At 49.0% G+C, this 261931-nt stretch overlaps 5 protein-coding genes across 13 annotated transcripts; 2 read left to right on the forward strand and 3 right to left on the reverse strand.

Annotated features, from left to right (window-relative positions):
• The first annotated feature begins 8772 nt into the window (after positions 1-8772).
• On the forward strand, positions 8773-157241 carry MYO1D (myosin ID). 2 transcript variants are annotated; one of them, XM_065651115.1, is made up of 22 exons: positions 8773-8902; positions 43648-43856; positions 46031-46124; positions 46828-46993; positions 48407-48460; positions 49345-49440; positions 50498-50614; positions 51735-51938; positions 53076-53221; positions 53307-53421; positions 56332-56502; positions 61035-61105; positions 62464-62538; positions 64079-64211; positions 73134-73300; positions 78439-78646; positions 94740-94963; positions 96612-96756; positions 97350-97454; positions 106377-106490; positions 111738-111892; positions 155022-157241. In XM_065651115.1, exons 1-22 carry the CDS (start codon positions 8808-8810, stop codon positions 155176-155178), a joined length of 3021 nt encoding a protein of 1006 aa, XP_065507187.1. In that variant the 5' UTR covers positions 8773-8807; the 3' UTR covers positions 155179-157241. The 2 variants fall into 2 exon arrangements, with proteins under 2 accessions (XP_065507187.1, XP_065507188.1); XM_065651116.1 differs by lacking the exons at positions 61035-61105; positions 62464-62538; positions 64079-64211; ... (6 more) ...; positions 111738-111892; positions 155022-157241 and adding an exon at positions 60006-60220.
• A 1789-nt stretch (positions 157242-159030) lies between these two features.
• CDK5R1 (cyclin dependent kinase 5 regulatory subunit 1) lies at positions 159031-160055 on the reverse strand. The gene has a single exon (XM_065651253.1). It carries the CDS (start codon positions 159996-159998, stop codon positions 159111-159113), a length of 888 nt encoding a protein of 295 aa, XP_065507325.1. The 5' UTR covers positions 159999-160055; the 3' UTR covers positions 159031-159110.
• Positions 160056-162741: 2686 nt separating this feature from the next.
• Positions 162742-181976, reverse strand: PSMD11 (proteasome 26S subunit, non-ATPase 11). Its single transcript, XM_065651162.1, has 14 exons — positions 181852-181976; positions 179886-179987; positions 175788-175912; positions 173051-173122; positions 172632-172689; positions 170614-170808; positions 169640-169784; positions 169335-169395; positions 167983-168045; positions 167258-167383; positions 166674-166709; positions 165670-165721; positions 164297-164439; positions 162742-164164 (listed from the first exon to the last, which is right to left on the reverse strand). The coding sequence occupies exons 1-13, from the start codon at positions 181940-181942 to the stop codon at positions 164297-164299; spliced, it is 1269 nt and encodes a 422-aa protein (XP_065507234.1). The 5' UTR covers positions 181943-181976; the 3' UTR covers positions 162742-164164.
• Positions 181977-194288: 12312 nt separating this feature from the next.
• Positions 194289-196556, reverse strand: FZD2 (frizzled class receptor 2). Its single transcript, XM_065651220.1, has one exon. It carries the CDS (start codon positions 196116-196118, stop codon positions 194448-194450), a length of 1671 nt encoding a protein of 556 aa, XP_065507292.1. The 5' UTR covers positions 196119-196556; the 3' UTR covers positions 194289-194447.
• Positions 196557-207010: 10454 nt separating this feature from the next.
• GPATCH8 (G-patch domain containing 8) lies at positions 207011-260016 on the forward strand. 8 transcript variants are annotated; one of them, XM_065651154.1, is made up of 12 exons: positions 221364-221413; positions 222366-222400; positions 226866-226883; positions 228931-229003; positions 237181-237320; positions 239442-239509; positions 240612-240698; positions 244293-244436; positions 246586-246622; positions 251116-251165; positions 252571-252701; positions 253658-260016. In XM_065651154.1, exons 5-12 carry the CDS (start codon positions 237308-237310, stop codon positions 257493-257495), a joined length of 4368 nt encoding a protein of 1455 aa, XP_065507226.1. In that variant the 5' UTR covers positions 221364-221413; positions 222366-222400; positions 226866-226883; positions 228931-229003; positions 237181-237307; the 3' UTR covers positions 257496-260016. The 8 variants fall into 8 exon arrangements, with proteins under 8 accessions (XP_065507223.1, XP_065507224.1, XP_065507228.1 ...); XM_065651156.1 differs by lacking the exons at positions 222366-222400; positions 237181-237320 and adding an exon at positions 229134-229201 and having other exon boundaries at positions 221333-221413; XM_065651158.1 differs by lacking the exons at positions 222366-222400; positions 237181-237320 and adding an exon at positions 230715-231782 and having other exon boundaries at positions 221333-221413.
• Positions 260017-261931: the final 1915 nt, after the last annotated feature.

Raw genomic sequence — 261931 nt, forward strand, 5'->3', positions numbered from 1 at the left:
AAGGCACTCAACAGGGATGGGGACCCTGGGACGCAGGACCGAGGGCAGCGCGGTGTCACCTGCCCGTCTTGCCTGTCCTGCCAGCACAGCTCCACAGTTCCAGCCCTGTCACCTAACAGAGCAGCGGGACTTGTGGCCGGGACACCGCAGGAGTCACGGACTGGGCGATGGTAAAACACATTCACTGAACATTCAGATGTTTCTGGCTCTTTTTGGAGCACAGCAGCTCTGTACGCTCTTCTTGACTCCTAATACCTTCAACATTTTCCTTCTGTTCTTCCCTGGAGCTTCCTGCAGAGAAAATCTCTTCATTAACCATCTGGATGACGGGTCACGGTGTTTAACGAGGGCAAGTGGCTGGTGCTCCGGAGGGTCGTGCTGCCATCCAGAGGGACCTGGAGAAATGGGCTCATGGGAACTTCCTGCAGTTCAACGTCTCTTTTCTCTTTTGTTTTCCCTCTGGGTTCTTCTAGACCAAACTCACCATCCTTGCGTCCTTTCTGGACCACACTTTCTGTCCCTGTTTTATCCTTGTGACGGCACACTCTGCGTCCCTCGTGCACACAGAGGTGGCAGGTGGGCCGGGGGAGCTTGAACCCGGCTCTTTTCAAAGAGGCTCCCTGTGACTTGGGCTAACAACATGCCCTCAATCATTTCACTTCTTTCAAGCCACGAAACTCCTCTCTGAGCCCACCACAGATTTGCTGATCACAAATTCTCATAGCCAGAAGTCAGACAAGTCCTGGGCTCCAAGGAAAACTCTTTCATGCCGGCCTCGTTGGAGACCCCTGAGCTGCACATCCAGAACCTCTTTGGCTGATGTGTTTCCTTTGAACCTCTCCTAAGCTACACCCAGCTCTAGACCTTGATTTTGGGGTGTTTTTTTGTTCGTTCTCCCACACAGCCATCCATGGCTTTCCCAGGAACTGGAGCCCAGAGGAACTGGAGGAACTGGAGCAGACTCTGCTGCACTTGGCCGTGTTTGACTCGCATCTGGGACTCTTCTCTGGAGAGCTCCGGGCTGGGCTTGCAGTGCTTGGGAGGAAGCTCATTAACAGTTGCAAGACTGATTGGGAAAGTTCATGCCCTCGGGAGTCCTTTTGCTAGAACGGCACGGTGTTTGATGACAAATAGGTGATTGTCATATTGAGTTCTGCTGATATCATGCTGCTGAAGTCACTCTGTCAGTTGTTTTTTTTTTTTAAGATACAGGGATTTTAAAGATTTGAAGATAAAGGGAAATACCTATGCAGATTTTTGACATTCTTTTGGTGCCGGGGTATCTAGGAGTGATCTTCCCAGGCATTCCACTGGATGAGGTGTTTGCTCCCATCAGCGCGACAACCCGGCTGCCTTGCTGCAGGGGACATGGTGCCGACCTGCCTCGAGAAGGGACAGATGGAGAACTGTCCTGGGAACATCACAGAGATCATGGAGCTGGCCGAGCTTTGTTAAAGGTCTCCAGACTCCAAAAAGCTTCTTCTCTTCATTCGTTTTAAAAGAGTTTTAATGAAAACCATTCGGATGTCATACAAAGGGGCAACAGGATAACCAACCCCCCCAACACTGTGCCAGAGTACAGGAGCTCAGGGTTTCAATGGTCGGGTGGGTTTCCATCACTTTTGTGCTTTGAGCGCTGGGTCAGGCTCAGCAACTGCATCTCTGGGCAAGGAGGGATGACATTTTTGTCCAGGCTGCTGCAAAATCAGGTGCAGTCATAACCAGCGAACATCTCGAGATGTTTCCCTTCTGTTCAGACGAGTCTGGTGGTTTTGGCTGGATTCCCACCTCTGTTCACTTGGGGAATCACAACTGTAGATGTAAGAACAAAGTGGTTTGGAGCAAAGCTTTTGCCATAGGGCAAGTTCCTTCCTCTCCAGGAAGGAGAAAACAAAAACGTTGGCTTGTGCCGAGGGACAGTCCCATAACCCACCCCGCTGCCCCCGGGGCCGGCGGCTCCTCCGCCCTCTGCTCCCAGAGAGACAAACATCCTCAAGAGGGTTCTCAGGAACAGGGTCGGGGAAGATTTCCCTGTATTTGAAGCAAAGGTGTTACAGACTCTGCTTTATCTGCTTTCTTTTACGGGATGTCCTGCTCCGCCACGCTCTGTCCTGAAAGGGGATGTTAATAAACACCGCATGAATAATGTTGTCCCAGTATAAATTGCTACAGATTTATGCAACAGTCATGTTAGAGCCTTGGGAAAAAAATCTCATTTCTGCCTTCATAATGTTTCCTGGAAAACTCCATAAAAGAAAACACCGTATCCATTTTAAATAATTACAAAAAGCCCGGGAACTCAATATTTAGTTTTGTTTACAGTTTAACATCCTCCTAGTTGGCTAGAGACCATAATATTATTGTGTATGTGACAGACTGGAAATTTTGATATGATGCGTAATTTTCTTTTCTACTTCCCTTTTTGGAAAAAAAAAAAAAAAAATAGAGAAGAGGGAATGGCAAATGTTACCCACTCACAAATGGTTGATGTTGGGGAGGCCCATGGTAGCCACTTACCAGCAGTGAAATTGGAGAAAGGAGGAAGGTGAACTGATGAATGAAATAGAAGAATTAACATCAGAGGAAGCTAAGAAAGAAAAAATGATCATAGAATAGAATCACAGAATAGTTTGTGTTGAAGGGACCTTCCCAGCTCCCCCAGCGCCCCCCCTGCCCTGAGCAGGGACATCTGCACCAGCTCAGGTTGCTCAGAGCCCCGTCCAGCCTGGCCTGGGATGTCTCCAGGGATGGTTCATCCACCACCTCTCTGGCCAACCTGGGCCAGGCTCTCACCACCCTCAGGGCCAACAATTCCTTCCTCATGTCCAGCCTGAACCTCCCTCCTTTAGTTTCAAACCGTCACTCCTTGTCCTGTCACAACAGGCCCTGCTCAAAAGTCTGTCCCCATCTTTCTTATGCGCCCCTTTAAGTCCAGAAAGTCTGCAATAAGGTCTCCCCGGAACTTCTTTTCTCCAGGAATATCTCAATATAATTTATCAAAAGCAAAACTTGTGTATTTAAAGGGAGACCCAGCAGATGATTAACTAAAGCATCAGAGAACATCCTCCAGAGAAATCTCTGTATTTAGAAGTTCTCTCTTTTGCCCTCAATTCAACCCTTCCATCTCAGGGAGAAGCTGGGTTTCAGACAAGTCTCTGTTCTTTTCCAGAGATGTGATTTTGATGCATCCAGCCCCACCTGGGTGCACTTTAAGGCTGCTGAACTCACATACACGCTGGCACACACATGCTGCCATCCTGTGCGCATCCCCACGCAGGGCAGCGCTGGGCAGCCCCCACCCCCCCGGTACCCAAACCAGCCAGGCTGGGGCGGGTTGGAGCTGCAGGGGCAGGGACACTGGAGCCCCACGACCACTCATGGAGTCGCAGAATCATTTAGGTTGGAAAAGACCCTCAGGATCATCGAGTCCAACCATTCCCCCAGCCCTGGCACTGCCCCATGTCCCTGAGAACCTCATCTCCATCTGTCCAACCCCTCCAGAGATGGTGACTCCCTGTCCTGGGCAGCCTGTCCCAATGCCCAACAGCCCTTTCCAGGAAGAAATTGTTCCCCAGATCCAACCTCAACCTGCCCCTCATCTGGGTACTGTGGTGATGGAAGACGAACGGGATCCAGGGCACCCACCTTTTGCTGTCCCCAGCAACCCCCAGCCAGGACACGGCTCTTTGCTGGAGCCTGGTGTGGGCACACAGCTGACACAGCCCAAATCCTGCCCCACTTTGTTTCTGCAATAAGCTTAAACACAATCAAATATCTCAAGGCAAAGCACCAGGTGGGGTTGATTCCCGGGCAGGTTTCCCGCTCAGGCACAGGGTCATGCTCCAAAGCTGATTTTCAGTTCATCACCCAGCGAGAGAAGCGTGTTCATCCCTCGACAGACGTGGGACGAGAAGAAACAACTTTTAATGCCTTTTCCCCGTCCTTTCCCACCCTGCTACACTGGAGCGCAAAGCTGCCCTGCTGCTTGTTTTTCAAAAGCTGTTTGTTGTCTAATTTAGGATCATCTACTTGAAAGCCTCCAGCCGGAGCTGTAAAACCACAGCTGCATTTTGCAGATGGGAGACTTGGGTTGGTTTCAGATCTTGTTTTTGGAGAGGCTGCCGCGATCCTGAGCAAAGGCAACACAAATGGCACAAGTCCATCCCATCCTTTAGAGTAGCAAACTGTTGGAGCTGTCATCCTTCAGAAGGACAGAAGCTTTTCCCTGTGAATTTTGCATCTGCAAACTGGAAAAAAAAAAAAAAAAAAAGCCTCTTCTATGTTTAACCCCTCCATATCTTCAGTCTGTTTAGGCTCCTATCACCAACATAGTTAAAAAATAATAATAATAGAAGACACCATCCAAAAAAAAAAAAACCAAACTGAAAAGCCCTTTCAGCTGCAGTTACTTGGAGATTCATCCTCTTGCTTCTACCAAAGCTGCTCTTTGGGATGACAGGGAGGATTTTTAAAGGATGCCCACATGTGTGCAGCCGCAACAGGATGCTTCCCCTCTAGGAATAAATCATCGCTTCCAATTTTTGAAAAATCAAGGCTCTACATCCAGATGTTTCCCCATTAATAGGGTGGAGGAGGAGGTTCGCATCACGCAGTCCAGAAAGTTCCCCCCAGACCCCGATGGTGGCCCAGTGGCTGAGACAGCCACAGGTGGTGGCTCAGAGCAGGCAGACCTGTCGCCCCCTCCCACCGCAAACCCACCAAAGAGGCATGTCACAGCCTTCAGCTCATGCCACCATCGCGAGGTGACAAGCGCCAGATCCCTCTGGAAGGATCCGTCCCTTTTCCAGCCTACTGGGAGGAGAAGCTCAGCAGCTGGAAAAGGCTGATGCAGGGAGGTTGTCCCAGTGCTGCCGGGAGCTGGTGGCACTTAAGTGGGCCTGGGAACACCCTCAGCTGGGTGGCTGGGCAGTGCAACACATCCCAACCATCCCCAGGGCTGAATTTGAGCCTGGAGAACCCAGAGACATCCCTGTGCACAGAGGGTGCCATCCCATGAAGGGGCTCCATGGAGAGCCTGGAAACAAGTCACGCAGTGCCACCACCTGACACAGCATCGCTGGGGATGCGGCTGCTCTCCAAGCTTGACATGGCCCCAGCACTTGGAATAACAGCCACTTTTCCTCCTCTCCCCTTTCTTGGCCAAACCTGGTGCAAAGGTGTCCAGCTGCCCTGGGCCACCAGGGCAAAGAGGCTTCTCTAGCGAGGAAGGACCCATCAGAACTTTGGGCCCCATTCACCCACCAGCAGGGCCACTCTGCAGATATTTACCAAGGGGACGTGCATGAGCATCCTCTGTCCTGCACCCCTTCCCCGGGCTCACAGGTCACCCACCCACAGTCATCCAGGCCCACCTGCTGCTCTTGGTGCCAGCAGCTGCCAGCCCAGGTAGGAGGCTCTGTCAAACAATGCTAATAAATACTTTATTTACCAAAACCACATTAAAATACTCCTAGGGCTGTCTCATGTCCCTTCAGTCACAGCGTAAGGATCCTGGGGAAGGCTTGGAGAGCTCACGCAGCAGCACCAGCTTCATGGCCAGCAGGACCAGCTGGTGGCTGAGGTGGCTTCTTCTGCCGCAGCGGGACAGCCGGGTGGCCTCCAGCGCCACGTCCCCAAGCAGCCAGGGGATGCTGAGCCTGGCGAGGACAGCGGCCACCAGGCAGGAGGCTCCAGCGGACCACATCTGCAGGGAGAGCAACCACGAGAGCATCAGCACAGCCACCCGCGGGGTGTACGGCTCAAGGAGCTGCCCTGTCCACCACACCTTAAATTCAAGTAAAAAGCTTCCAGATTCAGCTAACGCACGAGCATCCATGCTTGGATACGTGGATGACCAAGCTGAGCTTGCAGCCAAGCCTAGCTGGAGCATACCTGGTTTAGGAGCTTGTGGATGTGGGTGGAATAAACCACCTTCTTCTTCTGCCAGCGGGGACGGAGGCAGAGGAGGCTCTGCCAGGCACAGCCGGTCGCTGCCTTCTTCCTCGAGAGGACAGGGGGCTCAGGCTTCATCGCTGCTGCCCGCAGCCCCAACACCTCTGCTGAAGGACAACAGAGCCCCAGCACCTCCACCTGGCCCAGGGCATTTGCAAGCATTCAATTAGCGTCATGCAAATTAGGCACTTGCAACAATAATAAAATAAATATTTAGCACGTTGCATAAAACAAGACTGAAAAATATCCCACCATTGAGCTGAACACACCAGAAAAACAAAACACAAAGAGAGCATTTTAGGGTGTTTTGGGGTATTTCTTTTTTTCCCAGCTCACCTTCAGGAGCTCCCCAGCCCTGTCCACCCCTAGGAGCAGGCAGGGAACAAGCCAGGAACTGCTGCCTATAACCAGGGGGATTTATTGCTTTCAGCTGGGAGCTGCGGCCCTTTGGGATCCACTGGGCTGTGGGGATGGGGACAGAGAGGGGGACAGCGACAGGGATGGGGACAGGGACAGGAATGGGGACAGGGATGGGGATAGCCATGCTGCCTCAGACCTACACTCCCCAAATCCTGTACCCAAACCAGCAGTTCTCACCCAAAATACCTTTTTTTTCAGGTCAGGCCCTATCTGCTCCCATGTCTCCCCCTGCCCTTGTTGCCCTCATTAGTGTCATTAATCTAATTAGCCTGAGGCAGCTGGTCATGTAGGACCTTAGCTTGAGGCTGCCAGGTGTTGCTGTGATATTTTTTGCATGGTTTTATTTTGCATGTATTTGGGGGGTTTCTGGGGGTTGTGTAGGCGCTGGAGTGAGCAGGGCCTGGGAGGGCACCCATGGGTGCTGGGTGCAGGATCTGGCCCCGCAGGGTGGGGGTCCCTTAGTGCAGCAGGACACTTGGGGGGGCCCCTAAAATGCAGGATCCCCTTGGCTGCACCCTGGGGTGGGTTTGTGGGTGGAGAGGGTGTCCGCTTGGTGCAGGATTCGGCTCTGCAGTGCCCTGGGCTGGGGATTCCATGGGGTACAGGATGTGGCACCACAGCACCCTGGGGTCTTGCAGCCCCTTGTCCTGGGTGGTTCCCCTGGGTGCAGCCTGGAGAAGCCTGAAAACCAGCTGTCCCCTGGGCTGCATCCCCAGCCCCATGGGCAGCAGGTTTGGGGGGGATCCTGTCCCTCTGCCCCGCTCTGTGAGACCCCCCTGCAGTGCTGGGCCAGCTCTGGGTCCTCAGCACAGGACACACATGGAGCTGCTGGAGAGGGACCAGAGGAGCCCCAGAAATGATCCGAGGCTGGACCAGCTCTGCTGGGAGGACAGGCTGAGAGAGCTGGGGGGTTCAGCTGGAGAAGAGAAGCTCTGGGGAGACCTTCGTGCGGCCTTTCCGGACTTAAAAGGGGCCGAGAAGGAAGATGGGGACAGACTTTTGAGCAGGGCCTGTTGCGACAGGACAAGGGGTGATGGTTTGAAACTAAAGGAGGGAGATTCAGGCTGGACATGAGGAAGGAATTGTTGGCCCTGAGGGTGGTGAGAGCCTGGCCCAGGTTGGCCAGAGAGGTGGTGGCTGAACCATCCCTGGAGACATCCCAGGCCAGGCTGGACGGGGCTCTGAGCAACCTGAGCTGGTGCAGATCACAGAATCCCAGAATGTCAGGGATCGGAAGGGACCTCGAAAGCTCATCCAGCCCAATCCCCCCGCCGGAGCAGGAACACCCAGATGAGGTTACACAGGAAGGTGTCCAGGAGGGTTGGAATGTCTGCAGAGAAGGAGACTCCACAACCTCCCTGGGCAGCCTGGGCCAGGCTCTGGCACCCTCACCAGGAAGAAGTTTCTTCTCGTATTTAAGTGGAACCTCCTGTGTTCCAGTTTGCACCCATTGCCCCTTGTCCTATCACTGGTTGTCACCCAGAAGAGCCTGGCTCCATCCTCCTGACACTCCCCCTTTCCATATTGATCCCCATGAATGAGTCACCCCTCAGTCTGCTCTTCTCCAGCTCCAGAGCCCCAGCTCCTCAGCCTTTCCTCACACGGGAGATGCTCCACTCCCTCCAGCATCTTCGTGGCTGCGCTGGACTCTCTCCAGCAGTTCCCTGTCCTGCTGGAACTGAGGGGCCCACAACTGGACACAATATTCCAGATGAGGTCTCACCAGGGCAGAGCAGAGGGGCAGGAGAACCTCTCTGACCTACTGACCACCCCCTTCTCATCCCCCCCAGGTCCCATTGCCCTTCCTGGCCACAAGGGCCCAGTGCTGGCTCATGGTCACCCTGCTGTCCCCAGCACCCCCAGCTCCCTTTCCCTACACTGCTCTCCAACAGCTCGTTCCCCACCTTATACTGGAACCCGGGGTTGTTCCTGCCCAGATGCAAGACTCTGCACTTTCCCCTGTTCTGTGTCATTAAATTTCTCCCCGCCCAACTCTCCAGCCTGCCCAGTTCTCTGGACGGCAGCACAGCCTCCCAGCGCCAGCCACCCCTCCCACTTTGGCATCATCAGCAAACCTGCTGACACCGCACTCCATATATCCCTACTCACGGCCGGGATGGCGCCGGGAAAGTCCCTTCAACCCCAAATATCCTCCTCTTCTATCCCCCCCCCCAACTCACTGAGTCCCCTCAGCTGCAGGTCGCGTCTTTCCTTCCCCAGCAGGGGGCGCGCTTGTCTCTCCCGCGCTTTCCCTGTGAGGGGGTGTGTGTTTCCCTGCGCGGGCCTCCAGGAGGCGCTGTGCACGGTGCCCGCCTCGCCCCCGCCGGCCCCGCCTCACCGCAGGTGAGGCGGGGCCCGGCGGGGGCGAGGCGGGCACCCCCGCTTTCTGCCCCCCCGCCCCCCAAACCCCGGTCACTGTCAACCCAACCGTCGCCATGGCGGAGCAGGAGAGTTTGGAGTTCGGCAAAGCCGACTTCGTGCTGATGGACGCCGTCACCATGCCCGAGTTCATGGCCAACCTCCGCCTGCGGTGAGAGGGGTTATGGCGGGGCGGGGGGTGGTGGTGGTGTGAGGCGCGGGAAGGGCGGTGGGTCCTTCCCCCGGTGTGTGAGGGGTTGTGAGGCGCCGTTTTCTCGCTTCCTACCCCCACCCCCCAACACCCCCGCCTTGTCGCCAGCACTTTGGTCACCGGGGTGCGGAGGGGGGTGAGTGACCTGAAGCGGGAGGTGTCGCCTCCCCCCGCCGTGAGGTGACCGAGCAAAACCCGGCACAAAAGAGGGGAAACTTGTATAAAATCGGGACACTTGGCAGAGTCAAGTGAGCACCGAGCCCTCCCTGTGGGGACTTTTTTTTTCAGAAAACCCCCTTCTGCTTCAATCTCCGCCTCATACCCTCTAACAGGTCTGTGCTGACATCTGTGCAAAGTTGAGACGGAATAAAAAAAAAAAACCAAAAAAGCCAGCAATAAAAGTCACCAAGTCCAAGGTTGCTCCAGCCCTGCAGGAGTTACCTGTGCACCCGCGCTGCCTGGACAGTCTGTGATCTTTATGGTTTTATTTCCTTTCTAACTGCAATGGGCTCGGAGAAGATCTGCCTCCCCACCCCAGTTTGTGGATCCAATTCACGGACAGTTCGTGATCTTTATGGTTTTATTTCCCTTCCAGCAGCAATGGGCTCGGGGAAGATCTGCCTCCCCACCCCAGTTTGTGGATCCAACTCAATCCTGAGTGGCACTGGGTCAGCTGGGGGGACCCTGAGTCTGCGGCTGCTTCTTTCCGCTATAAAACATTCATGTGAGCTCTTCCTGATAAACCCTTATGCCCCTGCCTGTGCAAGGATTTGATAGTTTCCCAAGGGAAGCCCTTGGGATAAAAATGTGATTTATTGCCTGCCCCCTACCCACCAGTTTTGCTCAGGTTTTACTGACCCTTCCTCTTCTGCCACTTGCATTGTGGAGATGTTGGAATCAATAACTTTTCAGGCCCCTGTGGTTGTTGAACGCACCTGAGAGCAGCTCTGGCAACAGCCAAGGGAAGAGAGGTGGGTTAAGCTTCCTCACCTGGCATAAAACTGCAGAGGAATTAGATAATTAAGCTCTTTCAGGCAATTGTGATGTCCTTTCTGCATAAAATTTGTAGATTTTGAGCTCTGGCTGCATCAGCTGCTGAGTGTTTGGGAATCTTTGTGCTCCACAACCAGGTGGACCCGTCTTCTGAGGTGCTGCAAGGTCAGGTCTGGGAGTCTGGCACTGCGAGATATAATAACCAGCATGTTTCATACTAATTTTGCTCTTATATTTTGGATTTCTATTTGGGTAGCGAGGGCAGTTGTGTTTAAATACTAAGAAAAATGTAATGTGAGCAGTTGAGCTTTGAATGTGAGGAAATGTCGGATTTAAATACATTTTTCAGTGCCTCTAAAAGTTTAAATTTGTTTCTCATTTGTGCATGCTATGACACTATAATTGTATTACAAAGAGCTTGCAAACGAAGTTGTCCTAATTAGCAGGAAACTTGCATGTAACAGTTTGTTTTGGGGGTTCTTATTCTTTGGTTAATGTGTACTAGAAATCTAAATGAAGTATTGGAAATGGATCATTAGATACCTTAAAAATCAACATAGCATGTTGGTTGTGTTTAGGAATCAAATTAATTAATTGAGAGGTGCCTTGCACTGGTAGACTTTGCTGGTTTTGCATGAAAGAGGATGAGTAGAACAAGCCAGCAATTCTGGATCCTTACAGTTGATACGTAGTTTGATATTTTATTGTTTTTCCTGTCCTGTTGCTGACTGTGCCTAAGAACCTGTCTGGACATCCCTGCTGTATCTAATACACCATCACTTGTCCCTTCAGCTCCAAGACCTTGGTCCCTGTCACTCAAAACCAGGTTTTCCCTTGTGACACCAATTCAAACTCCGGTTTCTTTTGCAGGAGAACGTGTGCGCTGCTTTTGCTGCAATCTTGTGTCTGTGTTATGGGCAGAATAATCCCGCGTTAAAAAATAATACTATTAATTTTTCTAACCCTGGTTCTATCATCCCCTGATTTGAGGTTTGTCTGCACTGGAACATTTGGGAAAGCCAGGCTGAATTTACCAGAAGTGTGGCTTTTCTGTTAAACTGCTAAACTCTGCTAAGCCCTGTTCAGAGCTGTGGGCCTGGCCTGCTGACCCAGCATCGCTGCTGCTGTGATTATTAATACAATTCTCAAGCAACATTTGCGTCTCTTATTTTTACCGCTTTGGAGATAGTCATTGACGCTTGCAGCTGGTATGTTTTAAATTGTGTCAGACCCAAATTACACCTGAGATTCTGACCTGTTGAAGGGTTGATGTGTCACTTGTTTTGTCACATTGTGTAGATGGCACGAGTCACCTTTGTGCTTGTCGTGCACAGAACGGAGAAATCGTTGCTTCTCCATCATTAACTTCAAGTGTTGGGTTTGCTGCATTTACTGGGACGGGCTCCACCCTATTCCGTAAATCCCGCTTTCTGCCAGAGCTATTTTTGTTCGGGGTCACTGGCTGACCCAAGACGGGTTGTGCTGGATTTAGTTCCCAAGTGAGCCCAGATGTGAGTGGAATTGAAATCATACCAGCGTCGGTGCAGGCGAGGATATTTCCCCAAGGATGTCTCTAGTGGGAAAAAGAGAAATGGTGAACTTGCACTTTTTGTTACTTTAATACTTGAATTTAGTGGTGTTGATATGGGCTGGATTAACGTGGCTGGTTTGTTTGTCGGTGTGAGGACCTGCCTGGGTAGCTGGATGGGTGCAATGTGAATTTACTGCCTCGTTTCCCAATCACTACACTTCATGCCCTGGTGTTTGTAGGTTCAGGTAGATCAGTCAGTGAGGATATGACAGTTTTAGTATTTTTTCATGGCCGTGTCTTACAGCTACTTAATAAACTGGCCATTTCATGTGGACACGCAAGAGGTTACTGCATGTTACACATTAACTGTAAATAAAAATCATCCAGTCCTTGAATTCCTCAGTTCTGAGTGGGCTTCGTACCAGCGCCTGGTTGTGATTCTTAGTCATCAAAATAAAAAAAAAAGAAGCAGGAGTATTGGAGTGGTTAGTGTGGACTCAGTAGCTAGCTTGCTTTCTTTACAGAAAAACTCCAAAGCTTGAACTTATAATTGTTGAGATTAGTTGAAAAGACTCCCTAAAACAGGGAATGTTTTTGGTGTCAACTCTCGGATCCTTTCCCTGGCGCTCACGGGTGTTCAGCCGTATGCCAAGTGTTACCCGCCTGTAACCGAAGGGAGAACGTCCTGCTCTGGGCTTGGTAAAACACTTTCATTTCAGTGGGAGGGTTTGATTTAATGTGACTGTGACTATTCCGCAGCAGGTGGAGTGAGATGGTGCCTGTGGAGAGGGAGCAGCAGGAGCTGCCAACGTTCCGCAGAAATTGTGGCACAGATGAAACTTGTGATGTGAGCTCTTCAGTAAGGGAAACACTGAACTGTACATCACCTCATTTCGCATCACGCCGAGTGATAAAAGTTATTTTTCTTTTACTTCCTTGTAAGGAAGAGGGCAAAAAGGTTATTTTTTACAAGTATGAAATATTCTGGTTTATATATGATTTCTTGTATTATCCTGCAACGACCACTCATTGCACTCTCCTGTACAAATACCATTTATCTTGACAAATGAATCAAAACTCAGAGCTTTAAAAATGGTCTCTACAGCATGCAAAGAGCTTGATCTCTTGAATGATCTGTTCTGCGGTCTCAGTTGTAGCTTCTGGAATCACTTCAGACCAGCTGCTCCTCGCAAGGTCTTGAATGTTTTGCGGGACAGCAAGACATGATCCCGCTGAGCTGGGCGGTGGATAAATCCAATGCCTCCGAATCGCAGCCGAGGGCTGGAAGTGCAAAACCAGGTAGAAAGTAGACTATTAATATTCTATATCCCAACAGCAGGGTAGCGTTCGGGGTAGTCCCGTATGAGCGGTGCGCTCAAGGTCTTTCTGTTCTCACATCTGATTCGTGAGCAGGTGTTACTTGACTCATCCTTTCTAGCGGGTTGCTCATTTTCAGAAGCATTGTGCAGATTTCCTCTTGGGAATAGAATAGATTTTTGTCACGGTTATTAAAGAATTCAAGGATGCATGCAAGGAAGACTGTGAAAGCACGTGGTAAGGTGTAGTGGTTGTAAAAGGAATTTTGGGTTGTTTTCCCCTTTTTTTTTTTAAGTAGTTCCAGGATGAACCCCGATGTGCAAGGCCGTACTTGCTGCTCAGATAGTTCCTGGTCACCCCAGCCCACCTGAGCCCAAGGATGTGCTGTGAAGAAATACAGTTTCATAGTCCTTATAGTTGTCTCCCTGCACACACTGCGATTTCTGACCTCTTAAACCACAATTCTGCATTTCGTTAAAAATATGCAAAAGTGCTTTTTCTACTGTTTCTCAACTATGTCTCGCAGTGCAAACCCCAGCATTTTCAAAACTATCCTACATTAAGGTAACAGCCCTAAATGCGTGTTTACTGCAGGTACTTTCAAAAGACAGCTAATGTTTATTATGATTAATAATATTTTTAGTATCAAGAATCTGGAAAGAAAGTGTGGTTCTCGGAGAGCTCTGTGTAGGTGTTTGCTGTGCAGGCAGGGTGAGGTGTAGGCTCTCCTCTTATAAAAAGGTTGTAGCAAACGGAAACAGGGAATTGGGCTCCAAATGCTGCACAGTGATATCTTGAAGGGTTTTTCTTGGCTGTATGTAGGCGATACCTTTTGGGTCTCTCAAAAAAAAGGCATCTTTTGGGGGGATTATTTTCCCTTTGTCTGTCCTCGACAGGTCTGGCAAAGCACGCACAAATTCTGGGCTTGACTCAATGCTTAAAGTTCCTGTCTTTAGAAAATCAAGAATCCCCATAAATGTTAGAACCAATATTTTCTCAGCCGGGATGTGGATCATAGATCACATTTGATTCTTCATCTCTTCAGCGCTCTTTCTACTCTTTCCTTGACTTAAAGTGTAGGAGGAAAGGGTGCTGTCCATATTGTATTGATGTTTTTGCACCAGCTTTCTTATCTTTTGAGCACCATCTTAAACATTCATGGTGTTGGTTGAAGTTGCGGTGGGAGAGGTTTGGCTTCCCACTAGGTAGTAAAGCGTCTTTAATCCTGGCAGAGGAAATATTATGCAAATGCTTGGTTTCATTCGTGCTTTTAGTAATGAAATATTCATGCTTAATGAACAAGCTTTTCATGCCTTTAAGCCATTTTAATTTCCTCATTTTAAATAGATGTGAATATTTGAATAGTTCATGTGGTGTTGAATTAAATAGCTGCTGGGAAGAGTCTGTTTTGTCCCCGCGGGGGGTGCCTGTCACCGCGGGTGCTGCAGAACGTTCCTCACTGCTGCTCGGATGGTCAGCAGTTAAATCTCATCAGCTCTTCTTGGCTTCTTCAGAATGGTTCAGCTTGCAGAGAGCTGTCTGGTGTCAGAATTCGGAATGAATGGAATGAAAATTCCCCTTAGTCCATCAAAATTTGACGTACGGGCTTGGCCAGGGTCCAGCTTGATCTTGGGAGGTGGGAAAGGCCATCGATCTCGCTTACAAAGCAAATCCTAATGACACAAGTAGTAAAAGGGGGGATCCAGGCCAGCTTTTGGATTTCTGCAGAGACTTAATGTTCAGCTCAGCTGCGACAGGTGGGCTCTGTGTTTCCTAACAGTGTTCGTACGAATAAAGCATTGAACAACGTGATGTCTGGCATGGAATTTGTTTTGCCTCCATATATGTTGAATTTACAGAGTCTCAGTGAATCTTCTTTTGCACATCTGTCCTCCCCTGACTTATGAATACGTTCTTTTCCCAGAGTGAAGTTTTACAGTAGTCTTTTTACAGCAGTGTAGCTGAGGTAGTGTTTAATAATTGTAACACATGGGTGTTGAATAATATACAAGGTCAGATTTATGAATGAGATTAGTCTTTCAGGGTACCTTACAGTTTTAAACTCTTACGCTGGTAATGCCGAGCACCAGACCTACTCCTTAGTGCATTTTTTAAAATATTTTTTCTGCTGTTTACACAAAGCATATCTACAAAACACTGGTAATTTAAGAATTCCTCAGCAATCTCTTTGCTTTCATCCTTGCCTTTTCTCTGCAATTATCTTGTAGATTCTGATGGGGTCCTGAAGATCCTCAGAGCGGACAGTGCATCTGTTTGTGGTACTGTGAAGCAGAATCCTGTTTTTTTTTTTTGACTACCACACATTCGAGATGGTTTGTAAAACCTGCATCATCTTAACTGAAGTTACCATCACCTGAATTTCACAAGCTAAAGGTTGGCTTTAAGATCTGCCAAATTTTTACAGTAAACATCAGGTAATATTTCCAATGAGTCTCGTGGTGTCCTTTAGTCAAGAGTCCTTTGAACTGACTTAGGTTCAAAAATCTACCTCTTTAGATTGTTCTCCTGCCCTACAGCTCCGCCGACCCCTTGCATTCCTTTTGGGCTGAGCGAGCTTTTACGCTACCTGAACATTTCTCCTTTAGTCTTACTCAAATTCCTTTTAGAGATGCAGATCTCGTTAGGTATTTGACTGTTACATCATCACCCTCCTTTCTCAGTCCCTGGGTCATGATTGCATCTTGTTGTGGAATGAAGAAATTCTGAGAGGGGGAGAGGAAAAGAGGTGTCTGAACATGGGTTTGCCTGTGAGTGTTAAACAGGGAGCAGCGTGTCCCTTTGTAGCAAATGCTCGTTTCCAGTTCGCAGAAGCAGACATACAATTTCTAGAAAATTTCTCGCTGTAGCCCAGCGATGAGAAGCTGAGGTAGGAGGAGAGGGGTAGCATGTAAAGACCTTTTATTTTAAAAATAGTCATTAATGACAAACCAGAGGACCCAGCCCTATTATCATAGCTGGTCTTGCAGTGCTGTACTTCTTCTCAATCTCACTGCTAGAATCGTAGTTTGTTCCTGCTTTAACTCTTGATGGTGATGGTACTTTCCATTCTGTCCCCCCTAATTTCAGCCCATTTTTCTGCGCAGACTTTACATTTTCTCCTTGAACACTGTTGGAATATTTGCGTCTCACCACTGTTGCGTTGTGTCCCATCCACCTGTCTGCTGAGGCATTCTGCAGCGCGTGTTTCCCGGTGGCTGTGATGTTGCTGCCCATCCCTTCTCAATTTAGCAGCTGGCAGCGTCTGCCCTGTTGCTGCCTCTTGTCTGTTTTGACTTGCCAGCCTCGAGATACGTGAAACTTCAGAGAATAATTAGTGTGTAGCTGTTGGGTTGGCCTGATCCAGAGCATTCTTCCAGAAAAACATACTGTTGGGTGAAATTATGGCATTAAACCTGTTAGGTGGTCCCCAGACAGCTGCTCACCTGCCACGATGTCATTTCTCATCCGTGAATGTTTCTTGCTGTACTCCAGGGTGTCAGTTGACGACTCTCACTGTACCTTTGAGAAATGTTGTCCCACCCGACCCTTCCTTTCTCCTCTTGCTGACCTCCTGGCTATATTTTTATAATTGTGTTCTCCTCTTGGCCATCCTTGGTGACTTCTCTCTCTCCTCTGGCCTTCAGCACCTTCTTTATACAGATGGACATCTCTGCCCAACCTTCCCCTTGCTGACATGTCTCTTCAGGTACCTTCAGCTCTCCCGAAGGTGTCGATGTCCTCTCTGATCTCGGTGCCGATGTTTTCTCTGGTCTCGGTGTCGATCTTTCCAGCCTTGCCTGGTGAGTCAGCTGGAGGTTTGTTGGGCGGGAGGAGCGAGATTTTCTGGGCAACAATTCACTTGTTCTGTCTGTACCATCTGACTTGGTCCTTTCTAGGCCTTTACATTCAAAGCCAAATCGTATTGCTTCCCCTATAATATACCAGACCCAAGTCTGAGCTAGACACAGAGCTAAAGCTCTCACCTAGAATCACCTTCGCACTGATCGCTGTGCTCGCCTCTTGCCTTACGCCTTGGCAAACGCCCTTTTCCCACATACGCCTGTTCAAAGTGTATCCACAGAGGTTGTTTGTGCTTTCTGGTTTATCTGCTTCACCTATCTCTTTCACTCTTTCCCATTTGACCTCAGAAACACAGCTTATCTCCTTCAGATATTTATCAGTTTCTCCCACAGCACTCATCTGTTAACATATCAGAACTTTATGGTGAGCACTTGTGTACTTTTCCCTCAGTTGCTCCTTTTGGCATGGAAGAAATGCTCTATAAATTTCAACAAAGACACAGCCTCCTCCTTAAATGTCTAATTTATGAAACCGACCCAAACTTTGCCGTGGTAGGAGGTTTGCTATGCCGTAACCGCTGATTATCCTCTTGATCTGTTCAAGTAGTTTCCTGGTTCCATACAAGATCTGTGCCCGGGGGAGTTCACGTTCTCTTGGGTCTGGACAGAGCCTGGCCTGACATTATCCTATCTGAGCTTGTTCATGCAGAGAATAATTTGATTATAGTATCATGGTCTGTTCCCATTTAAGGTCGATGTAACTTAATTTGAGAAGCCTGGAGGCTCGCTACATCTTCCTGGGGAATTAAAATCTGCAGCAGCTTTGCGGCAGGACTCTTTGCAATATGCGGTATATGATGTGCTGCAAGAGGTGAATGTTTAGTTTAGGGTAGTGTGTCCAACTCCATCTCCAAAACATAATGTTTTAAGATTGTATTTTTGTGTTTTCCCCTGTACACATGCAATCCTGCACATTTTATGTAGATCAAGCCAACTTAAGCAGTGTTTCACTGGAATTTCTGACAATCTTTGAATAAATCTTCTGGAAGGGGGTTCCTGATGCAAAGGTTTTCAGTCGCTTTTTGATGTAGAGCAGGTGCACATTGCGACCCCTCAAATAAATTATAGTTTGGGGCACCAGCTGAAACTTTCTGAAAAGGTTCCCTTTTAATATCTGGCTTCCATGATAAGCATCAGACTGGTCAGTGCCTTCACATTGTTCTGGGTTTTATTTACAGTGACTCGGAGAAACTCGCAGTAGGAAAACTAAAGGGGGCTTGAGCAATTTACTACAGCATTCTGTCCAGGAAGCGAAACAGCCAAGGAATAATGAGACCCCATATTTTAACAGCTTACTGGATGGCAGCAAAGCCTGTCTCACAGTGAATAGCAAAGAAAAACAAACTAAAACAAAAACATTTATCTTTTCCCAGTGTACAAACAGCACAGCTTTCTTTGGGGAGAGCTCCTCTATGGTATATTGAGGTGGTAAAATGTGGCGTGTCAGCCTGCAAGAGCTGCAGGGGCTGTAAAAACCTTTACAGCATGGTTATCCAGGGCACAATGAGGCTTTCATGTAGCTAGACATCTTCTAGACATCTACAGGATAACTTTTACTTTTATTCTTATTGCTAAATTTCAAGTAAACAGGTTATTTTCTTTACAAGAATGAAGTTTCATCTTCTAAGGAAAAATCCAGCTCCCATTGTTTGAAGGCCTCTCTTCCCATACTCTGTTTATAAAGCTCCTGGATATCGAGTCGATAAACTTGCGAGGCTAGAAACAGCGCCTTCCACTTCTTATTAACACCAGCTTATTTGGTGTTTTGTCCCTTCCTGATCCTGGGTGTAAAGACCAGGGGAACAAAGGAAAGAATCCTCAAAGAGCTGTGAGTATAATTTAGGCTGCCAGAAAAATCCTGGAGTACCAGACCCTGAGCACCCGGAGTCTTTAAGTGAATTTGCTTAGAAAATCTGTTGCCCCTGCATGCTGCGGAGAATATACGCTCTTTTGTTTGCTTCTCCAAATATCGGAAAGACGCCATGCTGCTTTTCCTTTTGCTTGCAGGGCTAGAAGCACCCCAGTATTCTTTTAAAGCTGGATGTAAACAGCTCCTTGGAACAGTAGCTATTAAACTTTGTTGAAAAGTGCTTAGCAATGACAAAAAAATGTTATTTCCGAAAGGATTTTTGTAACGCTGAAGGTTTTTTTGGTTTTTTCTTTGGTGTTTTTTTTTTTTTTTGCAAATGAAAGTCTAAATTTACCACAAAAATGTCCCTGTAACCTCTTATAATTCAAAACATATTGCTTGCTTTTCAAAAGCACAGGCAAATTACCAGGGAGACTTTCTAAAATAAGACCGAGGGTTAGATGTGTAACTTTGTGGACAATGCTTCTTGATAATAAAGTGTTTCCTTTTTTGAGTTTCGTCTGTGTCGCAGTAAGAAAGTAACTTTGCTTAATGTGGTTTATGTACCGACCTCTTTTAGGTGAAAACAGCACTAAGGACATTACTGTGTTCTTGCAGGCATAAGTATATAAAAAGGAGTTTATTAGTTTCCTTTTTTTTTTTCCCTATTAAATATAGCGTGTATGTCTCTAGCAAAACAAACAATAGGAATCTTGTCTTTGTTCTTGTTTTTTGGGCCGCAGTGCATCCTGGCTTTCAAGGATGCAGACATTCCTAAGCTAGACATCTCCAGTCTCTGGCAGCTAATTCTCCGAATCTTGATTCGTTATACTGAACTTAAAACCCTTTGAGGAAACGCCAAGAAAAAGAAGATACGTGTAAACCTTTTTAAGCCTGGTGTATAACCATACAAGCTGGGCTTGATAGGAAACTGAAGGCAAGTTGAACGATTTTGAAATAATTGGGAATAGTTTGCTTAATTTTTCCGATCAGTTGATAGAAAACATGTTTTCCATTAAGGGCTTAAAGTTTTGGAAACTTAAAGGGGGGCTGCTTTTTGTCAAAAGGAGTCTTGTTTTTAAGCAAAATTTGGCTGCCGCCTTTCCCTCAGGTGCTGTCCCTCCATTCCTGCGGGTAGCGGAGGGGTGGCTGGTCCGGTTGGTCACCCCAAATGCCCAAAGCGCTGGGTGCTGGGGGGGTTTGGGGTGCTGGGGGGTTTGGGGTGCTGGGTGTTGGGGGATTTGGGTGCTGGGTGTTCCTTCCCAAGGAGCAGAGGAGTGTTGGACATCCAGCGAGACGGTAGAAGTAGGGAAGCCAGGAAAGCATGACGGTGGACACTCATCTTTAAAAAGATGCCATGTGTATTGTCCCCTGTCATGTGGCAAATAAGTAGCAATGTAAATCTCAACGTTTTAATTCGCTTAAATGATATCTGGTTATTTTTTTCCTGCTTTTTTGTTGGGTTTCTGGATCTTTGATGCTCTTGTGAAGGGGCCAAGGTGACAGCTGTACGAAGGAACATAAGCAGCCAGCTTAGAGCAGAGAGATCTTCACAGTTTCCATGACTTCTCTGAGGTGATAATGTTGTTTTGGGGCGCTGGTGATACACCATAGGCCATGATTAACTTTAGAGGCCAGTCCAGATTTATTGCTACTGATTTTGGGGAGAAAACTCTTCAGCTGATCTTAATCTCCCTCCTGGGAGCTTTTTCCATAGTTCTTACCTGGTACTTCAGCTGCTTTGCTGAGGGGCAGTTTACTAAAGTTAGTGAGTAGACCCTGTGCAGATATACAGATCAGAGCAATTTAACTTGTTTTATTGTACTAGCTAGCTTGGGAGCAGTAAAAATGTATCGTGTAGGAAATATAGTTGTCTCATGAAAGCTGTTGAATTGGGTCATAATCTTTTAAAATGTTAAACTCTGTCTGATACAACATTTTAACCTTCTGCCTTGCCTGTGGTGTCTATGTATCCAGAAAAAAAATAACAGACCTTAAATACAGTAAACATAGTGAATTTTGAAGACATTTTGTAGCACCTTGACTACATTAAAGGAAAAAATTGCTAGGGTTACATTTACTAATGTACACTATTAAACTGCAATAAATTGCAGGATGGAACAAATTAACAGGTTCTTACAGCAGGACTGGCTTGGTCAACAGGTCTGGTGTATGTTGTACTAGGGGATGTGGTCAAGACTTTGCAGAGCTCAAACATTTAAGCAGTCAGGATCAGTATTGAGGGTTATTTTTATCAAGACACTTTTGCTGCCTTTTTGAAGGCTCCTCCATATGTCAGTTATGCATCAGAAATCTTGCGTTAATAGTAATTCCCACACCGCTTTCACATCCTTTGTGCAATGCCAAAGTATTTTTCACCTCAAGTGCCAAATCCTTGGCTCTTGGTGAGCATGGTAAGCCCCATAACCAGTCTGGGAAAGCTTTCCAGGGAAAAACCTCAACCCTCTCACCTTTCAGATGTAGATGTATTGGCTTGTCTTAGCCCAAAACAGTTGAAGATAAATGAGCAGCCTCTATTTATCTTAATGAGGCATTTGATGTAGAAGCTGATAGCACGAATGGACTTATCCCACGTAATTTGCTGGGTAACAGTGTGTAGGAAAATCACACAATTGTGCCCACCCATCTGGTCGTCCCTGGGTGTCCACATGGAGAGTGGGAGCCTTTGATACTCATTCTCTGAGTAACAGAGTGCAATGGATATTGTGCAAACCAAAAACCTCTGTCACCGAAGACAGCAATTGCTTTGTAGTTTTGACCTGCATTTTGGTACTCTGTGCACTCCAGTGCTATGAGTGCCAAATAGTTCATTTTTTTTTTTTTTTTGTGAATGTGGGGAGGAAATACCATGAAAAAACATCCATACCATGTACAAACCATCCATCCGTCAGCAAGGACACTCGCTGTGTGTAAGTGGTGAGTGAGCAGCACTGACAGATTCCACCATTCACTGCTCTTGTTTTCTGCTTTCTGACATTTAAGCCTTTGGGATATGCTGTGGTTGCTTTCCAACCATTCTTTCCAGTGATGAAAGCTGAAAACCTCTCTTAATAAGAGTGAAGACGGTTGTATTCATTTTCCTCTAAGAGGATGCATTTAAAACTAAACAACAGTTATCATGAGACCCATGAAATGAATCACAAGTGCCAGTGGTGAGTATTATTTCTCAGTCTGTGATCTTGCCTTGTGTTCGCCTCCCTGCTCAGTGCTGCTGTTGCTGCCACCGACCGCTTGGGTTCTCTGGGATTAACTTGTATTAACTTGTCCTTCCATAGAGTTTTCACACCAAGGATTTTGCCTTTGAAATTACATCTTTCACTCAGAGTGGAAGAATGGTTTGCAGTCTGTCCTTCTCTGTGTTCCCACAAAATTTCAGTTTTGGCAACAGAAGGATTTTGCGGAGCAGGTAGCATCAGAATTCGCTTCCACAGGAACATTGATTTGATACAAGAACTGAAGGATTTCTGGAGGGATGTCCCTGGCGCAGATTTGGCTAGAAATAAGCCTGACAAGAAAAAGGATCTGTTGTTTCTCTGCTCAGGATACCTGAGAGCATCCCAGGGTGGGAACTGGTGGCACAAGGGGGTCCTGGGGGCCCCACTCATGGGGGTAACAAACCTCCTGCCTCCTGTACCCCTTCCTCAGCACTCGATTCCCACCGTCTGCTCCATCAGAGACATCATAGAATGTGTCCATTGAAACGCTGTTTTCTGAGCGTATTTGTGTTCATTTTTTCTTTCTAGCGTAGTTATCCTACATGTCAGTCTTCAGAAGTATTCTCAGAGGCCTTGCTGTTCAGCGGCACTTGACTCCCTGGAAGCCACAGAAACATTGCTCATGTTACCCTGGTACAAGTCTCTGCTTTGCTGTTATGTTCTGTAATTACGCTCACTATTACTCATTTTCTGGTCCTTCTGGATCCCACTGCAGTGTTTATCACTCTTTCGCTTTTGGGTTTCATGTTTGCAGAGTGCAAGTAGCCGTTCTTTGTCTGGCTTGGATTTTTCTTGCTCGATTTGCCTCGAATTACATCATAGAGAAGAAATTGAAAAAATAATAATGAATCACCTTCCTATTAAATATAGATAGCATCTACTTGTCTCTGTTTGACTTGCTTTGTTCCCAAGTGTATTTGGGATCTCCTGGAAACTTATTTATTAGGTCATACTTGTGAAGATAGTGTATGAGATTGTTCCTCTTATTCCAAATATAACCATCTTGTGATCTTAAACAACATCTGCTTCAAAATTGTCCAGCCTGACAAATTGGGCCAACACCAGTGTTCATGTGGAGGTGGCTTTTTTTTGTTAGAGACTTAATTACTTTTCTGTCTACAGGTATGACTGTGCTAGGAGAGCAGGTTGGGATTTCCAGTTCGGGATTTCATGCAAAGGTGACTCATATTTGCCAGATCCATCTATAGCAACAATAGGAAGTGCTGTTACAATGTGTATTGTTTACGCTACTTAATACTTATTTTGCCCAATAGTCACTGGACTTTAACCGGTGCCTTTATCTGGGAGCTTGCTTTTTCTTCTCCCATTTATCCACCTGCAGACAACCCAAAACCGCAGGGGAAGCCGGAGCGCGTCTCTGTTAATGCTCCTGCTGCTACCCTGCCCTCCCATCTGCCCCGGTTTTATAACTGGGAGTGGAAATTGCCCGAGGTCATCTTCCAGAAAGCAATAATGCGTTATTCCTGCCATCGACTCTACCTCTTGGCTGGTTTCTGTAGAGCTCATGCTCCTCCTTGCAGCAGCCTGGTGGTTAATTAGTGGGAGCCGCACCAGTCCTGGGTTTTAATTTCCTAGATAGTCCCTGAGTAATCTCCATCTTAATGGTAGTTTCACTGTTGCAAAACCGCAGCTGCAGCAAGGACCTGGTTCTGTATGGGAGAACTGCCGTGTAGTTGTGTTTACCAGGGGCTGCGCAGCTCTCGGAGCTGAAGGGGCAGGAGAGAACTGGGGGAAAACGCTTTAATCTGGATGCCACAGGGAGCAAGAAACTTCATCACCAGTAGCAGCATCTGCAGTTGGGTCTTGTTTGGGCATTCTCAAATACTGGTGTGATGAACTTGAACACACAAGAAGTTAAAAATATTTGTAGTTTCAGGTATTTTTGGCTGCTCAAGACACTCTTTCCCATTCTTTTCCATCCCCCAGCATTTTGTTGTTAACATCTTTGTCCTCTGGCCTGTCTTGTCCTTTATACACAGTTTGTTTGGATCCAGGAGCAGTTGTCTTTGCTGTTCAGGTGTTTAAAGAAGAATTGCCTTTTGAAATTAATGAGAAGGTTAAATAGGAGGCAATCATCTCTATTTATGGATTAAAGGAGTGAAGCTAAACAAGAGGGTTTAAATAAAATATTTCCAGGATGAAATTAGCCTTGTTCGGATGCTTCTTGTGGGGTTCCATAATTTACAGAATTACTTCCTAATATTTACAGATATTACTTCCTAAAAGGAGATTGTTATCGATGCTTTAGTGCTCCCTCGGGGCTCCAACAACCAGGTGACCTGTAGGAAACCTAAATGGCTTCATTCTTCTCAATTTAAATTCCTTCTGTCAAAACAGGCATAACTCTTCAGGTAGGGAAATGTTTTTCGCAGGATCCTCCCTGCTCGGGGTGGTCCAGCTCCACAGGATTCAGGTTGGTTGTGTCACGGGGAGGGACGGTGCTTTTCAGCCCTGTGATTATTAAATATATTCCACCCTTGGGCACTCGCGCTCGGCGGGGCTGGCGCAGCCCAGCGTGACGCCAGGATGTCGGCACGGCCCGCGGTTGCATAAGGGCAAACCAGCTTCAGCAAAACAGTCGTCTTGGCCAGATGTTGCAGTGAGGCAATGATTAAGCGGGGAAAAATTTTAACAACCTTAAATGGCAGTCGATTTATTTTGGCAGGTGGAGACTGAGAAAGTCGTCGCTGCCATGTAGTGGAGTGTTGCTCTGAGGGGTTAGAGTCGCGTTTGATCTGCTATAACGCTTTCTCATGCTGTCTCCTGTCTCAAACTTATACCGGAGCGAGAGCTTCGATACCGAAACCTTTTTAGAGATCTTTCTAACGTGTTTGCCACCCATGTGAGAATGCAGAATGACTTTTTTTTTCAGACACTCACTAAACATCCGAAGTCCCATTGCTTCTTCCTTCAGAGAATGCAACGCATACACTTATGGATAAGGAATAAAATATCCTTCTGAACTGACACGGTGACAGTTTTAGCTTTATTCTAAAGTTTGTCTTTTTAAGGCATATGAACTGGCATTGTAAATAACGCTGAATACTGTACCAGATAAAGACTGAATTGTTTGAATATTCTTGTAATAATCTTTCTGAAGGTGAAAAAGCAACTGGATTTATCGAAGGTATTTCTTTAATACTGTCCTGGATTAAGGTTTGAGCTTTTTAGACTTAGTGAGACAGTAACAAACATTTCAAAGATCCCTGAGAAGCGAGTGATAATTGATTACTGTCATAATTTTAGCAACATTTGAGACATGAATTATTTTTGATTGAAAACTTCCAAGTTCTCAGAATTTCTACTATGGTATTTTGTTTTGAACAGGAATTTAGTTTTGACTTCAGGAGTAGGTTGCTGGCATTTCTTTTCTAATCTTTCTGCAAACAGGTGAGTTGTTAGTCGGGCAGGATGTCGTTCCATTTTCTTTAGTAGTTTGGTTTCCTTTTGCCCTGGGTGCACTTAAACTCCTCACTAGTCTTGAGCTGAATTGATCACTCTGAGGTACCGTTTTGAGTCAGTCAAGGGAAGGATATTTGTGAAAACGTGTAAATGCAGGCTCTCTAGAGAATTTAAAAATGCTAAAAGTATAGGCTCATCTGTATGTAATTTTCAAAGTCACATTTTTATGGCCGCACCTGACAGTTCTAGTTCCCAGTGCAAAGAACCAGCTGGCAGACGCTTTTATTTGTTGTTTATTTGGTGTTTTATTTTTAATAAAGGATGAAGGCATAACGCACATCTGAAACAGCTGAGAGATTCATATAGCTTAAAGAGTTTATTCAGCTTACTTAATATCTTAAATCAACATGAATTTAGAGCGTGTTGGTTCCTTCAGAAAGCTTTTGTTAGTCTGGATAGAGGCCATATTATGTAAGATATAATTATTTGGCATCAAAGTAGTGATTTGAACAAGGAAACAGTTGAAAGCTTGACGTGGTCTCTGTTGGGCAGTAGCATTCAAGTGTCAGCGCATTCAGGAATAAGCCCCAGGTGAGGTATGTTTATAAAGGCACAGTTTCCTTCTTTACTATATTGCAATAACTGCCTCTCGTGTCCCTCCAGTTACCTCACTGATCGGTGACTATCCTGAGTGCCAACAGGCAGGAAAATGAGAAAACAATCAGAAAAACCTTCTGTTTTCGCGTTATCCCAAGTGCTTGGAGGCTGCAGCTTGCAGCTCCTGCGTGTCTTGTTCTTGTATTAACAATAATAGAAAAAATAACAATAACTATGAGGTGCCACAGGGTCAGTGCTGTTGCTTGTAAATGTCTTTCCCTGATATTGAAAAGATTTGTTAAGAACCTCCTTAAATTTCCTTTGACTATGTAATTTTCCTTGGTTTTTGTCTTTGCCCTACATGGAGTCGAGGCAGTCTGGAATCGTGTGTGCGGAATCGACGGGCCGTCTTTTTGTTGCATACAGTTTTCCTTTGAGATGACCTTTAAGCCTCCTGTTAGTAGCATTTCCATTTAGGGCATCCTTAAACCATTTGATGTTATTGGGGGTAGGCTTAGATAGAGTCAGAATTTTGAATGTTTGTTTGCTGATAGTAAATTGTCCTCCAAAACTTTCTCCAGAAAACACTGTAATTGGGCTGATTTCAGAGAGGCGGCAGCAGGAGCAGCTCTGGGGTGAGAAGGGCCGTGGGGCAGAGCGAGGCTGTTCCGAGCACGGCAAGACAGACAAGGTCTGGCACTGAAAATGTTCCCTGAATCGCTGGAGACAGGATTTCTCAAGATCTTGGACACATGTGAAGTTTGGAGGAACTGTGCTGTAGGGCAGCAGCAGGAAAGGTTCTGGAGAGCAGCTCCTCAGTCCTGACCTCTTCCTCCCACCTTCACATTCTGGGAAAGCAAAGCTTGACAAGAACTAGGTTGTATCAGGAGCAGCTGGGGCTTTTCCCTGGACTCATTGATGCATCTTGGAGTTTCACATGAGCATTTAATCCTGTTTTGGAAACATTTTGTTTTCCCTATCTTAACTCATTCTGTGTCTGGTATGAACTGTTCAGATGATGTTTCGCTACTGCATTGAACATAAACTTCGGTTTCACAGAATCATGGTATCATTTCAGTTGGAAGAAATCCTCAGGATCATCGAGTCCAACCATAACCCAGCTCTAGCACTAACCCATATCCCTGAGAACCTCGTCTAAATGCCTTTTAAACCCCTCCAGGGATGGTGACTCCAGCACTGCCCTGGGCAGCCTGTTCCAATGCCCCACAGCCCTTTGGGGAAGAAATTGTTCCCCAGATCCAACCTCAGCCTCCCCTGGCGCAACTTGAGGCCGTTTCCTCTGGTCCTGGCGCTTGTTCCTGGGGAGCAGAGCCCGACCCCCCTGGCTCCAAGCTCCTTTCAGGCAGGTCAGAGATCAGGTCTCCCCTCAGCTCCTGTTCTCCAGCTGAACCCCCAGCTCCCTCAGCCGCTCCCATCACACTTGTGCTCCAGCCCCTCACCAGCTCCGTCTCCTCCTCTGCACCCTCTCCAGTACCTCAATGTCCTTCTCATGATGAAGGGCCCAAAACTGACCCCAGGATTCAAGGCTTGGCCTCACCAGTGCCCAGCACAGTGGCACAATCACTTCTCTGGTCCTGCTGGCCACACCAGTGCTGGCACCAGCCAGGATCCTGTGGCCTCTTGGCCACCCGGGCACACGCTGGCTCATGTTCAGCCGCTGTCACCAACACCCCCAGGTCCCTCTGTGCCAGGCGCTTTCCAGCCGCTCTTGCCTGAGCCTGTAGCGTTCATGGGGTTGTTGTGACCCAAGTGCAGGACCCGGCACTTGCCCTTGTTGAACCTCAGACAATTGGCCTCAGCCCATCGATCCAGCTCGTCCAGATCCCTCTGTATGACCATCCCACCCTCCAGCAGATCAACACTCCCACCCAACTTGGTGTCATCTGCAAACTGACTGATGGTGCGCTCGATCGCCTCATCCAGATCATTGATAAGGAGATTAAACAGAACTGGCCCCAACACTGAGCCCTGGGGACACCACTTGTGACTGGCGTTCATGTCCGTATTGGTGAACAGGGACTGATGGTGGTCCTGGGGCTCAGGTACAGCTTATCTCACCCAACCCCTCCTGCTCCGTCTGTGCGATTTCCCTCCTTGGCCCAGGAGCAGTCACAGAAAACACTCTGGCAGTAAGATCCCTCTGTCCCAAGAAGTAAGAACAGGTCTGTATTCTAGTTCAATACCTGTGTGAAAGTTCCACTGAGCTGCTCAGCCTCAAGATGGAAGTAGGGAATGTTTCCAGCAGTGGAAGAATTTAATTGCTGAAAGTCTTTTTCCCATTTAAAGCTTTTACAGTACGCCGTCTGCAAGGTGTCATCTTGGGAAAGGCGTCAGGTTAGTATTATATGGTCAAAATACTTGTTATATATTTACTGTGGGTTTATCAGGCACTGAAGGGATGAAGCAAATCAACGAGTTCCTGACAGGCCAGCTGCACAAGCCTTGAACAAACTGGCTGAGGGGCCTTGTTTCAAAGTTATGCCCTTTTTACTAAAGGTAGAAGCCTGGCACAGACTTATTTTGCCATGGAGGAAGGTACAGGTCTTTCTGCTGGAGGTCCACAGATCACTGGAACTAGTTTACAGCTATTTTTTCAGATCTGTAGAGGATGCTTGTTCTTTTAATGTCCTAGTTTTTATTGTGATGACAGCCTGTGAGTGCCAGCTGTGCAGGAGGCACTGCCTGTAATTGCAGTGTTGCATGGGAGTGCCTGGCAGTGTGTCCTCTAATGTCAGACTCTTGTCTGGATGCCTCATGGAGTAATCTGTCAATAGCTGAAATAATACCTTGATCCCAGAGTAAGTGGTGCCGTCAGAAATCCCCCTTGCTTGTCTGGCTCGTTCCATGGTCGCAGCAATTAGAATAAACTCTCTTTGCTCAGGCTGCAGCTCATTTTGCTCCTGAATCGCCCTTTCTGCTGTAGATCTGCACGTGCTGGGGTAGTTACCGGTGATTTCAGCGTGGACAACCAACCTCCTGCTCGGCTGTTCTGAGCCCAGGTCTGTGCACTGGGCATTATCTCGTTCCTCCGATGCTCCTTGTGAATCTGAACTTTCGGGGGGGATTTAATGATGGAAACGCCAGCACAAACCACCTTGCCTGGCTTTGAGCTGACCATGGCTAAAAACCACAGCCTAGCTGGACTTCTCTCTATGTTGCAGTTTATCTAACAGTTTTCCCTCTTTTTTTTTTTTTTTTTTTCTTCTTTTTTTTAATTAAGTTTGGGTACAATGTGAGGGAGAGAGAGGAACGTGAGGGGGCCATGAGCCAATTCCAGGGTTCATGAAGCAGCAATAAAGGTGCTATTATACATGAGCAATGGCTTGTAAAGGGTTGCAATCTGCTAATGTAGGTTACTGGGTTGATACCATTGATTTAATAACGGTTCTTTAATCTGTTTAGATATTTGCGCAGTCCTTTCAGCTTGAATATGAGGAACTGGTCCCTTGTGAATTTTTCATTATTTCTCTGGGTCAGTTTAGCAGTTGCAAACCCTGTCCAGTAACACTCAGCTGCACAGCACACTGCTGCATCTGGTCCACCTACGAAGATAACAGCCTCAAGAATTGCAGTGGAGTTGAAGTAATTGTCATCCAACAAGCTGTAATTTGCAAATGGGTACCACTGCTTGGCCAATGGGATGCTATAGTTCAGAAGCTTTTAAAATACTACCTTCTGATACCTTGTTGGTGGTGTTGTTGTATACTACTTCTATCTGATTAGCATGTGATGCAAACATCACAGTGCCTATTTTTGTAGTGTTTGCATCATAATTACACATTTCTGAAGCAATCAGTGTTGTGGAGAAACTGAGATGTGCAGCAAGAGCCTGTGTTTAAATAACCAGTTGGTTTTGGCCGTGCCATATGGTGCATGATGCGTGTTGGTTGTGTATTCACAGTTGGTGAGTGTGTTATGAAGTCTGTGGTATTGTCTGATTGTGTTAATGTTGTTCACCCTCCAGAGGCTGCTGGTAACAAGAAAGGAGCGGCTGGTTACGAACCTTTGAAGAAATAAGTGTGTTGGGCAGTCAGTGCTCATACCCATGGAGCTTAGTTCTGTGTTCTCTGTCAGATCTCTGTGGAAACACAGGTAAAGCAGATGATTGAGGAGGGACTTGAGGAGCAAAGCATCTCAGTCAACCCAGTTCAAACAGGACTGTGAATACTGCCCTGGGTCGGGATGATCGGTGAGCAAGGAGGCCAGCAATAAATGAGCAAAAAGAATCTCCAGTTTCTGCAAGTCTCCCTAGTTTGTGGAGGTGATGTTTTATGTTGTGTGTATGCTGTTATACTGCTTAAAATTAAAATGGTGCTTTACGTTGTCAGTAACCCCTGGGTGTTTGCACCGTCTTCTTTCCCTACTGAATGAGGGAAAGAGGGGCTTAAAAACAAGATAGTCAAGGAGCACTAAGTTAATGTTTAGATTTAGTAATAACTGTTTTATTTCCTGTACGCTTAATCCTGGAGTGGCTGATCTGGTTGCAGATTAACCCCAGCGCTGATAAAGGCGAACGTGAGCTCCGCTCAGGGCAGCTGGGGTGCGGCGCTGGGACAACACGCCCGTCCTGCTTTCGGCCCCGGGGAGGCCTGTTACTGTTTTCTGAGCCTGTGGAGCTCCAGCTAACAAAGCTGAGGAACCGAGATCCACGGATCTGGCTTTTGCATTTTGCCACCGTATTTTCAGAGCAGGGGCCACAGGGAAGGAGGTGCAGAGATCTCCCAGCAGGAGGTGAACCCCATTTCAGTTTCAGGGACACCATACAGGAGCTAGTGATGTGAAGATCTCTTTATATAGTCAGCGGAAACCTGGTCAATGCAGTTGATGAATCAACCCCAAAATTTCACCTTCCTGAATGTAGGTATGTTGTGGAAGGCTCATGGCAGTGTGTGCTGGCTGAGCCAGGTGCAGGGCTGGCAAGTCTGGATGGAAAAGCCCCTCAAGCTGATCGAGTCCAACCGTTCCCCCAGCCCTGGCACTGCCCCATGTCCCTGAGAACCTCATCTCCATCTGTCCAACCCCTCCAGGGATGGTGACTCCAGCACTGCCCTGGGCAGCCTGTTCCAATGCCCCACAGCCCTTTGGGGAAGAAATTGTTCCCCAGATCCAACCTCAACCTCCCCTGGCGCAACTTGAGGCTGTTTCCTCTGGTCCTGGCGCTTGTTCCTGGGGAGCAGAGCCCGACCCCCCTGGCTCCAAGCTCCTTTCAGGCAGGTCAGAGATCAGAAGGTCTCCCCTCAGCTCCTGTTCTCCAGCTGAACCCCCAGCTCCCTCAGCCGCTCCCATCACACTTGTGCTCCAGCCCCTTCCCCAGCTCCGTTCCCTTCTCTCAACTCGCTCCAGCACCTCAAGGCCTTTCTTGGCGTGATGGACCCGAAACTGCCTCCAGGATTCGAGGTGGGTTCTCACCAGCACTGAGTACCATGGGACGATCCCTCCCCTGGGCCTGCTGGCCACACTGTTCTCGGTGTGCGGTGCAGAATGGGGTCTGTTGGAGATCTCTGGAGTGCATGTGCAGAGACCTGTTGAGAAGGGTCCCTCTCCCAGGACTCCTGCAGGTGGTGGGTGAAACGTCTGCTTGAGCAGGAGCTGGCAAGGACGCTGTGCTTGTGAGCGGCTTTGCATCCGCTGGCCCATGGAACAAGAACCTCCCTGCAGCGGATCACAAAGGTGATAGAGGTGTTGCTGCTTGTGTAAAAACAAGACTCATAACATGAGTGATGGCACCAGTGCGGGAGGTGGTGCTCTCCCGAAGATGCCTGGATCACCTCGGGGATGAAATCCAATTATACAAAATGCTGAGCCATTTGTTTACAGAGGAGTAATGTGCTGTAAACTGCAAGGTCCTGGGTTGGTGATGGGGGAGGATTAGAGGACACTACATGTCACCGGTTCAGTTTGCTTCTAGAAAACAGTCATGAGGCTCAGAGACACAGTGGGAGGAGATGCAGTCAGTAAAGACAAGGAAATGTTGGTCTGACTTCATAAAATATTAGCAGGCTTTTGTTTTAATAACGATAAGCAGTTTCTCTCTATTTAAAGTAGGAAAAATTAGAAGAAATGGAGATGGTTATTGTGATGAAGAGTTACTAGTGGTTTGTGGAAGGACAGTAAATAAAGTTTGACTTGTTTAAACTAAAAGTGCAAACAAACCCCCAAACCTGAGCTGATGGAATTACACTTTATCGTCTCCCTCCAGTCTTCTTCTCGCCCCTCTTCTGCCCTGTCCCCACCAAAAAAAAGGGAAACGAGAAAGAATTGAAGGGCTAACACTGGTAAAGCAGCACTAGGTGGCAGAGGGGAAATTCAGAGTTATTGTTGCTGGCTGATTGCACAGGCTTGTTTGTTTTAACATATGGATCCTGTGTTGTAGGGCTTCCCCGCAGCGTTTGCAGAGGCCGTGCAGGAATCCTGCCCCTGCACGCGGCTTGGCCAGTGGGATCTGTTGTTCTCCACAATGGGAAGAGTCGCAGCCCAGACGAGAGATTTTCAGGGTGAGCTGCCCCTTCCAGTGGGGTTCAACTCTTCTGGGTCCCTGATCTGTCTTGCTTGAGGTTACATCAACAGCTTTGGACTAAGGAAAGGATTTTTGTTGTATCAGGTTACAGGACAGTTTAGAAGGGATTTTGTGCAGCCTGTTTCCTAGAACTGTTGGCCTTTTCCCTGCTGAACTGTAATTCTTTTAGGACTGAGAAATTTCACTACACAAGCAAGTGGCTTCAAGAAAAAAAGCTTTACTTGCATGAGAGAGAAGAAATATATTTGTTTTATCTACTGTGACCTGGGACTTTGAGAGAAGTTAATAACTGTCCTTATTTCCTGGCGTTTGCTTATCAGCATTAATGACCTGTGCACCATAGCAGCAACTTATCAAAGCTGATTTTTCTATACGTAGGACTATTTCCATGAGCATTAACGCAAGTCGATCCTCCAGTTAAAAGGCCAAAGAACGAGTGCTCAAAATGTGTATAGATATGAAGTGTCAGATTCCTTTGTTCTCTTTCTCAAAGGACAAAGATGCGAACAGGAAATCACTAAGCTTTATTTCTTTTCCTGTAAGTCTCTCTTGAATATATTTAGGAGGAAAAGAGTCATTTCACAAATACATTCCACTCTCCTTTTGACAAAACCAGGATTTGTAGTAATTTTGTTGGCACCGCATGAAAGTGCTGGGAATGAAACGCTTGAACCCGGCCCTTATCTGCAAGTCCATCAAACCATCGTGTTGTATCCAAAGCTATAGGCACATTTTCTTACTGGATTAAGTGATCGTTTTATTAATAAGATTCAGTTAGAAGCAGGCCAGAAGAGCGTGTGCAATATTTGTGTAAATATAAACCTTAATGCTTAGTTTATATATGAAAATACTGTATTCAGTATGTTTGCTCTATGTGCACACTGTAATCTAGTAGTGACTGTTGCATCACAATATATGAAGTATTTAAAATGCATGTAATAAGGGTTGTATGTGCTGTGGGTTTAAATTCCCTTGTTAATAGGGGTGAAAAAACATTATGCTTTAGGTCTGAACAGCATTTCGTTAGATGACAAAATCCACTTTGGGGTGAGGGTCTCAGCTTTGCTGCTGCTCCTTGTCGGGTAAGTGTGGATTTCGTGTGTCACGAGGTGTGTGCAGAGATATAACTGTTGACAGTCATATTCCACTATGGATTGCTAGTAGACACCTACATCTATGGATTGCTAATGCTTTGCAAATCAAAAAGCAAAATATTTTGAGAAACATGAAGCACTGCCTTGTTTTCAGAAGTCATTGGAAAACTGGCAGTGGATCCGTTTCCCTCTTCTGTTATTTGTTGCCTGCTGGAAGATGATCACTAAGTGTGTTGGGGAGCTGATACGTGACCATTTCTAAGCTTCTAATTGTTAGTAATTTAGCACTATCTGTGTTATTCCAACTCTACAAGAATTGATGAGAAACCTCTGCTGCAGAAGACATGATCGGGTGAGTGCGAGAAAGTCGATACAAACCTCTTAGCTTAAAAAACATGAGAAAAATAATATAGAAAAGAATTTGTCGATCTAACAGTTGATTTCATATCTATTTTTAAAGGGTGTAAAGACACTGACAGTTTTGGACTGCCAGACTTGTTGATTCCCAATGTGTTTCTTTGTGTTCCTGTTCTGCAGGGGCTCAGAGCTGATTGCTCACAGGAGGAAGAGATCAGAGCTGCATGTGTCAGAGCTCGGAACTGTTAATTAAACTGAGTTCTAAAAAAAATAATCCTAATAAGGTTAATAGCAAAATTAATTTGAAAGCCCGTGCTGCTATTATTGGAAATAATTATAATAATTAGTGGCTGAAAACTTTGTTATTATACTTTCTGATAAACAGTGTAGCGTTGCTCTGACTTTTGGTGATTAATGCTTATTACCTAATGAACGTGACTTTACAGAAGTAGGAGCCTGCCTGAATTCTTGGGCTGATATGTTGTCTGAAAAGATCCTGGTTTAAATAATTTTAGAGAGTTCTGGATTCCACTGGCCTGGAATTAAAAATGCGACGATGTGGTCAAAGTCATCTCGGCTTGTGGGAGATGAGCTGTAGATACTTTACAGGTTATTTATGTGTTAATTCTGAGTGGTATTTGTGCTGGCACACAGGATTATTTGAATAGTCTTTCAGCTTCGGAGTGGGAGCTATCTTGACAGGAAAAATATGTAAAATCTAAAGGAAGTAAATGAACGCAGTCTTTCCGGTGATAACTTGCTAAAATAAGAAGCGTGTAAATCAAGCAATCTGTTTGAATAATCAATCCATTAAAGTCCCTTTCCGTACTCCTAATGTTCCCCTTGCATTATCATTATTTAACAACTCAGTGCAGTTGGCATTTAGAAATTCCCTCCTTTTGCAGCGCCTGATGGATGCAGAAATAACAGTGCTCCTGTTCAGCTGCTTTTCCATCCAAGGAATATCAAGTGAGCTACTTCAGGCGGTGGTGCAAATTCGTGTGCTTATCTTGCTGATCCTACCCTGCACGTCCATATCCACAGGGATGTAGGAAGAGTTCCCTGTGTCCTTCCTTATTCCCTTTTTGACGTTGTTCTAGTGAGAGAGGGAAAAAGCTCCTGATTTCGACTCTACCAGGTCAGTCACACTCAGGATTTTGAAAGCGCTACACTCAGTTCTAGTAAAAAAACCCCTTTATTTCTAAACCCAACTTCCTGTAAAATATTAGTTGCTCTTTAATGGAAAGGACAAACCTTGTGTGTTTACTAGGCCTTTTCAGCACCGATACGTGTGCTTAGTCTGGTTTCTATAGGGCTTGAGGGTTTGTCTTCCAGGGCACCTGCTGCTCGGTTCTTGTTAATGGAACAGGCTGCCCAGGGCAGTGCTGGAGTCACCATCCCTGGAGGGGTTTAAAAGGCGTTTACATGAGGCTCTCAGGGACATGGGTTAGTACTGGAGTTGGGTTATGGTTGGACTCGATGATCCTGAGGGTCTCTCTCAACTGAAAAGATTCTATGATTCTAAAGACTGAGAGACAGTAAAGTGGGGATTTCACTGCAGTCCTGGTTCAGATCGCCATTGGGTGACGTGAAGCTTTTCCAAAACAAAACGGAAAACACAAGAAAACAAAAGTCCCACAACAAACATGAGCCAAATCTATAACCAAAAAAGTGGGAAGCTTTTCCTAACTAGACATGCTTTCAGTGAAGCGCGGGGAGAAGTTCTTTCTTTCAACCTGAATCGTTAACACTGCTCTGAAATGTATTTGCTTGGTGATCTGCAAACTTAGTTTTTCCCTCCATCATTTACAGCTCGTTCTTCACGTTCTCGGGCTGGAGCTGTTGGTGTCTGTCCCGCAGTGAATGGTGTCGGTGATAACCTGGGGCGGCCGAGGTCCATAACCTGGCCCTGGGGCGGCCGAGCTGGCGGCCGCCCATCGCTGGCCCTTCAGCAGACGTGGCAGATGAGGATCTTTGGCGAGGCAGCCGCGTGGCAGCTGTAGGTGGAATATCTTCATCTGTCAGACTCAGCGGTTCGTCTGCCGGAGCCCTGAGTTGCTGATCTAAAGTGCTGCTGGGACAGTTCGGGAGCCAAAACCACAAGGGCTGTGTTAAGTCACAATATGCTGTGAAACACATAAATGCCTGCAGAAGTCTGCCTGGTTTTTCGTGGTCAGAAAACAAACAGTCCTGTTTAAGGACTATGCACTCGATATCTGTGTTTCGGTGAGATGATACAGATCACTGTAATAATTCTAAAAGAATCCCTAAATATGCGGAAACATAACTCACATTTGCGCATTATTTGCATATTGTGCATCATTATTTTTACATTATTTGTGTGGCCTGTGTTAGTATAAATAAGACATCTAATTTTATTTTAGATCTAATGTTACCAGAGGACTAAGCAAGCCTTTTGCAGTGCTTGCAGATACGGCGTTACTGTATCTTAAGACTGCAAGATGATTCTTGGCTTTGTTAAGCCCTGTATCAAAACAATGCTGTATTCAGGAGACTCCAGCAGCATTCACAGATCCGCACTGGGCATGAGCTTAAGGCTTAACAAATGCAGAATATTGCTTTACAGCAGAACAATGAAGCATCTGAACATCAGCATCTCGTGGCCAGCTGACTGCAAAAGGAGCCTCTGAGCATCTACACAGAAAATCAGTGAGATGCTGGGGTTGTACCTTGGTGCCGAGGCTTGTGGAATAAATAGAGGTGGCGTTAGACGTCAGTACAGAGTTCTGTTAATTGTGCAGTGAATACAGAAAATTGGGAAGGTGGTATAGTGTAGAAAATACCTTAGAAAGCAAGGTCAAAAGTCACCAACAGCTGATGTGGCTTTAGGTTATGTTCGTCAATACACGGATGCTGCTGCATCGGGGCATCGGCAGCGACGTGAATGGTTTTTGTTTCCTAAAATTACTGGAGAAATTCAAACAAAGTAACAGAGTATCAGCTGCAGTCTTTGTTTTTGGTGTGTTTCTTGATCTTTCAGTTGGGCTGCAGGATTTTATGATTCTGTCCAGTTGCGGGATTTTGTGGTTCCTTTATAGCATCTCTTGTAAGAAGGGTGGTTATTTAGAAGCGTAAGCAAGTCCTTGCCTGGACTCTACTCAGACAAACCGAGCGTTGCAGAATTCATGCACCACCAAACCAGAGAGATGAAATCAGGCAGTACCTTCCGCACGATGCAAATCTGTCCAACCACCAGTCATCAGGCTGGTTTTTGCCTTTCGTGCTGCAGTTTTGTCCACTGATATATTTGAAGTTATCGTACCCTTTAATACAGTGGGGTATAATCCGACGAACAAAGCTGAATTCCCAAAATTGAAGGCAGAGATAACTGTGGTGCGGCAGGTTACAGTTAATGTGGCGGGGGCAGATAGAAGAACCTACCTGACTTTTGAGCTTTCTTTTTCTCATTACTCTCCTTCTATAGATTATGTGCTTTTATTGAACAGATAAAAAAGTTGATGTGTAGTCTGGTGCTTGTGCTGTCCCAAGCCTGTTCTCTTTCCTGGTTGGATATAGGATCACAGGACAATTCAGCTTCAGGAGATGATTCAAGGCAACGCTGTGATTACTGCATGAAGATTTTACAGCATTCCAGCCAGACTTTTCACAGGAAAAATTCAAGTATGTTTTATTGCTCTGTGCAGCGAAATCAGGAGCAAACTCCTTTCCTCTACCTGTGCTCAGTAACAACTTTCTCACACGTGGACTGGAATAAAACCACAAAACATTTATGTCGTGCCTGGAAACTTTTCAAAGAAGTTCCTTTTGTCTCACTCTCTGTTTCAGGGCTGCTACGCATCTAGAGATGTGAGAAGGGCCCGCGGTGCTTCCCTGCGGCAGGAGAGGCACAAATGGAAGTTCAGGGACTCCTGTGTTTAGTGGTTCGCTGGTATTTTTTCAGCACAAGGTTCATACTTCATGTTGAAGGGGAGGGATTTTAATATCATACCCATTTCTAGCAACAGTTCCCAGTTTTAGCCTTTATTCAGCGTTCGTTAGCGCTACCTTAGCATCCATCCTCCGTTTCCCTTTCTCCTGAAGGTTTGCAAAGCTGCGTAGGCGACTCAAGGCTCAGCCATGGTGGAGCCGAATGAGCCTTATCAAATCAGTCACTTTGCTCCAATATTTATTTGTTGAGGAAGATGCGACACCAGTCACTCAGAATTTACTCTTTTTCTTTTGGAAAAAAAAAAAAAAAGACATCATTACAAAGGGCTCTTTAACGTTATTTCCGAGCTGCCTGTGAAAAGCGCAGCTGAATGGAGCATTCCTGCCCTCTCTGCTCCCCGGCACAGGAAAGGAGTGGTGCGCAACGCGCTCCCAATGGCATTTCCTATTTGGTTACACTGGCAACATCTGAAAACTGAATTCATGCAGGACAACTGCAAGCAAAAAATTCACCTGCGCGTTAAATGAACTCAAATTCCAATTTGTCCAGCCCTCGGGATGGATCAAAACATCGTAGACATGCATATTCAGAACCGTGACAGACTGGGGTTGTTTTCCGAGTGCAGGAGGTGATACTGACTGGACACTTTTCTGTCTGTTTTCCCAACTACAGCAAGAATATTTTAGCTCTAGTCCTGCCAACACAAATCCTCTTCATCTGAGTTCTCTTGTGATGAGGATGATTTTCTTTCCTACACTTTATGAGCAATTTGCTGAAAGACTTGAAAGGCATTTCTTTCCTGCTTGACAGCTGAGTTGATTTCAAGATTTATCTAAAATAAAGTATTTAAGTAGCAGCAAATACCTGCTGTCACATGTAAAAGGCACAATTGTCTGACATGGTGAGTGAATTGTGGTTGAGCAAAACCATCTCACTTGACCAAGAGAAGAACAGATGTGTCAGTGCAGCTGCCTGTACATCCTTGCATTGAAAAACAGGTAAATATGATTTCACTGCCAGAAATCTACTGAAATATTAAATACTTCTGTTTGTTCATGCTTTGGAGTTATTGAATAAGTTGGAAATAGATAATAGTTTGAAACCATCAGCTTTTATTTTTTTAGCCTTCAGTGGTACTAGGTTAGGTGTTGAGTGTCTAACACTGATCCATCTGTAGCACTTCTGTATCCTGATTTATTCGCTTTTGCTTTTTTTTTGATAATGTTTCATTTACTTGAAGCCACTGCTGTCCGTTTGAACTGCAAGTCTCCATCTTTGTGCTGTGACTTTTATTCCGTTTCTGGAGCACCTGTGTAGCATCAGGGTGAGATGTTACTGAGCACCTGCTGATGTGGGAAAGATTTAGTGTGTCTGTGTATAATGCAGAAAATTATGTCAATTTGGGATCAGTGGTGGGAAAGGAGGAGTTCCAGCTGAGAGAAGGTCTTTTGCTGGGAGAAAATGATCCATAATATCAATAGCTGCACTTCAGCTCTCTTAAAGTAACAGAAAATGAGACGATTGGTGACTTGATGTGGTTTTTCCAGCAGTTCCTCTCCTCAGATATCGGGCGGATGGAAGGAAATGGTGTTTGAGGAGCCCAGCCCGTGTGTGCCAGCCCTGGCACGGCCCAGCTCCGACACTGCCCCAGTTCTAAACCAGCAGTAACGCCGCAGCCGGACCAGCTTCTTTTTGTTGCCATGTAAATGCTTAATTAGAAATTCCCTTTCCCATTTGAATTGCGGCGTTTGGAGCGGCGGTCGCAGGGTCGGGTGCCTCTGTCGAACGCTCCGCGTCCTGCAGATGTTGTTTGGGAGTGTGGGTTCCAAGTCTTGCCAACTAACTCTTTTCTTTATTTGTACTGAGTGCATTTGAAGTTGCATCATTTCCTCGGTAAGAACGGTTTTATTTTTGACTGGAGCGTTTGTCAGGTGGGAGAAATCCTAAGTGTGAGTGCTCTCTGGTGGCAGAGATTTCTGCTTCAGTTCTCTGATTTCTGCAGTGTATTTTCCAGCGGCGATTGGATGTCAATATAGGATGTCTGGACTTCAGGATAAATTTTTTTTTTCCACTCTTTTACCTAAAAGTAAAAACTACAAAACCAAGTTAAGAGCCTTTTTTCTCGCCTTGGCAATCTTCTTTCCTAGACCCCCATTCCTCTCCCTTTAAATGATTTATGTTCTGTGACCTACTAGTTTATATTTTCTCACTGTCAATCGATGTTTTAACAAGGTCATAAAAACTAGTAATAAAAATTTCGCGTGAAAGAGCTGACGTTCTTCATCAAAATAACATAGAAAAATTGAATACTGTGACTTTCTTTCTGGCTGCTGAGCTAGGTTTCAGATGCTGGAGTAATAACTAGAAAATTCAGAAGATTATTCAAATAATACGGAGATTATTCAAACAGAATCGTTACAGGGAAATCTTTTCTCCTTGAAGTGATGTGGCTGTCATTATACATATAAAAAAAGGTTTGACGTGGGGGTGTCGACCCCCAGGAGCAGGGACAGGGGTTGCTTTTACCAAGTGTGCTGGAAATTGCTTTTAATAACAGAAATCCCAGTTCTGTATGTTAATATGCTCAGTACTGAAATAATTACACCGTCCTTTGTGCGCGCCCCGACTGACGAGCAGCTTCATTGCCTGGTTTGGTGACCTCGCCTTGCAGAAAAGAGCAGATTTAACAGAATTTTTACCTCCCCGTTCAGACTGCTGGCCCTGCTTGTTTTCTTAAGTTTTCATGAGCTCTTCTTGGGCAGGGAATAGCAGGAATGTCACACCGAAGCAACGCGCTAGGAAAACAGCCGCTGCTGTTCTTGGCCGGCGGTTGTGCTGAGCTGATGAAAAGAGGCTTTATCAGCAGGGAGGGGTGACGGCTCCTTTTAGGAACATCTAAGCACAGCTCCGGAATTTAAACTCGGGTGCTAAGAAGTAAAGGAAAATGAACAGAGAGGTAAATTGGGAGATGAGTTGTTCATTAAGTCTGTATCCTTAAAGCCAAGCTTGAGAATTGTCCATTTCATAGAATCACAGAATCATTTTGGTTGGAAGAGACCCTCAGGATCATCGAGTCCAACCATAACCCAACTCCAGCACTAAACCATGTCCCTGAGAACCTTGTGTAAATGCTGTTTAAACCCCTCCAGGGATGGTGACTCCAGCACTGCCCTGGGCAGCCTGTTCCAATGCCCCACAGCCCTTTGGGGAAGAAATTGTTCCCCAGATCCAACCTCAACCTCCCCTGGCGCAACTTGAGGCCGTTTCCTCTGGTCCTGGCGCTTGTTCCTGGGGAGCAGAGCCCGACCCCCCCTGGCTCCAAGCTCCTTTCAGGCAGGTCAGAGATCAGAAGGTCTCCCCTCAGCTCCTGTTCTCCAGCTGAACCCCCAGCTCCCTCAGCCGCTCCCATCACACTTGTGCTCTGGACTTTGTCTGGCCCAGAGATGGATCTGCCTCCTTTTCCTCCTTAGACTAGACATGAGGAAGGAATTGTTGGCCCTGAGGGTGGTGAGAGCCTGGCCCAGGTTGGCCAGAGCGGTGGTGGCTGAACCATCCCTGGAGACATCCCAGGCCAGGCTGGACGGGGCTCTGAGCACCCTGAGCTGGTGCAGATGTCCCTGCTCATGGCAGGGGGGGCACTGGGGGAGCTGGGAAGGTCCCTTCAACACAAACCATCCTGTGATTCTCCTTCTCCCTCATCTTCATCTCCCTTATGCCACAGAGGTTGAAGACACAAATCATCGGGGAAGCAGCAGCAGGTCAAACCGTCCTGGCTGTTGGGCCTGCGGAGCCCCGTGGTGCCGCAGCCGTAGCCGCGCCAGCAGAGACACATCCACCCGTTCTCCTCTCCAGGCAGTCGAGGCCACTGAACTGTCAAGGGAGGAAACTTAAACTGTGCTCTGCTGCCAAAAGTTTACATAATTCATTACTTAAGGGAGAGGTCAGAGTGCTGGGTACTTTCATGGTGACTTGGCACCACACTTCAGTAGGGATGTCCCTTTTTGCCTTCTCTGCAGCCATAAGGAAGCCCCGTAACCTCTCTGTGCTGACCACAGACCCTGCAGCCGTGTGTCTGGCAGTACAGTGGGGCTTAAAACCTCCTCCCGAGACTGCTGTATCTTTCTTTTTATCAGTAATGCCGTCAGTGGTGGTTGTGCGCCTGCTGTGCCGTGACGTTCGGAGTCTATACGTTCTCCATTGGGCAGCTTGCCTTTTTGGATGGCCCAGCTCCAAAAAGATGGGAAGGATTCTGCTGATTTTGCTGTCCTTGTGCTGGTTTCCATTACATATGTATGTCCCAGTGTGATTTGATCTCTTGCTGTGTGTATTTGGTTTTTCTCAAGCTCTCCCATGTATATGCAGAGTCCTTGTGCTCCAGAGAGGGCAGGAGCCGAGCGGCCTGGTATCCGATCTCTGCACACGTGTGTCTTCTGCTGCTTTGGATCCTCCCAACACCACCATTCCCAGCTGCTTTGTGCTTCAAAAATTAAAATTAAGGATGGCAAATGGCAAGGACCGAGTGCGTGAGGCTTCCTTTTCCCCTAAGCCTGTCCTAAGAGTTAGGCTGTCATTCTGTACCTCGTACCAGTTGCTCGGCGTTGTTGCCTGTGTGTTATTCATCATTTTTGTTGCAGGAATTAGCTGCTGAGCTGCAGTTGGTATTGCTAATTATAATGGCCTTGTCTTTTCTAAACCATTTTTGGTAGCTTTCAAACAACATGCATCTCTCTAATATTAACGTTTTTGCATTTTAAGCGCGCTAATGTTTTAGGAAACGCATATCGGGACTAACCTCAGTTAAAACTGAATGCGGGTTCAAGAAGATGTTTTGCAATTCTTGTGTCTTTTCAGTGAAGTATTTCTGGAGGAAGCTGGAATGAGAGTTAAAATCACTCTTTGGAAGCAGAATGCTGGCCGCCAGATTCTATTTCTTGAGTTTTATTCCACCTGCTAAGGACTGACGCTGCCAAGATGCTGCAGAAAATTCTCAAATGAACAATAGAAAATGTCACGCCTGTCACCACATGGGGGTGGTAATAAATTCAATAAAATGATGCGAGAGTTTGTGCCGGAGTCTGTCACGGATCTGAAGGCCCGTGTGGTCTCTAGAGGTGTTGTGGTGCCATCTAATGTTGTAAGGTTTAAATACAGGGTGCAGACAGGTTTTAATGGTAGAAATGCCACAGTTTGCATGTCGATCTCTACATCTGCAGGTAGGGTTTCAGAAAGGTGCGGTTTAGGGTTGTTTTTATGCATTCTTAAAAAGCTTCCGCTCGATTTAGCAGCGCTGGTGATGATCAAAGCGTCTTCTAGCAAACAGGACGGAGTGGAAGGTAATTGCTTGTAGCTTTGTTTAATTTCTTGCAAATGTGATCAGACCTCGGAGCGGCTTCAGAACTTGTGCTTCTCTGGCCTGAGCTGGGCTGACAACTGCAGAACGGGAAAAAAGAGTTTGCCTTTAAATCCCCTTTATATGAACTCATCACAAACTCATCTTCATCAGTTGTAGAAACAGTAAATTGTATTAACTTGAACCTCGCTAGAGAATTTCTTAGAAACATTTGTTTCTGGCAACACGTTAATGGCAACAGAAATACCTGAATGTGCAGAAAAACAGCTCGATTGCCTCGGCAAAGCAAAAGTTTGCTCTGCTCAGAAATCGGTGTTTGTACCTCAGTAATCGGGTCGGTCGCACATCTGTAAGTGAAATAGCAGCAGAAATTTCCTTTGTACGTGGTAAGACTCAAGGCTGGCCCTAGTTCTGAGTCCTTATTGCACAGAGACATAGTAGGACACAGTGGTGTGCCACGCTGGTTGGGTAATTAATGTCCTTTGTCAATGTTTTATCATAACGTTTTATCATAATGTTTTATCATAATGTTTCAGTGCGATGATGGATTGAAGAATTCACCTGGTGAAACGGGCAGCTCACTTGGAAAACACATTCTGGAGCTCTACGTTTACCTAATGCCCTTTTTCCCTTTTGTCTCATCCCGGGCAGGTTTGAAAAAGGCCGGATTTATACGTTTATCGGGGAAGTGGTGGTTTCCATGAACCCTTACAAAAACTTGAACATCTACGGGCGGGACATGATTGAGCAGTACAAGGGCAGAGAGCTGTACGAGAGGCCTCCTCACCTCTTCGCCATCGCTGACGCCGCCTACAAAGCCATGAAGAGGAGATCGAAAGACACCTGTATCGTGATATCAGGTAAGCTCAAAGAGCTTTGCATTGTGATGAACGCTTCTGTATGAAATTCTAGGCTGAAGAACAAGAATGATTTGACTAATGACAGCGTTTTAGAAAAGGAAACTTATATAAAGCTGTGGTGCTGGAAATACGATCTTCCCAGTTTTACAAACCAACAGGTAAGTAGGTCTCAGTAGGTTTTTACCTACCAGCCTCTGAAAAACAGTTGGAAAAGTGTTGCCTGTGTTCTTAGTTGAGACAAGCTCAGAGAAAGGCCAGATGCAAATGGTACATTTGCCGTCTGCGACTTCAAATGATTGTGTTTTGAGCTTGGAAATGTTTGGCCTCACAATTTGCCTTTGAATCTGTGTGTGGAGACCTTAACAATAATTTCTCAGCTGATTCAAGAGCTGGTGTCAGTCGTCAGCTTAATCTGTGCACGCAAAGCAATAACTTGAACACGAGCCCTGGAGCTCAGGAAGAACAGAACTGCTGATTTCTGTCCCTGTGATGCCTGGCCGATGTTTTGTTCTCTGTTTTGATGCCGGCCTGATCACTTGTGGTGGCTCTAACAGCGGCAGCGGCGCTTGTACCATGAACTCTCGCCATCCGGATCCTGGCACTCGGCTTCCTTGATGTCCCCGTGGTTCAGCAGCTCTGAAAAGCGAGAGCCCCGCGCTGGGGTGTTGAACAGAAGCCCCTTGTGTGGCGGTTCCCGGCACTGCAGGCTGATGTTTCTGCTCACACAATGTTCCTTTTGATGCTCGGGGTACCAGGCCCTTCACCGACCTGCAGAATCCGCTGTTGGAACCGCCTCAGAGTCAGCCCAGTGGCAACGAGCGGCAGGGTTGTGGCTGTTTGAAAAAGGGTCCAAGTACACAAAAATAAGGTTGCTTAAAAAAAAACCCAAACCAACAAAAACAACAACAGAATCAACCAAGCAAACAAACAAACAAAAAACCACAAAAAACCCAACAAACCCCTACAACCAACCAAAACCACAGAATCCCAGAATGTCAGGGATTGGAAGGGACCTCGAAAGCTCATCCAGTGCAATCCCCCCGCTGGAGCAGGAACACCCAGATGAGGTTACACAGGAAGGTGTCCAGGCGGGTTGGAATGTCTGCAGAGAAGGAGACTCCACAACCTCCCTGGGCAGCCTGGGCCAGGCTCTGGCACCCTCACCATGAAGAAGTTTCTTCTCATCTTTCAGTGGAACCTCCTGTGTTCCAGTTTGCACCCATTGCCCCTTGTCCTATCACTGGTTGTCACCCAGAAGAGCCTGGCTCCATCCTCCTGACGCTCCTTTCCATATTGATCCCCATGAACGAGGTCACCCCTCAGTCTCCTCTTCTCCAGCTCCAGAGCCCCAGCTCCTCAGCCTTTCCTCACACGGGAGATGCTCCACTCCCTTCAGCATCTTCGTGGCTGCGCTGGGCTCTCTCCAGCAGTTCCCTGTCCTTCTGGAACTGAGGGGCCCAGAACTGGACACAATATTCCACAAAAACCGCCAAACAAACCAACAAAACAACCAAAAAACCCACAACCAACAAGACCCAACCAACCAAAACCACCAACAAACACCACCAACAAAACAACAGAAAAACCCCAGAACCAACCAAAAAAATCCCAGAACCAACCAAAAAAAAAAACCAAACCGCAACCAACCAAAACCCCAACCAAGCAAAAAAAAAAACCAAAACACAAAAAAACCCCACAACCAGCCACCATAAAACCCCAAACAAACAAAAAAAACCCAATGAAAAAACCCACAACCAACCAAAAAACTAAAACCAAGCAACCAAAAACCAAAAATCCCCACAACCGACAAAAAAACCCCAACCAACCAAAAAAACCCCAGAAAGACCCCTCACAACCAACCAAAAAACCCCAACCAAACAAAACAAATAAACCCCACAACCAACTGAAAAACCGCAACCAACCAAAAAAACCCGCATCCAACCAACCAACAAAACCAACTGAACAAAAGCCAAACCAACCAACCAACCAACACCCCAACCAACCAAATAAAAACCAACCAACCAAACCCCAACACAAACAAAACTGATAACAAAAACCCCCAAACCGAATAACGAAAAACCCAAACGCCCTCAGGGTAAAATGAAGAGACACCGTTCAGTGATTCGCTTTGGGTTCTTTTGGACGTTGTGTCACGTTTCTGTCTGTGTCCTCAGGTGAGAGCGGGGCTGGGAAAACCGAGGCCAGTAAATACATCATGCAGTACATCGCGGCCATCACCAACCCGGGGCAGCGTGCCGAGGTGGAGAGGTGAGAAAACCCCTGAATATAGCACTGTATTATTACATCTACTAATTACACGCTGATTTTTCCAACCATTTTTACCGGATTTTTACCAGACTTCTTCAGACAAGACTTTTTTACTCGTGGAATTTTGCAATATTGATTGCTAAAATTACATTAAAAAATATATATATTTGGAAAGTTCAAACTTTCCGAATAAAAATAGTCTCTAGAAATCTTGTTTCCTGTGGCAGATTTGCCACAATAGGTTGATGTTAGAAGAGCATCTTGAGTGTATTCCGTGGCCTTTCAGGCTTGCGTGCTCCTGCATTGCAAAATGGGCTTATCAGCCTTAGAGTAAAATGTTTTGAGCAAAGAACAGACTTAGAACCTACCCCGACAAAAATGTTGAAAATGACTTCCAAAAGAATTCGAGAAATTGATTTTAAATCTCACACATGTAAAGAAACTGAATTTTTGATGCTATTTTCAGCGGGGAGATCTGGTTTTTGGTTCCCATTTACTTGGCTCTAAGGAACACGGCGGAAGATTCGCAGCTGATTTCCCGTGGGATCGTTGATGTCAAACACATCCACCCAAATATCTCATCAAAGAATGTCTCTGCTGTTACTAAATTCATCTCTAGAAAAGCCTGGAAAATAAAAAAAGCATCATTGATTTGAGTCCGCAAGTCTGGACTTACCCCGTTCTCTTTCCGTTTGTGCTGCAGAGTGAAGAACATCCTCCTGAAATCCAACTGTGTGCTGGAGGCCTTTGGCAATGCCAAAACGAACCGGAACGACAATTCCAGCAGATTTGGAAAATATATGGATATCAACTTTGACTTTAAAGGAGACCCAATAGGCGGGCACATCAATAATTACCTCCTAGAAAAGGTAAGTCACGTCGCTTTTAGACTTGGAGGCTTTGGTGTAGTTATTTTTGTAAAACGGGCTTTGCCAATAGAAAATTTTAATTTTCAGTGTTGTCTGTTATGTTACATATGAGGGCACAGAGTCTCGTTTAAATCCAGGGCTTGATTTTTTTCTCCAAGAGTTACTATAAGTAACTGAAATGCTGGTGGTTTAACACCAGGTAAGGGACAAAAGCTTATGTGCATATAGGTGTATGGACTTTGTATCCAGAATAAAAGCTGAGATTAATTTAATGTCTGCAAAACTCCTTCTTTCTAAGTTCCTGCATTGAGATCTCACTGCTGGATAAAGAAGATATTTAGGTCCGTAAGTAGCAACGGTGTGCCTGAGAAGTGTGATTCTGGAATAAAGCCACAGCCTCCTATGGTCTTTTAGTAACTTTGGGTTTATATATTTCAAGTGTTCCTACACATTTTTTTTTTTTTTTCACATCATTAAGTGGTGGGAGAAAACATTGGAATATGTAAAACTCTGTAGAGAAACTGGGCTTGATCTCATGTGTGGACACGTCTGGCTTCAATTTATCTATTTGACCACATCTGCTAACGTGCCTTTTTCTGTGTGTTTTTTACTTTTCCCATTGTTTCCCTGGAGTCTATTTTCAGACTAAACATTTTCTTTTAAAAAACAAAACAAAACAACAAAGCCAAACACTGAACATGTGATACTTCCATGCACAGGAGTGGGGCTGCAGCTGCCGTGACTTAAACCTGGGTCATTTATTTCTTATTCTTGACTTCTACCCAGTTACATTTCTTTCCATTTTGAAAGCAGTTGACGTTCTGGTCCAAACACAATTAACTTTGTGCAGCAGGAACACTTGCCTTGTAACTCCCCATAGTTCAAACTTGTAGCATAAAATAAGGATATGTTGCTTGTTGACTGAATTTCTGCTGCATTTAACTGGGGTTTTTTTTCGGGTGTTTTACACTGGTTGGGAATGAACGTTCTGAAGTCAGAGCTGTCGCTTGCTCCCTAAAACAGAGCAGAGCCATCACTTGTGTGGTCGCTGCGTTCTGTTTACCAGCCTGTCTTGGGCTTGGAGAAGTGGGGTTTTATTTCCAGTGATTAAATAACTCTTATCCTAAAATGATATTTTATTTGACTCTTCCATGAAAGCGATTCTGTGGTTACCCCAGAGGGTTCCCGGTTGGAAGCAGGATGTTGTAGCTGGTACCCAAGCTGGTCTTTTTGATTCTAGACTTCAAACTCCATGGTCGTGCCTCACAAATATTGTTCCTAACAGACTCATTGCAAGATTGGCTGAGTTTGGGAGTGTCCTGGCCATCGCAACCCCACATATTGCTGTCTAAAGGTTGGATAACAGGCTGTCCACACCCACAAACACCCATCTTGTATTTTCTTCCCTTCCAGTCTCGTGTGATTGTGCAGCAGCCAGGAGAACGCAGCTTTCATTCTTTTTACCAGGTTTGTATTCCTTTGCTGCAACAAATGACTATTTAAAAGTTTCCTGGACACAATAGGCAAAATATTTCAAGCTTTCACCCTCTCGGGTGTTTTGCAAAGGGTTCTCTTGTTGTTGCGTCTTGGGTGATGTTACATTCTCTAGTTCCTTGCAGAGGTCTGCTTTGGGGAAGGAGCATGGGAAGATTTATTTTTGTCTATCCTCCAGTCCCGTATTAACACATTTGTAAACTTAAAAGGAGGCTAACTAAACAAATATGGTAGAACACGGGACTTTGACTCACTGTTTTATTTGTAATAAGTCTAATCCCTCTATTTTCTCTGGAGGCCTTTAGTCCATATGGAAGTAATTTATGACACCAAGTTGACTTTAATTTTTTGCTTTGGGTTCTTTTTAATGTCTTCCACATTGTACGGTGGTTGCCCTGTGCGTCCTTTGGGGGAAATGTCGGCCTATTAGTATAACCTTTATTCTCAGTTTCGCAGTGAGGGGAGCGGAGGTTGGTTTATTTATTTCCCGCTTGCCCAGTGCTCAGGCCGGCACGTTAGCACCTTTCTCAGGAACGTGGCGTTTCCATGTCGGGAAGTCCTTGCCAGGAGCCATCTGTGACATGTCACAGCTGTAAACAGCTGAAAAGCCCCTCGAGACCATCGAGTCCAACCGTAACCCAGCCCTGGCACTGCCCCATGTCCCTGAGAACCTCATCTCCGGTCTGTTCAACCCCTCCAGGGATGGTGACTTGTGACTCCAGATACTGCAGCTGATTCTTCTATAGCAGCAATTTCATGTTGTTATGGTTTTGCTTGTCGAGCAGATGAGTAAGAAAGAGAAAAAGGAAGGATGTATTTTTTTTTATTCACCATTTCTTCAAATGTTCTTTGTACAGCTCCTGCAGGGAGGGTCTGACCAGATGTTACGTTCTCTGCACCTTCAGAAGGACGCGTCTGCCTACAACTACATCTGTCCTGGGGCACAGCTAAAGGTGAGGGTGCGCTCAGTGACTTAGAGGTAACTTGTCTTAAAATTAGAAATGCTTCTTGAAATGCTTGAAGCACTGCTGAGCTAGCAAAAGCTGAGACCAATATTTATGGTATGAGTATGGAAACATTACACCATTATGCTATTTTTAATGGAGTTTCTGCCTCCAGAAGACAGGCCTATGTGTACTTGTGCGTGCTGCGCTTGTGTCTGTGTGCAGAAAGCAGTCAAACGGAGCAGGAGAGACACCACCTCTGGTAATAAATGCAGGCACAGATATTTGACCCGTTACCAGTGTCAGACTCTTCACGCTTCGTAATGGGTAACTTAAGCTGCTTTCTGGACCAAAGAGCCGGAAGGACTCATTTTTTTTACAGCAGGAGCATTGAAGTTACTGCAGCATTCATTCTGCATACTTGCCCTCTCTTGGGGGACTTCTGAGCAGGAAAGAAGGGAACAAACCCTGAAGTTTTTAGGACAACAAGATCCTGAACACTTCACGTCCCTCTGGAGTTGTCTCTAGCATTGTCCAGACAAAAGGCTCCCTGATTTCCTGATGACTTTCTTGAGATAGATGCTCATTGGCAAACAAACCCACAGACCTTCTCAGACAACTTGATCAGTTTCTCTAGAAATCTGCAGTGAAAAAAACCCAGATGGGTGGGAGGGCAGGGGACAGAGGCTCATCTTGGTGACCAGAAATTTATTGCTGGTGCTCTGCAGCTTCCACTCAGAGGGACTATGGCCACAATACTTGTAACTGTTGTTCTGACTTTTTTATGAATCGCTTCTACTTTTTCACAATAAATTGCACTAGGAAGGTACTGAACTGTTTAATCGTGCTGCGATGGATTTCTGTGTATCATTGGTGCAAGTATTGGTGTATACAGTGCGAGGTTCAGTGTAAGCTTATGGGAGGGCATGAGAATAAGCTGAAAAATCTCATGACATCTGAAAAATAGCAAAGTACAAATCTATTCTTGTAGGCCTGCAAAATCTTTGCTTTCTCACAGCTGATTTCCATCAATCCCCTCATGTCCCGAACGTCTCTTTCCCCTCAGTGTTCCATCAATGACGGTGCAGAGTTCAAAGCCGTAGCTGATGCCATGAAAGTCATTGGCTTCAAGCAGGAGGAGATTCAGACTGTGTACAGAATCGTGGCCGCCATCCTTCACTTGGTGAGTCCTGCCCGCAGGATGGGCAGACGCTTCTTCAGGAGGGCTCAAGTACACTCGCGCTTCTAGCAGCTCCGATTTTCTTGCTGCAGAAGCAGCTGGAAGATCTGTTGGCTGGAAAAGTGTCTCCAGTTTACAGCTCCCAGTGGTGAGTGAAATTCCTTGGTGAAACAGGACACTGCAGTCATGATGGGAGATCACGTTTATTCCTGCATATTCCAGATCCCAAAGCAGACACACCACCGAGTACTGGGAGCTATGAAATGCTCTGAACAGGAATCGGTTTGGTTTAGCAGTGAGGGGTAGGAAGGTCTAGCAGCACTGTGGTTTTGCTGGGAGGATGGTGCCTCACTTCATGGTGGCGGCTTGAGCACAGCTGGATGCAGAAGACCTTAATTCTCTGCATTCTGATGCTACAGAAGTCCTTCCTTCACCCGCGTTCTCCTGGGACCCACAGAGCGTCCTCCCCTGCGCAGGTCCCTGTGGCTCAGCTCTTAAGTCTCCGCAGGAAGGTGGTGGAGAAAACTCAGTTTCTTTCCAATTCTGTCTCCTCCTTGGAGCAGTTGTGCCCCGGTGCTGGGGAAGGAGCGGAGGCAGAGCCCAGCCAGGACATCCACACATCACGCAGTGGTATCGCTACTTAATCCTGGTGTTTGGTAAGGAAGCCGCTGTGGCAGTGCGCTGTGAGCCGTGCTGCCGCGCCATCTTCCCTGGAATGTTCAATTACCTTTGTAAGCAACAGCATTACAATAAGAACCTGGCGTTTCTGTGGCGAGTGAAGGTGAAATACTGCACCAAGCATTTGGATACTGCACGTCTTTGCCCACCTCTAGATTCTGAATCTTGAGATAGTGTTTGGTTAAACCTCTGGAAGTGTTTGATGTAGTTTTTTCCCCAAAAGCTCCACTGGACACTGAGTGGCAATGCTTTTCTTTGAGTCAGGCTTTGCTGCTTCCTCTGACGTTGGAGCTTTGTGGGTATGTGGATACACAAGGCTCACCCTTCGAATATCTTGAGAGATTTACCGACTTGAATAGCAGGTGGAATGTGGGTGACCTTGGGGTGTACCGATTCATATTCATAATTAACATTGAGAGATCTTGTTTCTTGCTACTTATTGCAGGGGAACTTGAAGTTTTCTGTGGATGGTGATACGCCCGTGATAGAAAATGGCAAAGTCGTGTCTGTCATCGCAGACTTGCTGTCAACAAAAGCTGACATGGTGGAGAAGGCTCTTTTGTTTCGAACGGTGGCTACAGGTCGGGACGTGATTGACAAACAACACACTGAACAAGAGGCCACCTATGGCAGAGATGCCTTTGCAAAAGTGAGTTGGAATTTCCTTCCTCTGCGTCTGATTTTGTGCGTGACAGTAACTCGGACTCATTTCTTTTGCTTTTGCCTTTTGTTTGAGTGCAACAAAGAACGGCGATGCCTGAGAGAGGCATTCGATGTTGAATTGTCTTCATAATTGCGCATTTTTCAGTGCTCAAGTCCCGGTAGGATTCCTGGGTGGATCAATAGGTACAGAGCTTGCTGAGATGCAGGAAATCTGTGTTTCACACGGATTTCTTTCTGAACATGTGCGCTCCTGCATTCTGCGGGGGCTGCAGAAGCCGCCGTCCCCTGGGGTGACACAGCACCCGCCGTCTCCTGGGGTGACACGGCACCCACCACAGCCAGCAGGAAACAGGGCAGAGCTGCTTGCTGGCGTCTGCAAAAGGAATGCCTGCACAGGGTGAATATTTGGGGAAACACAGGGGGTTTATTTCCTTAGCAGTTAAATTCAAAGGGCAGGGAGTGGAGCAGTAACATCCTGAACCTAGCCTGGAAACCCGAAGTGCTGTCGTTACTTTGAAAGGTGGATACTGATGAGCAAAGGAGTGACAGTTGTCCTTCCTTTGCTAAGAAATCAAATTACAAGGGAAGAAAAGATGAAGTCGGGGGATCCTTCATTATTAACTTGACTTTTTTTCCAAAGATTATATGTTTGCACAGCTTCACAGTACATTTTAAATGTGTAGATGTCAAAGATACCTATGCCTACAGAATATTTTCTTTTCGAAAGGTGAGCAGGAACATTTTGCTGCTGTTGCATTCAGTTGTTAGGTTTCTGTAAATGAACTCCAACTTGCTGTTCAATGTTGTTAAATAATTCTCAAGTATGGAAGTTATTAGGGAGCTCAAAAGCAGAGTGGAACCAAACCAGGGGATCTACTGTACCTAGTGACTTCACTGGGATTTAGACTTTGTGTAAATGAGTTTTGGGACAAAGAACAAAATATATTTTCATAGACTATTTTCTTCCTGTCAGGAGCTGTTCACTTTTAGCAGACTGTTATCTGTAGCGCTTGTGTAGTTACTGCAGCATCTTGAATTACGCCTTGTAGCACCTTGTGTCGCGTTTACCAGAAAGAACAGGGACAGATGCAGAAAAAATTCCTCAGCATTTGTTTCCTGGCAGGCGATATACGAGCGCCTCTTTTGTTGGATTGTGACACACATCAATGATGTCATTGAAGTGAAGAACTATGACACCACAATACATGGGAAAAACACCGTCATCGGCGTCCTGGACATCTATGGCTTTGAAATATTTGACAATAACAGGTGAGCCACATTGTTAAAGCACCATCCTGTGCCTTCACCTTTCGCAGAAAACTCATCACCCTTTTTTGTTACATTTTTTTTTCAGTTTTGAGCAATTTTGCATTAACTACTGCAATGAAAAGCTCCAGCAGCTCTTTATCCAGCTGGTTCTAAAGCAGGAGCAGGAGGAGTACCAGCGAGAGGGGATTCCCTGGAAGCATGTGAGTGATTTCACAGAATCCCAGAATGTCAGGGGTTGGAAGGGACCTCGAAAGCTCATCCAGTCCAATCCCCCCGCCGGAGCAGGAACACCCAGATGAGGTTACACAGGAAGGTGTCCAGGCGGGTTGGAATGTCTGCAGAGAAGGAGACTCCACAACCTCCCTGGGCAGCCTGGGCCAGGCTCTGGCGCCCTCACCACGAAGAAGTTTCTTCTCATCTTTCAGTGGAACCTCCTGTGTTCCAGTTTGCACCCATTGCCCCTTGTCCTATCACTGGTTGTCACCGAGAAGAGCCTGGCTCCATCCTCCTGACACTCCCTCTTTCCATATTGATCCCCATGAATGAGTCACCCCTCAGTCTCCTCTTCTCCAGCTCCAGAGCCCCAGCTCCTCAGCCTTTCCTCACACGGGAGATGCTCCACTCCCTTCAGCATCTTCGTGGCTGTGCTGGACTCTCTCCAGCAGTTCCCTGTCCTTCTGGACCTGAGGGGCCCACAACTGGACACAATATTCCAGACGAGGTCTCACCAGGGCAGAGCAGAGGGGCAGGAGAACCTCTCTGACCTACTGACCACCCCCTTCTCATCCCCCCCAGGTCCCATTGCCCTTCCTGGCCACAAGGGCCCAGTGCTGGCTCATGGTCACCCTGCTGTCCCCAGCACCCCCAGCTCCCTTTCCCCTACACTGCTCTCCAACAGCTCGTTCCCCAACCTATACTGGAACCTGGGGTTGTTCCTGCCCAGATGCAACACTCTACACTTGCCCTTGTTCTATTTCATTAAATTTATCCCCGCCCAACTCTCCAGCCTGTCCAGGTCTCTGGATGGCAGCACAGCCTCCCAGCACCAGCCACCCCTCCCATTTTGGTGTCATCAGCAAACTTGCTGACAGTCACTTTATTCCCTCATCCAAGTCATTGGTGAATGTATTGAATAGTACTGGTCCCAGTCCCAACCCTTGAGGCATGCCACTACATACAGGCCTCCAACTGGACTCTGCCCCATTGACCACAACTCTCCGGCTTCTTTCCTTCAGCCCGTTCCCAGTCCACCTCACTACCTGATCGTCCAGTCCACACTTCCTCAGTTTAGCAGTGAGGGAGGGAGAGCGCGGTTTGAGGGCAGGAACAGCACGAGTCCCACATCTCAAGTGACTCCACACGTGTGCTCCCGGCGATGTCGCCAGGACATCTGTGTGTCCAGACAGCTGTGCTGTCGGACTCGCTGGCTGCAGATCAGGCTGTGCGAGAAGCTGACCATTTATCTCACGACATTTCCATATTTGCCATGGTTTGGGAAAATCAGCGATTCCAGGTCTGAGGTAAAACACATGGTGGCATCTGTGCGATGCCACACACACCACCATGTGTTTCTGTTCTGAGCGCTTATGTATTTTTCTAGTTATATTCAAATGTATTCATCAAAATCTTGAGTTCTGTTCAAATTTCATAATTCAGAGGACGAGATACGCAGTTTTCACTGTGGGACTGTGCACGGCTGAATTTTTAAAGACATTTTAAAGTGTGTTCTGCACCAGTTGATTTTTAGCAAAGGCCTTGAGATTCGTGTGAGGCATTTGGAAGATCCCCTGCTCTGCCGTTCAGTGGCAGAGGAGCAGCCTGTTAATTTGGAGTTAGCGATCAACATATTGAAAGCTGGTGTCGCGAAGCAGTAATTTAGGGTTCCGCTTACTGCAGAACAATATTTAGATTTCTTAAAGAGAAGCGCGACTTAAAAGAGTTCGGTGGCGTATTCACTCTGTTATTTACTGCATGGGGGAAATATGCCACGCCGAATGCTGCTGGCCTTCTCTCCAGATGCCCGTACCCATTCATGAAGCAAACGTTCAAACATTCCCTCCCTGATAAACATTTGCACCAGGGGCCGTGTCTTGGAGCTCCAGAGGCAAACTCTCAGGCGAGGCCTTATAATCGTGTGCAGAGCAGACTTTCAGGAGACAAAAATCTTAGGAAAAAAAAGAAATTAATGGAGTGGAATAGCAGGAGGGATGGCTCAAGCTGGGTACCTGCGCAGAGGTCCACCTGAGCATAGGAAACTACGAACTTTTGTATCTTTACAGACCATTCACACCATGATTCAGTCCAATAGGAATATTTCACTTGGGCCTTCTTGCTTCTCATTGGATCTTCTCTGATTCCACATGGGCCTTTGTTTTGTTCAGCTGTAGACATTGTTTATGGCCCATAGCCTTGCAGATACTGCTTTGTCTGAATAAATCCGTTCTTCTCAGTGAAGTGCAAAATAGACCTTATCTTATAAGTGTTCAGTGTAGTTTGTAGTTGCTTTTGGTAAATATGAGCAGGACTTTACAGCTTAAAATTTTAGCAAATCCAGCTTACCAGGTAACATGAAGCAAAGAGTGTATTGAAGATCATACAACCTTATATCCCTAAATAATCCATTACACTTAGTGTGCATCTACTTAAGCTAAATGATTAATATTGAACTTAAATTGGGCTCATCCACTGACCTGTGAGTAGTAAAACCGTTGCCATACAGCTCACTTATTTAGCAGGGAGAGCTCAAAGGGGACTCATCCAGGCTGTTGTATTTATAGAATAAAGTGGTTGACTCGTAGTCAAATTGCACACAGTAGGAAAAGTCTGCACGAGACTCCCTGTGCCCACAAGTTCCCGGTGTTCGGTTCCCATTCTGCTTCCCCGTGGGTCTCCTGGAAGGAGTTCTGGGCCTGGCTGAGGCTCAGGCCTTTCCCTCCTCTGGAGCCTGAACCAAACTGCTGCTGGTTTGGCTGAGGGGGATCGAGTGCATCTGCCACAGCCGGTTGCTGTGAACGGTGGGCCCCGTTTTCTCTGTTCATCAGCTCAACACTGGTATGCTCCTTTTCCACTGACCAACATCACAAATATACCTGTTCTGTGGTTTTTTACAGATAGATTACTTCAACAACCAGGTCATCGTGGACCTGGTGGAGCAGCAGCACAAAGGGATCATCGCCATTCTGGACGACGCCTGCATGAACGTTGGAAAAGTGACGGACGAGATGTTCCTGGAGGCTCTGAACAACAAGCTGGGGAAACACGCGCATTTCTCCAGCAGAAAGGTAACCTGCTCCCCCGGACTCCCCAAACTCGCTTGCTTTCCTCCATGTGATGCCTTTGCTATATTTTTAGATGGAGTGGAATAAGGAAAAAGACTCGCTGCGGTTGGAATCAGTGCCATTGAGAGACAAAAAGTGTTTTTTTAGTTAATACATGTAGCTATCAATTTTTTAATACTATATCACAGACATTTTGTGTCCCTCTAAACCAAATGCTGGTCTTTTGTATTGTCCCCAAATAATGGCCTGATCATTGCCAGCATTTTCAGTTCAGATTTCACTTAAATGACAACTAACATGGTGGCCTTCTTGCAACATTTTTTTTTTTTTTTGCTAATTAACACAAAAGGTCTTGCTGCTAATTAGCACGTTAATTAGCTAGATATCTTTCTCTCTCAAAAGGCTTGGTGAAATGTTTCTGCAGGAAGGTGAATCACGGGCAACGTGTGCTCTGTCTGCCAGATTCCTGAGAGTTTGCAGGAGCTGAGGCAAATTCAGGCTCCGAACAGCCAAGGGTTTCAGCAAGGGTGGGTTTTGGCTAAAGATTTAGTGAGAAACCCAGCGCAGGAAACTGAGGATGCTGAGAAATCTGCCGTCTGCACTGCTGCCCAGAGAACAGCTCTGTGGTTGTGTTGTACTTACTGAACACTGTCTTGTATTTGTGCCTCTAAAATGAATATCCCCAAACCAATATTTGCGGCCGTCAAATTTCCTCTTCTGCTCAATGAGAGCAGCAGCCCCTAAATCCAGAGCAGTGTGGGTTCGGTGGCGCCTTGTGCGGCTCCGTACCCGGCAGAGGGAGCTCCAGTATGTCCAATGTGAGATCAGATTTATTCTGGATATAAAAGAGCTCGTGCCTTGACATATCATGATGTCATTTGTACCCAATCGATGCCCGGTTTCAACCCACGTGACGTTCTTCCCAGGCTGCTCTAATACGTAGTGACAGTGAAATTATTCACACTTCTGCTTTATTACAGCGCTGTGATTTTTTTCTTTTTTTCATCATCATTGGCTGCAAAACATGCTCGTCTCAGATTGTACCTATGATCACCCAGGCCCCTCGACTTGCTTTGTTTTGGGTACAACGCACGAATTAAAAGGCTTTATTTATTCCTCACTTGGCAGCAGATTGAACACACGATCACCAGCCTGATTAATTTGAGAATCTTTCACACCGAGTAATCAAATAAGGGCCTTTAATTTACTGATGTCTCTCTACCGGGAAACGTTTGCAATGCATCATTCAGAATGCTGGTTCCCCCTTCTCCCTCCCACCCCAGCACACCCGTTTATGTAGGTCAGAAATACAAAATTAGCCTGGTTGTATAAGATATGTGCTAAAGGCGGCCTCGGGGAGGCTGAACAGAAACAATAGATGTGCTTTGTCTGGGTAGAGGCTGGGATGACAAGAAAATAACCACTTTTTCCTCCCAGATGTGGCTCTCCTGAAGTGCCCTTTTGCTGCAGCACACCTGGCAGCTCATCTGCCACATCTGTCCTGGCTGGGGGGGACGCAATAACCTCCATTTCACAACTTCACGTGCTCGAGCAGCAGATACACAGCATGTTCTGAGCAAACTCACCTGAAGACAAGTATTTTCATGAAGCCTAATCTGTGTTTCTGCATCTTAATGCAAATTGCTTGCTTTAGTAGTGCTGCTGATTGTGAATAGTGAGGCCTGTGGGGATGGATTCGAAATCCTCTGCAGTGGGGTGGGAAGTGGTTTCTGGAGCGGTTTAGTCGGTAGATGGGAGCTCTAGAGAAAGCAGCTCGGTGTCTGTTCTGTCCTTGGCCCCGTGTCTGCAAAGGTGGATCCATCACGGAGAGAGCAGGTGATGCTTTGATACAACGGGGGAGAGGACTGGGTTTCATAAAGCACGTGGGAGGCTATAAAATGAAAATGAAAAAGAAAAAAATTCCAGCTGTTTGAGTCCTTACCTTCAGGAGTCCCTTTGCAGCACAGGAAACATGAAAAGGAAACATTGCCGGTGGCAGCATTTCTCCGCAGGGGGTGGCATTGGCAGAAAAGCCTTTGCACAGACAGGAGGGAAACAAGGAATGCTGCTATAAATAATGTTTATGGGGGGGATGATGGATCTTCCTGGCTTGCTAATTTCTAGTTCAAGTCAATATAGCCTTGAAAAAATCGACCCATAGAACTCTCAGCATCATAATTATTTCCCCCCTCCTCACATTTTTGCAGATGTCCTTTACTGGTACCCAAAATATCTTCCTCAGTCCCATCTATGCCTGCTGCAGGGCACCTGAGCTCCCTAAGCGGGAATGAAACCAAACCACTTGATTTTGTGGCATCAGTTGCTTTTGCTTTTGCTGCGGTAGTTCTGTCCAGACCCTGCAGAGCTCAGCGCAGATCGAAGCTGTCCCTAAGGAGTTAAAGCTTGTGTGCTGGGATGTGGTCTGTTGGAGAGCAGTGTAGGGGAAAGGGAGCTGGGGGTGCTGGGGACAGCAGGGTGACCATGAGCCAGCACTGGGCACTTGTGGCCAGGAAGGGCAATGGGACCTGGGGGGATGAGAAGGGGGTGGTCAGTAGGTCAGAGAGGTTCTCCTGCCCCTCTACTCTGCCCTGGTGAGACCTCATCTGGAATATTGTGTCCAGTTGTGGGCCCCTCAGTTCCAGCAGGACAGGGAACTGCTGGAGAGAGTCCTGCGCAGCCACGAAGATGCTGAAGGGAGTGGAGCATCTCCCGTGTGAGGAAAGGCTGAGGAGCTGGGGCTCTGAGCTGGAGAAGAGCAGACTGAGGGGTGACCTCGATCATGGGGATCAATATGGAAAGGGGGAGTGTCAGGAGGATGGAGCCAGGCTCTTCTCGGTGACAACCAGTGATAGGACAAGGGGCAATGGGTGCAAACTGGAACACAGGAGGTTCCACTGAAAGATGAGAAGAAACTTCTTCCTGGTGAGGGTGCCGGAGCCTGGCCCAGGCTGCCCAGGGAGGTTGTGGAGTCTCCTTCTCTGCAGACATTCCAACCCGCCTGGACACCTTCCTGTGTAACCTCAGCTGGGTGTTCCTGCTCCGGCGGGGGGATTGGGCTGGATGAGCTTTCGAGGTCCCTTCCAACCCCTGACATTCTGGGATTCTGTGGGAGCAGCTCCCACCTTCCAGCCCGTTCACACTTGGCTGCTCCTGTGCAGCGCGCTGAGCTCCGCGGGGTGGCCGTGCCCTACATAGCACTGGCCTAATTTGTGTGCTGCGTGGCCGATCCACCGCCGCCTGCTCGAGTGTCCTGCTGGAAGCCAAACCTACCAGGAAAAATATCGGCAAACGCTTCTGCTAGGAGTATTTGCGGCGTAATTTGATGTTCTGAGAGTGTGGGTTGTTCTTCTCTGAATTGGTTAATGCTAATCTAGGTTCCGATAGTGCTTCTCTACATCACAGGTTCATTTGTCTTGACCTCCGTAAGTTCTGATTTTTTCAGTTAGTCTTATACTTTCAAAGGATCAAGTGCAGTGAAACACGGTCTATGAATCTTCCAATTGTAGAAAGCGTCAATCTCAACAAACTGACTGTGAAGGGAAGAATATCAGCAGGTCCGTTCTAGTCCACCTGACAGAGTATCTTCCAAGATGCAAGGCAACAGTGAGTGTCCAAGTGAGAGAAGAACATGGGACAAGCACATAACAGTAACTCGATAGGTGCCCAGTCTCCAGTGATCTGCAGTCCAGGAACCTCCTGAATCAAGGCTGGTGTCCTTAATAGTTTCTTTCATTTTTTTTAAAAAAAAGGACGAAGAATTCCACAGTTTAGATACTCAGGTGAAGAGCTTCTTCCTTCCCATTTTCCTCCTACCTCCCTTTTCCATTTGAGGTTACATCTGTCGCCTCCTAGTTCTTGAACAGCAAAACGGTGCCCATGCTTCCCTCAAAGACTTAATTCATCTACCTGCCCCTTTTGGCTTCAAAAGCCTCATTTTTATCTTGTTCTTTTTTAATTAAGCTGAGCCTGATGGATTTTTTTGGCTTCTGTTATTCCTGAAGGAACTGAGGATATTATGGCCAGTGCTACCGAACGGCGGCCGCGGGGAACACTCGACATCATCCTCGTGGTGACGGGATGTGATGGGAAGGGGTGTTGGATGATCTAGAGGGATTTGGGACAGAACAAGCATTGCTATTGTAACCGTCTTATTTTGATCACTTCGTTTGTTGGGGTTTTTTTTGCTGAGGAGGGATATTGCAATGGAAAAAAAAAGAAGACAAAAAAAGTCATAATTTAACTCGTAGGTGCAATGTTTCTCTACATGCACAAATGTTCTTTTTGCTTAATGGTGTTTCTGAGATAATATTTGTTTAATAAGACTCTTGCCTCTCGATTTTGTACAGAGATATATTCTTATAACACATCCATGAAAAAAACTATTGTAAAGTAGTGTTACAACTGTATTTTGCATCTACACGTGCATATATGAAGTGGAATAACTGTAGTTTCCATTTCTGTTTGCAAGGCACATTGCTCTTCCATGAAACTCGAAAGCCACAGGTAATGTTTTAACGTATGTGAATGTATTTTAGCTTTGCGCGACTGACAAAACGCTGGAGTTCGACAGAGACTTTCGCATCAAGCACTACGCCGGAGACGTGATGTAAGCTGCTTTTTCAGAAAGAAAGTTGCACCTTCTAATTTTGTCCTGGAGCTTTGAAGTGGTACAATATTCTGATTTAATGCTGCTTCTGGTATGAGCCGGAATAGCTGTCATATGGAATTACAGAGCACGGCAGTCGCTTATCAATTAGATCTTAAGCTGGTGACTGGAAACAAAAGGAGAATATGGGGAGGGAGGGTGAGGGCAGAGTGGTGCTTTGGGAAAAAAAAAGGAGAGAGGAATAAAAAACCAGCACTGTTTATGCAAGAGAGCTCTACTGAGCTAATAAAATCTGATTTAGTATGATTATATAACTCTGCCTTTAAACTCTCCAATCAGTTGGAGCAGACTCAAAATACAGGGTGGTGTTAAACTGAAATGAATATCAGTGCAAGGAACGTTCCCTGTTCAGGTTGAAGAGGTTTTGGTACCCGAAGGCTGCACAGATGTCTATAGAATGTGACAGGAACGTGGGGGAAGATGCAACCAAAGTGAATTATGCCCGTATGGTAGAAACCGCACTGGGAAAGCTGCTGTCTGGGATATCAGCCGAGTGGTTTAATGGTTTAGGATTCACGTAGCTCCCTGTGCCAGCAGAATCTAAAGGGAGTTAATGAGGAAATAATGCAGGATTTATTTTATTATTTTAGGATTCAATTTACCCTTCATTTTTAAGGGTAACCGGTGTGATCGTACTGGAGCCCGTTCAGCCCAGCAAGGGTTTGTTCTGGAGCCTTTGCTGAGCGATTGCTGAGAGACAGCCCTGATTTCCAAATATTTTTCCAAGAGGCAGAAAATACAAGATGCCAGAGGTCACCATCCCTGGAGGGGCTTAAAAGATACATAGACCAGGTTCATGGCCATGGGTTAGAGCCAGGGGTGGGTTACGGTTGGACTCGGTGATCCTGATTCCAACCAAAATGATTCTGTGATTCTATATTAGTGGTTGAACCTTCTGCCCTGCCAGGGGCTGAAAAATCTTTTAAAAGAAACCTGAAATGTGGAAATATTTGCAGATAATATTTGAGCCCGAACTGTGTTCTGTGGAGCAGTGAGATTCGGGCTGGCTCCGTGCTGGGATTGAGTCTGAAATGATAACTTTGCAGGGTGGGATTTCTGTGGGAATAGAGGAAGGGAAGAGAGGGGCGGACTAGATAAAATGTGGGTTGTTTCTGTGCTGGGCAGAAGGTCCAAATCTCGCACGGTGAGGTTAGCACATTAGCGACAGGTTGGGAACCAGAGCTGGATTCCCGATTATTCTGTAGGAGCGCGAGGATGCTGAGTCCACACCGATGGCAGCAGCTCAGAGAAGGACTTTGCTTCTTTGCCATTAACTTTATTTTCCTTTTTTTTTCCAGCTACTCAGTCACTGGATTTATTGACAAAAACAAGGACACTTTATTTCAAGACTTCAAGCGCCTTTTGTACAACAGGTAGGAAAAAAATCTTAATGAGGTGAATTGAAATCTGATTTGTCAGAATCCTTTTTTATAGAGTGGATGCTGGAAGAGACGAATACTTTCATTGGCGCTGTTAATATCTTTATTATGTGTGCAGTGCACGTGAATAAACACATCATTTTGGGATTTGATCTTTGTAAATCTAAGGCTGTTAGTTTGATTTTTCAGGATAAAGTCTTTATTCTATATATTTTGGGTTTATTCTGATATAACTCTTCATTTATTTAAATTTCAAGTCTTTGAACCCAACTTGAGATAGCTGTGCAGAGGTTTTATGCTGCTCGATTTATCATTAACCAGGTTTGTGGACCAGTTGCAGATGTGCCAATTACTGCTCTCTCTTTAATTAGTGCTAAAGGTACTGAGCAGCATTTGGTCAACAACAGATATCACCGGCCCCAGCTGGAAATCTCCTTTGAAAGAAAGTTCAGGGGTGAGGGGAAAAATGGGCGAATAGATTTGAATCCTTTTCATATGTGCAGTGCCATGAAAAATTTAAACCATGTAGTCGCGTGTTATAAATACTAATTAGGCGAGTCAAAGTTGCCTTTGAGCAAATTTGAAATCTATCAAAACGTGCGTGTATATGTCAGTGCCCCAGAAAACTATTAATATAATATTTTCCTGGATGGCTGCTATTAAACATGTTCTAATTCTTTTGTAACTGGGGCCTATCTCAACCTTTCAGAGACTTTGCTCGGAGGTGGAAGTCAGTGGAAAATAACCTGCAGCTGCCTGGCCACCTGTTTACCTGGTTTAAAAACTAGCACAACTATTCACTTGGTTTACAGTCCTGTTTACTCAGCGGACTCCCTTGAACAGTCTTGCTCTTCGTGTTTTCGAGACTTCACATTCACCAAAAACCTGCAAAATATTTGCTGTACAGAGGTTTTGTTAAATTTAGCCTCTGTTTGCCGTTAAGTCTCTGGTAAACACTGTTCCCAAAGACATTATGGCACATCAAAGCACGCGATGGATCGGCTATTAGATCGCTGTAAATGCTTTTGGCTTTTGTCTCTTGCGGAGCTCTCGCCATCCATCATGGCCATTTTACCTCCCCTTCAGCCCTTCGCGAAAATGTAGCTTAAAATGTCTAAATTATTTTATATATGGAGAATGGTGCAGAAATACAGCTCGAAATCAGATAGCAGATTTCAAGGGAGGATGGGGTGGGCTATGGCCTCACTCTTTTGTGGTTTGATTAAACGATTGATGTTTGTGTGTCGGTAAGGCAGACTCTGCTTTTGATAGATCACTTTGCAGGATTTTTACTATCCCATTGCTGCACATCTTTATGTGAAGAGGAGACTGCGTTTGTCATTTTCCTATAATATTCAGTTGTAAGCTCGAGCCGTGTGTTGCTCAAGAGATATTTTACCTAGGAATGCCATGTCGGTTTGGCTGCTACATGTTGAGCTGAAATCACTGGTAGATCTGGACAGAAACAAGCTGTTGAATTCTGAATTGAGTGGCAATGCTGTTAGACTGTGCCATTAAAGAGCCTGTCTTTTAGCTCCAACCCCGTGCTGAAGATGATGTGGCCCGAGGGTAAACTGAGCATCACGGAGGTCACCAAGAGACCCCTGACGGCCGCTACGCTCTTTAAGAACTCCATGATTGCGCTGGTGGACAACCTGGCATCCAAGGTGAGGCTTTCTGTTCCAAAATCAACTTCTCACCAGCAGGGTGTAGCTTCTCTGTGGAGAGGCTGCCATCTCCTATCATGGAATCGTTGAGGTTGGAAAAGACTTTTAATCAAGCCCCCTGGAATCAGTTGGAAATCTGAGCTGCTCAGTGGCAGATGAGCTTTGGTTGTGACTGTGGGCGCTTGTGAAGATCTCGTAGGAGATTTAGCTGCCATCTCGACATAAAGAAGGTGGATTTGTGTTTCCTCTGTGACCAATGTATCTTCCACTTGTGGGAAAGTCAGTCTCTCTTAGGTAATAATTATTTTATCAAATAAATAATCATCTATAACAAAGCTCTTTTGGCAGAGGGCCCAGAGGATGTAGTTTCGTGGTGGAGAGATTCTCTTTCTGGCTTTCAATGCCAAATGACTTCTGTCCAACCATAACCCAACTCCAGCACCATCCCATGCCCCTGAGAACCTCGTCTAAACGCCTTTTAAACCCCTCCAGGGATGGTGACTCCAGCACTGCCCTGGGCAGCCTGTTCCAATGCCCGACAGCCCTTTGGGGAAGAAATTGTTCCCCAGATCCAACCTCAACCTCCCCTGGCACAACTTGAGGCCATTTCCTCTTGACCTAACGCACATCTCTGTCGAAGGTTCGGCAAGTGCTTGTGGAAACACTTGATTTGCTTGTTTGTTGGAAAAATTATTCTAGGCCACCTGGTATTTGTAAAAATGGAACAGTCAAGAGAATGCTGTGCATCTGGTTTGAACAATTCCTGCAACTCACAGCAGGAGATGAAGAGTTTAAATAACACGTTATCCATCTTGAGACAGTAGGTACCAAAATTCATCATCAAAGGCTGGCTGGCTTGTGTCAAAGGAGTTGGTTTCAGTCCATTTATTGTCAGTATCTGTCACAAATGCCATAACCAGGAACTGTTTCCAAGTCAAAGTTAAGCTTGGGAATTTAATAGGAGGTTCCTGTGTGTCTCAGGACACTCCTTTTCCATTTTTTGCCTTCCCTAAACTTCCATTGAGAAAATTATATTCAAGATGTTGGGGTTTTTGTGATTTTCTGTTGAATAGCAATGGAGAAAATTGTCTAGATCGTCATATTTCCCAGAGAGTTTTGGATCCTGTTAAAGGGAAGACTCTGATTAAACAGACGTGTTTGTCACACTTTGGAGTCTGTTCTTTAGAAGTTTCCGTGGCTAATGCTCCTCGCAGAACGGCGTTTGTAGGTTCTTCGATTTGCAAACTAAGTTACGTAGTTGAGCTTTAGCCATTTTTAGTGGAGAGCCTGGCTGTTGTACATGACAAATTTGATAAGTCCCATCCTGAAGTCAAGCTTATACTAAAGGGTCTGAATTTTGGTGTGTCCTAGAAAGGGGAGGCTGCTTAGGTAAGGGTCCTGAATACAATCCTGATGTACTTCAAATGGAAAACCAAAGGCAGCGAGGTAGTGCCACTGCTTGGCCATTGTGCCCTGAGGATCGAATTGAGGTGGCTTTTCGGACAGGTAATGATATGTGCATGTTATTATAGCAATTAATAACCCTGGGCATTCCAGCCATGTTTGCTGGACACCGGTTATGCACAAATAAATGGGAGTCAGTGCCCGTTTGGATACTTGTCTCAGCTCTTTGGAGAGCGGGTGAACAACTCCTGGGCTGGTAAAACCAGAGTCTCTTCTGGGGACACGGCTCCCTCTGGTTCCAGGTACTGTCATTCTTCCCTTGGCTTGTGTTACTCATTTTTCCCAAGCTTAACCTGCCACCGGAGCTGTCACTGCTCAGCGGTGACAACGTCCATGCGGCTGCTGCGGTTTGGACCCTGCGGGACGTTTTTTGGGGAGCCTGTTGTAAGGGCTGATGAGAACAGCTCTCTGAGAACAGCGCTGTAGAAACGCTGTTTGCTGCTGTGGTCTGAGACATCACAGGAATCAGGTTCCATAGGGAGAGGTAACATCAGTTCATCTTTGTCTCAGCTGTTTCTCGAGAAAACAAGATGAAGATAAACATGAATTTTCATTTGAGCTGATGATATAACATCACCGGAGTGTATCCGGTATGTAAGTGCCGTCAGTGCTGCTGTTCTCATCCTGGGATGTTCTTGCTTCCTTTACATTTCTCCATAAATTGCTTTAAACCATATTTATCTTTTCCATTTCTACAGTCCTCAAACAGAATGGCAATCCAGGAGCTCTTCACTGATACTCATTTGGCCTTCCCAAAAAGACTTTTTGGCAGTATCAGCAGCATCTTTAAACCTGTTATTGGGGGAACAGCATCCAAAAATGCTCATTTGGTGGGCAGAAATAATAATAATAGTATCAGAAACAAAGCTCAAAGTCTGTGAATATAGCGCCTACCTTATTTAACTTTTCCAGTATTTAAAATAACCACCTTTAAAATTCTGTTTTGCTGATGTTCTGGTTTAAATCTGGAACTTGGTGCTGAAGCAGAGTTCTGTGGTTCCCAAGAGGACCAGGGGTTATGGGGCTGTCAGCTGCTTCCATTGGGGTGAGCAGCATGAAAACATAGTTAACACTGCAGGAACGGTTCATAAATGTGATTTTAACTTCAGCTTGTGTCTACACGCGTCCATCCGAGTGTGAAGATTCAGGAGATGTGGTTTTGGAGGACGCTGAGTTGGTGTTCGTCAGTGCTGGTATCAATAATACTCTAATCCTCCAGGCTTAGACTGGGAGTCTTTGGGGCAGAAACCTCTGGTAGATAGAAAGAAGTGGTTTTTTTTTTTGCTTGGGGTTTTTTACAAAAAACAAACCACCCCAAACAAAAACCAGCTTTACCGATTTGCCGTGTAGCATTTCTCAAGCACATTTTACTGTTCTCTAGAGGGTTTGCTCTGTCTGTGATGAATTACTCTGGGTGGCTTTTCTTTTCAATACTGACACGGGAAGTCCTCTGGCTGGCACGGCTGTAAATGATGAGCTTCTCTCTGGACATGAATCTCTTTTATTTTTTGGTCTTTTCTTTTTTCTCCTTACTCTCTAACTCCCTTTGTGTGACTCCTTCCTTCACACCTCTCCCATCCAGGCTGACAGGTTTCATCTCCAGTAAGTGACAATGTCATCACTGGGACTGCTGGGACACATCCAGCACAAATTTGGCAGCGCTGTGTCCTATCCCTTCTCTCCTCTATCGAGCTATAAACTGGAGAAAAGAATTCTCTCAAGGAGGCATTTGTTCAGGGTGCAGTGACTTAAAACCGGTTTGTTTTCCTCTTAACGCTTAAGCTAAAAATCTCTCATCTTGATTTAAAAAAAAAAAAATCAGTTGCAATTAGGCATCTAAACAGCTTTCAGAACGGGGGGCTTTGTGTGTCTGTATTTCAGTTCTTCCATTTATAAAATGCAGCTCCCAGGCTTGACAGCCTCATGGTGCAATAATGAGAGTGGCATAATTATCCCCCTGAAGAGCTGAGGCTGGTGGGGTTGGAAGGATGGAATAATCTCCTTTAGAATTTACCCTGGTAGCTGTCATTGCTGTGAGGCGTTAATTACACTGTAATTGCACTGATGGATGATCTCCTGTCTGCGCAGGAACTTCCTAGTTCTGTTTTCCAAAAGAAAAGCAGCGTCTTGACTGCTGCCTTTTATATCCAGTGCGGACACGGGCGCTTCTCTTTGTGCTGGGCTCCACGTCAGGGATTTTTTCTTTTTGCATTGAGGTTTGGCGCATTTTTGAATGGCAAAGACGCGAACGCCAACCCGAGCACCAGCCTTGCCGTGATGAAGGGGTTTATTGGCAATAATGAATAGCTGTGAACTGCGGTGTCCGTAAGGAACAAGTGACACCAAGTGACACCGTTCCCTCAAGGCACAGGGGTGGGCTGCGCTTTCCTGATCTCGTGCTCCTAACCACTTGTTTAATTGAATTCCGCCGGTCTCAAGATGTTGCAGCTCTGTGGATCGAGCAGAGAAAGTTTGTGATATCAATCTCATCAAAGGGTTTATATTCACGTTGACACCAGATGCAACGTGACACCATTGAGGGCAGATCTGGCCCGACCCGGCGTCACTCTGATCTTGGTGACCCTGTTGCTAACGCTGAGATAGGGCTGTCCATAAGGGTCGCTGGGGTCCGGATGGAGAATATTAGCAAGAGAGGATATGGAGAATTGCAAATAATTCACCTTCACAACCGCAAACTCTTTCACAGCTTCTAACGTCAGAGGTAATTGAGGGAGTTCTCCGGATAACCTGCATTTTCCCTCAATGGCTTATTTCCAGTCATGTACCCTGTTTCTCTGAAAATAAGACAGAGTCTTGTCTTAATTTTTGCTCCAAAAGATGCATTAGGGCTTATTTTCAGGGCCTGTCTTCTTTTTCCATGAACAACAGTCTACATTTATTCTTGAACAAAAATTTATTCAAATACAGTCATGTCATCACATTCTGGAACATCCTCCTAACTCTCCAAACCCTGAATTGCATCATGAATTTCTTGTGACTCTATTTCCTTTTTCCGTGTACAACAATCTACATTTACCGATAATCACGAACAAAAATCAACATTTATTCCAATGGGGTCTTTTGAGTGCGATTCTTTTGGGGTGTCTGCTTTTCTTGGTGAAGGGTCTGTCTGTCCTGCTGCATTCCATTGCCTATTAATTTTACTTTTTTCCATGTATAGCTGCCTGGACACTATTTAAATTGACTTTTTAAATGAACTGTGACTCGGGCTTATTTTTGGAGCAGGGCTTATGTTTCGAGCATCATCAAGAATCATTCCCAGGGCACAGCCCAGCTCTGCAGCTGAAGGCGGAATCATCACCCATGCAGATCGCAAGTTCTGAGAGCCGGTAGGAGACTGTCGAGTGAACAAAAACCCTTGTAAACCTTCACTGCAGAGATAATTTTCCAAAGAAAGCCCAAAAAGTTAGTATGTAAATCTCTTAAAACTCTTAAATTGTAGCATCACGTTATATTTCACCACTCTAATGAAAGGAGAACAAATAGAACAGGCAGGGCTTGTGTTGTCCAACACCTTCCCCAGAAGGTCCATTGACTGGTATCGGTTTCTGGGATGTGAGGCTTTACTTTTCCGATTCCTCCAGATCTCAGCCTGTTCATACTCATATTTAGCGTATTTACTCCTATTTACTCATGTTTAGTGCGTGGAAGCTCCGTGTGCCTGGCGTTGGTGCTGTGTCCCTCCAGGTTACGGCAGGACTAGCCAGGATATTCAAGGATGATCCTCTTTTCTTCAGTATCGCTGAAGGGGAAATAGCAATTTTGAGCCTTTCGCATTACCCTGAGATTAGGTAAGTGACCTAAAATCCTAGAAAACAGGGCTAAATCTTAGACAAATCGTAGAAAATAGGGCTAAAGGGGAGCTTGGGAACGTATCCCCTGTTTGAGGACACCTCTACCTATTCTATTCAGGTGCTTGTTCAGGCTGTTCCTCTCCTTTCCACAGACATTCTGTTCCCATTCCTTGTTCTCCTGATGCCTAATCTGAATTTTTACACTGTAGTTAAAGCCGCTGCTTCTTTATCCTAAAAATGAATATTTCCCTTTCTTCACCGAGCAGCATTTGACACCGTCTCCCACAGCATCCTCACGGCAAAACTGAGGAACTGTGGACTGGATGATCGGGTAGTGAGGTGGACTGTGAACTGGCTGAAGGAGAGAAGCCAGAGAGTTGTGATCAATGCGGCAGAGTCTGGTTGGAGGCCTGTATCTAGTGGAGTGCCTCAAGGGTCAGTTCTGGGACCAATACTGTTCAATATATTCATCAATGACTTGGATGAGGGAATTGAGTGTACTATCAGCAAGTTTGCTGATGACACCAAGATGGGAGGAGTGGCTGACACACCAGAGGGCTGTGCTGCCATCCAGCGAGATCTGGACAGGCTAGAGAGTTGGGCGGGGAAAAATTTAATGAAATATAACAAGGGAAAATGTAGAGTGTTGTATCTGGGCAGGAACAACTCCAGGTTCCAGTACAGGTTGGGGAATGACCTATTAGAGAGCAGTGTAGGGGAAAGGGACCTGGGGGTCCTGGTGGACAGCAGGATGACCATGAGCCAGCACTGTGCCCTTGTGGCCAAGAAGGCCAATGGCATCCTGGGGTGTATTAGAAGGGGGGTGGTTAGTAGGTCCAGAGAGGTTCTCCTTCCCCTCTACTCTGCCCTGGTGAGACCTCATCTGGAATATTGTGTCCAGTTCTGGGCCCCTCAGTTCCAGAAGGACAGGGAACTGCTGGAGAGAGTCCAGCGCAGGGCCACAAAGATGCTGAAGGGAGTGGAGCATCTCCCTTATGAGGAAAGGCTGAGGGAGCTGGGTCTCTTTAGCTTGGAGAAGAGGAGACTGAGGGGTGACCTCATCAATGTTTATAAATATATAAAGGGTGGGTGTCACGAGGATGGAGCCAGGCTCTTCTCGGTGACAACCAACAGTAAGACAAGGGGTAATGGGTTCAAGCTGGAACACAAGAGGTTCCACTTAAATTTGAGAAGAAACTTCTTCTCAGTGAGGGTGACGGAACACTGGAACAGGCTGCCCAGGGGGGTTGTGGATTCTCCTTCTCTGGAGACATTCAAAACCCGCCTGGACGCCTTCCTGTGTAACCTCATCTAGGTGTTCCTGCTCTGGCAGGGGGATTGGACTGGATGATCTTTTGAGGTCCCTTCCAATCCCTAACATTCTGTGATTCTGTGATTCTGTGATTCATTTCTACCCGTAAGTCTATAAAATCGAACATCAGGATGGTTATGCGGCTCCTCAATCCTTCTCGACTAAAATCATATTTCCTGTGTCACATTTTCTGGATTTTTGCTCTTCCTTGTTCTCCCCTCTCCTGACTCACCCGCGTTCGCATCCCCCTTGATCTGCGCTGCCCCGAAGGGAATGGGATGTTCAGATCACTAGAAATCAGTTGGCTTCTTTTTTCTTGCAGTTTTCCTGCCCCTGTGCCCCTTTCTTAGAAAAACATGAACGTGACTCGTGTTCATCTAGAACCCCCGGATCTTTTTTTAGCACTGGTGTCAAGTCAGTTTTTCATTCTTTTATTACACAACTATTTCTGCATAAATGTGGAACTTTGCTTTTGTCCTCACTGAATTAATCCTTTTGTTTCGTTTTTTCCACACCAGGCCTCCCATTTGTTAACATCGGGGGATCTTGCACTCTGAAATTCTATATTGCATACAGATTTAGTACCCATATTGTACAACTTTGTTAAAATCAGTATTGAAACCATCCAGTGGTACAGCCTGCAGAATATGCCACTCCTTTTGCAAGTTCTACTTAAAAAGTAATATTTATTAAGGTTATGAAAAATACACTTTTACCTTGAAAAACTAAGCTGGGCCTTTATGACACTTATTAATTGCTTTTCCCCCACCAATAAAGTTAGAGGTGGGGTAGCAAGGGCTAACAATGAAGAGAAAGGAAAAAATGGACTTGAAACTTAAGCACGTATGCTTAAAAGACTTATAGCCGCCCTTCACAGGCTGCTGCTCATTATAGGCTGCGTCAGCCTGAATGAAAGTTGCCTTCAATCTCAGAAAAATAAAAGTAACCATCAAAACCGGTCTAGCGGGACCGTATATGGGGCTGGTCTCATGGGTGCTGGCTGGTGACCATGGGGGCTGTGTGACCCGGGGGACTCTGTCCTGGCTGTCCCGGGGAGCAAAGCCGCCTGTCCCTGTCCCTCGGTACGGCCGAGGTGGTGCAGACAGAATCACAGACGAGTTGGGGTTGCAGGACCTCTGTAGATCCCCCAGCCCAGCGCTGCTCACGCAGGGTCACCAGAGCAGATCACACAGGTCGGGCCAGGCGGGTTTGAATGTCTCAGAGAAGGAGACTCCACACCCGCTCTGGGCAGCCTGGGCCAGGCTCTGGCACCGCAAAGGGAAGAAGTTTCTCCTCGTGTTCCAATGGACCCTCCTGTGTTTCAGTCTGTGCCCGTTGCCCCTCACCCTGGCGTTGGGCACCACTGAACAGAGTCTGCTCCATCCTCTGACACCCCCCCTGAGATATTGATCCCATTGATCAGATCCCTCTCAGCTTCTCTTCTCCAGCTCAACAGCCCCAGCTCTCTCAGTGTCTCCTCATCACAAAGATGCTCCAGACCCCTCAGCATCTTTGTGTCCCTCCCTGGACTCTCTCCAGTAATTCCTTGTCCTTCTTACACTGGGGAGCCCAGCACTGGACCCGGTTCTGCAGACGTGGCCTCCCCAGGGCAGAGCAGAGGGGGAGGATTCACCTCCCTGCCCTGCTGCCCACACTCCTCCTCACACACCCCAGGTCCCGTTGGCCTCTTGGCCACACGGGCACATCGGTGACTCATGGTGACCCTGTTGTCCCCAGAACTCCCAGGTCCTCTGTGCAGAGCTGCTTTCCAGCAGGTCCCCCCCACCCTGTACTGGTGCCGGGGGTTCTTGGTATTGATTATTATTGGTTATTAGACAGAGGAACTCGCGTGCTGGTGTCTTGTGTGTGTCCTGGGGACAGCGCGGAGCTCGTAGTGTTGAACTGGGCTGGGAGATGGTTTTGCCCTGCGCAGGGTGGTGTTCAGTGATTTCCGTCATTCCAGGGTGTTGCTACGGGCTTTAGAGGACTTAACTCAGCACAGTGTAAAAATGATGGAGTAATCCATGCTGCTTTTAGCTGCTGGTACTGGAAAAGCCATATCTGATGATCAGGGCAATGAATTACATTTTATTCTTTCTTTTATGAAGACTCTCTGTTATTGTCCAAGTCTGTAGAGCAGGGTGATGTGGAACTGGTGCTGATATGTAGCAAAGGTCGGTCAAACTCGACTGAGGAGCACATGGCTCCTGGAGCAGATCAAATCACTCAGGTGACTGGGCTGGACTGACGTCTCAATGTTTTCATGAGGCAACAGTTGTGGCTGCATAGACTCTTTTCTTTGAGTGAAACTCGTTTGATTTGTCCCCTTAGGAGCCCTATTACGTCCGGTGCATTAAGCCCAACGACAAGAAGTCGCCGCAGCTGTTTGACGAGGAGCGTTGCCGGCATCAGGTGGAATACCTTGGCCTCCTGGAGAACGTGCGCGTCCGCCGAGCGGGATTCGCCTACCGCCAGACCTACGAGAAGTTTCTGCACAGGTAAGGACGGCGCCGGCAGTGACTGTTCAGTTCTTTGCGGAACAGTATAAGGTGGAGCATCTCCCGTGTGAGGAAAGGCTGAGGAGCTGGGGCTCTGGAGCTGGAGAAGAGGAGACTGAGGGGTGACCTCATTCATGGGGATCAATATGGAAAGGGGCAGTGTCAGGAGGATGGAGCCAGGCTCTTCTGGGTGACAACCAGTGATAGGACAAGGGGCAATGGGTGCAAACTGGAACACAGGAGGTTCCACTGAAAGATGAGAAGAAACTTCTTCCTGGTGAGGGTGCCAGAGCCTGGCCCAGGCTGCCCAGGGAGGTTGTGGAGTCTCCTTCTCTGCAGACATTCCAACCCGCCTGGACACCTTCCTGTGTAACGTCATCTGGGTGTTCCTGCTCCGGTGGGGGGATTGGGCTGGATGAGCTTTCGAGGTCCCTTCCAATCCCCGACATTCTGGGATTCTGTGACAACGGGGACATTGGACTGAGGTGTGTGATTTGGGCAAAGAGTAAGTCTTGAGTTTTGGGCTTGTGGCCCTGGCTCTGGAACGTATTATTGGTGGTGTGTTTGGTTTAATATCTGCTGTTGGGTGTGATAAAACCCGTGTCTAACAGGAGGTCTGGTTGCTCTCTCTTTTGTGGCAGCAGGTTTATTTCGAGGTGGCACTCGGGCTCAACATCTTTGTGCTAAAATTCATTTGTGGTGTTACCCTCTGCAGCAGGGATGTGTAACGAGGTTCTTCCCCAGAGTATAACCCTAAAACCAGTGCTAATTAACTTCTGTTTTCTCTCTGAACATTGGTTAATTGTCGCAGTGAGAGGGACTGGCACAGTGACATTACGCATGTGCAGGAGGAAACCTCTGGACTTAACAGCTGCAAGTTTGAAAAAAGGATAGTAATGACCCCATTAAAACATGGTTTTGATACTTCTTGCCCTCTGAATTCCTACCAGATTTGTGACAAATGAAATGTTTTAGGTTGGAATTTGTCTTGCAGCTTCAGCAAATTAGCACAGGTACTGAGAATTCAACCTCTTACTGATGAAATAGTGAATTGATTTTTCCTTCTGTCATCGAATCAGGTGAGAGAAAGGCCCTGAGGGTAGAAAAAAACGAAACTATTCAAGCGAGTGGGATGTCACGTGTTAGAAACAAAGTGCTGCTAAAAGATCTGCAGATTTGCCTGGATATTTCATGATACCTGAAGTGGAACGAAAGGGTCCGGCTTACTAAATCCAGCCTAAGTGCTGTGTGTTGGTTTTCTTGAACATTTCGCAGTGTGTGCGTCTGCCCTCACGTGTGGCATTCACTTCCACTCACTCCTAAGATTTGTGTAATTGCTATTAATACAAACAGCTGCTTTGCTTTTAATGACTGTTTGATGAGCTCCTGGAAGCTTCAGACCAGAATTGGCGTTTACGGCCGGGGAACCAAATTAGCACATGGCAACTGGTGCGGCTTTCGGGCTTTGGAACACGTGTTGTGCTGGAGCTGGGGTAGGATTGCAGCGTGAGTACAGACACTGCGGCTTGTACCGCGGGATTGCTCCAAGTCCCGGCTACGCTGAATTGTCTAAATTAAAAATAAATAAATAAATACATACATACATACATATATATATATAAAATCATCTGGCCTGGATATTGTTTCTTTTTGTTTTTTTCCAAAATGATTTGTTCCTTGTGTGAGAGGCGAGTTGGGGACATAACTTCACCACCTGTTTGCTCACGTTTGCAAACGATACCGTAAAAGTTCAGTCCCACAAAAGGATATTTAACTCCCTCACGGGCCGCTGAAGTTTTCAGATTTTTCAGATTTTCTGAGCCCCGAACCTGCGCTTTGTTTTGCTGATCATTCTTAGAGGGGATAGGAAGTATAAATAAGGATATATAGAAATAAGAGATACATATATGTGTTTATATATATATATTTGAGGGCGTGTATGCCTATTTTTTATATATGTGTGTCTTTAAGAACATATGAAAAGGAACTTTCCTTTCTGTAGGAAAAGAGTTTGTTGCTATTTAGCCCTAAAATACTGTAAGGTAGTCAATATCTGGTATTTACCATTAGGAAATTAAGTGAAGCACAGGTAATTCCATTGATAAATGTCCTTTTCGAGCTTTCCTTGAAATTAAGAAAAGCTTTACTTGAGCTCTGTGCAAACCAATCTGCCCTTACCGATTTGTCGAAAACAAGATCTAAATATTTTTTTAGCGAACAAAGAGATTTTGTGCATTCGCTTGGTAACTACATGTTCCGGTTATGTGTCAAGCACGTCAGGCCCATGTGTCTGAAATAGATGCAACGCGTTCTTTTGTTTTAATTTATAATTTGCTATCCAAAAAAAAGCTGATTGGATTTTGGGAAGGGGCCGAACGGGCCTGTGAGGGCATGGCCAGGGGGAGCGTAACCCAACCCTTTCCCCGGGAAGGACACGACACCGAAAATGCTGCTGGGGAGGAGAGCGCGGCCTCGCTTCACGTGCAGACCTGACTTTTTGTAATAAAGCTTCGTAATCGAGCGGCTCCCAAAAATCTGGATTCTGGGGCTAGAGCCGTGCTGGGGATCGTGAGCTCTTGGAGTCGCCTCGTGCGTGTTGGGCGCTCCCAGGGTGAGAACGGAGAAGGAGGAGACGCAAAGGTGGTGTAGAAATGGATGTATGTATGATGTATAAATGTATAAAAGACCTTGAGCGCTGTCGAGGTCTGTCGGTGGGAGAGGGGAAGGGTTGTGGTGTCAGCGAGCAGATTGATCAATGTGCGGTTATAATTAGCTATAATTAGCAGCGAGTTGGGACCTGTTGGAGAGCAGTGTAGGGGAAAGGGAGCTGGGGGTGCTGGGGACAGCAGGGTGACCATGAGCCAGCGCTGGGCCCTTGTGGCCAGGAAGGGCAATGGGACCTGGGGGGGATGAGAAGGGGGTGGTCAGTAGGTCAGAGAGGTTCTCCTGCCCCTCTGCTCTGCCCTGGTGAGACCTCATCTGGAATATTGTGTCCAGTGCTGGGCCCCTCAGTTCCAGGACAGGGAACTGCTGGAGAGAGTCCAGCGCAGCCACGGAGATGCTGAAGGGAGTGGAGCATCTCCCGTGTGAGGAAAGGCTGAGGAGCTGGGGCTCTGGAGCTGGAGGAGACTGAGGGGTGACCTCGTTCATGGGGATCAATATGGAAAGGGGGAGTGTCAGGAGGATGGAGCCAGGCTCTTCTGGGTGACAACCAGTGACAGGACAAGGGGCAATGGGGGCAAACTGGAACACAGGAGGTTCCACTGAAAGATGAGAAGGAACTTCTTCCTGGTGAGGGTGCCAGAGCCTGGCCCAGGCTGCCCAGGGAGGTTGTGGAGTCTCCTTCTCTGCAGACATTCCAACCCGCCTGGACACCTTCCTGTGTAACCTCATCTGGGTGTTCCTGCTCCGGCGGGGGGATTGGGCTGGATGAGCTTTCGAGGTCCCTTCCAATCCCTAAACATTCTGGGATTCTGTGATTTGGACTGGCTGTGGATGCCAGGGCCGTCACGCTGCATGTGCCACAGGACGGACAGAAGGACCAAAGGGACCATCACGATGTCGCAGCGCCCATGGGCAAGGAGGAGGGTGCTCCCTCTGCCTCAGGATGCTCTAAATACCACATTTATATATATATATATAACAATTCCTCTGGGCAGGTTTGCAGTTCTCTGACATCTTACCCCTTTTTTCCTGGCCTGGTTGCTCAGCGGGGGTTTGCCCTGCCACCCTGCTTGTCTCTTTTTTTTGTGTAAATGTCTCGAGGTGGAACATTTTCCCAGTGAACTAATCATTGCAGAAACATTTTCCCAATGAGAATAGGAAAGAGAAACCAGCATAAAACATTCCTGTCCTCTGTGTATGTGTATTTGAGAGGCAGAATGCTTTTGCCAGCCAATATAAATGCCAAAATCTTCTTTTGTGTGTCTGAAGAGGGCTGGTTTTTCGCGTACCTGCTGTATTTCTCAATCAGATCCCCCCGCTGCACGCCGGACCCCTCATGCCGATGCTGCTGCCGCTCACACCCAGCGGACGCCCCCATTTTCCCTCTTCAACAGCCCGCTCACAAAGGCTGGTGTGATGAATGAAAGTGGCAGCGAGATGCGTTTCCATTCAGGCTCATTTTAGCCTGTTCAGTAACTCCCGCAGTGCAGCCGCTCCCCGGTGAAAAGGTTTATTGCCGCGGCCCTTTAACAGTAACTGAAAATTCCGAATGTCTGAAACATTGAGATTGATGCTTGATTTGGATCGTGGGCTTTTAAATAGAGAAGTGGTTGAGATCGCTGCGTGCGTGTTTTATTTAGAACATGAATGCGGGTAATTGCACTGAAAATGTCGCTTACATTTTGGATTATGTCCATAAATCTTATGCAGAAAATTCATTGTGGCTTTTTACAAACGTCTTTTCACCTAATCAGCACTGGGCGAGGATGGTAAATCTTAGAGAGTAGAGTCTGGTGAGGTTATTTTCATGTTTGATTTGGAGTTGTTGCAGTTCTAATCTACATTCTCTCTCAGTGTAAAAAGGATTTTTGAGAGTGAGGGTGGGAGGGAATGACTGAACAAGGGTTACGGGCAATGGTGTTTGCACAATCTGTGGCAGTCAACTGTCTGCTCCTTCGGTAAATAAGAGAGTTCTTTAGAAATGGGTACGGAAAGGGTAAGCAACAAAAATTATTTGCAGAATTTTTACATCTAGGTTTTCTGACAAGACAGTTGATTACAGTTGGCTTCTGATGCAGAAAGGGAGCAAAACAGAGCTGTTGTTCCCTGCAAAAAAACCCTGAAACAGAATGCTGAGAGTGTGAATAATGGAACCGCCAAATCTGCAGGAAGAGAATGGGGAGGTTTGGCATTTTGCATCAGTTCGGTGTTGATGACATGAGCTCCTCACAATGTTTTTTTTCTCAGCATCTCACAAAATCAAACCTCTCTTATATTCATTTTCCTTGAATGTTGAGGATCATGATTCCTGCACAGGTTGTTTTGAGGTTGTTTCTATCTATAATGCCGTTATTCCTATCTATAATCAGTTCTATTAGAATTTAGATCACAATTATTTCTAAAACATGTCGAAGATTGGCCTTCTTGCCCTAGATGGCATGTTGACATTTGTAATTTGTATCTTGGAATTCCAGGTACAAGATGATCTCGGAATTCACTTGGCCAAACCACGACCTCCCATCGGACAAAGATGCTGTGAAGAAGCTCATCGAGTGTCACGGCTTTCAGCACGACGTCGCTTACGGCAAGACCAAGATCTTCATCCGCACGCCTCGAACTCTCTTCACCCTGGAGGAACTGCACGCCAAGATGCTCGTGAGGATCGTCCTCTTCCTGCAGAAGGTAAAGCTCAATTTACTGCATTAAAAACTCAGTTCAAGGTCCTTAAAACACCTTTGCTCCCTTTTCAGGCTCGTGTGCAAAAGTGACAAGACTTCGCCAATTGTAGAATCCTGCGGTTTAATTGCTGCTGGATTATTTTAAAGCTCTTTCAGTCGTGCTCTATAGCTGCATTGAGGTCTTGATGTGGTGTGATGTACCATGAGCTGTAGGACCTACAAGATTATTAGATACTGTTTAAAAAGTTTGCTCTTTACTCAGGGAAAGTAGGGTGCTGAGAAACGTAGAGGAACTTCTACGGATGAGTGCGGAAGTGTGATGAACAGCAGATGCTGAGACAGGCTTAAATGTGTAAAAGTTTATTAGTGGATCCGTAGCTGATGGCATAGATCGATCTAATGGTAAAACACTTGAGGGTGCAGGGAAAGGAGTGAGAAAAGGGACAGGGAATGTTTTCCTCGGAGGCCGGCTGGGAAGAGAGGGGACAGTATCCCAAGAGACCTTAATGGCCTTTCCGGACTTAAAAGGGGCCGAGAAGAAAGATGGGGACAGACTTTTGAGCAGGGCCTGTTGTGACAGGACAAGGGGTGATGGTTTGAAACTAAAGGAGGGAGATTCAGGCTGGACATGAGGAAGGAATTGTTGTCCCTGAGGGTGGTGAGAGCCTGGCCCAGGTTGGCCAGAGAGGTGGTGGCTGAACCATCCCTGGAGACATCCCAGGCCAGGCTGGACGGGGCTCTGAGCAACCTGAGCTGGTGCAGATGTCCCTGCTCAGGGCAGGGGGGCACTGGGGGAGCTGGGAAGGGCCCTTCAACACAAACCATCCTGTGATTCGATGATCCATCCGTGAGCATCGTCCCAGAGCGTCCTTTCTGGTGCAACACATGATCTCCCTCGTCATACTGTTCCATTAAGAATTATTGAGTTTTTATCAGGACCTGAGCAAAATCTCTATTGTTTTTTCTTACCATCCTCGTGATTGGAGCATCCATGGACTGAGGGCAGATGCTCGTGCATATTCATTTATTAAGCTTCGAGCATCCATATTATTGAGTCCTCTAATGTAAACCAAAAAATACAGCCAAGAGGTACAGAAAGAAGGGGTGATTTGCACACTGGTGGCCATCACTTCGCATAAAAACCTGCTATAACTTGCCATACTGGGGGTTGCAGGCACAAGCCCAGCACAGTTAGAGCACAGGAGCAGGGAAATCACTGCCCAGCTCGGGTGCAAAGGGAGCAGAGGAAAGGCAGGCGAGGGAGCAGCAAACGAAGGGTGAGGTCTGTGCAACAGGACCTGTGCGCTTGTCTGTCCCCTCTGAACGTGGGATTTGAGCTTGAGATCTTTCTGGGTTTAGTCTTAGGATAAATTTTACATTCCGTGACTTCAGGACAAATCCACTCTCAGTCAGTCTTTGCTTCTGAAGGTCTTTAAGCCATGGCAGTTTGTTGCTCCTGAAGCATTGAGGTGCTTTTGGAGGCTACGGCAACACAATAGGAGCTGGTTTTGTAGCTTCAAAAGCAGCAGACCCTGGAGGGGAAAAAGCACAAGAGCTGGTTTTAGTGCTTGCTGAACTCTCTGTTCTGTGCCAGTGTGATCTGTCTAACAAAAGGCAACAACCTCTGACTTTCACACCAACAGAAACAGCGGAACCGACTTGTCCTGACAAGGGGTTGTTGACTAGTTCAAGATTTTCAGAAATGTATTTCTTAAAACATGTTTTTCCAATATCATTCTTGGAACTTAGGAAACAACAGAACTTCTGAAGCTCTTGTTTGCCTGGCAGCAACAGAAACTGCTGACAGATGGGTCTAAAACCTTCCCAGAGAAAAAGCCTGATCTAAAGCTGTGCCATCAACACCGATTTGCACAAACTCCTGAAACCCGAGGCACTGAATCACTTCTGGTGAAGTGTAAGGCCCTGAAGGACAAGTTATCCCCTGTGAGCTTTAATAGTTTTGTGGAACACTCACATTTCTTGTGTTTACCAATATTATTTCCTTTCTGGAAAACACAACAATTTGAACAGTGTGGAAGGAGAAACTGTCAAGTCTGTTGGTATTTGTTATGCCAGATCATGTGGTTTGTCTTTAGTAAGGGATTTTCTAAGTTTTGTATGGATGCACGTGATTAGTTTTGCTGGAAATGCAAAACCGAGGCTGCTTAAAGGCTGCAGGACTTGCCTGTTTCAGAGCTTTGTGGTTCAGCATTTCTTTCCCTTTTTGTGGCAATAATCTGCTTGATGAGCCTCACAACAACTTCTCTGGGCTGCTCAGCATCATCCTCCAGGGCTCCTCCCTGGAAATGGCAGCAGACTTTTCCAAAAGCATGTTCTGGCTTCTTCTTTTGTACCAAAACAGGGCTGATCTGTGGGACCCCCCTCAGACACCTCATTTTTCTGGGTTAATAGTTGCGCTTCCGTGGTGCTCGCTCTAGTTTCTCAGGAGTTCCCGTGTCTGCACCCACTTTTCTGATCACGTTGGTCTGATTTGCTGCATTCAGCGAGGTCGTGCCGTTAATCTGGAGTCTCTCTTTGTTCCCATAGCGGGATGAGGCAAGCTAATGGGTTCCTTGTTGAATAAAGCTGCAGGGGGACACCTTGCTCCCAGGCGACTCCAATTTTCACATTAAATGTCTGAGGAATTGACCTTTATTGAAATTAAAAGGGGCGGTTAGTGAACAATAACTCTCTGCTACTGCCTGAAAGGAGCTTGGAGCCAGGGGAGGGTCGGGCTCTGCTCCCCAGGAACAAGCACCAGGAGCAGAGGAAACGGCCTCAAGTTGTGCCAGGGGAGGTTGAGGTTGGATCTGGGGAACAATTTCTTCCCCAAAGGGCTGTGGGGCATTGGAACAGGCTGCCCAGGGCAGTGCTGGAGTCACCATCCCTGGAGGGGTTGGACAGACGGACATGAGGTTCTCAGGACATGGGGCAGTGCCAGGGCTGGGATAATGGTTGGGCTTGATGATCTTGAGGGGCTTTTCCAACCAAAATTATCCTGTGATTCGCAAGACCCGGCCTGTCTATGCTACGGAAGCAAATGAAGTGTCACTGCAGGGTGAGCGCTGAAGCTCCCCCTTCAGATAAAATCCACTGAACAGCCTGGGGCACGATATTGAGAGCAGCACATTGCTTTTGGTGAGTTGCTGGCCTTTCCTTTAGATGGAAACTTCAGAATTATATAGTCTGGGCTGGGCTCAGCAACCTCGGAGGAGAGCAGGGCTGAAGACATCTTGCCTCTAGAAGGTGAGTACCTGGTCAGGAATAATTATCAGCTCCCTGGCCCTGTCAGGTATTTTGCTAGAGTGGTTTTCTGTGGGTTCGGGGCTTCTCTTCTTGCGACGATCAGCCTAAGTCACACAAGGTAAATTCCTGGTGCGCGTTGTCCGATGGCTTCACAAACCTCCCTCCCATTTTCTCCTCTCCCTTGAGTGGAGAAGGACTAACACAAATCTACATGGAGGGCTCATTCTTCTACACAGAGGGTCAAAATTGGACAGGTGGAGCCATCTTTTCAGTATTTCTGATAAATCTCTAGTGAGGTTCTAATTTACCCAATAAAAGGTTTGTGGGGAGAAGACAAGCTCCTCGAGTGCTCAAGGTACCGAAGACTTTGAAGAAGCTCAACCCACTGCGGTTCACCCGCGTCTGTTTATACCCACTGGATGTTCTTCAACCAGGCTGGAAAATGCCGACAACCTGCTGGAGAAAAGCTCTTTAGAGTCCTGGAACTTGCAGCTAAAGACAAGAAACACTAATGAATTTAAATCCTTACTGAACAGCTCACCGACAAAAGAGCAGGTGTTGGCTTGATATCTATAGGTTTGTAATTAAATACCTTGCACAGCATTAAGTCCGACTGGGAAATAGTTGAATTTTTCTTGCGTTTTCTGTATTTCATTTGTTTTCCCGTTAGATTTGTGATCATGCACCAGCCGGGCTCTGCTGCCGGTAGATGGGGCAGTGCTGGAAAAGGAACGATTGACACAATTCAAAATAAAATCAGAGGAAGGATCTGCAGAGGCCTCTGCGCTCTGAAAGCATCACGGCAGTTCTGCCTGTATCTTATTTTCTGTTCTCAACTTGCTCTCAGTTGCTCATGAAAAACTCACAGGAAAATGTAATTCTTGCTGTTTTTTCCTTACTTTAGTTTTGCTTATAAGAAGCAAAGGCCAATTAAGGCAAGTTGATGCTTCTGAGAGTCACAGGATCTAAAAGGAAAGAGAGAGATTAACTTGATTTGAAAAAGATAATTGAGCCTTCTGCTGCATAGGAGCTCCTCAAATTTGAATTTAGGAAAAGACAACTGGAGGTAAAATGTGGTGTTGTGACAACAGGCACTTGTGTGATAAAAACTGAGGGAAAGCGTAAGGCGCAGCCTTACAAACGGCCAATAATGCTTTTCTTTGTGCAGGAATGCTTTAAAATGAAAGAAGGATCTGCGTACAATGCACATAGCGGTTCTGGTTCTTGGTGGTTTTAAATGTACAGCTTCACTGAAATTATATTATAAATAATTTATATTATGTGGGTTCTTGCTCTCATACAAATCACAAGACTTTCAGAAAGAAATTCAGTAATTATCTGAAGAGCCTCATTGTGTGAGTAACCCTTAACCCTCAAAATAATGCTGGGTCCTTTGTTCAGCGACGATAAGAATTTGCTTCGTGTGAGTTTGCTTAAATTGAGTTAAAACTGCCTTCCAGTTTAAGCAGATAATTCTCCTGGATCCCTTCTCCTTTAGCTTTACCTTCCACGCTCCTTTTTCTCCTGCGACAAACCATTAGTGAGATTCCAGGCTGTGGTTTTACTCCCGACTGAACCCATGGGCGAGCAGACGTGATGTGATTGAACCAGAGCAACTCGCTGGCCCCAGGAGAATTTAACAAGTGGGATCTGTCTGGTGTTAGAAAACCCGTACAGCAGCAGAGGCGTCGCTGTCGGACTCACCTCGAATGGTCATTTTAGAGGCACCAGCTGAGAACATCGCTGCTTTTTATGTGCTGCATTCCAGTTTGTTGCCTGTACCTGTGGTCTTGTCATCTATATGATTGTCTTCGTGAAGGTGAATGGAGCAGCTCTAATGCTAATAATAAAAACAAAATTAAATAAAGCTGCCAGAAAACCCCATTGCCTTTTCTCCCCTTGGAAACGTTCCCACGTATTTATTTGCTTTGCAGAATGGTGCTTTGTTCAAGAAAAAAAAGCCCAGCCAGCCGGCATGTGCAGGATGCAGAGATGATGCATCTTGTCGATATAATTTAGTGCGCTATTTCGGTGTCATTTTATCAGAGCGGTGCAGCTGCGTGTGGCGATCGCTTCACTAAATCTTCCCTGCCTAGTGCAGAGGGAGCGAGAATTGTCCTCATGTGGGAGCCCAGCGCCCCGGACACGAATCCACGAGGTGCGTGCAGAGGGACGGCGGCCCCGGTGCTGCCATGGGTGTCCCGGCCCGGCCGAGCCGTGTCCCCGTGTCCCCGTGTCCCCGTGTCCCCGCAGCGGCCGCTCTCGGGAGAGCTGTCGCTCAGCTGCCGTCACCATGGCAACATTTCCCCAAACCCGGCGGGGAAGAGCCGGCAAAGCGAACCGTGGCTGAACCGTGGCCGACTCGGCGTCATTGAACGTCCCACCTGCCCTTTCCTCCCCGTCCCCGCGGGCCCTCGAAGCGCCGAGGAGCGGTGACCACATCGGGCAGCGACCGCTGCGGCAAAGGTGGCGTTTTCATGTCAGATTATGAATGGGCAGTGAGAATCTGATGAGGGCTGCGGTTCAGCGACCCAAATCAAACATGATGCGATGCGTTTGCCACCCGGACTCAAGGCATCTACCATCTTGAGGGGATGTGTTTGTGAATGTAAGTGGCGATAGGTGTATAATTACGTGCGGATTTGTACTGCGGACTGTGCTTTGATCTGCAGAGGGAGAAGCTGTGAAAGGAGGAGCTGTAGGTGCTGCTGAAGGAGCAGCGTGCGGGTGAAGGATCAAGTCAAATGAAGAATTGGATTCGTCCGCCGTGTTGCTGGTGTGGCCAAGCTGATCCCTCGGGTCTGATCCCACCGCTCGTCCCGTGCTGTTTGTCTCCCTGTGCTGGTAACACCACTCGTCTGCTTCTAGTGAATCCACTGAGGCACTTCAAACTCAAAAAAACCCCCAAACCAAGCAGAAAAATCTAAACGCTCCCCTAAGAAACAAAACCCAACCAACCCACCCCCCGTACTACCAAAAAGAAAAAAAAGAAAAGGTTATTTTCTGCCACTTCAGCTCCACAACCAGCTCCCCTTCATCAGAGGAACATCCGTGCTGGTCAAAAGGTTGTTGGGGATGTGCCCATGGGGGAGAGCGAAAAGGGGAGACCTGGATCCTACCTGGATACTGGCTTATTATTTTCCTTCCCTAGAAAATGCTGTGAAAACATTCTATAATCTACATAAACCTAAATTCTTGAGCGAAGGAGGAGGAGAGAGGGTGCTGTGGATGTGCGTCACTATTTAAAAATACGGTCCAGCAATAGGATGGCAGCAGAGCTGCCTGTTCGGGGCTCTCACATCCCAACTTTGAGACCTTGAGCTTCACAGTCATTAGAGTCACTTTAAAACTTGGTTTGTTTAATTTCCGTGTGCTTGGGGAGAAAACAATAAGAAACAAACCACCCAACCCCTTCCCCGGACCTGCTGCCGGCATCACCGAGAAAGTGTTTGCGCTTTGGTGAGAGCATCGACAACTTCAATGAGCCTGGTCAGAAACGGAGCGCCCAGCGGCAGAGCCAGTAACGGCGAAATTCCGGAAACTGCCAAATTCTGGAAACTGGGAAATTCTGGAAACTGCCCAATTCTGGAAACTCTGATTTTTGCAGCGCTGCTTGTACATTCTCATCAATGGTGAGCTGGGGGTTGGTGTTTCCCACCGCTCCCTCCATCCTGCTCGTCCGGGTTTTGCTTTACTCAACTGCAGTTTGCAGAACGTGCCGGAAGGACTTTCAAAACAATCTCTAATTTATTTCCCAACAGATCAGGGGAATTGAGGAACGTTCCTTCCCCTGTTCCTCTGGAAATCCCAGTCTCAAATGTGACTTTTTTTCCCCTCTTGAAGGGGCTTCTTTCCGCAAACAGCTCTGCAGTCCCGTGTTTGTTAGTATGTAGGTTAAGGTACAAAGGTAGCAAACCTTTTGTAGTTCTGATCTTGTAAATTATTTCAGGTTTGAACTCTTGCCTTTCACGGTTTGGGGTTTGTTTCTTTTTTTCGTGCTCATTCACGTGTGTCACAGACAAATTGGCAAGACCAGATTCTGCCGCCATTGCTACCGATGCTTCTTTCTCGTTCTCGTGGAAGGGAATTATTTTTTGTCGTGACCGAGCTTTTCATCTTTGAAAAGGAACCGATCTACTGCACCTCGAGCTGCCTTTAAGTCTTGTTTGAACTGTGAAAATGCTGCCAAGTGTGGTGTAAATTAAAGTGCAAGGAAGCACAATTACCATTCAGCAGCCTTAACTTGCAAAATGTCTTCATTTAAGATGATAGTAAAGTGTAAATCACGGTCCCTTTGAGGGGGTTTATTGGCTTTTTGTGGGGATGGGTAGTGAGCCGCGCATGTTTGTTATGGGGCTTTTGGGCAAAAATAAGAGTGAAGTGATTGGTCTGTGTTTGCTGAAATATTTCTGGTTTATTTTTTTTCCCCACCATGGTTAAAACTGTCCTTCCCACCCCGTTTTCCTGAAAATAAGACAGGGCCTTATTTTAATTTTTGCTCAAAAAGCTGCGCTAGGGCTTATTTTCAGGGGATGTCTTATTTTTCCATGAACAACAATCTACATTTACTCTTGAACAAAAAAATCAACATTTATTCAAATATAGTCATGTCACTGCATTCTGGAACTTCCTCATAACCCTCCAAACCCTGAAATGCATCATGAATTTCTTGCGACTCTATTTCCTTTTTCCATATACAACAATCTACATTTACCAATATTCATGAACAAAAATCAACATTTATTCCAATGGGGTCTTTTGAGTGCGATTCTTTTGGGGTGTCTGCTTTTCTTGGTGAAGGGTCTGTCTGTCCTGCCGCATTCCATTGCCTATTAATTTTACTTTTTTCCATGTATAGCTGCCTGGACACTATTTAAATTGACTTTTTAAATGAACTGTAACTAGGGCTTATTTTTGGAGCAGGGCTTATATTTCGAGCATCATCAAAAATCCTGAAAAATCACACTGGGGCTTATTTTTGGAGTCTTATTTTCAGGGAAACAGAGTAGCAGAAACACCTGGTTTAGTGGCATTTGCATCCTTTAGCCAAAGGTCAGTAACATTTTCTAGGTTTCACATGGCTCCATTTTGTTCTGGAAAGGCACAGTATTTCTGCCCCAGCTTCAGAAACGAAATCTTGCTTTGGTTGGATCCTTCTTTATCAATCTCTTTATCAATGACCTGGACGAGGTGATCGAGCGCACCATCAGTCAGTTTGCAGATGACACCAAGATGGGTGGGAGTGTTGATCTGCTGGAGGGCGGGATGGTCATACAGAGGGATCTGGACCGGCCGGACTGATGGGCTGAGGCCACTTGTCTGAGGTTCAACAAGGGCAAGCGCCGGGTCCTGCACTTGGGTCACAACAACCCCACGAACGCTCCGGGCTCGGGGAAGAGCGGCTGGAAAAGGACCTGGGGGTGTTGGTGACAGCGGCTGAACATGAGCCAGCGTGTGCCCAGGGGGCCAAGAGGCCACAGGATCCTGGCTGGTGCCAGCACTGGTGTGGCCAGCAGGCCCAGGGCAGTGACCGGCCTGTGCTGGGCTCTGGGGAGGAAAAACCGCGAATCCTGGGGGCAGTTCTGGGCCCCTCACGCCAAGAAAGGCCTCGAGGTGCTGGAGCGAGTTGAGAGAAGGGGAACGGAGCTGGTGAGGGGCTGGAGCACAAGTGTGATGGGAGCAGCTGAGGGAGCTGGGGGTTCAGCTGGAGAACAGGAGCTGAGGGGAGACCTTCTGATCTCTGACCTGCCTGAAAGGAGCTTGGAGCCAGGGGGGTCGGGCTCTGCTCCCCAGGAACAAGCGCCAGGAGCAGAGGGAACGGCCTCAAGTTGCGCCAGGGGAGGTTGAGGTTGGATCTGGGGAACAATTTCTTCCCCAAAGGGCTGTGGGGCATTGGAACAGGCTGCCCAGGGCAGTGCTGGAGTCACCATCCCTGGAGGGGTTTAAAAGGCATTTAGACGAGGTTCTCAGGGACATGGGTTAGTGCTGGAGTTGGGTTATGGTTGGACTCAATGATCCTGAGGGTCTTTTCCAACCAAAATGATTCTGTGATTCCACCTCTCACGTTCACCTGGTACCTGCTCATTCCTGCCCCAGCAGGTCAGGACGTTGCTCTGGACTCTGGATATTGTCACATCCCTTCTCAGTCCCCTCTTCCCACAGAGAAGTGTCCTAGTTATTTAACTTCTTCATGGTCAGAGATTGTTCTGTGCCTCTGGTTGTCCTTGCGGCCTTTCCCAGTAATAAAACACTGATGATCATGCAGTGACCTGTATCTTGATGTATTCACCATGAAAAAACTCTACCTTGAATTTCCATGGGACGAGAGAAGGTTCCTGCTTGCTCCTAATGGCAGTGACCTTGTTCTGGTGATTGCAAACTTCCTAACACAGGATCTTTGGTGTTTTTCTTCATCACTTCATCTAAAGTTATCTCCTTTCTCCCCACATTTTCCTTCCGTGGTCGTTGCCAGAGGCAGGAAATTCTGCAGCGTGCATCCGGGATGGCCTGTGCGGGAACGCTGACTGCTGAGGGCACAAATGGCCATTGCAAGGCCTTGCGAATAGACAATAAAGAGCTTTTCCTGAGGTTTGCAGGCTGAGCCGCAGCAGCAGCAGCTCAGTCTCATAGGATGCGGCAGCATCGCGTTTGCCGCAGCCGTTGCTGAGCAGCAGAACGAGCTGCAGGAGAAGCCCCCAGCGGCGGGAGGACTCTGCGTCCTGCACCTCCCGGCACGTCCCCCGTGTGCCGCTCGCTCGTCACTGCCGTCCCTCTGAGGATTTTTGTGTTTATTATCGGACACGCTCTTGTTAGTACAATCTAATTAATCTCCGAGTGGGACCCTTCTCTCTTTCCGAGCTTGTGCGATATTGTTCCTATTAAGCAGAACAACAGAAGGAACGTTGTTCAGCTGACTCATGTGAAAAGAGAAAACAGCGTTTAGTAAATTAAGCAGCTCTTCCCGCTCGCTGTTTCTGTGCTCTGTAGTGTGATCTGTCAGAGTGGGGAGGCTTTGATTTAAAAACCGTTTGCCTCAACCTTTCCACGGAATCTGAATCTGCTTGACTTGGGAAAAGGCAGATGACAAATGTGGTGGGTGCTGCGTGTGAGCGTCGGCTGTGCCCTGCGAGGAGATGACCCCTTTCAAAAGCAATCAGGAATAATATAATTAAAGCTCGCTTCAGATTCCAGCATTTATTCAGGCTGCAGTGCCTCGGAGGAGCCCGTGGCAGAACCGCGCTGTGGACTTTAATATTTAATAACCTTTCCTGTTTGAGATCCTTCAAAGCCGCGCAAGAAGGTTCATGCCCGTGTGGATTTCTAGCTGGGATCTGGTTTATTTTTTCCGTCTGGATGCCTGGAGGGCAGCTCGTGCTAGGGCAGCATGAAATATTGATGGGGGAAGGGTTCAGGGGAGCGCGAGGGAGCCTGTGGGAGGACCGTGCCGTGTTCCTGCAGCCACCAAATAGTTTTCCGAGCAGAGCTGCTCAAAAATATAACACACAGGTGTTTAATTTAGAGCAGCTCGGTTTGTTTGCTGAATTCCGGGCATTCGTTTGCTGGCTCGTAAGTAGGTTTTCTTGCAGCATCTGGGTCATGTCTAGATTATCCCTTTTTCCGTGGATAACTGCAGGCGAGGAAAGCTTGGCATCCCGGGCCTGCCCTGGCTGTTCTGCTGCTTTCCCCTGGGCTCTGCAGGGCCCATTTCATTGTTTTCCTTTCTTTCTTCCTTTTTAATTTTTTTTTTTTTTTTAATGGGGAATTCTGAGCTTGGACGCAGACTGCAGTCTGCAAGGTGTAGATTGGGATATAGAATTTATATAGGATTTATATTCTGTGAGGTGATGGACTCGGTCTGTGTTAGGTTACTTTAATCTTAGAAACTTCCGTAGGAGGGCACTGAGCTTTGTAAGCTGATTCTAAAGGCATCTCCAGCTCTCCTTTTCCATTCATTTGAATTTTAATTTATTACATTTTATTCCAAAACCATGTGAAATAAACATACTTCAGAAAATATTTCAGTACTTTCCACAGGATAAGATGTGACTCTTGGTTTGGATGAATGCTCTGTTGCTTTTTGTGCAAGTCCCAGTTTCAGAAGCTGCCAAAGGAGGAGGGAGAAACCGCTGGGATCCCTGAGCACCCGGAGCCGTGCGGGACGATCCCTCTTGGTCTGGAGCTTCTCATGGTCCCAGTGGTCTCTCCCACCTCCCCGGCCATAACCCAAGGTGTAAAAAAGAGACTGTAAGAAAGCAAACTGCAAGGAACAAAGTCTACAACTGCCTGAAAGGAGCTTGGAGCCAGGGGGGGTCGGGCTCTGCTCCCCAGGAACAAGCGCCAGGACCAGAGGAAACGGCCTCAAGTTGCGCCGGGGGAGGTTGAGGTTGGATCTGGGGAACAATTTCTTCCCCAAAGGGCTGTGGGGCATTGGAACAGGCTGCCCAGGGCAGTGCTGGAGTCACCATCCCTGGAGGGGTTGGACAGACGGAGATGAGGTTCTCAGGGACATGGGGCAGTGCCGGGGCTGGGGGAACGGTTGGACTCGATGATCCTGAGGGGCTTTTCCAGCTGAAATGATTCGATGATTCTATGAACTCTTCTCACTGGAAGCAGCCATAGAAATAAACACCTTTTGTAATGTTCAGAAATCATAGAATGTCCCGAGTTGGGAGGGACCCACAAGGATCGTCGCGTTCAACTCCTGTCCCTGCACAGGACAACCCCACAATTCACACCGTGGAGTTCTGACTTAATTTTTTGTGTTGTTTAGATTTTCTTTTCCAACCTTTTCCTTTCTCTCTATTCATCCTCCCAGCCCTTTAGTCATCATTTCACTTGCTCTCTACAGTTTTCTTCACCTGGCCTTTAGGAGGACAAAGCATAGAGGAGAAGGCAGAGGTATTGAAAGAGAGGAGAGACCATGGGTGGGGAATGTTGGTCGGTTGCTTGGTTTGGGTTTGATTTGTTCTGTGTTTTTTGTTTGTTCGGTTTGGGGTTTCGTTTTGTTGTTGGTTTTATTTCTTTTTAAGACTAAAACCTCTTTTTCTTTCTGTTTTCAATGTAACCATGGTTATAAGTCTCTGCTCTTGAGCCCTTAATTTGCTCCTCGTCCCCATTCCCTGCGTACACGCGTTGTGGAGCCGACACCTGCTGCTGGTTCCTCCCTTCCCACAGCCTCGTCTCCTTGTGCGGCTCTTGGAGAGGACAACCTGTTCACAGCCCGTCCTTGGTCCCCGGGCGCTGCGCTGACTGCTGACAAACCCACTGCTTCGGAGTCTGCTCTTCAGTGTGACACTTCGGAGATCATCACCAAACCAGCTTTTCTGTGGCCGTGGCTTCTTCTGGGTTTGTCCTGTGCTGCTGACACCCCACGGTGACAGCGATCAGGTTTTTTTCTTGTGACCGCTCCACCGCCAGCGCTCTCCAGCCTTCTTCAGCATGTCCCTTGGGTCCTGCACACATCTCCACCTTCTCATCCCCCCAGAATCCTGCCAGACCCTCCTGGTACCCTCTGCCCGTTCACCTTGGCACAGAGCCTGCACCTGGCTGGGATTTGGAGATCAAAGAAGGCAGATGGCTCTTGAGCTCCTTCTGAAGCGTTTCCAGCAATGTCACTCCAATTTGAGGCTTGCTCTACCCTGCTCTTGATTTTTCCTGAGAGATATATGGATTTGCCTCGTTGAGTCTTCTGTTTTTCTGCCAGATCTGGTTGAAGCTGATTGGAGCTTCCCAAGATATCAGGACAACCTCAGGAGGTCAGACGGGGACAGGGTTATCAAATCTTTCGTCTCGTTGCTATGGAAAGCCAGGTTAGCCAGAAGCGAAAGCCACAGAAAGGTGGCAAAGGACGTATTGTTTTATTCTTGCCCGTAGGAGGAATGATGTGGGGCACCGCGATTCTCAGCCGCGGCTACACCGGCCTTGCAAAATTTGCTAACGGCAAGTGCTGAAACTATCAGTGAGTTCAAGCTGAAAGCTGCTCACTGGCTCTCGGGTTTCAAAAAGCTGTTGAATCCTTTCTGAACTCTATATGAAAATGACTTGGGCATTCTTTTGGGTACAGAGGGCCAAAAAAAAAAGGTAGAATCCTGGATGCGCAGATGTTGTTTCTGTTGGGTTTTTGGCGTGCAGGTCTCCCGCGTTTGGCCGTGGCTCTACCATTGTCCTCCAGCGTGTAACAGAAAAGCAGCTTTTGCAACAGGAGAATCTGTCAAATGCCGTGATAAATTTAGCTCTGGAAATTTGATTTTTTTTTTTTAATTTCATTTTAGAGAGCTTAATGTTCTTGAGGAGGGAGGAATGAAGGATCAGAGAGGTGCTGCTCTCCAGTATTCTCGTGGGAGAACGGCGTGTTGGCAGGAGACCCTCCAGCATCCTCGTGTGTGTGGTTCTGCCCCATTGCTCCTGACTACACAATGCAGAATACACCAAGGGGCTGCTGAGCAAGGAATTGTTCAAAGGTTTGAAGGGTCCATGTTTGTGGAAGGCACCGTCAGACCGTGGGGCAGTCAGCAGTTCAACGGCACCCGTGGATTGCTTGCAGCAGAAACAAGCCCTGAGGCTGGAAAGAAAACACACGGAGTCAGAAAAACAATTGATTTTAAAGATATTGTGCCCCATTCCCTGGGAGAAGTTTGTTCTTTGGCTTGCTCCTTACGTGTGGGAGGTGCTGCCGTTGTGGCCGTTAGGAGGGTCCTCCTGAGGAGTGAGGTTATCTGGTTATGACAACTTAATTAGAGGACACACTTTTCATTAATAGTTTAGTGCTTGCGCGTAGCCCGGGAGGTCGCCTGGCCTGGGTAATTGGATTTGGGAGACGCGTGTTTGTAGCGATTGTGACACTTCTTGCCGCAAAGCCAATTTCTGCAGCGATGCGGCTGGTACGACATTGGCACAATCTGTTCCAGCGCCTTTGTTCCACGGAGCGGACTGGTGAGAAAATAACCACAGGAAGACACCTTCCTCAAGAGCGTGCCTCCTTCAAGCACTGGGAAGCAAAATCAAGACCTCGTTCCCCAATTTTGGGGGAAAAAACTGACAGACATGGAGCTCTACAAAGTCTTTACCAGCTTCCATAAATTTACCAGGCGTGTTCTTTTCTTGAGATCCTTTCTAACGTTCAGAAAGCTGTTTAGCTGTGACCTGGACCCCTTTGTTCCACATTTCTGTTCTTATTAAATTAAAAAATGAGAAGCTAGCAGTGGGTTGTTACCCAGTTTATCTTGTTTGCTGTCCATATACTCCTTGCAGGTACATTTTGCGACACTTCAGTCTATGTTTAAGCACCTCAAGCAGTCCATGTCTTCCACACTCTAATTTTTCTTAAAAAAAGAGCACAAATTCCTTCAGTACTCTTTAACTTCAGTACTCTCCTTGAATTTTGAGTGTATAGGGAAGAGCAGCTCTTCACGTCTGCTGTATCCCTTGCTACGTTGAGTTATTTTCAGCCACATATCAGGATCATCAGTAAAGCCGTCGAGAGAACCTTTGACATCGGTTTCATAAAGCGAATATCATGTTGGAAATTGCCTCAGGAAATTAATTAATTCTTCTGTAAGGAGAAAGCTCGATACGCATCAGTGGTACTATGGGATGGTTCTCAAGAGGGAAATAAACTCTGCAGCGAGCAGCAAAACTCTCCTCGTGTGCAGGAGCCTCGTTATCCTTCCAGTTTAATTCTACGAGGAAACCAAAATCCAGTCTGCACTGGGGCGGGTTGCGTTGGGGGAAAGCGCAGCCACTGATGCTCGGGTGAATTCGTGTCTCTCTGGTTGCAGGACAGACGCGGCACGACCGTGTCGCGCCCAAGCTCTTCAAATCGGGGACACCGTGTCCCGAGTGCCTCTTTGCATGGGGTGGCAGAAGGAGAAGAGCAGAACGGGTTGTGTTTTCTGCCTGTGATTCTCTCCAGGCACAAATAAGACTCACAGTGATGCTGGTGGAGCTGGACTCTCATCCGGCAAGTTGAGAGGGTATCATTTATTTCGTCTATTTGCCTACCTTTCAGCGCACGGCCAGAATAAATATTCCCCAAACTGTTTCCAAAGCAAAAGTTAAAATTGTTTCTCGATACACTGGTAGACGTGATGTTTTTTCAGTCATAGAGTCATTTTGGTTGGAAAAGCCCCTCAAGGTCATTGAGTCCAACCATTAACCCAACCCTGGCACTAAACTGAAACAGAGAAATAAACTTACCAGCAGAGTCAATTCTACTGTTAAGCGTCGTTCTTTATTTTATCAGCGCGGGGGAACACTGGGAATCATCCTCCATAGGTGCTCCAGCAACTGGACGCTCTTGCGTTGCTTATATTCACATAATTATTATGTATGCATTACAATTTTTAAAGATTTTGACATACAATACACCAATACTAAGAAATGATGATGATAGTTATAATTCTTTAGTTTCTTACTTACAATACATCTATCAATTACTAGTTAAACATAAACTAAACACTCTGCTTCTAAACAATGTATCACTTAACCTTCTGTGTCCCTCTTCTCATGCAGAAGGATCTAAAACTTGAAAAATATCCCCTCGTTCTGCAGGTGGTCACGAAGCATTGATCACGTTGGTTGGTTAATGATGGGTACATCTTTTATAACTTAATCACAGTGTACATGAATTTGGCAGCTTCTCTTCAAAACCATGTCCCTAAGAACCCCATCTCCACGATGTTTTAATTGGATTTACTTATTTTGTTTATCATGTTTTAATTGGATTTGACTGGCATAGAGGAGTCACTTCCTTTAAAATAAAACATTTCTGGATTTCCAGCAGTACAGGAGCACGGAAAGCAAAAAAACAACCTGCTTTTTATTGCTAAAACTATTTCTCTCCTGCCTTTTAGGTGTGGAGGGGCACTCTGGCTCGCCTGCGCTACAAGAGGACCAGGGCGGCCCTGGCCATCCTCAGGCACTACCGGCGCTCCAAGGTCAAGGGCTACATCCGCGAGCTGGCGCAGCGCTTCCACGGCGTGCGCCACATGAAGGACCACGGCAAGCACGTGCAGTGGCCCACGCCGCCCAAAGTGCTGCAGCGCTTCGAGGAGGCACTCCAGGCCATTTACCACAGGTATGGAGCAAAAAAACACCCTTGTCTTTTCAGGCTGATCTAGAGGAGTGAGGTTTTGTGTTCTGTAGATGTTGAGAAATGACTGAAGAAGGCAAACTGGATGTCATAAATGAAGACGAAGATGAAGATCTTCGTTGAAGATGAAGATTGGTGTCTACAACTGCCTGAAAGGAGGACGGAGCATGGAGGGGATTGGTCTTGTCTCCCAAGTAGCAAGTGGTAGGACAAGAGGAAATGGCCTCAAGTTGCACCAAGGGAGGTTGAGGTTGGATATTAGGAAAAAATTCTTCACGGAAAGAGCTGTCGGGCATTGGAACAGGCTGCCCAGGGCAGTGCTGGAGTCACCATCCCTGGAGGGGTTTAAAAGGTGTTCAGATGAGGTTCTCAGGGACATGGGTTAGTGCTGGAGTTGGGTTATGGTTGGGCTTGATGATCCTGATGGTCTCTTCCAACCAAAATGATTCTGTGTTGGTGGCTTTTGGTACCCTTGAGCAGGCAAATAACTATTCTGTTTCAAATATTTAGTCGGGATAGACTTTATATTTCCTTCCTTGGTGCATTTCTGGTTGGTGTCAGAAGAAAAGAGCAGCTACTGTTAGATGGGGGGTGGGGAGAGAAGTTGAATCTCTTCAGCTTCATCAGGACTTCTTCTAGTAAGTCAGTACTTTTCTGCAATAGGATAAACAATATTCTACTATCTACCCATATCCTATGTGCAGAAGAGGTGTTTTATACCTTTGTTACAACCTCCTAATATCTAAAAGCTAGCAACGTTTTTCTCTGGTAAGTTGTAGACAAAGAAGTTCTGATTCCAGTTTGAAAAATGATGAATTCTGAAAGTCACTGAACAAGGGAAATGTTGGCTGGCTGGAGCCTCTGGAGATCTCCAGGCCATCTGCTGAAGGGGGATTATCACCAGGACCGCATCAGCAGCCTTGGGTTTATCCCCAGCTGGCTCTTGAAAACCACCCACAACCAGTCTGGGTAGAGAGCCCTGCTTTCAGAACAAGCTCAGTTATCATACCAACGACATTTTAGTTACTAAGAGACTTTTCATAGGATTAATCCCGGAGACCTGCAGTTGCTGATGAAGGCTGGAGTGTGGGATGAAGTAATGGATAAGCCAACACGCCCTGTTTCTTGTCACAGTTGGGCAGGCTTTAATCGTAGGGCCAAATTCAGCTATTAAAGGAGAATGATGTTGCAAATGAGCCAAAAAAATGGGCTTGCAAAAACTTTCTTGCAAACAGGTGTGTCAGTAGTTGACTTCTGGGTGTGGGACGGGGAGTTTACCAGCCTGATTTGTTAGGAGGCAGAGATGATCTGTGAGTTTAAAATGATGACTGCTGGTTCCAGCTTTGGGAATGCAAAAAAGAAAAACAAAGGTGGTAAAATACTGGCCCAGGTTGGCCAGAGAGGTGGTGGATGGATCCCTGGAGACATCGCAGGCCAGGCTGGACGGGGCTCTGAGCAACGTGAGCTGGTGAAGATGTCCCTGCTCATGAAGGGACGCAAACCATCCTGTGATTCTGTGATTTAATGGAAGGACTTCTCCATAGTCTGGGGGCGTCCTTGTGCTGACCTGGCAGAATTAGTCCTCGTGGTGCATGGTGCAGCCTGTGGAACTGACTCAGGTGTTTTGCGGCAGGTGGAGAGCAGGCGAGCTCATCCGCAGCGTCCCACCAGAGGTCCTCCCTCAGCTGAGGGCCAAGGTCGCTGCCATGGAGGTGCTGAAGGGTCACCGAGCCGACATCGGCCTGCAGAGAGCCTGGGAGGGGAATTACATCGTGCCGGTGAGTGCAAGTGAAGCGATCGATGCCGTGCCTGCGGCTTAGGATGCGAAAAGGGTGGAGATTTGAACAAGTGGCTCTTGGTTTCCTGGGAGGGAGAAGTACTTTGACATTTTTTCTGTAAATGGGTTTATAGGGCTTGAGAGTCTTTGAGTTCTGCTGCACCAGGAGTGATTTTTTGAATGCTAAGCCTGGCTTGAGCATCACAAGCAGCATTAAAAGATAATGAGCGATGCCATCAGCTGGCTCTTCAAATGGCCAGCGCTAGGAAAGAACTCAACGTACAACTCAAATTCTAGCCACAATGGGATCTTAAGAAATAGCATCAAATGAAAAGGAACAAAGAAATTCTCTCTAGGCAAATCGCATCGCTTCCTTTTACTCCATCCTTCCTTTAAGCATTTTGTTTTGTTGAGGATTTTTTTTCTGGTCAGAAAGCACATAAAACTCCAAATGCTGCTCTTCGAGGCGGCAGAGAGCGGAGGAAGCGTCCGGACGCGGCGGTGCGGCTGCAGCCCTCCCTGGCCGCCGTGACGCCGGGCGACGGCTTTTTTCAGTCATCCAGAAGAGTTACCTGCCTGGTTTTGCTCTTGCAGAAACCAGATAACCCTCAGACCGCGGGCTCTTTCATCCCCGTCGCCAACGAGCTGAAACGCAAAGACAAATACATGAACGTTCTCTTCGCCTGTCACGTCCGCAAGGTAACACGCGTGGTCCTGCAGGCACGGGGGCTGGCGGGGAAATGTTTGGTGGCCAAGGTGGGATTTTGGGAAGCCCAGGGCGAGGAGGTGATCCTGGCGATGCTGTGGCAGGCGGCAGGTCACAGCCGTCCTCTCTCAAACGGAATCGGTGATTTTTTGACGGATCCGTAACTCTCAGCCTCTTGCACCAAAGGGCGTTTGGTTCAAGTGGTTCCTGTGGCTCCAGAGGTGTCAATAAATTCACTCGATTCTTTCTGTTAAATTGGTTGGAAAGTTGAAAAAACTAATTAGAAGAATGTGCTTGCTTAATTTTTTATGGGTAGTTCATAATGATCTAAATTATTCTGGTTGTAAATGTCTGTCAGGAGAGGATATTTTGAATTTTACAAAGCCAACAGACAAAAACAGTTGCAATGGGAGGCCAGGGCTGCCGATGTTCAAGTGTTTAAGAATATTCTTTGTATATTCTTTATATATTCTTTGTACATTCTTTGTATATTCTTCGTACGTTCTTTGTATATCCTTTTTATTTCCAAAATGTGCTATTGCAGCTGGTCCCCACTTGCCAGAAGTGGAGCACATACGTGATTCTCGTTTATGGTTCCACAAATGTTCTGTTTAACAGGAACAACAAAAGGAATTTTGCAGCGTGAAATCTCACCTCATAACAAAACTTCTCTGCTAGCGGTAGTGAGTTATATTATTTATAAAACAGTGATTTGGATATATGAAAATAGAAATCTCTTTGTGCTTTCCAATCGAAGTGGGATGTTCTGTCGCTTTTGACACGTTCTCTCTCAGAGCGTGGTTCGCTAATTGAATGAGTGAATGTTGGTTTATATTGTTGGGATTAAAGGAGGATCGGGGCAAGTTTGGATCCAACCTCCTCTTGACAATTGTGCAGGAGCTGGAACCTCCGTTAGGGAGCAGGGGATGCAGGAGAATTTCACTCGCTGTGGGCTGAAAACAAGATAATTCATCCTCTAATTAATTTAATGAACTATTTCGAAGTTGTTGCTGTTTCTAGCTAAACTGGGATAATTACAAGACCACAACATTCGGTTCTTCAAGATGTGATGGTAGGAGTTGTTGGTTTGAGTGGGAATGGAATGACGGCGAGGGGAATTACTCGGACAGTGTGTGTATAATATATAGATATTCTTATATTTATATGTATATATATACCTGGTGTTGAAGTTCGGTTTTTCTTGCTCTTACGCAACTTTTAAGCTTTGAAGTCCTCCTGTTTCTCTGGCTCGCTCCTGCTGAAGCTTCGAAGGACGATCTGCGCAGGGGTCGGGCAGATGAGGTTTCTGAAGCGCAGGTCCGTTCTGGTGCTGGTGGGTAATGGGAGCCCAGAGCTCCTCCCTCAGGCAGGTGCCTGAGCGGTTCTTTTTGTTCCTGTACATCCTCTTACTGAGTTTACTTGCTGGAAAATTCCATTTTCTGCTGGAGTTTGTTGCACTGGTGTCCCAGCACCTCAGTAATAAAAGCAGCTGGGAGATGGGCAGGAGTTACCTGTTATAAACTGGATTTCTTCCCGAGCCTCAACCATTCCTTTTGGTGCTTTCGGAAGTGAAGGAATGTTTAGCTTAACAGGAGTACTGAGAAAAAGTCACTCAATTGAAATCAGAAAATACAAGACAAAGATTTGACATTCCAAGGTTCACTGTTTCACTTTCCAGCCAGTGCATTTATTTAGGTAATTTCTTGTGCCTTAAATCTGAACATTGGGTTTGCAGACAAAGCAAAAGCAAAAACTCTTGCAGAGCCTGTAAGCGACTCCGTCCTTTTACTCTTCGCATGAAACAAATTCTATCCTAAGCTGTCTTTTTAAAATGAAGGTGTTTCTCTTGTCAGAAACACAAGCTTTAGCGTTCTGCCTCTTACCCAAAAACTAATGCAGTCTGAGGGTCAGCCTGCGGTGCTGTGTGCGGGGGGAATTTCTTCCATCGCTTCATTCTTCCCTTTTCTTTTTTAAAAAATAAATAAAATAACAACGTTTCTTCCTTTTAGCCTTATCCTTCTTTCGCTTCCCCGTATCAAACCACATGTCATTTGCACAAGGGCGGCACTTGGTGTTGGTGCGTAAAGGTCGTCTGGGTGCTCGGAGCGTTGGAAAGGCAGCGACTGTCACCGCAGGGAGGTTTGTCAAAGGTTTAATGCTAAACCCGGGTTGTTGTGGGTTTGCAAATTGGCTGTTACCGTTGGTTTTGCAGCCGAAATTTGGTGCACGCGAAGCTTTAGCAGGGGACTGAAGAGCGAGTTACGGAAATGAAAATGGAATTGATTATCAGGTGATTTCGTTGCTTCCCTTGAACGATACTCTTGAACGAAGCGTCGGCCCACAGAATGAGGTTGCTCGAGTTCATTCGTGGTATATTCTCATTATTCAGCTAATTTGAGGATTCTTGAGCAAAAAACGTGCAGTTCCTGCTGGTCCCTTGGTCGGGCAGGAAGGTGTTTCTGGTAACGAGAGAGCACGTTGAGGTGAACGTTTGATTTCTGGAGCAGCACCAAACTCCTTCGGGGCTCTCAGGAGGGCACCGAATCCTCACACAGCCTGTGAAGCAGCTCCGGACTCTCAGCAGCAACACTGGGTGTCTTTTCTTTAAAATTTTCAGAGAATTACAGTCTAATAAGCTTCTTTCTTTGAAAAAGGATGAGTCCTGGGCAACTTGAATAAACCCAAGTTAAGCCTGAAGTTCATATATTTAAAAATATTTATGTACAGAACGTATCTTATGGCCTGTAAGATATTTGCTAACCGTTAATTTCATTTGAGATTTATTTTTTAGCTGCTGATTGACATTATTCTAATGAAGTCAAGGCGGTAAATACCAACTCTCTTGGAGCATCGGTAACTGCTGGGGACCTTTTCTGGAGCTTGAGCACGTGGGGTCGGAATTCAACAGCTTGAGATGAATAATAATGGGTGAAAATGTTTGGACCGAAGCTTGTGGAGCTCTTTTTATAGAAGGTTTGCGAAGAGGCTTTGAAGCCTCGCTGAGGGGAGCTGCGCGCGCTTGCTTTCCCGCAGCGGGTATAGGTAGAACCAGGTCACTTCTGCCTATGGAAAAATGACATTTTTTTCTGAGCGTTGTGGCGCTCTTCGTTTTTCAAAGGAAATTTTCAAGTTTTTTGCCTTGGGAAACCAAATGCATATTTCATGCAGGCCACTAGATTTTGTTGTATCACCTTGGAAACAACAGTTTCCTCTTTTTTTTTTTTTTTTAAATAGAATAAAGCTTTTCTTCCCACTTTCTCCCTTGTCCCTTGTGGCACCATCCTCCCTTGAGAGAAGAACCATCTCTTCCAAATGCCCTGCGGTGTCCGCAGGCCCCTGAAAAGCTCATTTGGAGGTTTATCTGCTATAGGGTGCACTTTTATTTTTCCCCATACGCTAGTGGGGAGGCTAAATTAAGACTGATTCCCATTCGGATCAACAAAGATATAAATAAAAATGCCCAGAAGGTGCAGAGAACACAATGCTGGGAAGGGCTGTTCTCCGGGAGGCTCGGAGCTGTAGCTGAGAACAGACGGGCTGTCTCTACTCCTACAAAATCAAATGATTAGTGGCATTTGCAATGGTGCTGGCATTTGTCTGAGTCTCCTCCATGCATGCTTCCCAACGTGACAGTTTACTTGTAAAAACACAGCATGTTTTATTTCCATAAAGATGCCATAGGTGCATGAGACACCTGGAGCAAAGCGATTGCTTGGAAAGAGCTGAAAAGGCCACGAGTTCCCGGGCAGCGAGAATTTGCTTCTCACGTGAGAGAATCATAGAATCATGGAATAGTTTGGGTTGAAGAGACCTTCAAATGTCACCCAGTGCCACCGCTGCCATGAGCAGGGACATCTGCACCAGCTCAGGTTGCTCAGAGCCCCGTCCAGCCTGGCCTGGGATGTCTCCAGGGATGGTTCAGCCACCACCTCTCTGGCCAACCTGGGCCAGGCTCTCACCACCCTCAGGGCCAACAATTCCTTCCTCATATCTGGCCTGAATCTCCCTCCTTTAGTTTAAAACCGTCATCCCTTGTCCTATCACAATAGGACAAAAAGTCCGTCCTCATCTTTCTTATAGGCCCTTTTAAGTCCGGAAAGGCCGCACTAAGGTCTCCCCGGAGCTTCTCTTCTCCAGCTGAACCCCCCAGCTCTCTCAGCCTGTGCTCCCAGCAGAGCTGGTCCAGCCTCGGGTCATTTCTGGGGCTCCTCTGGCCCCTCTCCAGCAGCTCCATGTGTGTCCTGTGCTGAGGACCCAGAGCTGGCCCAGCCCTGCAGGGGGGGCTCACAGAGCGGGGCAGAGGGGCAGGATCCCCCCAAACCTGCTGCCCACGGGGCTGGGGATGCAGCCCAGGGGACAATCGACCTGCTGGGCTGTGAGCACACATGGTCGTGGCCGATCTCTCATCCACCTCCAGCACGGAGCCCCTGGTGACAAAGGCAGCAGAGCTCACCGAGCCGTGTGACCAGGACCACCCCACCGCACAAGGTCCTGCGGCCGTGGCCCAGACAGCGGGGACGGGGAACATGCCCAGTGTTTGCAAGACAATATCAAAACACAGTAGTTCTACAGGCACATTTTAAATCCCACATCTTTCTCGCGGTTACCCAGCGCTTTTAGTGTTTGCACTGGATAATAAATTCAGCTAAAGAGACGCACTGAAGGGCACGTCCAGCAGATGGGCTGCAGCAAACAGTGGTGGCTGAACCATCCCTGGAGACATCCCAGGCCAGGCTGGACGGGGCTCTGAGCAACCTGAGCTGGTGCAGATGTCCCTGCTCATGGCAGGGGGGGCACTGGGTGACATTTGAAGGTCCCTTCAACCCAAACTATTCCATGATTCTATGGACAGCAGGGAGGACACTGTGACAGGAGCAACGAGCAGAATGCTGATGTCCAACTCTTTAAAAAAAAAAAAAATTAACCCAAAAAGTCATGTTTGGGAACTGTAGCCACGCAGCATGAGGTCTGAGGTCTGCGTGGAGCAGATCCCAGCCTGGCCGGCTGGAGAAGCCTTTGCTGAAGCCCCCGAGACACGAGTCTGCTGTGCTGCGGGCTGCACGGCCCAGTTACACCTGAGGAGGCTGTGCTATCTGCTCACACAACTGTGGAGCGCCCGACACTCCTGACCTGCTTTCTCTGGGCCATTCAGTGTTTCATAGCCTTTATTTTTTTTTCTCCCATTCATCTGCTTCCTAAAATAATCCCAGTTATTCAGCATCTCTTCCTGTGAGATTTTCCAGGCCCTCCATCATGTTCTTCACCTTCTCTGAACCATTAGAGTCTCCTCCACGTTCACCGTCCCGGTGCTTCACACACTATTCCAGGTGAGCCCGTGGCACCCAGGACATTATTCCTGGTGTGTTTGTGCCAAGATCTATCCAGAGTTGTCTAAATCAACTTCAGTGACTTTTTCTGAGTTGGTGCCGTTAATTTAAAGCTGTCACGTAGCTCCCCAGTTTGCATTTTTTGGCTTGATCGGCTCTGAACTTTGCCACTCCGCTGCCTGTTGACTGAGAATATTGAAGTTCTCTGGTTGTCTTCCTGACATCACCTCAGAAAATCCTATTTACATTCATCCGCCTCATCACGTCTCACCCTTGGCTACCCTTCGCAATTGATTAATAAATATCTCTGTGACTGTGTTACACCGACAACTCCGATTTTGCCTTGGTGAAAAATATAATAGTTTCTACTTCGTGTCCTACTTTCTCACTTGATTTTGACAAAATTTCACATCTTGCCTGGTGAATATTTAGTACCCGGCCTCCTGGGTCATCTGAAAGTCTAGATGGCATCAAATGTTCTCCTTTGGTGTCGTATTTTCTGGATAAATTAATCGCAATGTCAATGAGATGCGTGTTTCCTCTGTGAAAACCCCTCTTACTGGAGGCCTGGAAGAATATTTGCGATGAGCTGCGGTGGGACGGGTTGTGTAAATGAGCGATGTTTAAAAAGGAGATGTGAATAAAGCCATGATCCCAGGGTGGGCAACACTTCTCTGGAGAGAATATCATTTTCTTTCCTGCCATAACATGATCCTCCCACTTCTATTTCTCTAAACAATCACACTAATTCCATAAAGTATGGGATAGTGATTTATTATCTTCAGTCTTTCTGGATCTTCCCCGGATCAGATATTACTGTGAAGGTACAACATTTAGTATCTCGTATCCTTTGAATGAGTACGTTTTTAATAAACAGTTGCATATTTTTACAGTAATTTTCCAGCGGTGTCTATGTGGCATTTGACAGTGGTTTCGGTGATTTAGTTTGTCAGGCACCGGAGGGATGCGGTCCCTGGAGACCTGGTTGGTGGCCAAAAGTAGACCTGAACTCAGAACTTCAGAATACCTGGAATTAAGGGCAATTATATAATTGTATGGCTGCCATACATGACTTGCTGCTGGGCTGTCTGTTGCTTTGCATCATTAACTGGTGCTTAAATAATCTGTTCTCCCATTGCTCTTACTACATAGAAATGTGAGGTACGAACTGGAACCAGATACTGGGAGGTGGGGCTGGGTCCATGGTACCTGCTGAGGGGTTCCCGTGTTGCTGTCTTCCAACAATTAATTGTTACCTTAGCAGAACTGTTACATAGGATTGGTATTTGGAAAAAAAAATAAAGTATGCCTAAGATTATTCTGCGAGGGTTTCACACATATACACAGATAATCTCTGCTGCTCTCGACTGCCAGGGAGATTACAGGTGATAACATAGTGGTTCGCCGCAGCAGGCAGTTAATGGTTCTTCGTTGAATTATGGCATGCATCTGTAATTGGTCTTTGATTTACAACACTAGAGCCCAGTGGCAACATGAAGATTTTAAGATATTCATGTTTCCCAGTGGCGACACTAAGCTGTGCTTGCCGAAGCGCCAGAGACTGTCAGAATATTTCAGATAGCGCGGAGTCTGTTTTCTTAGGAGCGGATGGGCTGGTGGAATCACGGGATGGTTGAGGTGGGAAGGGACCTCTGGAGGTCCGTGCTGGAGGGTACAGGCATTTGGAGATGAAAACACATTTGCCACTCTTTGGAAGCCACTCTTAAAGTTGTTTGAAGTGCACGAGGATTTTCTTAGTTGTAGGTACCTTACAGGAGTCGATTGGGAACCAAGAGACTGGAGTCCAGATTCCAAACCACCTGAGAACGGTACAAGCATTTAACAAAAAAAAACCAAAGCAGAACAACTAAAAGTCTCACTCAGTGGCCAGTTAAGCTCTGGTACTTTCTTTTTTTTCTGGAATGCTGGAGCTCTGCTCTCTGTGTTCCCAGAACAGCCCCAGACAGCACAGCCGGGCAACCGCCTCCTGTTCAGAGCGTTTCTTTTGAGCTTGAGCTCGCCGGTGATCCTTTGACATCCTCGCCTTGAATACAGTGTCCTTAACAGAACGCCAAGTCAAGTTAAAATGAGCTCAGCGATGTCGACCTCTGTAGAAAAATCTGCTGCTCACAGTATGGGTCTGGCAGAGCTGAACCGAGCTCGTAACTTGGTGCTGCTCAGCAGAACCGGCCTGTTTTCTTCCTCCGTTTATCGCTGCCCAGAGCTTCACCCTTTTCCCCTTGCAGTGGCTCTGATGCTTTTTGTGTCCTTCCCTTGCCAAGTTCACAAAAAGGGCAAATTTCTGTCAGATTAGTGAGTTGGTCAGGCTGCACTTGGGTCACAACAACCCCATGGCCGGAAAGTGCCTGGGGGAAAAGGACCTGGGGGTGTTGGTGACGGCGGCTGAACATGAGCCAGCGTGTGCCCAGGGGGCCAAGAGGCCACAGGATCCTGGCTGGTGCCAGCACTGGTGTGGCCAGCAGGCCCAGGGCAGTGACCGGCCTGTGCTGGGCTCTGGGGAGGCCAAACCGCGGATCCTGGGGGCAGTTCTGGGCCCCTCACGCCAAGAAAGGCCTTGAGGTGCTGGAGCGAGTTGAGAGAAGGGAACGGAGCTGGTGAGGGGCTGGAGCACAAGTGTGATGGGAGCGGCTGAGGGAGCTGGGGGTTCAGCTGGAGAACAGGAGCTGAGGGGAGACCTTCTGATCTCTGACCTGCCTGAAAGGAGCTGGGAGCCAGGGGGGGTCGGGCTCTGCTCCCCAGGAACAAGCACCAGGAGCAGAGGAAACGGCCTCAAGTTGCGCCAGGGGAGGTTGAGGTTGGATCTTGGGAACAATTTCTTCCCCAAAGGGCTGTGGGGCATTGGAACAGGCTGCCCAGGGCAGTGCTGGAGTCACCATCCCTGGAGGGGTTGGACAGACGGACATGAGGTTCTCAGGGACATGGGGCAGTGCTGGGGGTGGTGAACGGTTGGACTCAATGATCTTGAGGGTCTTTTCCAACCAAAACGATTCTGTGATTGTCTGAGCTCCACTTCCTGGGCAAGTTACTGACATCTGTTCAAGGCACAGATGGTTTAAAAGAAAGAAATGGGACCTGCTCAAATTTAGGATGGGCCAAAGCATCTGCTTCCAAACGCCTCCGGTCTGGACTGTCCCAGCCCCTGGTTACACCCTGTTTGGGGCAGGTACTCTGCATCGTGCTTTAGGGGTGAAAAAGGCACATATATCATGTAGGTACGACAGCCGTGTGCCTGGGCTTGGTGTCTGCCAGGGGACGGGGGTGCAGGTTGAATGTTTTTAGGGGAAAGCATCAGTCCTTCATTTGATTGAGACCGTGGGCTTCCCCAGGTTGCCCCGGCAAATTCTGAGAGTGTTGCTTCCCCAAAACTCTGCGTTTCTCTATTTATAACATGGGATTGCAGAGTCCATCTTCCCTTTTCACTGTTTCAAGCCCTGTGGAGAAAACCCGTTTAAGAGCCATGTGAGTTTTGTGTATTTGCCGTATGAGTTTTACATATTCACCGGGGCAGAGTTTTATTCTGCATGTTCTTGCAGTGGCTAGTGAGACTGAATATTTGCTTCTTTCCAGGTGAATCGCTTTAATAAGGTGGAGGACAGAGCAATCTTCATTACCGATCGCCACCTTTATAAGATGGACCCTATGAAGCAGTACAAGGTGATGAAGACCATCCCCCTCTATAATGTAAGTACAAGGACCGGAGAATCTCATCTCAGGCTCTCTTTGCCATGAGCAGTGCATCTACTGTTTGGCTCCATTTTCATACCCATAAAACGGAAGAAGACCTTGGTTTACAATTTTTAATATATTTAATATCTATAAAACAGTTATAGTGCAATTATCTACAACACTGATGCATCACGGTAGCTTTTAATTTCACTGCATAAAATAAAAGCCGAAGCTCAGGCTGCTTATCGCACTTTCTTCTGCTCGTTCTTCTATTTTGTGTTTTATTTGCTGTGCACTGCAAGATCTTGGCCCCATAATGGGAGCGGGAGCGTTTCACAGCAGCTTACGAGACAATTTCTGTGTCTCTGGGGGTTTGTTTGATCCTTCTGTCATGTTCGATTTTTTTTTTTTTTATATTTATTCATGTTTAATGTAAATCTTATCAAAGCTCAATTCAGAATTATAGCAAGGTATCTGGCCTTGGGGGTAGCAGAGTTTGGCTGCCAGTGACAAAGCAGCAGATTATCACTGGGAGGAAGGAGCAAAAAAACCTCATTTTAGCTCTTCAGCATCCTAAAGCGTGGATTCAACTGCTTGTTTGTTTTCCTCAGCCTGAGGTAACACTACCAGAGTTATCTTAAACCTCCAGAACCTGGCTGAGTTGCCTGGAAATGCCGCACATGAATTTGTTGGGACGTTTGCATTTGGAGAAATAATAAATCCGACGGCCTCGTATTGCTAAAAGAGGAGAGATGGGATTAGGGTAACGGTAAAATCTAATCTGTATGTGTAGAGCGAGCGATTAGCTCAGATTCCATCCGCAATATTGGGTTTATAGCTCCTTTTCTAACCCTGGTGCTGGTCACCCACCCACCCACACTGTGCACCCACCGCCGTGGGTGGAATAACACGCTCATACCCCGAAAGGAGCATTTGCTGTAGCAAAGTGACATCTCCACGAGAGCGTCTCTCGTTTGGGAAAGACGTGGGTGCCGCGGAGCGAGCGGCTGCAGGTCCTTTCCCTCGGTCCGTGTTCTTGTTCTAGCGACATTCACTCTTCATTGTGCAAAATGAAATTGTCAGCAGATTCCGCCGCTGAATGGCCGACTCCTGCTTGTGCAAACCAACTTGTGCAAACACACAGAGACTCTTATACGCGGTGTTTTTCCTACATGCGTGCTTTTTTTTAAAGTATCGAGGTGAACTCAGGTGAACAAGGGAGAATTTTGTCCTTCACAATTTCTCACTACTCGTTTTCTGCACTCTTACCTTATACAAAATGGTTAGGCCGCTGCAATTCACTGACTGCATTCGTAATTACAGGTAAATCTGTATTTATCGCCACTTTAGAAAAATGTGTGTCTGATGGCTTTAGAGGTGGAGCTTGTGCACTCTTGTAGCGGCAGGAGAGCAGGTCAGTGGGTCGGTAGCCCGAACGTTTCCCTCTGAAATCCTCAATGCCTTAAGAATTAAAGGAGGCGAGCAGGTTGGCTGCAATTTGTAGGTTGCCTATGGAATATCTGTTCTTTAGAAATGTTAGCAGGTTTTGGGTTTTCTCAAAACACGGGTGTCTAAAACAGAGTATCCATCCCTCCAGAGCGCAGGCTCTGTGTTGGCTGGCGGTTTTGCGTTTCTTCCGGCAGCAAAACAATTGGTGCTCTCTGGATGTGGGTCTCTTGCTCTTAGAATACGTACATTTCTGTCAATATAAATCAGCTTTATTTGTAGATCTGCAATTATTCCCTTTAGCAACCTACCACAGGGTTTCTTGACCGAACAGATTCCTTGATCTGAGCCACTGTGAAGTGATGCTGGAGTGCGGCACAGGAGGGCTGGCTCCAAACAACCCTTCACTGACTCATACAGGTGCCAGAATAATATTCCAGAGTAGCAATTCGATGCGAACTCTCTTTGGTAAACACTGTAGTGATGAACTTCTGCTCTGTTGGCCACAGCGTCTCCTTTTACCCACTTCTCTTGCCCCGTGGGCCTGGGGAACGGCAGCAAATCTGCGCGTACACGCCGGGATCGCATCGCGGCGCTGGGACACGCTCGTTGATCTCTGATTTACTGCTGAGCCCTCTCTGTGCCGCAGGGAGAGGGGAGGCAGTGCAGAAATTCATCGGGTTTATGTGTAGCACATGAAATATTTGTATTGCTTTTGCCAGGATTTGGTAAATCGAAACCCGGTTAATGCTGTAATGCAGTTGGTTTTTTTTCCTTTAGTAGTTATGTTTTATATTTATGTCTAAATGATCTGAATACACACTGTCTTTCACCTCTTGAGCCGCCTTGCACCTCTCTCTTGTTTTTCTGCATGCCCAGTCCCTTCTTTGGGTGGAAAACCCTTCACAGTGTAGCAGGAGATGAGTAAATACCCAGTTAGCGATGCGGAGATTCCCTTTCGGGGAAAGAGCAATTGCTTGGACTGATAACGAAGATTTTTAAGAAGCAAATGGCTAATAATTACACCAGTCTTGATGTATATCAGCGTATCAAATATTTCCTACTAGGATGCGTGTTCCCTGGGGAAGACGGATTGTCCTGGTGCGGGAAGGTGAGCCCAGCAGAACCGGGAGCTCGGCGGCTGCCGCAGCTTTTCGGCAACACGGCAGCAGCCGCCGGGCCGGGGTTTCCATGGCAATCTCGTGTGAGACACTCAGCTCCTGTCTGTACCACCGGGAACTTGTTTGCAGCCACAGAAATCGCCCTACGGTTCCCCATCTCCTTTAGCTGCGTTTGCATGGAGATTTTTTAAGCGTAGTCTGTGCCTGCCCCTGGTCCAGGCTCCGCGTTCTGGTGGTTTGTGTCCTGTGTGATGCGTCCGTTACCCGGATTTTGTGCAAATGGTGACAAAGCAATAACTTGCCTTTCAACCCTGACTATTTCTCTGTATTGAGATGCTGCTTTGGGGGATTTTCTGTGTGCGAGTGTCCTGGCACTCACCTCACAAGCATCAATATACAATTATCTTTTTGTTCTTAGCTGGAGAGAAAATAAACAGATAATGGCAGAAAGGAATTGAAAGGTGACTGAGCAGCAGAAAGAATCTTGGAACCACCTTTGGTGAAAACAGTAAAGGATGTTCTGTGGATGCTGGGGATTTTTTCCTGATCTTTAAGCAGAGCTAATATTAGTGTTTGTAAATACTGAGATAAGCGCATTCTCTGAAATGATTTCTTTTGTGTTATATTTATTTGTTCAGAGAGGCTTACGGGGAGTGGTGAAATAGGAAAAATGTGAAGGGCTCTCAGACTTCTAACATGCTTCTGTTGAATAATTAATGTTTAAATAGGCTTTTCAAATCCAGAGGTTTCAAGTTGTTCATCTTTCACACCCTGTGCACATTTAAAACCTTGATGGCCGTGGTCCCTGTGGTGCTATTGTGCTCACGGGATGTTATTTAAGCATGCAAATTAATTTTAAGAGACACCATAAACCCAGGCAGCTGTTAATGTCTGTGCATGTAGTGTAGCTGCTTTTAAAGTATGTCCTAACCTCAAAATAACATGAGCGGTGGAGAATGAATTCCACCTGTGTTGGGCATATGCAACTGGTAGCAGGAGTTTTATTTTATTTTTTTAGCACTGGTTTGTTAAATGTAATTGTCTCTTGGTGTTTCTTTTGCCACCTTTATATTTGGGTTCCCCAGCACAGATTCATTTTTTGCTTCTTCAAACATTTGTCTGGGTAGCCTGTGTACCCAGATCGCCACTCCTAAAGATTTCCTGCTTTTGCTTTGTGAGATGATGAGGATGAAGCTTTTAATGTGCCAAGTAGCGGTTACTCACTGGAAAAACAAAAAACAACCCAACCTTTTTGTTTTGTCCAAACAGCAAGACTTTAATCCAAGCCTAAATACCAGAATCGTCACGGCTTTGTGGGGTTTGCAACTTCTGTTCTTCATCAAGATGTTAAGGCTTTTAGTAAACTTAATTTTTGCATTATCCGGGTATCATTGTGTCCCCAGCGCTGCGTATGTGGATTTGAAGGTGGTTGTTGGCCAGATTTGTGATTAGTGTTGGTTTCCTTTGAAAGGCCAGAAAACCAGGTTTGTGGTTCTGCCACTGAGCGATGCGGTGTCACCAGAGTGAGGATTTGGGGACAGAAGGGTTCAGCTGTCACAAATCCCCTCTTGGGGGGTGGCCCGTGGTTCTGGCGAGGCCGGAGGACACTGCGGTGACAGGGACGGGGCCGCTCCTGGCGAGAGCTGCTCCAGGTGAACCCAGTGGAGACAGTGACATTTCCTCGCGCTTTTGAGACCGTTGACACAGCAGAGGCTGCGCTGCCATCCAGAGAGACCTGGACACGCTGGACGGGGCAGAGAAGAACCTGATGAAGTTCAACAAGGACAAGCGCAGGGTCCTGCACCTGGGGAGGAACAACCCCCAGCACCGGCACAGGTTGGGGGGGACCTGCTGGAAAGCAGCTCTGCACAGAGGACCTGGGAGTTCTGGGGACAACAGGGTCACCATGAGTCACCGATGTGCCCGTGCGGCCAAGAGGCCAACGGGACCTGGGGTGTGTGAGGAAGAGTGTGGGCAGCAGGGCAGGGAGGTGAATCCTCCCCCTCTGCTCTGCCCTGGGGAGGCCACGTCTGCAGAACTGGGTCCAGTGCTGGGCTCCCCAGTGTAAGAAGGACAAGGAATTACTGGAGAGAGTCCAGGGAGGGACACAAAGATGCTGAGGGGTCTGGAGCATCTTTGTGACGAGGAGACACTGAGAGAGCTGGGGCTGTTGAGCTGGAGAAGAGAAGCTGAGAGGGATCTGATCAATGGGATCAATATCTCAGGGTGGGTGTCAGAGGATGGAGCAGACTCTGTTCAGTGGTGCCCAACGCCAGGGTGAGGGGCAACGGGCACAGACTGAAACACAGGAGGCTCCATTGGAACACGAGGAGAAACTTCTTCCCTTTGCGGTGCCAGAGCCTGGCCCAGGCTGCCCAGAGCGGGTGTGGAGTCTCCTTCTCTGAGACATTCAAACCCGCCTGGCCCGACCTGTGTGATCTGCTCTGGTGCCCCTGCGTGAGCAGGGCTGGGCTGGGGATCTGCAGAGGTCCTGCAACCCAACCAGCCTGGGGTTCTGCGACTTCCAAAAAACACCCCTTGGTTTCACCTTTTTTGGCGCGTACTGAGGACCCGCACATGGCCATGGCCCAAGCTCTGTGGTAGAGGCAGAAGTTGAGGAAAACACTCGCCTGGCAAGCAGCAAAGCTATATCAACATATATTAATATAATATTTTTCTTGCGTTCTCTTCGCAGTTGGTAGGATTGAGCGTCTCCAACGGGAAGGACCAGCTCGTGGTCTTCCACACGAAGGACAACAAGGACCTCATCGTCTGTCTGTGCGGTAAAGAGCCCTCGAACGACAGCAGGATCGGGGAGCTGGTGGGAGTCCTGGCCAGTCACTTCAAGAGGTCAGTGCTGGGGATGGGTTACGTTGAAAATTCAGTCTAACGTGCCAAATCCAAAACTTTCCAGAAGTCATTTCAATGCCGGGCTTGAGCTTTATCTGTGTTACTTCACTGTATTACTGGGACACCAGAACCACATTTTTTTTCCTTGTGTTTTTGGGACATGCTGCAACACTTTATTTGTCCTTTCTACCTTCCCTCTATGTGTTTGTTAGAGCACGGGTGCTTGGGGGCAGATATCACTGAAGATGCATTTTGAGTGTGTCACAATATCTCCTTAATACAAACTCTACACGTAAAATTAAGATACAGCCATTCCTTGCTCAAATTGCTCCCACTGCTCCCAGTATCAGCCGACGATTTATTGCTTAAGCTGTAAAATGTCATCTCTGTTCCCTGCAAATTGTCTCTCTTGTAAATCAGTGTGCAAAAGCGGTTTTGTTGGTGAACTGAGCACCTAAGTGGTTGTTTTGTATTGAGGTTCTTACAGCTGAACTAGCAATAATCACCTGTTAAACTGTAGAGCGAGTTCGGGACCGTCCGGAGGAGCATCACGGTGGTGACTGCGCTGCAGGCAGGCACAAAAAAGTATTATAACTCTGTAGAGAAATGGTGTATGAAGTGAACAGACCCTCCGAGCTGTTCCCTCTCTCCTCCGGGACAGATTCTCGTTAACGTTGAGCTGCTTCATGTGCAGCATTTTGCTGTTCACAGTATCGTGTTCCATTTCTGACCGACAAAGACGAGGCTTTATAGCGAAATATTCGTACAGAGCTACAAGTGGCAGCACAATGGGAGCAAATTTAGGTTACGTTATGTCATTTTTTTCCTGAATTCAAGAAGATCGTACCGGTTCAGCCAGTTTTCACGACTACTGAGTAAAGTTCGCTGCTGTCTGTACGGCTGGAGGTGGGTGTTGAGTTCATTTGAAGTGAATTCTCAGCGTCGGCATTACTTATTTTGGGAAATTCAATGCTGAAAAGCAACAGAAAACATCCTCTGGTTTTGCTTTTACCTAAAGATAGTTTGATTTCAAAGGCAGCTGCTCTTGAAGGCTCGGGAGATGATGGGTATTGTAAAACAACACACTTCATTGCAGGAATGCTGTGAAGCAGCTGGAGCTGTTTCACGTCTGGCGTGGTTTGAACACAGGCGACGTTTCCCGAGAGCCGATGAGGCTCCGGTGTCAGGCAGAGCTGTGAAAGCCCTGATTTCACTGCAGATCCCGCGTGGTCGGTGTTCGCACTGCCCTGCTTTGCTGTTCCTTTCATCGCGGATCCAGTAGAGCTCAGTGGTTCCCTTCATTTTAACAAAGTACGTTGTGCGGCCATCACTCTAAAATATTACACCTTTCATAGAAGGGTATAAACTATTGATTTTTCAGTTTCTTCTACTGACTTTAACGATGACATTTTATCTTAAAAAATAATTATGTTTATCTAATCACTGCGGAAGAATGGCAGTTAAATACATTTATATGCTGTTTAATCATCACTTAGAACAATATCAGCTCTTTTTTTTAGTGAATCAAAAGACAAATCTCAGCACAGCTGCTTAAATGGGAGAGCTGCTCTAAAAGCCTGTTTTTCTCCAACATCTACTAAAAGTTCCTGGTTTAACAGTAATGTACAGGAACAGCCCATGTTTAATTTTCCAAACATCCAAATGTCACGGCTTCCTTCTTCGAAGCAATACCTGCAAATCCAAATAAAAGGAAATATTCTTGTTTTCAGCCACCTTCCATCTTCTAAGAGTAAAAAAACCTCCCGCCGGTGAATGGGATTCACTGGCCCCTCGAGAGGCGCGTTGGGAATTGCTCATTAAACGGGATTAGCTGAAGTCACCGTGCGCCTTGTGGCGAGTGTCACCTCCCTGTCCTGCCTGGCAGGGGCTGAAAAGAAAGAGGATCCGGCAGGAAAATTGTCAGCGTGAAAGTTCAATCACCGGGTGACCCCGTTAATGGGACCTCAGAGCTGGGGGACGTGGGGAGCGACTTCCTCGGGTTCCCGGGTGTCTCTGAACACGCACAGCGATTTCCAGCCGTCACAAAAATACCCCTTTTAGCGAAGGTTCTGTAGGTAATTATACGTAAATACTTGGGTAATAAAATAACATGAAATTCTGTGCCTTTCTGTATTAGTGTGTAGGAAAGAGGAGGAGGCTGGTGGTGACATCTGTGCTGGGGAGTCCTAAACCGTCTAATTCAGATGCTTTTTTTTGGCTCTTATTATTTTTCCAAACTCTTTGAACTGGGAGCTTCAACGCTGACACATCTCACGTTGGGAATTTTGGAAATTTTCAGCAAGAAACAATTTAGACAGTTTAGAAAAAGTCTAGAAGTAACATTATTAGATGCTGTATTTCAGCAGCTGCTTTTGGAGCACTTGTTCCTGTTATTAAGCATAAAGGCTTCACATTTGGGAACATAATGCCTGAGTTCACATATTTTCCCTTTGCCCATGAAAATCTACCTGAAACTGCATGTTTTAAAAATTATTCCTAGTAGATGTTTTCTTACTTTCAGGTGTTGGTCACGAATTTAACGTGAGCTATAAAATTTTGGGGTAGCAACTTAACCAAGACAGCGTATATCTAGTCGAGTTCAGGGGTGTTCGAGTCACACTTTTGATACATCAGCGAGACTTCTTCTGTTACCGATGCAGTTATCGAGGTCACTGAACTCCCAACTGAAGGGATGGACAAGCCGCCTGAGATGCGGATGCCGCGGCCGCAGTAGGTTCATGCCTCCCTGCAGAACAGTCCATCAATTTGAGCTCTCCTGGGTGTTTCCTCATGTTCCCGGCTCCGGCTGGGATTAAGCAGAGAGCATGAAATAGCTGGAAATGTTCTTTAGCAGCTCGGTACGTTGGGTGGTCCCTTGTAGGAGTGAACACGGGAAATGCAGATCACGGGACGACTCTTACGCTGCTCGGCGAGAAGAAAAGACGCTCGGAGGTGATGATGGTGACACAGAATCACCAGCTGGTTGGGGTTGGAAGGGACCTCTGGAGATCATCTAGTCCAGGTTCTTTAGCATCTAGTCCAACCTTCTCTAGCAGGTTCTCCTGGCGCTGGCTTGCCAAGGCTTACAGGGAGGGGAAGCGGCTCTGGGAAGCCGTGGATGTGACCAGTGTCCCTTTGAGCGTTGGAGCCCATGCTGAGGAGAAAGAGACCTGGGGAGCTCTTGGACATCAAAAGGAAGGATTATCAGCTGGGAAAGGACTTCTCCTTTCCACCTTTTACCCCCACATGTGCTTCATGATCCTTATGTCTCTAGAAGATGTCTCGACTGATGGGTCCAGCTATCCAGGACTCTTTCTGGAGGTTCTTCCAAGCTGTTCTTCACCAGAGAAGACCCGATCGCCGCTGGCTTCCGAAGCGCTCATTGCTTTTTCTCTCATATTCCTGTGGCTCTCGCACTGCATGTGTCACCTCCCGTGTCCCCGCAGCGTGGAAACAGCGTGATCTAAACACCGGGGATTGTCACGGCAGCTCCGATGTCACCCCCAAAGGTGACAGCGACCCCTCCTTTGTTTCCGAGCGCTGCGCTCCCTTCTGCAGCACGCCCTCGCTTAAAGAATTTATTTTTTACTGTCTGTGTTAAACACACCCGGTATTTTCTGCCTGACTTACCCAGGCGGTTCAGATCGACGTTGTCGCTGACCTGGTCTCCTCGGTGCTTTCGCTCCCTAATCCCCGGTTCTCCGCAGCCGCTGGGTTTCTTCCAGCATCGCTGAAAAAATAACCCAACGAAGCAATCCCTGCAGAACCCCGGCAGAAAGCCACTTGCCTAAGGATAATTTTATATTTCCCATTGCGCTTGGAGACCTGTCGGCCAATTGTAATCATTAGAGTGTGCGCTGGATTCATTTCCTTTAGTTCTGGGTTCTAGGCCGGCGTGTCTCGGAGCCGGTCGCGCTGGCACTGTCACCCAAGCGCTAATTCGTAAAAACGGATCTTGGGCTAATCTGAGGTTCCATCAAAGCCTGTTCCCCTGTTCCGATTCCACGCGGGGCTCTCCTGCCTTGGCACAGGGGTGTTTTTAGGGACATGATGTTCCCTGGTTTTCCCTTTCACGTGCTTTTCATTCCGTTAGCCGAGATGGCTGCGATTGATTTGATTGTGGAAGCGGAGAGGTTTGGTTGTTAGACTTGGTGTCACGTGCATGTCTGTGTGCGATATAGGAGGGTGTGTATGTGTGATTTATACGTATCTAAAAAAATGGGGGGGGAAATCTATATACATATATTTATATATGTAAAAATTGATAAAATACATGTATATATATACATATATTTAAAATGTGGGAAGTGTATGTATATATGTATTTATACATGTATTTTTAAAAATTGAGGGGAAAATCTGTGCCGTCAGCCTTTCAAACCAAACAGAAATAGAAGCACATTTGGTACAAGGTGGCCAAGGTGCTTCCGTGTGCAAGATGTACCTGCGATTAAAGTTTTATTGTGCTAAATACAAAAATAAGAAATAAAAAAATAAGTGTGTAATAAAGAAATAGATAAATAAAGCAAACAGATCCTGGGCCAGAATGGGGGGAACAACGTCGCACTGGGGGTGCAGAGGTTGCTCACCCCTTGCTATGGACTTAGGAGAGAGCAAAGCCGAGCTTGAGCCCAGCCTAAGGGAGTCTTAGTCCTGCGTTCAGAAAAACCTTTCTTTGGAGAGAAAAATGCATTTCTGAGTGCTTTCCTGATATTCAGAGCTTTCGCCCTAAATCCTGGTTTCAGTAGAATTGCTTAAAACTTTGAATAAGTGCAATAGGACCCTCATCCCCCCCAACGACAGAAATCGAGCACGTGAATAAAACCTACTCAGAATTGCAGGCAATTGGGGGAGATTAAATATATTTGGTACAAATAGAAGAACTCACAAATGGGGTTTTTTGTGCTTTTTTTTTTTTTTTCTCTTTGCAACAGTTCATCCCGTGGCAAACAAAGCTCCCCGCAAACGCGGCCAAGTGAAGATTGAAATCTGCCATTATCTCAATGGTGGTGGTTAAGGTTAAGCTCTGCGAGTGCTGCCTACGGGGTTATTTCATTAATAGTATGAACGCTGAGACGTTTGTCAGATCGATGGAAAGAAACACTCTGTAAATACACATTTTCAATCCCTTGTGCAAGGGTGAGGACAAGCATTTAATGTATTTTTGCCGCTGTCCATAAAAGAGAGAGGAGATTCAATGTGATTTGATTTTGTTGCACAGTCTGGAACACAAATCATTAGGTAGGAGAGCCCAGTTTGATTCTGATTGATTCAGTATTTTTTATTTTAATTCTTTCCGCTGATACGAAGAAACAGACGTTCCAGCTCAGGCCCAGGTGTCACACGAGAGGTTAAAACCCTTCGGTTTCTCATAAAGATGCTCTTTCATCACAAAACTCTGCTGATTTTAATCAGTTTTGAATTATTCCTTTATCTTAAAGCCGTTTACCTTTCTCGTGTAGAAACCTTGATTAACCGCTGAGACTAATAGATTTACATGTGAGTTAAACCAGAAACATCTCTGTAGCCGGCAACAAACTGGAGGAAATGACGGGGATTCAGCATCTTGGTTTTTATGACAAAGAAAGAACGAGGACCCCAAATTTATATTTGAGAACACAAGTGTGGTTCCTTTCCCCAAGGAAATAACCATCTTGTAAGGCAGAAAACCACACAAAGGCAGGGTGTGAAAACCGCCGCTGTCGAATGAATGTGTCACGTCTGCTTTGCCATCGCGATGAAAATTATCCGGGAGGTGCCGCCGGGTGTTGTTGGTGATGGGCGCTCTGCAACACGTTCCCATCCGCGCTGCCCAACCCCTCCAGGGCTGGTGACTCCAGCACTGCCCTGGGCAGCCTGTTCCAATGCTCCACAGCCCTTTGGGGAAGAAATTGTTCCCCAGATCCAACCTCAACCTCTCTTGGCGCAACTTGAGGCCGTTTTCCTCTCATCCTTCAGCATCTCTGCATCGGTCGGTCAACAGCGATTACCCAGAGAAAAACAATGAACCATTTTCTTCAAGCGACGCTCGCTGGTTTGATAAATAGTCGGCAAAAGGCGCTTCGTGTGATGGGTTTGTTACCCGTGTAGGCAGGGGGAGAAGTTTCCCTTGGTGTAAAATCCCAGCCTGCATTTCCCTGTCTCCCTTCTCAGCGTTTCCGTACCCAGAGCCGCTGTGTGCTGGGACGTCCCCGCAGCTCATCCAAGAAGATTTCCCATCTCAGGGATACCAGGCTGGTTTCCAAAAGGTACCACACGCTCTCCTCCGGATCTGCTGCCCACCTTGCTGCCCTCACATGAATTCTTTTCTTCAAATAAGGATTCCAGTGGCCGACAGCAAACAAAACCAACAACAAACAGTCCGTCAGGATCATATTTACCGGTGACCTACTTAAAATCCTCTTGCCTCATCCTCTTTTCGTGGGTTTGCTGAAACGCTGGCTCACGGTCTGCAAGGAATTGCTGGCAGAATGATAATGAACACAAAATGTGGCCCCTCATTTGTTTAACGGTACTTTCTGAAGAGACATGTTTTATTTTTTTATTGCATCATTTAGACTTCTCTTTTCTTTTCCCCCACTTGTGATGTATTATTCCCTTTTTTGGTCTCGCTGCTCACAAGCCTTTGTGTTCTGATTGCAGGCCGTGCTGCTCTTTGAAGAGATGCCATTAAATCACGGGATGCCTTAATCTTTTGAATTTTTTTTTTTGAGGAAAATTAGGCTTCTAGCTCTACCCTGGAGAGACCGAGCTGTGTTGTCAAGGCCTGTGTTGAGCATCTTTTATTTTTTTTTTTCTGGTGCAAATGATCCAGCAGAGGTAATTATTTAACAAACGCGTTATTCTGGTATATTTTTGTAGGGTTATTGTAAATGGGTTTGCAGTCCAGGGTAGAAAATCATCAGCGTTGTGCCTGCTGTGCCTGTCAGGTTTTCTTCTTCCTAGTTTTTCTCTTTAGAAATTAATTTGGATATTCCTCCTTGCTCATCCATGCACGGCACCTGTGCTGTTGGACAGCAAGAACATAGTTATACTGGCACACACGCGTGTGAATATTGTGATTAAACTGTCTCTTGGATGCATACACGGTACAGATAAACTGATCCTGCCCTTGCAAAGAGCGTCAACGGGTTGGTGTAGACACGGTGAAACACAAATTTAGGGGATCCCACCTGAAATGGTCATTTCTAGGGACTCAAGAACCCTTCTGGGTTTATAACTTGAGTCACATGCAGCATGCTGTGTTTTTGTGCCAGCCTGAATTCCCTTATCGCTAATCGAAACAGAATTTCTAAGCAGATGTATAAAAAGCTCAACATGAAAAAAAAATTATCACCGGGTGGCTTCTGCATTTCTTGGCGCCTAATAACTCTGTGTTATTGGAGCTCAGCCCTGTTGTCTTTAGGCAGATACAGTAAATTCAACTGCTTGCAGTCCAGATAATTCTTGTTTTCTCACTGAACACTTTATTTTCGTGTACTATCTGGTGCATTTGAGATGCTAAGGGAGCACTTACTGCCTTCTCCCAACCAGTTCTGGGTCACCGCTGTGTGTTCGTTCCTAGGGCAGGACGTTGCGCCTGTGTTGTCCCTCCAGGAGGTGACAGTAATAATAAAGATGGGGCTAATTAGCTCCACTGTACTGGTAAAAACGCTCAGTATCTATGGAAATTAATTCAGTTTCTGGCTCCGGGGCACTAGCTTAAAATTAGCCTGTAAGTAATGTTTTGTTCTCTTTTAAGTAGTGAGGAGGAGCTGGTCAGGACGGAGAATAAACACAAAAACTGTCGTGAGTTGTTGGAGTTGCCGACTGCGGATTCAGGAGGAGGAGCCGCATCTCCCGCATCCGCCGCTGCCCGCGGCTCTTGCGCCCTCTCCTTCGGGTGGAATGGCTTATATGTGACAGCTCCTCCTTATAAAGTGAGTTAGGAGCCCTTGGCGTGGGTGTCGCTGCCTCGTTAGGGAAATTGGGGCGCACGTGCCTCTCTTCAGGCAGGAAGAGCTTCCCTGTGCACTCATAAACCGGCAGGAAATATTCATAAATTCATAAATTGGGATTGACTGCAAGAGCCGCCAGAATAGTTCTTGCCACAAAACGTGGCTTGTTGGAAGGGTGAAAATCAAGAGGACGGTGAGGAATATTGTCTGCCTGGGTCTGTGTCCATAGGAGTTAATCTGGGCAGATTAAAGGGAGTATTTAAAAGCACACAGAGCAAGCGGGTGGAGGGAAACAGCTTCTGTGTTGGTGGCCAGAGAGTTTTTCTTACAACCAGTGGGGTTTTAATGTGTATTTTCCTCATATATCCAACTGACCTTACGGCCGCGGAGGCTCTGATGGCTGATTTCACCTTAAAACGCACACAGAGCATGTTCCTCATTAAGAAGCATTGATCAGCAGTTGTGACTTATCTCCTTATCTTCTTTAATTTCACTTAATCTTCCAGAGCCCGTGGTATAAATTAATATCCCTAATCCGCAGGGTGCCTCGCATAAAGCATTTTTACATGTAAATGGCACAATATATCCTGTAGCAGGGATGTGATTCATAGGCTATTACATGCTAGATCTTAGGTGGAAGCCAACGAACTAATTTATACGAGGTAATTAGATTCTGAATTAAATGCACAAAAGATTTTTTTTTTTTCTCCTTCTTGCTTTTCCTTGTGTGAAATCAGAAGATGAGCTGATACTGGAGAGGGGGAAGGTGTTCTTCCCTCTCCATCACCTCTGGTATCTGCGAGCTCCCCTCCAGGAATTTGCAGGAACCCTCCAGGTTTGCAGCTGGGCCTGGGGGGGACTGCAGAAATATGATATATTTGTGTTTGCGTAGATCAGAGAACGTCTTGAGTTGGAAGGGACCCACAGGGATCATCGAGTCCAACTCACATTGATGGTGTAGGATGTTTCATTGATGTACAGGTAGAAACCGGCCTAAAGCGATAAAATAAACCCCTGTCCATACTGTTCTACCCCCTCAGTCCACCCCAGCCCCAGACCCCTGGAGCACAAGGTCGTTCCTTTGCTCATCTCGGTGTGGAGGTGTCTTAGAATCAGAAAATCACAGGATGGTTTGTGTTGAAGGGCCCTTCCCAGCTCCCCCAGTGCCCCCCCTGCCATGAGCAGGGACATCTGCACCAGCTCAGGTTGCTCAGAGCCCCGTCCAGCCTGGCCTGGGATGTCTCCAGGGATGGTTCAGCCACCACCTCTCTGGCCAACCTGGGCCAGGCTCTCACCACCCTCAGGGACAACAATTCCTTCCTCATGTCCGGCTTGAATCTCCCTCCTTTAGTTTCAAACCATCACCCCTTGTCCTATTGCAACAGGGCCTGCTCAAAAGTCTGTCCCCGTCTTTCTTATGGGCCCCTTTAGATCCAGAAAGGCCACGATAAGGTCTCCCCCATCGGAGGAGAGATTTGACAGCTGAGCCTGCAGGACCTCGGCTGACACCACCACGGGAACAGGCTGACACCACCACGGGAACAGACAAACCCCCCGAGCTGTTGGTGCTGCCACCAGCCCGTGACCGAGCTGGTTCCAGCCGTCACCTCCGTGCCACCCACGTGCTGGAAGCTGAGCCGGGCTGAGGATGCGTTCAGACCAGGCTGAGGATGGGTTGGGACCAGGCTGAGGATGGGTTCAGACCAGGCTGAGGATGGATTGGGACCAGGCTGAGGATGGGTTCGGACCGGGCTGAGGATGGGTTCAGACCAGGCTGAGGATGCGTTCAGACCAGGCTGAGGATGGGTTGGGACCAGGCTGAGGATGGATTCGGACCCGGCTGAGGATGGATTGGGACCAGGCTGAGGATGGGTTCGGACCAGGCTGAGGATGGGTTCGGACCGGGCTGAGGATGGGTTTGGAGCAGGCTGAGGATGGGTTTGGACCAGGCTGAGGATGGGTTTGGACCGGGCTGAGGATGGGTTCGGACCGGACTGAGGATGGGTTCAGACCAGGCTGAGGATGGGTTCGGACCAGGCTGAGGATGGGTAGGGACCAGGCTGAGGGTGGGTTGGGACCAGGCTGAGGGTGGGTTTGGACCGGGCTGAGGATGGGTTCGGACCAGGCTGAGGATGGGTTCGGACCGGGCTGAGGATGGGTTCGGACCAGGCTGAGGATGGGTTCGGACCAGGCTGAGGATGGGTTTGGACTGAGCTGCATCCCCACGTTGGCTCTGCAGATCTGCAGATCTGCAGATCTGTGGGGGGCTGGCCGGGCCGCACTCCTCCTTGCGCTGGGAGGAAGGTCAGTTCTCACCCGTGACCGCCTGCCAAACAGCGTTTTCCACTGGGATCTTCAGCATTCAGGGGGGTAATGCAGATATTAATAATTAACCCCCCGTGCAATCTCATCCTAACTGCAATTTCGAACACTCCAGACCATCCTCCCCAGCCAGCCCGGCTATTTTTAGGTTGGTTTCCCAGGGAAACGTGGTTTTATGTGGCTGCTGTATCCTCAGATTTGACAGCGAGGGAGAGAGGTAGCAAAGAGCGTTCTCTCTTAAGTTCTGTGAAAATCAGTCATGTTGATTAAAGAGATAAACTCTAACATCTCTGCGCTGCCAAAGGGGGGAATTCAGCCGCCTCCATCCGATGGGGAGTTGCTGCCCAGCTGCATCGTCAGCCCACCGAGAAAAACAAGTGTAACAGCATGGAAATGCAGAGCTGGGGGTGAGGGACGGGCGCTGAGGAACAAGGAGGTGGTTAAGGAGTGCAAGGCATGATTTGTTTGTTTGCTTGGTTCTCATTTTTTTAGGAAAGCAGGCTGTAGTTGTTCCTCCCCTCTTAGAGCTTCTTTCTTGATGGTTTTAATGGAAGCATAAAAGATGCTTTTGGGGTGCCCCCCAGCCATGTGCAGGACATTGCAGTATCTGTTGAATGGATCCTGTTTGTTGGTTTTTTAATGCAGAAAAGGAGAAAGGAAAGAGGTTTTAGTGCCTGAGCCCAGTGACCTGGGCTGCTGCGAACTCTTCAGCTCCATGTGAGACGGACACGCGGGCACTGCAGAGCTTGGTGTTCACATCCACGTCCAAGCAGCGACGCTTCCTCCCAGGAACTTTTGAAGAGGGTAAAATGTTTAATCATAAATTTGTCACCTCAACAGCCAGCACACGTTCTGTTTTGCCTTGCCGAGGGTGTCACTTTGAGGGCGACGCAGGACAGGACCTTGTGTTTCCAGATTTGCTCGACGTACGTCCCCCCGTGGGCACACGTCTCGACTCAAGCGCCAAGTGGGGTTTTGAAGCAGACTCGACTAGTAGACGGGAGCAGAGTTCATTTGCCTGAGCAGAGGCGTTCAGTGCCGGTTTTAAACACCTCGTGGTACATCAGGAATCTGCATGAGGCTGGTAGGTGGGACATGGGACCTACAGGAGCCTCGTTCTTTCTGCAGCGGCAGCTCGAGGCAGGGGATGGACCCCAGGGTCTCTGCAATGGCACGAAGGACCTGCATGTAGGACCTGAATTCCACCATCTATCTTCAAATCAGAGCAGAAAATGCTGCCACTAGTTTTAACTGATGCTACTTTAGGGAAAACGGGATAGGGTTGGCATTTCCCAAAGCGTTTGTCAGCTACTTACATTTGCTTAAGTTGTACGCTTGCAGTTTGGAGGTGCATGTGTTTGCCCAGCTGCTGGTCTGGGCTGAGCTGGCTCAGACTGGAATTAATTTGCTTTATAATCAGTATTTACATGAAGACTTTTGAATGTTAATAGTCCTCTTGTGCCTCTCCTACAGTCCCACTCGTACTGGATCTTGCAAATTGGCCAGAAGAGAGCAGGAATGACAAGACAAAGGAGCGATGAGCTCAGAAAACAGAACTTGGAGGGAGTGTTCTTTACAGAAAGCTTAGACTGGTCCAGTCTTGATACCTCAGTGTGACTAAAGTGGGACTTAAGTGCCCGGCTTAACTCCACGCTGTCCTCCATACGCATCTGTAGACTGTAGATGTTGGGGATGTGTCACGTCATGCTTGGCAGTGAATAACCCGTAAGGATCTCCCACTGGTACAAAGGTACCTCCTGCCGCTGGAGGTTGAGTGGCTGAGTAATTACACGGTGAATGATTAGTGCTGATGACTCCTCTCGGTGCTGGGGGGCTGTCACGGTTTGACCTTGAGCTGGCAATTCAAACCCACGATAATCACTCACTCCCCCGCTCACACCCCCAAATAGGGGAGAGAATCGAAAGGGAAGGGAGAAACTCGTGGGTCGAGATAAACACAGTTCAATAAAATAACAAAATAATACTAATATGCCACTGCTAGTACTAATAGATATATATAATGGAAATAAAATATAAAATAAAAGATACTCAGTGCAATTACTCACAAACTCTGTCTGCACTGAGCGCCCAGGAAGCAGCACCTGGTCCTGAACAGAGAAGAGAGAAAAAGGCAGGATGGGGAAAGGCCAAACTAAAAGAACTTTCCAAACAGAACTGCCCCAAAACGGAGCAGAACCGGGACAGCTCTCGGTCCTCCCTGCCAGCAAATCCCGACTCTCCTTAAATACAAAGCCTGGCGCTGATGGCTTGGAATGTTGTCACTGATCAGTCTGGATGTCAGGCAGGGTCTGTCCCATCCATGTCCCCTTCCCCGCTGCCCCACACCTGTGGGGAGAGCTCAGAAAGACCTTGGGTCTCAGACCAGAGCAATTAAAAACATTAACTCTGTGCTGGGGTGTTACCGTCTTGTTCTCAAACTGAATCCAAAGAGTGACCATGGTAGCTACAAAAAAGAAAGGTTTCTAACCGCATGCAGAAAATTAACTGGTTTTCAGTCAAACCAGCACGGGGCTTCAATTTTATTTTTCCTGTGTGTGTATGAAGGTGAAGAGGAGGTGGTGGCAGCTCGGCAGGACACTCAGGGCCGGGGGGACGCGAGGAAGAGGGAGCTGGAGGCTGAAGGACGTGAGGCCTCGGGACCCCAGTCTGTGCGTCCAGGGAGTGGCAGGATTTGTTTAAATCCTGATTTAAATGCTGGTTTAGGGAGCCAGGGACACGGGAGGAGGGAGAGGCGCGTGTTTGCTGTGCTGTGCCCTGCGATGGAGCCGGGAGCTGTGCGAGGTGATGCAGAGAACAGGGTGACCAAGGTCATCGCTGCCGTTCCCGTCCAAGCCATTGCCACATATTTACCTTAAGTAAAATGTATTGATGAAATCTGAGACACCTGGTGTGATTAATGAGCTGGAGGTTCCACCCAGAACCCCGTCTCCGCCTCTTTTAGCTGTGACCGCTCGACCTGAGCTGCTTCTCATCCCAACCCCGCACACATCTTGCTGTTCTTCACCTCTCCGTGGGCGTGCGATCCCGTACGTGTGCTACTGGGAGGGCACTGATGGAATAACGTGTGGCTTTAAAGATGTTAAAATGATGCTAAAAAAATACATTTCATCCTCAAAGCCAGGTGGCTGTAAATGCAGGTGCTGGTGCTCCCAACAGCTCATGGATGCACATCTGAGTTAAGAGTTTTGCTGCTGAACTCGCACCTGAAGCATTTATCTCACCGATGGGATTAAAGGCATGTTTTGTTCTTAATTATGTTGAGAAAAATAGCACAATTAGCGGATATTATCTGAATGCAGAGTGGGTCAGCGCTGCTGGCTCAGTGTTCATGAGCTCCCCGGGACTCTGGATTTGTCGTGTTGGGTTCATGCAAGTCGCGTGTCAGTTATGATCACGTATCTTCCGTAGCTCATAGCGATGTATTCGCCGTGTCGTGTGCTAGTAGATACAGCTAAATATAGAGTGTGAGATGGCAGGATGGCCAACCCTGACCTAGTTTTTGGGTTTGATGGGTTGGTTGGTTTTTTTCCAAGACTCAGTAAAAGAGATAAAAGCTGTCTGCATGTTGTTGCTGTTCTGTTTGCAGGAGATTGTTCCCTGATAAACCAGCTTCTTTTGGGTTCGGTTAAAGAAAACGAGCAAATTTAGCTCAACGCAAACCTGACTGCAGATTGGAAGGAAATTTGTAAGAAGTTCAATGATCAATGTCCATTGCAGCGTTCACCCGGTATTTCTCTTCCTATGTGTGTAAATCAGCTTAAAGCTTTTGTCCAAAGGAGGAACGTGAAATATTTGTACGTTACACAGTTGGTGCCAGGGTCTGACCCAGGTGCAAGGGTTTCTGTAGCCAAACCGGAGATCATTTACTGCTCTTGCACAACCTGTGTGTTTGAATCTGTCGCGGCCAGTGTTTTGTTTTGCTGTTGGGGAGGTTACTGAGCCGCTCGGGGACAGTCCCCAAAGGGGGACACACAAAACCCCAGTAGACACCCGTGAGCCAAGTCGTGGCCACCGGGTCTGCTCACACGGGGAGTGTTGGATGCTTGGAAATCAATTTATTTCGAACTTGAAAGCTTATTAACCCAGAAAAAAAAAAAATCCCTTCGGTCCTGGGTCAGCGATGGTTTATGAATAAGGAGAGAAGAGATGAAGATATAAGCCTGAAAAAGGCACATCACAGGTTGACATTGTGTTCATTTTGCACGTAGGGAGGCCATGCCTTTTAATAGAGGCGCCCAGCAGCGGAACAGATCAAACCAGATTGCCTCAGGACTGGGTCCTTTTCTGCTAAATATCACCATTCTTGGCATCGCGGCTGATTCCTCCTCCCCGTGCTCATCCTCCCACAACAACCTCCCAGGCAGGAGATGGCACATTACACGACCTGGCAGCAAAAACGACATGGAAGGGCTGGGTTTGACTTGCCTTGCCAGCACTGAAGTGTTTATTTGACGATCTGGCAGTTAATTTTTCATTTAGTTCGTTTATTAGTCTTCTCTGTGTCAGTCTTGGGGGCGGAGAGGGGACAGACAGACGGACAGGCAGCGTGATTGTACCAGCACAGGTAACCAGGCTGAAACGAGCCTTCTTTTGCAAAAGACAAAATAGTGTTTCCTCTTTCATCCCCCAGCCACCCAAACATCAAATGTCAGCGGAGGGGAATTTGGGAAGGAAAAGGTTAAAGTATACAACAGCTTTTTGGTTTGGTTTTTCCAAAAGCTTATTTTTAACCATAAAATTTCAGCGGAAAGTTCTTGACTTTCCTCTGCACTTCTAAAAGGTCAGCTCCCCTCCCAAGCGGTCCTCGCTCAAATCTCTGCTGCAAAGTCCTGCTCCCAGTTTGAGCCTTCACTGGCTTCCCTGTAGCTACTGGTTTGTGCTCCACGACCCGTCGTACCCTCGCCCTTCCCGGGACAAATGCTGTGGGTCAAACTGAATTTTTGCCTATTAGGTCCTGGGCTTCTGCATCGTTTTCTCTCCTTCAAACAGACGGTCGCTCACCGCACACTTATTTCCATCTCTCAGAGCAGTGATCTGACCAGACCTGGGGACGTGGGATCCAGGCTGGGATCGCAAATGACTTTGCAGGTACAAATATCAGAGGAGACGGAGGGTTGGAGCTTTGTGGAGCGGATGGGAATTGCTGTGAAGGGCACAGCATCCACCTCTCCAAAGGCTTTGCGCCCTTTGTTCATGCGACAACTGTCTCGAGCATCGCACTCCACTCCTCCGTGCCAAAAAGGGCTGTGCCAGTACAGCTATGCCTATAGAAAATGTATTTTCTCAGCACCGCATCACTCCCTTTGTGTATCCTCCCACCTCTTGCTGACAGCTATTCCTGGGAAGGTTTGGATTTAGTCTAAGCCTTACTGAGCTGGATACCTCCACAGGGTTTGCGCCGGGTTGGCTGAATAGGTTTAATGAAAATGAAGTTCCTTTGTGTCTAGACAGGCTGTGAGGCAGGGGGGTTTCAGGCAGGGAACATCTCGGGGCGCAGCTTTGCCTGGGCTGACATGCTCGCCCCAGCTCATCCGAGGTGTGTCCCGCTTTGCCCAGACGCTGTTGAAAGAGGGTTAATGGGCTTTGTTTTGGTGTTTCATCTGGAGCTCTGTCATCCTCCTTGTTTCCTTTCCAACAGACTCAGAACTGCTTTTTCAAGGTTCTTGCCCAGCTGGAAATCTCCCTAAATAAACGCATAAAGTCCCAAGTCACGTATTCACACATTCCCAGAAGCGAAGCAACCAGAATGTTTAAGCAGGGGCTGTATAAATTTTTAAACAAAGGTAACAAGCGAAGGCAGAGGTGGTAGGTGATGAAACGAAGGTGAAGAAAGCAGCAAATGAGCTCCCTGATGTGTAGCTGCCCTTTCTCCAGCAGGCTCAGCGCTAACGAGCTGGATTGCTTTGGCTGTGCCAGCCCATCGCTGCCAGCGGCTGTTGTCACCCTCCGTGGTGGCCCTGGGAAGAGACCGCATTGTTTTCAGGTACGCACGTGTGATTATGCAGAGCAGCGTCTGCTGATTTTTCCAAGTCGTGCATTTCAAAAAGGGAAATAAAGAGGGGTTTTTTGCGGAGTTGTTGAAAGGCAAAAGGATTTATCCAGCCTCATTCTCCCCCATCTCGCTGGCACCCCCAAGACAGCGGCCATTTATCGTATCGAGTGAGCGCAACCGGCTTTTATCCCGCGACCCGACTTGGTCAGACCAAGCGATGCTTCTGTCTTGGACATCAGATCAATGTCTGATTCCATGTCTTTTCCTAAGGTACAGGTCGGTTTTATCGTCAGCTTGGGTTCCTGTTCATCTCTGTTACCCAATTTGTACCAGGACAACGTTACAGGGAGGAATTTTATTTATTTATACGCGTCGTGGCTTGCAACACTCACTCTAAGAAACGGAGCACTAGGGCCGTTTCTTTAAATTATTCAGAAAACACATGGTACATTGGTACCACGTGTTGGTACATTGGTACATAAATGGTACATTGTTGATCTTACCCTATAGTGTCGGTAATGATACCGAATATCAATAAATCTGTTAATTAAATCCACAAGCTCTTTTCTAAGGCAAGAGGAGGCGACGCAGAGGAAAGCGCCTGGCACACAGGGGTCGTGCGAGGTTCCCCGTGTCGCGGCATCTCTGTCCGACCGACGCGGGGTCGATGCTCCCGAAATTGGGCTTCGCTCGCCCGCCTGTAAACTGGGAAATTCCAACATCGTCGGCTCGTCTCTCTCTTCTCCCTCTTGGCATCCCCGGGAGGTTGGTTGCCAGTGATGCGTTATTGCATCTCCTGCTTGAGTTCAAAGGAACTGGGTTAATGAGCGTAAATCAGCGAGCAGAAAGTCAGCCGTCAAATTATATTGACGCTTGTTTGCTACCGACTGCATTTCCCACTTTGTCTGTCTTTGATCTGTGTGATGCAGGCAATTAAATACAGCAGCGATAAACATAGAAAAAACTATGGCGACCTTACAAGCTAAATTTAGTCCTTTTCTTTCATATAATGTGGTCTTTGCGTTAGGCTAGAAACTAAATGAGAATGAGGAGGTGGGGGAGGGAGGAGACCAAAAATTAGTGGAAAATCTTTTGTCTGGGGAAACAAAATGGATACGGAGAGAGAGGCTGCAATATCCTGAAATCCTCGCGTGCTTCAGCAGGCTTGGAAAAAAAAACGAGTTGGCAGCGCAGCCTTTCAGAGGAGCAGCGGCTTGGAGAGCTGAAGGAAGGACAGCGAAATCAGAATTAATTGTTATTGACGGCTGCAGCTTTCACGCCGCTGAGCGAGACCCTGAACTGGCGCTCGCACAAGATGCTGCTTTTGTGTGGAAGAGCAGGATCAGGGCAGCGGTGTCGGGGCCCCGCCGGCCGACAAATCAGCCTTGAAAAAAGGCGTTTCGCTCGGCCGCTGCCGTTGCATGGCGCGGTGATGGCGCAGACCCCTGGAACAGAACGGGGATGCTCGCTCCATCTGTCGCTGCGATCGCACGCGCCATAGTACAGACCTGACCCGAGAATCAATCGTTTGCTTTCAAGGTGGTTAAATATTCATTTGAAGAGCGTCCTCTACCAGGAGGGAGGCGCAAACGTGTCGGGGAGGTTCAGGAAAGCAGCAACGTCCTCCTGCAAACGGCGTTTCTGCCGGGGGGGCTGGGGAAGCCGCGCCAAAAACACCCAACGCAGACAAAGCCGGGAGCCGAGGCCGCTCGCGGCGTCGCGCACGCTGCCCCCGCTGCCGCGTTCGCCAGCGTAGTGTAACAGCACGTTAAATCTGTGCCATGTCAGATTTTAAAATTTGCGTCTAAAGAGAAACATCTGAGGAACTTCTGGCGGGGTGTCTGCGTTTGGAGCCGCTGACAGCGTCCACATCCTGCCTTTGGTTTTGCTACGTGTTGTCAGCCGAGCTCGAGAGAGTAGGAATTAGAGGTCGAGGTCTGACTTGAAAGTAGGAATTACGACTGAAGGCATCTCCATTGCAGCTCCTCGCTTAATTATTCTTTTTTAGCATCATTAAAAATACTCAGGGAGCTTGTGGAGTCGAGCACATCCTGTAACTGCATGTGTTGGGCAAATATATTTTTGCAAAGAAAGGCTGTTCTGTTCTGCCATGACTCAGGATGGAGATTTCGAGCACAAATAGCAATGATACAGCAGCGAGGATGCTGCCGTGGGGAGGAGGGTGGCGGTGGGCGCGTGCTGCAGCCTCGCGGCCCCACACATTAAAGAACTGAATTTTTAGCTCATGCAAATGTTTCACTTCCTCCTCATATGGCAGCGGTAACTGAACTGCTCCCAACACCGGAGGTGATACTGTCGTAAACTCTTCTGATCTAGTCAACAAGATGCCAACATTTACTTGAACACTATTAATAATCTTAACTGGCTTTATCTTTAGCCGTAAAATGGCAGAGTATTAGTTACATTTTGTATTTGCAAGGGATTGGTTCTCAGAGATTACACATGGGGGTTGCTTTTCATATTTTGGATTGAATAATTTTTTGCAGCTTTGACTCAGCTCAGCATGGAGACAGGAACTGGGTGAGGAGCCGCTGCCTGTCCTGCTGTCCTGCCTGCACCCTGCCCGTCCTGCCAGCACCCTGCCCGCCCTGCCTGCACCCTGCCCGTCCTGCCGGCACCCTGCCTGCACCCTGCCCGCCCTGCCTGCACCCTGCCCATCCTGCTGGCACCCTGCCTGCACCCTGCCTGCCCTGCCTGCACCCTGCCCGCCCTGCCTGCACCCTGCCTGCCCTGCCTGCACCCTGCCTGCCCTGCCTGCACCCTGCCCGCCCTGCCTGCACCCTGCCTGCCCTGCCTGCACCCTGCCCGCCCTGCCTGCACCCTGCCTGCCCTGCCTGCACCCTGCCCGTCCTGCCTGCACCCTGCCTGCACCCTGCCTGCCCTGCCTGCACCCTGCCCGCCCTGCCTGCACCCTGCCTGCCCTGCCTGCACCCTGCCCGTCCTGCCTGCACCCTGCCTGCACCCTGCCTGCCCTGCCTGCACCCTGCCCGTCCTGCCTGCACCCTGCCTGCACCCTGCCTGCCCTGCCTGCACCCTGCCCGTCCTGCCTGCACCCTGCCTGCCCTGCCTGCACCCTGCCCGTCCTGCCTGCACCCTGCCTGCACCCTGCCTGCCCTGCCTGCACCCTGCCCGCCCTGCCTGCACCCTGCCTGCCCTGCCTGCACCCTGCCCGTCCTGCCTGCGCCCTGCCTGCACCCTGCCCACCCTGCCTGCACCCTGCCTGCACCCTGCCCGTCCTGCCAGCACCCTGCCCGCCCTGCCTGCACCCTGCCCGCCCTGCCTGCACCCTGCCTGCCCTGCCTGCACCCTGCCTGCCCTGCCTGCACCCTGCCCGCCCTGCCTGCACCCTGCCTGCCCTGCCTGCACCCTGCCCGCCCTGCCTGCGCCCTGCCTGCACCCTGCCCATCCTGCCTGCGCCTTGCCTGCATCCTGCCGGCACCCTGCCCATCCTGCCTGCACCCTGCCCGCCCTGCCTGCACCCTGCCTGCCCTGCCTGCACCCTGCCTGCCCTGCCTGCACCCTGCCCGCCCTGCCTGCACCCTGCCTGCCCTGCCTGCACCCTGCCCGCCCTGCCTGCGCCCTGCCTGCACCCTGCCCATCCTGCCTGCGCCTTGCCTGCATCCTGCCGGCACCCTGCCCATCCTGCCTGCACTCTGCCTGCCCTGCCTGCGCCCTGCCTGCACCCTGCCCGTCCTGCCGGCACCCTGCCCGCCCTGCCTGCACCCTGCCTGTCCTGCCTGCGCCCTGCCTGTACCCTGCCCGCCCTGCCTGCACCCTGCCTGTCCTGCCTGCGCCCTGCCTGCACCCTGCCCGCCCTGCCAGCACCCTGCTCGTCCTGCCTGCGCCCTGCCTGCACCCTCCCCGCACCCTGCCCATCCTCCCTGCACCCTGCCCGCCCTGCCTGCTCCCTGCCTGTCCTGCCTGCACTCTCCCTGCACCCTGCCTGCCCTGCCTGCGCCCTGCCGGACTCCTCGTTAGCATAAGCGCCGCATCATTTGTCCTCTGCCCGTCCGCAGGGCTGTGTTGGTATGTCCAGTGCATCCCGCTGCAGTCCCCGGGTGCTCAGTTTAATTTAGACGAGTGTAAATTAAGGTCCCGTTCAGTGTAAATACAAATTCAAGCTGCAGGTTTTTTTTTTTTAACTCAATCTTGTAGAATATTCTAATCAGCTTTATTAACTCTGCAAACACCAGACCTCACTCCGTGCCAGTTAAACCTTGGCAAGGAATATTTTTCTCCCAATAGCCCGCTGGGTCGGACGGGCTCTGCCCGCCTTGGGGACGATCCCATCGCCTTGGCCCCCCCAGAGCGGGGAGCAGCCCCTGTGTCACCCCCACAGTGCCACGAGGATTGGGGACAAGGCCGAGGAAGGCAATGCCACGCGAGGATCTTCTCGCAGAGCCGGAGCATCTTTTGTTTCAGCCTTTCGAGGAAAGAGCTGGAGCCGAGCCAGCGAGCAAGGGATGGGGAGGGGTACGGCGCTGGGAATGCAGATGTGTATGCGGGGGGGAAAATGGCAATTTTTTGTACCCCCAGCCAGACAACGCGGGGACACGGGCTGCACTTCACCGGGGTGACAGTAATTTTGGGGCCAGCGAGGTCCCCTGAGTGGGGGACGGTTACCATGGCTACAGCAGCAGCATCTCAGCCGCTCGCTGTCACACCGCATCAGGGATTTCAGGAGTTCGGTACCAAATCCTCAAAATATTATTATTATTATTATTATTATTATTATTATTATTATTATTATTATTATTATTATTATTATTATTATTATTATTATTAATAATAATAATAATAATAATAATAATAATAATCTGAAAACGGCTGGGCAGCGGGGGGGCATCTGCGGCCACTTTCTCCACGCAGAAGCCGCGTTCGGGTTTGCTGGAGCAAGGATGAGAGTGAGGATGAGGGTGAGGATGAGGGTGAGGGTGAGGATGAGAGTGAGGACGAGGGTCAGGGTGAGAATGAGGATGAGGGTGAGAATGAGGGTGAAGATGAGGGTGAGGGTGAGGATGAGGATGAGGGTGAGGATGAGGGTGAGGGTGAGAGTGAGGATGAGGGTGAGGATGAAGGTGAGGATGATGGAGATAACCCGCCTGCATCCGCGTGGGTGACAGGGACGGCGTTTTCTCATATTTTTAGCCCAGGGTGCTGGATATAAACCCTGAACTTGAAAATTCCTCAGTGCTCTGCAAACTCCCCCTCGTCATATGCAGGTGCGGTGAGTTGATGGAGGCTCTGCAGACCATCCAAAAATGGGGAAATAGCACCAAAAAGCCTGTTTCTCACAAATGCCTTGAATTTGGTTTTGATATAACAACAAAATTCATCTTGTGTCTCAAAGAATGGCCAAGCTTTAGCCATGGCCATAACTCCGTGCAACACCATATGATATAAAATATATAGAGTGATTTTCCGTACGGAACCTCACCATGGGGTTCAAGTGCCCTTCCCAATTATTTTAATATTTCTCTCCCTTCCCCTCCTGCAATATTTTCTCTCCCTTACTGGCCAAGCTAAAGCAGAGGAGACAAATCCGTTTCTGCATGTATAAAGGTTAAATCTTTATAGATAACAATGTTTTAACACATGGAGACAATAACACTATCTTGCTAAAAATTAGCAAATACCCCGCCTTAGTGGTGTGGCAGTCACAGAAAAAATACATCCACTGGAGCACTCAGCTTGCAATTTAAAAGTAAAATTAAAATTTCGTTCTGTTTGTCTGGTTTGACAAGATTTATTGAAATCTTTCATTATGCGGCAAGTTCAAGAAAACCTCTCTCCAAAGGACACATACAATTTAGAAAATGAAAGCCTGAACCAGTTTATTATTAGAAGGTGGGTTGGATTTTGTAAGGCTCCTACAAGAATATATCTCGTCATGTACCTTTTAGATATTTTGTGCTGAAGCTATTAAAGTCTTGGCATCCAAACCTGTTATTAAAACCGTGATGTAGGCTAAGGCAGGATAAATACTTCGAAGTCTATTTAGTGGACTTATTTCGCTTCAGAATTCAATCTGGGGCCTAAGACTGAGAAGAATTTAATTCACAAATCTTCCTTTTTGTGTGTTTGCATGTGCCTCTGCTGCTGAATTTCAGGGGTTTTAGGGCTGGGTCTCCCTGCAGCGGGACCAGCAGGTTGCACTATATGAGTATTTCTCTATTTTTTGCTTGTATTTGAAGCTTGGAGGTGGAAATGTTTGACTTCCTGCGCTGCTTCCGCTGCAGCTCGTTCCATGCAACATTCTCGTTGCGGAAACGCGGAGTATTCGCCGTCTCGCTTCGTGTTACGTGTGCACTGAAGATCGCACTCAAGAAATCAACGTGAGCTCTGCGGCCGCGTTTGCATTCAGCTCATGTGGGAAACCACTGCTCCGATAGAAGCTGAAATCTATTTTTGCGCCGTCCATATTACATTTTTATCGTACCGTCATTTTTTTTTTCCCTCCTGTTCATGTTACCATGTCTGTCTGCATTATCTTAATGTACGATGACAGATACACCTATGCTTTTCAGGCCCGGCAAAATATTATGTTTTCCCTCGGTGATTTTCTCCGTCCCTGCAATTAACTTGGCGCGTTTGATTTGACCCGCGAGTAAAACTCGGTGCGGAGATGAAAGCCGGTGGTGTGTTTATTGGAAAAGAAGCGATGCACCGAAGGATGCATCATCATTCCTCCCCGAAACACTTGCAGCCACAAGCCCGAGCACGTCACGTGCCAGTACAGTAAGAGACAGTACTGGTAGTACTGGTCGGACTGGGCTACCTAAATCAATAGCCATGGTGGCGTTTGGGACAGACCGGTGCCGGGGAACGTCTCTTGGTGGAAGGCACATCCCCGGCAAACCTTCCTGCACTGCCAGAGGTTGTGCCAAGTCCTCTGCTTTGATTTATTTCCTCCTCTTTCGGACGGCGCTCGAGTTATCTCCCATCTCTGTGGTCTCTTTGCATTATTATCGTGTCCGGCTTTGCATTATTTTATTTTTTCAGAAGAAGGTTTTGGCAGGGCCGTACCCGTGTGCTCCGGTGGGTTTGGAGTGACCAGGACTCACCCCTTCTTTCCCAGAGCAAAACCTTGGAGAAAACCCCCAAAATGAAGGTTTTGAGAGACCAGTGGCCAAAATCTGTTTGGTTGCCTCCCGGAGTCTGGTTTAAGAACACACAGATTATTTTACCTTGGGCATTTAGGCTCTTGCTTAGCAATATCTTGCATGACTATGTACAAATGGTTGAATGTCCATTTGTTGATGCAAAGCAAAGGTCAACTGGTGAAAACAGGATCCTGAACTTCCCAAGGGAAGCCCCAAAATCCTGCGTGTAGGAGCTGGGGAAGCCCGGGGCTCAGAGCTAGCGTCGGGTAAGAAAAGGCTGACATTTATTTCTTATTGTTGGGTTTAAATTTCTGCAGCAAACCAAAATCAACTGTTTCACATGTACGCAGAAATACGCACAGGATCGCCCCGCTGGGTTTGCTTTGGCAGTGTTGGCTTCGCCACGTGGTGTTAATCCAAGTTTGGTGTTTTCTTTTCCTCTTCCCTTGTGACACACAAACCCACGTGGACGGTCACTGAGCCGACGTGGTCAACTTGGATACAACAGCCCTCGCTCTTGGAATCTGAGCCCGTTCTTTGAACTGAAGCATAATAAACCATCTAGGTTCTCTGTTAATATGCTAAATTGTCGGCATCAAATAAAAAGATGGGATAATGTAGAGTCCCCCTTTATAATTCCCCGGCATTAGGAAAGGCACGTCAAAGAAGTGGTTTCTTCTCTCCAGTGGTTTCATAAATTCCAGTTTCTTAGGTAACTAAGTGGTATCTTTGGGCAATGTGAATTAAAATACAGCAAGGCTTCCAGGTGCGAACCTGCCTGCTCCCCTCTGCCCGCAGCCGCTGGCTGGATGTGGCTTTTGTCACCCCAAGAAGGTTAATTCGGCTTCTGGATGTTGCCCCTTCGCCAGCCCCCGTGGATTTACACACCTTCGATCCGAGGCTGCAGCCGAACCCGGCGCGGTGCGAGCCGCACACAGCCCTCCCGCCACTAACAATGAGATTTTCCAGCAATTCGGGAGGAAAGAAGTGGAGCGGTTAAATTTTCCGGATGCCCAGGGAGCCACGGGCTGCAGCCCGGGGAGCAGCGGCCAGGCGGAGATTTGCAGCATCCCTCCCGTTATCCTGGGCAGGGCTTCGTGCTGAGCACCCGTGCCAGGGAGACGTTGTCCGAGATCCACGTGCAAAGCGTCCTCGTTCGTTCGGTGGCTTTTCTTGCAAAGCAGGTGGGTAGAAACTGTGCAAAGCAAAAAGCTGACGCGGAGCGAGCGCTGCGCCTCCTCATCATCGATCACCAGCGCTACAGCAACTTATTGCTTGACATTTTATTAACGAGAAGCCCATTTATGACTTGAAAATGCTTATTCACAAAGGCTGTTTGCACTTAAGATTATAGAAGGAGGCGCACGCTGTATCGCCTTCGCATTATCAAAACCCAATGACTCATGAAATTTAACTGGAGCGAGTGCTGAACTGGCACGTGTTTCGTTAAAACCATCTTAATTTCCAACGTGCCATTTCCCTGCTGTGGCTTGTTCCTCCAATGTCCAAATCTTGGCATCCAAGTGTTAATTTAATTTCTCCTGTCTAGTGGCAAAGGGCAGATGGGCTGGAATAGTCTGGTTTGGGGTTTTAAAAGCCATCTTTGACCTAAAAAAATTGAAGTTTACTTGAAGATGTTTTTTTCTGGACTCTTGATTCTTGGCCCAGGTAATTAGCATTAACCTTTAGAGTATATGCTGCTTATTTTGAGCATTTTCTATTTTTCCAGAATAAAACCAGAAAGGTTACAAAAGTCAGAGAAGGTAGAATTTCAGCTGTATCTATTCCAGTCTGAGCGCAGTTTGTAAATATAACTCGAAAACTGCCAACACTTGTCAATTGTTCTTGTTAATACTTTGTGAGCTGCCAGTGATTTTACTAAATCAAGTTGTTGATTTAGTAATCAAACTAATCACAGTACTTCAACATTCTTTTAATTTGAAGTCACTTTAGATGCTATGGAGTTAAGGAATCGCGCTGCAAGCTTATTGTCAAAGGGGCTTTCTACATATTTGTAATTTTAAAAACCAGTTTTTGTTTTAGTAAAACAGCAGAAAACCAGCAGTAAATCTCTATAGCAAATTGGATACGTTCTTCTCGATCTCGAGAACAATTGAAATGGAAAGTATTGACTAGGCATAGGTTTAATTTAGGTTATAATTATCATTTTTGTATAAGTGGTCTTTAAATCCTTCCTACGGAGCCATCAGCGCTCCAGAGGTAAAATTCCGCCCCTAGGAATTGAGGAGGAGGCGGCTTTAAATAGCACAGCAGCCTCTTCTCCCTTTTCTCTGTGTCCCTGTGCGAGCGGCACCAGACAGCTCATCCGCTTCGCTGCTCATCCCCTTTGCATCGGGCAGATGAGGAGAAGAGATAAAGGCGCGAAGTCAAGGAGGAGTCTCCAAAGTCAAGGAGGAGTCTCCAAAGTCAAGGAGGAGTCTCCACTGTAGCGATCGGTCCCCAGGGTGAAGGTTCCAGGCAGGTGATTCCAGCAATCCCAACAGGACAAGGGCTGATGGTTTGAAACTAAAGGAGGGAGGTTCAGGCTGGACATGAGGAAGGAATTGTTGGCCCTGCGGGTGGTGAGAGCCTGGCCCAGGTTGGCCAGAGAGGTGGTGGCTGAACCATCCCTGGAGACATCCCAGGCCAGGCTGGACGGGGCTCTGAGCAACCTGAGCTGGTGCAGATGTCCCTGCTCATGGCAGGGGGGGCACTGATGGGCTCTGAAGGTCCCTTCAACACAAACCATCCTGTGATTCTCTGATTCTAGGATCAACCGTTTCCATTTTCCCAGTCTACGGCTTTCTGTTGTCGCAGGTCAGGGGATGCGGGAGGTGCTCCCGTCACAGTGATGTGGGACATTCCTCCTACAGCTTCTCCGTCCCATCCTGCCTCCAACATTTGTGGAGCTCGCAGGCTTTTGATGTCTGGAAGCCTCTAGGAAAATCTTAAATTCATCTAGATTAGGATCAACATCTTGTCCTTAAAGGCTGTGAAGTGGTAGCTGGTGGAAAACAGTGGCTTTTCACAAGTTGTCCTTCCTCTTCTGATGGCCCTGAGCAGCTCCTCAAACCATCAGCTATAAGAAGGTTTTTTTGCTGCCTTACTCCCGAAATTAGATCTAATTTTCAAATTGGTCCCACTCGGGATAGAAGCTTGGAGCAGGTGACCACAGTGATCCCCTCCAGCCGGAATGGTTCTGTAAGTTTGTATTTCGGGGAATGGTGCTGGAAGAGCAGATGGAGCTGGGGCTGGGGAGCACATCCAGCCTGGGCTGAGTGGCTTGGTCTGGTCGATAAGAGCATTTCTGGACAGCTGAACGGGATTGATGGGCTGCGGGATCCGCCCGTCCTCCGGAGCTGGAAAAATAACATGTAGCCAGTGAAGGGAAAATGCAGGAAAAAAGCTGGAGAGACATTTCAGGCTTTCCTGCTGCCGGAGAGAGCCGGGTAGCGTGGACGGGTATGAGCAGGATTGTGCTGCTGAGGATTTTGGATTCGTCACAAGTCCTAAATCACCGTAGGGTTTTTCCTTCCTGCTCTGACCTTTGCATATAGAAGCTAAAAAGTGGAAATTTTGGAAAAATCCCTTTCGAAGCCATCATTCTGCTCCTGGCCAAACTGCAGCCCATCGCTTGCCTTTCGGCTTTTCCTTGGCAAATAAACCTGGAAAGAAAAAAACCCAGAGACATAGTCTTAAGCAGTAACAGGTGTTAATGTCACCCATCTCTAGTGCTCCTCCTGTAAAGAAAAACACCCAAATAGTGTCGTTCTTCAGAGATGAGCTGCGGAGTCTATAATGAATTTGGGGTTCGGTTGTGGTTTCCTTTGCGAAAAAGGACGCGGAGCAGCCGGGTGCTGGCGGGAGGTGACACCAGCTGCTCCCTGTCCCTCCCTGCAGCACGGGAGGCTCCAGTTCCCCTCTCAAACTCAACTGGGAGCACCGGATCAGTCAGGCAGGTTGGGGATTTTGCAACAGACCATATAAAGATGGTTCTTGCTGTAATAGGAAGAGCCCATGGATGCGCTCAGCACTGAAAGCAGCCGCCAATAGGCCAACACAAACCATTTGTGTCCTTACTGTACGTCTGAGATTCCGTTAAACGACAGCGGGAACTAAAGTGAAACTTGTGGTTCGTGTAAAAGGGAGTGCTGAGCGGCGGCTTCGGGTGCTCTCCTGTCCCGGGCTGCGAATTAGAGACAGCAATTAGCGCCATTCCGCGGTGATGTCCTGTCTGCACCAGGTTTTTTTCCCTTCCAGAAAGCAACTGCCTGCTTTTAAATTTATAGTGTTTGCAGAGAGGGTTTTTTTGTTTGCGGCTTTGAACAAATTCTGTTTTCTAGCCCTGCCTTCTGTCGGTGTGTATTTTCACGCAGAAAGCCGTGCGCCCGCCTGTCAGACTTGTCTTGGGGGTGGAAAGGGTGCGAGTGAAGCCGTAAGTGAACTTCTCGTTCCTCCGATCACGCCTTGGAATGTTTTCTATCTTTTCTCACGCAGGCGAGCGGCTGGCGTGCTTCTAGCTCAGGAGATCGCAGACGGGGTTTGGCAACGGGAGCTCCGCTTCTCCTGCCCAGCCCAGTTGTGTCCAGAATGCTTTGAAATTTAATCTTCAACGTGCTTCGTTACGCTGTTGTTAACAGCTGTTCTAACGAGCGTTGAGCTGCTGGGCTCCTACTCCAGTTCGTAAGTCATCGGCCGTGCCGGTGCTGGTTAAACTTTCCATGTCCGGCTGTTAATCATCTCCTGTTACCACTTGTTCCTTTATCTCAAGTGGGAGTTATCTCTGGAGCAGATCTGGAGTGTTTCGGGTTGGGTGATACTCTTTGTCTGGGTAAGGGAAAATGCGATAATTAGCCAGTGGTTGCCCAAGGAGCAGGAAGAAATCCGCAGGGTGAGCTTTCCATCCTCTCGCTTCACGCCTCCGTCTTCAAACGCCTCATCCTGATCATCGTGAGCGTTTGGATGTGTGACTTGGCCACTTGGCACAAGAATATTGAAGCACTTGTTACAGTTGGGTTGCTTTGGTGTCACGGGGCATCGTGCTTATCAGGCAAGTTGTTCTATTATAGCCCCTGCTTGGGTTTAGCTGAAGTACCTTCAGAAAAGTGAAGGACGCTGGATTGCATCGTATTTGCGGGACTCTTCAGCCTGGGGAGCTTTTGCTTGTGTGCGCAGGGAAAACTGCCTTTATAACGTCAAAATCAGAGCTTGCCTTTGATTTAAATAACATATTAAAAAAAAAAAAAAAGCGGCTCTGAAATTCATAGCAATACTCGCAGGATGACGAGTGCAGCCGCGCTCAATGGGAACCAGATGATTCCCAGGTGTGATCTCTGGGGTCCTGAGCCTTTGGTCCTGCTCCCGTATCACCTCATCTTCTCCAAAAACTGAACCTCGCCTCTCATCCCTGCAACAGCACGCAAGGGTCGTGGTTTCCGAGAGCTCAGAGATCGTGGAGGATACGAAAAATCATTGCAAAGGTTTTATTTTTCACTGCAGACCTGCAGATAAATAAGCTTTAATTGTGCTGACGTTTCGCTGGCAGCGGCTCAGTTCCTTGTGGGAGGGTCAGAGAGAGCAAAAGAGTAAGAAGCAGCTCCAATTAGTGACCTAAGTGTTTACACTAGCTAAGGAGCGCTTAATTACCTGTCAGCGGCTTGCTTTCTCCTGGTCACAAGTGTTTACACGTGGAGCCAGTCCTGCCAGCTGCAGGAATTCAGAGATAATTATGTGCAGCAACAGAAAGAATATAAGCGTCGTGTGAAGATGGATACACCCAGAGGAGAGTCAAGTGAGCACCATCACCTTCGGGAAATGCCGGTCTGAAAAAAGCCTTTCTCTCCTTCCAGCATCAGGACCGGACACGCTGATGGGACGACACAAGCTTGACCTCACTGCGTCCAAGCCGGGCTGCCGAGGCAGCGCCGTACGGAAGCGCAGCAGTAGATTTAGAAGCTGCCAGCTCGTTTTCGGGTGGGTTTTTTTTTTTTGCAGCCTGGCTCACTAAGTAGCTGGCGCTGGCCGCCGGGCGATGCGGCGCCCAACTTGGCAGCAGCGGGTTTGCTCTGACCTCTGGCTCCCGGTGATCTGAATAAACCGGCCGGCTCTGCGTGTCTGTGGTGGGATTTGAGCCCCGGGGAAACTTGCGGGACTTAAGGAAGGCTTTCCTTGATCCCGGGGTCAGGCAGGCTCTGCTAATCGTCTCGCCTAATCCCTCGCACCGCACAAGGCGTGGAGGTTCACCCAGCGATACCGACGATCGCTTAATACCCGACTCTTGGCGTCACACGGCCGTCGTTCGCCTTGCCGAGAGCAGGATCGGCGCCGAGACAGGCGAGATCAGGGAGAGCAGCAGCACTTGTCCGCCGAGCGGTCACACCTGCGCTCGCTCCTTCGGATCCTCTTTGGGTTTTCAGTCTTGTGTACACCACGTTTCCGAGCTCTGCGGTCCTGTGACCCCGTGCTCGTGCGTTAAGAGCTCTGACCACCGCGTCGTTCTGCCGTCACGGCCTTTTTTTCTAGGTGTTGCGTTAACGGGCGCCCTGGGTGTCGTCAGCTGTTTTCCTATTAGCACGTCCTGCGTATCGAGCTGTTGGCGCTAGAAAAGAGAAGCTCAGGGCCTGCGAAGGGGAAGGAGACCAGTTCACCCAGCTGCGGACAGGAAGGGAGAATCACGAGACTCAGAACAGATCTGTTTCACAAAAATATACTGGTTTTATCTTGTTTACTGAAACCCCTCATCACCTACCCCTGTCACTCGCAAACAAAAAATTACATTGCAAAAAACCCCAAGATCCTTGCATGCGGCTTTTAAATAAGACTGAAGAATATTCCTTGTTTGCCATGTTAGCGGAAAGTGTTGAGATGAGGGTAAGACGGTCCTCTCGCAGGTTATGTCTTGAGACGAGGGATTAATTTGCCATTTTGGTAGCGCCCACGTGCAGCCATCCCCTTCGAGACGAGAGCAACGGCTCTTTCCCAGAGATTATTTCCCCGGGTTGGCATCTTATCTTGTCACTGCAATGGCTCTTCGGAAAAAATATAGGAAGCCTCTCAAAATGATGTGATAGCCTTGGAACAAAGAGTTAATCTATTACCAGTGGAAGCATTTGCTTTGCAACTCATTTTTCCCTGCTCGCCGCTCAATTTTTCGATTTGTCACAGAGAGCAATGTGAAAGATTTAACTGGTAAGCCCAGAGGAGGATGGAAGCTGATTAGAAGCTGGAGCAGGGGAAGATATTTTTGCTCAGCTGGAATGACTGCAGCAAAATAAATTAACACTGAATGCCTGAGCCGTAGATATTCCATTTGTTAATGGCTTTTGCTTTGCAGGCATTTGGTTGATGTAGCAAATTTCTCAGCGCCATGTGCAAATCTGCTGATTCCTCCTAGCACAGCCTGTGAAATATGAAAGCATAAAATATTGATAATTCTGCCTACTCCAAGATGGATATGGCAGCGGTCAGCTTGCCACCGCTTGGTACCTCCTAATGGCATTCGCTATGGCTCGGGGGTTGTCGGTGTTTGTCCCGGGGAGTGATTAGAATCCCTCTTAGACTGGAAAACTAAAAATATATGATGCCGTGTCTTCTTAGAATAACTCCATTTCGCCAAACTTGCCTGTATTTGGAGACATTTCTACAGGAGCACAAAGCCCTGGAGGTCGCCGGCTCCGTTTTCCTGCGGCGCAGAATCCCCGGGTGGTGTTTGCGGCGGAGAGAGGGACGGACCCCGAGGATCCCGAGCTGTTTGGTGTACAGGCGACGTTGTCGGAGCCGCCAGCACCGCCAGCCCTTGGCACGGGTTCAGCAGGTCGGGGCCGGGAAGGGAAGGGGCTCGTCAACAGAAATAACATTTCAAGTAAATACTCAACCCTCTGCTGCCAGGAAAGATACGGAGAGGGATCGATTCTTTTGCAGCTGAGGAGGCAAACTGTGCCAGGCGGTAGTGAAAAGCGTTTGGCTGTGCCTGGTAACGCGTCTGCGCGCTAAAGCTCGTGTCCTCCGCCCGCTGGGGAACAAACCCGCGTTTATTCCGGCACCGAGGGCCCCGGCAGCCCCGCTGGCGGGTGACGAGCTGCCGGCTCCGCCGTCCCTCCCCGGCCTTTCCGTCCCCTCGGTCCGAACCATCTCTTGCAGCTTCCCTGGGCCTGGCCTTGCCGAGAGCTGCGCGATGTCCTCCCGAGGCCGTTCGACACCCCGGCTAATCGGGCAGGGACATTGGGAAATGAGAGACTGTGATTTCCAAAATGGGATCCACCTGCCCACCGAGGGAGAAGTCCAGTCCAGACAGAAGGGATTTGCTGTGTTTCCAGTGGGTAGCTGATGATAAATGTTTGAATATATACATCCATGTCGTGTTTACGTAGGTGTTGTCCTCCAAGAGTCATATAATACCCTGAAATGAAAATCAGATGTCGTTGCAATGGAAATGCAAATGCGGAATACAGTGGAAATCAGCCTGGCAATGTGCATTTCCCCTCCAAACTTTTCATTTCTATCAGCAAAGATCTTTCTGTTTATGCACCATGCTGGCTTTGCCACATGGGAGAGCATCTTTCGCATGATCCAACACGGTTATTTCAGCTATTTCTGCAAATCCAAACTTCTTGTTGGATGTTAGGCAAAGGAAAAGCAGAAATAGGTCAGGTATTTAAATAAGGCGTAGCTGTCTCTCTTCACAGCAAGTTGCCTTTTTTCCTGCCGACGTGAATTGTGCTAATGTGTCGGTGAATAAAGACGAGAGAACAAAGGGAAGCAGAAGTGCCAGCGTTTTTATTCTGGGATTGCAGCTTCAGAGCCCTTTATTTCGCAGGAGTGATACCGAGACCACTCTGGAACCTCTCAGCAAATGCTCCTGAAATAATAAAAACTGAATTGACTGCTCAACCTCTCCGAATACATAAAAACCCACTTAAAATCCTGCCTGACGTTTTGCTATGACATTAAAAATTGATTTGCCGGTATAGCCAAAGTCCCAGTTCTAAGAAGCGTCCTTGACGCCTTGCAGGGCATCGTGAATCCGTAATATTATGGAAAGATGGTGGAAGTTTGGTGCTCTCAGGAATCATCTGGCTTGAAATGTATAGAAAGAGGCTGCCTCGAATCATTAGTCGCAGGGTGATATTTTGAGCTCGGTTCTTTGTTCCGGGGAAGCCTGTGGCTGATACCGACTCCTGGCAGGTCGGCTGTCACGTCGGTTTAGGCTCATCCGGCTGCTCGTGGTCCTTGGAGAGGACGTTCGGAATCCAGAATTAAATTGCTCTTTCTAAATACCTCCATGGTACCAGAAGGACTTTGTTTCATGACTTTTTAAGTGTCGTAAGGGAAAAAACCCCAAAATATTTCTTTTCCCTCTGTTATAGGAACAGCGGCTGCTCACAGCCCTGCACAATCCAACCATCCTCTTCTGTCCGTCCTCCCATTTCTGAAATCCCCCGTTTCCTCCTTAATTTGCCCACCTCGTGGTTGCCTGCTGCAGTTATCACTCGTCTTCTCTTTTCTGTAACCCAGATTCTCCTTAATGACCAACTGTCCCCACCTTTTGGCCACCCCGTGCTGGGAAACAGAGGCCAGATTTCCTGAGACTTTAGAAACTCTAGCGTCGCTGGGTAAGTTTGATGTAGATGAGGTGCATCAACGTCTGACATCCCGAGAATGATTGTAAATCTGTTCAAACGCCATCCCTAAAATACCCTCTGCCTCTGGGGCTGGGCTGATAGAAAATAAATGAAAATACTCTAGTCATTCTGGGATCTGGGTTCTTGTTCCTGAGACTCCAGCCCCTTCTCAGTGGTTTTTCCAGTAGCACCAGCCCTGGTATGATCTGTTCCCAAGTTTCCCTCTGACCTTCTCTTCAATTTAAAACCCTTCTTTAAGCCCTGCGTACTTGCTTTACCTCCTCAGGCTCCTCCCAAAGGCCCCAGGAAATAAGAGGGAAGTAGCAGTTGCGTTAAAAGCTAAAACCTGAACGTGATGATGTGGCGATGGAGATGTCGGTGCCCTGAGTCACCCCGACTTGTCGCCCTTCCTCTTCCCCTCCGTCATCCTCTGCCTGGTGATTCTTCGCTGCTTTGTTCCGCGGGGTCCGGTGCATGTTTTAAAGTGATTTCGGTTTGGGAGGCGCCTGGCAGGGCGATGTGTTCCGCGGAAACACGGTGCTGCCCGCAGCGTCCCTGCTGCCACCTCCTTCCCCGTCAATCGGTTCAGCATAAACCCAAGGGGTGGAAAAATCACCGTATTCGAGCGATTCTTCTTTAGACCGCAGCAAGAGGCGTTTTTAACAGGAGGGAGACCCCCACGAGGCTCTTCACCATCAAGCCTGTCGTTAATTGAAGGATGATTCAGCTTCCTCGGCTAAAATGTCACAGTGTGGATGCCGGGAGAGGAGGAACCGTGTTCCTCGCTGGTGTAACGCCGGGATAACCTGAGCACACCCCACCTCTGCGCTCGGATCAAAATTCATGGTTTAGCGTTCAGGAATGAGCTGGTGGGTTTGGGGCTTGATAGTCCCGGTACTGGCGGCCTAAATCATGGGGGAAAATGCTCGTCTGTGGGGCTGGTTGCCCATGAACATGAGACATTTTATCAGGCGCTACGTGATCAAAATCTTGCTTCGCGTGGGGAGGGTGAACAGGAGCGTCGCTTCTCTCTGGGAGAGAAAACAGCACAAAACCACCTCTTTTTCGTGGCATTTTTTCTATCCCCTGAAGCTTTAGCTAATTTCTTCTCTTTTTCTCTTAGGAAAAAGGAGACAAATCTAGGTTTTCGGAGCAGCTCTGGAAATAGAGAGGCAGGATTAAGCACAGCTGTTCCAGGTCAGAGGAGCCGAGGAGGGGAGACGTCTCTGGTGCTGACAGAGCAAGGTCACCCCGACGGCCAGAGCTGCGGCCCTGCCTGCGGGCTCTGATTTGTTCAGCGTTGCTACCGGGCAGGGTGGCCCAGGGGACCGGGAAGCACATAACGTCACCTCGTCCTGCGCTAACCAGGTCACGGTGACACCCTGCCTGCAAGTCCTCTGTGCCAGCGGTGGGGAGCGGGGTGCTCCCCAGTAAATTAAAAGCAAAAAATCCCTCAGAAAAGGGAATTCATGCAGAATTAGCTTATCCCGGGGTTATCCGGGGTGCGGAGAGCCGCAGTCGCAGGCGGCACTAAATGAACCCATCTCTGGTTGCTCCGCATCAGCCCCGGTTGGCTGGCAGGAGCGAAGCATCAGATGGGATGATGAATCTCCCGGTTGCTATAGCGACCGAGAGCTAAAAGCGGCCGGTCCCTCTCCATCGCCCTCCCCTTTTGCTAAAGCGAAGCCACAAGCTCGGCTTGGCCGATGCCGCCGGTGGGTTCCGAGCACCTGGCAGGGGCTGTTCGCCCCATTAAACCCCCGGCTTTAACGAGATCAGCGGCCATGTGCGTGGAATATGAGGCTGCGGGGCGGGAGGATGGTGACAGGGGACAATGACAGCCTTGGCATGCCTGCACCGCGGAGGCGTCACCGAACCGGAGCTTTCGGAGCCGTGGGCGGGATGCGAGGACACGACCCGGCGTCCCTGCGCGCGGGGACAGCCCTTGTGCCATCGCCCTCGTCCCCAGATCCGCGCGTTCCCCCCGGCTCCGGTGGCAGCGGCAAAGCTGAGCTTGTGGCTTCGCCATAGCAAAACACCCTCCTGCTTATTTGAACGGGCTTCTGGCGGTTTCACTTGCGCAGGTCGAACCCGAAGAATGACAAGAAAAAAAAAAACAAAAGGAGGAGAGAACTTCAAAAGCATGCACGCTTTTGAATTTTAATAATAATTGTGCAGATCTCTGCGAAGCTCGGTGGCATCTTACCCCACGTTGTGACTTCAGACCCCTGCCAGACTCTCAAAAAATCAGTTTAATCACAACCCTGCACCGGCCAGCGGGGAGGGCAGAGCTGCTCGTGGCCGGGATGAGCACAGGTTGTGTCTGTGTCGAGGGGAAACAAAAGGGCAACAGCAGCACTTGGCCAACATAATGCCCCATCAGCTGTTTAATCCACTGTTTGATGCTAGAAAATTGTCACCCCTTGTAAATGTGAGTGGGAAAACAGCTGGATAATCCCATATTTATTGTGCTTCCCATCAGCTCCCTACACCTCACATTCTTGCAGGACTTGAATAAACACATCCCAGATGCCTGAAAGGTGCCGGATTCCCTTTGAAATATTTTTTTTTTCGGAATTTCTTAAACTTCAACAATTCAGGCAGCAGAATTTTCTCGGCATCCGCTAAACAGGCCGAGAGCATCTTTTGAGGGGGGACGTTGCAAATGTGGCCCCAGCAAACGCGGGTGCGGTGGGTTCAGCCCCGCTGGGTGACAGGAGCACCGGAGCCCACGACAAAATAGAAGGAAAGACTTTTGCTGCTTCTCAGCCTGCCCAGAGTCAAAGTCTGTGATGTTCTAAACGGGAGGCGAGTCTGCGCTCATCTTCCCAAGTGCTCTTGTTTTATTTATGTGCCGGTGCGTTTCTGCTGCAGGATTCTTGGCATAACCCCGTCGATGAGCCGACATTCCGCTTTTACTCCGGCCAAGGACTTTGAATCATATTTTTGGCATCGTGGGGTTTAGAAAAGATGTAACGCTGCAGCGTCTTGCAGCCACGTTTGCTCCTACTAAAGCAGAAAGCCGGATGAGAGCCAACTGTCCGGAGCTCTGCCAGCACTCGGAATAGCTGAGAAAATATTAATATGACTAATTGGAGACTGGAGAAGAAGCTGTGGTTTATATATTGGTCCTGCAAGCCAGGAAATCTGCTGATGTTGAGAACTGGGTCAGTTTGGGTAGACGAAGGCAAGTGCACACGTCGCCAAACTGTAACTCGTATCCATCAGCCTCAAGAAATAAATGTCTGTGTTTCTCCAAATCCAAGTGGGATGAAAACTGAGCAGCAGAGCCCACCGTGGGCAGGGTGAGGATGTTCCGCAGCCGGAGAAGCCGTTTCTTACCTAACGAGATCCTCTGTTTGCTTATCTCCAGCACGCTGAAGTCTTGATGCAAAATGCACAGTTTTAGCCATCGAGAGAACGCCAAATACTCTGAATTTCGCACGGGATTTAATTCCTACAGTAGCAAACCACACATGGTGACCCGGGGAGGGAAGAGGAGCGGGATGTGGGGTTTGGAGCTCCCTGCACCCGAGCCGGGCGTGCGGCACCTTGTGGGGTCTCTGCTTGGGGCGTTGGATCCATAACCCACCTATTTCGGCACAGTCCTGGCACCCTGGTGCTGTGGTGCCGCCTTCTCCACCCCCACTCCACAATTCGGACTTTTTTCATTGTGCTTGCTGGAGGAAATAAAAGATTTCACGCACTGCGTGTGCTTTTTCTTTCTTTTCTTTTTTTTTTTTTTTTTTTTGAAAGCCGCTTTGTTGATGAGATTTCCTGGGAAATACCCTATTCAAGTGAGCGCACGTTTTTCATCCACAAAACCATTGACCGGCTTTTAGCGAGCGCTTCGTAAGGGATAAACAGCATCAGGCGTCGCATGCTGGTGGCACGAGGGGAGGAAAGAAAAAAGACGGAGGCTTCTCCTTTTGGAGATGGATTCTGAGCCTGGAGAGGAGCAGAACTCGGGATCCCGATGCCAGGCAGGGAGGGGATTAATTAAGAGCGTGGTAATGAGATCAGAGTATGGTTTAGAGCTGAGCTTAAGTGCCTAAAGCGCATCCTTCCCACCCCAAGGTCCAACATGTTCAGTTTGGAGACACCGATCGTGTTTGGGTTGGGATTCTGGGGAGCGTTCGCCCCAGTTCAGCTGGATGGTGAAGCTTCGATTCGTTTTTGATCCCTTTCTTGAATTTCATGTGATATGAGATAATTACAACCACTTTTTATTTCGATCACGTTTCCCAGGGATGGAGGCGAGGGGGCGCAGGGTGCACCGCGCAGCGTGCTTGCAAAGCGACGTCTCAAACCCACATTTTTGGGGCTTTCCCACCATAAAATAAGGCAGTTTCGCTGGGACCTGACTCCTATTCACCTGCTTTTAAGTATTTTATCAAAACCTGGCAGTTCCCCCCCCGTTCCCGACGAAGGAGATAGGGCAGGAGGAGCAGCCCCCACCCCGTCACCCCAAGGATCCTCCTTTGCCAGCAGCACGTGAACCAAATGGTTTTGCTGGAAGCGACAGAACCTTTTCCAGCTCGCTGACTTTCTGGCCAGCGAGGACGGATGCACAAATGCCCCAGTTACTAAATCAATAAAGGAGGAACCGCAGCTCGCCCGCGCTGCTCTGGGACCGCCTGACCTTGGGTTCGAGGAGGAATAAATGCGTTTTAAGGATGAGAGAGCCAAACATTTGGTGGTTCACTCCTCAGCCGGAGGGGAAGGATTATACCTGGATGTGCCGCAGGCACATCATGAAAAAAGCCCAGCAGTGTCGTGGCAGCTGCTGTTTTCTTAGCAAAGTGGCATTTATGGTTCAGACATGAATAAAAGGAACCGTCCCGGTGCACCTGCCGCACGCCGGAGTCTTAATAGTTGACTTTGCTTTTGCCTCGCTATGTGCCAGTGGACACATGTAACGCTTTTCACTGGGGATATACGGATACTAACAAATCTTGTTTCTCATGAAAAGGGCAAAAATAGAGTTGCTGACGCAACCCGTGAGTGCGATGTTGTAACACTTGGGCTCCCCAGCCGAGGGCGAGCGGCTCTGCGGTTCGCGCTGGTAAATAGATGTCAGCGTGAGCGGCGGAGGAAAACCACACGTGGGCAGGTCTGAGGCAGGAAAGATCGAAAGCCACTTTGTAAGTTGAGTTTGCAGTGGGACGACGTGCGACTGCAGTTTGTAGCCCACTCCTCCTCTTGCAGATGAAAAATTCGCTTGACAAAGCCGCTTCTTCCAGCTTCTGAGGCGATTTGCCTGGACTTAGGCCACAAGGTACAACACTGCGCGAGAAACACGCCGTGAACGTTTGCTGGGTTTGAAGGCTGAAAAAGATTCACAGTGTCGAGTGTCACTTGACTGCAAATAATGTTGAAAAATCGTAGGGCGAGGAGGGACCTGCCAGAGCCATGTTTAACTCAACTGACCTTTCTTGATGTTAAAATGCCTGGAGGGCTTGTTCTGACCTTTGACTATGGAAATTTGCATTTTAATCCTGACTTGAGATCTCCTTTATTCATGCCCGACTTCTTCATAGTCTGTCTTTTCCATAGCTTTGATCCATCTTAACGTCTAATCTCCGCCAACACCACCCGACACACCAGAGCTCTGCGACACCGACAACCCTACGTCTCTAAAAAGCAAGTAACGGTTTGAGAAAACATCCTGTTCGTCTCGTGCTTTGGCCGCGCGAGACCTCAGAGAGGGTTTCGCAAGGTGGCTTTTGCAAACCCGTTGTGGTTGGGGCGGTCGTCGTGTCTCGTGGGTGCACGTGCGAGCGAGGCGGCGAACGCTGAATGAGCATCACGCTCCCCAGCACGCGGCTCCGTCCCCTCTGATCCAGCTGCCCGTGAGTTACGGGCACCCGTAACGATCTGCACCCGAAAAGGGGGCCGGGTTCATCCCCTCGCCCTGGGTTTGTTGGTAACCAGACCCGCTGCAAAAGGGACGGCTGGACGGACGGGATGTTCCTTTGGTGCTAATACAGCCCAGCAGCCAGCGTGAGGAGGCAAAGAGGACATTAAATTATTTTCTCAGGCACACAGGATGGTAAATCATCGCTTTTAACCTGTAGTGATGTGAGCCAGGGTGTTTTATGGCTGGAAAAAGGAGTTTTCTCCCTCTGACGACCGAGCAAAGAAGGCTGATGTTGTCGAGGAGTCACCGGGGTGATGCCGTCAAAATCATCCCGGTCTTACGTGGGGAGATTGATGCTCTGAGTGGGTAAATGTCCTCTGGAGGCACCTCAGATGTTCTGCCCTGCCCAGAGCCGCGGGAGAGCGGAGGGCACGCAGCGACACAAAACGCACGCCAGGTTTCGGCACAGCTTTTGTGCTCCTTGAGAAACCAGCTGTCCTATTTTTGTCTCCGTTTTAGGGTTAATTTTCACTATAGTTTTTCCTTCGAGCCCCGATATCCTCAGTATCATTGTTCTGCAAGTCGCACAAACCCACGAGTGGTCGGACGAGATAGATCAACCCCATCCCTGCCCTGCCAAACGCGCCGCCTGCTTCAAACCCTCCCGCAGGAGACACTTATCTTTTCCAAAAATGACACCTGTTGTAGCTCAGATACGTACATGTTTATTACCTGTGGTATATCCCATGTTGTGTTAGACCCTGCTGGGTTTTTCTCACCTCTGTGCCACCCGGCGAGTGCCGAGACTGGAACGATCCACAGCAGCGGGATCACCCGTTGCCTGGAAAGCTTTTTAAACCCACCTCAAAATTCCCAATATCGCTGTTTGTCTCTTTGGCTGTTGCAAGGAAGCAGAGCCTTGAAAACTGCCTTTTTTTAGACCTCTCTAGTTTCTATCTCTGCTTGCTCTGTACTTTCTTCACGCAGAATACAGCTGCTGCTTTTTCCGTTTCTTTTTTAAAGCCTCCCTTCCTCCGTGGACCTTTTTATTTTCATTTTTTCACTGCTGAAGCCCCTCAAAGGCTGCAGCCGGTATCCAGATGAGACTGCAGCGCTGACTTACGTAAGGTGGTACCGTTTTTCGGTGTTCTCCATCCTGCTCCTGATGCTTCCCAGCATCTTGTTGGCAGCTGCGTGTTCGCGTGAGGCCGTTCAGTCCGCAGCGGCGCTGCCTTTCCAGAGAGAGGCCTCGATCTAAACTCTAGCAAGGTTTGATCATTTATAAAAAAATCCCCCCCGGAATACGTCCCACTGGGTTTATTACTGCCCAGCCCTCGTTTCATGCTGCATCGCGTGTTCAGCCTCATTTAAATCCTGCTGGTTTGTTGTCGTGAAAATCAGGTGCTTGCTGCACTTGGCTTTGCCATCTTCTACCCCAATTTCCCTTCCGAAAAATAACTTGTTTCCCACTCCGTGATTGCTTTAGCTGTCCCCATAGGCAGGCGGCACCTCGTTTAAAGAAAATCTGCAGAAATTGCCCGTTCCTCCCGTCTTCCCAGCCTGTGAGGATGGGGCTGCATCCCCGGAGCCCCCAGCCGGGCTCGGGTACCACTGACCCTGTGTTCAGCATCTTCCCGGCTCCTGAGGGAGCTCACGGCTACGAATAAGGAATTTTCATGCCTATTACAGCTCCATGCAAGACATTCCAGGTCACCTGCGTTTGCTCTTAAGCATCTCCTATGCTCAACATTTATTTAGCAGTGCATTTATTTAACTCTCTAGCCTTACACTGCTGTCTTCACCGAAACTCCCTCTGATCTCTCGCCGCTCTTTCCCTTCGCTGTTTTGCTCCCCACCGCTGATTTGCGACACCGATGCTTTTGTATCGTCAGCAGCGCTGACAGATGTCTCTGGCCATTTATGCGCTACTTGGCTTGCGTTTTCCCTGAGGTCCGAGACGAAATGCTCAGCCAAAGCTCTCATCTTTCATGGACCGGTACTCCGAGTCGGCTCTTCTCTGCTCGTTGCCCTTTTGCCGGCGCTCACCCAAGTGCCGGCTCAGCTCCTGCTGGATTTCTGACAATGCCGTGGCTTTGGGATGTGGTTGTCCCATACACACGATGCTCACAGACACACGTGTGCTCACACCCAGAGCCATTAACTCCTTGGCTGGACTTCCAGGATTATGCTGGACCATCTCCATCTCCATCATCTCCATCTCCGTCATCTCCGTCTCCATCTCCGACTCTTCCTTTGGGATCTCAATTCTGCAGGAGCTTTGGGAAGCAGCTCCCCAGCTGTGCTGCTGGGTTAAATCTCGTTGGAGCAGGGACATTTGGAAGGTCTTTTAGTCGGGTTCGCTGGCCGATGCAGGCAGCTCTTTTCTCCCTTTCGGTCAATAAATAAACCATCTCACCCCAGGGCAGCGGCAGCTGCCACCTCCCCTTTTCATCTCCTGATGCCGATGTGACCGATGGGCTGGAAACCAAGCTGACGTTTCCTTTCAAGGTCCCGGCACGTGGAGCTGGCGGCAGGTCCGTAACCCCTGCGCAAAGGGAGTTGTTCTTTGGATGCCATTCGGGAGCCGTCCTGCTCCCCCGGCAAAAGTTTTGGAGGCTGAAACCTCTTCTCACGTGAAGAGAAGCAACCTGTGGTCAGGTGCGAGTGAGGACGGTTGTGGTGGGCTGTGGAAAACACGGTGGGAGGAGGGAATCGCAGATCAAAGAATCATTGTGGTTGGAAAAGACCTTTAAGATCGTCCAGTTCAACCATAACCCAACCGTAGCTACCCTCATCTCCGTGTCTGTTCAACCTCCAGGGATGGTGACTCCACCACTGCCCTGGAAACCCGTATTTAATGGAAATAATACACAGACCAAAGCTCAGAGCATCTTCTCCAGAGCCCACTCTCCCAAGACAACATCAGCTTCATGTAGACATGCGTTTAGTTGATTCTCCCCATTCCAGCCGGAGCTGAGACCTGGAGACATTTATCTTCTTGCTTCAGGTCCCACAGCCACAGGGCTCAAAATAAATCAAGGACCTTTGGATTTCCAGGCCTGGCTTCTGCTTGTGGTCAAAATTCTGGTTAATGACGTTCTTCCACCCTAGTTTGGGCTCAAGAGTCAACAGATTTTGACTATTAACAGTGACGGAGCTTTCGTCTTCTTACCTATAATTTAACGAGGGAGAGGAGAAGGGAAGTCGTGGGGTTTATCCCTGGACCAGACACTCGATGCTCAACCTGCTCTCCAGGCACGTGATGGTTGGAATGTCCGACAGGCTCGTTCTGCTAAGACGCGGTAAAAATAGCAAACTAAGCAGGGATTTTAGCCTCCACTCGCTGAGGCAAGAGTAAATCAGTCTTAAATACCTGCGACAACGGGAGGACTTTGTGGATCGCTATTAAATACTTGGGACAACGCGATGGGTTCCCTGTGCTGCTGCCTTGACAGAACCCCCCCAACCGAACAGCCCTGCGTTTTTATGCCTTGCTGCTGGTACAAGGAAAGTCCTTTGTGATATAAAATCGTGGCTTTTATGGCCTTTAGCAAAGGGGACATCCTTGCCGGCCACCCCGACTCGAGCGGAGCAGAGGTGACCAGCCGTCTGTCCTGACGTCCCTCGCTGGCGGTGACCCAGACAGCCAAGGAAAACCAAACTGGGGCGGCGGAAACTCCCGATTTCCCTCGTGAGCATCATCCTCAGCACCAAAGCTGCGTTCCGGGGTTCAAAAGCTGCGGAAGGGCTTGCAGTGACACGGTTTTGTCCCTGTGCCCACCCGGGGCGCTCCGACCCCAGAAGCTGCACGGTCGGGCTATCTGTCTGTCCGGAGAGGGAATTACAGACAAACCCCAGCCCTACCTGTGGTTATTTTAGCTATTTTGTGCTGTACCTTTAATCTCTGAGCTCAGAGCAAGGGATGTCATCATCTTTACTGGAATTAGAGACAGGAGTGACCGCTTGCAAGGTCACCTGCCCGCAGAGCCCCGGCCTTTTGCAACCTTTGCTTTGCCCGCTGAGCGATTTCCCCCATCGGCACCGGTGCCGATGCCAAAGCCGCCGGGCGTGGGAGACCTTCGTGTGCGGAAACGGGGCTTAACCAAGCCCAAAACGCGGCTCGGAGCTAAGGCCTGGCTTAACGCAGCTTGATCACGACCCGAAAACACCTGCACCGCAGTCCAAGCTCCGGTAACCACATCCCATCCTCCCGCCTGACTCCGATTTTCTCTTTTTTTCTCTTGCTTTTGCAGCGAGAAACGCGCTCTGCGGGTCAGCGTCACCAACCCGGTCCAGTGCAGCCTGCACGGGCGGAAATGCACCGTCTCCGTGGAAACCAAGATGAACCAATCCCAGCCGGATTTCACCAAGCATCGTTCCGGTTTCGTCCTCTGCGTGCCGGGGAATTAGCGTCCATCGCGGAGGACGAGCGGAGCGGGCTTTGATCGGCGCCTCCCACGGCTCGAGGGGACGAGTTCAGAGACGCTTCAGCTGTGACTTGGTCCTGCGCCTAAAACGGGCTCTGCAGCCAGAGGTTTCGCCAAACCCAAATTCAGGAGAGGGTTTTACCACCGCGTGCAACGGCGGCTTAAAGTAGCCGGTGACCTGTATCCATCGTACAAAACAGGCCAGAATATCAGGAAAGTGCTTCTTAGTCCAAAAAAAAAGCATTTATAGGTACTTACACCCTTTCCCACATTGATTTCTGAAACCCTCTCCAATATCCCCTTCTGTGTTGCCTTTTTCTGTGTCTTTTTTTTTTTTTTTTGCAATATTACGCAGCCTCCACCGGCGGAGGAACCAAAGATCGCGGCTCAGGACGGCTGGGCCTGTAAGAGCCGATGGCGGCGGAACGGGAGCAGGTTTGGGGAGCAGGTTTGGGGAGCGGGGCTGCGTCCCCACGCCAGGGACGCTCCGCTCGGAGCCGGGACGGTGCGTGGACACGCTCTGAACTCGCTGCTTTCCTGCCTGGAGCTCGTCACCCCATCCCACACCTCGGCCGGACACGGACAGTGGGGTTCCCAGTGCAGAGGTTTTATGTTTTGTTTTGTTTTTTTTTTTAATCCTGCGTCGCTTTTGCCTTAATTAACCTCACCTAAAATCCCGGTGGGTTCAGTGCGGACCAAGTGGCCTTGCTGAATTTTTAAATGCTGCACGTGGCTTCGTGTTCGCCGCAGCGATGGGGTTCGGGGAGGGCTGCGAGGACCTGCGGCCGCTGGAATATTCTAGAAACCGGTGGAGTTTGGGGGCTGAGGCCGCGGCTCCCGGCTTTGCACTATTGAGCTGCAGCCGCGTCCGTCCCCGCCGCGAGCGGCGCAAACGCGACCGCACGTCCAGGCTGTTCCCTGCGCAGCGTTTCGCAGGGTCTCCCCGGTGACGCCGCGTGTCCCCCGAGCCGGGTGGGCGCGGAAGGGCCGCATGGACCGACGAGCTTTTTATTTGCAGCGCGGGGGGGTCTGGGCTGTTGGGATCGCGTGTCCCGAGTCCTGGCGCTGCTGGTCAGGTCAGGATCTCCAGCCCTTTGGACACGGCGGGGGCTGCGGGTGACCCCACCTCGGTGTCCCCACCATCTCCAGGAACACATTTAGTTGAGCACTGGAGGAATCATGAAGCCTGGAAGAAGCTTTTCGCCTGATGACGTGTTAACGAAGGGCCTCCCGAAGCCGTGCAGCGGGGACGGGTTTGTACCCGGGGCTGGGGGCACCTCGAGCACGGAGAAGCCGGAGAAGCTCCAGCTCGGTGGGACGAGCTCTGCCCCCCCGGCTGGGGCCTCCGGGACGGACCAGCCCTCACCAGTGTATCCCAGTATATCCCAGTGAGCAGCTCTGGGCTCCATGGGGGTGTCCCGTGTGTCACATCAGCCCCAAGTCCTCGGAAGAAGCTTTTCCAGCTGCCAACAAACCCCTGTCCCCAGCGCTGGGGCCACCAGGACCTGGCGACGTCCCACCCCAGTGACACCTCCTGCCCGTGCCCAGCACCCAAACTGGGACCACTGGGGACCCGGCAGTGCCTCGTGTGACCCCGGGGACACCACGGGACACCCCGTGTCCCATCCAGGGACACCCCAGAGGGAAAACCCTCGTCCCTGCGCCTTTCGATTTGCACTTCTCGCTTCTCCCACACCTGCCGGGCCCGGCGCGTCCCCCCACCCGACCCCGAGGTTCAATCAGCCAAACGGGCGCATCGAACCGTGACGGACGGCACCAAATGGCGGGTATAGGAGACGTCTAATCCTGAGATGGCAATATTGCACGTGATGAAATGTGTCTTTATAAAATATAGTATCTGTTCCTGCTCTGGTTTTTTATATATATATATATATATAAAAATCTATAAAATATATATATATATATTCCTGTTTTTCCCCATAAATTAACTATTTCTAAATTGAATTTCGATTTTCAGCCTGGGGCGATAAGGCAATGATTTTTTTTTTTTTTTTTTTTGAAATAATCGCTGATATTTTAATGTGTAAAAGAGCAAGAAAAAAAAAAAAACCAAAACAATAAACCCCAACTATAGCGGGTTTTGTTTACAGAATTCCCTGTCATTAATACATGAATAAAGGAGGACTGGCCGCATCCCGCTGCGGCGGTGCCGGTTTCTGCCGCGCGGTGCCGGGGAGGACGATGCTCGTGGTGCCGCGGGGGGGACGCGCAGTTTTGACGCCCCCGGGACCCCGTTTTCCGCCTCTCGGGTGCTCGACGCTGCTCGACCCCATTAAACCCCGGCTGCCTTAAACCCTCCTCGTCCAGGCAAATCCAATTTCCCGACGTCGGAGGCGCAGAAAAGACTCCGCCACGACGCGCTGCCGTGTAATGGATGGTCAGTGCATTTTTATTTAATCAGCACAGTACAAAAATAAATAAAAATAAGGGGAGGGGATTAAATTACAGGCACACTGAGCCCCATGACACAGCCGGTCAGGTTATAAACCACACATACTTACAAACACACTATACACATACATACAAAAATGAGACAAATATAAATTAATAAGTAACAATACCCACCAATTTGGTCAACAAAGATCTACGGAAGAGATTGCACTAAAAAAATGTACGTACACATGTATCATTAGCAGGGTCCACTGTACAGCGGTGAAGAGCTTCAAGTGAAAAATACAAAATAAAAAGAAATGGCACGTTATTTCTCCCTCTCGTCTGCGGGTTGAACGCCCGATGGACCAGAACTGAACTAGAACTGTGCACACGGAGAAAAAAATAAATCAACCCAAACAGACTGATGAGTCCCGGGCCTGGTGGGGAACACCAGCCTGCGGGACCGGGTGGCGGCAGCTCTTTGTGCATGGGTGTCGTTTTTACAGCCATCGCTCCTTAAGGTTTTTCTTTTGATTATGGTTTTTTTTTTTTAAGTTTTTTTTTCCTTTTTTTTGGTGGTTTTTTTTTTTTTTTTTTGAAGACACAAAATGCTCCTGTTCGCATGCGCAATACCACTGTAAAAGCAACAATGAAAGAATAAAGAAGGGTTTTTTTTTTTTTTTCTCTTCCCCCCCCCCATAGGTTAGTAGTTTGTGGTTTGTTTTTTGTTTTTTTTCTTTTTGTTCTAAAAGTATTCATATAGCAGCATGTAGATTCTTTCCTTGCTTGCACACTCAAGTAGATCCTTTACACAATACTCATGATCAGTGCACGATGGGAACAAGACATTTCACATTGATGTCATGATACAGTAGCAGTTTGTTTGTTTTTTTTTCCCTTCACCCAGAACCCGCTCGGGAAATTCGAGTCTCTTCAAAGAAAATAAATTAAGGGGAGGGGTTGGGGGGGTCGGGGAGGGGGGTCCCCGCGTCTCTGTCCCGTTCCCGGTAAGTCCCGATCGGCCCGTTCAGCCGCCTCCGGTGGAGCCTTTAGAGCAATTTTTTTTTTTTTTTTCCCCCATTTTCCTCCTTCCCCCCCCCCCCGGCCTTTGTCTCGGTGACCGAACCCGGGGCCGCCCCCGCCCGCGGAGGTCGGGGGGTGGGGGGGTGGGGGGGGGGGGATGATGCTCAGTTGGCGGATTCCCCCCCCAGACACACAATTTGCTGCAATGAATCCGGTGGCGAAACCGCATCATCCCCGGGCCCGCGGGATGGGGAGGGGGGAGACGGCTGGAAAGCAGCTGCCCGGGGGGAGCGGGGGGACAGCGCGGGGTCTGCGCTCCGGTCCGGCGGCGGGTGACACCCCCCCCCCCCCCATCCCCAGGGCCGGAGCGGCCGCAGCTCCCGCCTCCCCCCGCCTGGAAAATCCCCCGGGAAGCGGCTCCGAGACGGGTCGGGGCGAACGAAGCGAGTCCAGGCGGGGCCGGGAGCGGCCCCGGTACCCGGCGGGGCGGGCGGGCGCTCACCGGTCGAGGCCGATGAGCAGCCGGCCCTTCTCCTCGGCGCCGCTTTCCTTCTTGAGGTCGGCGAAGACCTGGGTGAAGTAGTGCGGGTCGGCGTTGACCTGCAGCATCTTGGGGCTCATGAGGTCGATGATGGAGAGGCAGCGGTCCCAGAAGGCCTCCTTACAGCTCTCCACCAGGAAGGGCTTGAGCGGGTAGGAGATCTCGTTGCCCATGTAGGAGTAGGAGAGGTACAGGCAGGTGAGCAGCACTGCCTGCAGTTCGTGGTCGCTGGCCACCTCGGCCGAGATGACATCCCGGCACAGCATGTAGAGGAAGACCACGTTGGCCGGCGTGATGAAGCCCTGGTCCTGCCAGCCCTGCAGCAGCAGCGAGCGGTCCACGGAGCGCAGCCAGAGCACCGGGTCGGTGGGCGAGAGGTGCTTCAGCCGGTAGCAGCGGCGGCACAGGAACTCGCCCAGGCAGCGCAGCAGCTCGCTGGTGGACGCCTGCACCACCACCCTCCGCGGGGTCGCGGCGGCGGCTGCGGGCGCGGCCGGTGGCGCCTTCTGCGCCGAGGCGAGGGCGGCGGCGGCGGGGGCCGGCGGGGGGGCGAAGGTGGCGAGGTTGGCGCAGGAGAGCGACTTCTTCAGGTTCTCGTTGTTGAGGTGGGTGACGTTGCTCTGGTAGCCGCCGTTGGGCTGCACCTTCTTGGAGCTCTTCTTCTTGGCGGAGACGGCGGCGATGCGCTTCCAGGGCAGCACCGAGATCAGCGAGTGCCGCTTCAGGCCCTTCTCCTTGGCGTTCTTGCTGTTCTGCACCGCCGTGTAGTGCCCCACCGTGGCCGCCCCCTCCTCGAACAGCGGGGCCTTCCGGTAGCTCGGCGACAGCGACAGCACCGTGCCCATGGCGCCGGCCGACCGGCGGGCCCCGCCGCCCGCCCCGGCCCCGGCCCCGGCCCCCGGCGCGGCCCCGCGCTCGCTGCCCGCTCCGCCGCCGCCGCCGCCGCTCAGCGCCGCGCCTGGCCCCGCCCCGCCCCGCGCGCGCTCCCGGCGGCGCAGTGCGCGCCCCCGCCGCCGCCCCGCCCCGCGCCGCCACGTGCGCCCGCCGCGCCGGCGGGAAAAGGGGCGGGGAGGCCACGCCCACTCCCCGCCTCTCTAGGGCTGCGCTCCGCCACGCCCCGCCCCGACCACGCCCACCGGCGCCCAGGCCACGCCCCGCTGCGCGCCCTACACCGGTGCGGCCACGCCCCCGGCCGCCCAGGGCCCGCCCCCTTCGCCGGCCGTCCCGCCCCCTCCCCGCTGGCCACGCCCCCTGGTGGGAGGAGCCACCGGCCCGGGGTGAACGGCCCGAGCCCGCGGTCAGGCGGGGAAACAAAAAATAAGAATGTATCTTTTTAAAAATAATGACAATCTCCTCCGGCCGGCACCGCCCCCCGGGGTTGATCCCCCTGCCAGCCCCCGGCTCCGCTCCGCTCCCCGCCCGGGCCGCAGCCCATTGCGGGCCGGGGGCCGAGTTCAGCGCCCGCACCGGAGGCTCCGGTACCGGGATTTACCGGATCCGCCGGGTTTTGAGCAAAACGCCGCCAGGCCCCGGTGCCCGCAGGGGGCAGCACCCACAGCGCCCGCGGGCTGACACCCCCCCCCGGGACCGGCCTCCCGGTAAAGCCGCCGCCGCCCCCGCGCGGCCCCCCCGGGCCTGGGCTCGGGCTCCGTTTCCCGGCGGCTGAAGCCGCGGCCGCCGCAGCCCCGCCGCGTTTGCACGAGCTGCAGCGACACGCGACGGCGGCGCCGCGACGCGGAGCCCCGGGGACACGGGCTGCAGCGCGGCCCCCGCTGCCACCGCCGCCCCGGGGAGGCTGCGAACCGCGCCAGGGCTCGTCCTGCCGCTCCCCGGATCAGGGCTTGGCTCGTGACTTGGACTGAGCTCATTTACTCCCCCAAATGTCACCACGGGCACAGACGGAGGGGTAGTCTCCAAAAACCCCCGAAAGCTCCCGTTTCATCCAGACACAACCGCACCCCCGCAGCGACCAGGGGACCAAAAGCTGCCCGGGAAGCAGGGGGACACCGGAAAAGGCTGTCCCCAAATCTGCTGTCCCCAAGTCTGCTGTCCCCAAGTCTGCTGTCCCCAGGCAGGGCCACATGGGCCTGGGACAAACCCACCAGGCACTCGGGGTTTAAAGCACATGGAAGGAAACGAAAAACCTCACCCTGGGTCAAAGCTGCTGCGTCCAACAGGGCTGGCGCCACAGCCGTGTACCAAAAACCAGGGGACATTTTCTGATTCACATTTTTCCCCCTCCCAAGCCAGGGCAGCGATTTTCTCAGCACTTTGAGCTCGATGACAGCAGCTCGCGGGGTGAAACTGATGCTCAGCAGCAGGATGCAGGTGTTTGAAATACAGACCAGGGCTTGAAAAACCCACCTGTCCCCACATGCCCTGATCCCAGTGCAGGGGCAGCTCAGGACCAACCCCCGGTACCAGTGCTGAGAGAACCTGAAAACCTGCACAGGAGCTGGCGTTTGTAAGGATGGTGAAAGGGTCTCCTCCACATACACTCTCTCCCCAAACAGCTTTATTGGCTTTATGACCCAAAAAGGACTGTGTGAGTCCAGCCGAGCAGCTCCGCCGTTCCTGAGAAATCCCTCTGTCCATTAAAACTCGCCTTTGTGCAGACGCCTGCTTTTTAAGTCAAGCTTTTTGAAGTTTAAGCCAAAAGGGTTTAACAACAAGCACAGCCCTTTGAGCTTTTTTTGGCCCTAATTTTAATGCACTCGGAGGTGGAAGGACCCAGACGCCTTGGAAAATCCCGGCTTTCCATGGGTGGTTTGAACGACCAAAGTGCAATTAAACCTCCCAGACCTGCCGCATCGTCCCCGCCTCCCAGTCGGGTCTTTGTCTCCGGGTTTGTTTGCTCCTCTGTTGTCACCTGCGCGGTCAGGACTGATTCTGTCCCACTGTTCTCAAGGACACGCGGGACTTCTCGGCCACCTCCACTTTTCCCCACCTCATGTGCGACCGTCACCACAGCACACACGGGCTCACATTATGAACTGGCCGGAGCTGCTTTTGGGAAATATCTTTATGGTTCAAAAAAAACTTATTAAGAAAACTAGAAACGCGCTTCACCTGCAATCCAAGCCCTGCGTAAGAGCAGTTCAGTCCTTCACGTTTTTCTGCCTACAAAAGCCCTGCAGCACCTCGGCCTAGTGCTGTCTGAGGTGCACGAGTTTCAGACACGAAAATTAAAGATGTTACATCAATTCAATTACATCCTAAAACCCCTCTCTAGCCTTCTGCACGGTGTTGTACACACGAGACTCTCCGACACAGCGTCAGAGTATTTTCAAGAACAGTCAGAGGTACAAGGGGTCAGGCGTAATTAATTTGTCACCATAATAATGGTAATAACGACATTTGTTAGAACCCAAACTTGCCATGCAGGGAACACATCGCAATCCATAAATCTCCAGCGATGCTGCTGAAAAAATGGTCCCTCACGCTCCGTGTCGCAGAAACATCATCTCTGACAATAATTCCGTGAGCTCCAGCCAGGCGCAGCTCATGTTCCAAATCCTCCTTCCCTAAGTGAGAGGATGCACCAAACATGCCCGGTATCTGCTTTGGCAGCTGAAGACAGGAGCCAGGTTTTTGAAAAAAAAAAATATTTTATTGGAACTCATCTGAACATCAGATATACCTGGTGTTGGTTAGCAAGAACCGTTTGTACATTTGATATTGATGGTGCCAAAAACCCAAACAGCGACTGACTGGATGAGATGGAAATTTAAAAAAATAAAATAAAGTGTCGGAGGGGTTAAAATGGGAACAGAAAGCAGAAAAATCAGCCAGTCTAAGATTCAGTGGGAAGGCAAAATATTTCCTGATAAAACAGAATCCGTTTACAAAATATAAATTTTGTACGAAAAACGTGGCGAGGGAAAGAGAGACAGGGGAAAGGAAATATAAAGATGAGCAGGACAGAGATGCAGAAGCTTACACTGCCCAAATGGCATTAAAACCGAGCTAGTAACCTCACCAGAAAAATGAAATGTGCTGGAATAAACCGTGCTCCACCCCCCGGGTCTGACTGGGGAACGGTGCCGAGTGCTGCACTGGGTTATTCCAGAAGAGCCAAGCTGTCCCACATCGGACGGTGGGAAAAAGAAAAAGAAACACTGACGCGGCAGAGGGAAACCCCGGCAGTTCGATGGGCGCCCGGCGGCCGTCGCGTCCCCCCGGCCCAGGTTTGGCTGATGCGGGGAGGCGAGGGCTCCGGGGACGCCCGTCACCTGCTCTTCCTACCGATGCAGGCGGAGGGAGAAAACATTGAAAAATCTACATCTATTTGAAAACAAGAGCATGCAAAACAGGCCCCCGGGGGAAACCTGCGCTGTTCCCTTTCGGAGAAACTGGCCGAATGGTCTGGACTGGGCCGCAGCCGCCTCGGGGTTGTGGCTGCGCAGGGCGGGTCTGGGCTGAGCACAATGAAATTCTGAAGCGGGTTGCTCAGGTGCAAAAGCCTTCAGGAAAATCATTATGGAGCTGCTTTCGAGGGGATCCGAGGCCTTTAAGAATTAAAAATATCAACCAGCAGTCTGTACATTTTGGGTTTTTTTGGTACAGTACAAATGGAATCAAGTTGCTGCTTCTACACCGTCAGTAAAGCCTCGGATTTCAGAGCAGAGGGAGAGATGAAACAAACTTGTTTTGGGCACCTACTGCTAACAAAACTTTGTCCCTGCTTAACTCTCTGCCATCCCTCAGGAAGTGGAAAGCACATGTTTAGGTAGTGTAAGCCTTTTTCCTTTTATTTAGAATACCCTCTTAGTTTAAACAATATTCCCCCCCCCAGATACAAAGTTCGGCCAGTAAAGATTACATGGAAACTGGAACACGCATCGTCTGGAATACAAGATGCACCGGATGAGGAAGTTTAAAAACTTTCCGAGTGAAAAGTAGAACAAAGAAAAACAAAAACAAACAAAAAAAAAGAGTCTCCTAACATTTTCCCAAAGGTTTCACTCTCCTGTCACACACACTCTCCAAATGACAGCTAGCAAATTCAACTCTGCAAAAAGAAAACAGAGCCACGTCAATCGAGAGGAGAGAAAAACGAGCCTCAGGGACACAAACCGCACCTTGGCCTGGGAGGAGCGACAGGTCCGGGGCGGCTGCGAGCGCCGGCTCAGCCGCCACTCACCTATGTCAACTTCTTGGCTTTGTTGTAGAGAGAATCCACTACTTTGCTCATGTTCTGAATAGTCTCGAGGGCGGCTTCGTACGTTTTGTCTACAGGGGGTTCGTCGAAGATGATCAGGACTCCCTCGCCTTGGTCAAGGATGCCTGTGGAGACAACAGAGAGCAGGAATTTAGGGAATTTGGGGATTTACCCAGATAAGGGCTGGTCAGCCGTGCTGGGTTTGGAAGGCGGTCATGTGTTGGGCTGCACTGGCTGACTGGGCTTTTATGGCAGCAGCTTTCCCCCAAAAAGAGAAAAAACCCCCCCGAGAAGCCAGCTCAGCTGGATCATGAGGCCTTTCTAATTGGACACCACAGACAACGTAAACGGGAACGGAGCTGTTTCCTTGAGGGCTCGTTGGAGGAACAGCCTCCTGTGGTCCCAGAGAAACCCAAACTCATCGACTGTGCTGTGTGGGTGCTCACACCAACACGCAAAATGCTCTTGACGTAAATTATCAGGGCAAGGTGAGCACAGGCTCCAGTGAGCTCCACGGCAGAAGAGTGGGCACCACAACTGTCCTTGGGTGCAGCTACAGCAATTAAGGGCTTAAATGTGGTTCCCGATTTGTGAGAAATTAAGCCTCTAACTTAATGAAGGTAAATGGAAGGAGCAATAAAATAATAGGATCGTTTTAGTTGGAAAAGCCCCTCAAGATCACCCAGTCCAACCGTTCCCCCAGCCCTGGCACTGCCCCATGTCCTGAGAACCTCATCTCCATCTGTCCAACCCCTCCAGGGATGGTGACTCCAGCACTGCCCTGGGCAGCCTGTTCCAATGCCCCACAGCCCTTTGGGGAAGAAATTGTTCCCCAGATCCAACCTCAACCTCCCCTGGCGCAACTTGAGGCCGTTTCCTCTGCTCCTGGCGCTTGTTCCTGGGGAGCAGAGCCCGACCCCCCCTGGCTCCAAGCTCCTTTCAGGCAGGTCAGAGATCAGAAGGTCTCCCCTCAGCTCCTGTTCTCCAGCTGAACCCCCAGCTCCCTCAGCCGCTCCCATCACACTTGTGCTCCAGCCCCTCACCAGCTCCGTTCCCTTCTCTCAACTCGCTCCAGCACCTCAAGGCCTTTCTTGGCGTGAGGGGCCCAAAACTGCCCCCAGGATTGGAGGTTTGGCCTCCCCAGAGCCCAGCACAGAGGGAACAGGAACAACCTTTGTGACAACAGAGTCACAAATGAACCCACGGCTCAGAACTCTCCCCACAGTGCCCACTATCCTGTGTCTCTGCCGTCTGAAGCAGAGCAGAGCGGTCTAAGGACGACACTTGGGTTTGTCCACAGCTCCCTTACACACAACCTTGGCAGCAAGGCAGGACTGACGGACGCAGAGACTCACCATGAAACTTCTTGTCCAAGATCATCTGTGACAGTTTCCTTTCTACCTGAGCCTGAAATTGAAGCAGAAAAATTAAAAGTCTCATGGAAATATATATAAAGAAATGCAAATGTTACCACTCCACATTCAATAGCCCTGCTGAGATACAAGCACTGCTTAAAAGCAGCTATTTTATCACCTAACACGACGTCAGGACAGATCTCTCCTTGCACACTACTTTGATACTACCATACGCTTTCGATGACATCGGAAATCGGGCTGTAGCTTTTAATGATGAGAGCAGCAGGACGTTCCGCAGAGGACGCTGTACCTGTCATTACACAGGCATCGCTCGTTAGGGGATCAGGAGCGCCTGCCTTGGGTCAGCAAATATTCATCAAATGTTGGCCAAGCTCAGCACTGAGCTGAGCTCCTGCCCTGCGCCAGGCGAGGGACAGAGGAGTGGGCTCCTCTCCTTCTCTTCATACAGGACACAGAGCCGAGAAACAGCTTTTACTCAAACTATTAAGCATGTGTTAAACATCCAAGGCTAGTCTAGGAACAGACTGCACAGACAGACAAGGAGAGATGATGTAACGACCATAAAGGCTGAGCTCAGGACAGCTCCAAACCTCTGGTCTTAACGGCAACACAGGACAAAAACACTTCAGGATGCAACTGGCTGGAGACTGCAGGGGATTTTCCTAAAAAATCATGGTGGGATTATCTGTAAAGCAGTTATTGCAACAGTCAACATGCCATACGCATCCCTAATGAAACTTCCAAGTGATTAGCTGGGTCCTGGATCTTAAGGGGTCTAGGGAAGATTCCTCTGGGCACGCTCATGAGGATTAAACGTGGGTCAATGGGGAAGATTTTACTGGTCATGACACGAGCTGTTACTGCAGCAGAGGAAAATCTGTCTGCAATAAAACGCAAGTTCTAACGCAGGGAGTAAAATGCCATTTGGCCTCAATTCCTTTGCCCTCCTAAGACGTGCCACTGACTTCTAGTGATGTTCTTACCTTTGAGAGCTTGATGAGGCTGGATATGTGTTCAATCTGTAAGAGGGATCAAGAGAGTTCAGTAAATCTTTAGCTGCACTGCTAACACACAACAACAGGTACGGGGCTTTTCCACGGAACAGCTCAAGGGCCTGTAAATGCTCTGGCCTAAAAACCTCCAATGACTTTGTCCACTTTGCAACTCCATCATATCCAATTTTAACTGAAGATGGACTGGACACCTAAAGCCATTTCACTCTAAAACATGAAATAACATTTCTTCTCCAAGATTACGGCAGCTTCACCCACACCCTGTCAAAGCCATTAAAAGTCAAACGCTGTTACCTTCAGCATTAAAAACACATCCACCTTTCAGCGTGCGTAAGGGAGACGGGTGGAAAGGGCAATGACTCTGGAACGGGGCTTTCCAAAGTTCCCCTCAGCCCCCTCCTTACCATTTTTCAGCTCAAAACGGTGAACCCTGAGCTCTGGGAGTGCTGAGCAGCTCAGAATAAGAAATATTCTGGACAGGAACGTGTCCCTCGCCCACCAGCAGCAGAGGACAGAGGTACCAGCGCTTTGTCATACCTGCTGGAAACATTTACCTGTACTCTGGAGAAGGGTTCGATGACTCTGATCAGATTCTGTTCCAATAAGTTATCATAGAGCTTGGCCAAGTGAGTGTTTATGATGGGGTCGTCCCTGAGCTCCACCTTATAGTCTGTCAGAGCCTGCGGAAAACACGGTGGGAAGAAATAACTCAGGTAGCAACAGGTCTCGTCCTCAAGGCCAGCAGGAAACAGTGTTCCCTCCCTGCCCAGCAAAGCGTCAGTGGTTAATCCCATTCCATAATTCAGCTAAAAGGCCGGGACGTCATGACAGCCAAGCAGCCTTTCAAGCACGGTGCAGAAAGCGACTTCCACGCTCACACTCCAGAGCTTTGCAAGCCAGGATCTCCAGTTTACACTCAGGAAACAGCACGACAGGATTGTTCCCTGTTCCTCCCTGTTATCTCTGTGGTGTTGCTGAACCCAGGAAAACTTTTCGGAAGATACACATCCCACTGAACAGCACTAAAAGTGCAGGAAGCTGCTGCTGAGTTTGCTCGTCAAAAAAAAGGAAAAAACGAGTTTCAAGCAAGCTGTTACACCCCGCGCTGCAAAAACCAAAGCGGCTGATTATTGTGGGGTATTTGCTTGATGTACTATTGCTTTCTAGGAATGTTTTTACGGTTTCCTGCTGTGGGATGTAGCAGCTCCTACAGCTTTCCAAAAGTGGCATTTCTGAATGTTTCGTCCAGCCAGGCCCAGTTTTCTGTCTCCTGACTCACCTTTTCAAAATCTGCCAGCGATCGGTTCTTACTGGCCTGCGCCACACATTTTAGTGCTTCTGTCTGCAGAGAAAGAAAATGGGAGCAGGTTATTTTTCTGGATTCTCGGTGCTATTATGCCAACTGCACAGGACACTGAAAACGTGCTTAAGCAGCAAAGCGGGAACGTTCCTTTTGGTACAAAGTCCCGTCAGTGTTACTGCCACACAGGCAGAGTCACAACAGCTGCAGGACACAGCATGAAATCGGCTTCGCAGAAACAAAGAAGGTTTGGGAATACCAGCTGCAGTTCCTATCAGGTTGCAGGTTGGGAGCAAATTTGATATCATTCTTAAGGAAAGCACAAATTTTGGCACTTGCTTAACGAACGTGGCCGCCTGCAGCCCTTAGGCTGCGTTTCTGCCCTTTGGCTTGTCACGCTGCCTCTGCTGAGATGTGGAAGCATGACAGACGTCCGCAGTTTCCACAGTTGCTGTAAGAACTTGTGATTGCTGCTGTCCCAGGAGCACAGGGCAGGGAACAGCTGAGATTTCCTCAGCGTACGCTGCCCTCCTGCTCTCAAAGGAGCCTCCAACCGCGCTGCGGCTCGAGGGAAGGGGATGAAGCAGGAGCGGGGCTGCCCTTGGTGATTTGGCAGAGACAGCACAGGGATATCCCCACTTCAGACTCTTTTTTTTTTTTACACACATCTGCTCACTGACCTCTGCTAAACAGCTTCCCCAGTCCTCTGTGAGGTAAGTATTAGCTCCTGCAGCAAAAAAAACAGCTGGCTGGCCAAAGCCAGTGTTTAAGCCCGGCTCAGACCCTGGCACGCTTGGCTTTTGGCCCTGTACTTTATATAAACGTCCCTGCATCGAATATGGGGGCGGCATTTACAGACTGGCAAGTTAACGTGTGAGAATAAACAGTTGATTTAACAACTCCCCAGCTGCTCGGCTTCCATCTTACACTCATCGAGGTCTCAAGCTGCGCAGCTACGCTGCTATGAATGGATTTTCAGGACTTGCTACATCACTAGCAAAACCAATGAGTAACTCAGGTTTAAATACATCAGACCCAGCAGCTGACAAGGGCTGAGACATGGGGCATTGGGCAATTAGTAGGTCGTGAAGGAAGCAGGGAGGAGAAAAACTAGAAAATGAAGCGAGCAGACCAGATTCTCAGGTGGTGAAAGTTGCTGTGTTCCCTTTGAAGGCAATTGATTTATCATAATTACTTCAGGTAATTTAATCAGTTCTGGATCTCATTCGGGATGCTCAGAAGTGAAGGATATTTTGGTACGAAAAGACCAAAGTGTTTGACAAAAAGAATAACACAATAATAGGAAGATAGAAAGGATTATGTTTCGATACCTGTCTCCCCGCATACCGCAGAGCAAGCTTTCCACTCACTAACGCTTGCACGTCTTCTGGGCTAGAGATAGAGGGAAGGGAAGAGAGCGTTTATTCAAAAAACAGCATCAGCTCAAATCTAAGCATGCCTCAAAAATTCCCAATCAATAGTAATATTGTATCGGAAGCACTGATTAGGTCATAAATAAAGACAAACAGCAAAGCTTGTCTGCTCAAGTTCTTTCACTAGTTTAGAGTCTTATAAACAAAAAGCCTTTCCCATTTAACTGTCGGAATTTAACTTCACAGAACCATTTGCCACGTACATGTTCAGCATGATTTTGCACAGCAACATGTATTTCAGCGCAGTGATGGCTTTGGGGTTGTCAATTGAATCATAGCCCTCAAACGCCTCGTAAAAATATGAATAGGCTGTTTTCCAGTCCTTCTCTTCTGCTGCGTGGATAATACCTGTAGAGAGGAACAAACAGGCAGACATCAGAGTTAATTCTGAACGCGACTGGAAGAGGACAGAACAATTTGGTTGCCCAGTGCTTTATCTTGTGCTTCAGTGAAGGGAAACCTTTCATTCTGCGCCTCTCTTATCTCTAGCAGAAGAACATCCATGCCCTCTCTTAGGAGGAAACGTTAAGACAGAAAAGTTCAGGGCACTTCGGGTAAGTGCCTGAAAATTAGGTCAGGAACAACGTCGCAGTTAAACTAACACAGAGTAATGAATCACAGAATCATTTCGGTTGGAAAAGACCCTCAGGATCATTAAGTCCAACCTTAACATAACTCTAGCACTACCCCATGTCCCTGAGAACCTCATCTAAATGCCTTTTAAACCCCTCCAGGGATGGTGACTCCAGCACTGCCCTGGGCAGCCTGTTCCAATGCCCAACAGCCCTTTCCAGGAAGAATTTTTTCCTAATATCCAATCTAAACCTCCCCTGGCGCAACTTGAGGCCGTTTCCTCTTGTCCTATCACTTGCTACTTGGGAGAAAAAAACCAACCCCTCCATGCTCCAACCTCCTTTCAGGCAGTTGTAGACAGCTGCAGTTCTAGGGAGGTTACAGACTCTCCACCACTGGACATTTTCCAAAGCAGGCTGAAAAAACATGTGTCAGGAGCAATGTAATTATAGCTGATCCTGCCTCAAGGCAGCTGGGCAGACTGGTAGGTATCCTGAGGTCCCACCTACCATCATTTTCTATGATTCACTCAGGAAAGAACAAATATCAGTCAACTGATGCATCATGACGAGTCCTAGTTTCCCTTTTTCCTGCAGGGCTTTACCTGACTGCATGTCTAACGCTGCTTGCAGCTTGGGCGGACAGTAGATTGCGTTGGCTGTGGTCCGGGCAGAGGTTAAGGCTGCTCTTGCTTTTGGCAGGTTGCTCAGGGCATGGTAAGTCTTGCTTTCTAACAGCTGCACTTCCACCAGCAGTGCCTTGTCGTCCATCTTTTTCAGTTCCCGAAGAAGCTGAGAGCCTGCCAGCGGGGAAGAACAAGAACCTTCGTAACCCACGCTGAATTTTCTACCAACGACTATACAAACCACGCGTTTGGAGACACCCTTCTTCCCCCACAGCAGTATGGGGTTTGAGGAAGGGAGGCTAGGCTTACACAACCTGTTCTTCCAAGAAGAAATAAAGAAGAAATAATAGTATGTTGATGTGAATCCACAGTTGGAGAAGAATGAACCAGTTTTGTGTTAGAGGTAGAAGTGAGAATACCTGGGTACATGGATGTGTCTCTGCCACCTCATCACGGGAGACAACACTCAGCACAAAGTCAAAGATGGGTTGTACAGGTTGGATGGTCACTCTGGTGCCTCATCCCCAGGTGACAATAAGATTTATCACTCACAGAGCTCTGAGCAAACCTGAAATACTGCCTGCTCCTGCATCGCTCCGCTATGCTGAGACCTGAGGATTTTCAAGGAACTCCTATGAATATGGGATGAGGAAGGAATGTTTAAAGCATAAGACATCTCCAGATCAAGTTTAGGAGGTAGGAATGGCCAGCCTAAGAAATGCCAAGATTAACTGTCACGTTAAAGCCTTGTGAGGATGGAAAGCGCCAGCCTTAGAGGAAACTTTTCCCCTTCTTTCTTCCCGCTTCTGACTAAAAAGCTAATTTAGGGCATGCAGAGATGCGAACCTCATCTTTACCAGACTTAGAAGCTGAAACCGCAGCTGAAACTCCATCACCAGGAGGAAGAGAACGGAGCCTCTCTGGAATCACCCCACACAGACTCTCTGTTTGTGCCGACTCCCTGCGGCCACGGACACAGCCTGGGCTCGGCCAGCCACACAGAAACACTCATGCACAACAGTGATGGCTTGGTAGAGCTTCCAGAAAGGCTGTCCTCTAGGTCCAGGCCTTCCCTACGCTGTAACACCATCATTAGTTATCTTAATTAAGCATAGCTTTGGAGTGTGGACTAGGATCAACTTAAACCTGAGTTCATTACATACCTGTATGGCAAACTAATTCTAACTTGATACAGAATTCCATGTATCAGAGCACTTAGCTTGCTATTCTGGTCAGATACGAGTCACGCAAGGTGACTCGGACGTGACACATGCTGTTGTCACCACACTGTAAGGAGTTACGGGTCCCCGGTGAGGTGTCAGCAGGTAAGCCCTCCTGCCCGTGTCAGCGCTGAGCTGGCGGAGCAAATCCCCCTTTGCCAGCTTAAACCTCGCCTTACATCACCACAGCTGTCTGCAAAATGAGCGTTTGTAAAGCACCAAAGGGAGCGGGGCCGTGGATGATGACCTGATTTACCCTGCTTTGAGGCAGAGCAGGAGAGTTCAGATGGTTAATTACCATATCTCAGGTGGTGCAGAAGCAAATTCTTAAAGCCTTTACACTACTTCACCTTGAATAATTACATCCTTAGAGGTTTGCCGCTTCCTGGTTTTACTGCTGCTTTTACTGAGGCCGTATTTGAGCAAACTGAAGAAAGCTGGTTTCCCCCTTCGACGCCTCTGACCACAGCAGTACACTACGTTATGTCCCACCAGCAGCAAACCTGACGGCCTTCAACTAGATCCAGCTCCGCTGTTTCCAAAATCATTCGAAACGAACAAGTGGCGAGAACAAAGAGACGTCTTAAAGCTTTTATCGCCAAGCTATAAGCAAAAGGTGGCAGATCTGGTACAGCACTGAGAAATGAGTGCCCAAATCCTACAAAACTTATCAAGGAACGTGACGTAGTTGATCATCTTTGTAGTCGACCGTTTCTCTCGTTAGGCTCAGGACTAATTTCAAAGCAAAGAACTACCCCCACCTAGTGGGAGACTCACCCAGCTGCAGCGCTTCTTGGTACCTCTTGGTGTCGAAGTACAAAGAGACCAGCCTCGCCTGAAGAACAGAAAAGGAACTGCTGTGAGGAAAGCCAGAGAAAGGGGGTACAGATTTATGCTGTAAAATTAAACTTTATATTCTTATCTGCACAGACTTCACTACATTAGCTTGTATTGATTACATTGTATGGTCTAGTTCTGCAAGATCTACTGCTTGGAAGATCAGTTGGTGTAAACACGGTGAGTAAAATCCTACCTATTCGAGAAGCGTCACTAACTTTAGTGTCACTGCTACCGCTCGTCCGCTACACATACGAAGATGTAGATAACACACTGCAAGTTCTCTACCTTTATAGGTATCAAAATCTGATAAAGGGAAGACGTTATCACACAGGTTCGGGATCCACAGCGTAACGTACCTCCAGGGCCTGGCGTAGGAAAGTCCGCTTCTCTGATTTGGCCCATTCGATACACTCTAAACACAGGTCAACCTTAAAGGGAGCAGAAAGAAATTGGTGAAGCCTTCTGCTGCCCCTCTTTAAAACGGCAGCATGCTTCTATCATTTCCTACAAAGCAACAAAAATACAACAAAGCCTGAATCTCCACAATGTACTTCAATGACGTGTCATTGCTGTCCAAAGAGCAGCATCGCTAAACATCAAATTAGTTTTAATGAGCTCAGAAATTAGCAATCGTCATTAGTGTCTGCCCCAAACGGCTCTGAACGACACCTTTAATTTAATATTGCTGGGTAAAGAAAAGTTCACCACCAACCTTAATGGGTGTAAGTTGAGCAACTTCTCTTTAAGGACTGGCTGGTAACCACACGCCATACACTTTAACCTCACCAGAGCTTAAACTCACACAAACCTTGCACAGAATGATACAGAACAGCTAAATTTGTGCTACGTATTTTCATATTCTATTTCCTAGATTAACCTTCTGCACTTAGTAACAATGTTCACAGTATTATAGTACTTAAAATACAAATTGCAAGAGAAATTAGAGTTCAGAAGGTAAACTAAAGTTTAGTTTAAGCTTCAACTGTCACAGGAAAACTCCAGACCATCTTCTTCGACTGCTTTTCTAACGCATTTGGCTTCCAAGAACTTTTTCTGACCACCAGGGACAATCCTCCCACACTGGAATATGCATAAAGACTTGGTTTCCAAAGTTTCACCAGTACAAATGCCTGCTGAAATCCTAATAGCGGTTCTGAACCAGCTGCGTTTTGGTTCCAAATAAAAACATCTGGGTACACCAGAACTGATTCTGCCTCAGGGCAAGGGATGGACTGAAAGACTTTGAGGTCCCTTCCAGCGTGTTTTGCACCATTTCATTGAGCCATAAAGAAAAATTTATTTTAAATTGCTCTAGAAAGAAAGGAGAACAGAGTACATGTGTTTTAGGGCCTAAATATGTCAGACCATGTGTGTCCTTTAGCAGAATAAAGTACCAGAGGTGCTGGGCTCCAGCATTTACAACCAAGTCACTAAGTGTTTTATTTATCGCTTCAAAGCAAAGGAATCCATATTTTTAAGACCACTGAGATTCCCTTGATGAATAAAGCAGTTGTTTTCCACCCCAGTTAGCAGAGGGTGTCAAATAAGTCCTGGGTAATACGTACAATAAGACACCCTGAGGTGCTAGGAATGGTTTTTCCCAAAAATCTCCAGCCCGCAGCTCTTTCTGGAGCGGCTCTGGAGCTGTCCCACACTGCGGGACTTGGCAGCTCCTCGTCACTGCTAATTAAACAGGGACATTTAATGAAAAGCCATTACGAAGCTGCAATTTATTGCCCAGTGATAGCTGGAGCAGTAGGAGCTGGAGAAATCTCTGATTTCAGTGCTTTACTGGACTCATGGGAGTTTTATTAATCCATGTTACAGCGAGGAAGAAAATGTCCCTCTGAACATTTCTGAGGCGCTGAAAGTATTTGGGATTACAGCACCTCACAGGTGTCATAATCCCTTAAGGTTTTGGGTTTGGCTTCTGAATATGCTTCAAAATGAATGTTTTGACTAACGGGGCCACATTTCCATCACTGTTACTCCAAATTCTTCATCTGCTGTAAAATGCCACTTTTTGGGATTGTATCCAAGTGTTGTCATTTATTTCAAGTTACCTTTAGAAAAAGTTTGAAGCTGCTCGTTTACTCCTGACCCCTTTAGCAGTTCCCTTCTCACCTGCACATCCCACCGCGCTTCCCTGAACCTCCTGTGTTAGAGGGACAAAAGACTCTGCTTGTCACCATTTACTTGAACATACAAGCCACAAGAACTAAAGAACAAATTAAGAAAATTTGTTAAGTTGCCTGAACTAAAGGACGATACTTCTGTGCTAATTTGGCTAATGAGGATGCCACCTGCCTCTCAACACAGCAGAACTTCTTCCAGGCTGTAATTTGCCAGTCGTTGTGTGTACCGTGTTATTTGGGCTTTGTCCTTAATGTGCTGCTCAGACCCTCCTTTCCCACCTCACTGCTTCGGGGCTGGTACAACGCGTAGTACTGCAGGTCAGCACCGCTTCTAAGTGGCTCCTCAACATTTATGAGTTGCTACTGTGCTTCTCCCATCCCCAAATAACCGACAACTCATGTGGATAAAAGAGGAAAAGAAGAAAAACAACCATATTCTAGGGAGCTAATGAGAATGGAGTAAATCCTAACTGAGGGCTACCTGAGATCAAACTGATTTTCTAGTGGAAAAGTTCACCCACTGGAAGTAGTTTACACCTGATAGTTGCAAAACGTTTTCCACTCCCACTTCAGGAGTAACTTTTATGTCCCACCAACTCCTGAACAGCCCTGGAACACTCGCTCCTCGCCCTCTGTGTCATCCCTTTCCGCTGGACCGAGCTCCTCAGAACAGGTACAGCACCTCTCGTATCCCCAACACTAAACTACTAATGCTTTACACCTAACAGCAAGCAACACAAATCTGAACAAAATGCCCAGAGTTCCTCCCAACCTGCAGCAGGATGCGGCTTGCAGAAAAGCATGATTATGAGTGAATTCAATTATCTAATGTTTTATTAATAGAACATATCCAAATGCATTAAATGAATGTTTCCTGGCATGAATAATTCTTCAGCGTGAAGCAAAGTAGCTCAGACAGATTTTGAGGAACAGATTATCGCTGAAATGTGAGTCTCACCTCCTGTCCCGTTGCTGCCTCCATGTCAAGGAAGAGATCGAGCAGAGACCGGACTAAGCGCGCTGCCTTGGCTTTGCTGATGGAGTTCAAGAAGGGCCGAACGTACTTCAGAAGTCCTCCCAGCTCTGTGAAAAAACAAAAACAAGAAACAAATTATGAAATACAACCCCACAGCCAAAAGTTACACCATGTCTGGAGCACCTCACACAGCAGGATTTATTACCTCAAACATTTTATAAGCAGCCTCTCAACATCATTTACAGGAAAAGGGTGATAAACGTCACCTGAAGGAACGTCGACGGGCAAAGGCGGCTCTGGGTTCCAGCCGTACCACACCGAACGGTTCCCGTTACTCCAGTTCGCCCAATTATAACCCCATTTGTAACTACACTTGCCTCAGGCACGTTTTTAAAATGTAAGCATCTGCTAAATGCTTTGAGATTTTGCTATAAAACGGGCAATGGAGTTTATAGTTTAAGTATGTTTTTATTAACTCACAGTTGGACATTTTAATCTGCCGTACCTTACCAGGCCTAGAAAAGCAGATAGACCCCGCACTCCGCTGCCGGAAAAAACGACATTTAACAACATTACCTAATTAGATCTTACCTGACTTAACTGGATTTCTGTTTCTACTATCACAGAGTCAGGGGAAGACGACACTTCCAGCAGAAGTCTTAGTACTGACTCATAAAGTAGTGGGGTCATACACTGAAATCACAGCGTATTTGCCTCAAACTTCTAATTCTTACACAAATATCAGCTAGATCTCCTACTGTTGTGTTTACAAGATTTGACAATAAAAAAACACCACAACAAAACCACTACAACAACCCCACTCCCATAATGAGTATTTCAATATAATGGTATTGAAATCAAGACTAAAATAAGAGACTAATCTGATCTTATTTCAATTAGTATACGGAGGAGCATCAGCAGAATTTCAGTTTGAGAGGATTTCAATAAAAACCAAGGGTTTTCCATATTTCATTTAGCAGTAATGCAAAAGAATTATTGTAAGAACATCTTAATAATATCTAAAAAAATATTCCTTTTTTTTTTACTTTTTCAACCTTTTTTTTTTTAAAGTGCTACAACTCATTTCTTACACTGCTAAGAAGTGGAACTCACAGGATGTTCCACAGTTTGCTCACAGTGATATACTGATGTTTTTATACATCCGAAGGCAAAGTTTTAGGATAAATTAAACTTATCTCCAGTTGGCCCTAAATCCTTAGAAGAGCCTTAATTTCCAAAGAGCGCTGCAACATGTCGTGACTTTCTACAAGGAACCACTCGGATTTGTACAGAGAATAAAACAAGATGCGATGACTGCCATGCCTAGGTCTTCATACCTGTTTTACTTTGAGAATAAACAGGCAGGTTTTTCCAGAATTGAGGTCCAGCTGCTTTAATATCACAGCACTGTAGGGCCAGCTGTGAGCTCTGGAACTAGGACTTTGCCGAGATCCAGCGACTCTTGAGTGCTAAGGTACCTCATCCAGCGCGATGCTGCTTCTCAGGACCAACTGAATCGTGTTTGTAGTGCCCAACACATGGGAAAGGGGGAAGGGGAAGGGGTCACAGGAAATATACTTCAGTACTTCTCTTTCCACTGACTTGTTCCACAGTTGCCTGGGAACTCACTCGAAAGCAGATTTGAACTCAATAACTAGAATATATCTGCGCATTTTGCAAACTCCACATTTAGACATGCAAGCTCAAAGTTCCCGTAGAAAATTCTCTTTCCTACCGATGTAACTGTCAACTATTTTTAGGATTTTTTTTTTTTTTTTAAGTAAATGCAATGCTTGGTAAAGGGGTGTGATTGACAGCCCTGGAGAAGTGATGAGCAGCAGCTCTGGAAAATGAAGTCTTCTGCTCATCCCACAAGCTGACATGCTGGGTACCTCAATTCCTGATCCGAGTTGTTCCGCTCCTCTAGTTTTAAGCAATGCTATAAAAATCTAGAACTGTCCTAAAAAAAAAAAAAAAAAATATAATCTACCAGTTCAATCCTTAATCTCTAGCAAGCAGATAAAAAGGGTCATTTGTATTACTGGGGTTTTTTTTAAAACAAAGCGCATAATTCACTAGGGGTTAGTCCTCAAAAACTACAGATTTATTTCACACTCTCAGCACAACAGTCAGAACTTTCAAACCCCAGCAAACAGCTGATTTTCTCCCCGAGGCTGCAGCTCACAGACCCTTTTACCTCTGGAAAGTTATCGCTTGCAAGTGGCCAACGAGCCGCTGCAACAAGCTCGAATCTGCCCAAGAAATCCCACCAGCTCCAACTCAAACGTGCGCAGCGAGAGATCTGTTTCACTCAGGCCAGAACATGCAGAGTCTCGGTAATTTCCTCATTAGGTTAAGCAGCAGAAGATAGTTGCTCTGCAGTTTAGTGTTCCCTTTAACACATTTCACATTTGCTCCTTCATAAACCTGGTTTTGATGAGTTAACATGGTCATTTTCAATCACTTAGCCTTCAGCTTAAAAAAAACCCCACTCTATTAGCTAACCACGCTCTGAGAATACACTAAAGCTCTTCATACTCATCTAATACTTGGGTTTAAACCCAAAATCACTCCAAGTTCCACACCAGGCACCTAATAACTCTTCTCTCAGGGTTACGCACCCCAGCAGCATGTCAACACATCTCCTTGGGGAGACTCTGATGACGATTTCCCCCTTTTTTACCCAAACACGCGCATCTTCCTCAGTGCGGGAGCAAAGGCACGTTTGGTTATCTCCACACAAGCACGCACCAGAGTGCAATGTAGATACTTCGACCTGAATTAATTGACTTGACGTCCTTTAATTTCAATTAGAGAAACAGGCACTTTTACCACAGGCTTCATCTGTCCTGCACTAAATTCTCACTGTCAGAAGAGACGAATCGTGTGCTGGAAGGGTTTATTTTTCTCCACTGACTCTAAAGCAGCCAGATCAGAGGTGGACACCTATAGTTAGGGGAGATGAACAGGAATTTTTTTTCCAGCCCTGCTCTAATTGCAAGAAATCAACTGTGTCATGAGCTCTGCTCAATCACAAATCGCAGCAGTATCGGCGTTCAGAACGCTCAAACACACGCAGATGGGGGTTAAACAGCCGACTTAAAATAGATGTTTACGGAGACCAGACAGTAGGACAGCAAGTGTGGGTTTTGGAATAAATATAAAACCGTGTTCTCGATCAGCCGCTGAGACCTCACACTGCTGTCCACAAACTACTCGCACGTGAGGTCTGGCGTCCCATCAAATTTCAGTTTCATTAAACCTTCTGCTGGCTTGTGCCCCCCAAACAGCTCCAGACTTTTAAGAGCACACGCATCTCACTTCTCATTCTGAATTATTGTTGTGCACAGCCAGAAAACACCAGGGTTATCCCACAGCAAACTGTCTGCCACGGACACGACGTTTTTCGTACAGACGTGGTGGATCAGCTCCTCAAAATGCTCGAGGTGAAAGCTGCTCCAGAGAAGCAGGAAAAGAAACAAAACTAAACCACTGAGTACAAAATAACAAACACACTGAGCTTTCCAGGACACAAAACACACGAATTCAACTCAAAAATAATTGAATAGAGATCTTTACTCCGTTTCTGTCCTTTCACACGTTCACAATAGGACGACTGTCAAGTCTCGCTCTTGGGAGGAGCTGGGCAAGGATTTTCTGATGTCATGTTTCAGCAGATCAATCAATTAATAATTGAGAAAGGAGCTGCTGGTGAGAAAGGACTTTTTGAGACAAATTTTGCAATTTGAAATAAGGCTCTGAGATTAACAAAAACAAAACACAAGAAACTTCTCATCTCAAACGTGACAACAAGAACTTTAGTCACTGGTCCTAAAATGGCCACACATCAAAGGGTCATAAACTAAACTGTCCGATGCATCAGCAATTGTTTGGAATACTGGGCCAAGTGACAGGAGATTAATATTTTATGTTGTTTATCCAGTTTTTTAGTTTCTGTCCTGCCTCTGAGAGAACATTTCCTGCCAAAAACTGCTTTTACTTCTATCCCATCAGGAGACTAAACTCATTTGAACGTACGTCTTTCTCACCTGTCCCCTCAGTTACTCATTTCAGACTCACCTTCTGCCTGCCCGGTCTTGGCCAAAAGCGACCCCAGCTCCAGGATGCTCTGCTCTTTGACCTGCACCGCTTCTTCATCGTTTTCCTGGACATCGCGTTTCACTAGGAAAGAGTGCAAAAGTTACCTTTACAGATATTCCAGTCAGAAGATAATCATTACCAGTCAGCTCCTGGAAAGGCACCAAAATAAAGTAACTGTTGTAACCAGCAATAGTGAATTCAGCCGGGCCTGCAAGATCTGGGAAGCAGATTATGCGGAAAGTTTAAATGCGTAACTTATAGAGAGCACTTTAATCCATCTGACAGACACCAATTAGTTTCAAGTTAGAGCACGCAGTTAAGTTTGGAAGCAGCCTCATTAAGCTTGTCCAGCTGTTCAAGTTTCATTTAACAAATGCCACCACACAACAGACCCTCTCCTGCTGAAGCCACAAAACCAAATAAAACAAATTTAATGGGATTTCCAGGGCTGGGTGTTCTGGAAGTGGGATTTCTGATGTTGCCGCTTTGTGTATTAAGTTGCAATCCTGTCATCTCCGAGAGCTGGGTATGTCTGCTCCCTTCGCTCAGGTGTTACAAGTGCTCTTTCCCACACAGAACTCCGACAATCAATCCCTCCCTCTGGGTACCAACATTTTCAAATGACCTACAGCACCAAACCTGCGTTCACGCAACATCTTCTCATATAAGTTACCCACAAAACAACACACTTTCTTCCCCGCCACCTGCTACCACATAAATATCCGCCTCCAGCATCCCCTATGCAGGTAATTTCCTCCAACTTCCACACAAACAAAGCCAAAATTCACTGCCCAGCTCCAACAGAGGGAACCGAAATCCTCCGCGCTGCCCCTGAGTGCAGGTTGCAGCTTTCAGCCCCCATAATTTAACACATGCGGTATCAAAACCAAAGTAACTTTGCTCTCAAGCAGAAAAGCATCAGGGCAATGCTCCCCGGGCTGCTCCGGCTCACAGCGACCAGCACCACGAGCGGTTTGCTCCTCCTGACCGAGCCTGACCCCGCGGGACGTTGTCGGTGTGTTGACAGGCTCGAGAAAACCAACTACTAATTAACCAGAGAAACACCGAGCGGGACGAGCAACTTTTAAAGCCTGTACGGCAATCCCGATTTCGACATCTCACACAAACACCAGGAAATATTTACTTGCCGGACACAGCGGGGTGACAGCAGGTCAGAAATCACCATGGATTACAAGAATCGAGAATTAGTGGTTGATACGCCAGTTTCTGAGGCAGCCCCTCTCCCTGTGCCCCGACCCTCACGACCCTCACGTAACGAGGGACGTCTGCATCTTGTCTACAAACCACTTTATAGCACCAACATCTCCTCGGCACCACTAATCTCGCTGATCCTTGTGGGTCCCTCCCAACTCGGGACATTCTGTGATTCTACGAAACGCCCGGGACAGCCCGACAAGGTAACGGCTGCAAACAAGGAGAAGTTAAACAAGCAGAAGTTAAAACCCCAGGCACAGCACACGCAAAAACTCCTCAAAACTTTCCGCGCAGCGCTGAGAAGGCGATTTAAACAGCGGCTGTATTTGGGTGTTATAAGGTGAAACGGCACTTCCAGCAGCCTCCTCACCCTTCAGCACACCCAGAACCGGCACAACCCCAAACCCCCGTGAGCAAACAGCCGGGCCGGGCAGAGTCCTGCCCGCTGTCCCCGCCCGCCCCCGGGGCCGCCCCCGGGCAGCGCGGCCGGGCCGAGCCGCGGGCTCCGCTGCCCAGCTCGGGGGTCCCGCCGGCAGCCCGGGCCCGCGGGGCGCTCCCGGGCAGCGGGGCGGCGGGAGGAGCCGCGGTGTCCGGCCGGGCCGGGCCGGGCCCAGGCCGCGCTCCCGCCGGCTCGCACGGTGAGTCAGCAGCCGGCGGCGCTGGCGGGCGGGAGGCGGCGGCGGGCGGGCGGGGGCGGCCGGCGGGGCGGGGGCGGCTGGCGGCGTCTCACCTATGGAGTGCAGGATGCCGATGGAGGCCTCGCGGTCGGTGGAGAGCAGGGACTGCGCACGCTGGAACTCCAGCACCGCCGCCGCCGCCATCTTAGCGCTGCCTCACTCCCTTCACTGCCAGCCCGGAAGCGGCCGGCGGGGGCGCCACGCCCCTTCCGGGGGGCCCCGCGGCATGACGGGAGTCGTAGTCCTGGTGCGGGGGGGCGAGGCGGGCGGGGAGGAGGCGTGGCCCGATGGAAGGGGGCGTGGCTACTGAAGGGCGGAGCGGTAAAGGGGCGTGGCGCGGGAAAGGGGGCGTGGCCGGGCCGAGCACATGGCAGCGTGGGGAGCACGGGGGCCAGTCCGAGCCAGCGCTGGGCCCTTGTGGCCAGGAAGGGCAATGGGACCTGGGCGGGATTAGAAGGGGGTGGTCAGTAGGTCAGAGAGGTTCTCCTGCCCCTCTGCTCTGCCCTGGTGAGACCACATCTGGAATATTGTGTCCAGTGCTGGGCCCCTCAGGTCCAGCAGGACAGGGAACTGCTGGAGAGAGTCCAGCGCAGCCACGAAGATGCTGAAGGGAGTGGAGCATCTCCCGTGTGAGGAAAGGCTGAGGAGCTGGGGCTCTGGAGCTGGAGAAGAGGAGACTGAGAGGTGACCTCGTTCATGGGGATCAATATGGAAAAGGGGAGTGTCAGGAGGATGGAGCCAGGCTCTTCTGGGTGACAACCAGTGACAGGACAAGGGGCAATGGGTGCAAACTGGAACACAGGGGCTTCCACTTAAATATGAGAAGGAACTTCTTCATGGTGAAGGTGCCAGAGCCTGGGCCAGGCTGCCCAGGGAGGTTGTGGAGTCTCCTTCTCTGCAGACATTCCAACCCGCCTGGACACCTTCCTGTGTAACCTCTTCTGGGTGTTCCTGCTCTGGCGGGGGGATTGGACTGGATGAGCTTTCGAGGTCCCTTCCAACCCGCAACATTCTGGGATTCTGTGTGATTCTGTGATTCTGTCACGGGGGGATGGCCGGGCTGTGGGGTCCCGTGTGGCCCTTGTGTAGAGCCCTTGGCACTGGGGGGGCAGTGTGGGGCACCCAGGGGACCCGCTCTCGGTGCGGGGAGGGGGCTGGCGTGGGGTATATCCCACCTGAGACACCCCCACACCCGTGGATCCAACCCCCCCAGGCAGCGCTGGAGCGTGATCCCACCGACGACCACGACCTCCTCGTGGTCCCAGGGGATCCCTCCCCCCAATCCCCCCCACCCAGCGCCCCACGCAGCCTCAGGAGCGGACGAAAACATGGGCAGGGACCTGTCACCCCTATGGCCATGGCCCACAGGAGGTGCTGTCCCCATCACTTGGGGACACATGGGGGGACAGACCCGGGACAGCGCGTTCTCCCCCCATTCGCACCCCCTGCCCCTTCCCGGCAGCACCACCAGCAGCTGGGGTGCAGTCAGGCTGGGCTCTGGGGACCCCCCGCTCGCACCCCCGATTTAGCAGAAAGCAGCAGCCCCCCCCAAATCACTGCTGAGCTCCCCAAAACCCACGCGTGTCCCACCCCACCCCAGCTTCTGGTCCCCATCTCAAACGAGCTGGGACGAGCATCCCCGGACCAGCCGCCTTTCCTGGAAAAGCAAATTGAACGCCTTGAAAGTTCCATTTTATATGAAATGGGGAATAAAACCAGCCCACCCGGGAGGTGACAGCCCTGGGGACAGGCTGTGGTTTGCCATGGGGACAGGGACATCAGGAGGCACCGGGGAATGTGGCTGAGACACTTTGGTGGGTTTGAAAGGACAAACCCTGAACTCACCAGTGAGCTGAGGCGGAGTTTTTTTCCATGATAATGTGAAATCGGGGAGGCGTCAGGAGGGAAGAAATTGGTGGAAACGGGTCTGGGTTTTCAGTAGGGGACGTGACCGGCGAAGGCTTCGCTTCCAAGCTGTGCCATGGGACGGTGCGGGGGGTCGCCAGGCCCCTCAGGGGGTCGCGGGTGTCCCCATGGCCATTCAACCCTCAGCAGACAGCGGGGACCCCAACCTGAGGCTGAGACCCGACCCGCTGCGCAGCTCATCACAGCGATGGCAGCTGCATCCTGCAGCGCCGGGGCCCCCCCAACCGCCGCTTGAAGAACACCTCAAAAACAGAGGGATGATGCGATTTGGGGAGAAAAGCCCCGGGGAGCTTTGAGGGGGAATAGAGCAGGGATTTGCGGTGGGTGGACGAGCGGGGGCTGCGGTGGGTGAAGCGTCGGGGGCCGTGGTGCCCCGTGTGTGCCAGGCAGCACCCAGCCGACCCCCCCTGGCTCTTAAACCAGACATCGGATTGAATTAAACCCACCCAAAAAAAAAAAAAAAAATCAGTATTAAATGGCTTTTGAACCACCGTTTGCAAAAAAAAAAAAAAAAAAATCACATTGAGCCCCGAATCCCAGCAGGGCAGGCAGCAGAGGGTGGTGTAGGCAAAGGCACGGTGCTGCCTGCAGCTCTGTCTGTCCCGCCGTCTGTCCGTCTGTTCCTTCCCTCACCCATGGGACAAGATGGGGGGCATTTGCCTGCACCCCCAGACAAGGCAGGTGAAGGTGAGTGGGGTGCTCTGCTGTGCTGGACGGCGATTCTTTCCCTGCTTCGATAGTAATAATAATAATAATTCATAATAAAGTGGTGGTTTGGGCCAAGGGATTATTTTGTTCAGCCTGACCTGAAGCAGCTGTTTCGGGGTAAAAGTGGTGGAAATTGGGAGGGGGATTCTGGTGGCGCGGGGGTTAAGTCCCGCTCAGGGTGACGCTGGGTTTTGGGGTGCCCACTGGTGGGTGGTCACGGGGATGGGGGGACATGGCGCCACTGGGGGGGGCACTCTCATTTCTCCTTTTTGAGGGTGTCATGTACCCCCCTGCTACCCTGGCCTCGGGTTTCTTCTTGCTCCGGGCTCGGGCCAGGTAATTGGAGATGAATTTGGGGGACTGAGCTGGGCAGTGAGGACGGGGGACCCCCAGGGTCCCCTCATTGGTGGCTCCTCTGGTCCCTGGACAGAGCAGGGACAGCCCCGATGGCCTTTAAACCCCCCCATGCCTCAAGTGTGGCTTTGCTTGCTGAGACGATTCTGTCTGCACATCAGTAGGGACCAGAGTGAACGTAAGGGTCATGGGGGAGCCTCCATCATAGGGGAACCCTTTATTGTGGAGGAACCTTCGTTGTGGGGGAAACTTCCTTTATAGGGACAACTCATCATGGGGGACACCTTCACTTTGGGGGTACTTCCATCATGAAGAAACCCCTATCGTGGGGGAAACCTTTATTTGGGGGGAACCTCCATCATGGGGGAAACCATCCTCAGGGAAACCTCCATTGTGGGGGGAACTTTCTTGGTGGGGGAACCTCCATCATGGGGAAACCCGAATTTTGAGAGAACGTCCATCACGGGGGAAACCCCCCATCATGGGGAACCTTCGTCATGGGGGACGCTCCATCATGGGGGGAACCCTTTATTGTGGGGGAACCTTCATCATGGGGGAAACTTCCTTTATGGGGACACTCCATCATGGGAGAGACTTCATCAAGGGGGACACCTTCATTCTGGGGGTACTTGCATCATGAGGAAATCCGCCATGTGGGAAACCTCAATTGTGGGGGAAACCTTAACTTTGGGGGAACCTTCGTCATGGGGGAAACCATCCTCAGGGAAACCTCCCTTGTGGGGAGAACTGTCATGGTGGGGGAGCCTCCATCATGGCGAACCTTCATCATGGGGGACGCTCCATCATGGGGGGAACCCTTGATTGTGGGGGAACCTTGATTGTGGGGGAAACTTCCATTATGGGGACACTCCATCATGGGGGACACCTCATCAAGGGGGACACCTTAATTTTGGGGGAACCTCCATTCTGAGGAAACCTTCATCACGGGGGACACCTCCGTTCTGGGGGTATCTCCATCATGAGGAAACCTGTAATAGGGGAAACCTCTACAGTGGGGGAACCTCCGCCATGGAGGACCATCCCAGGGGACACCTTCTTTTTGGGGGAACCTCCATCATGGGGAAACCTTCGTCACGAGGGGAACCTCCAATGTGTGCGTGCGTGTGCGCGTACACGTGCCTGTGCGTGAGCCCGCTCCCGTGTGTGTGCACGGCCCCTCCATTCACGCCCCGCCACGCCAGGCCGCTGCTTGCCGGGTGTCCCCTGTCCCCATGGCCGTGCCACCGCTGCCCCAGCACAGGCCCAGGGCCGCCCTGGCCCCCCCCGCGCTGCGGCGGCCCCGAATTTGCTATAAAAGGTTGGGCAGCGCGGCGCGGTGCAGCTGGCGGCAGCTGGGATGTGTCAGCGCTGGGGCGCGGGGGGGACATCGTGCCGGGGGGGACACCCTGAGTGGGGGGACACCCTGCCCAGGGGGGACCCCTGAGCTGGGGACACCCTGAGAGGGGGATACCCTGAGAGGGGGATACCCTGCTGGAGGGGACATCATGCTGGGGGGGGGGACACCCTGAGGTGGGGACACCCCGAGGAGGGACACCCTGCTGGGGTGACATCGTGCTGGGGGGGGACACCCTGAGTGGGGACACCCTGAGTGGGGACACCCTGAGGGGGACACCCTGAGGGGGGGATACCCTGAGAGGGGGATACCCTGCTGGGGGGGACATCGTGCTGGGGCGGGGACACCCTGAGCAGGGGGACACCCTGAGTGGGGGACACCCTGCCCATGGGGGACAGCCTGCCCGGGGGCTGAGCACGGGCCAGCTGCGCGGTGACGCTGACACACGCGTGTGCACACGTGTGGGTCCCTGCGGGGCAGCTCGGGCTCGTCCACGTGCAGCCCGTGTCACCCGTGCCCAGCCCCTCTGCACCCCCGGGGGCTTCCCTGCTGCACACACACATTTGCACACCCGCTCACAAGCATGTGTCCGTGGCGCGTGTCCCCGCCTTGCACACGTGTGCACACACGCACACGTTTCTCCTTGAGGGGATGCGCTCCCCTCACACACCTACATACAGTCACACACCCCCTGTTGCACACGCACACACGCTCCCTTGTGTGCACACACGTGCACGGACGTGCTCCCCTTTCACACACGCTTGCTCTTCGTTGCACGCACCTCCCCTTGGACACACATGGTCCCCCTTTGCACACACACACGCAGACCTTTGCACTCACCTTTGCACACCCACTCAACCTCAGGCACCCCTCCTTGCACACCCAGGTGCCTCCCTCTTGCACGCACACTCTCCTTGCACTCCCACTGCCCTTTGCAGAAACACTCCCCTTTGTGCCCGCCCCTTGTGTGCACACACTCGCGTTCGCACACATGCATCCCCTTTCCACCCCCTCTTGCACATATGCCCTTTGCACACCCCCCTGCACACTCACACCCTTTTGCACAGATATTGTCCCTCGCGCACACACCCTCCTTGCACACCCCTCTTTGAACACCCCCCTTGAGCACAAATGTACCCCCCTTGTGTACACCCCATTCCACACTCCCCTTGTACACCCGCTTGTGCACACACCCCCTTTTCACCTACACTCTCCCCCTTCCCCATCCCTCTTTGCACACCCTCTTGTGAACACACGCACCCCCACTTGCACGCAGTGTCCTCCTTGCACACCCCCTTGCACACACATGCACCCTCCTTGCAAACCCCTCCTTTGCACACACACCCTCCCCCTTTTACACTCCCTTGTGCACACCCCCTTGCTCACACACGCACTGCTCTTGCGCACACCCACCCCCCTGCGCACCCCCTTGCACATGCACATACCCCCCTTGCACATTCCCCTGGGAACACACACTCCCCTTTGCACACCTGTCCTTTGTATAATACACACACTGCTCCCCTTCCTTGCACCCCAGCCTCGCACGCACACCCCCCCACCTTGCACACACCCCCCTTGCATGCACGCCCCCCCCATTGCACACCCCCTTGCGCAAACTCACCCCCTCCTTACACCCTCTCATTGCACACCGCCTTGCACGTGCATGTACCCCCCTTGCACACTCCCTTGGGCACACATGCTCTCTTTGCACACCCTTCTTTTGCACACACACTGCTCCCCTTGCTTGCACAAACATGCACCCGTTACACACACTCCCCCTTGCACACACATTCCCCCCCATTGCACACCCCTTGCGCACGTCCCTTGCTCCTCGCACCCCCTCTTTGCACACACAGCCCCCCTTGCACACTCCCTCTTTGCTCACCCCCCGTGCACAGCCCCTCTTTGCACACACACCCCTATTTGCACACACCCCTTGCACACTCCCTCCGTGCGTACACCCGCTCTTGCATGCCGCCTTGTGCAAACTCACCCCCTCCTTGCACCCCTTCTTTGCACCCCCCCCCACCCTTTGCACACCCCCCCGTTGCACACCCCGCACCCCCCTTCGCACCCCCCGCCCGGGGCCGGGCCGGATCCTCCGGCGCTGCCGCCCCTTAATCGACTCCAGCTGCAAAAACATTCCCCGAATTCAGAGGCGACGCCGCCTCCGGAGCCGCCCCCCCCGGCCCGGGCCCGATCCCTCCCCCTGATCCTCCTTGACCCCCCCGGCCGGGCCCGATCCCTCCCCCTGACCCCCACGCCCCCCCCAGCCAGCCCAGCTGCTCCAGAACGGGGCCGTGGGGCAGCCCCAGGGCAGGGCCCCCCGGGGGGGCTGGCGTGGGGAACCGTGTCCACCCAGCCCGTGGTGTCTGCGTGGGAGCTGGGCTGGAGGTGGGGTCCCATGGGATGAACATGGGGTCCCATGAGCTGGAGGTGGGGTCCCATGGGATGAGGTGGGGTCCCATGGGATGAACGTGGGGTCCCATGGGCTGGAGATGGGGTCCCATGGGATGAACATGGGGTCCCATGGGCTGGAGATGGGGTCCCATAGGATGAGGTGGGGTCCCATGGGATGAACGTGGGGTCCCATGGGCTGGAGATGGGGTCCCATGGGATGAGGTGGGGTCCCATGGGATGAACGTGGGGTCCCATGGGCTGGAGATGGGGTCCCATGGGATGAGGTGGGGTCCCATGGGCTGGAGATGGGGTCCCATGGGATGAGGTGGGGTCCCATGGGATGAACGTGGGGTCCCATGGGCTGGAGATGGGGTCCCACGGGATGAGGTGGGGTCCCATGGGATGAACGTGGGGTCCCATGGGCTGGAGATGGGGTCCCATGGGATGAGGTGGGGTCCCATGGGATGAACGTGGGGTCCCATGGGCTGGAGATGGGGTCCCATGGGATGAGGTGGGGTCCCATGGGATGAACGTGGGGTCCAATGGGCTGGAGATGGGGTCCCATAGGATGAGGTGGGGTCCCATGGGATGAACGTGGGGTCCCATGGGATGAGGTGGGGTCCCATGGGATGAACGTGGGGTCCAATGGGCTGGAGATGGGGTCCCACGGGATGAGGTGGGGTCCCATGGGATGAACGTGGAGTCCAATGGGCTGGAGATGGGGTCCCACGGGATGAGGTGGGGTCCCATGGGATGAACGTGGGGTCCAATGGGCTGGAGATGGGGTCCCACGGGATGAGGTGGGGTCCCATGGGATGAACGTGAAGTCCCATGGTCACCTGTGCCATGTTCTCCAGGAGGACACCAGGGTGGGGCCCCATTCCCACCACACTCTCGTCCATCTGCTCTTCTCTAGGAGGGATACTGGGATGAACGTGGGGTCCCAGGCTCATCCATGCCATGTTCTCCATGAGGACACTGGGATGGAGATGGGGTCCCATCCCACCCCACTTCTATCCTTCTCCTGTTCTCCAGGAAGGATGTTGGGATGGAGATGAAGTCCCAGGCTCACCCGTCTGTCCATCCATGCCATGGTCTCTGGATGGGGTGCTGCGATGGACTTGGGGTAGTGTCCATCCATGCCATGTTCTTCAGGAGGACACCAGGATGGAGAGTGGTCCCATTGCCACCCCACTCCATCCTTCCTCAGTTCTCCAGGAGGATGCTGGCATGGAGATGGGGTACCATGCTCACCCATCCATGTCCATCCATGCCATGTTCTCCAGGAGTGATGTTGGGATGGAGTTGGGGTACAGTGTCCATTCATCCCATGTCCTCCAAGAGGTACATGAGGATGGAGAGGAGTCCCATGCTCACCCATCCCACTTCCATCCATCCCATGTTCTCCAGGAGGATGCTGGGATGGAGATGGGGGAGCACACCCACCCATCCTGTGTTCATCCACCCCAGGTTCTCCAGGAGGATGTTGGGATGGAGAGGTGGCCTCACATCCTCCACTCCCGCATCCTTCAGGTGTGACCCCGCAGAGCCGCAGGGTCCCACGTCGCTCGGGCAGGGTGCTGGGATGGGGTCAGGTCCCACATCCACCCGTCCCACATCACCAGGACGAGCTGGTGGGATGGGGTCAGGATCCTCCATCTGCCTCGGGAAACCCAGCCCTGGTTAGGGACATCCCTAATCGCCAGAGGGGCACATCCTGCCTGCTGGCAGCTCCGTCTCCTTTAAGAGTAACACAGCGAGGAGCCCAATTTAGCCGGTGCGGCCGCCTGTCCCTGCTGGCGTCCGGCCAGGGCTTGGTGACATTCTGCTCCAGCGCCCGTGGACGGAGGGGGACAACAGGGCTGGGGGGGCAGGAATGCCCGGTGGGACCCACTCTGCCCAGAGCACCCATGGGTGCTGGTCCCCGTGGCCTTGGGTCCCTGCTGACTTCGTCCTCGTGGAGGTTAAAGCAGCTGCCTGCGAGTTGGGGACAGGCAGCGATGTCCCCACGGAGGCCCTGGGACCTGTCATGCCATTAAGGGCTAATAGAAATGATCGGTGGGGACACTTGACATGTCACCACGAGCTGTCCTTTGTTCCCTCCCTGCTCCCTGTCACGTTCCTCTGCCACCCCGTGTGTCACTGCTGGGGACACGAGACTAGAGGGGACAGTGACGAGGGGAGGACCTCATTGCCCTGAGGGAATTGTCACCCAGGTGGTGCGATGGGTCCCCATGGGGCAAAGCGGGGAGACCCCTGGGGGACAGAGGAGGGGACAGCCCTGGGGACAGGGGAGCTGAGGGCCGTGGGGACAGGACTGCACGTGGGACGGGGTCCCCAGGGAACAGGAGAGCCCGTGGATATGGGGACAGGAGAGCTAGTGGACAGAGAGCCCATAGGGACAAGACAGCCAGGGGACAGGAGTGACCACAGCCTGGGGGACAGCAGAGCTGAGACAGCCAGTGCTGCGGACACCGTGACCCGTCCTTCTCCCACTGAGACCAGCTCCTTCCTCCAGCATCCCCTTCCCTGCACTGGTGTCGCCCCCAGGGCCGACCCAACCATGGTCTCTCCTCCCGGGGACCCCCCTGTCCCTGTCCCCACCGGCACCAGCCCCGTGACCCCCCCCGGACACCGGTGTGATGAGTTGTGGGTGCTCCGGGGCCGGGCAGGGCGGGTGTTTGCCGGGGCGGGGGGCACTTTAATTGACTTCTGCCGCTCTGGGCAGCTGTGAAAACAGAGCGGGGCTCATTAGGGGACATCAAAGGACCCCCAGCACGTCCCCCGCCACGAGCGTTTGCTCCCTCTTCACTTGGCTTAAAAGAGAGGAGGGTGGTGGGAGCCACCAGCTTGGGAGGGTGGGGGCTCAGCCATGTGCGGAGAGGACGTCCCTGTCCCTGTCCCCTGTCCCCGGGGTCAGCTGGACCTGGGGGGACCCATTCTCTGAGTTAGCCAGACCAGGGGTGACCTGTCCCCAGGGTTACTCGGGGTGACCCATCCCTGGGGTCAGTTGCACTTGGGGTGACGCACCCCTGGGGTGACCTGTCCCTGGGGTGACCTGTCCCCAGGGTTAATTGGACCTGGGGTGACCCATATCTAGGCCAACCTGGGGTGGCCTGTCCCTGGGGTGACCTGTCCCCGGGGTTCATTGGACCTGGGGTGACCCATATCTAGGCCAACCTGGGGTGGCCTGTCCCCAGGGTGGCCGTTCCCTGGGGTAACTCACACCCAAGGTGACCTGTCCCCAGGGCTAGCTGGACCCGGGGTGACCGGTCCCCAGGGACATCCATTCTTGGGGTGACCTGTCCCCAGGGTTACCCTGACCTGGGGGGGACAGACCAGGGGACAGAGTGGGGACACATGGACTGTTCCTTGCAAACGCCCTCCAGCTCCTTCCCCGCTCGGGTTGCAAACAACCTCAAGAGCCAAAACCCTCCAAAACCCTCCAAAACTCCTCAAAAAAGGCCTCTGAAAGGCGCTGCCAGGGCAGGATCCGCCCCAACTCTTCCAATTCCAGCTCAGACCCCCCCGGACATCACAGGAGCTGGGGGGGGGACATGGACACAGCCCCCCAGGTGGGTCCCCCAAAGCCCAGCCCCTGTAATCCCAGCTCTGGTTTCCAAAGCCGGGACACCGAAGGCTTTAAAAAAAAAAAAAAAAAATAAAATCATCTCCCAACTCCTGCATTCCTGGGTGGAGAGTTTACATTCCCCCCGTTCCCCGGCCGGCCGCGCTTCGCCTCCGGAAAACAAAGTGGCCTGGGGTGGGATTTGCTTTTTTGGGGAGCAGGACCCCCCCGGCCGGACACCGATGGGGCAGCACCCCCAGAGCAAAGCACCCCCAGGGCTGGATCCGGCCCCCCCTATGGCAAAGGGTGAACCCCCCATGCGACGGCACCTTTGGGTGCTCGGGGATGAGGGGGTGCAAGGGGGGGTCCCCCCATCCCCTCGGCCAAAGCTCGTCCTGCCAATGTCACCACCGGTTTTCCCCCGCGGGGAGGGAGGCAAAGCCATCGCCGCGATAAAATCAACCCCATTTTAATCCCTATTTCAAGAGCCACCAAAAATTTGGGGTGCCGGGGGGGGGGTCCCAGCCAGTCCTTCAAACTGCTTCTCCACGGAGACGTGGGGGGGAAAATAACCCTGGATATGTTCCCCCCGCCCCGTTCTCTCCCCCTTTCCAAGTCATCGCTGGAAAATTAAACCGGATCCAAAGAGTTTTTCCTTTCCAAAATGTGCTGGAGAGGCGCAGCCTTAACCCCTTCGGCGCCCACTCTGCCCTTCACCGGAGAACTGGGATTTTTCGGGGGGTTTTGGGATCGTCCTGGGGCTTTGCCGGGGAAAAAGGAACCGCTCGATTCCCCCCACAAACCCGCTTTGTGCCCAGAGGATCCCCAAATCCCCCAAAACGATGGAGACGAGAAGATTCGCGACTTCCGAGGCCAGTTTGGGGGCGGCCGCGGGGTCCGCCCGGGTCTCCCTCTCCATTTTGGGAGGAGTATTTTGATTTTTTTTTTTTTACATTTCAATTAAATCCAGCTGATTGAATCCATCCTCACCGAGCTCAAACTCCCCGTATCCCATCCCCAGCATCGCCCGGATCCCCAAAATCCAAACCGGAGCCGGGACCCTCTTCTCTCCACAGATTCGAGATCGGGGGCCCACGCGCAGCCAAAAAAACCTAATCCTATAGAAAATGTGAGCTATTTCCTCCGGGGGGGGGGCACAGGAGAGGCCCCTCTTTCACTCCAAACCACAAAAACCTGATTTTTGGGGGGGTTAAATAGATATTTTTCCCCCCGCGAAGCGCTTTGTTCCAGCTGGAGGGAGATTCTGGCTCATCCCCGCGGGGCGATGAAGCGGGGGGGCCCATGGGGAACCCCCACCCATTTAATTCTTCTTTTTTTAAGGGGCTAAAAAAAGCCCTCGGGAATAAATTAGCGTTTTGTTTTACTCGGTCGGAATCGTAACGGACTGTTTAAAAAGTTAATTTGGGAGGAAAAGTCAGCGGCCAAGCGGGAGGGGGGCACAGGCAGAGACCCCCCCGGGGTGGGGACAGCCCTGTCACCGCATCTTTTGGGAGCGAGCAAAGCAGGGGGAGTAAAAAAAAAAAATCAACTTTCTTGGGGAGTTTATAAAAAGAGAGAGAGAAAAATGGGATTTTTAGAGGGGTTTTTTTGCTTTTTCCTCCCTTTTTCCCGGGGGGGCGGCCCAGAGCATGGGGAGGGGGAACCCGAGCGGAGAACCTCACACACTCTCGGCAGCTTTTTATTTTCCTTTTCCCCCCTCTTTTTTCTTTCTCTTTTCTCTTCCCCTCCTCCTTTTTCTCTCCATTTTCTCCCTTTTTTTTCCTCTCCTTTCCCCCCTCCTTTTTCTCCCCTCCTGTTTCTCTCCTCTCCTCTTTTTTCTCTCCTTTTAATCTTTTTTTTTACTCCTGTTTTTCTCACTTTTCTCCTTCCCCCTTCTCCTTTTTTCTCCCCTTCTCCCTTTTTTCCCCCTTTCTCCTTTCTCATTCTCCTTTTTTTCCTCCTTTCTCTTTCCTCCCTTTTCTTCTTTTTTTTCCTCCCCTTTCTCTTTTTTCTCTCCCTTTTCTCTTTTTCCTCCCTTTTCTCTTTTTCCTCCCTTTTCTCTTTTTCCTCCCTTTTCTCCTCTTTCCCCCCCTCCCTTTTCTCATCCCCCCCTCCCTCTTTTTCACCTTTTAAATAGAAACATATCATTAAATTTACAAATGCTATTTACAGGTTTAATTACAAAAAAAAAAAAAAAAAAAAAAAAAAATCAAAGAGAAAAAGAGACACCCCTTAGACGTTAATAAATCTAAAAAATAAAAAATATATAATAAAATTCCCTCCCACGCCCCCCCCCAAAATGCCGAAAGGCGGCGGCGGCCGGGCTCGCGGTGGGGGGGTCACACCGTGGTCTCGCCCTGCTTGCTGTTGGTGAGCCGCGTGTAGAACTTCCTCCAGGAGTGCAGGGTTTTCCCCGACCATATCCAAAAGCCGGAGGTGATGCCCACGATGAGAGTCATGAGATACTTGATCATGTAGACGGTGAAGTCGGGGGTCATGCGGGGGGTGAAGTGGAGCGGGCAGGGGATGGCCAAGCTCTTGCAGTTCTGGCTGATCCAGCTGCGCTCCCAGTGCTCGCGGAACGCCTGCTCGTAGAAATAACAAGCGATGACGATGGTGGCCGGGACGGTGTAGAGGACGCTGAAGACCCCGATACGAACCATCAGCCTCTCCAGCTTCTCCGTTTTGGTCCCGCCGTGTTTCATGATGGTGCGGATGCGGAAGAGGGAGACGAAGCCGGCCAGGAGGAAGGAGGTGCCGATGAAGAGGTAGACGAAGAGCGGGGCCAACACGAAGCCCCGCAGGGGGTCGATGTTGTTGAGGCCCACGAAGCAGACGCCGCTCAGCAGGTCCCCGTCGATCTGCCCCATGGCCAGGATGGTGATGGTCTTGACGGCCGGCACGGCCCAGGCGGCCAAATGGAAATACTGGGAGTTGGCCTCGATGGCCTCGTGGCCCCACTTCATGCCGGCGGCCAAGAACCAGGTGAGGGAGAGGATGACCCACCAGATGGAACTGGCCATGCTGAAGAAGTAGAGCATCATGAAGAGGATGGTGCAACCTTCCTTCTTGGTGCCCTGGACCACCGTGCGGTAGCCGTCCTCCTGGAAGCGCTCGTTGCAGACCACCCTCTCCTCCAGCACGAAGCCGGCGATGTAGGCCACCGACACCATGGTGTAGCACCCCGAGAGGAAGATGATGGGTCGCTCGGGGTAGCGGAACCGCTGCATGTCCACCAGGTAGGTGGTGACGGTGAAGAAGGTGGAGGCGCAGCACAAGACGGACCAGATGAGGATCCAGATGCGGGCAAAACGGATCTCGTCCTCGTTGAAGAACATGTGGCCGTCGGGCCGGGCGGGCTCGCAGGGCGCCGCGCAGTCCTTCTCGCCCAAGAACTTGTAGTTGAGGTAGCTGGGCACCTTCAGCGCCCGCGGGCAGTGGAAGGGGTGGTCGAGGGTGGCGTACCGAGGGGCTCCCGGGGTGCCCTGGCCGGCCAGCGGCGTGGCACTGGTGAGCAACGCCGGCGAGCCGCCGTCCTCCGAATGGTTCTGCCCCACGCAGATCTGCTCGGCGCCGTGCCGGGGGAAATTCTCGCAGCGTAATCGCTCGGGCCATTGGAAACCGAATTTATTCATGAGGGCTTCGCAGCCCTGGCGCGCCCGCTCGCAGATGGAGCGGCAGGGCGGGATGGCCTGCTCCAGCACCGTGCACACCGGCGCGTACATGGAGCACAGGAAGAACTTGAGCTCCAGCGAGCACTGGACCTTCACCAAGGGGTAGAACTGGTGGACCTCCAGCCCCGCGTCCTCCTGGTTGGTGTGGCCCAGCAGGTTGGGCATGATGGTCTGGTTGTAGGCGATGTCGGTGCAGAGCGGGATGGAGATGGGCTGGCAGAAGCCGTGGTCGGGGATGGAGATGCCCTTCTCGCCGTGCAGCTGGCTCCGGCACGGCGCCACGCTCAGCCCCACCAGCAGCCAGGCCAGGGCGGGCAGCACGCCCGGGGGGGCCATGGCGCCCCGATCTACCGTGCCCGGTGCCCGGCCAGCCGGCCGGTGCTCCTGTCCAGATCTGCCGTGCCCGGTGCTGGCTCCCAGTGTCCGATCTGCTGTCCCGATGGCTCCCGGTGCCCGAACAAGACTCAGGTCCCGCCGGGACGGCTCCCGGTGCCTGGAGTTTGTGTGGCCGGTGCCTGGCTCGACGGCTCCCGGTGTCCCCGTGTACCGCGCACGGCGGGACGGCTCCCGGTCCCCGGTCGCGGTGCTCGGCCCCGGCGCTGCTCCCGCCGCCCGGACTTGGCGGTCCCGCTGCTCCCGCTGCCCCGACCCGGCGCTCCGCGGTGCAGCTCCCGGAGCCCCGGGCGGGCGGTGGCGCTAGCGGGGTGCCGGGGCGGGGGGGGGGAGAAACCGGGGGGGGGTACCGGGGGGAGGGGGTACCTGGGGGTGCCGGGGAGCGCAGCGGCCGCACCGGACGCTCCCGCCGCCTTTGTGCGGGGCAGCGCCGCGTCCCCGCCGGGCGGAGCGGCCCCCCCGAGCCCCGCCCCCGCCGGGCCCCGCCCTCCCCGCCCCGCCAATCACATTCAAACGGCGAGGTGGCCACGCCCCCTCCGCGCCCCCCCCCCCGCCCCCGTTCCCCGCGGCTCCCGGGGGTCACCGCGCCCCCCCCCCGCGCCCCGCCGCAAACTTTTTGTGCGCTGTGAAAACTCCCCCCGCGGCGTGGGGTCGGGACGGGGCCACGGGGAAAAGTCCCCCCGCCGTGTCCCCTGGCCCCCAGTGTCCTTTGTTGCCCCCCCGTGTGTCCCCCCCACCTCCCCCAGCCTGGGACACTCCCCCCCCCCGCCGACACGCTGCAGCGGGTCCCTGCTGTCCCCAGGCCTCCTTTAGGGTGCAGGGGGGTGGGTGAGCCCCCCGGTGCCCCCTGGCACCCACGTGTGTCCTGGCCGCCCCCCCTGGGGACAGGGCAGCCTTGGCCTCGGCACCCCTCGGTCCCCGGGTGTCACCCAGCTGGTGCCACTGCCCCGTGGGGTGCCCATGGCCACCCTGGGGTGCTGCTGGAGCCAGCGCCCTGCGGTCCCGCAAGGCCACTGCACAGTCGGGGGTGTCCCCAATGTCCCCACATCAGCCGGGGTGGCAGGGGACACCCCGCATCCTGTCCCCGCTGTGGCCCCACACCTCCGTCCCCAAAACTGGGGCAGCGGGAGGGAGCTGGGGGGCTGGGACGCGCTGGGGGGAATTGGGGCACACCGGTGGGGGAACTGGGAAACACGGGGAGATCCAGGAGCTGCTGGGGGGATCTGGGGCACACTGGGAGGGACTGGGACACACTGGGGGGGACTGGGGCACACTGCGGGGGACTGGGACATGCTGAGGGGGGAGCAGAATGCACCAGGGACAGCTGGGACATGCTGGGAAGAGATCAGAACAAACTGGGGGATCCAGGACATGCTGGGGAGGACCAGGACACGCTGGGGGGGATCAGAACAAACTGGGGGATCCAGGACATGCCAGGGAGGACTGGACATGCTGGGGGGATCCAGGACATACAGGGGGGGATCAGGACACACTGGGGGGATCCAGGACATGCCAGGGGAGACTGGGACACACTGGAGACCCTTTTCAGGGAAAGAAACCACGGGCAGTCACCCCAAATGTTGGCAGTGGGGTGGGGGGGCTGCCCTTCTCAAAGCAGCACCCCAAGGGGCAGCCGGGGGGGACTCGGCGGGCAGTCCCACTCCTTTCTGGGGGGGCGAGGGGCTCTGTGCCGGCTGCCCCCTTCCCCTCCGCCGTCCTCCCTCCCTTTCTCTCCCTTTCCTGTAACTTAAGCTTTTGTTGTGAGCAGGAGAAACCCGGGCTGCCGTGAAAAGAGGGCCCCACCGCCTTTCAGAGCGTAATTGAAACCATTGCGCGGCTCCTGGCCGAGGGGGAAGGGAAGGGCAGGGGGGGCTCCAGAAATCAAAGGCCGGGGTGGGGGGGGAGTTATGGGACACACGATGCGCACCCGCTCCCGGCCCCCCCGGCGGCTTTCCCGGACGTGCCGGTTGTCACCGCGGCGCTTGGCGGGATGCTGGGGGCTCCCCGCTCGTGCGAAAGCGTCCGGGATGGAAAACGGGGGTCCCTGTGATCCCAGACAAGGCTGCAATGCTTGTCCCGGGGGGTGAACGGGGGGTGGGATGGGTGCCAGCGGCCGGGTGCCCACCCAGGGGTGCTGCGTTTGGGGCCGGCGCTGAGCCCACGCCGCCATGCGCCGGGGAGGGCGGCTCGGCATGGCCGGCGCTTGGCGGGCGCCCAGCGGGTCCCCGGCCGGGAGGCGGCTGGCGAGGGGCCCGGCGGGGCCAAGGAGGCCGAGCCGAGGATGGATTCTGGTCAGCGGCTGCGGCCCGGCCCGGTCCCGGCTCCTCCATCGCAGGTGTGACGTGGGGTGGCCCCTCCAGCCGTGGCTCCTCTCAGCTTTGTGGGTGCAGGATCTGGCCCGTGTGACCCCATCATGTCCCCCAGGGCGGTGGGGGGACAGAGTCCAGCCCCACCAGCTGAGGATGGGGACAGAGGGGGTGCGGGGGTGTCTCCACAGCCACGTGGACCTTGGCTTCCTAAAAGCTTTGGATTTTGGCCTCTTTCCAGTATGTGACTTGCAGAGGGGGTGGCAGGGGCTGTCCCCGTGCTCCCTGTCCCCAGGGTGCTGTGGGGTGCTGGTGGGTCAGGACAGGGGCTCCCAGGGACCTCTGGGCACTGGGGACACACGGGGACGTGGTCCCACCCGGAGTGGGTGCTGAGCCCTCCTGGGGATGAAGAAACTGGAGCAGAACAACCAGCCAGTCCCAGGAGGGACCCGCGGGTGTCAGGGACACCCCAGAGAGGCAGCCGGTGGGGTCTGGCCGGCTCAGGGGTGTCCCCTCGCAGGGACATGCAGGGTGGCCAGGGAACCCCTTTGTCCCCGTCACCAGGCTCCCATCCCAGCCCCCAGGCGCTGCCAGGAACGTGCTGGGTGGGAGAAGATCCTGCCCCCTCCCCAAAACTTCCATCCAGGGGTCTGAGTTTGGCGTTCTGGGCAGAGGGGACCCTGTGAGGACAGGGACCCAACCTGGCACCCAGCGGGAGAAGTTGGGTGCTGCCAGCAGACCAGGCTGGGCGGCACTGGGAATATGGGACCAAGCCCAGCTCCCCCCAGGGCTCCCCTTCGCAGCCCCCCAGGTGTCCCAGTGCTCCTCTCTCACTTCATCCCAGTACGGCACTGGGGGATGCTGGTGGGCACCTGGTGCTGCCAGTGCCCTGCCCTGGCACCCTGGGGTCCCCAGGCTGCTGCCTGCCAAGGTTGGCCTATGGGTGCCACCACCCCTGGAGGTGTCCCTGCTGGAACAGGGTCCCCATGAAGCCCCTCTCCCCGGGACTCCTCCAGTGCCACGGGGTGCCAGGGTGCTTGTGGGGTCCTCCCTGCACCCTAGAAGGCCAGGGATGGAGGACACAAGCAGAAAGGCCCCAAGTCCTGGCCTTGGACCCCACAGTACCCCAAGCCCAGTCATAGGCAGCTCCGGCCCCTATCTGAGCCCCAGTGCCCACCTGTGGGTGCCCACCCATGGGTGCCACCGGGGCTGGCACGGCTGCTCGCACCAGTTGCCGCTCTTGAGCTGGCAGCCAGGGCATTAAGAGGGAAATATTTTTTTGGGGGGGGCTCTGGTAGCACCAGCTCCCACCACTCCCATCTCCTGGGGATTGGCACGGAGAAGGGTGAAGCAGAAATCATGGGATGGAGCGGCTGCACCAGGCGATGCCAGGCAGGACGGGGACCCCCGGGGGTCCCCCCGGAGCTCAGAGGTAGGCCCCCCCCGGCCCCTGCCCTCGGCTTTGTTTCACACTTAAGAGCCTCTAATTAAAACCAGTCACAAAAGCCCTGGCTGGCGGCAAGCTCAGGGTGCCAGCAGAGGACTGGGGTCCGTCACCAAGGGAACAGAGAGAGATGCAGGGCCCCCGGCACGGGCACCGCAGGGCCCCCCCGCACCCCTGTGTGTGAGCGGGCACACGTGTGCACACACGCATATATGTTCACACACACACGTGTGCACAAACACAGCACCCACAGGAGGCGCGAGCGTGGGGACGTGGGACTTTGGGGTCGGGGTGGCAGTGTTGGGGGATGCTCGTGTGACAGGTCTGCTGGCACGAGCGTGTGTGCATTTGTGTTTGCACGCCTGTGCCCAGCTTTGTTGCACGCACGCTATCCCGTGGGTTGGGGCAGGCAGGAACCAGGTCCTGCCGTTCGCAGGCCTCTGGTTTGTACTGGTCTAAACTGGTCTAATGGCCTGCGATGGCTCCATGGAGCAGGAGGGGCCTGTGAGCAGCACTGGCCAGGTGGGCTGGGGGGTGAGCTGAGCCTTGGGGTACCTGTGGGGTGATCTGTGGGGTGAGCCAAGCCCCGGGGCACCCATGGGGTGACATGGGGTGAGCTGAGCCTTGGGGTACCCGTGTGGTGATCCGAGCCGTGGGGTACCCGTGGGGTGATCCGAGCCCTGGGGTACCCGTGGGGTACCCGTGGGGTGATCCATAGTGTGATCCGAGCCCTGGGGTACCTGTGGGGTGATCCATGGGGTGATCCGTAGTGTGATCTGAGCCCTGGGGTACCCGTGGGGTGAGTTGCGGGTGCCCCAGCCCCAGGGGCGGCCCTCGGTGCCGGCCTGGCAGCAGCGGGTGCCCAGGAGGTGCCGGTAGGCACCGGGCACGGCGCTTTAGCCAAAGCCTGGCACCTGGAGGGTCCCCAGGACAGGACCAGAGGGCTGCTGGGTGACCCCAAGAGCGGCTGTGAGGAACCGGGGGACACAAATCCCCACCCAGATGAGGGCCTGACTGCCCAGACATCCCCCAGGGGGGTGAAACCCCAATGTGCTGGTGTCTCCCAAACCTCCACCCGGTGCTGGTGGGGGACAAAACCCACACCGAGGGGGCTGGCAGGACGCCGGCCCATGGGGGACGCTGGCTTAAGCACACCTTGACCTTGCTGGCAGGGGAGGGATCCCGCCAGCTTGTCCGACACATCTCCCGCCAGCGCCCGGTATTGAGAGCGCGGCGAGCTCGCGCGCGGAGGAGCCGGCATGAAAAGGCAGCTTAGGCATCTCCTGCTGCGAGAGATGGATTAGGGGCTTCGGGGAGGGCCGGGGGGGACAGCCAGAGCCCGGCCGCCGCAGCATGCCGGGCCAGGCGCTGTGCCGGCGGCTGCTGGGCCACAGCGGGTACGGCTGGGCATGGTGCCGCAACCACGAGGTCGCTGTGTCCCCGCGGGAGAACGGGGCAGCGGCCAGGCCGGGCGGGGTGCTGGGGGCTCCCCAAAATGCAGCATGGGGAGGGAGAGGGACTGTCCCAGCTGGGAGGAGATGCAGGGGACAGGGGGCTGTGGTGGCCAGGGCTGGCAGCCCCACGCCGCCACACAGCCCCGGCCCCCCCGGTGGGTCCCCAAGGCATCCACCGCCCAGTCCCTCAGCTGTCGCTGTCAGGAGGATGCGGTATTTTTAGAGCCGCCCGGGGACCGGCAGGTCGAGCGGTGACAATTTTTGCCCGTGGCAGCAGGCAGTGCGGGGGTGGCGGGAGGATTTGTGACCCCACCAGCCCCCCGGGAGTTTCCCTTTTTTGTTCTGATTTGGGGTGGGAAATGTCCCACTTATCCCCAGGGAGGGAAGCCCCGGCACATGCAGCGGGTCCCCATGGGGTAGGGGGGACAGGCCATCTCAGCTCGGTCTCCATGCTGGGTCAGGGTCTGTGTTCCTAAGATGGTGACAGTGATAACCCATGCGGGTGGCCCAGACCCCTGGGTCCCCCCCCAGGACTGTCCCTTGTGTATGGGGTGGGAGTTGGTGGCCATGTGGTGGAGGGATGGGGTGCCCCCGTGGCTGTTCCTCCCCATCCCAGGAACAGCTGTGCCCCTTGCAGATGGCGAGGGGACCCTGCCAGCCCCAGGCATGTGACAGGAGGTGACTGAGCTGCCTGTTATTTATAGCCCTTGTCAGCGCTGGTGTGGGGACACAGGCAAGCCCATGCCATGGGCACAGGGTGGCCCTCAGGGTCCCCTCAGGGTCCCCTGGGTGCCTGCCTGTCCCCCCAGCACCACCTAATTGCCCCCCGTAGGGTGGGGGGGGGTGCAGCAGGGACGTGAGGCCCCTTTGTGCCTCCCATGGCTTCTCCAGCTGTCCCCAGCACACCGGGGACACTGAGCCATCCCTGTGGGACGCTGAGCCACCCCTGTGCCCAAAGGGACACAGAGCTGACGGTGGCAGGGAGTTGTGCCCAACAAGGCCACTGGGCTGTTCCCATGCCCCATGGGGACACTGAGCTTTGCCCAATGGGGCACAGAGCCGTCCCCATGCCCGATGGGGACACTAAGCTACCCCTGTACCCAAAGGGGGCACAGAGCTGTGCCCAACGAGGACACTGAGCTGCCCCTATGACCAGTGGGGACACTGAGCTGTCCCTGTACTCAGTGGGGATACAGAGCTGTGCCTGATGGGGACATTGAACTGTCCCCATGCCCAATGGGGACACTGAGCTGTGCTTGTGCCCAAGGGTGGCATTGAACCATCCCCGTGCCTCACGGTCGCAGGAAGTTGTGCCCAAGCTGTCCCTGTGCCCCACGGGGACTCTGAGATGTCCCTGTACCCGACGGGGACACAGAGCTGTCCCCATGCCCAATGGGGACACTAAGCCACTCCTGTGCCCAAAGTGGGCACAGAGCTGTGCCCGACGAGGACACTGAGCTGTCTCTGTGACCAGTGGGGACATTGAGCTGTCCCTGTACTCAGTGGGGACACAGAACTGTGCCTGTGCCCAAAGGTGGCACCGAACCATCCCCGTGCCTGACGGCAGGAAGTTGTGCCCAACAAGACCACCGAGCTGTCCCTGTGCCCCATGGGGACACTGAGCTGTCCCCATGCCCAGCCTCTCCAGGCTGGGGGGTAGCGGGGGCACAACGTGAGGCAGGTTTGTCCCCCAGCAGACAAAGGTCCTCATTGGCCACATGTCCCCTTGCTATGGAGAGAAGCCAAGGGGGGGCCGTTCCTTCTGGGCCCCCACCAGCTCCCTCCTCCGCAGCAAGCAGGGGGAGCTGGGGGCCACAGCCCCCGCACAAAGCTGTTTTGCATGAGAAGAGGGGCCCTCGTGGCAGAGACGGCCTCCGCCTCCCGGCCCCTGGCCCGCAGAAAGGGGCCTCCTTCCCTCGGCCTGCCCCGCTCGCACCCGCGCTCATGCTCACAGCCCTGGGTCTGCATCACACACCTGGGGACAAGCGTCTCCCAGCCTGGGGACACCGCTCTCCTCAAATACCTTGGGCTGAGAAGCATGAGCGCTGCCCCCCTAAAGCAGACTCAGTGCCTGGCCCAGCTCCCCGCTGCCACGGCCGGGCTCCTGCAGCACTGAGGGAAACTGAGGCAGGGGGTGAGGGGCCTTGGGCAGCACCAAGGAGGGCACCCAGCCCTGGGGGGGCACCCCTCCTCTCCACCTCAGCACTCCTGGGGTGCCATATCCCCCTCACCCCAAAGCCCAAGCAGAGCTGGGTGCCCCTCACCCATCGGTGACAATGAGCAAGGGCATCCAGTGGTGGGTGGGGGTCCCCCGGTGTGGGTGGGGGTCCCGCTGCCCGCCTGGGTGGAGCAGGAGCTCCCTCTCGTGGGCACAGCCCCGGCGCTGAGCAGGGCCCAGGGTGCCCACCCAGGACCCACGGGTTGGGGGGCCACAAGACACGTGTGTCCCTTTGAGGGCTGCAACGTGCAGCGTGGCCAGGGGGCAGGGGCCTGCCCAGACCCGTCCGGCTGATTCGGGAGGACGTGGGGGCCCAAAATGCAGCGGTTATTCCTGAAAGAGGAAAAGCTGCTCCACTCTGTGCCCCAGCTTCCCCACCCTGCATGGGGCTGAGCTCTGGGGCAGTGCCTGGGGCACACGGAGCGTGGGGACGTCAGCAGGGAGAGAACACAACCCGTGGAGCAGAGGCAGAGCAGGGAGACACCACGACACCCAGGCGGGTGGGACCACAGACCTGATGCAGGACGAGACAGGTGACCCCGGCGCTGAGGCGTTGGCATGGAGCAGAGTAAAACACAAACAGGCACGAGTGTCAGCAGGACTTCCTTAAGGCAATGAGGTACAAATTTCATAGAATCATAGAATCATTTTGGTTGGAACAGACCCTCAGCATCGAGTCCAACTATAACCCAACTCCAGCACTAACCCATGTCCCTAAGAACCCCGTCTAAACACCTTTTAAACCCCTCCAGGGATGGTGACTCCACCACTGCCCTGGGCAGCCTGTTCCAATGCCCCACAGCCCTTTGGGGAAGAAATTGTTCCCCAGATCCAACCTCAACCTCCCCTGGCGCAACTTGAGGCCGTTTCCTCTGCTCCTGGTGCTTGCTCCTTGGGAGCAAAGCCCGACCCCCCCTGGCTCCAAGCTCCTTTCAGGCAGTTCAGAGATCAGAAGGTCTCCCCTCAGCTCCTGTTCTCCAGGCTGAACCCCCCAGGTCCCTCAGCCACTCCCATCACACTTCTGCTCCAGCCCCTCACCAGCTTTGTCACCTCCTCTGCCCTTTCTCTAGTCCCTCAATGTCCTTCTTATGATGAGTGGCCCAAAACTGACCGCGGGATTCAAGGTACCGGCTCACCAGCGCTGAGTACTGCAGCGCATGAACATGTTCATTTGAGCATGTTCCTGCCAAGCAAAAGCTCTCAGAGCCACTCCATGATGCAGAGGTGCCTGGATTAGGGGCATTTCTTAGGGTATTTCTGCAGGGCTGCTGAGATGGGGCGATGGGATGAGAGCAGTGTCCCTCCTGGGAAGTTAAGAGGCAGATACACGAGGCTGCTCCATGCAGTTCTGGCAGTGCAGCCCAGCCTGGCACGCTGCAATAACAGATCTGCGATAAGCTACACCATGTAGCACAAAGCACAGCCACTGCTGTGGCCTCCCCAACATCTGACTTGCAGGGCTAGCTGGCACATTCATCGACAGGTTCTGTAATGCACACGGAGGCACGGTCATAGAATCATAGAATCAGAGGCTGTCCTGAGTTGGAAAGGACCCACAAGGGTCATGGAGTCCAACTCCTGTCCCTGCACAGGACACCCCACAGGTCATACCGTGCGTCTGAGGACATCGTCCAGTCTCTTCTTGAACACTGTCAGGTTGGGGCCTTGACACCTCTCTGGGGAGCCCATTCCAGTGTCCAGCACCCTCTGGGTGAAGAACCTTTTCCGCATGTCCAGCTGACCCTCCCCTGGCACATCTTCCTGCCATTCCCTGGGGTTCTGTCACTGTCACAGAGAGAAGAGCTCAGCCCTGCCCCTCCTGCTCCCCTGCTGAAGCTGCAGCCCCATGAGCTCTGCCCTCAGTCTCCTCTGCTCCAGCTGAACAAACCCAGGGACTCCAGCCGCTCTTTATACGGCTTCCCCTCCAAACCCTTCACCATCTTGATGTCCCTTTTCTGGACACCCTCTAGTAGCTTTATCTCCTTTTTATCCTGTGTCCCCAGCCCTGCACACAGTGAATGCTCCAGGTGAGGCCGCTCTAGCGCAGGGCAGAGCGGGACAATCCCCTCCCTGCCCGGCTGGCCCTGCTGTGCTGGATGCACCAGGACACGGGGCCCTCTTGGCTCCAGGGACACCAGTGGCTCATGTTCAACTTGCCGTTGACCAGAACCCCCAGATCCCTCTCCGCAGAGCTGCTCTCCAGCATCTCGTCCCTCAGTCTGTCTGTACAGCCAGGGTTGCTGTGTCCCAGGTGCAAAATCCAGCACTTGCTCTTGTTGAACTTCATGCGGTTGGTGATTGCCCAGTTCTCCAATTTGTCCAGATCCCTCTGCAGAGTCTCTCTGCCCTCCAGAGTGTTGACAGCTCCCCTCAATTTTGGGTCATCAGCAAACTTACTAAGCAATCCCTCAAGTCCTGAGTCTTCTACAAAGACACGGTCTGGTGAACTGCTTCAGACAGGCCCGTTTCCGAACTCCTCTCTCCTCCCCCTGCCTCGACAAGGCGGCAGAGGGCAGCACGCAAGCGGGATCCAGGCAGCGAGGCTTCTGGGGAGAGAAAGAGAAGGAATGAATGGAGTGACAGATGGAATCTGTCTGTCCTGCTGTCAGGGACGGCGGAGAGACAGCGACACAGGCTGCCCTGCTCAGAGACAGCTGGTAACAGCTGCGGGGGTGGATGGAAAAGCAGGGCCTCATCTGCCGCAGGCCCTGCGCTGCTGCGAGATGGAGACCCCAGGCATGGCATGGTGTTTACAGGCCTGAGGGGCCGTTTCTCTGCCAGCACATAATGGACCTGGCTACACTTGTGCAAGCCCGGCACACAGAGCTGAAGAAAGGCCCCTGCAGCCTGGCTACCAGCATGGTTCTGCCTGGCCCTGGGCGCTGCACTTCACCTCAGGGTTGGCTCTGAGCACCACGGCCCGGCTCAGACTTTACTCCGGGCACCTTAGGCCTGGCCGCGGGCACCACCACCTGCCTCAGGGCTGGCCCCAGGCGCCATCATCAACGTCAGGGCTGGCCCCAGGCGCCACCTACCAGCACCAGAGCCGGCTCCAGGCCCCCAGGGCCCGTCCCCACCGCCCGGGGGTGCTGCGCTGCCGCCCGGCCCCGCTGACGAGACCCTGCGCACGCCCCCCCATCAGCTGCCAGCGCGACCCGCGACGCACGCCAGAGGGCGACGGCGAGCCCGTGCTCCTATTGGCTCGTCCAACCATCACTCAAGAGGCGGGGGCAGCCCCATTGGTTTGGGCTGGGAGGGGCGGGAAGGCTGAAGCGGGACCCCCTGTCACCCGGGCTCGAATCCTCGCCGCCTGACCGACTCTGCGCATGCGCAGATCGGGACGCCGGGGTGGGGCGCGCAGGCGGGGCGCGGCGCATGCGTTGTGCGTGCTCCGTTACAAACCAGCGCGGAGCTCCGCGGCGGGAGCGGGAGGAGAGACGAGACCCGCCGCGGCGGAGCCTTAACGGTGTAGCCAGCGGGCCGGCTGTCGCGACCCGCCCCGTGAGAGCGCCTCCGCGCCGCCCACGTGACCTGCCCCGCCGCGCATGCGCGGAGCTCCCCCGGCGCGGCGGGGGCGGCGCTGAGGGGAGGCGGCCGGAGCGCGGGCCGAGCGGGGCCGGGCCGGGCCGGGCCGAGCGAGGCGGCGGCGGCGCAAAATGGCGGACAGGTTCTCCCGCTTCAACGAGGACAGGGACTTCCAGGTAACGGCCGCGCCGCGGGGCCGGGCGGGCCCTCAGTGTATCCCGGGGCGGCCGAGGCGCCCTCAGGCCGGGGCGGGCCGCTCGCCCCCCCCCCCCTCACCGGGGCTTTGTGCGCGGGCCCGGCGGCGGTAACGACACAAAGGCCGGAGCGCGGGGTTCGGGGCTGTCAAGGTGACCCGGGGACGGGGCGGGGGTCGGAACGGCGGCGGTTCCCCCCGCGGAGGGAACCCTCCTCACCCGCAAAAGCGGCGGTTTAATTTAATTTAATTTTTTTACGGTGCGTGAGGCCCGAGCGGCAGCCCTGTCCACCTGCCCCCCGGCATATGCCGGCGCCCCCCGCTGTGGAAAACGCCTTTTCCTTCGCGTACCCCCCCCCACCCGCAACAAGACATGAGTATTTCGCCGTAATTAGCGCCGCTGTTGCTGCTTTAGAGGGGATTTAAATAAACAATGGGAAAATTAACGTTGACTCATTAAGCCTAAACAATGACATTTTGTTTTCTGACTTCAGCCCCGGAGTCTCGAGGTTTAGAAAGAAAAACAAAAGGAGCGAGAATACGAATAAACGCGGCTCGGGAAGAGCTTTTCATGAGCTTTGCGCCCCAAGTTGGAATTGTCCTTTTCACCCAAACTCCTGCTTTTCGTCTGAAGATCTAGGAGGTTTTTTTTCGTAGTTGCGGAGCTTGCGTAACTCGACTTCATGTAGCATCGAGGTCCAGTGGCGTTAGGACATCCAGTAGTAATTAATTTGTGTTGTTCCTTCAGGATGTTTCATGGGATGCGGGCTTTGTAAGTCAGTATTAAACCGTGTTAGAAATGCACGAGAATATATGTATCGGCGTGGTTATCTGCACTATTTACCTCGTTTTATCTGTGGACTGTAGGTTTGGCTTCCTAAGGCAGCCCAAGACACGGACTGGTTTGCGTTGTTCATTTCCTTAAATGAAGGAATGAGTTGTAATTAATAGTGAAATGATCTGATTGGGTTTTGAAGTTTTTGTTTCGGGAAGCAGAGAGAGCCAGATCTTGGGTTTGAAAAGACATTTCTTGTGACAGGGAACCTAAAACAAGTAGAGTGCTGCGGGATGTACCCAAGAAACGGGTAAACTCTCGAGTCGTGTGTCGCAGAACTTGTTCACATGTGCTTTTTGCTCCGTTTCCTTGTTGTCTCTTTGCAAGAAAAATAATTGTAGCAGTAAAACCTGTTACTGTGTCATTGCTCTGGTCATGCAGGGAGAATGTGCAGTGATGTCAGGGAGAAAACCGGGCTCCATTACCTGATGCCGAAATCTTAAAAGCTGCCGAGCACGCTCGGAAACAAGAACCTGGTCACAACCCCGTTTTCCCTTGACTTTAAGAAAGGGCACTATTTTTAATCGGGACTTTATCCGTGCCTAATATCAGGCTTTCATTATCTAGACTAGAGTAAAAAATAAAAAAGATAGGGTTTGTTTTTATAGTAGAGTAACTTCTCTCTTTTCTCTCTGCAAATCTGCCAGCGAGAAGACATTTTATTTTGTGTGCGAAACCTTCCTTTGAGGGGAAAGGAGAATCGGTCCTCTGGGAAAAAGAGTTTGGAATTGGTTATGACCATGATGAGCTACAAATCGCTGATGAGGGGCAGATAGGGCCCAACAGTTTTTCTGGAGTATGTTCATGGAGGAAGGCTTTTTGAACCTTAGTTTTCCTTCTTCATCAAAATCCTTTTCAGAGATTTTAAACTTTTTTTTCTCTAGATTTATATAGAGGTCACTTGAGATGTAACACCGGTGTGGAATAAAGGACCTGGCTAGCTATGTGAGTGTTTGCAGGGCGGCTGCGACTGTTGGTAAAAATCCGCGCAGCTTTTGATCATCTGCATAAAATACTGGTCTCAGAAACAAGAGCAAAAATAAGACTCTGTTAGTGCGAAGTCACAAATTTGTATGTAGGCTTCCTTTGTAGGAGTGTTTCTGTTGGTGTTAAAAATGCCTTTTTTCATGCTGTTTCTAGCACTTTTAATTCTGAGCTACGGCAGGTGAAATTTTTGCCCTTTGATGCAGGATGACTACAAACATGACCCCACGTTACTGTGAGTTTGAGACCTGAGTGGGCATGACAAAAGGGAGACGATGCTCTAAAATTTCATGGCTTGAAGCAAGGATCGACATGGCGAGGGTGAGAGAGGCTGTACAGATCCCTCGGGTTTCGTCCTTGGATGATCTACTTGCGATCTTCTTGGTGGAGTGAAAGGATACGTTACCCCTGAGAGAGAGAGGAGGAGAAACAAAAGGTCAGGAGGAAAGTGTATGGGTCAAAGGAACGTTTTAGCTGTTTGGAATAAAGGCAAATGCCTTGGGATTAATGATGTGGCTAATGGAAGAGAGTCTGGGTTAGAAAAAAAAACATTAGAGTTGTCTTTATTGTTATCAGCCTCCTTTTGGGAAAGAAACTTGAAAGCTTCTGGCTATGGGAGGATTAGTTTGGCCAGAGGGTGAGTTGAGCAGGGGAGAGATGGGGTCAGCAGAGGTGATATTCAGATTTCTGAGCTTCTGATATGCTGGAGAGAAGTGGATTAAAGGCGTGAGAGCTGCCCAGAGCTGTTCTTTGCTACGCCTGACTAAAGGAACCGCGATGCCGTCGGGGAAGGCAGGAATGGAAACGCATGGCATGGGAGGGAAATCGGTTCAGGAAGGAGAGGACCTGAAGCAGCCAAGAAAAAGAAGGTATGAGTGGTGTGAAGTGCATAAAAAGGTGATGAGGGGAGAAGGCTTGTTGAGCAGAGGGAGCAAGTGAGGACTGGAGGAATAAGAGGGATGAGAGACTTTCCCGTAACTGCAGCTAAATCGGTGTGAGGAGTATAAAGCTGCAGAGGGAATGGAGACCCTACGCTGGGGTTATAAGCAGCGCTGTGGAAAAGAGCTGCTAGTAGAAGGTTAAAAAGGTCAGATATCCCTAAGGATAAAGATCGTGGTGTGGAGGGGGAGGAGGAAGATGACATACTCCAAAATGATTATTCCAAGTCCTCTCTGTGGTGGGGTGGGAAAAATCTCAAAGCTAAGGATGCTTTGAAAGTTGAAATTGCCAAAGGAGCAGCAAATGGCATCGGAGGATATTGCCGCAGTGAGGTGATTAAGCAGCTTTGGGTTTGCTTTTTTCTGGAGGATTGTCTTGCTTCTGCTGTGCTGTGTAGCTTCAGAAGCCGCACAAAGGGCATAGATCCTCTTTTCTTTTTGCTGCGTGCTCCCAAACCCTAGAAAACTGAAGGGAAAGCCCCCGGTGGTGACTGTATTTTGCAGGTGCCGAACTTGAGGGCAGCTCCAGTGAAAGGCACTGAGTTGTGCTCTGTCCGGTAATTCTCACTCTTTCCCTGACCAGGGCAGCACAGAGTTTGTTCAGGAGGTTTTAGGCAGTGAAATGAATTACTGAAGGAGGAAGGATATTCCTGATCTTCTTTCCTCTTTCTCGGCTCTGAAATTGTCAGTTAAGTCTGCTGGATGGCTTACCCCAAAGAAATCCCAACCTCTTTCCTTTTTCCATTACAGGAAGGGTTATTTTTGAGTGGGCCGCTGACAAGTTTAGTCCTTTGGGTAAAAGATTGTGTGCTACGTTATCTGTCACTTGTCTGCCTCTGCCGTCTCCTTGACTGCCTGCCATCCCCACGGCCGAGACAGGCTTGGGAACTGCTGGAACTTCAAGTAATTATGAACGGAAGCTGTCAGCTACACTAACGGAGTATTTTAAAAGCATTGCTGAAAGCTGTGTGAATACACGAGGCTGCTGCAATAAGTAAATGTATTTTTAGTGTTATTTTTGTAATTGCAATAATCTTATTCTTTAGGTTAACTCTGCTGAGCTCAAGGAATTAACACTGTGGATGTCTCCACGTCACTGAAATCCAGTGGAGCTCCCAGTTACTCGCAGATGTTTCAAAAATGTTTTCTTGCTATATCTTTCTCCTTTCCATTGTTGAAGCAGAAATATTACGAGCCATATGTGTATATGTGTACAATAATTTCCTCTTCCTACGTACATTGCACTTATTTGCAACATTAGCCAGACGGAACACAAACTGTTCCGTCTCTTGTTTTTTTTAGTTTGTTGTATAGTCTGTGTAATCAAATAACTCTTCCACCGAGCACAAATGCCTGGTTTGCTAAACTGAGTTGAAATGTGGCCAGTCTGAACCTCAGTTCTTGCTTATGCCAAGAAAATCGGTCGGTTTTCCCCCCCGCAGAAGGATTTGAAGAGCTGACAGAGCGCGTCGCTGTTACCGGCTGCTCTGTGCCCATGGCGCGGGGATTTTATGCTCTTTAATTGGCAGAATGTCAGGGATAAAGTTTTGTTCCCAAGCAGCTTAGGCTGTCTGGCTTAGCCAACACCTGGGCTGACAGCGTGGAGTTTTAAAATCTGTCCTTTTAATGAGCGTGTGTTGTCGGTGGCTTCAATTAACGTCTTAGGTGCTGCCCACGCCAAAGGTGTTTGATTTTTATATCCTTCAGCCGGCCCTGGCTGCTCGTGGGTTATGTGGCAAAGTAAGTCGATGGCTTTTCTCTGTGTTGCCAGGAAATAAAGTCATTTTCTTTTGCTTAGTTTTACTAATTGGAAGAAGAAAAAGGTACCGTAGGGAAGCGAGGGACTGGAGTTGCTGTGATATCCTGAGTTTCTAACCGGTACAAGATCCCTGTGTGTGAATTTGCCTTTGACAAATGTAGCTGAGAGCGCGCCAGGAGGGAACCCTTTCGATGGCACCTTTTCTTGCTTAAGCATTCATCTTAATTTTCTAAAATCTATTAGTATTGTTTAGAGACCCTCATTTATCAGTAGATTAATGTTAAATATCTGGCATGGGCACAGCATAGGAGGGTCACTGCTCCTATCTCTTTGGCAAGATGTGCTGACCTCTCAGTTGACATCAGAACTGTGAGGTTTTTTTTTTTTTTGCCTGCCTATGGGAGCAAGGAAGGGAGGGGAAAATGCATTAAAAAGTAGATCGAATAGCATCGGATCCATTTTTAGAAAATCACAGGAGAATCTGCACTTGAGTGTGAATTTTTGGAACTCATGTGGTAAGTTAATTTTATATAGACCTTCTTTCCTGCCTTGGTTGTACTTCTCCCTGCTCTGTGTTTTGTCACTTCTCTTGTGCAGCGATGTTCTCGATTGCCGTGGGTAACCAGATAGGGAAGGAAACACTTGATTCTACAGTTCCACAAACCAAATCTCAGCTTCTTCTGAGTCACTCCCTCCCAGACAATGCAAACTTCTCCTAACACCCACTGCGTTCATCCCAGCCAAAAGTACTATTACGGTTATTAGCCAACATTTCCTCACTTGACATATGTTTTCTTTCTACTGTACAATTTTAAACCCATGGTAATTCTTTGTACTTTCCCCCTTCAAGCAGCTCCACGAGTGATTAATTCATTTGAGGCTTTAGCCATTCAGAGTTTTGAAGCCAGAAGTTGATCCTAGGATGTCTGCTCTAAAATCCAGGTATTGCTTACCCTTCAATTTCCATCATTTGACCCAGTTTTGAGTCCAGGAATTAATACTTGCCCACAGGATATCATGAAGACAGCTGGTGATAGCAAACATTTTTCTTTATAGATTGTTCTGATAGTTCGGCCACTGAAAGGTGCGTTTCCCTTTATTTTTCTTCTAGATTTTTATATTTTCAGCTTCTAGCTGTTGTTTCTTGTTGTGTCCTCTGCTGTGCCAAAGCGCACATTAGTGCACTGTCTCCTGTGATGTGAGGGCATGTATAACATTTCTGTCTTAGTTGGGCCTCTTAAGAGCCTTAATGCTCTGATCTCTGAATTAATTCTGTTATCGCAGGGCCTTTTGCCTTTCCCTTTGCGTTGTTACGGCTTTCTGCACCTTCATTTTCCACATTTGTGACTAGAAGACTTGCGTAGCGGGGCCTAGAATAGACTATCTATATAATGTAGAGACATAAATATCTTTTTTACTACTTCATTCTTATTTGCTATTCCTCTGTTGGACTGTATTTTCATCCTTTTTGCTACCGTGTTGCGTGAAGAGGTTTTAACTGGGATTTCTCCTGCTTGCAGGTGTGTTTGCACAGGGCTCTGTGAAAACAGACTTTGCTTAGCGAGCTCAGGCCGCTTTTAAATGGGTCAGATCGCTCTGGACAAACACGCCGTCCACGTTATTTTTTTACCGTTCGTTGGGCTTTATGAGCCGCAAACGCAGTCAGTGGTTGCGCTTTTCCCCCTCTGGTCATTGATAAAAACGTTGAATGGTGCCGAGTGTCGTGGAGTGAGTTGAGTTTGAATGCAGTTAACGTGCTCCTGAGTGAGGTTTACGGTGGCATTTTGGTTTAGAAACGATCCTTTATCGAGTTAAACAGCGTATTAAGAAGGAAGAAAAAAAGGAAGAAAGATCATACTACAAAAACTTGGAGGTTTGTGGCAGTAAATAAATTATACCATAGGTATTAAATAACCATAAGACATGAAGTTGTTCTCGTTTGGTGCCAAGGTATGCAAGGCAGAGCGAAGGGGACCTGCGCTGGCTTCCACTCCTTGTACGAGCTGCTTATCTCTGACTGTCAAACATGCTTTTAATTGCGCAGTTCTAGTGAGGTATTTATGTGCATATTTTCCTGGTTTAAAGCTCTTGACCGATGAGTAATATCAAATGTGTTCTAGTGGGTGTTGTTTTTCAGTGTTTTTGGATTTAACGCTTAGAGTTTTGCCATCAAAATTAACTTTTAGTTTGGTAAACAAGGTGCCCTCAGCTTCTCAACCTGCAATTACAAGGTGCTTCTTTCAAGAGGTGCCAATTTAAATTCGTATCCAAATTTTAAGTGATTGCTTTTGTTGTATTGGCTTGAGAGGATTTTCGCTTTAAGTGCTCTCTAAATAATTGATGCGTGTGTTTGCCTACAATGAGGTTTTGCTGCAGCTTTCACAAGATGTTGACTGTAAATATTAAGCTGTTTCGGAGGGTGTGAAGATGTGCAGTGTCCGTACTTACCCACTTTGCTTATTTACGGGAAAGGGACTGGAAAAGCCGTTTATAACGTGTGGAAGGCTCTGAGAACACTGTGAATGCTTTACCTCTGTGTTGCTAGGAAGAGATAACTGATTTTATTTTCTTTTTTGTATCTTTAGAGTCACTGCAGGGAACAACAGGAAAGAAGGATGATTTTGTTCTGGGAAGCATTAACAAAGGCTTTCCAGGTACCAGCACAAAGTTGCTTTGTGTTGCTTTTTATAGCTTTAAGAAACCACACGGTCTTTAAAATTATCCAGGGAACCTTTCCAGTGTGAGCAGGGTTGGATGGAATCATCTTCTAAATGCACATTGCTTATAAAAATGTCTTTTTCTCTGGGTGTGTAATGAATATTCAAGAAACCCTCCTAAGCGATGCTTTGCTGGAGTTGGTTTTGAATTCTCTGGGTGGATTTCTAGACATCACCACGGTTGTCCGCATCAATTACGTTTTGGAGATCTTCCATCCTATGGAGTCATCAGGCTTAAAAGGGCAGCATCAATATTACTGTCTGAGACTCACAGGGTCTTGTGTGGATCTGGCGGAGAAATTCTAAGCCCCGCTACGTCTTGATTGTGTGTAATAAGCAGTGGATTAGTTGTGGTGAGCTGGATCTGGTTTTAACGCCTTGTGCTGGGAGCCACTGCGAAAAGCCGATGGGCGTTGAGGTGCCTTGTCCTCCTAAAGGTCTCGTAGCTGCTCAACCTTTTCCTTTAAAAAAAGAAAATTTTGAATTTAATAGGATATTTGCTTCTGGAATCACCGAGTCTTTAAAAGCCTTAAAAGCCATGGCTTTATCTACACTAGAAAATGGCCTTTTTTGTGGGTCCTCATTTCCCTTTTTAGATATTCCCAGTGTATCGGCTGCCAGTTTACAGCCTGATGCCCTCAGAGCTTTAGGAATGGGGAGTGGGCTTGGTTAAATGTTTTAAAGTGGCACTTGTGGGTAACAACCCCAAATTTAATGTGTCGACTTAATATTTTTGGGAGTTTAAGGTTTATCGATTGAATTGATGGATAAATAGAATATGCACAAGTGGTGCTGATTTGCTTTACCTTTTTAAAATTCCGTTTTCTAAAGTGCAGTAGAAACGCTGGTTTTTTTGAGACTTTTCCTGATACTCCACCAGCGCAAAACGAATTTTTGAAGATGTGAGGAGCCCGGTACGCTCTTTTCAAGTGCGGTTAAGCAATCATCACCACGCTGCGAAATAATGACGGTGAGCAGAGCGACGCTTCTCCGCAAAATTGCTTCCTTTAGATTGTTATCTGCACTGCCACGGGAACACACGTTTTGTGCACCTTCCTCAGCTGAGCTTAAAATTCAGTGTGGAGATATTATAAATAGAACATTTCTACTTTGCCATCTCAGCAACTGCATTCTGTGTGTTCCCTCCCCACTCATCGTTTGTTTAGTGCTCTTAGGCATAGAGATTTATGCTGGATTATTTTCTTAATTTACTCCATTCACACCGTTTAAAGCATCATCCCTATGATTTGTGAACCAGGCAGCATTTTCCCTAATTAGTCTCATTCTGTACTCTTCCTATCTGACTTGTTTTTTGTAGTTTACATCATCTTCTTTCGTGTTAATAATAATGCTGGTGGAACTGAGCTCTCTTGTTGAGCAGGAGCTGAAAGGACAGCTGAATGGAGGCGTTCTGAAAGAAAACCCCGGCTTTCCCAGCTCCTTTATGCTGCTCCTTTGTCGCCCATCGCTGCGTTTCGAGGTTTGGCCTCGCCGCTGAAATGTAAAACCGCTGCGTTTGCTTCTTCTGCTGAAATAATACATGGGTAACTTCGGGGCCGGTTGTAAAAGAAACCGCTAATTCCCATCAGGAATGGGTGCTATATGGGATGTATTCTGCAGGCTGACATCTTAATATCCTCGGCGTTTGGACAGATTGGAAAGAGCAGCCCAGTAATTAATATCCAGGGAGGTCTCTCTGCCTTGGAGCAGTCGAAGTGACTCATTGTTCTCTCCTCCTTGTGCTGATGATGCTGGAGGTGATTTGGTGTCTGGTTTGGATACACCCTGTTGGGGACGGGGAGAGGGAAGGACAGACCATATTTTTCTCCCATCTTGTAGTTGTAAAGATATTTTCAAAAGGTTTTTTTCTCCCCCCATCACATCTGTGTGTTCTTAAGTACTTTATCTTTGCCCACCTTCATGAAAAGGTGCCTTGTAGAGGGGCGAAAATTAATTCTGTGATACTAAACTGACTCTGATAAATGAGCTTAAATCAACAATTCATTTAACTTGCCTTGAGTCATTTATTGGCAACAATTCTTGCCGCTAAAGATTTTGGGATGAAAGTGTGATTAAACTCTTAATTTTGTTTTAATTATGCTGACTGGGTCTGTCTGCTACAATGTTTGGGACCTTATAAGTAAGAAAGAAACAGCGGTATTTTTCCCCCTCAGCTATTTAATTTGACTTGTTTCAGGAAATTGTGACGCTGCTACATTTAATCTCGGACAAAGTGACATTTATTGGGCTAGAGCTCTGAAGTATTTACAGCCCAAATAAGGGAGAATAAAATCCTGCACGGAGGCAGCTTTTGTTAGTTTATTTTTCAAAGGCTGTATTTATAACTCGGCGGTTAAATGTGTGAGGGCTCCAAGGCGCGAGGAGTTTCACGCAAAGATCAAACAATGGGAAAGTGGAGGAGACGGGAGACGTGTGACTACGAGTAACCAAAATGGGTAACGAGCCAAAGTTCGGATGGTACCACTCCAAAAATTACAGGACGCAAATGTATTCACTCCTGGAGATGAATGCAACAAGTGAACGAAATGGTGTGCGTGGTGTATAATAGGGAACATTTAGATGTTGAATGATTCTCCTTGTTGCTCATCCAAGTAGTAAAATATATTGAATTTCGGGATGCTCGTAGTGAAGCACCGGGTGTCGGAGCACTTGCTGTGGCACAAAGCGATAGCGATAAATGATGCTTAAGTGGAAGCCTCTTATTTGCTCTGCTGTTTTAGGATGGAGGCAGCAGCTGTAAGAAAATGATACAAACAGTGGAACACAGCTTGTTTTACAAAGCAGAAGGGAGGAATCCTGATATAGGGGGCACAGGGAGAAGAGCACCACATTCAGCCCCAGAATCCTTCTCCACAGGAGCAGGAGGAAACTTTGTCAGTGAACCAGGCCAGGGTTTTACTATGTTTATATAATAATCATACAGGGAAGAATGTTTGGAAATAGGTTTTGAATAGTGCTGGTTTAATGCAGCTGCTGTTTTATGGCCTGGTATCCATTTTGTAGAGATTAAATTCATCACTTCAAGGTCTCCTCTGAAGAGGGAAACATCCCTCAAGTCTGCAGAAGACACAGATCAAAATCGTTAAAATGTGGTCTGTGCTTACGGTTCGTGTTTGCCAAAAATGTAGTTTATTCTCAACAGATTCACCACTTGGCGTTTAATTAATTGTTCGATTTAAATGTTAAAGCATTTTGTGTTCCTCTGATTCATTGTCTTAAGACGGCAAACCAGAAATGTTACATGGATCCATGTGATGTGCCAGGTAGAAGGACTGGAAAAGAAGGAAAAACAGATGGAATGCCCCAAAACTTGTTCCTTAGGGATGAGATAAAGCAAAGGGACAGACCGCGCAGCCTCCAGCTCCTCAGGTCTGTGATCACCGCGAGGTTTCAGCATCACTTGGCGAGCTGCTCGTCCTGCCCCTACAACCAAGACCTGTTTTTCTCCTCGCTCATTAGGCACCATCAAGCTGAACACACTCAAAAATTGGATCTCAATATGACTGTTGGATCATCCTCTTGTTTTTTTGCAGGGTGAGCTACTTTATGCTGGAAGGAAATTTTTTCCTTTATCATTTAAGTATTGATACAGAAAGAACCATCTCCATGATGAGTATTGATTTCAGTTTGTTGCCTTAAATCACCAAGTCTATAACAGTCAATTTTTTAATCCAGCGAGCAGTTTCTCATCATCCTACCAGGGCTCCTTCCCTCTGCTTGGGTGATATTTGTGTACCTGGGAATTCAAGGTGATGGAAGCACTGTGTCTATTTTGAAAGCTCTAATATTAGTATTGCTGGTATTTGTGAAAACAAGCAACTTGTCCCCACTCCCATTAACCAGTAATAATAAACCCAAAGTAGAAAAAAAGTGGATAACAAACCCCCAAATATAGCTATATCTAAAGTAAACCCCCCAAATATAGCTATATCTAAAGTAAACCCCCCAAATATAGCTATATCCAAAGTAACCCCCCCCGATATATCGGTATCTAACATAAGCCCCCCAAATAGATCAATGTCCAAAGTAACCCCCTATGTATTAAAGTGGATAACAGTGGAATCGTTAGAGCAGATGACTTTATTTGCTTTCTGACTTCTTTGCATTTGGCTGTGCCACGGGGAGTGTTCAGCCCTTTGTGTAGTTTCTTGGGAGATGATGACATTTTTAAGCTCAGAAAAATGGAGTTATAAAGCCCCAAACTGGACCTGACCCTCGCCTTTGCAAAAACCACTTTAACTGCCTTGGTGAGCAGTACACCCAGGGAGACGGTGAGTGGGCAGAAATATTTTGCCAGCTCCAGGTAATTCAGTTGGCATTTTCCGAGCCATCTGCAGGCAGGAAATCACATTGTGGAATGCGGAGCAGGGGAAGGATGTCTTTGGTTTTGCTGAGAGTCTTTCAAGCGTTCGTTAACTCGATGTTATACAGGTTTCATTTTAAATACGAAATTTTAGTCGTGTGGTTTCACTAGTCAAATTCATTAACGGCGTGTGCATCCTTAAGTGCTTTTGCTCTCCTGGGCACTAATTTTGTGGTTTTGGGACACTGGGCCGTGTCCTTTGTGCAGTTTTTCTGCTGTCAGCTCCCTGACTTCCCAGCACACACACATACAATTTTTATGTTACTCCTCTCCAAGAATTACTTGCTTTTTTTAAGCAGATCAATGACCACGTGTGCACGGTAAGTTTGCCATCAGCTTGCTCCTTGAAGGCCGTCCAAAAAAGCCGCACGGGAGCCGATCGCTGCCAATCAAACCCCAAATTCGCTTTGGAGAGGTCGTGGGAAAGCAAAGTGCGGGGAGCGGAGCGGGAATTACGGCGCGGACAGGAGATGATGGACGGGCTTGCGCTTGGGCCACCGGCATCAAAGCACGTTCTCTCGGCAACAGGGTTTTTTTTTCTGTCGAGATGGTCTTTTGCAGATTTGCATCGCTGGATACGAACGCTCGTTCCAGAGGATTTTTGGAGGCTGGTGCCTGGTTTGTAAAATTTCAGCAGGCACTTCGTTACAACTCTAATTTGCTCTTTGGCGGGCTGGCTTGCATTAAAATTCTTGTAGAAGGGCAAGTTGGTAGAAAGGAGGAGATGACAACGTGTTGCTCTTGGCAGCGGTTCGAGGTGTTCCTGCTCAAAGTGCCTGTGGAGCTGGGGTGCAAATCAAACCCGCCAGGTGTTTGGTGTTTGAAGGGTTTTGGTGGCACCGTGGGGCCTGGGACAGGGATGGGGGGTGACAACCAAGGGCTGTGACACCGAGCAGTGCCCAGGGAAACTGGGGGACCCCACTGAAATAACCCCCTTGGATGTCTTTTGTGCTGATCTCAGCTACAGGCATCTCTCTAGTTTCTTTTCGCGCGTGCAGCTAGAAAGTCAGATTTTTATCCTTTCCAGGTCTGTGCCAGCGACAGTGGGTGTCCGTGCTATGCCACGGGCCTGTCGAATGGCCAAAAACACTTCACCGCATTTGCAATTTCAGGAATTTGAGGTTTCAGAAACCTCTGAAATGACAACAGAGATGTTTTTTTTTTCCTGAAACAGTCTTTCACGCTGATGGTGTTCCAGCACCACCAGTTATTCTGGAGGAATAACTATTCGCCTTCCCAGCTCACGAGCCCTGTATGCTGAAAGTCTTGGCAAAAACTTGGAAAAATGGGATTTTGCTTCTGGATGCTTGAGGCTCTGGTCGTGTGTGATCTGATATCTCAGGGCAGGGGTTAGTGCTGGAGTTGGGTTACGCTTGGACTCGATCATCCTGAGGGTCTTTTCCAACCTAAGTGGCTCTATATTGTTGGAGGCTGGGCACGCTACACCTGATAACAATCCTATTTAATTTTCCTGTCTACTTTAATTATGATACATGGCCAGTCTGTCCGACTAAAGGTGGGGATCACTCTGGGAGCATAAGGAAGCGACGTGCTTGGATTTATCGTTCTTTGTAGCGTTTTCCTTGCTCTGTATCCGCACAGTTTATTATTGTGCTTCCCTGTGTATCTCTTGGTCTGTCTTTCCCCAAACATATTCCTCGGTTTTCTCATTTTTTTTCTGTAGCTGTTTGAGGTGCTGCGCTCACAAATCTTTTAACCTGCTACGTCTGGAATAAGTTCTTGCGTGCGCGTTCTTGGTGCCGACGTCCTGCTTGTGTGGCCGCTCGGGGCGGCACTAAAATGGCTTTTTTTGCGTCTCGGAGGATCATTTCCACTGACAATTCCCTGTGCGGCTGCCTCGATTTGAGGGAATGGCTGTTCCAGCCCGCGAACAAGTGCTGTGGGCACGGGGAGAGGTTTGGTTTGGTACCAACGTGGGGTTTTGTTGATGTAAGGTGCGTGGAATTCCGTGGACGCCTCAAGCGATTTGGATTTCCTGCTGCAAGGAAAGCCTTGCTCTTCTTGGAATGAGAAAAAACCAACAAAAAACCCCTTTATAGTGGTGGTGGGGACAATTCTGCTTCTTGTCCTGTGTGGTTTTAAGGCTGGCACTGCGTGCTCGTCGTCAGTGTTTTCGCAGACTTTCTTTAGAAATAAAAATCAAAGCGTTGTCATCGTAAATGTTTGATATTTCGCCAACTTCCGTAGTTTATGGTTATCATCAAATAGAATATTTTTTTTTGTTCTTACAGCCTCTATACCGAGTTGAACCTTTATATAATAAATTCATTTGTTTTGCCAACCAACTTATGTAAAATATAACACAGTGTCCAAACCTGAATTTTTAAACTAGCCTGTTGGAAACGTGTTCTGTGCCGTCGAGCTGACAGTCGTCTTTTCTTCCAGGGCAATCACTTTGATCAGTATGAAGAAGGGCACCTGGAGATAGAACAAGCGTCTCTCGACAAGCCCATCGAATCGGTAAGACACGCATTTACCAGCAGCATCGACCCACCAAAAATTCGGCCGCGATCGGATGGTACTTGATGTGAATGCAGCCAAATTCCATAGCGGTGGGCAGCTTTTTGTCAGGTTTCTTTTTTTGGTGGTAAATTGCATGCTGAGATTAAGCGGGCCTGGGATTAAATCTTTAAGTAGTTCTAAAACTAGAAGTGACTTCCAATTTTAGTTCAATGTGATAGTTCAGAAATTATTTAGAGCAATACATTCATTCATAAAGTTTTTAGACTTTTGGTTGAAGAATCAGCTTAATTCATACGTGAAGCTGATGGGATAGCGTAGTAGAATGTATTTTGGTCCTTTTTTAGTTTATGTTTTTGGAAAACTACTGGTGTGTTAAAAGTGTTAGGATGGCAGCCAGCAGTACAGAAACACAGATGTGTTCCAGTATTAATATAACAGCCCTTCCCTGTGAATCTGAAACTGCGCTCTGAGTTTCTGTAAAGTATGGCTTTCTTTGGAATTAGGTGTGGAGAGTACAGCCATAGGAGGGGGAAAAATGACATTTTGTTTAATTTTTAATCTTTTTGGAGTTTTAAACTTTTATCTTTTGCTAGTCTTAGGCATAATATCTTGTTCAGCCTAAACTGGACCTAAGTTTGGCACTTAGCTTAAGCTAAGTTTCATTTTGCAGTTTGAGCGCAAGAAAACTTGGAGCAAATAACTGAGGGTCACTTAGCGGTGTTTTGCTTAAGACTAGATTTTCATTAAGTATTTATTTTCTCCCTATTAATAATGTAAGCGTTGAAGTTTCTTCCTGTTAGTCTGCGCTGAGAAGAAACTTAGCGGTAGTGCAAAATCAATCTCTATCTTTTCATTCGTGTGTAGGTTGGTGTTGTGTGTGTTTGTGTGCGTGTTAGATGTTTACCAAAAATTTACACAACTTGGGGTGTTCGACGTTTTTCTTCCGCAGCAGTTGGCCCATATTAGCTAAGCAGCCATGATCTGGTTTGTATTGCACGGTCTGCCTTTTTTTTTTAATTTCTTCTCTAGGGTTTCCTTTCCCCCTTCTTATTTCTGTTCTTCTGGTCCAGTGAACACTGCATATAGTACCTACTGTCTTAATGTGCTGGCATGATGCTAGATTTAGGCATGGCAGTAATCGATGACGCATGAGATAATGCTGCAGAGATGGGAATTCGGATTCGACGTTCTCCCGAATACTCCAATCTTAGGTTGCGATATGGGGATTTTAATTAAAATGCCAAGCTTGTTTCCTTAGGTAAATATAATGAGAAATCGGTGGCCTACGCTGGAATTTAGCATTTCAAAATAATTCAAATAATACTTACAGAGTAGACTGATTGCTAAAAGTGTTTTCCCAAACAGAGGAATTGAAGTGGTCACAGATTCCATCTCTCTGGCGTTTTGCCTACAAAAATCCGTCAAAAGTGAATGAGTCCACTGGCCCCAACGCCGTAGACACAGATCTAACACTTTGCAGTCTGAATGTTGAACTGTGGCAGAAAAAATTAAATTCAATCACAGCTTTCATATTTTATTCATACATATCACCACCCAAATATCGGGACGTTATTAATCTTGACAACTTTTGGGTAGGTTTTAATATGTACAGTCCAGCCTAATGGTTAAATTTGAAAACAGTTCAATAGAAAGGGCAAGAGAATGACTTATTTCTTTGGGAGGAGAAAGAGTTAAAACCTCAAATTGTTCTTTAAAATCCAGTTTGCTTCGCTCTTCTTTTGTCTCTAATAAGAGAAACAAGCATTTGAGGTCCCAGAATTTCAAAGCTGTGTTTTGCTTTGTTTTTGTCCCACAAACAAACTGGTGTCAGAAAGTACAGTCAGAAACAAACTGGTCACTTTTAGGATTAATCTTCATATCATCCTACTTAAGTACCTTGGTGGTTCTTAAAAGTAAATCTGTAGCTGGGCAGCAAAAATACTTTTGTCAAGTTTCCTGACACCTGTGAAAATGATTTTGCTTCCACATTATTAATGACCTGTGTGCTTTTTAAATTGGTGTATTAAAAGGAGGAGTGTTTTTCTTGTCGGAGTTTCGCTCCTGCAAGGTTTCTCCCTAGGAAAGAGCTGTTCAAATTGCTTTTTCTGCTGCCTTATATTTGCCGCTGTTTGCTCCCCCACAAGTGGATAACGTCCTCAAACTGAAATGGAGAGGGGAGGAGTAAAGACACCCATATAATTTGCAACCACCACACATCTAAATATTTGCAATATTAACATTTATTCCCAAATTGCTTTATAATCCTCAACCAGCTCCCTGTTAGCAATTCAAGTGACCTTTACAAAGGAATCTGCTCCGAGTAATGAGTAAGAGCCTCAGCTTTGCGTTATGGAAATAGTTGGGATGACAAATGTCTTTGTGCAAGGAAGGGTGTTCACAACAACAGCACATCAAAGCACTTTCCAGCTCGGAGTGGATTAAGTATAGTCTCTTAAATGTGCTGCTTGCAGCTTCTCACATCTTCTTAGTAATAGGAAAACGCTTTAAAGACTAAACGTCGCTTGCATTTGGAAATCCCGGGGGTTCTGCTCGCATTTGGCAATGGCTGGAGTGAGATCCATCTCTGCAGCATTATCTGTTGAGAGGTGCTGACTGTACTGCTACAGCATGCAACTCAAAGGTGCCTGGAAAAATAGGGTTTGGGAGTCTACAGATCATTACAATGTTGAAACGTGTCCTCAATTAGCGTCCTAGGGTGGTTTTTTTCATTGTTCCTGTGGAAATCCTGCTTTGTACAGCTTGTTTAGGCCAAAGATGTCTGGACTGAAACATGCGACTATAACCAAAGTACATTTATGGAAAACAGAGCTGACACGAGCCAGGGGATGTACTTAGCCTAAACGACAAGCCAGCTATTTTCCATTACTAAATTGAAGAGAATATTTCATATCAATGGACTCTTCATAGCTGCAAAGAGTGATTTTTTTTTTTTTTTTTTTTTTTTTTTCTCCTCCCCGCAAATAACTATTATTTTTTGTTCTGATTTAGAAGATGCTGCACTTACAGTGGCTCTTCACGTCAGTGGAACCACTGGCGTCTGGTGCCCTCAAAAAACCAGAGCACTTAACCCCTTTTTAAAACCCATTTTACGCACTTCAAGTGCCCTGAATTCAGGTGCGTGAATGGGAAGTCACAAAGCCTTGCAGCTTTAACAGATTCCCTTATTTCCACTCGTTGGCTGAACCCTGTAGCTGTGAATTGCTGGTTTTCTTTGTCCCCGCAGTGCAGGTGCCGTAGGAGACAGCAAAACCCCCTTAGAGCCCAGGGCAGGTTGGAAGGCCAGGCTGCGCATCACCCCCTTGTTCCAGAGCTTGGTAGTTTGTCCTCGTCACAACTAACAAATGTCCTTTTTCCACCCCCCCTCTCTAATTCTGCTCCATTACACGAGGAGGCCCTTGAACTACGCGAGGGTTCAGTTGTTGGGCGATCACAGGCTCTTGCAGCCGAGCCGAGGTTGAGTTTTGTCGCACTGTATATCTGTACAGATCTGTGGACTCCACTAGTTCCAAAGTGTCATTTGATGAGGCTGCTGATTTGACATTTAGCAGTAGCCGTATGTGGACAGCGCTATAAATAATGTGCTTCTTGAAGCTGAATGGTGTAGCATTACTATTTGGCTTTTCTCTCTAGTCTTCATTGTGTCATCTGTAGTGAGCTCTAGGTTTTGTTTTGGGAATCTTTCCAACCTCTTGTTTGCATGGGTTCACCCCGTAGCATCTGATCCTTGCTTATAGATTCCTCCATACACAGTCAGCACAGCTTACAACCCACTCAAGAGACGTATGGTTCCTGCCGGTGCCGAGAGACGACCATGTGGCCATGATTCCATCACCAAAACCCCTGGATTAGGCAAAACTAGTGGTTTGGTTTACCCGTAACGCAGCTCAAGCCACCGACTGCAGATTAAATCCCACGTACGGCATCACCAAAAGGTTTCTGTTCTTGCATGCATCTTTTCTTCGTATGCATTTTTTTTTTTTTCTGTTGGCCAGGCTATTTGTCAGAAATGAGCGGTGGGGATATCCTGATAAGGAATCACCGATGGAAAGCGATCGAGGGCATCACGTCAGGGAGTTGAGGAGGCAAATTGGAGCTATTGGAGAAGGTCACTTGGGATGAGATGATTGTCCAAAGAAGCTCAGCCAACTTTGGTGAAGTCCAGACCTTTACTTTTTGCAAAGTTCCCCATTCTAATATAGAAGTGATCCCTACTGAACAGCTCCAAAGTGGCAAGAGCAACGGTGGGAGGTGTAAATTATCCCATCAAGAGATGCTGAGCATCCCCCAGCCTGGTGTCCTCTCCATGAGCGGCTGCCTGGACAGATAGTCCTGCTCTTGTGGGTAGTTTGGAGAGTAAATCAGAGTTCACCTGCTCACCCAAACACTTTTTGGGAGACTGATTTTGTCTGCCTTGTGAATTTTTATTGTGGCTGCAACACAAAGAGCTCCGGAATGATAATGTGAGAAAGCGAGGAGGCTCGTGGCAGCTGAGAAACTGGGGGATTTGGGCGTTTTTCTAGATCGCTGCAATTCTTCCTGTAGGAAAATTACAGCATAAGGATTGTTTATTCGAAAAGAACGACAGTTCTTGACATTGCCAGGAAGTTCGGGGTAAAAAAAGTCATCTTTTTCTACATGAAATAGCTCACGTTTTTGCAGAACTTTCACTTAAAGAGGCAATTTGGAAAAAAAGCCACCAGCTGTTGCAACGTTTGCTGCCCCGTGTCAAATTTTGGTCCTAATATCCCCAGGCCAGCAGATTTTGCGGAACAGCTCTCAAATGGGAGCCTAGCAAAGCCTGGCCTTCCATAATTTAATTTTTAGGGCAGCATTTCAAGAGTTGTCTGCACCAGTGATTTGAAATGGAAGAAAAAGGTAGAGAAATGAGCAGACTGATGACCAGGTCCCAACTCTGATGTTTAATATTAAACCCTCAGTGTGGTTCTTATTCAGTGAAACGGAAGATGCTCCACTTCAATTCGATAATATTTAATATTAGGAAGTAGTTTCACTGCTTTAGCAAACAAATTAAAGTGATTGTGGGGGAGAAAACACCCCTGTCCTGGAAACTCAGGGTGATATTCAGGCATAATTCCAATTTATACCAACTTGCGACCATCCTCTTGAGTGGTTTTGTAAAAGTGGTGCTAATGTGTATAACCCTTCTAAATTTTTCTTTTTTTTCCCCCCTTTAACATTTGTTTCCCCCTTCACTGTGTCAGTCACAACACGCCGCTCTTGAATCTCCCAGCTGGTCTTGACTTGTTGAATTTATTTTATGCTTTCACTCTTCTTTAATAAATACATTACTTGCAAGCAGTGAATTGAAAACAAAGCAAAAGCAAAAAAAAAAAATTAAAAAAAAAAACTACCATTAGTGATTGGACAGTTTCTTACTTTGTGTTACATTTAACTGTTCTTTTGACAGCCCAGTTTTTAAAGCCAGGTTCGTATGGAAATGCTTTCACTCCACTTGCACTGCTTTTGGAAATAGCGTTACCGCTTCATCCGTCTGTTTATTTTAGTGCATTCATAACACGACGCAGTCAGCACAATGTCTCATCTCCACTCAGCCAAAAATGCCAAGCAGTCCTTGCCCTTTATTTTATTTATTTTTGAATTTTTTTTTTTTTTTTTTGGGAAAACGCGAATTTTTTGTTGGCGCCGGCTTTCCCAATCGGCCTCGACGATCCTTTGCGGTGCTCGCGGTAAAACAATTAGTGCTGTATCCACAAACCCCTTTTGCCTGCGGGGCCATGCGCAAATGGTCTGCGGCACGTACAGGTAAGTCCTGCGATTCCAATGGTGTTTGTGGTCAGAATCCTTATTTCTTCATTTTCCCCCCTTTTTTTTTTTGCATATACTTATATAAGCTTTTTTAACCAGACATTTCCTTTTTTATTTTTTTTTTTCCATACAGCTCTAATTATACCCAAGGGAGAGCAAATAGCTGGGAAAGACACTGCCTGGAAAAATACAGCGAGGCGAAATGTCTTGCTTTACTGGTATATCAGAAAAACCCCTAAATTTATACTTGATAGAATCTTTTTGAGGGGAAAAAAAAAATATATACCCATGTAGCCAATATTTTTGGGAAGATTGTGTCTTTCAAGCTGATTCTGCGAACCGTGTGTGGTCATTTTCTTCAATGTGGAGTGAAAGGAAAAAAAAAAATCTGCCCTGATTTTTGTTGATAATTTAGTTATTTAATTAAAAAAACCTGCAGCACATATCTTTTTTTTTTTTAAGATTCCATGTACAACTTGATGTGACAGATTCACAGCCTGTTGTAATTCAGGATATTTCCGTGGCATCTTGGTTGTGGTTCGCCTTATGACAATTAGCAATTAACAAATACATATCTGATTTTTTTTTTTTAATTTGATTTTTGGATGATTAGAAGGTGGACAGAGTCCTAACCAAGAGTCGTTCTTTGAGGAGCTGACAGTAAATGGATCAATAAGGGCTAAACTGGCGGCTTTAGATGGTTCAAGGACGCAATTAACACTTCTGTTCTTTATTTGGGGCAAGAAATCTTGCCTAAAAACACAATAAACTCCACACAGAGCCCTGTTTTCAAAAGCTGACGCTTAATTGCTGCGTCAGTACTTTCCCACTTATTCCAAAACATCTTTTTTTTTTAGGAAGATGAGACATTATGCTCATTGTTTCCCCTACATGCACTAATGGTTCCTCGCTGTTAACTTATTGCTAGGCCTGTTTCATCCTAACATCTTAGTATTTTTGTTAGTTTCCATGTGAAATGCATCACCCAGTCTGTGCTTGAGCTCATTTTATTTAATTGACTTTATTTTACAGTTTTATTTCGTTCTACTAACCTCACTGTTTTTTCAGTTTAATATTGGCTGCATGCTAGTTTATATATATATATACATATATAAAAAAAAAAAACCCAATCAAGTCTAGCCTGGATTTTGCTCTGATTGTGTTTTGGTTTCTAGTGGTGGGGCAGTTTGCACTTACAACTTACTCAGTATTACAAAAGCCTGACACACAAACAAAAATGACTAAACACATCGTCTAGATTTTTCTTTACCAAAACAAAATTTAAGCGGTGCTGTCTAGGTGATGGATATGATTGTATAAATAGCTTGATTTTCTGCTTTTTACTGTCAATTTTTATTGGTACACTTTATTTTCTCCCACATTGCTTTGTTGGTTTTTTTTTTTTTTGGTTGTCGTTGTTATTTCAAACGTGATGCACAAAAGTTGCCCAGCACACCATCAGAAAGTGACCGTCCCCGATCCCCCATCCTCCCGGATCAAATTCTAGCCAGCAATTTTTGAACATTTGTCTTTCCCTTTTCTTGGGCATATATTGCCTTTTCAGTAGCATTTTTTTTTGCATGCGTATCTATATGTAGAAAAAAAAAAATCAAATCTCTTGCTCATCACATGTTTAAATGTCAGCGGGAAGGGAAGAATATATTATTGGAATATTTTTGGTTTGTTTTCTCTGTTCTGTCTGTCAGGATAATATTGGACACCGCTTACTGCAGAAACATGGCTGGAAGCTGGGCCAGGGATTGGGAAAATCACTGCAGGGTAAGTCCAGCTCGTGTCTCAAACCTTCAACACCAGCTCCAGTCTTTAACACAATTATTTCTGCTTTTTTTTGTTGTTGTTGTTCCTGGATTAGATTTTTTTTTTCTTTCCGTTCTTAATATATCCAAAGAAATGCACTGTTGAGTTTGGTATTTAGCGATTTGCCAGCAGAAGCTGCCGCCTCCCATCCTGGTCCAGGTCAGACGTGGTGTCGTGTGTGTGTCGTGGATGTGGAAAAACCACCGCGTTTGGCCTTTGGGGAGGGAGGTGAATTAACCACCCACTTACTAACAGGTAGTTGAATTAACCGCCTACTTACTAGCAGGTAGTTGTACGGCTGCTAAAACTATAATGCCGTTCTGCTGGCTGGACGCTTTGATATGAAAAGAATTAAGAATACAAGCTAGTTGTGCGTGTGCATGTTTCACGGGGTGTCAGAAGCCATTGGAAGGCGAGGAAAAGGTCCTGGCCGAGGTTCTTGCAGGTGGGAGAGCCTCATTTCTAGTTTCTCCAGAGGTTTTTCATGGGTTTGCTTTATTTCTCTTCCCCCGAAATCTATTTCTCGGGGATTTAGCGAACCTTGAGACGCCACAGTGCGGGTTGAACCGATGCACCTCTTCCTCACGCCGTGTCAAACTGAAATTCTCCCCGTGACGCTAAATCCCATGATTGAAATCAAACCAGTGCTGCCCAGTTCACCTGGGTGGCTTTAGCCGTTCCCTGGCCCGTAGTTCCAGTTCTGCAGAGCCCCCAGCCTGCGGGAAAGCACAAAACTGTGTTGCGTTGAGAAAAAACTGGAGGTGCTGTGTCTTTTCCCAAACTACCTGTGCGTACAGCGTCTACCCGTGCTACTGGGTGTAAGTTGCTCAGTACTTACTACAGGTATGAGACACCGTGACTGGGCAGCTTCTGTAGAAACCTCTTGAAGTGTTTGGAGCTCAAGCGCGTGCCAGGTTCCTCTGAATTACTTACCGGTCTTCCCATACCCTTAGTCTGAAGACCGGGAGCTCATAGTTGGATTTCCATGGCCCCACAGTGAGCCCATTAGCCAGATAAATATTTCTGTGCCGAGGACACCTGTCGAGAGGTAACGAGTTCTCCGAACTCCGGGAATGCGGGTTAATCTCTTGGCCTGAGGCGCTCTGACTTCTCAGACAGGACTGCGGTGGTGGTTAATGCTTCTTGCTTCCTCTAGCACGGTTTAATTGGAAATCCTCCGGTGAATGCATGGCACTCCTGCAGTCCTCGTGTCCTGTGCTGGCGCCAAAGCTCAGGTCGTGGTTGTATTGTCACCTCTTGGGCTTCTGCTTTGGCATGGCCTTCACTGGATGTGTCACCTGCTCTGTTTTCTGTTTGGGGTGCCCTGTGTTGTTCTGTGCGTCACCACTGTGGAAACACGGAGAATTGAAGGAAGACAAAACGCTTTCCCAGCCGGATCCCAAAGCGCTGTGATGGGGTGAACAGCAGATGACCAAACGGTCCTGAGTTTGGGACAAGAGGGTGTTGTCACCGTGTCCTGAGGACCAGAGAGCCCGGGGTTCATCAGACATTGGGACACTTGTCCACATTTAGATTTCTCCACCATGCTTTTCGAAGCATTGAATCTGTGCTGTATCTCTTACGTATTATTGAAGCTCTGGTGATTTGAACTGTCTGGAAGCTGCAGGGCAATCGTGGGGACAGGCTGGGAGGGTTTTCCTGCTTCTCCCAGGTTTTCAGAGGAAGACAGACAGACAGCCTCTCACAGACAGACAGCCTGTCCGGCCGTGGTGCCAAGGCAGAGGATGAAGAGGATGCTGCTGCTCCAGCTCTGCTCGACATAAAGACACCAAGGCTGCTCCCTCTTAGTTCCAAGCAGCTCGAGCCTGCGCCTGTGGCATTGGTGATGATCACGTTGGGAATGTTTAATTCGTTATCCAGTGACCTTTTCCCATGAATTGTCCCCAAATCCAAACTGCCAGGAAAGAAGCATTTGCATCCAATTTTAATCTTACTCTAGGAGCTGAAGAGTAAAGTCAGTCGATATGCACTGAGAATGGAAGAGCAAAACAGGTATTTCCCCTCTTCCACACTTGCTCAGAAAAGAGGAGAGATTTCTAAAAAGACGCAAGAACAGCAAATGCAGAGCACCTCTGTTCTTACCTCGACTTTTTGTGCTGCGCTGGAGCCTAAAATCTTAACCAGCCTACGATTAAGAGGCGCAGCGGCAACAGAACCACTTCGAGTCTGTATCTGACTCTTGATTTGGCCCTCAGAAACCTAAATTTTGGGTTACGCATATGGAATTGATATTGCATTTATCATCTTTCCATGCTGTTGACTTCAAAAGGAAGTCGATGAGTTCAGTTTGCTTATTTTTGTTCCGTAGCTTTTACTCCTGGCTGTTCATCCGAACTGGGGCTCCCTCTTAAGTTTCGGTGAATCTAAAAGTTCCGCTACGTTATACTCACCGGTCAGAAATACTTATTTCTTCTAATAAAGCTGTTATGTTGTTGTTCAGCAAGAACTTTGTGCTGCGCGACTGCGATGTTCCCTTCACCTTAACCAGCCACTGTGGATATAACCAACAGGTTCTCCGGGTGGCAGCTGGAACACTCTAAAATTCACACCTGCCGGTTGCTGGTGGTAAAAATCTGCTGTTGTGTTACAAAGTTACGCAGCAAATCGGCTCGTTTTCTGCAAAATTTCGGCAGCAGAGTCGTTTCGTAGCTGCCGGGGCTGCTGCCTTGTGGTATGACTCTTGTAGCTGGTGGAAGAGCTGAGCCCCTGGGATGAGAAAGTAAGTAATTAGTGTCCTTAATGATGTAGCTGTCGTTAGAGAAGCTGTATTCTGACTGTAATACAGCTGCATCTTTTATTTTAGATGAATATTGGGTATCAGACAGGGCTGGTGCTGGTTCGGAGGAGCTCATAGTGAATTCAGCAGAGTCATTCCTCCCCTCAGCTCTTCTCCCGATGCTTTTCACAAGGTTTTTTTTTTTCTACAAACGACTTGTGTTATGTTTGAAAATGGTGCCAACAGCCAATGAATATGATAAAGCAGAATGGGGGGGGGGGGGTTGCCAGTGGACAGGGGTCATTTTTAACCTGGAAAATATGGCTGGAAAAAACCCTTTTTGATAGAGCAAAACTAGCACACAATTCCTAACAAATGAGCAAATAGTGACTGGAGACTGTTTGTTCTTTTTGGGGGAACATCGATAATTGATAATCTAGAATTCTGTGGTCTGCTGAAAAAATAAAACCAGGAAAAGATGTGGTTAAAAACACTGGCTGACCTTCTTGTGAAGCCTTGTGCTAAATGAGACCAAGTAAATGTGAATAAATCAGAGTTACCGAAGTCAGAAGGGGAACGAGAGACCTGAGCGAAATCTCAAGCTCAAATACTCTAATGATTTCTCTTGGAAATTTCATATTAAGTTAAAGTATTATTATGAAAAGCACCGAGGGATCGACATGCAGAAGTGCTATAATTTTAATCATACAGTTGAAAATATTTTTATAAGCTTTTCACATTTTCCCCACGTTTTTTAATTTTTTGACAAGTCTTGTTTAAGAGAAATAATTCTATGCTGAAAACTTCTTTCTTTTTTGCTCCTTGTGTGTTTAATATGAGGTAATAGTACCATAGAGGTAAAGGTGCAAAGTGCAGCTGTAACTTAATCTGATTTAATTAGAGTAGGGAAACTTGGAATGCTGTGTGTACTGGGTAATAACTGGAATTATTAAACAGACTTTTCTACATTTGCCTTTTTAAAGTCTTAAGGAAACGTGTTTGACTCTTGACACTCTCAAAATCGCTCCAATGCCTGTACAGAAAGCAGTTCAGTTTCCCTGGACCATGCGCAGTGTGTAATTAATTAGATGTGTTTAAACGCGTTGATTTAATTTGTATTCCCAAGGCTGGGATTATCCTGGTCTTTTGCGGTGGATCAGAATCTATAATAGCATTTTGCTACGGCAACAGATCACAGGTATTTGTCACGGCGTAGCTACTCTTAAGTATTTATGCTGTTGAATCAAATAGTTTAGATAATACAGAGTTTTTGTGGAATGGAGCCTTGAAACTTTATCTGCCTTTGCTCCGGGGTTGTCCGCAGGGGATTAAAGCAGCTCTTCCATCACTTCATTTTTGTTGCGATGAAAATATGACTCGGTGCGAAGGGAAACGAGGCGTCAAGGTGGATGGCGATGCTTTGTGGGACCCTGGTTTGTATGAGCACTTGGGTTATCTCAGTTTTTCAGCAAACAGAAGCAGCAGGTGCCTGTGGTTGGTAAAGGGAGATCCCAGTTAGTTGTTGACCAAAGTAGAAATCGTACCGGTGACACCAAACAGCAGTTACGAGTGTGCGCAACGGGACTTCGGGTTGATTTTTATGCTTTCACCAGCATATAAATTAACAAGATAGTCAGGTATATTAAATTTATTAGAAAATGCTAAAATTCACTTCCTCCATCTAGTTGTATTTTTGTTGTGTGGTTTTCAATTGAAGAAAAGCAGATGTGGATTTCTGCTCTGACTTGCAAATTTAGTGGTGATAAATGTAGGCATCACTCCCCCCCTTCAGTTATGCTACGATGTGGTTCTTATTTGACACGTTCTTCGCTAAACATGTTCAGACAAGCTCTTGTTTTCCCTCCTGGTCTAAAGGAGGAGTGAAAGAATGGAAATGTCTGCAGGAAACGCTGGAAGATGTGCAGAGAGGAGAGTCTGCGGGTGAAAAAATGGTCCTGTGGGTATGGCAGGAAATATCCATTTTCCAGCAGCCTCTGCAATACTCATTTCTGAGATCAGAGCCACTATTCCATGTGTTGCGAACTATATTTTCTGGATGCCGGTTTTGTTAGATATGCGGGGAGTAATTAAGCGGAACTTTGACCACTCGAGCAACTGAGATCGGGCACAAATGCGATTGCTCGGCAGCTGCGGCCTGGACAAATACGCTCAGGGTTTGAATTCCAGAGGTCTTGAATCCTAGCTCTTGTCACTGGTTCGCCAAATGGCTCACGGCTCGTATATTAATATATTTTTCCATTTGTTCAACGCTCTGATCTCACGACGGCAGACAGAGGGGATGTTTGTGAGGCCTCGAGAACACAGAACGACGAGTGTCCGAGAAAAACACCATGAGAGGCTGAGGAATGTTGTGTTGCTTTCTGTGTTTTGAAGCTTTGTAATAAATAGAAAATATAGAAGAGAAAGGGAAAGTGTTTAACAGTGCCTTTATTCATTAAGTATGGAATGATTTGGCCGTCTTGCCCAAGAAATAGATGTGCACACAATCTTATCTTGTACCTTAACATGTCCTCGTGGGAACCTGAATTCTGGCATAGCCTAATGTTTCCATGCTGGTGTTTGCATCATAAATCATTGCAATAGTATTTTCATGTGAAATTAGCATTGAGAAGCCTGGGTGCTGTGGCTTTGCAAGCCTGGTATCATCACAGCTATCTTCGTCACCGTGTCAAAATCCACAAGACCGCACACCTGAAGGAAAGTTTCCTTAATGCCTTGGTCCCCTTTGGGGGAAGAACTCACCCCCTTGTTTGCTTTGGAATGTGCAAGATCCTTCGACTATGGGTGATAGAAGTTCTGGGAGCTCCACGTGGTTTTCTACGAGTGTCACCCTTGGCTTGTGCGTTGAAGAAGTTTCGAGCTGTTTGAAGTTTTCCATGTGACTGGGGTATTTGCGACTTGTCTTCTGCTCATCGTTTCCTTCTTAGTAAGGATGAAGTTCGCAGTGTGGTTTTTGTGCGCTTGGAAAACAGTTTCCGCTCACCGGGACTTGTTGCTGAGGCTGATAGACATTTTCAGACTTCATTGAAATCTCTTGTTGTGTCCCCTTCTAGAAATCTGATCTAAACAGGATGAGCTTGCAAATCTGATTCCCGAAGGAGACCAGGAGAAAAGGTTGCCCTTGTTTGTTTGCTTCTTGCAGCAATCAGAGCAAACTTCATAAGTTCATTTGTAGCCGGCAAGGAGCAGCACAGAGGCTTGTTCACCAGTAACAATTATTGAGTATCGTCGTTTCTCCCCTTCTCGGGAGTCTGGATTTTCAGCGTGATAACTGTGGGCTATTGCAGCATGCGGTAGACCCAGGAAGGTTTTGAGAGCTTGCAAAATCCTCAGCCTTGAAAATGAAACTCATCCGCGACTACAATAACTGCGATCGCTCCTGCGTTGCTGAGTTCTTTGCTGTGGTCGCTACCCGACCCCAGGTCTCTGTCGCCCTTTCCCAGCCCGTGATGGGGTTTGTACCGCGGGTCACTAAACTGGCTCTTCTCCACCAGTACAAACCGGTGATGTGATGGTTAAACCCCCCAGTGCTGCCTTCGCGCGTGTCTCATTTCCGCCGCACTCCCTTTCCAGGAGCAATTAAAACCTAGAAGGTTTTCTCTTATTGTGGTTTTGTTTTCTGTTGTAGCATAAAGATATTGAATAAGTAGAAATCCTCAGTGCCCAGCGAGATCACGTCCCTTTGTTTGGATTCTCCTGAGACAAGTTCATGAAATTCTCCTCTGATAAAAGAGTGCGATATCAGCCAGTCCTCTAGGATTATGTCCCCCAAAGCTCGTGCCTGGCAGGAATTTCTATTAAGATATCAACATAGTGAGCAGGATTAGGGCTGTTCTATTACCTCTCTGGTGCTTACATGCCATGCATAAGTGATAGGCTGAAATAGATTTGGTTGCATTACGTTAATGCAGAGTTTTGGGGGTACATCCTTTTTTCAGCAGGCGCATCCTCTTTGTCGTTAAACCTTCAGAACCGTTTTGTATCTAATGCAGTGCACGACATTGCTGGAGGGAGCAGTTCTGAATCTGCTGATGAAAACTCTGTTCTGTTTTGACCGTTTAAAAACCAAAAAGCTCAAACGTGCAGTAGTGGTGACAAGGCTGGTGTTTCTCGATGGGCTCAGATGGCACCGTCTGGTGCAGCATCTCCGCGCCGTGGCCAGAGACGGAGCCCGAATGGAGCTGGGAAAGGCTGGAAAATCCTCCACTTGGTGTCTGGTACTAAAGCCCTGAAGCATTAGGATTAACTCTTTTCTATACATTTGTTAATTTATAGCACCGCTGGCAAATTATTTGTTCGCATCCGGTACCTTTGTGCGATTAAAAAGGGGTGGCGTGGGGTGTCGGGGTGGATTTAGGGGTGAGCAGTTTTCTCACAAGCTGGAAATTTCAGATTTGAAATCTCATTTCGTTTCTGAATTACGGAAATAATTACAAACTGAATTGACTTGAAGAGATTGGATTTTCTAAGGTGCAACTCCTGAGTAAGCTGTTGGTTTTTCCCATCCCGTTGTAGGTTTGTGCTTTGTCTCCTTCGCACAGTTTTGTTCTCCCCTTGCGTGGAAGCGTTTTATACAATAACCCTCTCTGGTTTGGGGTTTGTAGCCTGTGTAATGTGGCCAGGAAAGAGTCTGTGACCTGATTTAGAAAGAAAATAAATTTTCTGGGCTATAGGGGGATGGGGACGGACACAGCTTTGTGTGTTCTGCATGATTTCCCGTACAGGGGGCTCGTTGTCGGTGTGGCAGCGCTTGCAACCCCATGTAGTGGCATGAAGTGTGGGAATTCCTGCTCTTTCCTAAAAGCTCCATTTTCCCCTTCAAAATCTGGCTGTGTACCCAAAAAAGGGGTTAACAGAAACCCCAAATGTGGGAGTCCCGCCATTGAGAACCACGTTTACATGCTGGTAAAGATCCCATTGTCATGCACAGCAGCTCTGGAATAAATTCCCTTCAGGAAGTTCTTTAGAAGGAGAAGTTCAAGAGCTTCGCTTGCAAGGCCTTTGGCTGTTCTCCACCTTCCGCTCGGCCCCTTTGGGAGCCTGTTTGCTGTCCCCCAGCCAGGGCAGCTTTCCGAGGACACCAAGCGAGGTCCCCCGGCCCCGGTGACATCCCAGCCTTGGTGACACCCCTCGGTGACACAAGGGACCCGGTGACACATGGCCCGGCGCTGGGGACGGCGGACGGAGCCGCCATGTCGGCGCCCGCGTTGCTCTTGGCACCGCGTCACACTTGGCTATCGCTTTCCTAACTCAATTCTGGTGAAACTGAAAAGAAAAGCATCGCTTTTCGCATCGAATGATCTCCCCTTGCCTGAAAACAGAGCTCCTTTTGACCCCAAATCTTTGTCATTAATGGCTCTCGATGTGTTTCCTTTTGAAGCTGCCTCTCGAATTGGGCCGTCACCGGGAGCTCAGCCCCAACACCCCAAAATTCCAGGTTGTGAGCGCAGCTCTGCAAATAAATAACTGCTCCAGACCTCCCTGATTCCACACGGCAAAGCACGGTCATGGGGTGGAGGGGTGAGGAAGAAGCCTCCTATTATTATTATTTTATTATTATTTCTTTTTTAAACCCATCCTACCTGCCCACTACAATTTTCCGCCCCTAATGGTTTCTGCCTAACAAATGGTGTTTCTTTTTTACAGCGTTATGATCCTGGACTTGTTGTGGTGATGGTAAACTTAGCAGTGGTAATTTTTTATTTTCAGACTGAATTACTCCTTTTGTCATCAGTGCACCAATATGTTAGGCTTACTTTCTCTGTTGTAGCCATCATCCTTCTGCTTGGTCTTTCATTTTCCTTTCCTTTTTCCTTTCTTTATGCACACTTGTCTGATCCTTGTTCATTAAAGGGTATTGCTAAGAAGGGATGTTTCTGTTTGTGTTAGAACTGCCAAAAATCAGTTTAAACATCAATTTCTAATACTGTCCAAACTTGATTTTTTTTTATTTTCCCCCACACGATGGGCACTAGCACTTGCTACTGCAATTTCCAAATAGATTTTGATAAAAAAACAAATAAAAAAACCCAAACTTTGACTGCCTTAGAAGGCAAAAGTACTGATGCATTGTTTGTACGCAGGGGTTTACCAGGGCAATGAGGCATCGAAAGATCTCGATTGCTGGAGAAACCAAAAAAAAAACTGAAACCAAACCAAATTAAAAAAAAAAAAAAAGCTTGAAAACGAAAAATGAATATAAATTGTTGGCACCTGCTGCCAGCCATTCCATTTGGGTTCACCACTTACCAGTAAATCCCTGGCGGAGACGTTATGAAAGTGAAGTCATTTTTATAACCTGTCTTTAATTTGGTCCTTTTGCTCAAAATTGCAGTCACTGCTTACTTTATTATACCATTGGGCGTAAGAGAAACATTTTCAAATGTTGAAAATTTTAAAAGGCAAGCTCGATTCCAAATCTTGTTTTGGGTCGGCGCGACGCAGGAATCTTTGGGCTCGGTGGATTTCTGCCCGTCAAATTAATGGGCGTGTAAACAAAACCATAAAGCCATTAATTAAACGGACTCATTTATGAAATAAAAAACACATGCCTCTGTACTTTAAGATTTCCAAAGACACAAATCCAACCGGAATAGGTTCCTTTCGAGGACTACGGGCTGTCGCTTTTGCAGGAGTTCGTGTTGATATTGGATAAGAGACAAGTTGACGCCTATGCAGGTTTTTTTTTTGAGGCGGTTTTTGAGATTTTAACCTTTTGTCGATGGCGATGGAATAAATCCTTTTGGCATGATGAAAACCTTTGAGCCCAAAGGTATAATAGATGTGTATGTGTGTATAACAAAACAGTTGTTTACACCAACCCAAGAGCAATAATAAGGGAAGTAAACATTCTGTTTTTTTACTCAAGGTATGCACCGGAGAAGGTAAGTACTTTTTCAGTGGGCTTACATCACAACAACCAGCGCGAGTTGTGATGTAAAATGAAAATAATAATAATAATAATTTAAAACAAAAGCTGTGGTAGTAAAGTGCTTGTCTGCCCCATTTTGCTTTGTTTGGCTGGTTATGAGTGGATTAAAGATATGTTTTTTTAAAAAAAAAAAATCTCCAGCATAGTTTTGATTAGTTCAAAGTCAATTTTCTTCGCAACTAGTCCTTTTCACAGCTTACGGGGGAGGCGGCGAGCGCCAGAGCATCGTTCGCAGGGGCTGGGGATGCTCGGCCACCCAGCCTGGACCAGCCGGTGGCTTTGGATGGGCCACGTTTGGATTCTGTAACCCGGGGAGACCTTTCACAGGCAAATCCTCAGCAATTATTAACGCGGTAGGGCAGTAAAATATATTTAATGGCTTTGTTGCATCAGAAGATGAGGAGGACATTTAGCAGCGAAGGCTCATTCCTCAAGCCAACAGCCCTACGACTTGTCCCGGTCGAACATTAACAACAAAAATACTTCATGCGTTAATGTTCAGTAAATTTCTCCATCCTGGGCGGGGTGGGGGGGGCGCATTGAGGCGTTTTTGGAGCCGTAAGCTGTGAGAATGGCTGGTGTTTGGTTCACTGTAGCTTTCTGGTCTCTGCACTCCAAGGCAAGATCTCTAACCACCCAAACCCAATGTGTCGAAGCGAACGGTGGTGCCGGGCCGGGCGCTCATGTCCCTCTGTGTGTTCCTCTTCCAGGCCGGACCGATCCCATCCCTATCGTCGTCAAGTACGATGTCATGGGCATGGGCCGCATGGAGATGGAGGTGAGTCCGCCCCGGCGCTCCTCGCGCGGCTCTCGGGGAGCTGGGAGGGAAGAAATTGAAAAGAAATTTAAATTTGTGCATCGAAGGTAACAGAAAACTTACTCTTAAATCAACACAGTGAGAATCCCAGAATGTCAGGGATTGGAATGGGCCTCGAAAGCTCATCCAGTCCAATCCCCCCGCCGGAGCAGGAACACCCAGATGAGGTTACACAGGAAGGTGTCCAGGCGGGTTGGAATGTCTGCAGAGAAGGAGACTCCACAACCTCCCTGGGCAGCCTGGGCCAGGCTCTGGCACCCTCACCAGGAAGAAGTTTCTTCTCATCTTTCAGTGGAACCTCCTGTGTTCCAGTTTGCACCCATTGCCCCTTGTCCTGTCACTGGTTGTCACCCAGAAGAGCCTGGCTCCATCCTGTGACACTCCCCCTTTCCATATTGATCCCCATGAACGAGGTCACCCCTCAGTCTCCTCCAGCTCCAGAGCCCCAGCTCCTCAGCCTTTCCTCACACGGGAGATGCTCCACTCCCTTCAGCATCTTCGTGGCTGCTGGACTCTCTCCAGCAGTTCCCTGTCCTTCTGGAACTGAGGGGCCCAGAACTGGACACAATATTCCAGATGAGGTCTCACCAGGGCAGAGCAGAGGGGCAGGAGAACCTCTCTGACCTACTGACCACCCCCTTCTCATCCCCCCAGGTCCCATTGCCCTTCCTGGCCACAAGGGCCCAGTGCTGGCTCATGGTCACCCTGCTGTCCCCAGCACCCCCAGCTCCCTTTCCCCTACACTGCTCTCCAACAGGTCATTCCCCAGAAAACACTTCTTGCAATAAATATTCCGTTTCCCCCAGGTACCCGAGGTCTGATGCTACCGAAATTCCTGCGCTTTGTGATTTCACTGCCACAAAGCTGAGGATGCTCCTCCTCGGGGCAATTAATGTGCAGTTTTGCTTCTGGGATGACAAAACCGGGAAAATGAAGTACAATATGCAACGATTCTGTTTCAAAACCTCCTTTTAAAATTACACATTCCAGCAGTCTCAGTAGTGCGAAGTGTTTTATGGGACAAATTGCATTTCTTCTCTTTTTTTAATTTGATTTTTTAAAGCTTGACTACGCCGAAGATGCCACTGAGCGGAGGCGTGTACTGGAGGTGGAGAAGGAAGACACCGAGGAGCTGAGGCAGAAATACAAGGTATTGAAACAGAGACACTAACATCAACGTACCCGCGGGCTGAACGAGAGAGGGTTGTTCCGATAGGCTGTAGTAACGCTCATAGGAATTTTGTATTCTAGTTTTTTTGGTCATTATTGAGATTATTTGTATTTTAACATACTGATTACTCACTTCCCGGAATTACCCGTGGTGTTTGTTTAGCTGCTGAAGAGCCGGAGCAGAGCAGCAGGTTTTTCTCTGTGTGTTTTGTTCCTGTTGTGGAAAGAACAGTCCTGGGGCAAGCAGGACATTGGACATTTCCTTCCCTAAACCCAGAGCTGCTGCATATTTTAGTGTCACGTTCTCAGCGCAAAACGTGCGGGTGCAAATCCTAGATGGGCAGTTACCGACTGGAAGTGGAGCAGATTTTCGGTTGTCACAGGATATTGAGATATTGTCGGATAAATCCTGCTTGCTCTGAAAATGCAGGATGTGGCTCCAGTTTTGAGAAATCAATGGGCTGTATCTCTTGGGAAGAATTTCTTAAAAATATATATGTGTATATATTCTGTATTTCCATAGAGTTTACAAAACCTGTGGGTTTTTTATAAACCCAAGACCATTATCTTTTTAGTGATAAAAATGAGCCATCGTGTTGGCATCCAGCATGCCGTGTTGGAGTGTATTTAAATTATCTGTAACTGCGTTCTTTGTAGACATGTTGTCTTTGCTGGTCCTTTAATCCACTCATCCGTTTCCCAGTCTGTAAAGTCCATCAAGTCTTAGGAAAACCTGCCTGTTTAATTGTCGTGAGATTTGAGAGGTACCGGCGTTGCAGAAGAGCCTTAGCAGAATAAAGCGCCGATTTCGCATCAGTTTGAATTCTTGGAGGAATAATGGAAAATTAGTTTCAATTCCTTTAAAATTAAACATAACCATCTAAATCTAAAATTCTATTTCACTGGTTTAACAGTTAATACTTCCAGCAGTTTATTCTATAAATAGAATAATAGAAAGAATAATAGAAATCTATAGCCTCCTTTCTTGATTTTTTTTATTCTTGCTTAAGTTGAGGCCTTGACTTTGTTCGTAAGTGAATTTCTGGGCATCTCCCACCCGTAGCAGCCGTTGGGTACAGAATATTTCTTGGTTTCGCAGCGGTTGGTGTGTGAACTGCGTGTAATGCTGTTTGCTCTCAGGTCTGCAGTGCGATTTCTGCTCAAGTCTTTGGGTTTTGCAATTGGACCTTTTTGAACGTACGTCGCTCTGAGATCGTTTTCTCTTCAGCACGGGATTTTTTGAAGCGGTAGCCATCTTCCCCGACTCAGATGTGTTTTTATTAGCATGCTTTGTTGTGAGACTTTTGCATTTCTGTACTAATCTGTGAAAAATCTCGGCAATCGTCCTGTTTTTCATTGCTCCACGGGGCTCTTTTATGTAATCGCCAACCGCGACTGCGTCCCGATGAGCCATTCGGGGCGTCTCGGAGGAGTTTCAGATAAGTCTGCCCCCAAGAAATGTCCTTTAATTCCCTCTGTTTGGACAGATTCTCATCGCCTCGATGGCTTTCGGAAAAAAACCCTCCCCATGGCACAGGAAACTCGTTGGGGGTTTCAGGGGAACTTTCGATGTCATTGTTGTGCAATCTCACGCTGCTCTGTTTGATTTCTTGTCTTCCCAGGGAAGCCTCAAACCTCTAGATAGTTTTGTTGAGTTTTTTGTTCTTAACAAGGGCCTCTGGTAATAGAAACGGGAGCTTGAAATATTTTTTTTTTAATTTAGAAGGTGAGCAGTGCTTTAAATTGAAAAAAAAAAAACCCTTTTAACAGTAAAATTTTTCAGTGTCATCCCCCCTCGGGTATTGGAATTTTTTTATATGAATTTTGCATTATATAAAACACGTTCAGCAATGTTATTTTAATGTCATTTTGATGCGGTAACTGGGACATAAACCATATTGCCTTGAACAAGATCCTAAATAAAAAGAAAAAAGCTTTTGTAGTGTATATTTTTAAAATGTTTGGTAGCTCCTCTTGCTAATGTGAGGAGTTTTGCCTTAAGCTTGTATTGAAGACGGAAACTCTTAAATTTTTAGGTGCTTTTTGTCAAATGTCAGGCTATTTTTTTCTTTTATACTTTCTCTTTCTTCCAGTTGAAATACATCTGCATCTGTGTGGGGATATGCCGATGTTAGTATGGTGTGCAATTCAGCATTTGTACCTTTGTTTTTTAGTATGCATCAGTGTAAGCGTTTCTATCTCGTTAACGAGGAAGCTGGGGAAGGTTTCCCTTAAAGAATGACGACGTTTAATTAATTTTTCCAGTTACAGGAAGAGCCCTGAGATCAGTGTGTGTCTTAGCCCCCCAGGTCTGTGTTGCTTGAGCTGATCCAAAACCTGCTGCTTTTCCCTATAGCCAAAGAGGGGAGGACGTGACCATTGCTAATTCAGACACCACGCAGTTGCTTGGAGGTTTGGGTTTGCATCTCTACAAATGTTGAATTACATAAGGAAAATAATACTGGCTGCAACCTCTAAGGCAGGAGGTTGAGGTTGGAAATTAGGAACAATTTCTTCCCCAAAGGGCTGTGGGGCATTGGAACAGGCTGCCCAGGGCAGTGCTGGAGTCACCATCCCTGGAGGGGTTGGACAGGCAGACATGAGGTTCTCAGGGACATGGGGCAGTGCCGGGGGTGGGGGAATGGTTGGACTCTAATCTTGAAGGTCTTTTCCAACCAAAATGATTCTACAATTAAATGGCAACCCCAGGTGTGATCGCTGTATTTAAGCTCAGCTTAACAGACAGCACTGGGAGGGTTTCACTGATGGGCAAGTCACTCTGACGTGAATTGGGCTCATGGGTTTGAACAGTGCTTTCCCAGCTGCGGGTCTCAGTTCCTCCCTATGGAACTGCAGGCAAGCTGAGATCATGCAGACACCTGTTAGCGCTCAAAATGAAGTATCAGCATTTCAGACTCTAAGATTCTGTTCCAAAAGCAGTGATCTTCCATGTCTGATGTGTATTTTGTGCGTCTTACGTGACCAGGCAGCTGCCAGTTTGTTGATGAGTTAGAACCATAGCATCATTCTGGTTGGGAGAGACCCTCAGGATCATTGAGTCCGACCATAACCCAACGCCAGCACTAAACCACATCCCTGAGAACCTCGTCTAAATGCCTTTTAAAACCCTCCAGGGATGGTGACTCCAGCACTGCCCTGGGCAGCCTGTTCCAATGCCCGACAGCCCTTTGGAGAAGAATCGAGCTCAAAGCTTGAGGCTTTGAACGTCTCTTTTTCTTTCGGAAAATCTCCACTCTCCTCTTGCAGCCACAAAACTGCCTTCCCGTCATCAGCACTAGATCTTATTTTTTTAAGCTGTCTCCTTTCATTGATACCTGTGCTAATGACAAGATTATTTTCCGTGTTAGGAAACAGAGTCAAGGCTTGGTTGCTAGTATTGCAGAATTATCCTTCATACCTTTTAATTTCAAAGAACGATCAGCTTAATAAATCATCGGTGTACGGTGAGTTTTTTCTTAAGGACTATTTTTCCTCTAAGCTCTAGTTCATCATCTCCCGTTTGTTTCACAGGAAGTTTAACAAAAGGAATTTTTCGTTGTTGTTAATTTTGCAGGATTACGTCGATAAAGAAAAAGCAATTGCCAAGGCTTTGGAAGACCTCAGAGCAAACTTCTACTGTGAACTCTGTGACAAGCAGTATCAAAAGCATCAGGAGTTTGACAACCACATCAACTCTTACGATCACGCTCACAAGCAGGTAAATAAGCGTTGATAACACAGTTCATTGATTTTATATTCATTGCAGTGGTCTTGTTTGTGGTCAATACTTTGAATTTCCCCAGTGTATCTATTTCTTTGTTTCCCCAGGAATAGGTGTGTTATGCCACTGGTTAAGACTCTTATGCCCACCATACATTAAAAAAAACCCCAAAACAACAAAGGACAAAAAACCCCAACCCACTGTTGGCATCGAGGAGCCCAGTTTGGAGTGACCCACCAGCTGCTGGGAAACTGGGAGGAGTGCACGTGGTTCTGAGTGGCTCCCAGTTTGCACTGGGTAGTGCGGCTGTGGGGACTGGTGATGTGCCACGTGCGCACTGTTTTAATTCTGTGTTGTGTCAAATTACCGAAAATAGAGTAGGAAATAATGGGCTGTCAAAAGTCATAGAAGAAAAACTCGTCCCAAATTCTATAACTCTCAGGAGAAGGATTCAGAATCCGTGTGGCGTTGGTCCCAAGGTACCTCGGGATCTACGTGATGCTTCCTACCGTGCAGTAAATAGCAACAGTTCGTGGTTTAACCTGATCTATTTGACCATCTGAAGCGACTAAATGAGATGTAAATGTCCAACAGACAGCAGCGTTGTGCTCATCCACAGGTGAAATTGCTCAAAGGAGGTGTTTTGATATTGCTAGTCATAAATTCTCACAATACAGTCATTAAAATGCTGATAACTTCTGGAGGGGATGCTGTAGAGCACTAGATCTTGCCAAGTAGCAGTGAAGCAACAGCTTAAAACCAAGAATATGGCTTTGTTTGTTTTTTTTTTTCCCATGTATTAAGTATAGCTCAAAATAAATGCACTAAGGGAACCTGAACAGGAAATCTCAGGGCAGTTTCTGTTTGAGTACCCTGAGAAATTGTGCTTTAATAGAATTAAGAGCAGAAATATGTTCATTTACTTCGCCTTGGGAAAACGAGCTGTGACACCTGATAGTGGCAAACTTGGTGTCAAGTTTTCCATCGACTCGGTTGAAACGCGAGTGCAATTCCACTTATTGAGGGGGTGGAAGGACCCGTTTGTGTCACATTCTCACAGCGCAGTGATGCAGCATGATTACATCAACTCCTTTTTAAAACCCTTGGGTGATTAATAAGGGGACTGACGTGAGGCTGGCAGGGCCACAAGGTTTTTCTGGCGTTTAGAGATGCTGTGGAAGAGAAGAACCTGTGGAAAGCAGCCACATTGGTGTAAAAAAAGAGTCATCAGCAGGGGTGCAAGAAAATAAAAATGTCTAGGAGATAAAAGATTATTATAATGTCTTGGGAACGTGCAGAGTGGCGTAACCTTCTCATCAGTAAAGAGAATTTGGGGGTTGCTTAGTACTGCTGATTATATTGAAAGGAATTGATGTTCTTGGATAATTTGCATCCGTTGCAGTAACTTCAGGCAGGCTTTGGAGAAAAGGGTCCATCCAACTCTCGCTATGTCACCCAGCATTAATTTCGAGTTACACAGGGATTTCAACAAAGAAGTGATCGTGCTTTGCTTAGGGAAAAAATTGCTTGTCCGGCTTTATGTTGTGTCGAAACGTGTGGCACCCTGTTGGGTCAGTGCTCAGGGAGTGAACTTGAAACTGCCTCGAAATAATGAAGGCAAATTTGCATAAGTAACACCATCTCACTTCTGTTGGTCATTACTGCTCAAGGTGGGCTCGGTTCTAACTGTCTATTCTAAATTATAAGGCAGTTAGAGTAAAAAAAAGCCAACGCTGTGCGTTTCATAATACGTTGCACATTGATGCTACACATTTTGCCTATGTGGACGAGAAGGCAAGGGGGTTTTTTGAGGATAAACATGAAGTTTTCTTACAAGAAGACATTATGTTATCCTAGATAATTAGAGCCAACCATCTTGGTGTATATTATCTGCAGTGTGTTGTCTTCTCAGCTGTAACTCTTGAGGCAACAGCGCTTTGGTTTTGCCTTTTTCGGAGCTCGTTGAACAGATTTCCATGGGCTCCTTTTTGCTTTCAAGTATTTTTAGTTCCACAAACCCACGACACTGAAGCGTTTGCTTATTTCTCTGCGGCTCAGCGAGCGTCAGGCTGTCCCTGTAAATAGATGTTCCATCCTCACATCCCTTTCCGCTCCCGAGTTATAAAGACACTGTCTTGTATTCCAGGAAGGAACTCAGGATTATTGCGAAACAGGGACGATAGGTAAGTGTATTGATCCCTACCGGATACATTTTGGACCCACCAGCTTGTCAACACCAAACAATTAAAGGGGAGGTTTTATTATTATTATTTCCTGACAATCACATTTGGATATGTCTGAAATGACCTCAACATTAAGGTTGTATCCAAAAGGCAATATTTTTAAAGATTACCTTAACTGGTAAAATAATCTTTTTTTTTTTATCACAAACCATTGGCCTGTTTGAGTAATAGTGTTTTAAACATCTTGGAGGTGTGTGATATCGTTCTCTAGACTTTTTTTTTTTTTTTTTGATTGGGCTGATACTTGAGAATTACAACTATTTCAAAGAACAGGAACCACCACATGGTCAGTCCCTCGCAGGGGAAACCAGGAGACCCAAACCAACTTGAGTTCATACAGATGGCACTGGAAGAGGAAAAATAAACCCAGTTCCCTTAAAGATCCTTCAGTGAGCTATTGGAAACGGCTGTAACCATAGATGGCTTACATTTTTGTTACCCTGGAAAGCTTCTGATCTCTTTAGTGGGTTTGAACCTGGTGGCCTAGGAAGGGCCAGTGGCCTAGGAAGGCCCAGCCTCTGATGTTGCACAGTGCTGACTGTCAGCAGAGTGATAATAATTAACAGACACATGCAAAAGAAAGCAAATATAGGGCATTACCTCTGAGTGGGGCCTTAATTTGGTTTTGGGTTTTGACATCGAGATGGAATATTGGCGTTAGATTTGCATCGAGAAGAACATGGATCACCATTTCTGGGCTTGTACCCAGTTCTGTTTTCATAGCGAATCAACCCAATCTGTGTTGCACAACCCTTAGAGCAGCTCGCTGAAATTGCTGTGCTTGGATTTACCTTCTGTGTAAGTAACGCAGCATTTACAGTCGGCTTTTACGTTAGTTTTTTTAGCTTAATCTAAGAATTTCCTAAAAGAATCTCATATTCCTGCTCGCCTCCCTGATGAAGGGCTGAGCTGTTACTAAGTCACTGTTCTACACAATAAAAACATTCGCCTTCTGAATTAATTGTGAAAAACAAACATTTTCCTGTGTGAACTCTTGCCAGGTTAACTGTGAGAACACCAACCAGCATTGAATTGTGGACTTTTATGTAGCTTTCATTTTATTTATTTGGAAATGTGCAGCCTTTTGGAGGTGCAGATGATTAATTCTGCGGAGATTCTCTTTATAAAAAGACAAAGGAAACGTATTTCCATAAAGAAGCTCTTTAGGAAAGAAGGTGGAACTAAGAACTGAAACTATAGGTTTGTGGTTCTCTTCCTGCCCTAATTATGTTTTTAACGCCGAGGGGGAGGGATCTCTTAAATCGCAATAAAATCAACATAGACACTGCTGTGGTTGATGGGTTCTTAAAATCCAAACCCTGAACTTTCAGGTTTGGGGAGAGTTGGGCTTGAGCTTTCCAAAAACTCGTATCTTCAAGCAGAACTTGAATGTCAAAGACTGGAGAATCTCCAGATAATCGGTGCTACACAGGAAGCTTTTCTACTCTCGAAATGCTTTACCCTCCAAAAACCCATAGTATCTCTCTTAAAACTCAATTTTAGCTGTTGAGCTGCTCGTTTGCTGATCCAAACGCAGTTGGGGAAGATCACATATACCTGGGAAACGTTCAGGAAAATAACTCTTGAGCGTGCAATGGCTGGACATGGCGATTACACCCAGTGTTGTTGGGTTCTCCGTGGTGCTTTAACACAGGGTATATTTTCTATAAGTTGAAAATGAGATGTCAGAGGAGAAATTAAGATAAAAGAAAAGAGCAGTTTTGTGCCATTTCCCCTCTGCTCTCTTCGCTTTGTTCACGAGCGTGCGAAGAATGTCGATGACCAAAAATAAGCAGGGCTTATATGTTCCTATTTATATGAAATTATAAAGGTTGCCGTCTTTCGAGCTCCTATTTAGCTCACGGTGTCGTTCGCTCCCAGAAGCTTTTGTGGCAGAGAACTGAGCGTATGTCAAAAGTTCAGAAAGCCAGAAATCTGTAATGGAAAGTACATTATTATTTTATCTAAATAGGGATCGGCAGAGAGACTTGAGAACAATAGCAGGGGAGGAGCAGGTTCTAACAGGATTGTGTCTCAAGGATCCAGTTTATCCCTCTCCTCAATATAAATAAGGTTTGTTGTGAATGTCTCGGATCTTCATGTCTGGTAAAGCAGTGGAGCAAAGTGCTTTTTATATTCCGAGAATAACATCGTCTCATCCCACTCTGCGATTTTAGGCCTCTCCAATGGGCCTCGGTTCGGTAAAATCGCGTGGCTGTGCCAGCTTAAGTTGAGAAAATCCATTTATGCCTCAGTTTGGTACTGGGGGGGGTCTCGCTTTGATACCATCTCCCAGCAAAACCTCACGTGCCATTGCTGAGTTCTTTTTCCTTTTACAGCAGTTTGTGAATCCTGATGGTCCCCATGTTATTTAACCACCTTCAAGTGGTTCATGGGCTGTCTCTGGAGCTTTTAAATGACACAGGAGTGCAGCTTATTTAAGGTGACTTGAAGAGAATTAGAAGGTAATGGGGTTGTCGGCCAATTTGGTCCCTCCGGAGCTACAGAATGATCAGGATTCTCTATAAAACCCTTTCTTCAAAAGCTCAATTTGCACACCCACTGAAATTTAAAGAATTCTTAGTAATTTTCTTAGAAACCAGGCTCAAAACCTACAATACTATTCCTTGTTACAAAGCTGAGGTGGGTGGCAGCTATTGATAAAACACAATATCAAGCTGGAGGTAACAAATTCTGCTTCAACGTGCAGAAATTTGGACAAATGTCACTCGAGTGCTGGTGGTTTGTGTCCCATTTTGTTGGTCACTGGGTTTACTGGTGTCACCCTTATTATAATAAACGGGCAGAATAGGATTTCTTGGCTTCGTGGTCACCATCATCCTCAGAAAAACGTTCTTTTTCAGAAAACACACTGCCTACCAAGAAAGAACGCTTCCTAATTTTTAAGTCCTGTTTGATTTAATACACATTGGTGGCCCTGATCCTGTTGAAAAAATTAGCACTGTGGGAAGACTTGAAAAGGCTGGGTTTACCCCAAAAAGATGTGTTCCCAGGGCTCCTTGTCCCCAGTTGGAGGGGAGAAGCTCCCTGAGGATGATCGAATGGTTGCGTTAAACTCTTGTTTCAATTTCTTCGCCGTGTTGGGGGATAAAGGGGCAGCCGTGCAAGTCGCCTCCACCAACACGCACACATATGGCGCAGTCCAAAAAGTAATTTAGAGATTTTGGGGGATTAGAATAATGGACTAAGGATTAACTGGGAATTTCTTTAGTGTAAAGCCTAGCTTAAATATCCATCTAGTTCCAATAGCTTGCTGGGAAGGCTGAGACCTACAGTACGCTGAGAAGCATTTAATTGCTTTGATATATTCCTTTTATTACCATTTTTTAATGAATTCACCCCAGTTAGGTTAGGGAGAGGTGGTCGTTAACTGGTTGTCCACTGTTCTTTGCGTAAATAAATCACTGGATTCAATTACGGACTTTTCTATCTTTAACTTACCCAGCCAGACCCTTCTTCCTTCTGGCCCCGACTCAGCCTCGAGATCTAGTCCTTTTTCAACTCAGCTGTGTGAAATCAAACCAAATTCTCCCCAATTCGGGGCGTAATAAACCCTCAGCCCTTTGGAAACCTTCCTGAGTGGTTTAGCATCTGAAAAGGCGCGGGGATTAATTAGTGTCACTGGGTGTTGCGGTGCAGCCGGATACTTCGTTTGCTCCATCGCTTCGAATTTTAACCATTGAGGGCAGGAGGTTTTGGGGAGCAGAGCCGCCCTGAGGTTGGCGTTGAAGGAAACGAGCGTTTAATCCTCTTTTCCTTAAAAATTTATAGCAAAGGCAGGATTGCATTGCAGGCAGGAGCATCGTTATCAACTTTGAGCCCGTTTTATTTCCCGGGGAGACGTTTCAGGCCCCGTCTGGGGACAGAGGTGGGTTCTTGATCGCACCGTTGCACTTTCCTCTTCAAATGAAAGGTCACAGTTCACTCCTGGTGTAAATAGCTGGGTCGTATTTTCTTTTTGCAAATGGATCAGCGATCTAGAAATTTGGCACCAACCCCCAGGTAAATAGTTTTAAATAGTTTCACCAGCTGCTGGTGACTTTTAAAATCAGCGTGAAAAAGCCGATAGTGGCGCTGAGTCCATTTTTTATATATGTTTTTTTTCCCTCTCTCTTACAAAAAAATTTACTATTCAACACTTAACACACACCACGAAACCCGTGAGCCCTTTACTTGTCCTGGTGAAAGTAGCTCTGTAATTCCAGGTGGGATCATTGCTGTGTCCGTCCGTGTCTGTGTGTCCCCCTCTTTTGCTCCTTTTCCATAGAATAGCTCACAAACGTGCCCAGAACCTGTCTAGTAACGCTTGCTTTTTATTATTTTATTTTTTCCTCTCTTACACTCTTGTTATATTTTTACTTTCTTTTGTTTTTTGTTGTTTTTTTTTTTTCTTTGTGATGTGACATTTTCAGCTGATGTATTGAAAGCAAACCCTTCTAATTTTGGAGCCCAGATCACAAGAGTGAGTTTCTTTCTACTGCTGTCTATAGCTGTATTTCTTTTTTTCATTTATTTGTGTGTCTTCCCCTCTGATTTCGGTACATTTAGTAAATACGCTTAGTAAGAGAATCCTCTGTCTTGTCAAATCTTCCCCTTTTCACAAAGCAATGTTCTCTTTACATTGGGCCAACTTCATTCATTTAAATTGGAATTTTGGGGTAGTTTTCAGCTCCGCTGTTTCTGCGCGTCCCGGTCTGATTCTGCTCCATTCAAGGCAGAGTCAGCTAGAGGTATATTTAGAATTCACTGATTATTTGTCCATCCCGTACGAGGATTTTTCCCGCTCTGAGCACCGTTACTCTTGCAGGCCCTTCACGAAACGCCTGAAAACCATGACACTTTTTGAAAAGCTGGGTACACGTTGCTTTCTGGAATTGGGACTTTTGAAAGGGTTTCAAATTGTGCACTGAAAAAAAAGAAAAAGCAAAATTAATCCCTTAGTATGGTACACACCTTTGCTGCTTTCTGTTACTGAAACCTCTGCATAGCGCTCTAAAAAAAAAGCCTTGTGAGTTTTTACGCACATTCAAAGGAAAAACAGCAGCTTCTTTTCCTAGTGCTTTGAGACAAAGACTTTCAAAGATGTTCTGAAGCCTCGCATGTTCTGAAGTCTCTAGATTTCCTCAGCGATGTTACGATGTCTGAAATTCCTTGGGTTTGGGTTTGTTGGGTTTTTTTGGTTTTGTTTTTTTTTTTTTTTTTTCTGGGGAACTCAGTGTTTCTACCCTCAAAAGTATGAAACCCCCAAAGACCCCGCTGCCTTTTAGAGCCTTTTGTTTCTTGAGAGACTCCGGTCAGGAACGCAAGGAACTGTCTGTGCTGTGTGTTGGATTATTTATTTGCTTCCTGGAATCATCTGCATGGGATTTTTGGCACTTTCCCCAATGTTTTTGGCACCTTCTCCAATGTAATTTGTACATTGCTTTTGTCAGATCTAATACGTGGGTGACTCTCTAATCCCTTTCTGTCCTTTGGCCCGTGCTATTCAGACTTTTGCCGTGCGCTGTTTGTCGAGTACATTCGCACCCTGCAACAACAGCAAAATAAAGTTTGCTTGGTTTTTTTTATCCCCTTTTCCTTCCAGAATTCGCTTATTGCTTTGAAATCAGCTTTGCTAAAGAAAACCAGCCGTGTTAATTGGAAAGGCGCGCGCAGACTCGAAGCCGTAGCCAAAAGCGATCACCGGTTGTCTTTCCGTTCAGCTCCTGGGAGGATAATGATGCGCCCGCTCGCTTTGTTGAGCCGAGATGCTGTTGCTCCATCCCAGCTCAATAAACGCGACCAGGGATGGGCCGTACGGCGTATTTCCCGGTGCTGCGGCTCAACCGCAACCACCTCTAACCCGCTCCCGCTTTCTTTTGCCCCAGAGGTTGAAGGATCTCAAGCAAAGGGAATTCGCTCGCAACGTCTCGTCGAGGTCGCGGAAGGATGAAAGGAAGCAGGAGAAAGCGCTGCGGCGGCTGCACGAGCTGGCCGAGCAGAGGAGACAACCCGAATGGTGAGTCCGGCTGTCCCCGAGCGCCTCGGGCTGCGCTGGGATCCTTGCTCCTCTAATCCTGCACCGCTTTTGAGGACAAAGTTTCACGCTTAAGTTTGGCCTCGTGCTGTGGTTTCACTAAACCGTTAGTCCAGAGCATCCCCAAATTGCTGTGGTTTCAATAAACCATCAGTCCAGAGCATCACCAAATTGCTTTATAGTTTTCTTTGGTTATTTAATCTTATTAAAATGACTGTATAATGCTATTTCAATGCGTATTTCTGGATACAAGAGCACTCGAAATGTGGAAAAGACTGTTTTAGGAGTTGGACTAGATGACCTTTGAAGGTCCCTTTCAACCCAAACAATTCTATAATTCTATCCTTTTTCCCTGAAAATTATCCCTAGCATGACTTTTGAGGATGCTCAAAATACAAGCCCTACTCCAAAAATAAGCCCTAGTTTTACAGTTCATTTAGAAAGTCAATTTAAATAGTGTCCAGACAGCTATACATGGAAAAAAGTAAAATAAATAGGCAATGGAATGCAGCAGGACAGACAGACCCTTCACCAAGAAAAGCAGACACCCCAAAAGAATCGCACTCAAAAGACCCCATTTGAATAAATGTTGAATTTTGTTTATGAATATTGGTAAATGTAGATTGTTGTATATGGAAAAAGGAAATAGAGTTGCAAGAAATTCATGATGCAATTCAGGGTTTGGAGAGTTATGAGGATGTTCGAGAATGTGATGACATGGCTATATTTGAATAAATTTTTGTTCAAGAATAAATGTAGATAGTTGTTCACGGAAAAATAAGACATGCCCCGAAAATAAGCCCTGGCACAGCTTTTGGAGCAAAAATTAAGATAAGACCCTGTCTTATTTTTTGGGAAACCGGGTATGATTTAGATGAACAATTGCAGAAGGGTATAACTGGCAGTCAGCGTTTTTCTCTGTTTCAATTGTTCTGCAGCGCTCCCGGGAGCGGCCCCATGTTCAGAACCACCACGGTGGCTGTGGATGAGGAAGGTGGCGACGACGACGATTCCGCAGCCGGTGGCTCTTTCATCCAGACGACTTCTGGCCAAGCGACGGAGATGCCGATGGACAGAGGGTTCCTCAACGCGGGCCAAGTCGGTGGCACCGTTATCCCGGGCCAAACGCCCCTCCAAACAGCACAAGCCATCAGCTTTGGCATTAAGAGCACGCTGGGGACGCCGCTGCAAAAGATCGGCGTCTCGTTTTCCTTCGCCAAGAAGACTCCGGTGAAGCTCGAGACCATCGCTTCTGTTTTCAAGGACCACGGGGAAGAATCGGGTTCTGCAGATGGAGCAAAAGCTGATGAGAGAGGGTCCTCGGACACAGGGAACTTGCAGAAATCTGGTGAGGGCGAAAGCACGAATAATTCTGACAGTAAGGCGGAGGAAGATGACCAACACGACAAAGATAGCGGGTCTCTAGCCACTACGTTATCTAAATTAAAAAAGATGAAGCGAGAAGATGGACCAACAGCGGTAGAACCGGAGTACTATCACTATATCCCCCCAGCCCATTGTAAAGTAAAACCCAATTTTCAATTCCTGCTTTTCATGAAGTCTACCGAACAAATGGAAGCTGAAAATGTGAACAAAAAAACCGCGCATGAAGCTAAAAAGGGTAATTCTCCAAAACCCAAACCCGGGAAGCAGGTGGAGAAGGCTGCCGAGAGTGCGGGGCAGCAGAAGGAGCAGAGCGCTCCCGAAACCGTGGCTCAGCGCAGCAAAACGGAGCTAAAAGAAGTCTCGGAAAATACGAATATTCAAGAGAGCAAACACCATCCAGAGAGCAACCTCCCCGAGCCAGACACCGCTAAAGAAATTGCTCAGCCTGTCTCGGACTGTAAAGGTGTCTCTGAAGGACCAAAGCATCCGACTGGACCTTTTTTCCCCGTTTTGAGTAAAGATGAGAGCACGACGCTCCAGTGGCCTTCAGAGCTTCTCATATTTACCAAAGCAGAACCGTCTGTTTCGTACAGCTGCAACCCCCTGTATTTTGATTTCAAGCTCTCTCGCAACAAAGATGCTAAAGGGAAAGGGGCGGAGAAATCGAAGGATCCGGGGAGTCTTTGTAAAGAAAACGTTCCGAGCGCAGAATCCAGTGAAATGAGCAGAGCCAAGGAGGTAGAAAGCATCGCTAACCGTTCTGCTCTAAAAATGGAAAACAAATCTCTGTTGGCCTGCGGCTCCCAGATCAAGCAGGAGTCCAGTTTGGCAAGTGTTAGTAAGGGAGAGGGAGAGGACAGGAGTAAAAGCATAACTGGCAAGAGTAAATCCGGAAGGTCCCATAAACACAAAAAGAAAAAGAAGCACAAAAAGTCCGGCAAACACAAACGTAAACACAAGGAGGAAGCTGATGAGAAAAGCCGAAAAACTGACCTGGGCGAAGAGAAACCCAAGAAACGGAAGAGACACCGGCACAGGAAAGGCAAATCCTCTCTTTCTACCGAATCGGAATGGGCGCTAAAAACCGAACTGTCTGAAGACTGTGGCCATTTCCAGAAGAAAAAGCGATGCTCGCAGGAGTCCCAGAGGAAGTCTCTGTCTGCCGAAGAGGGGAGCAGCGGTAAAAAAGAGGACGGGGGTAACTCCTGCCAGGAGCACGGCAGCAAAAAGCACAAGGCTGAGCCGCAGCAGGTACCCACTTCCAGGAGACGCTGTCCGGCCCCTTCCCTGGGCAGGAGCGGCCGCCGCAGCCGGCAGAGCAGCGGCGACTACGACAGCGACGAGGGCTTGCGCAGGAAGCGCTGCCGGCAGAAATCCCCCTCGCGATACAGCGATGACGACTATGACTCCGGCAGCGGGCGCTCCAGGAGCCGCTCGGGGCGCGGGGACTCCTCGGGCAGGTCCTATTCCAGCAGCTCGGACGCGTCCTCGGAGCACAGCCACTACAGCTGCCGCAGGAGCTACTCAGACGACAGCTACAGCGACTACAGCGACCGGTCGCGGTGCCGTTCCAAGCGGTCCCACGACTCGGAGGATGACTCCGACTACAACAGCTCGAATCACAGGTCGAAGCGGCGCAAATACTCCTCTTCCGAGGACGACTATAGCTCGAGCAGGAGCAGGTCGAGGAGTCGAAGCCGGAGCCGGACGCACCCTCGAGACAGGTCGAGGACGAGGAGCCGCGGCAGGACACGCAGCAGCAGCTGCAGCCGCAGCCGGAGCAAGAGGAGGAGCCGCAGCGTGACGGGTCGCAGCTGGAAACGGAGCCGCAGCTACAGCAGGGACCGCAGCCGCAGCACCAGGAGCCACTCGCAGAGGTCACTCTCCCGAAAGGGCTCCCGGGGCCACGAGAGCCCCGAAGAGAGGAGATCCGGGAGGAGAGACTTCATCAGGTCCAAAATCTATCGCTCGCAGTCTCCTCACTATTTCCGGACGGGCCGAAATGAAGGATCGGCGCTGAAGAAAGAGGATGGCAAAGGGGAGGATCTGAAAGGATCCGGTTCGCTCTCCCAAAACAGCACCGGCACGGGGAGGACCTCGGAAGGCGACTGCAGCCCAGAGGAGAGAAATTCTGTCACTGCAAAACTCCTCCTGGAAAAAATTCAGTCCAGGAAGGTTGAGAAGAAGCCCTGCATCGCCGATGAGATGCTGGCAGGGCCAAACAAGGTGGGCATAAAGCTGAAAGATCCTCCCCAGGGCTACTTTGGCCCCAAACTTCCTCCTTCCTTAGGCAACAAACCGGTTCTCCCCTTAATTGGGAAACTGCCGACTGTTCGAAAACCAAACTCCAAAAGATATGAAGAATCCGGCTTGGAGAGGAGCGAGGAGCAAGAGCTGTCGGATTCTGAGGATGCTTCCCAAGGCGTGGAGGAGGCTCAGCTGGCCGGGCAGTCTCTGCTGGAAGACGTGGTGATGATGATTCAGGACAAAGCTCTGGATGAGCAGAAACGGGACGAACCTGCTGTGGAAATGCCGACTGTTCCCCTGGAAGCGCCGGCACTCCCCGAGTGCTTCGGTTCCGGAGACCTGGTCATGCCGCATAACTTCCTCGCGGATCGGAGCGATGGCGATGGGCTGGAACCCGTGGACGGGGGCAACCAACCAGTCCCAGTGGAAACCAGTATGATGCCCTTAGTTTCGGACGTCGAGCACTTTCCTGGCTATGTGCCCCAGGGCGGAGATCCGAGCATGGAAGGCGATCGCGAAGGAGGAGAAGACTCCTCTCTAGCGCCGCTCGAGAGCCAACCCATCACTTTTACCCCTGAAGAAATGGAGAAATACAGCAAGCTGCAGCAAGCTGCTCAGCAGCACATCCAGCAGCAGCTCCTGGCCAAGCAGGTCAAGGCTTTCCCCGCCGGGGCGGCCCTGGCGCCGGCCGCGCCGGCCCTGCAGCCCATCCACATCCAGCAGCCGGCGGCGGCGGCGGCCACGTCCATCACCACGGTGCAGCACGCCATCCTGCAGCACCACGCGGCCGCCGCCGCCGCCGCCATCGGCATCCACCCGCACCCGCACCCCCAGCCGCTCGCTCAGGTCCACCACATCCCCCAGCCCCACTTAACGCCCATTTCCTTATCCCACTTGACCCACTCCATCATCCCGGGCCACCCCGCCACGTTTCTCGCCAGCCACCCCATCCACATCATCCCCGCGTCCGCCATCCACCCCGGCCCCTTCACTTTCCACCCGGTTCCTCACGCTCTCTACCCGACCCTCCTCGCCCCCAGACCCGCCGCCGCCGCGGCCGCCACCGCCTTGCACCTCCACCCTCTGCTGCACCCCATTTTCTCAGGACAGGACTTGCAGCATCCCCCCAGTCACGGCACATGAAGAACAAAATTAACCTTGGAGGAAGGAGAATATATTTTGCATTTTGGGAAGGGATTGGAGTTGATCCGGCTGGCGGGTGAGGCCTGAAGAATTTCCTCGCGCTATTTTGCGGCCGAAGAAGCGGAAGGCTGGAGGGCCAGGCGGGTCGGATTGTTGTGTTCTGTCTGCTCCCGGGGACTGTCCCTTGTCCCCAAGGCCCCGCGCACGCAGCACCGCTGTCCCACCAGAACCATTTCACCTGCAGACCAGCGAGACGCTTGGAAAGGCCTTTTTTTCTTTGCCCTGGATCCTTACGCTTGGTCATCTTCCTTCTGCCGCCTGGTAGATGAGAAATGAGATTTCACACACACTGAGAGGTCTTGCAAAATCCTTTTAATGAGGTCATCTAATTAAAATAGTCAGCATGATTGAATCTGGCTTGTAATCGGCCATAAAACACTCACGGGCAGCTGGGGATGCTGGCAATGGAAGGGCCAGTACCGGTTTTCAGGCATTACAGGAGATTTCTTGGCACCCTCTTGCTGCTTTTTTTTTTTTTCCCCTTGCTGAGCAACAAAAGTGGAAGTAAAATCTTATTTTAAAGCGTGTGCCCAGAGCTCCGACCCTTCTCCACTGAGGACGGCACCGCGACGCTGTCGGGAAACCGGGGACAGGAGGGAGGTGCTGGGTTTAGTGGTTGGCGGTTTCACCCTGGGCTTTGACCACTTTTCTCCTGAGAGAGGGGCAAAAAAATATAGAAATCACTAACTTCCATCTTTTGTGGTATTGAGAGGTGCTGGGATGAGAGAGAGAAGAAAAATCCCTTCAGGAATCGAAGCAATACAGAGAACTGAGGAGAGTGGCCGGGGTATGTAAAGTGTATTATTCTTTCCTCTGTAATACTGATGGTTTCCTTAATTTATAGGTTTTCTTTTTTTTTTTTTTTTTTTAATGTAAAGAATTGCACTGAACTCTGTAAACAAAGATGCTGCTTTTTGTAGCTCATATATAAAAAAAAAAAAAGGTTACATTTGTAGTATACCGCAATAATATTTTTTACAGCCGGTTCTTTTAGTGGTACTCGTTCTGGTGGCTTTTGTGTAAATATGTTTGCCGTAGGTGAAATAAGACACTTGTAAAGGTTCAACTTTATAGTTTCCGCTAGATGCAAAGTGACTAAGCATGTATATTTTACCAAGCTCATGTATTTTTGAAGTTTTTATGTACTATAAAATGTAAAAAAAAACAAAAACAAAAACAAAACCAAAAACCTATCTCCATTTAACATTTTGCAGAAGAAAAACAAGGTGGCGAGGGGTAGGTGAGGTGAGGGTTCCGGCGATGAAGGGCACGCCGCGCTCCTCGCCGCGGGAGGAACCGGGAGCGCAGGGAGCTCGGGCCGTTTCCCACACTCTAAAATACCCCGGGTTTTGTTCTGGTTTTTTGTTTGGTTTGTTTTCCCCTGGGTTCGATTTGCAGGTGCCTGGCTGTGCGGGTTCATACAGTCTCCTGGTGAAGGAAAGAGCCTTTTCCCCTTAACCCTTTGCTGCCTGCACGAAGGACAAGGGGGTTTGCGTCCAGTCCCTCGAGGTGCTTTGGGTCCGATCCCTCGAGGTGGTTTGGGTCTCGCTCCTCGAGGTGGTTTGGGTCTTAGTCCCTCAAGGTGGTTTGGGTCCAGTCCCTTGAGGGGTTTGGGTCTTAATCCCTCGATGTGCTTTAGGTCTAATCCCTTGGTGTTTTGGATCTAATCCCTCGAGGTGCTTTGGGTCTGATCCCTCAAGGTGCTTTGGGTCTTGATCACTTGAGGTGTTTGGGTCCCATCCCTTGAAGCGGTTTGGTTCTTCAATCCCTTGAGGCACTTTGGGTCTAATCCCTCGAGGTGTTTGTGTCCCATCCCTCAAGGCCGCGCTGCCCGTGATGCTCCGTGAGGTTTTTTTTCTCCGTTCTCCCCGTCCTTGTCCCCTCCCTGTGGGTGCCACCAACCCCGGGAGGCTCCTGCACCCCCCAGCTCTCCCCATACCCCGGGTCGAGCTGCCGTGTCCCCCTGCCCCAGATATTCCAGGTTTGAACCCTCCCGCTGCTTTGCGGGACCCGATTTTGGCGCAGGGGGACGGGCAGCATCTGCATCCCCATCCCCACCGGAACCCAGCACCAAACCCCGCGGAGATTCCAAGCACCAAACGCTTGAGCTTCCTCACTCTTCACACTTTGCATTCGAGCAGGTTGGACTGAAACACGACGGTCAAAAAAACAAAGAAGGGACTCAATCTCTCTGTAAATAATTAACAGTATTAATGTCTCAGCGCTTCATGAGCTTCTAGATCCGATGCGCATGTTCTGGCACCTTCACACCGCAGTCAGGGCTTTGGGTTATTATTTTTTTTTCCGACTTCCAGAATAGTGCTAAAAATGATTAACCTACCGTTACTTAACGAGCGTAAACAGACTGTATTTAACTTTGTCACATAAGATATATATATAAATATATATATATGCTGTAAAATGAGGGGGGAAAAAAAAACCTTTCTAATAAACCAATGATTTGTGGAAAAAAAACCCACCTGTGTGGTCGTGTGAAATGACTGGGAGCGGCTGCTTCTGATGGCGATGGAGCCCGGGGCTTTTTTCCTAAAATAACGGGATTAGATGCTGGGTTCAGCAAGGAAAAAATTCTTTAAATTGCTTGGAAGATACTGAGCTGGATGCAGAGAAAATGTACTCTGAATTATCTTTCTTTTTTTAAAGGACATTATTCGGCCTTAACGCTGGAATCTCTCCTGGCACGATCAGTCCTGGTCAAATTGTTACCAAAGGTGAAACGGGGCAAGAAAGGGAAGTGGTGCAAGACACAGGAAATGGAGGAATTTGATGGGGGGCAAAAATAGAGTTGACTTGAAGCAATGGGGGGTGGGTTTGGGCTGGACTTGGGTGGCCCCAGCCTGGGCAGAGCCCAACAGCTGCTGCTTAGAGCTGAGCTGGGCTCGGTTTAAACCCGGCCCAGAGCCCCACAGCTGGGCTCAGCTAAACCCTGCCCAGAGCCCCACAGCCTGGGCTCAGCTTAAACCCTGCTCAGAGCCCCACAGCTGGGCTCAGCTAAACCTGGCCCAGAGCCCCTCAGCTGGGCTCAGCTAAACCCTGCTCAGAGCCCCACAGCTGGGCTCAGCTAAACCCTGCCCAGAGCCCCACAGCCTGGGCTCAGCTTAAACCTGGCTCAGAGCCCCATAGCTGGGCTCAGCTTAAACCCTGCTCAGAGCCCCACAGCTGGGCTCAGCTTAAACCTGGCTCAGAGCCCCATAGCTGGGCTCAGCTAAACCCTGCCCAGAGCCCCACAGCCGGGGCTCAGCTTAAACCCTGCCCAGAGCCCCACAGCTGGGCTCAGCTTAAACCCTGCTCAGAGCCCCACAGCTGGGCTCAGCTTAAACCTGGCTCAGAGCCCCACAGCTGGGCTCAGCTAAACCCGGCCCAGAGCCCCACAGCTGGGCTCAGCTTAAACCCTGCTCAGAGCCCCACAGCTGGGCTCAGCTAAACCTGGCCCAGAGCCCCTCAGCTGGGCTCAGCTAAACCCTGCTCAGAGCCGCACAGCTGGGCTCAGCTTAAACCTGGCTCAGAGCCCCATAGCTGGGCTCAGCTAAACCCTGCCCAGAGCCCCATAGCTGGGCTCAGCTTAAACCCTGCCCAGAGCCCCACAGCTGGGCTCAGCTTAAACCCTGCTCAGAGCCCCACAGCTGGGCTCAGCTTAAACCTGGCTCAGAGCCCCACAGCTGGGCTCAGCTAAACCCGGCCCAGAGCCCCACAGCTGGGCTCAGCTTAAACCCTGCTCAGAGCCCCACAGCTGGGCTCAGCTTAAACCTGGCTCAGAGCCCCACAGCTGGGCTCAGCTAAACCCGGCCCAGAGCCCCACAGCTGGGCTCAGCTAAACCCTGCTCAGAGCCCCTCAGCTGGGCTCAGCTTAAACCTGGCTCAGAGCCTCATAGCTGGGCTCAGCTAAACCTGGCCCAGAGCCCCTCAGCTGGGCTCAGCTAAACCCTGCTCAGAGCCCCACAGCTGGGTTCAGCTTAAACCTGGCTCAGAGCCCCATAGCTGGGCTCAGCTTAAACCCTGCCCAGAGCCCCTCAGCTGGGCTCAGCTAAACCCTGCTCAGAGCCCCACAGCTGGGCTCAGCTTAAACCTGGCTCAGAGCCCCATAGCTGGGCTCAGCTAAACCCTGCCCAGAGCCCCACAGCTGGGCTCAGCTAAACCCTGCTCAGAGCCCCACAGCCTGGGCTCAGCTTAAACCCTGCTCAGAGCCCCACAGCTGGGCTCAGCTAAACCTGGCCCAGAGCCCCACAGCTGGGCTCAGCTAAACCTGGCCCAGAGCCCCACAGCTGGGCTCAGCTTAAACCTGGCTCAGAGCCCCATAGCTGGGCTCAGCTAAACCTGGCCCAGAGCCCCTCAGCTGGGCTCAGCTAAACCCTGCT

This window comes from Caloenas nicobarica, chromosome 24, assembly GCF_036013445.1.
Source record: "Caloenas nicobarica isolate bCalNic1 chromosome 24, bCalNic1.hap1, whole genome shotgun sequence".
Lineage (NCBI taxonomy): Eukaryota > Metazoa > Chordata > Aves > Columbiformes > Columbidae > Caloenas > Caloenas nicobarica.

Coding starts and splice junctions, on each gene's coding strand:
- MYO1D (XM_065651115.1), top strand. CDS start 8,808: ATGGCGGAGCAGGAGAGTTTGGAGTTCGGCAAAGCCGACTTCGTGCTG. Junction 106,491..111,737: donor AGACCATCCCCCTCTATAAT/GTAAGTACAAGG, acceptor TTCTCTTCGCAG/TTGGTAGGATTGAGCGTCTC. Junction 111,893..155,021: donor CTGGCCAGTCACTTCAAGAG/GTCAGTGCTGGG, acceptor TTGCTTTTGCAG/CGAGAAACGCGCTCTGCGGG.
- CDK5R1 (XM_065651253.1), bottom strand. CDS start 159,998: ATGGGCACGGTGCTGTCGCTGTCGCCGAGCTACCGGAAGGCCCCGCTG.
- PSMD11 (XM_065651162.1), bottom strand. CDS start 181,942: ATGGCGGCGGCGGCGGTGCTGGAGTTCCAGCGTGCGCAGTCCCTGCTC. Junction 167,384..167,982: donor CGCTGGCAGATTTTGAAAAG/GTGAGTCAGGAG, acceptor TGTTTTCCGCAG/GCTCTGACAGACTATAAGGT. Junction 164,440..165,669: donor CTTGGACAAGAAGTTTCATG/GTGAGTCTCTGC, acceptor TTGTCTCCACAG/GCATCCTTGACCAAGGCGAG.
- FZD2 (XM_065651220.1), bottom strand. CDS start 196,118: ATGGCCCCCCCGGGCGTGCTGCCCGCCCTGGCCTGGCTGCTGGTGGGG.
- GPATCH8 (XM_065651151.1), top strand. CDS start 207,254: ATGGCGGACAGGTTCTCCCGCTTCAACGAGGACAGGGACTTCCAG. Junction 246,623..251,115: donor TTGCGAAACAGGGACGATAG/GTAAGTGTATTG, acceptor TGACATTTTCAG/CTGATGTATTGAAAGCAAAC. Junction 252,702..253,657: donor CAGAGGAGACAACCCGAATG/GTGAGTCCGGCT, acceptor ATTGTTCTGCAG/CGCTCCCGGGAGCGGCCCCA.